Source organism: Rhopalosiphum padi, chromosome 1, assembly GCF_020882245.1.
Source record: "Rhopalosiphum padi isolate XX-2018 chromosome 1, ASM2088224v1, whole genome shotgun sequence".
NCBI classification, from domain to species: Eukaryota; Metazoa; Arthropoda; class Insecta; order Hemiptera; family Aphididae; genus Rhopalosiphum; species Rhopalosiphum padi.
The window spans coordinates 77,682,112-77,970,469 of NC_083597.1; the positions used below are offsets into that span (position 1 = coordinate 77,682,112).

Consider the following 288,358-nt stretch of genomic DNA (forward strand, 5'->3'; position numbering starts at 1 on the left):
TATTGATTTCAGTTCAAATCATAATTATTTTTTGTTATCAATATAAAAAAGACTTAAAAAATTATATTAACTAATAAGACATTGACTTTCAATAATAAATAACAATAGTAGGTTGAAATTTAAAAAAAATAATACTAAAATTAACATAAAAACATAGTACAATTTTAAATTAAAAAAAAACATCAATTTAAATAATATTATATTATAATATAGATTAAAAATGAAATTTAACTATCCAACAATTATAAATATGAATATCTGAGTTTATAATTAAAATGGTTCATTAGAAGCAAATTAACTACAAGTAACTGCTAAATTAATTAATTAAATTTTACAATTAACTAATATCAACTTTAGAAATTTATTCTTCAAATATAGGAACTAATTTAAAGTTATATACAGGGCTCGGAACTCCGTAATATATTAGTCAAGAACTCAAGAAGCGACATATTCAAAATTTGGTTCAACACCTATCTATTTCAGAAGGCCAAATTCGGTACGCCCATCTCAAATCCTATACTTCAATAATTAATTTACAATTATTGAAAGTTTTCAAATGACAATTAAAATATTTATATTTTCATATAGGTAGACTATTGGTCTTACTATTTCTGATTTTGTGTATATTATTTTGATATAATTTTATCTACTCTTTACGGGTGAGTGTTAAAGCTAAGGTCCAAAAATAATTTAAAAAAATGTATTATTATACATATTTAAAGTTTCAAATAATCATGCATATTCAAAATTCTTTGTTCATAAATACAATTTCACTAATTTTTTTTCTTCTATTTTTAGTGCAAATTTATTAATATTTCATTTGATTTTAGCACATAAAGTTCCAAGTCCTGGACATGTATATTAAAAACATACATAAATTCATTATTTTGTTATTAATAAAAACAATCTAAGTTACTGAGATCTCCGTAAACTGTTTTTTAAACAACTAATCTAACCTAACTATAAAAATATAATTTATCAAATTTAATTGTGTTTAACATTTACTTATAAAAGTTTAAACTGTTTAATTGATAACTTAAATAAAAATAAATTATATGATGGCACAAAATATATAGTCTAAAATTAAAACCTTACTTAGATTTTAAAATACTATAATACTATAATATATAGTATGATAAAATAGTTTAAAAATGATTTCCAAATACAAATTTAAATTTAAAAAAGCAATTTGCTTATAAAAATCAATCAAAAAGTAATTTAAACTACTAAATTCAAAATAATGTTTTTAAACTAATAGTTATGTTAAAAATGTAATGTAAATTAAAGTAAATGTTTTAAGATATTTCCATTAGAATCTTCAGCAATAATAGTTATACCATTATTTGCTAATTGTACTGGAAGAATGAATGTACGTTTGTTATTATTTTTAACAAATTCCCACGAATGCATGACAAGTCCATCCTCTCTCCTTAGTTGAACTACTCTTAAACCATTTCTTGAAGTCAATATATTTCTATAAATATAACATATTATTAAAATTTTATTTTTAAATATCCATATATTTTAATGGTATAACCTTTTTGCTACATAATCAATTGTGTTTTCATTGTTGTTTTCTTCTTTGAAATCATTAAACCATCTAAAATAATAATCAAGATCCAATTAAAATTATAGTAGTACATGTGTTCATAACAAAAAATTATACTTATGAAAGTAAAGTATTGATGCACATCCCATAGACCAACATATTATGTGTTTTGAATCATACTCATCTATTGTTTCATTTCCATTTGCATTATTATTATTAGACATATCATCCTTCATATTAATTGTATTTGAATAATTTTCAATACATATTATATAGCCTTTGTTCGCTGGCTTTATTTCTTGAGCAATATTTTTATTGTCCAATGTAAAAATTAAATGAACGTTATCAAATCCTCTTCCCATTATACCATATTTTGAATGACCTAGATCGAATGTATGTCCCAATTCATGCCATACAGAACCTAAGGTGGTGCTAAAGCATCCACCAAAATTTCCTCTATAAAATAATCAATTTAGAATTCTCCTTTAAAAAAAAAAAAAATTAAATAACATAAACACTACAATCCAAAATACCTGAAACAGCTGTCATCCAATAATGTGCCAGTATCGACTTTTGCCATGTTCATGAAACATGGTAAAACTTCCTCTAACTTACTAGGCCAAGTGTAAAGACAACCCGTTCCAAACAATGCCAGTCCACCACCACCCAATGCAACATGTCCATGTAAATTCTGTCCATCCCAATAAGTACATGATAGGAAAGCTAAATATTTTCTAGTTTTAGAATTTTGGCCATTAGTCAACTCCCTAGCTATAAACTCCCATAATTTTTCAGGATGCATGTTAAATACTGTACGCCTCGTTAAAGAGCTTTTAATGATACGACATTCTTTTTCAACTTGAAATGTTTTCTTTCCAAAACCTTTTTCATACATTTTTTCAGCTGTCAACATTTGAATCAATTTGGAGCATAATGTTATTTTAGTGCAAGCATTTTGAACAGAATTATCATGATCTACAGGGGCCTAAAATTAAATAAATACATCTATAGATAGCTAAGACATGTGTAATTAATTTTAAATAGATGAGTAATTTAGATAAATATTTATTAATATTGTTATTTTTTATCATATTTGTTAAAGACTGGAATTTACCTGGAATCTACCATCGTGATCAGCACAAATTACATAAACTGGGCATACAGTGTAGTTTGTCACTCTTTGTTTGTATACCAATTTTGTCTGTAAGACTTCATTGGCGATTTTAAAAACCAACATATTATCACCAATTTTTAATTCTATTATTATTTTAAATTTATTTTTATTAACTGTCCAGCGAGATTCTGCCAACTGTTTACCATTGTTTGAGTAATGTTTAAGTATTATATTTGATTCATTTTGTACGTCGACAAATCCTTTAATTAAAATAGTTGAATAAGTAAATATTTCATTATTTGTAATGTTGGTTAAGTTAATTTTGTTCATTTTAAATACGTAGACAAAATAAAACATATAAAGTTAAAAGCAAATCTGTAAAATAAACGTTTCAAAAAAAAATATTAGAACAGTTATTAAAATAATATATGAGTAGGTACTGCAGTATTCAAGAAACGAGAATATAAATTTAATTTTTAAATCCGCGCTCGCGCAGTATCAGTACTAAATCACAAATTCTAAATACGATCAATATCGTTATCACTATTAAAATTTATCAGTTATCACCACAATGTCAAGGTGCATTTATCAGAATAATATAAACTTCACACGGACAAACCTCAGAAAGTCAGAATAAGACATAAGTAAATAAGTTAAATCTATTCTCTGGACAAACTATGTTCAATTTTTTTTTATATACAATGTGTAAAACTTTATTTACAATAATAAGAATATGTACAAAAATAAACATGACACAAAAATGGTTATTTTAAATTTTTTTGAAAATAATTAAATAAAAAATTTATTTTTTAACTTTTTTACCAAAACATTAAAATAAATTAAAACATGAAATATTTATTTATTTCTATTTTTTACATATAAATGGGCTTGTGGTTCAGGTTAAAAGAGTACATAAATATTCAATATAATAAAAGTATGACTGATTAATAATACTAATAACGCCTTCAACTTGACGACACAAATCACCACAATGGGGTTTCCAAACCACTGAACGATAATATAGAATCGGTCTAACGAGAGCGCAATATAGAGATTTAACTAATAATATTATAATAAGTAAATCTGTAAGTTTAAATTAACTAGAAATTTGTCTAATGAATCCTAGCAACTTATAGGATATATTATGTAAAGTTATTAATGTGTGTGCGTGGAGAAGGGAGGGAGGGCGTGAATATAAAGCCATGTATCCAGTCAACTGATAAAACTTAATTTCTATTAATGAAGTACCTAAGTAGTAATTATATTTGTAGTTCTTGTCCCTGTGAATTTTATTAAAAAGCTGGAATTATGATATTATCTCCATTATTACAGGAGATATCATAATCGGTAAATCTTCATGGGAAACTCTGTATATTATTTATTTATTTTTTTAATTTTAAATTTATAAATCATAACATTATAAATTATGATTAAATTAATTTTCTAATTCATTATATTATTATACAAGACTCGATTTAATTTTTTTAATCTTACTTATGTGAAAATACTAACAGTTTTAGCCTAACATAAGTACACAACTGGTAGACATTACTGACATTACTGAAATAAATAAATCTGATTAAATAATTTATGTAACTAAAATTACTATAAGCTAAATTACCAACTCTGGCACAAATAACAATGAACCATCACAATCATCAGTTAAATAATGATTATATTTGCAGTTAGTTCAATCATGTCAATGAGCAGGTTAATATCTAGATTCTATACCCTGGTATAGCCTATACCATTTATACCAATAATTGAAAAGTGAAAACCCTTACTCAAAAATAAAACAACTTTTTTAAAAAATAATGGTTTTAATTTTACTAATAATAAACAGACTTAACATAAAAATTATATTATTTAGATAGTTTATAACGACCTCCTGTAAAAATCAAAAGATGTTGTTTGACTTTTTCATCAAGGAAAAGACGAAGTTGTGTAAGACTACAATCCACACCAGTTCCTTGAGTAGCAAACATTTTCAACATTTGATGAATTCTATCTAATGGCAATGAATCCAGATTTGTTAACATACCCACAATATATGACCAGAACACCTATATTCATAAAATAATTATTATTTATTAAGTAGGCTTATAATAATTTGTATTGATATAAGTATATAACTATCGAAACCTCTATAGATTTAATAGTTTGTTTTCATTAAACAATATTTTTTTGTTTTTTAGCAAAATAATTACCTGTAATTCTTCTTCTCTTTGATCTTGAGCAGATGCCACAGCACTTTCCATTTCATCATCATCGTCACCATAAACAAATTCAGAATTACGACCAACAAAACTTGTTCGATTACCTTTTCCTGAAATGCTTGTAGTTGGAATACCATCTTCCACAAAAATAAAGGTGTCAAAAGACTTTTCTCTTAACAAACCCTATACAAATTATTTTGGTTATTAATTCATTAATGATTAATATGGTGTAAATATTACTTGGTTTTGCCAGAATCCTATACGGCGTCTTAAGGTTGTTGCTGGTACACGCATTTTTATACTTAAGTCATTAATAGTCCATTCCTCTAATAAAAATTATTTAGGTTAATTTTTAATTTATTTATTTATTGAAACACATAAACACATTATAATTTTTACTTTTATTATTTTATAATAACAATTAAAAATAAAAATAGATAACTTATTGTTAGTCGTCTCAATTTTTATACCTCACAGCTGAATAACCCATCTCCACTCGTATGTTAAATAATCGATTCATATATAAATTGATTTTTTATTATAATTTAACTATTTAAAGACTAGCCGTGTAATACATAAAAAATTTTATAACAACTTAATTTATGATATTTCTAAATGAAATGACAAATAAAATGTAATTAGAAATAATAAGAGTGATTTACTCGTAGGAGTATTTAGAACAACTTTTTGAAAAAAAGTTAAATAGTATCAACATAAAATTGGAACATAAAAAAGTTCTGTTCCTCTTATATATATATATATATATGTTTTGTTTGTATGATGAAAATTTATCTTGATTATTTAATAAATATTAATAATATTTGTATATTTTTTATTACCATAACACATTTATTATGCAATTTGAATTTGTCATACTCACATATAAAATACAAGTACAGTGGATCCGCCTAATGTGGGCACCGGGTAATATGGGCATCCGCTTAATATGGTCAAAATGGGAAAAATGGTGTGGTCCCAATACAAATATTTAATACAATTAATTTCGGTTTTTATGAGCAACCGCTTAATGTGGGCAAACAGGGTTGGTCCCGACGTGCCTACATTAAGCGGAATCCACTGTATTTAAATATTTTTTTTATTATGATTTTCAAACATAGAAAATTGTTGTCAATATGTAACTACAGATCACGTTATGAATACTGACAAAATAAAGTTGATTAACATACTCGTGATATACAATTATACATTTATACCACATAATTTTATACATTTCTATTCTCTACCTATAATATTATTATGGTATACCATGTTATTTTTGTTTGGATGGTCAATTTATTTATTATTAAATTAATTTAAACAAATATTACTTAACATACCTTGCTCTTGGAAATGCCATATAATTGTAGCATGAATTGGCGAAACAGTAAAATTCAATGTTTTATCTTTTAACACTAAATCTATATTGATTATTCCAAGATTAGGCTTCCAATTTAAAGTTCTATTACCCTATGTAAAATATTTTTAAATAAGTAGTATTATATTTTAGTAATAATACATCATGACTACTAGTAGCTAATTATGTAATACATTACCAATCATACTAACTTTAAATGATTCAAACGCTTTTGTATAGTTATCCAAGTGCTTTTGAATAACTGAAGGTAACTCTACATTAAAATTATCTTTGAAATTAGGCCAAAATTGATTAGATACAATAATAGCTCTTACTGGAAACTCAAGTTTATTATTTAAATTATTAGATGATAAATTTGAAGTTGGATCAGAATATAAATGGTGATTAATACGTTTGGAATCATATACATCTTTTAACATTACAGAACATGAATGTAACAATGAATCTCCAAATCTATAAAGTATAAATGTATATATTTATTAATTTATAAAAGATATATATACATATTTTTGAACTATTTTTTGGTATAATTAATACTTGCCTCAATTTTAGTAATTCTAAGTATCTTATCTCATCACCTATATTGTCCATAAACTGTGTAAGTAGACGATCAGCTAATAAAGCTCTATATTCATTAACAAATAATTCTCGAGTACCATAAATATCAACAAGCATCGATACAGTATCCGAATTACGGAAACGTTTAGAAGATTTAGCTAAAAATAATTAAATTAGTATAGTACATTTCGTAAAACAAAAAAAAACTTACATGGATTAGCATCTACTGGATCTGGCACCCATTTAGCCCATTCTGCCATACTTTCTTCTTCACAAACATCATCTTCATCTAAAACATTTTCATTTCTCACAAGTTCATCAGTGAGATAATGACCTTCTTCTGTAAGAGTGGTCATTACACATCGAACTGTATCCTTTCGACTTCGCAAATATGCTCTATAATATAATTCTTGTAAAAATTATAATGAATAAAAATATATATTAATGATTAGTTTTTTACCTTATTGGCTGAGTAACTTCTTGCAAAAGTGCCCCACAAGGATCAATTTTTCTTAATACTTTAATTGCAGCAGTATAAGCGGTTATTATATCAATGGTATTCACAGCCGGATGCAGTAATCTACTATGTAAAGCATTTTGTAATTTTTTACATAATTCAGGTTTAAAATCAGTCTTTTGTAATGTTGATGATAGGTCAATAACGGCTGGTTCTGAATCTGGGTATTCTACAAACATAAAAATATGTTTAAAATTATTCATTTTATTACTAAATACAAAATAGTATACCGATTATAATGTTAAATAATTGATCAATTCTTGTTCTAGTGTACGATTCATAAAGTAGGTGTTTAAGTTTCCTCATAAATATTGCTAAATTAGTATCTTCTATAGTTGTTGTTGTGCTACATTTCGGTTTGTATATATATTTCATCCAGTTATAAACATTTGTATCTATCCACTAGAATAAACAAATACATTCAGATAGCACAATACTATATATAAAAAAAAAATAATCATCTACTTTTTCTAAAGCTGATATATGGTGTTCTCCAAAATTTTCTTTAGTTATTTCTTGAACTTCTGTTTCAATTTTTTGATGTATTAAATCCATTATTACATCACCAGCTAATGGTTCTAAAATGCCAATAGTGATCAATTGCCTGTCAAAAAATAAAATCCAATATAAAATAATTAATCCAAAAAAATATTCAAATTAAATATGAACCATATTGACATTAATACTATGATTTATTTAAAATATTTGTTGTTATTCAAAAAGTATAAGTCGTAGAAACTTGAAACTTTCATAAATAGTTGAGAAAAATAAATTACAATTTAAATATCACTTGCCCACTCTTATTAGAAATATTAAATTCCACATTTACAAATTATCTATTTTAGATGAAATTTTAAAAATTCAACTTGCACTCGAAAATCAAAATATCTTTAATATTATTCAATAACTCTTTGTAGATAGATAAGATATAAACACTTATTTAACTTCATAATTTACTCTCATTTTTGTTGTTCATATTTTTTTTGAAATAAGATAAATAGCTTAATATTGAAGGTAATGAAAATAATAAAAAAACTTCACACCACAAATTTGAAATTAAGATAATATATTTGTAATTATTAGTTTTAACAACGTGATAAATTTTTACATTTTTTAGTTCCAAATATGATTTTAAAAAATTCTATTGAAGTGGCAGTGTATATTTGGCCTGTTTTGAAAGTAAAAATAAAATTGTCTTATTGGTCTACAGTTATTTAACAATAACAGAAATATTATATTGATTTTTGAATAAGTTGATCATATTTAATATTTTGTCAAAAGTAGATTGTTTGCAAATATTCAAATTAAACGTTAAATCTAATTAAATGTAATTAGAAAAAACTTTTAATACAAAAATTGTTAGTTAATACTCTACTCAAATTTGTAGAAAAAAATGGTTATGCTAATTAAAAAATATAAGTAGTAATGCATATGCGCGTAATAAAAGGACTAAACATTTGAAATTTGTCTGAAAATATGTATTTTGGTACTCCCTTTCATTCCCGAAAACTCCATTACAAATTTACAATACAGTAATATATAGTATATATTATCCAACTGAAATATTTAGTGGTACCTCTTAAAATTAACACTATATAATATATTTACCAGTTAGTTAAATGGAATGATTCCAATATGTAATCGCATTTACAAGAAATTAATTCAGAACAGCAACCATTGCAATGAAATGCTCCTTCTTTAGATGTATTTTTTTTATCTAAAAATATTTTGAAGATTAAATATTTCATACCTCAAATAATAAATTAAAAAATATATCAATTTAAATTATTAATTGAATTATAGTAATTTATAAACATAATTGCAAAATACTAGATATATTTTTAAATATATTAGAAAACAATTTACAAATTAACAGTAACATACCTCCAATAATATCATCTTTGGTAAAGACTTTTAATGCTACTCTGTAAAACTGATAGATTATTGTATTATAATCGCTAGGGAGTTGAGAATGTATAAGAGCACAAATTTGAGCATTCAGATTTTTTAACAAATTTATTCTGTTATTTTCAAATAACATCTGTAGGCGGTTTATTGTTTCAACGTATGATTGGGCTAAATTAAATAATTCATCAATTGCATATTTAAATTTTTCGAAACCACTAAAATCTCCAGGTGCATCATAATGTGTTGAAAGATTAGTTATTTCAATAACATCATAAGGCATAAAATAAAGCCAAAAATCATTAATTTTACACATCAAATCTTGTTTTATTGTATGCATTACCATTCCATGAACAAAACTTATGAGTTTATTTTCTACAATATTTTTTTTTATTGCAAGAAATTGTTCATCATCACATTTTTCAGAATTCTGTAAAATAAATAAGCTCAGAATAGATTATAATTGTTTACTAATACTTATCACAATGTGTTAATACTTATTACTTGTAAAAGGTTCTAAACAACTAAATAAGCATAATAAAATGTTGTTGAACTTCTAAATTTAAATTTAAAAAAACTTTAAATTGAATTAATTGCATTATATGGCAATTACACTAACCTCATTTTTCGATAATATTGGAAAAGCTAAGACAATATCATTCCAGTACGATTTAGTAGTGCTTGTATCCATTTTATAAAGTTATCCAAACATTTAGATTACAAATGAAAAAATCTATTGCTTTCCATCTAATATTTGGTAATAAATATTAAATTAGAATACCAAGATACAATTTAATATAGTTAACAATAGTATGTATTTTAGAATTTAAATATTACAGTTGTTTATACTCGCTATAGATAATGCACAGACTTCTAGAAGTGTATGATAATCATGGCTTAAGATATCTAAAGCCATGATAACAACTAACCTGATAAACGTTATCTAATTAAATAATTATAGCAGATTACCACCACAACGATATTATCATGGATCAAATTTTATTTCAATTTTTATTTTCACTCTTTTTTGCCTAGGTTTAGACTTTAAACATTTATTACAACTTACAAGGTTCCTCAGAAAGTCATGACTTATGAACAATGAAATCTTAACAAAATAAAAAAATATACTTATATAATTTTCCTATGGATTCCTTTAGTACAAATTTGGATGTAATTACACGTTTAAACATTTAATAATTTTATATAGTCAATTTATGTTTAATTTTTGTAACATTAATTTTTTTTGGAGAAGATTTAATTTTTAATTTTCTACCTGGAACAAGTTTTCCTTTTGGACTTAGGTTAATAGTTAATTAAGTACTGCAGACAATGCATACTGTCTACCACATAATAAAATATCATCAAAGTATCATTTAGTTATTATTAAGCTGTTGATGAAAATTATACACCTTTATACTTCAGTATAACTTTTTCGTATTTAAATTATAATCTATTGGATTTCTGGACTTGCACGTTATAAGAGCAGAAGCGGAATGTTCTATCAACCTAAATAATATTTGAATATTTATTTCCACTTATAATATTGCATTTTTGTAAGAAATTATAATTTATAATGGGAAATTTGCCTGTACATCCTTATGCCCATTTTGTATTGTGAATGTTGCATTAATAAATAAATGTAACACTGGGATAGTAATATTCAGATTTCCTATTGAAAGCTATCACAACAGTCAATTGACAAAAAAAAACCGTAATCTATACTTGGACGAAAAAATATAACGCATTGCAATAGTATACCTCAAGGAGTCTTTATACACCAAGGCTCTAATATATCCAGCAAAACCAAGAGACATGCCAATTTCATATAAATCTTAAACTAGAATACTCAGAGTAAGAACACCTACAATTTTAAGCAACAAAATAGTGTAAGAAATATTAAAATTACAAAAAAAATATTTTACAGTATAATTAAATTTTAAATTCACCTTCAATGATAGAATACTATTTTATTTTCAACAATTGGTTTCTAAATAAAAACTTCATGACTACTAAATAATATGATAACAATAAAATACATGTATACAAATGTTCACATTATTGAACAGAATGATTTATTATCAGTTTCATCAAATGCATCCTTAAAGGTTGAGGTTTGTCTTCGTTGGGCTATATAATCTGGTAATGGATCATTCCAGTTTTCTGGTGGACTAGTTCTATTTTCCCATATATTATTAGCATAAAATGTTTTCCATCGATTTTTTCTCTTCATTTTTTCACTATTAACCAAGGTTTCCTTTAAAAGTAACAAATTGTTTAAAAAAATTATTTATTTTTTAATGGTAACTTGTAAGAGATAATATTCATAAAATTAGTTACAGCTGCTTGAATATTTTTGTCCTTTTTCCATTTTAAACAATTAATATAGTCTTCATGCCAATGATTGCAATCTACTGTACTTCCATGAACAAACATCTGATGTAATCTTGATGATATTGAAGTACATTCACTGTACTCATTATTATACATTTCACATGGACGTATCTGGAACAAATAATCTTCTTAAAATATGATGTCATAAAAACATATTATTTAGTAATAACTTAATTTTAAAATATAATTTAGCATATTACCTAACCTATACCACTACTGGAAATGGTAATCGGTCAAAAAGTTCATTTTAAAAAATGTTGGATAAAAAGTTAGGATTCAGTTTTTATAGTTGGACAAAAAAACCAAGCACATTTTTAGAGTCAGACAATAAGTCAGAAAATACAAAATATTCTATATAAATAATATTTATTTTAAAAATTTAAAAATATTTGTAGACATTATATAATATTATATACATTATACAGTTATACATATATTATATTATTTTTCTTTTTTCTATTTTCTTATTTTAATTTATAATTATTTAATTATTATTAATTGTAATTAATTTTAATAGGTACGTAGATACATGTATTTAAAAATATTGACATACAATCACATGATACCTTAGGAACAACAATATCAAAATTTATTCAGATTTTTTATCCAACTATTTTAAAAACGCACTTATCGTCCTCAATTCACTGGAAATATAATAATAGGAATATACTAGTACTTTTATGGCTATTATTATTTAGTGGTACATATTTAGTTATTTAAAATTAAGTTGGATTTTGATACACTTAAGTATTATTATTTATTATTATAAAACGGGACGAGCCCAATACAAATTTCTTTATCAATCTTAAAGTAAAGTACGTAATAGTATAATTTATAACAATGATATAGTGAAAAAAAATTACATAAATAGAAATTGGTTTAGTTCCCCAATAGAAATGACATAGAATCTCATCATTCAGGATATAGAACAGTTTCTCAAATAATTCACAGAACAAAGTTAAGCTCAAATTATTAATTATTAATCGAATTAGGTAATCAAATTTTACAAATACAATTAGTAGATAATATATATATATTCAAATTTATATTTTCTATAGAAAGATTTTATAGTTACCATCCATAAATCCAAATCTTTGGATTTTGCATCTGTATTTTCTTCATTCATATCTATAATTTAAATAACTGATCTACCTATGTATTTAGTCAAGCACAATATCCATAAAGTATAAGGATATACAGTAATGATATAAATAATTTTTTATATCGTGCTTTAAATTATTAGATATATTTAATAATTTATATAAATTATAGAAAGTAAAATTTGTTATTAGTTGTTACTTGTTATTTAAATTATTTACATGAAGTATAAAATATAGAATAAATCAAATTTAGTATTTTATTTTGTGATATTAATTTTTAATTTCCATTGCCGGCATGAATATTGTTAAGAAAATATTTGAAAAAATGTCAAAGAAGTTTCTTATTTGAACTTTGAATGTTTTTGTGATAACATTCAGCAGATCTTACTATCTCAGATAGATAACAAAATTGTATGTTTTAACTTTTAACAAGTTATGAATGTACTTACCTATATGTATTATATATAAATCAATAATATTAAAATTCTAATTCCCTAGTCTTTAGAAAATATGATTTTTAATTCATTTAGAGTTTGTATTGTTTTTCTATCAATCATATTGGTAAATTTGCCCAATGCTAATGGACAATCAGAATCGAACCGAGAACTTTATGACATCGAAGGTACAGTTATGCTGCCTAATTTGACAACTTCCTGGTTGGCTGAAACTGTTATACAACTTAAAGGAGGCGAAGCAGTTGGTTTTCTTAGGTAAAAATATTTTGCATAGTGGCTAAGTTTATTTTTGAAATAATGTTGATACTTTTCATTAAAATATATTTTCAATGTGCTTAAGTTTATTATCTTTTGACATAAAAATTGTATTTTGGACTATATTTAAATGTTCCAAGTATGATATTATAAATTATGTGCAACTAATTGCATAAACACACTAAATACATTATGCCACCCATTGCTTACATAATTAGTGATTTTTTTATTTCATTCAAAATCAATTGTATAAGGTATTCCTTACTATCGTCTATCATAATAATGTTTAATAGAATATTAATTCAAAAAGATATTGCATAATATATACCCATTTTGTAGTAAATTATTTGTCGATTTTTCCTAAATTATAATTTTTTTTTTTTTATTAAAATTAAATAATTATTTATTTTGCAGGAAAAATGGTTCTTTTCTTATTTCTAAAGTACCATCAGGATCATATATTGTTGAAGTGGTCAATCCAAATTATGTCTATGAACCAATTAGAGTGGAAATTAATTCAAAGGGCAAATACCGCGCCCGTAAAGTGAATTACATTCAATCATCTCATGTACATCAGATGCCCTATCCATTGGAGTTTGTTAACTATATGCCTGCCAAATACTTTTATACTAGAGAGCAATGGAAAGTTACAGATTTTCTTTTCAATTCAATGGTAAATCTTAGTATTTCAATTAAAAAACATTTAAGCAGATGTCAGTCACCTATATTGAGTTTATTTAAATCAATACTTTATTTTAATGTTTAGGTGTTAACAATGGTATTGCCCCTTCTTGCAATATTAGTTTTGCCAAAGTTAATGAATGATCCAGAAACTAAGAAGGTTTGTTTTCTGTTTACTTACATCAGTTATTATACAAATATATTATTATACTAAAATATTTTGTAGGAAATGGAACAATTAACCAACTTAAAACATGATATGCCTGAAATGTCTGAAATGATAACCTCGTTTTTCACTGGAAATTCACCAACTGCTGAGAAACAAAAAGAAAAAAATAAGGCCATAAAGAGTTCAAAAAAATCCAACAAAAATAATTAATGTAACAAGTGTAAATTTACCAAAATAATGTTAAGGCTAGGTTTTTGTACATATATAAAAAATCATAAAACATTAATAATAGTATGTGTTTATACAAAAATGTTATATGAATAGGTTGACATAATATGTAATATATATTATATACACATAAAATAATATTCTTTAAACATAAAATTGGGAAAAAATACATTTTTTTTATAGAATTAAAAATAATACATATTCAATTTTAGTGTTATAGAATTCTGTATTTGTATATGGACATAACATTGTCACTTATATTCCAATTTATTGCAAAAGATAATATATATAAAAAAAACAGCAGAATAAACGGAGTTAATAATACTTCAGTTTTATGCAAAATAGGTAAACCTGAAAAGAAAAAAACAAATTATTTTTACATAAATCAAGCAAAATTACTGTTAAAATATAATATTTAGTTTGAGTTTGAATTGTTCTTATCAAATAATACAAAATATACTTATGGTAATTTTTTTAATTACCACTGAAACAAAACAAATATTATTAATTTTCTAAAATACATGAATACTGGAACAATTATTATGGGGAATATTGTTATATATTATACTGCATACAGAATAATTTTCTAGTGGCTATTTTTGGTGTAATAGGATATTTTCCCACAACAAATTTATTAATGCAACATTTTCTCCCTACATTTTAGAAAATATTTTTTGTTTAATGCTGAATTTTATCTTAATGTGTAAAAAAATAAAACAAAATAACTTTCCTAAATATTTGTATAAAATATAAGATAATAGAATAATTTTAAACTGCTTTAGTAGTCTATTTTAAGAATTTGTAATTTATCTATGTCTACAGTAAAAAAACAATTTTTTTTAAAAGCCATTTCTATTTATTTAAAAATAATAACTACTTAATGTTACTTAGTGGAATATTAATTTCTAAATGTTTTTATGTTTCACATTTTGCTTATATTTTAAGATAGTACAAGAATGTGGTTTTAATAGTTTAAACAATTGATTAGGATAATAAACATAATTTTTGACTCCAATGGTACCGTTACCCAATACAGAACTAATTACAATGGATTTTTGTAATATTATAGTGATAATTTACATAAAAGTAATTATTTATGTATTTTTAAATCATTTTATGATTTTAACATTTTGGATAAATAAATCAAAGATTGGTTAAATACATATATATTCAGTTATACGAATTTTAGAAAAATTTAATTACAAACAATTGATGTTATTTTGAGTTGAATAATAATTGATAATTTAATATGATTAAGGGCAAATAACTTTAAAGTAATGCATACATTTGACAGTAGAACATAGTTTAAATTGTTATTTGTAATTTTATGGCACAAGAATATACAAGTAAAAAATATTGAATAATAAAATATTTTAAAAGTAGCCATAATAGTATTATGTTATATATTATGAAGATGGAAAGATGAAAAATTAGTGTACTGGTTTCTATACACAAGTATATTTTAAACTTAAAAGATACTAAATATTTAATACTTACAGCTGTATCCTAAAAATGTTATGTACAAATAATAACCAATAGCTATCAGCCATAGTGTGTTTCCAATAAATAAAGGTAAAAACCAATCGTGTCTGAGAAATACTAAACAAAAACAAAAAGTTAATAATTAATATTTTTCATTAAACCATTTTACAAAGTATTATTAAATATAACATGATGGTAAATGTTGTTATAACTCAGTGCTCGAAATGGTCTAGTACACATTAGTTCATAATATTAGCTTTTGTATCAGTTAAAAAAGTTTAAAAGAGGTTAAGAATGGGAAAATATTTAGTAAATATTAAAAAAATAAAAATAATTGTTACTTGTTAAGATGTTTCCAATAGTACCACAATCAAGGGGATTAAAATTATTATTAATTATTTTTAAAGAAAGTAAAATTTCTAAAATGCAAGTAGCTATGTAATGATTAAACTTGTGATCGTAGCCACTATTGATAACGTATTCTAGAAATTTTATCTATCAACTATTTGTGTCTGTATATGTCTAACAATTTTGATTGCAAAACCTACAATTAAAAAAAAAAAAAAAATGTTCTATATTGTATGTACATTTACGATTCATACAATTTTCCATTTCAAGCATTGTAATAAGTTATAACTTAAAATATACAACTTCATGTTATAAAAAGGTACTCTTTCTAAGTTGTTTTATGTATTCCTGCTTAGCGCTTAGTATTTTAAACTAAAAACAAGTAAAAACTCCTCCCTAAGTTATAACTTATAATAATAATAATTATGATTATATCAATGAAAATATATATTAAACATCCCTGTATCAACGTTCAAAACTTCATTAAAAGGTACAATTTACTGTTGAGTAATACTGGAATATATTTTAATAACAAATTTTTGTATTATATATGTATGAAAATACTTGTTATATAGGATGATTAAATACAATTTATTGGACCAGTCAATTACAACCTTATTTTTACAATTACCTATCATAAAAAATCTTTATAAACTTAAACAAAAATAATATACGTACTGTGATAGAAAAACAATTGAAATATATGTGATATAACTAATGTTGGCACAAAAGCATTCAAATGTATATCAAATGCATAAGCCCATTCAACATCTTGACCTTTGTAGTTGGACTTAATTAAATATCTGTTGGCTACTAACCTATAAATAATAATAAAATATTAATAATACTGTAAGACTACACAATACACTATTTATCTGTATACAATATGTTGTCAATGAAAAAAAAAAAAAAAGGAAAGAATATAGAGCCATTTTCCCACGATTTCTATACTTGGCTAATAATTGGTAATTGATGTCCTTTTCATTAGTTTTTGCTAAATGTGACACAAATCAAAAGAATGGCCAATAAACTGATTATTATATTTAATAAATATACTAAGTCATTAGAACACTATACACAAATTATTTGCCAAGTTGTTGGAAACCAACTTATGATACGTTTTTAAAATATGGAGAAAAAAATACAACAACTTGTATTTAAGTATAACTTCAATATTAGTTGATTTGTATGGACACAGAAAAGTAACTAACTAAAATTCTGATTTATAAATGGATAGCCCTTATTCTTTGTATTATAGAATAAATTAAAGATACATACCATAACACTGTACTTATTATGACACCGGATAACAAACAGTCTACTGTTACAATATATAATAGAAATTTTAAAAATTCAATGAAACCAAGTCTTAAAACGTAAGTAAATGCTATTGATGAAACTGAAATAAATTAAATTAAATTAAACACATACATAAAAAGGTTACTTTAATATATTTACCACATAGTAATCCACTTAAAAGTACCAAGAATGCAGGGTCATCACGAGCAAATTGCAATTTTGTTTCTATAAAAATAGTTGAAATCAAATTATACAACATAAACCGAATAAAGAATTCTTACCTTTTCTATGTTGAAAGTTTCTATATACTTTCTGTGGATTGATAAACAAAAATGTCATTTGCCACAGTGCAAACTCAAAATCCATTTGTTTAAAATTTGTTAATTTCCGCAAGTAGCGGTATCGTTTTACAGCAGCAGACATACATGTTCTGCAATATTTTTAAATGTAAATATCTTATGTATCCTATTTAAGAAAAATAATGAATGATTACATACCGCTGTGTTACTGGTGAAGGCAAATATGTCAAAGATGATGTTGAACGGAAAGAATTTACGCTGCTTGGCATTATATTAAACGGAACACATTCAAAAATAATAAAATAACTATTTAAGGATTTGTTAGTATTTTGAAATATTATAAACCTAAATATTTAATACAAAATAAATTAATGAAGTATTAATGTTTGATTTTTATTTAAATATGTAAAATCAGAGACATTTATGTTCTAAGGTATAAAGTATAATGTTTATTTGTTATTTTTCGTAATATAATTATTATTTATTACTGAGATAAGATAAATATTTTATATGATATGTTATCAGTTGATTTTGATAAAATTAAAAATGTTATCTTTATCATTTATTAATTTATTATTTTTTTAAATTTATAGAAGATATATTGTGACTTCATGAGTAAAACATTATAATTTTTTAAGTTTTGAGTTTACTGTACACATTTTATTTTAAGTTATAATTACAGCAGGACCGGCGAAAGGCACGTGCGGCCTGTGCGACTGCACAAGGCGGCAAATTTTTTAAAAATTTTGGGGGCGGCAGTGTTTAATAAAAATATGTATTTTTCACAATTATTACTCAAAATAAATCTAAAATAATTATATTATTTTGATTAGCTACTGTGCCATATTATGTAGTATTAAGTAATTACTATTAGCAGATAATATAATATGGGCTAGCCGCTAGCATTATTGCTCGTCGTGTTTCACGATCGTGAATTCGATTTAATAAGATCGATTATCTTTATGGTTTCCATTTAACAAACATGAACCGAATCAAATCACGATAAAGTTCCCCAAAAAAGTATGTACAATAATCAATAATTATCAGCGATAAAAACTAGTTTACTTATGACGAGTGACAACTATATCGGACTAAACGTAGTCTATTAATTTAATTCTAGTCAACTGTATATGGCAGCTGCTATACACAAACATGGACTTCGGCGCCACTGGCTCTACGCATAAATGTAGTGAAATTGCCTGTACATTGCGCCGGACAAGTCGAGTAATGTGATATATCATATACATAATGTATATTGTTATTATATTTATATTATTTGATCATTTTTGCTTTAAATACAGGCATTTTTAGCTATAGATAGTTACTATCATTGATTATAAATACTATTTGTAATAAATGGTATAATATATAAATGCAAATAACATACAGTATAAATTTAATAATACCCAAATAAAACTGTTAAAACTAATTTTACGTCATAAAATCTATAATAAAAATAATGTTTTATTCAGCCCACATACTTGTATTTCATCAAAATACAAAAATACAGTATTATAGTATTATATTATTATAATATAAATGATACGCGAAAATTGAAGAATGATTTTTAGATTAGTAGTACATATAATAGCCGAGTAAGTTATCTGTACATATAGTTATAGCGAAAGTTATTTGATACTTTATTGAATATAAATTGTAAACTTCTAATATATCCTCATAAATGATGTGTTCTTGTAACATCCAGATCTCATAACACGATAATACATTAAATCGTTTATTTTGTCATTCTTTACTATGTTAATCTTCGAGTGAGTCACTTTATTTATTAAATAAAAAAATAACTAATAATGAATATCGAAGACCAGTGGCCACAGCTGCCGCAAGTCTTTAATTAATAATAATTTTGATATATTCATTGTGTCTTTCAAAATAATTTGCTTGCAATTGTGTGTAGTTGATTATGATCAATTAAATATACATATATATATTGTAGGCAAATAGTCAAAGAATTTAACTTTTATGTAATTTCACTATCCTCCTATAGTCCTAAGTCCTATATATTTAGTTAAATGCCTGATTTGACTAATGTATATATACGAAATTTCACTTTTATAACTCTATTTATAATATTTAAAATTGAATTCTATACCTAAGAAGTTCTTATAATAATGTTTTCCCGTTGTACTTTTGTTCGGACCGTCCAGCCATCCTCGCGGATCACAGTTAACTCGTTGTCATGTTAATCAATATTTAATCAATAATAATCAATGTTTACTGATATACATCATGTACATTGTACACAAAGTCAAAGTGGTAATGCATTTTTAAACATAGTCAATGTAAATAATAAAAATATTTACATGATTTAGAATTTAAGACAATGGTTTTTTTTCTAGATTTTAGTTCACTAAACTTTTGAATTAGATCTGAAAAATCAAGTGTGTTAGTTACTTCGTTTGCACTCTTGATAGTTTCAAAAAAATTCGTTAATTTAGGTAACATGCTTACTGCGTCTTCAGCCTCCTTCTTTAATTATTGTTTTGCATAACCACTGAGATAAATGCTTTTTTTCTCAGACATTTTCAAATTTCAATAGTTTTTGGCACACACTAGTAACGAACAAAACTCACAAACTCGACTAAAAACTAATTTAATAATTTAACATCACTACGACAGTCGACGGAATACTAACAACTAATGTACCGATTGTACTAATTATGCGAAACTGACCAACAAAATGTATGTAAAGATAAACTGTAGATTGAAAACTACGTAAACAATAATATCATAAAATTTCACAGTTTAATAATTAAATATCAAAAGGGGCCTGAGGCCTGGGGTCCCAAATAATATCGGGCCCGAGGCTGCAGCCCCCCTAGCCCCCCTCTAAGTTGTGCTCTGTGATTAACAACGGGTTTGGCATTTTTGATGAAGACGATGTATCGATTAAACTGGTACGCGTTATCAATATTGTACAAAGAATGATGCTACTTCGCATGCAAAACAACAGCTGCAATAGATCATCATCCGATGCACACACGTCGCCCGAAGACGTTATAATTGATGAAGTCGTACAAATTGCCATCATGACACAGCCAGAAGTCGTCGTTGTTAAAACGCCGGAGACCGGGACAGTGGAGTTGGTCGACAATGATATTGTTCAACTGCCACTCAGTTCAGGACGCGAGTGATGACGTGGACTGTCCGGTGGTGACAGAGGAGTTGGGTGAGAAGGTGCTTGACCTGGCAAGTTTTCGTAGGAGGCGATTGGCGTCTACGTGATGGAAACGGATCAAGCGCTCCGCTTTACGCTTGTGTTGTTGCGTGCGTTGAGACGGAGTTCGCAGACACCACCCCTCCCTCCACCACCGAAGACGTCGGCAGGACGACGGGTACGAAATCAGGTATGGGGAGGGATACGAGACAGAGCACGGACGGTGCGCGGCGGTATGTCGCAGTACACGTTTTCCGGCCACTCGCTGACAGGCGGGTGTCTGGGGCTTCGTGAGTTCGGTCGCCGATGCGGTCGATCACTACGGCGGTTTGGCGGGCGCCCGGCAGCTTTCGGTTCGTGTGCCGAACGATGGTGGACGTTGACGACGACGAACGGCTAGTGGTACAGACGTGGGCAACGATCCCGCCCCGGCGGTACAGCTTGTATATGCCTCAGACGGCGGCGCTGCAGGAGACGACTCGTCACGACGGAGGCGGCGGAGACTGTTTGGAACGGGGTGAGTGACGATTATATTGTTTTGAGATAGGAACACGGACGTCAACGAAATTGTGCGTTTCCACAGGGACCGGTGGCGCGCGACTCCGGCTGGTACCGCGGATGACAGACGCGGCCGACTACGTACACGCCAGTGGCCAGGGCATCACTATCTTTTTCGACGCGAGGCGAACCGCAGCCGGCCGGGTCGCGTCCATCCGGTGGCCGCAGTTTTTGCAGGCTCTGCAAATCTTCTTCGCTCGCCCCGTGCTGTTTTGGTCTCCGTCACTCGTCCAGGAGTCGCCGTCTGACGCGCGCATGACATCGCGCACTAGCCGCTCGCCGTCAACCATCGCTCCCGCGGCCGAAGCTGTCGGGCCTCGGCTTGCCGTCAAGTGATCGTCGTATCGTGCGGCCGAGCGAAACGATCTCGTGACATTCTTCTGTTCGTGGGCCGGTCGGAAAACGTTGCGGAGGCGACCAGTGGCTTGTACACATTGCATTTTGGCACCGAATCGCCATCTCGTGTCCCCCCCACCTTTTTTCGTGTCGTCCTGTCGATGTTTTTTTCCTTTTTTTGTCATTATTGTTTTATTGTTATATCTTTATTATCATTGTTTTCTTGTTCAAATTATATTTTTTTTCATTTATATACATCATTGTTTCATTTTTTTATTATTGAAAATGTTAAGCCCATATTATGGCAAGTTTTTTTCCGATTCATTTTTTATGTGCGCCGATCCGCTCCTACTTTTAAAAATCGCGGTTAGCGGCAACGACTCGCGTAATGCTAAGGATAGGACTACAGGGTCACCTAATGTATAAGATATTAATATACAAAATAATTATGATAGGCTAACGGGACGCTGGGCGTCAGACGTATTATATTAACCGTACAAAAAACAGCGTATATATATATAATAATAATAATAATAATAACAATAATACCAAATATGCGGGCTCGTATTACTCCTAACAATAATAATAATTAATAATAAATAAAAAGATTTTTGTTTACATACAAATCATACAATATAAATATAATAACACAATAATGAAATAAACGATCACCTGTGCTGCTAATCGGCAAGACCACAAATCCGGGCTGGTAAGGCGACAGCCTTTTGACGTATGACACGTAGCCACGTAGGTATATGTATAATAATATAATTATAATGTCGCACGGAATTATAATATAAGCGACGAAGTGTGACGCACACGTCAAGCCCCGACTGTCTCGGAGCTTACGACAAAATTGCGCACACAAGGTAAAAGGTAAGTAAATTTTAACGGACTCCAACTCAAGTCGGTTGACCACGTGGTCAAAAGAACAAAAAAAAACTAAGCGGAACGAACGGGCCGGCACTTGGACACGCCAGGTTCGGCCGTTGGCAAAAGACAGACCGGCTCGGATGAAAGTTGTAGTGACATCGGCCGGCCACAAGTGCATAGAGGGGGAATGGCTGTCGCGGACATTCCACACCGATCGCGCGAGACTTGTGAAGCCTTTGGCGATGACGCCAGGTAGACAATTCGGCGGGAAGTCAGCCGCGTTCAAACAGTATATAAATCAATTATTAAAAATTAACGACTTTGGAAATCGTTAAAAAATTTTCAAAGCTTATTGCAAGAAATTTAAAAGAAAATGCAGGAAAATAGGTTCAACAATTAGTAGTTAATTAGAATAATTTATTCTATATATGTGTGACATTAAATGAATATAATACTAAATAATTTAGTTTATTAAGTTATAGTAGTGGAACTATCTACCCCCGTCAATATATTTTTCGTCTTACCTAATATAAATTCGATTCTTCGATATTTGCCATTAAACTTTGCCGTGACCAAATTTGTTTTTTTTTTTCATAAGGTTAACCCAATCACACTTATATTATAAGTCTATGCTTATATCACATTAAATATTTTGTTTCAAATTAAATAAAAATAAGTCTACAATTACACAAAACTAATATTATTTTATTTGTTATTTTGCGCTCCAGGGCAACTGCCTCATCTGTTGCCTCTGCGGTAACTACGCCACTGTGGCACTGTTAAGTTATAATACAAATACAAATTGTACATATTATTAACAGAATAACATAAATAGCATGATGATCGATGGGATGATAAATATACTAGACCATTGATTATAATGACTAGACGTAAGACGTTTCAAAACATTGAATGTTTATTACTTGAGCATGCGTTTAAATGTTTTTACTGAATAAACCAAAAAGTTTCTTAATCATTTACGTATTTGAATATTTAATTATACCTTTATAAATTAAAATACAAAATTGTATTCTGTACCTATATATTTTAGTGGCATTCATATTTATTTGCTTACTTTTAAATTTTTTTGATAGCATCTTAAAAGGTGAATATTATGTAATTGTCAAAAAAATTAGTTGTAAACCAATCAAAGAGTTAGACTCAGAGTATTACACGATGTAACTGATTTACAGATTATTTTGATTGCACGGCATTAATAAGTATTTTAAATTGTTATGTTTAAAACAAGGTGGAAATTAATATATTATGAATATTATATCCACCTTACCTTGGTTTAAAAATAATATATTTGTTAAATGATTAGTTTTAGTGTTCAATGTTCAGTAGAAACTTTTAACCGTCACTGTTGGCCGTTGGGACCGGGACAATGACGATTGACATAGTTTTTCAATAAATAAACGTAAATATTTCACGTCATTTGCAAACAAAAATAGTATATGCATACTAAAAAATACTAAACAAATTAATCCGTCAATCGTCATCTTCTTCTGTTTCTTTTGAGGGACGAGCTTTTTCAACGGCCATGTTTTGTATTTTACATTTTTAAAAAGAAGTAAGACTTGCGTTGAATTTGTCACCTCTTGTACCTTAAACCAATTGATGCATTTTTATAACATTGCTTCTGATTTTACGTGGCTAGTTGGTGGTTTTAGATCAAGCGCTGAATCTTCGAAGTCATCAACTTCTTTGTCAACGGCAGTGGCATTAAAAATGATTTGATCATCATTCGAAATTTCAATAATTGCATCACTAACTTTTTTTTGACCGATGACGGATAACAGAAACAGAGTGAGGATTAAACGAGTATATTCTTAATTAACAGTTAAAGAAATTGAAAAATAATTTTAGTACCTATTTAAGCGCTGTTACTTAATATGATAAATTAAAAAAAATAATAACTGTTAATTTTAGCACATACAGTAAATCTTCGATTAACCATCATGAAAAAAAAGTTGAATGCAACGCAAATTTTATTTTTCTGTAAAACACAGAATATTAACAGATGATGGATTGTTTAAAATAATAGTTTAGTGCATATTATGTATGTATTGTCATTATATTTTAGTCTAATTTTGTAATTTATAATAATATAATATGTTGTAAGATTTCTGTAGTCAGTTTACACCATAATAAAATAAAATTTGTATCCTGCTCATTACAACTAATGTGTCTTAATCATCAAAACAGTTTTTACTAAAACACTGATGAGTAATTAATCAAGATTGAAAAATAAATATAAAGTTAAAGGATACTATTTAGAAGAGAGACAAGACAATATTATTATTATGAAGATAAAATTACATAAAACTATTTATAAGATTTTAAAAAATTGACATTTTATAGTGTTATTGAAAACATTTTAGATTTTTCAATCTAAATCAGTTTTTATCTGGTAAAATAATACTACAAGTAATCAAAAATTGTATACACTTTAAGAAAAACTTGATCAAAATTTTATTTTATTTTCAATTAACAAATAACGTTAAGTTGACAGTATAACAATTTAAAGCTCTTATTTGACTTAGTTTTTCTTATTATAACTAAAATATTAATAAATTATTTTAATGAGGGCTTGAAATTGAATTTATAGAATATTGGAGTCAAATCATCTGCCAAAGTAATGAGCTATACCTTTAGTTTTAACTTAAAATTTATAAATTATAAATATGATAATTCAATAAATTAAATAAATATCCATAGAATCAACTGGTTACTATTGATCATAGGTATTCTTTAAATGCAATATTACAGTAAAACATGACATCGCTTTTAAAAATTGTTTTTATTTATTCAAAATAATAAAAATCCACATTATTAAGTCCTTAAGACCTAGGCCTCTCCTTCTTTTCTTTGTATAAAGCGAGTAATGAAACATTTGCTACTTTGACTACCTTGAAACGAACCCCTGAAAACCAAAATAAATATTAACAATAAAATAATAAATTAAAATTTATAAAATAATGAAAATTAAATATCTTACCGGGAATATCTCCCACAGCGTGACCTTTCCTACCGAATCCAGCTACTAATACTTCGTCATTTTCTTCAATATAATTTAAACAACCATCTCTGGGTACGAAAGCTGTGATTTTCTTTCCATTTTTGATAAGTTGTACACGGACACACTTACGAATAGCAGAGTTAGGCTGTTTAGCTTCAACTCCACTGTAAATATACAAATTTTCTAAATTAATTATCTACTTTAATTTAATAATCAGACAAGATATTAAACTTACACTTTTTCCAAAACAATTCCTTTGGCGTGAGAAGCTCCTCCGAAAGGATTGGCCTTCCATCTTGTTCCCAAATGTGCTTTTTTATAGTCCTTGTCGGCCCACTTTTGCACACGACGATGGTTCACGTGTTTACGCGCCGTACGAATACCACGAGGTTTACCTATGATATTGATATAATTATAAGCTTAATAGATATCTACAAAACCTTAAACGGTCGTTAAATTAATATAAACTACAATATTAATGTACAATCTAATGTGAATATATCTCTTAAAAAGCTTAGTATTGGTTTTCTCTCTCTGACCCACGCGCAACAGCAAATTTTACATTCACAATAATGACTTTAACCATATTTATTTCTCAAATTAGAGTGAAATGACATATTATAAAATTTAAAGTTAAGAACATTATCTAAAGCATCTCGTAAGTATTTTGATATATTTTTAATTTTAAAGCGAGTTACGAGTTTTTTAAGATGTATAAATTTACAATTTTAAAATACTTGTACCTCGCTTTAAAACTAAAATATAATAAAACACTTATGAGATGCCTTAGAATCTAGATAATGTACTTAACTTTAAATTTAATAAGAGGTCATTTTTCTCTTATTTGAGAAATTAATATAGTTAGTCATTATTGTTGCGCGTGGGTCAAAGAGAGAAAACAAATAATGCGTCGACATCCTTTTAAATCAAGCATATCGGGTAAATACTTATAAGTACGTACAATACAATTGATGATATAGTTTTATAAAATATAATTTAACAATATTAGACTAATGTCAATCTACGTTTGCCGAATTATTGTTGATTACAAAACCACATGGTCAATATTTTTTTTTTTTTTATTTTTGGAAATATTTACACAAATTCTAGTACTTACCCATGATTTATTACGATTCCCAAATTTGCGGTGAAATAACAAATGATAAAAGTTAAAAAATAAGGTTTTTTGATGAAATGTCCAACTGAACACGAAACGTGAAAAACACGAACGTATACAGATCGTACAACACCGAAATGACAGAGACAGCAGAAACTATAGGAGCCGGAAGGGAGGTACGATGGAAGCAGTTGTTGTACACCGGACGATTGTCTTTGTATACAGTTTTGCCAACGTATTCGATTAAATATGGTAAGCCATCGTTTCTTCCAGATGATTAGATCTACGTTCACGAAATAAGATCTTATAGTTCGTGATTGCTATAAAAAATAATGAGATGAAAAATGTTAGTTTTATTTAAAATCTTATATATCAATTACATATTTGTCATGTATATCTTTAATTGTGAATTGTGATATGCAACCACGAATTAAGTTTTAAAGCATAACAAAATAAATTTGCATTATCATAGCCTACGATGTACAATTCGAATAGATTGGACGACGTTATACCCAAGTGTTGAATAGTTAAGACAATCGTGTGCAATATTTTGGAAATTTACGGTAATTTGAATTAAGAATTTTATGACTAACAATTTATTATGAAAATTATAAAGTCAGATGATAAACTTGTGTTGAAGTCTTCCATACATGAATCATTGAAGCACTCATGCATAGAATATTGTGTGGAAAAACGCGAAAAATGTTCCAAAACAGAATGCTTTGTCATTGTTTTATCACTACTAATAGCAGTGTACTCATATTTAAGCAATTCCATAGCATTTTGTCCAAAAACTATTTCTATAATTGTAATTGTTTTGTTTATATTTGCATTACGGTTTAGTTTTAAAGTTTCCAACGAATCATTGCTGATAACAGCTCCAATTGGATTACAGCTGACTACAACTTATATAACTGGACATCAAAGGGTCTTTTCATTACCTTGGGAAAGTATTATTGATGTACTTATTGTTGACATTATTCACACTCAAAAAGTATTATACTACTTGGCAATTAAAACACCCCAAAATGGGATAGTAACATTATTTCAGAAAAGTGCACCAAGGTTACATTTTTTAGAAATAATATACAAGGATGTTTACAGACTATTGGAAAACAACAAATGAAGTGACTAGCGGATATTAAACTTAATATATTTTTATTTTGTTACATTATTATAAAATTGATTATACGTCCATTTTGGGAAAACGCGTTTGTACAAATTTAAACATACAGTGTCTTGAGATTTCACTTGACCGTCAAATCCACATTTCATGTGTCCATGAGTACCTGAGATTAATAATAATTATATTTAATACAAATAGAAGAAATGTTTAACACTTGTATCCAATTATGATTTTAAATTTAAATAAAGTAAGTTATAACTTTTAAAACATACCTAAAGGTTCTTTAATATGTCCTCTCCTTCCATACTTAGTGCGTAGCTCAACTGGTTTAAACCAATCAATATCTTCTCGATTGAAAAACATAAACCTAACTACAGCAGAATGTTTATGTACTTTAAACGGATGACCACTCAGAACTGTTCTCTTTACAATTACACGATCTGGATTTACTGATAAGACATTCCCATTTCCAATTATTTGCTAAAAATAAATAAAATAGATTAAACAAATAAGAATAAAATTATTGTTTAAATCCTTACAAATGAACCATCTTTGCAGTACTTCATGGCTATAACTGAGCAAGGTGGATAGACAATAGGTGCGAACATTGTAGCAACGACTATTGAATCTTGATGAAAAAATCGTTCATACTAAAATATTAAGATAAAATAATAAGAATAATCTAATATAATCTTCTATCTTATTTACTTTAAATTTATTGCCATTTGTATGCTGGCTGAATATAGGTTCTGCAGTAAATCTACGAAAACCACATTGAAATATAAGTTCTGATTTGGATTTGATTGGTTCATCAAATTGTACAGTAGATGGTCTTTTCAAAACTACATTTAACACAGACATTTTTTGCTCATGAGGCATAAGACCAAATAGTACAACAGGATTACGGGCATCTCTTGAATAAAACATTTTTGATGGTATATTTTTCACATGAACTGTAATATACCAATCAGGCTAAAAATAGTGTTTAAATTAATTATTCTGATTGAAAAAAAAAAAGAATTCATTTTAAAATAATTACCACGGCACCAGTTATATTTTCTAAATTTTTAAACATCCTTTTTCTTGTTCTATCAAAATTTTCAAATTGAAATATTCTAGCATATTCAGAAGGTAAATTTTCTTTAACGTCCCATGGTGATGTACGGAACGATTGTAAGCCTCTATACTTCTGAAAGCGTATTCTAGCTGGCATATCATTAGGTGTATCTACTTCATCGGGAAACATTTGATCAGCTTTTGCATCTAAAATAAAATAAATATATTTTAACAAGCCAAATATAAATTCAAATGGTTCAACTACTTGACATATACTAATAGTTTATACTCTATTCAAGCTAAAAAGACAACCAATTGTATTAGACGGTGAGTAGATAATATTTGTTTGTCATCCCTACCAAGTAGTTAACTATATGTATATCTGCTATGCAGTTAAGCCACAGACCAACAATTTGACTGACAAGTTGTCTTCTTAACTTAAATAGATTATTGATAACATTATGTTATTTGGAGAAATAAGAATAACAATTTTGAAACAATAGTTATAAAACTAAAATATTTTAAGGACTTGATTTTATGTTTACTTTAAAATAGAAACTCAAACCTTTAATCTTTTTTAGTATTTTATCTTCTTCGTCTAAATCAAACTGCAAATCATATTTATCAGCTTCAATCGGTGCTTCAGAAGCAATAGAAGTCATAGACATAGTTTCCATGTGATCATCTAACATACTCTTAATTTCGTTGTCAGAAGTTTCATCTTCAATTGAATAAAAATCATCAGAACCTTCATCAGATTCTGTGTTTTCGTCATCTGTTTAAATAAAATATAAATTAAAAAATATATAATACTTGCTATTGTTGAAATTTACAAATTTAAACCAATATCTATGTATAAATTATATTTATATATATTATATTGTACATACCATGATCAGATTCTTCATCAGGAATCCAAGCTGATTGGTATACCGACATACCCTGGGGTACACGTTTAATCATGCGTTTATTTTTAGATGTTGCTTCTTTCATTTCTTCATCAGTAGGCCAAGTTTGTTCAGCATCCATTGGATCAGGTATATTTTCACAAACCAAATTATCCTTTAAATTATCTTTTTTTATAATGCATTTTTAAAATAAAAATATTTTTGAACAAAAAAAAAAAAAAACCACATACTTGAAGTTTAGGATTAGCAGTTTCCAAGATTGTAGTTTGTACATCTTTCCCAGTAAAACTTTTGATAAAATCATTAGAGGTCAAATCTATTTGTTCCATTTGAAAGTCACCCCATCCAGGAATATGTACTAAAGAATTTACAGAAAGGGTCTGTCCTCTCAAAAATCCAGTAACTTTCATAGTACCTAGATTATCCTGTAATTAAATTATGAATAAAATTTATATATTTTAATAATATTCAAATTAGAATAAAATTATTCAAGAATACAAACATCAGAGCTAGGGATAAAAGCCAATTCTTCAGCTAATAAATGTGGCCGTTTATCACGGAATGTAATTGATCTTTTTTTTTGTGAACTTATGCGTCTAAGAACATTCAGAATATCTGTGGATGTATCAATTTTGCTAACTTTTTCATCGGGTAGCCAATTTTCTATATCTTTCTGAATGCACTGTTTTGCTTCATTTTGTTTCTATTAAATAACTATGGTTAAGTATAAATAGTAAAGATTAAGTAAAATATCAGTAGGTACAAACTTTAATAGGTATTTTTTCGAGGTCTGTAATAGCTACCACAGTTGAAGGTAGTCCTTGAGCTAATATACAAGTCATTAGTAAATCAACATCTTGATCAAAACCACCCTCAGCCGAAACCATAAACAAAATAGTATCTACTACTTTAAGTGTATCTAAAAGTCCAAGAACACTACTACAGTCAGGTCTAATGAAGGTAAATGCTTGTTTGAATTGTTCAACCCTTATTTTTTAAAAAAAACATACAAATGTAATAAATTAGTTTTTAACTTCAGAATTTGTTAAAATTGACGTTAAAAAATGTATGATCCTAACAATTAACATATGATACAATATATTAATTATTTTTCCAATATTAAGATAGTCTGAAGTTAGAAATTTATCAATATAACGTAAGTACTTAAAATACATCAGCTATTCAAGCTAAACAAGAATTGTTTTACATGGTCATACATTTCTTACAATCAATTTCAATTGGTAAAGTTTCAGCAAATGAGGACCACATAATTAATATGAATACGATGATAATGTATAAATTTTAAACAATACAATATAATAAAACAATAATAATAACCATAAATGAGAGTATCCTTCAGATGCAACAGATGTTGTTAATTTTACATCAGCCTTTTGCAATACATTGATCATCTCCATCAGTTTTTCATTAACAAATACATTATTGCTTAGAGGTATAACAGCAACTAAGTGAGGTACATTTAAAGACCTACGTTTTTCATTCAAAACATTATCTGTTTTTGTTTTACGTAAAATCTTAGCTTGATGCCTACGTTCCATACGACTTAACTGGTGGTTAGCTTTGGATTTGGCTGAATTCTGTGCAGTACGTCCTAAATTATAATATTTTATTTGTATTTACATTTCAGATTTTAACTTCCAAAAGTATTTTTAAATACCTTTTTTCAAAATTTCTAGAGTTCCTTTACTTCTGTGGCGACCAGTTTTATGTTTTTTATTATCTTGTTTAGCTGGCCCAGGTCTGTGGACCGCTTGATCTTGGTTTTCGGTTTTCATTCTTAAAGAATTAATAAATGAAGTTGCTATTAACACATCCGACGTCAATCCATGAACTATACGCTGTAAAGGATTATACCGTAAACAGTTACAGATTTAAAAAAGGATTTTTTCAATGTATAAAATCATAGAAAACTAATAAAATAAATCCCAAACGCACATGCGACATGCACACATAAATTAATTCAATATCATTTATCAACGGGTTCCGTTCCAATATTCCATAGATAATAAAGAATGGAGGGAGAATAGACCTTATACTTGGTATACTTAGTATAAGATCTATAGGAGGGAGGCCGAATTATCTGTGCTTATAGTCCAGTGTAGCCAGAACGTGCGCGGAAGTTAACAATAACACTCAACCATTGATAAGAAAATTCGTATAATTCCACAGACATAATATTGGGTATAATTCATTATGGCTGGTGGTACGATAAGTTGCCTATAATAAACCCCTTATCCAAATTATAAGGCTAAATAATACGTAAGTATTTACTATTTTACCATGATATAGGTAATCCATTTATGGGCTATCACGATGTAGAGACTACATTGTGTGGGCAATCGATGCTTATTGTTCATGAGTCATGGATAGCATAGTGCAGCAGAAGATTCAAATTTGTTGCTGTTACATAATTTCTTGGCGACTGAATAACTATTGATCTGTGGTCAATTAAAATATTTTCTATAGTAATAAATAATAATTTATAAAAAATATTTTAATTATATAAACTTATAAAATAAGATAGTTAACAGTATAATATCTTATCTGAATATTATTAATTTATAACCTGTGTATGATATTGTGTTTTCTATTTCTAATTAGTATTTGAAGAGTCAATATTGGTATTCCATTTTGATTTATTTCATTAATTTTGCTTATTTTAAGAATATCATTAATGTTTGGTTCTTTTGATGGCATTTAAATTACACTGTAAGCACGGATAATTAACATTTAAAAATACAAATTCTTGTCTTCTCCACAAAACACAAATAGCTTCTAAAGACAAACCATTTATATATGCAATTAAATCTTTTAGTCTTAATATTAATTTCAATATTTTTATTATTGTATTATAATAAAAAATAAAATTATAGTAAATAATACTATTATCATGAAACTATTAAAGAATTTTTTATTTTTAATACTTATAACCAAGGACAAATAACATGGTAATGATTATTTAGCTATGGTACATATTACGTAATCATGACACACAATTTCACAGTTTGTCTTATTCTGTGGTTTACTGGTTTCACTAGTAACAAAAAATAAGTTTTGTTTTAATAATTAGTCTTACTTCATTACTTGGAATAGTTTCTACTTTAAATTCTATGATTACTATCTCAGAAATGTAAGGAACTTAATTAAATATCAGTTACAAATTTATAATACAATATAATATGATGTGAGCAATGTATAGACAATTACTAGAAATGGGCATTTAGTTAATTCAACTCATTCAAATTAAATTTTCCAAAAACTTTTAATTTTATAAATTACTTATTTTTAAGTATAAGTATTATCTGTTGTAAAATTTGTTTCTAGTTTCTAAATATTAATACATATACATATTACATACCCTATACAATTAATTAGTAAAATTTAACAAACATGATAGAATTATAAAATATTACAATAAGAATGTATTTACAAAGCTTCTCATAGAGCAATAAAAACATTAGTTTTTAAAGATAGTAAATAAATATTATTATATTATATATATTGTTTACCAAATATTAAACAGTTAATTTAAATTTTTTTTTTACTTAACAATTATGTATCTATGATTGTAATTTAAAAATAATAATAAAAATTATATCAGCATTTTGCATAATAAATAATAATTATTACATAGGGATAGGGTTGTTAGTGTACATATAATTATATTTCAATGATTTAGTTTAGTAGAGAAATTCATAAGGACCAAGTAAAATAACACATTTTTACATATAAATACAAAAGAAAAGGTAAAGACTAGAATATTGTAAAGAATAAGTAAGCACATTATTATCATATAACAGTATTAAGTTGAATTATTGCCATTAACTGTGTTTGAGTAAACATAACCTTGGTCTTGTAATATAGACAATCTTTTTTCTACTGCATCTCGATCTGTGTAAAATAAAAATATTTGAATTAATTAATTTTATATTAATTCCACATAAATAATTACGAATTTATTACATCTTATTAATATTTCTTTGTCGCTCGGAGAGTTTACTTGTTGAGACAAACTATGCAAGAGGATCTGAGCAGTCTGATAAGATTTAAAATAATCATATGGTGTGTTGCCCAGTTCTTTTAATGCTGCTTTAGCACACTAAAATACATTTTTTTTGTGAAAAAAAAATATCAAGTACAGAAATATGAGTTCAAGAATTACTTACGATTTCTACGGCATAATCATATAATAATTTTTCAGCTGTAGTAGTGGATGATGATGTATTGTGTAACATATTTGGTACATTAATTTGTTTACAGTCATCCAAAACTTTGTGAAAAGTCTCATTAAGCTGTTGTACCACTGTAAATTAAATTAAATAAAATGCATGTACCTAATTTAATTTAATTTTTATTATATATATTGATAAATGATAAATAATTTTGTTAAAATACTGTTTTATGACATACAAAAATAAATTTATTTTTTTTATATAAAAATAAATACAGTAGACGCCACTTATAAGACTCACTTTGGGACCAGCATAAAGTGAGTCTTATAACTAAATGAATGTTATAAGTGAAGTAGAAAAAAAAAAAATTAATTACGCATTTATAAATTTTATTTTACTACATATTTTGCTTTAATTTTAATATTTAGTATTTATGTACCCATAATTACGATAACTGTGGCGCCGCCAGATAATCAGATACCTTACTATAATAACAATGATTGTTGCGATAAAAATTATTATACGTTATAAGGTACCAACAGAAACTAGAAATAATCAACACGAATATTATTTAATTTTTCTATACCAATTTATTTCTAAATTATAACCAAAAAAGTTTATTTTCTACAATTTATTTTACGAAATTTGAGTCTTATAAGTTATAACCGATTTATAAGTCCGTTTCAGACGATTTTGAGTCTAAGAAGCAACTGAACTATACATCCGTGAGTCTTATAAGCGGCGTCTACTGTATTTATTTTATTATTTTATTTATGATAATATCCTTTTTCTCTTGTTTGTTTTCAATTGATAAAATAATTTATTGGTAGTAAAATGTATGTATATTGAGTTTAAAGATATTTTTTTTTATATTTACGGTAAATATTTTAGCTAAGATTTATTCTTACCATTTTTAACATTTGTTGAAGGTTGCAAACGACCAGCTTTAAGTTCAGAAGTAGCAATACTTAAACTAGAGCTAAGTAATTGTAATGCTCTAATTAAAAGCACTAATCGTTCATAACGTGGTCTTTTAGGAGAGGCACATTCAACAATACATTCAACCAATGCTAATACAAAATTAAGTTTGGCTAATGTTTCTATGTGTTCTTTCTAAAATGTAAAATAATTAAACGATTTAAGTATTTTTAAAATAGTTTATAAAATAAGTAATTTCAATTTACTTCTAATATTGTTTCTTGCGGAAGTTCTGGAAAAGTTATGTTTCCAAGTTCTAAATAAACAAATATTTAAAAATAATGATTATATTTTTAATTTTTCTTATTTTCTTAACGCAAATTAGTACATACAGAAAAAAGATCAAAAGCAACTATAGAAAAAATTAATAAAATATAAATAAAATTCAATATTATACTGATATTATATATACAAGGTGATTTTTTAAGCTCACCCCATTATTATGCTTAAATTATGCATTTATTCAAATTTTGATTTTTACATAGTTTCAAGTTGTTAAAAAACAACGTTTTTACTAAAAATTATATTTTTAAATATTTTTTATCCTTATATTTTTCTAAGTTTTTTTCTTTTTTGAATGACAATATAGAGTTTTAATTTCATTTTCAAAAGCAGAAAAATTTTCTGAATATTTTGATATATTTAGGGCGAGTAGTTTATGAGTTATAAGTATTTAAAGTATAGATGCTTGGAGTGGAGTGGTACGGGGTTACCCCGCAAAATGTTTGTTTATTACTCCGCTTGTCTAAACTTTAAATACGTAAAAATCATAAACTACTCGCCTTAGTATATGTTTTTAAATTATTTCCTATTTTTCTATAGAGTTAAATATGAATGTTTAAGCCCACCCCGAAAACAAATCCTGGGTACGGTACTGTTGAACAAAATATTATTTTGCCTGTTTATTGTAAAAGCAAGTCACTAATCAAAATCATTTTAACCCTTACTCTAACCAATACTCATATTATGCATAAATGACCTCTAATGAGATTAATTATACCTTTCCCACAATATATAACAATTAATGATTATTTTAAAAATTGAACACACTAATTAATATACTTCCAGACTTCTTGATCACTCTTTTAACCCATAAAAACTCAAGTCTTTAAAATAATAATAATACACATTAAAAAGTACACACCCTAAAAATATATTTAAATTATTGTCACTTATAGGTAGTCTTTTACTACATATTATCTATGTTACATAAAGGAAAAAAATTAATATTGATAAATGCAAATACAAAAAAAGATAGAGAAGTGGGTATCGCTCTGCTGTACATTAGGTATCGAGTGGGTCACTAAGTAAACCAGAATTCAATGATATATCATGATACACAAAAAATGATTATGAGTGAAAACGGTCTATCAGCTTATATTATTCTATAACATCTTTCCGTAAATACTGCAAAACAGTAAAAATAGATTCATACTAACTCTAAATAAATAATATTTTAACATCAATAAACCATTAATTATTAAAAACAAGACTGTCTTATTTTACTTAGTGATATCAACATACCTATTATCTTTTGGTTCACTTTTTCAATAATAATTTATTTTGTTCTTTTTCACAGATATGTACTTAGTTTTTAGTTAGAAAAATAAATAATATTTATATGTACCAGGTAAAGTCATTGCACGGTTATTATTACTGAAAGGCAGGCCAACTGTTCCTATTTTTTGATTTGTGTTAAATGTGAACTGTTGTGTGTTTAAAAGAGGTGAACTTAGAACTAAAAACAACATAGTAAAATAAAATTAATAATCTTTTAAATACCTTAAGGTTAAAACATTATTTACCTGATTTCTTTAATGGAGAACTTGTTGGTGTAAAGTTCCATGTATTATATGGTGGCGTTTCTGAAATTCTTCTTCCTGATGGAGGTGTTCCGAGCATAAACTGAACCTTATTTTTTTTTTAAATAAAGGAAAATAAATTTAAGTATTTTATTGTAATTAAAACAGTTAACATCCATAGTATGTATATTTTTAGATTACAAAATATTGCAAACATGGTATATTACCATATTAACAAATTATTACGATAGAACTAGTTTAATCTTTTATAAATTAAAAATAATAAAAACTTAACAAAACTATACTTACTGATGGTGGAGATATAGAACAGAAATCAGGTCCACTTATATTCTTTGAAGTCCTTGGATTCATTGTAATCGGCTGAGACCTAGGTACAGACTAAAATAATTTTATTATAATATGAGATAAAAAATCTTAAACTGCAAACATTTTATGCAAGTTGTTGAAAATAAATTTCAATAAATTTAGCTAAATATTAAAGGAATTTATAATAATTGTACTGTAAACTTTATTTAAAGAAATACCTGATGGTATTATTATAATTTATCAGTTATCATTAACTTGCCTAACACGTGATTTGTTTATGTATTTATAACTTTATTTTAGAATGAATAACAAAGGTATGTATATATTATTTACCATTAATATAGTTTTTAGTCTAATCAGTTTAATTTTTAATATAGGAAAGGGTATAATTTATCTTTTATTATTAAAACTTTAGAAATTGTATTCAATTTATCATATTAATTTATTTAGATGTCAATTTAGTAGCAAGGCAATTAATTAATTAAGCTAATTATGTTTACATGCACTATGCAGTCAGTGGCATAAATAGTCTCTTGATATTCTTTTATAAGAATAGTATATACTTCTGTAAGTGAAAGTTAAGATATGAATTAATACGCATAAATATATAGTACATCAATAATGTATTGTTTGTTAAAAAGTTAGCTCCCCTCATTTGTATTACAGTATAAAGTAAAATAAAAGTATATAATATCATATTATTTTTCTCAGAATTAAAAAATTTAGTTCAATAAGAATTAGTAGTATTAATTTTCTTTTTTTAATTAAAAAATTATTTAGTTTAAACTTACTTTCAATGGAGATCGTGGATTATGATAATCCTGTTGAGTTTGTATAGAAAGTGTACTTGGTCTTGGAGGGCTAGCACTAATTTCTTTCTCGCTGTGAAAAGGAATGAGATAATATAATAAAAAAAATTATAACTTAAGCAGTTAAGTAGCAACTAATTTTTAATGAAGAGAAAAATAAATCAGTAGGTACAATTTTTTGTAATTGCCATATAGTTTTTAATTTTAACATAATTAAAATAAACTACTTACTGATATGCAGGTATGTTTGAAGGTACTATTACATATTCATCAGAAAGATCAGGACTGACAGAATATTGATAACCTAGTATGTTGAGTTAACTAATTAATTTATATTAACTATTAAATATTAATAACAATAAAACTATTGACTATTTAACTAACCTTGATCAAAAACTGATGGCGTTTTTGGGCTATTAGCAAGTGGAGATGGCATTGTAACTGGAGGAGGTTTCATTTTTAAAAAGGCATGATCAAAAAAGGTCTCAAATGATATTCTATCTTTTGGATTTCTTTTTAGAAGACCAAACAATAAGTTTGATAAATCTAACGATGTGCCTGGGGGGATTCTAAAAAAAAAAAAAACAATAGTAATGATTTTTACTTAACTCAAATTTGATATTTTATTAATCAAATATACTTTGGCATTAAATTGCTAGTTTTTTCATAAATTTGTTTTAGTCCTGCGGGCGAATTGGCAAAAAATGGAGCTTTACCAGCCAAACATTGAAATATAATTGTACCTAAACTCCATAAATCTGCCTTAGCATCATATTGTAATGACATAATTACTTCAGGTGCCTAAATTGTATTTAAAATTAAATATTAATTGAAAAATAAATTTGAAATTTTATTTATCTTAGTATAAACTGGTTGAACAGTTTTAAAACAAATCTAATAAAATTAATTTACCATGTACATTGGAGAACCACACATAGTAGCTGCCATTACTCCTTCATCCAAGCATCGAGCAAACCCAAAATCAGCTAAGGAAAGATAGATGCAGATTAATAACTATACCGAATACATATGTTTTTAAAATAAAAACATATTTAAATATTATTTTATTTTTAATCATTTCTAATTTAAATTCAATAGTACTCTGATTATAATATGAATACATTATTTATTTTTAATAAAAATAATAATAAGTAAAAATACTAATTACCAATTTTTAAGGTAATTTGGTTAGGTTCTGGATAACGAGTTTCTCCTGAAAACTTCAATAGAATGTTTTGAGGCTTTAGGTCTCTATGAAGTATTCCTTGTTTATTAAATTCATACATTGCTCCAGCTGAAACACAAAACAATAGTAATGTTTAATTATATTAATCAAAGTTATATAATGATAACTCACCAAGTTGTCTTAGAAATATTTGTATTGTGTCTTCACTTAAACATCCTTTAACTGCACAAGTATATAAAAAAAAAATTAAATATAAGTGTATACTATTATCCAAACATTCATACACCGTATCATTTTAATAAAAAATGAGTGTTCTAAAATATTTTTAATCATTCAATGATAGAATTGTAAATGTATACATCTAGAAATATTTATTGTATAAGGCATAATAATTTAATTGCTATTTAAAATAGATGTCATTTTGTTATATAGAATAATGTTTAATACAAATTAAAGTTTTGGTAAAATATTAATAAATTTATAAAAAATACCATTTAAATAATCTTGTAAATCACCGCCATTGCAATACTAAAAAAATTTAATAAATATTAATTTAATGTATTAGTATAACAGTTTTAAATAAAAGTAAATATTAATATCCATACCTCCATAACCAAATGAAATGCATCATCAGTATCCTAAACATGTCATATATAATATGTTAAGTTAAATTAATTTAATTTAACAATATGAACATATAACTTACCAGACATTCTAAAAGATGTACAACATTATCGTGTTGAAGAACTGTTAGTTTCTGAAATAAAAAGTTTATTACTATTAATTTTACTACAAAATATTAAATATATAACCACATATTAATAAATAAAATATACCATCAAATCATTGGTATATTAATTAATATGGCAAAAGATTGAAATAGGGTGTTATCCAAAACACTGATTAAGCTTACGATTAACAAATAATAAATAAATATTGTACACAAATTTACATGGGTAGCTTGTGAAATATGAGAATATAGAGAGATGTCACAATAATACAGACAATAACAATTGTAATTTAACAGATGAAAAATATAACTAAATATTAAGAATTGTGATTAACTAAGAGAATTTGTATCATAAAAATGTTATGCCACTTAATCTCAAATCCTTGACGCTTACTAGACCATGCATAAGAACAATATACATGGACAGAACAGGACATAATCCTATATCTTAACATATATATGTGTAAAATTATTTAATTAAAGTAAACAAATAATGCACCAAATATTCAATAAGTTAGATAAAACTGTAATAACTAATAAAACTGACTTTAAAAAAAAGTGATTTTATTGAAAGTTAAAAGAGAATTTTCATTTTAAAATGAATTATTATTTTTTTAAATTAAATGAAATTAGAGTATTTGTTGTCTGTCTTTTATGAAGCTCTGCCACTGCAAGTAACTATGCAGTTAAAACAATATTAAGTTTAAAAAAAGTAAGCTGTATAAATATAATACAATTGTATAATTAAATGATAAAAATATAAAAACAAGTTATTATTTTTAAGTATACTTTAATTTGAAATAAAAAATATTTTAAAGAAATTGTATTACAAACATACAATATAAGCTTAAATTCTTACCCTCAGAATATCTATCTCTTTTTTCAATAGACTTTGAGTTTTTGGTATATTCTTCTTCATTATTGTTTTAACAGCTACATCCATATCTGGTTTCTGTTTAAAATAAAGTGTATAGTAAACAAAAATTTGATATTTAAACCATTACGAATATTTTCAAGTTTAAATTAAAAATATTTTATATTTATTCTTAACAGCTCTATAATTTTTATATTAACTTACTTTTCTTGAGCGTCCCTTGAAGACAATAGCAAAAGCTCCAAGTCCCAAGCGATTGGCACTATTGTATTCATAATCACCAATAATTTCCATTTTATTTATTTAAAGACTGAATTCTAAAAAAAATTAATTAATTGGACATTTTAATATATAAATAAAAGAAACAAATTTATCATAGTCAGATTAGCTACTCAAAAACCACATAAATCCAGGGGCGTTATTCAATAGCCCCCAAATACCAAAAGTTTATTGCTAACTTAAAATAAATAATCATTAACGAAATCTTACCACAAATGTATATACCTATGAATTATTATATGCGTTTATGAGTTAGCTATTAGATCTCGGAAAATTGTTCTAGAAAAGTAAAGGAAAACTATGTACGGTGTTCATTTCCTTACATGATAATGTATATTTTAATTTTTTGTAAAGCAATTAAAGAATATTAAATATTTCGTATTTTTAAATCCCGGACACGGTATTAAGAACCATTTTCTAATGGTTATGACAAAGTTTTATCACTTTTACACAATAAATACGGAATTATAGTCCACAGCAGTAGCTGAGTTAAACATTTACAAATTACAATCGCAAATTCGCATATTATTAAATATTGATAGACATTATCATTGTCTGGTGTTTTACACGAACTTATCACGTATAGTTCACGGTCTTCGCAAAAAGAGCATAGGGTAAAATAATAACACTTAGGTACTATTATTATTATGAATAACAACATGAAGTTGAGAACGTGTTATTGAATGCCGCAATATAGTAACTAGTACGTTGTACTCGATAAGTTCTGTGTACTCCCATAGATTAAATATACTTAATATACTACTCTGTACTATATTAGTCTGCGGTGGATGGTATAAATATCGAAACATCGAAACCATGGCCTTAGAATATTATCGAAACGAATTGTTATCAAAAACATAATTTTCGTAAGATCAGTGATAAGATTTTTTTTTGGAATATTTCGCGTTGCACCGACGTTTAACGCGAACTTCGAACAGAATTTGAACGTCTGAAGTCTGAATACTACGATTTTCACATGTTCAATGGGCTTATTTTTTTCAGGTACGTTAATGTGGAGTGCACATTAATATTTATATGTCCGACGGTTATAACTGATGCTGTGCTGTTTGACATTTATTTTAATCCTTGTTGTTTGTTTTGGAGGTCATAATGTAAAATTTTATTTTACAGGCTCATTGTATAAAAATGATTGAGCTTTCTAGTCCGTTACAAAAGTATAAAATACACCATGAATCATCTTGTAAGAGCCATTCAACGCGATGGTTTTCAGATCAACAAGAACGTCTATACTTGTTTGACATGTTCTGTAATTCGAAGACAGGTAAGTAATTTGCATGATTCACTGTAATCAACTACAAAGTAATCTATTATTTTGACTTAAATTAGATTTCACAATCAATATCAAAACCAAAACCACTTATTGCAACTAATGTAACGGTTGATAAGCATTTACCAATTTTGCCGGACGTTAGACCACCCACTGTAGTAGAACCTGTTATTGAAAAAAAACGTAGTGACCAAGAATGGACAGAATCAAGAATATATTTGAAAGATTTACACCAACACTATTTAAAACTTTCAAAAAGTCGACTGACAAGTACAAATATTTATTGCTTAATATTATGACATAAATTTAATTTTGTTTAATTTTATTAGGTTTGGTAGTTGTAACGACAATGGCTGGTTATGCAATGGCACCCGCTCCATTTGATTTAACAACGTTCATACTTTGCAGTGCTGGTACTGGTATGGTATCTGGAGCAGCAAATTCTATTAATCAATATCATGAAGTTCCATTTGATGCCCAAATGTCTAGAACTAAGAATAGGTTACTTGTCCGAGGCATTTTAACGTAAGTAATAATAATAATAACAATAAATATTATAATAATTGTATTTTAGTCCATGTAAATAATATCAATTGAGTTCTATAAAATGTCTAGAATTACTGACTCATTTTTATGCTTTATTTACCATGTAATGTTTAATGGTATAATTTAGTATAGTAATTGCATTATTTTTTACTAATATTATTGATTATATATTGATCAGTACCTATAAATTAATTAAGGAAACCATTCAAATTATATTAAATAATATAGTTACTCTAAATTTTAAAATTCAAAAAGATAAATGACAATTAATGTTTACTATGGTCATTGATTCAACTTATTCAAGAGCCTTGGCAATATTTGGTGTGTATTTGTTGCCCATGTCACAAAGATACTATAAATATTTTATTACAATAGTATCAAATTAAACTAAACATTTTAATCAATGGCAGGTATATTGTAAATAGTATATTAGTATATACTATATATTAACTTTAACTTTTATTATTTTCATTTAATCATTTAATGGCTCTTAGATAAAAATACTAAATTATACCATATAATTATTATAATAGTTGTTAATTCTAATTAAAACAGTTAAGTATTATTATTAAGATTATTATAAATTACTTATTGATAATAGTTTATTTTATACTTCTGTTATAAAAAAAAATGAATGAAAATGATTAGTATTTGAGGTATTAGAGATGTATTATATAAAAAAGTGATATAAGAATTGTTAGATTGTAATTTAATATTAATTTTGTAGACCAATACATGCTCTTACATTTGCGGCAGTTAGTGGATCATTGGGATTAGTAACTTTATATTATGGTGTAAATCCTGTAACTGCTGCTTTGGGTGCTGCAAATCTGTTTTTATACACATCCATTTATACACCAATGAAACGTTTAAGTATTTTAAATACCTGGATTGGTTCAGTAGGTAATTAAATATTAAATATTATTATTTTATATTTGATAATGTTGGTTTATTTATTGTGTTAAATCTTGTCTATTAATCGTTATTTATAATTAATTGTTATATTTCTAGTTGGTGCGATTCCACCATTAATGGGATGGGCAGGTTGTACAGGTGGTGTTATAGACTCAGGTGGTTTATTACTCGCTGGTCTACTTTATGCATGGCAATTTCCACATTTCAATGCACTTTCTTGGAATCTTAGACCAGATTACTCAAGAGCCGGTTACAGAATGATGTCTGTTACTAATCCAGGTTTAAATTAATTAATATATTTTCCTAATAATCAAAAAGAAAAGTTTAAAATAAATATGTTTAATATTTATGTATTTTGTCTTTTATGACAATAAAGGTTTATGTAGAAGAACAGCATTACGTTACACTATTGGAATATTTGGTTTGTGTTGCGCAGCACCATTATGTGAATTGACTAACATTTATTTTTCAATTGCTGTGGCTCCATTAAATGCTTATTTTGTGTACTTAGGTATGTATACTTGAAATTTGTATTAAAGAAATTTTATTTTTATGTGTAATAATATATAAAATATTTTTTTTTTTTGACAGCATGGAAATTTCATCAAAAGTCTGACAGTAAGACTTCACGTAGCCTATTTAGATTTTCCCTAATACATTTACCAGCTTTGATGATATTATTATTTGTCAATAAACATGGTTTGTGGTCAGGAAACAGGTAAATAATATCTAAAATAAAACTAATATAGTAAATTAATATAAAATATAATTTTACATTTTACAGCAAACCAAAAGAAAATAGTGAAGTGATCACAGTTAACAAGGATGAAAAAATCATTAGTTCAATTTTTAAAAAAGCTGAACCATTATAATTTGTATATTGTTCAACGGTTCTATAGTTTCTTCATTGTTACTAATTTAAATTCAGTTTTGATGTTAAATAAACAGAATAAAGTAATTTTGTTGAATTTTATGTTGTTTTTAATACTAAAAGTAATTTAAAAAAGGGTGGGCAAGTGGGTATCGCTCTTAGTAGAGGTGGAAAGTAGGTCACTATAATGGATATATTACATTTGAATGCAATGACAGGTATCATTGTACACGAAAAACAATTCTGAACGGAGAATGGAGATTATTTGTCAGTTTACTCAGTCTAGGATATATCATATTATTACCTATATTTAAATTGTAATTTATTTTCTCAATTATTGGTGAAAGTTTCTACAACTTATAATTTTTAAATAACATCAAATAGGTATTTTAAATCGTTTTAGGATATAACATTATTTTACGCGATTTTGTAAAAAATTAAATTTCATGCGCTTATAAAATTTTTGCTATTATGACCCTGAAGTTTTTTTAACAGTTATTTGAAGAAAAAGTTATGGAGAACCTTGTATTGGGTTTTTTAAACTTAAGTACAAATCACAAATATTTCATGAATTTTCAACTTCAAAATTACTAGCAAATTTTTTATATCGATATTTCAAAAAAAAAAAACTTAGAAAAATTGAAAATTTCAATTGTTTATAAATAGCTTAAAATAAGTCAAAATATTTTGAAAATCTTAATTATTTACTATGATTCGATTTTGAGTAACAGCAAAATAAAAAATTCGATTTTGTCAAAAACTGATTATTGCAACTTGCGGTTCTTTTGATCTTAAGTTACAGCTCTCTAGGTTCATACACTAAAATAATTATTTTTTGAATATTATGTATTTTACATTATATTTTTGTTTCTTTTAAGAATATCTGAATATGAAATACCTGCACAAGCCATCGTAATAAACTAAAATTAAAAATGAGTACAATCATTGATTTTATAATATTATATAATCAATGGTACAATCCATACAGGAAACCCATATTTTTATATTAATATAACAATAAAGCTACTAGCGATAAATGATTGATTATAAATTATTTAATAATATTATTTCGTGTATACCTAAATTTGTTTATTTTAAATCGAAAATCAATTATGTACAACTATATAGTATATAAGCCAGCCAAACCAGGGACGGCCAAACTTTTTTTGGTCATGATCTACTAAAAAATAAAAATATACTTCACCTTCGAGGATCGACATCTATAGAAAATTATACAAATAAAACTTATCAACAATTTGTTCACTACAACCTAGATTAATTTTCGTGCGCGTGGCCCTAAAAATAAATTCTAACATGATTGACTTTGAAATTGTCCGCGATCGACCGTTAGGCCGCCTCTGATATAAGCAAATAGGCGATGCCTACTAAAATATTAAGACAAACATTTTTAGTGACTCTTTAAAAATTTGGAAATTATGTAAATAGTAACTTTTGTCACTTTTGACTCGACTGTCTTAAAAGGTTGCTGACCCCTGGTATAACCGGTATAGGTAAAGACAACGTGACCATACGTCCTGCTTTGAACGGGACAGTCCTGCTTTCAAACTTTGTGTCCCCAAGAACCCAAAAATGACCTTCTTTGAAAAAAAGTCACAACCGAAAACATTAGGTTGGTAGGTATACCGCTACGTATATTGTACACTGATATACATACACATTTTATAGTGTAAGCCCTCATAGGCCATATAGTCCATAGATAAAAATTATAAAAAAGTAAGTACCTAATTGAAGTCGTTATTTCGGGTTTGTGTATCCAAAAAATATAAAACAAACCATTTAATCTATTATTATAACATTTGTCCGTATTTGTTTTGTAATTTTCATAAAAAAATTAATGTTTTTTTTTTGTAATGAGAACGCACTGTGTTTTATACTATATATTTTTTTAAAGTGTTGTAATTTTACGCAAGACATAATACATTTACATTATGGTTTTCCTATTAAAATTTACAAATCTTGCTTTGAGTAAAAAAAATATTTGGTTACGTTAGGTATAAGTAACATACCTACAATTTTTAAAGTTTTTTAAATACACCAAAAAAGTGTTGTCAAAAAAAAAACATAATAAATAATAAAACTAAATAGGTACCTATTCCATTATTCCATTAATTTAATAATAATTTATAAAACCAATTTTAATAGCTTACATATACATTTTTCAACTAGCTCAGAAATTTAAATAATAGGTAAATTAATATAGGTATTAGTATATATTTATTATTTTATAATTATTATTAAGCATGTTCTAAGTCAAAGGTAATGCGAAATATTTCAAACACATTACCTTGATTTTGATTCAGATTTTTTTACTTTACGATAGACTTAATAAATATTAGAATTACATTTATTTTTGAAAAATTAAAATTTTTAACCTTTTTAACGAGCTTTCGCAATAGAACACACTTTTTTGCAATAACCCTCTTGATCAGATCCGGTACCAGGTACACTGGTAAGCTAATCAGTGTATCTATGGTTATTAATTGCTACAATATTAAAACTTTGGCGTTTGGTTTGAGTGGTTTGGCATATATTTAGGTTCATATAATCCTGTCGTATAATGTAAAAATGCTATACAAATTAAATTCCGATTTGTGATTTGGTGAGTTAGTGACTAAAACTGAACTGTATGTATCGAATGTTATGAGTATTGTCCATTATCTTTGTAGGGATCAGTCATTATTCAATTATTGAAACACATGTCATATCCGTATTTTTGTAATGTTTTAATGTGTATATAATTAGAGAATCAATATACTCAAATAGGTATACCAAATACATGGGTGTAGGTACTGTGTAGGTACGTAACTACCTATACTACCTCTATAATCGATACTATACAAAAATCGTGTAAAAGTCGAATTATTCTAAACCAATTTTATAGGTACCTATATTATATATTTATACATATTACTAAGCTGCACATCTCGGTCTAATGATTTCAGTTCGATGGTTATGCTTAATTTTCGATTAATGCAAAATGCCGTTGATGTATACATTTTGTACATGGCTGCCCTTACGTCTCGGTACTATCATCGTCGGATTAATATCTATAGTAAGTTTATAATTATTACATTATTTATAGTAAAAATATCCTTCTTGGTTTCATATTATGTTATGATAGATTGATATACCTATAATCTATATACGAACATATCATAATATTGTGTATATTATTTTCATATGGCTACAAATAGGCGTAGAAGTAATCTTAAATACAGAGTTGGAATTTATTCACCCATCACCATAAAAAACTTTGGAACCTAACTGTTTATATTTCCTATGAATTTTTATACTAGGTCACTAGATTTACATTATCGATTAACCTAATTATCTATTAAATTAAACTAACAATTGGCGCGTCTATATAGTTAAATAGCGCTGTAGCGAGTATAAGTAGGTACCCAAGTCTTTAGCGTTATTATTATTTACCTACTAAAAAATACGTGTACCTAATACATAAAGGCATCTATACAGTTACTATACATTATTCAATCAGGTCCGAGATACATATTCTGATTTACTGAGTATGCGCATCCCTCATATTTTCTTTCATAATAAATTTTTTCAAATTTTGATTTATAGAACTTTTAAATATTCTGTTTTTAAATACTTGGATGTTTATATCATTATATGGGAGAGTTTTGTGATATCAACTTATATTTTCAAATGAGGATCTTCCTTTATTTCTATAAATTGATAATCAAATGATCTTTGTAAAAAGTTTAAAATTCCAAAATAAAAAGTTTTAAATCCCAGGCGGCCAGGTTATTATTAGCACTATTGTAAATTTAAAATATAAAATTGACAAATTTTTATACTAATTATACTTTTTGACATTGACCTTTCTTGCAACAAGCTACAGACTTTTACTAGTTTTACTATACCTACACATATAACTTATAAGTTATAACAAATATAAAAATGTAACATAGAACTTCACTGTAAACTAATTTAATAATTTAAGTTGTGTGTGTGTTTTTTTTAGATACAATCAATTATAATTGAAGTGGTTTGCATTCTCAGTTTAAGTATGACAGATACAATTTCTCGTGAAATCAATAAAATGCTTCATTCAAACAACATGATTTATACGACAGAGATTTTCAAAGCAATCGAAAAAGGTTAAAATTAGACATTTTAAAATACCTTGTTAATATATTTTTTGTTTTGCCTATCGCAGAAAGTTTAATTTTTGATGCCAGTTTAAGCGTTGGAAAATGTTTTTTTTCCGTCTACATAGATCGGAAATGTTATTTAAATCCTATCATTTTTACCTATCTAGAATTACCTATCAATTAGCGTACATGAACGTATCGATACGTTTTGTCTAATATATGTATGCATTAAGTATTAGTTGCCAGTTGGTAGGTGAGTTACTTCCATAGTCCCGTGTGTTGTTTTATGAAACGATTTGGTGAGAACAGTAAGTGAGTATAATATGGATTAATGTAATATAGACTAAAGTAGTTTCAGAAGCACCAGAAGAATGAGTACAGATAGTATATACTTACACGTGGCTCGTGTGACAGGAAGACAATTTCAGTCTTGGCTGAAATAAAAAATAGCTTACTTCTCAGGCTTATTACACAATATACTATTTTGTTACGGATTATTAAACATAATGGAAAAACTATAAATATAATTAAGAAATTGAACAAGCGCGTGAAAATAGACAACGGATAGGTTAGGTAGATGAAATATAAATATTATTAGAATTAAAAATAAAATATTCAATATAATATCGAAAATAATTACTAACTGATGAGCATGTTTAACATTAAAAACAATCATCCTATACATAGGCTCCGCGAGTGGGGTGTATAGGATTCTTATATGACTATATTATGTATTATTAATTTTTTTTTATTATTACTATAGATCCGCGGAATTATATTACAAACATTATGATTTACTTTTTGTTACATACTGTTAGTTGTGTTGCGTTAATATACGGAGCTTTTAAGGTATGTACCTTATTAAATAGGCTGTCGTTTAACATTATTTTATTATTAATTATTCGTTTTTATTTTTTAGCGATCAATTATTTTAATACTACCATATATTATTCTGGAATTCATAAGACTATTTATCATATTTTACTCGGTGATAACATCTATGATTCTAATTAAAATGAATGTGTTGGATTTCTTATTCCTAATTTTCATTTCTGTGATTGGAGTATTTCTTTTACGTAAGTATATAAATATTTTTTTCATTATAAATAACACATGTTGTAAATAAATTAAACAATGATTTTAAATATTTATTATAATTTATACATACTATTTTATAAAACAACTGGTGTACGTTTATTCAATAATAATAATAATATTATTTAGTTAGTTAGTTAGTATGAATTAAAATACATAGTAGAAAATATATAGACAATATAGGTATTGGTATTACATTATAATATATGCATTTATTATATAACATTTATAACTTTTAAGTTATTAATATAAATAATAGTTTATTATTAGGGTTATTCTAATATAATAATATATCTCATATTAGACGAGTAAAGTAATTTAGAAATTTTTATTTTAGAAATATTGATTTATTTGTGGTGTTGTCCGTTGAGTTTGGTGCAATGCTTGATATTGGACAAGAAATTATTAGCGTCTCATTCACAAGAGGCTTTCGAGTCGAGCAACAGTGCGTTACCGAAGACTGCGGTAAACATTCAAGACGTCGTATATGATCCGCTATCTGATCATTACGGGTGGAGACCATTCAAACCTAGCTACAGTTATCCTTATGAAAACATGCCACAATACGAGTACTAACTAGTTATAGCCACGCAACTACGCAAAACAATTAGTGTAAAATATAGAGTAGGTACTTAATGCCTGTTATGTGATGATGATGAGTATTTTAAAATTTAAATAACCATCGAGTGCATTGATTCGTATCGTGAAGTAACCACTTTAAAGATGATGTTTAAGTATTGAGGTCAAAGTATATTTTTTTTTTCAAATACTAATTTATTTCACATAATTTATAAAATATTTATGTACTTGTATTAATATTCTCAATTCATATAATCTATTATAATGAATTATACAAATATACTTACATTTTACACCAATAGGTATTTACTGTTAGACATATTTATCCATACTTGCAATTTTTGACAAGAAAATATAATTTTAAATATTGAATATGAAGATATTTTATACAAAGTACAATATTATTTAAAAAATCATAAATTACATTTAATTTAATTTAACTTTTGGCAAAATTATGAAGAGCTTATTAAATATTATTATATTATTCAAGACTTTAAGAGCTAATAAAAATAGTAAATACGTAAGCTTTACTCTTTATAAAATAAAATAATTTTTGTTTATTATTATATAGATTCATATATTTCTTTAAATTGTCTTATTATAAATTATTAAATATCTAGTTAGCATATTATAAATTTAATATACTATTATATTATATTATTTCTATACTACCTATTCATATAATATATTCATATGTACCTATTACGTATAGTCGCAGAATTTTATCTGAGGAGGGGCTGATAATGTATAATGTTTATGAGAGGCTTTACTAAAATTGCTCGCGAGTTTTTTATGCAATTATGCTGATATCGTTAATATATAAAATTTTAGATTTTTACAGCAATCTTCACACAAAATACAATTTTAATACATGATTCTGTGGGTCTTACGCAATATGATTACAGAACACTGAAAAAAATTTTTAATTTGACTGAAATTTCGAGGAGGGGGTGCAGGAGGGCTATGTCATTGATAGATATTATTATTTTAATAATAATCGATTAAATAGTGATAAAACTAGAGTATGCATTGTCGCGTTTAATTTAAATTTAAATTTAATAAATACGTTGCGTAATAAATAATAATAAATATCATTTATAAACATAGCGAAGTTTGAAAATCATAGTTAAGATTATAGATTATTATTTTTGTATGAAATAAACAATATATTTTAATGATATGTTAATAAATTTAAAATTTATCAACATTCCTATTCAATTTAATTTATTTTATTATTTATTTAATTTCTACATAAGCGAACATTTAGTTCTATTATCTTATTTTTGTTAGGTTTTCTCATTTACAAAATTAAAATTAGATCGATTTGATTGTAACGAATACTCTTTGCATTTACAATATTATATAGGCATGTGAGATGTACCATGCATCTATAGTTTATAAGTTTAGTTTTTTAAGCGTTAAACAATAGGCAATCTGTCAATGTGTCATGGCTGTGATTATTTTACAGATTCAAAACTAGTCATTCGATATAAATGAGACCAGTTGCAAAAAAATAATATAAATCAATTGTACATTTGTACATATACGATATACCTTATATATTATTTTATATTGTTTCCTCGATACAACAAAAGTATTGATGAATGGATTTATGTATAATGTATACATAATATATTATGTATAATGTATATATAATATATTATATATAGTATATACACATTATGACCTACATATGGATACATTTGGGCTTTGTATAATACAGAATTATACTGTATACGATATTTTTTCAAATAAACAAAAAAGATTTTCTAGTTAATTATTGGCATCTTATATCAAAGCTTTCAATACACTTACCTCTGTAATGTCATGTACAATTACAGTAGCAAAATGCATGTTTTTTGCATGTATTATTTATAATTTAAACCTGCAGGATTTAAATGCCCTAAAATGCTCTAAAAATGCCTTTTAACGCAATAATGCTCTTAAAAAATGACCAACATTTTTTATAGGTACATAACTACACAATTGATTAGAAATTAACAGTGGTTTTACTTTATTCATAGTTTATATATTTAAATTATAATGATTACTGATTTTAGAAGTTTTTTTTTGATATGTTTATACGTCTCAACTTCTATATGTTTATTGACGTTTTTCTAACCAATACAATATTACATTTAATATTACATTACATTAAGTTTAAATATAATATATAGAGTTCTGTTTATTATAATTACCTGAGCTGAGATTAGAATATGTGTTCACATTCCTTTTTTTGGAACAGATTTGTCTCTTAGAGGAACTAAAGAAAATTTGACGTCATTTTTGGTTTGGGTGACATTATTTCGCACAGATTGTAAGGGAGCGCATAATGTATCTCTGGAATCCTTTGTTTGGAAGGATTCAATTATAAAAGGGACTATGTAGTTGTGATGTTGTAGTGTTCTTTATTGTTCATTAGGTGATCGTATTATATTCGTGATATATTAGTAGTATATGTATTTGCATTTATAATTGTAATTTAAAACATTACAAAATTAAGTTACAATTATTTAAGAACAATAATTTTTTAAAATGTGTTTGAGTACCTACATAATTTGTGTAGTTATTAAAAAGCGTATATATTATATATTATTTATAGGAATGCATTATTGGTTTAACATACCTACTATTTTCACGCTTTATAATTTGCATAGTGTGTTTATTTTTTTCACTAAAAACTCTATATGTATTATTGATTGTTTGAAGTTCAATGATTTAAAACGGAAATGTATTGAATTGAAAAACTTGATATGCGAATTAAGTTTTTTCAATGTATACAATTGTTAGATATTTATAAAATAAAATTATTAAAGGATTTAATAATAAAAAAAAAAATTATAATTCTAAATTATTTCTTAATATCTAATTAATAGCTTATACATTATAAGAATAATCAAATATCGAATAATACGTGTAATTATTCTTTAAAAGTAACTAAATCAATTATTACTATTCATCGGGTTAATGTCAATGTCGTCCATAAGACTTATAAAGCCTAAAATTGTATCGTAAAATCAACATTTTCATCGCTCCTCTTAGAATATAAAATAAACCATAATAGTGTACAATCTATAGTTAACATAATGATTAAAGTAAATAGTAATGAAGTATTATTTATTTACTTGAAATTAAATTAAACATACAGTATACAGACAAAATAGAAAATAACTAAATGTTCCTAGTGCATAGATTAAATTAAAAAATGTAATAGTAAATATTCGTAGAAGTATAATTAGATTAATAAATTTAATAATAAAATTAGTATAAATTAACTATTTCTAAAGCATTAGTTGACATATAAAAATTAAACTCTGTCGTATAATAATAACAATACTGCATTATCATTGTATCACCAAGATGTTAAATTTACCTATTATCACATTTAAAAGAAAAATATTATCTTTAGAACTATATATTATCTATGTTCAATTTTGAAACAACTTATGAGCATTTCAAACATTTTTTAATGTTCATAACTTGTTCAAACTAAAAACATAAAAAAAAGTCTACGTGGGTACTAGGATAATATATTTTTTTTAATCTTTAAAATTCATATTAGATCAAATAAAAAAACATTATAGGTATATTTATATTATTTTAACCTTGTATTAACATGTTTAGTTGTTACCCTATTCATTAAAAGATATTTTTATATCATTTTCCATTCATAATATTATTCAGTACCATCAAAAAAATAACTTCTAATTTTCAGACATATAGACCATTTATTCGAGTATATTCGTATTTTTATAACTATTATACGTTAACTTTTGTTTATAAAAAGTTACCTATAATATTATAATACATATTTACAAGACATAATAATTTTCATAATAGTTCTACTCGTGAGAAATTAACCATGAGTGACCTACAAAGTTTATGTACCTATACAATTGGTTTAAATTAAATACATGGTAAATGATTAAAATAATGTACAACTTCAAGTTAATCAAATTAGTAATGTACCATATTTTTGCACCCTAGGTATACATGCAAATTATTATACTATTAATATCTAACATAAATTCTATAAAATAATGTTACCCATATTACTAAAAATAATTTTGAGTACTTAAAAATGAATTACGTACCTAGGTATTTCCTCCTTTTTTTTTATCTATGAGTACCATTTTACAATATAAATTTACAATTATACTTTGCAGAATGCAGATTATTTTATTTTAATTCAATTGGATTTTTAAATTGTATTAAAGTGGAGAATACAATAAATTATAATATAATTTATGTATTTTATCTTGTTATGTAAGTAATAAATACCTGTTAAATAATAAACATTTGATTTTTTTTAATATTTTGTAGGTACTAAAAGTGTAAAATATTCAATTGTATAAACAGTCCTCTTCATTTTTCATGTTTATTCGTAGGATGATTTTAAAGAATGTCGTTTACCCACACTCTTAAAATTGTTTATTCAAACTTTATTATTAATTTGGAAGGAATAACTGGGCTTATAACTTTTTTAAGTCATGTCTGCATAAATTTAATGTTGATATTAAAGTATAATTTATTACTTATGTAGTTTTATCCATACAGATATTTCCAGAGTCAGAGTGTGATAAAACTATAAAAAAACAATATTCTATTTTGAAGATACTTATTACTGTTCTCAAGAGAAAACAGTATGAACGTTGTAATGAAAATTCGGTGGGGATGATAGAATGTCACACAGGCTTCTTAGGTTGTGATCAGTTTTTTTGACTGAACAGTGTGTTGTGCGCGACCGAATGGGTCGTAGTATTTACAAACTATGTCTTATATCTCTATAGTTTTACACTTTACGATAACGTCTCAAAAAACTCGTGTTAATATTATAAATTCATTTATATAGTTCATTAAAATTTTAGAAGTATTAATAAAAATCATATACCTAAACAATTTTGGTTCAACAAAATTTGAATAAAATGATTTTAAATTTCTTCAAGATTTTTTGTTTCATTATGGTAATAAAAGTAAGTCGATTGAAATAAAATACATAAATTATAAATTAAAATGTATACCTAGTAATCAAAATACATAAAAAGTTTATGTAAATTTAAGTTTGTACATAGTTAATTGATTTCAAACATTATTAAATAAATTAAATGTGAGTACCTATAGTATTATTTTAATAGAGTTATTTCTGTTATTGATATTATTTGGAAATTGGATTACAGGAAACTTGGTTATATAAATATGAATTTCATTATTATATTTGATATAGCCATGTAAGTTTCTATAGTGTTATTTTTATAAATAAATATAAAAAAATTAATAATCCTCACTAAACGAAAAATATGTCATTAAAGTCAGTCATCACATTTTGTAATTTTTGACTTTGTGGAAATATCAGGAACTTCAACTTGAATAATATATTTTAAATAAATACATAACTCATGTGTGAATTCATAGAATTTATAGTTAAAATCATACAATCATTAGTCGAATTTTAATTTTATTATTAGTCATTAATTTATGTACCTATAGTTATACTAAAGAATTTGAGTTAAAAACAAATTGTTAAATAAAAATACCCATTAAATGTGCTTATCAATAAATATGTTATGCAGATGCTGTTACGAATTTATGAAAATAGTAAAATGATTATAAAAGGACTATGTTAAAAATTAATTATTCAATGCGTGTTTTCATTGGTGAGACAATTTGTCAAGTAGAAAATGTAGTGTAAGATTAGTGATGATGGAGGATTAATTATACACATTTGTACCTATCTGGCTACTTAAGGGTACTAGAGAATAAACTATTATGATGACTCCAATAAATTATATAGGTAGTAGAGATTATAAAAAGAGAATAAGAAATGGTATTCCATAGGTAGCCTTCAAGCACGAATGGATTTGTAGTAAGTACTTAAACCTAACTATTCATACTGGACAAAGGCATATTTAGAGTCTGGTAGGTACCTTCTACCTTCATATTTATATAATTTAAACAACATGACCCAATGGATAACTTGATCTTAGACATATTTAGTGATGATGAATGATAGTTTTTTAAGAGTAGAGCACTCTAATAATAAAAAATAAACTAACCACATATTATTTGATTTAACCCATTATTTGTTAACAAAATTTATTTTAGAAGCTAATATACTGCCTTGTTAAATTGTTTTTTAACTCCATAAAATCAGTTTATACTTGCTTACTGCAGCGTGAAGAAAATATTTTAATAAACATCATAGATTCATATCACAAACTCGTAGGTCATTACTATTGTCCACATTCTAAAATTAATGATGCACTTCTAATTCAGTACGTATTATATATTTTCGAATTGTTTATTTATATTTTAAAACTTCTTGAAATACGTCAGTTTTATCTAAAATTATACTATAAAAAATAAAAATGGTATTGGGATAAAATATCAAAGAACAAAATATCCAACGGATAAAATATTTAGGGTTAAAAAAAATTTAAAACAACTATGAGATATTAACAATGATTACAATATTATTTTTGCATTTAAAAAACATTACATTTTTAAACGATTGCCAAGTAGGTATCAATAATTATAAATTATATAATAAATACTATATCGATTGATTCTTTTTTGGCTACCCAATACTTATGCGTTATTTTGTAGGTAATAAATAACCATCAAAGTATTTAAGCACTAATAAAAAATAATCCAGATGAATTTACGATTACGAAACAAAAATTAGCCAAAGATAGTTGGGTACGTTAGATCAAAATTCACGAAAAAACCAAAATAAATATTTAAAGATGCAAGAAAAACTTAAAATACTACTTTGTCTACTTCGTCTTGAGTACCTATCTATCTTAATGACAAATAGGCTAAACGTTATTTAGTGTTCTTTCATTATTTTTGTAATCTACTATAGGTAATATATTATCGACAATCATATTATTATTTTATTTTTTTAATGATAGAAAAATGTAAATTTTCAATATAATTATTTTATTATTTTTATTTACATCATGTTGCTATAGATAGCCAATAGCCATTATACTCAGGTATAATATTATTATAAATATTTTTTTTCAAACAGGCTATTTTTAATTTTTTAAGTTAAATAACTATTTTGGTCTATCCGTTAGTTATTATTTTAACCCTGGATTTTAGTACAAGATATTTTGTCCTTGGATTTATTTTGATTATATCACATATTTTTCTTATTTTATCTGTAAATTATCGTAATATGCCAATATTATATACTCACTAAAATACTGTAATACTATATAATCATATTTTACGTTTACTTTTTACACAATATACTATACCTATAAGTGTAGAATATAATTATTGAATTGCATTTAATATTTATAGTTTATACTATATTTATAAATATAATAGTTTTCTGACAAAGGTTTAGCTGGTGTCTATATTTTATCGATTTTCTAATATCAATCATTTATATATAAATGATTAATTTTTTTTTAATTATATAGGTACCTATATGGTTTTGATTCGAGTTAAATTGAATTAGTATTACAATAGTTAAACTTAATTTTGATATATTTGCTGTTCTTTAATTTCTATCTATTTCTATTGATATAGTCTATAATTGAATATATCTATACTTAAACACGCAACTGCTATATAATAGAATAATAAATATAATAATAATGATTGATGGTTGTACCATTTAATAAATATCTTTTAATCTTATATTCGGTTATTGTGAATCGTAGACGGCTGGTAGACGAAGACTAGGACAAACTGGTAAACGTTACATTTTACTTTTTTTTTTTGTCAAATTAAATTTCGACCAGACACTTGACGGTATCGTCTGTCTCTGACTAGACCATTTCTGTAACAAATAGATCAAACGCTGAAACGTGACAATGACGCGACAAAAATATATTAGACATTGAATAGGCTTGCGGAAAATCACATATTTTTACAATTAATTATTATATATGTATTTTATATATACAATTGATCAAACTGATATTTTATTAAATCATATTATATAGGTTTTGTAAAATGTATTGATTTATCAACTGTTATATTATATTATTTATTATTTATTTGGTGTTATTACTATTTATTAGATATGAGTTTATGGCGCATGCTTGTTTATTATTATGTTTAATTCTTAATTATTGGTGTTAACTGTAAAATAACTCCACGTCTTTTAGAATCCATAAAAACCAGATCATCGTAATAAGTAGTACCTTTTATATTATAATATTTTTGCCCAACATATTATAAATTCATTGTTGTATTGTTAAAATATTATTCATAAAATTGATTTAAACTAAAAAAAAAACACGATTTCGAACTGGCTAAAACTATATAACATTGTATGGGTGTAACGGCATAAGTTGGACGTCAGTGTATGAGCGAATAAGACTTTCCCGCTAAAATACGGTATTACGTGAGAAATGTGAGAATGGTAATACACAAAGTAAGATTCTTATTATTCGATTTATGTTTGTTGAGTGACGGTGCACATGTGATGTTACAATGCGTAACCACATTTTTTGTGATACATAATAATAATATGTAAAGGCGTAAATAATCTCGTTTTCGAATATGATAGTAATAGTCTATTGAACAGCTGTAATTCAGTTTGAAGTTTTTCAAAAGTTTTAACATATGGATATGTTTAGTTTTTTAAAACAAATCTTATTCATTTATCTTACGAAAATGTTCTCTAATTTACTCGTATAATTTATATATATATATTATATTATTTATTTATGCTTTACTAGAGCTTAATGTGTTTAGGGGGTCTTTAGTCTTCCATTTTAATATGTACACAATGGTTATAGATTTTTGAAGTTACACTTCATGGTAAAAATATTGAAAAACTACACCATTTATTCTATTGTTAAACATACTTTTACTTTTATAATTTTTATTAAATTGATTTGTTACTGATATTTTCACAATTTTTTCAACTACTTATACTTGTCATACAAATTATAGTATCACACATATAATAATAAAATATATACCTATATTATATACATTTTTTGAAATACCACACATATAATATATATATTATATTGTACGGTATTTATGTGTAGACATATTATATTCTCTCAGTCGTATTCACATTTCATTCTGAACGATATTTTTTCTTGTTATAGCTTATATTATTTTATTTACTTATGTTGACACTTTCGTTTAAATTTTTAACATGTACACGGAAGAATGTGATCTAAATAGACAGAACAATTGTTATGTACATTTTATGTATATATAGTTAAACGTTATACTATATTAACAAGAACAAGATGGTTCGTAAATCGTAACAATAACTAATAAAGTCATTATTCTTACTATTTGCAACTCATAGCGTATATTATGTACATTTTATGGTTAAATTTGATTAAAGACAGTCACTTATTTATTCATAAATGTGGACATGTGGTATATTAAAAATTATATTTCTTATATTTTTAAAGTAGGTGGATAAATAACTGTATTTTCACCAATTCTAAGTATAAATATCAATAATAATCATTACTATTTAAAATTATTATTCTTTAAAAACAACATCGTGACTAGGATATTTCCCGGATAAAAGTACAATATTAAGCATGTAGATTTTTATTTAAATATAGTAAAAACATTAGTATTTGTACATCATATTATGTTCAATTATTGTGACTGTTTGAAAAACTTTAAAAATAAAAAAATTAATTAAATTTTAAAATTTGTTATTTATAGAATTTTCCTGGACAAATACTCGGAGTAAAATTAGGTGAAATGTGTCTTACTAATCAAGATTGTGACACAGGATTTAGCAAATGTCACCAGGAGACTGGAATTTGTTCTTGTTTACCTTACTATGCACGAGTGAACAATACATGTTTACAGTGTAAGTTACTATAAGTCATGTTTTTACATTATTAATTGATATTTTTTTTAGTTGATTTTAAATATTACTAAATTTGAACTTATTAAAATCTAAGATATTAATTATTTAATTGGAATATCAAGAAACCACAAGTATTCCTAATACGTTGTACTTATATAGTCTAAAATACAATCAACTTAGAGTTTAGAAATAGAAATTATTATAATATGATATCCTAATAATAAGCCAAATATTTTTATGCTTTAAAAAATATTTACCATTGTGATTTTAAAGTTACATTAAACAATTTATGTATTTGTTCAATATTATATTAAAAACTATTACAATCGAATAAAATAATGAGAAACAAAATTAGTGATTGCTATAATAATATTAAGTTTTATAAGTTGGATGAATTTAAATTTACAATATAATTATACTAGTTATTTAATTTGTATATTTTAATTATATTTTAATGATATAATAGCCAATAGGGTTCTCTTTCTTAAAATAATGCGTATGTTTATTACTACTATTACTTAATAAATACATAATTTCAGTTGTATACATTTTAAAAACCTTATTGGGTATTATATCTTAAATAATTTATGTAAATATTAGATGTAAAAAAATGAAAATTGAAAATGGCTTCGTAATGTAAACCTTTGCACTATATTAAATTTCGGAAATATAAACATAAATATACCTAAATATAACATTATACTTAATGTTTATTATCATTGAGTTTTTTAGAGCGATTTACGTTCAGATGATAAAATCTGGAACAGAAACATACTTATTGTTCAGAAGTAATAAAATCTAGTATTGTCCGTTATATCATGGCGCCTTTCATAAAAGCCCCAGGCACAATATCCTCATTGGATAATTAAATTATTATTATATACTATTGAAACATATATATATACCTACTATACGTTACGAATTATTTGGAGGACCTAATTTCTATTATGTTATCCAAAAGTAGTCCAATTAAAAATAAAAGTTATCGTTATTGATTTTAATTTAATACTTTTGAATTTACAGCTACACTTTTAGGATTTGAGTGTGTTGTAGATGAGCAATGTTCATTGAAAGTAGCTAATAGTAGATGTCTTGATAACGTATGTGAGTGTGAATCGAAATTCTGGCAGTATCGAAGACATACATGTTTATCTCGTAAGTAATATTATTTAATAATTAATATTAATATATATGCAATTGTGTGATAATATTATGATAATTATACCTACGAATACAAATTAAATTATAGTCATGTGTAATAATAAGATACTATTTATATAGAATAACTTACGTAAAAGTACAAATTTAGATGTATCATTCAAATTTATTAAAAATAACTTGACAAATAAGGGTTATAATTTATACTTTAAAAATAAATTGTTAAAAACTAAAAATACTGACTTAACCATACATGTAAATATCTTATTAAAAAATGTAAATTGAAGTTTAATGTAAGGACTAAAAATTAAATAAAATTTGTTAACAAACATTACGTCTGTACGGGAAAAAAAGGACTATACATTATATTATAAGGAGACTATTATAAATTATAATACTCGATTAAGTTATATCAATTTTAATATATTAGACAGATATTTAAGAAGACATTGTTAAAATTCAATTCTCATATTACAACACGCAATTTTATTTATTTAGTATTCGTATGGAGCTAAATTAATAATTACGTGCGTCATTTTAAAACAATAAAGATTATCATATTATAAACGTTGGTACTAGTTCCCATACTGTAAATATAGAAATAATTCATTCAAGTGAAAAACGTATACTACAATTTCCCTGATCCTTTGGTTCATTGACGTCGTTCATTAACATACAGCCATACAGGAACCCGTTAGTTTTCATTTAATATGATGCTTTCATAATACATAACAGTTTGTAGATCCATGTCAAGAAAAAAATAATAACACTCAAACGTTCCAGGTGTGTAATAGGTATCTACATTATACATACACGCGTACGCATACGGATTATTGGAGGTCATTGTTATAGAATACCTATTACACCAGACTTTATATTGTTCTTGATAGCTGTGTGTGTTATTCTATTACACGTGAAGGGATTTAAATTATTATATTTTTATTGAAAGGAAAAATGGTATATAATATATATCTACATCTATAGACCAATATTTTTTCGCCACAAATTTAAATTCAAAGTGCAATAAACTCTTATTAGTATAGTCCGATGAAAAGTATATTTACAGCTTAAACGCCTTAAACCATCAGTATTATGTATAATACAATTTGGTTCGCCAGATTCTATTATACATCGATTTAAAAAAAATTTCCTCGCCGATATGGTTCAGATTAAAGGAATGCTATTGTGGGACATCCTGCTTGGACCATATTTTAGATGTATTTTCCATATTAAACACCGTACGATTTAAGTACTAGTGTTAGTAGTAAACGAAAATATATATACCATACATATATAAACGTTATTCAATACTCAATGTATACATTTATAACGTATTACATCATTATATTGGATATTTTTTTTCTTATGTATTGTTATTATATTACTATTATTATATGTTTATTTGTATTTTGTATAGGTTACTTGAAAAAAAATTAATTTAAGTATAAATATATAATTGGACATTAACCAATTTTTCAGTCATTAAATATGAGAATATTTTGTGAACATTTCAAATCTTATCCATACCTAAATATGACCAAAATAGTATAAAATCCAAAAAAGAAAAACCATAACCTTTTATTATTAATGTTATTTTTCGCTAATGAAAAATTATTGCTATTCGTCTTTTTTACCTTTTACTAATAAAACATATTCAACTAATAAATTAATAATGAATAACCCGCAGACTTGAATAATAGTTATATTAATAAAAGTTATTTTACAAAATTAAATAAATAAGTGTAAAATAATTATAGAAAAAATATATTATTATTAATTTAAAAATAAATTGAAATATTTGATTATTCAATAAAATTACAATAATATTAATGTAATTAACTGTCATAATATATTATATTATCCTAATATTATAACATGTTGTTAATATTCTTCACAGCTGCCAAACTGGGAGAAGTGTGTTATAGTGATACTCATTGCGCACTGTCGGATGAAAATAACCGATGCGAGTTTACCATACCTGGTGTTTTTGGTTTTTGCATATGCAATTCTGCTTCCAAGGACTGTATATACAGAGGACAAGATTCCACTTTAGCTAAACCTAATAATGCAGCATTTAAATACCCATTTAGTAAGCCAGATTTAAAGAAAAAAGTGCCGTACCAAAAACGACCTTGGCAAACGAATGATCAACGACTCACAACAACTACCTCAACAATTAAGCCATTACGACCAGTCAATAAACCACAAATGCCTCCTTTAAAACGGCCCATTATCAAAACAAATTTAACGAATAATAGTATACAATTTACTGCTATTCCGGTGACAAACACTCAGTCATCAGTAATTTCTCTCAACTACACAACAGTTGCATCGAAGAACATTACATTTAAGCCTCAATTTTCTGTAGTACCTACGCCGCCACCAATCAAAATTTACCTAAAAAGTCCAATAAAAGATTCACAAAATAAAAGCCAAATAATTTTTAATAATTCATCTACAAAATTACATAAGAAACCAATCAGTAATACAGGTAATTCTGGAATCCGGATTTTATTTGCATATATATTATATATAATACCTATATTCTCATCCTAAGTACGGAAATTCGAGTATTTAAAAAATAATAATAAAATGTCTTTATTTGTGTAATTTTAGGTATTATGTTAAGAAAGGGAGAACCCAAACGACGTATTAGTCTAGGATTTCCGTGTGTTAGCGATGCACAGTGTATGCGAAATGATGAAAATTCAAGATGCTTGCATGGAATTTGTGATTGTCTACCAAACAATAAGACAATTGATCAGTGTACAGCAAAAAATCGAGGCTGCTTACAGAATACATTCCAAGTAAGTAAATTTGATCGAAATATGCCAAATTTATATTGCCAATACAATAATATTTATTTATTATAAACAAAAATAGTTTAAAATATTTAAATAATTAAAATGTTGAGAATTTAATTAATGATATTTTTTAGTGCCGATCTAGTGGTAAATGCATTAGTTGGTTCTTTGTATGCGATGGCCGAACAGGTGATTGCGGAGAAGACGATAATTCAGATGAAGAATGTTCGGGTAATCAGCAATGTCCAAGTACCACGTTTGCCTGCCGGTCTGGAAAAGGCCTCAGAAATTTATGTGTTTCTAGATCAACTCGATGTGATGGTGTAAAAAATTGTCCATTTGGTGACGATGAAGAAGGCTGCAACACCATTGAACATAAAGGTAATATAATATAATAATTATAAGTAATTTTTGATTGTAGTACATAAATAAAATTGATCATTATTTTTTACACTTTTACTATGTAAACAAACAATTTAAAATGTAGTTGTACATATTAATTACAATTCTATAATATTTACACAGAAATCAACAATTGTGTAAATTTTTGAAGAGGAGAGTAAATCCAGATTGAAAATGGAAACATTTGAGTTTAAAAATGTAGTTGTATACATAAATAAAAAACAAATAGGTGATCGTTCTGGTGTATAATCGATATAAAGTGCACCTCGATATTGGCATTGAGTGGCAATGACCACTGTAATAGACGGGTTAAATTTGAATTCAATTATTATATAATACTTACATATATTATGATGAACAACGATTCTTAATGGAGGCGGTATATCAATCCACATGTCTATAAATAATTTATAATTTTGAGAAATTTAAATTTTCATAAAAATGAATGAATTTTTTTTTAAATTTTGTAATAAAAACTTATATGAAATCTTGTATTATTACAATTTCAAACCTTAAGTATAATAATAAAATAATAAATCCATCTCCAACTATTTATGAGTGCAAACAAGTTTCAATTTTTCGTGATTTTGACAAATTCCATCAATCAAAGTGGTTTCGACTCCCTCAAAGAAAAAATGTATCATACTTATGTACAGGATAAAACTGTGTCATTTAATTTATTCATTTTATAACCATACTAATTATTTTAGTATTATAATATAAGCCTAATACTGCTTACCAATGTATAATTACCTGTAGCCAGTTGTGATTTTTCCCTGGTTATGCCTAGTTTGGTTAAATATACATAAACATATAACATTATGTAGATAAGTATAAGTTATTATCATTATTATCATATGTAAGTAATAAGTACCTATATAACTTCCTATATATTATTAAAGTAGCCTTAAACTGTATACGTGCGCTGCAAAACGAACAATTCATAACGGCAATATTCGTCGATCTTTTTAACGTTTTTATAGGGTGTCCGGCGTATACGTTCCAGTGCGGCGACGGTCAGTGTCTACCGGAGTACGAGTTATGCAACGCGGTCGTGACGTGCGCCGACAAATCGGACGAGTTGGAAGGCCTGTGCGGCGGCGGCGGTGCACCGATGACGGTCGGCAACAGGACGTCCGTCGCGCGTCCCCCGCAGCCGTTGACCCGGGTCCGCGGCGCTTACCGGCACAGTCCGGCCGAATGCCCTTTCCGGTGTAGGAACGGCAGGTGCCGATCGACCGCCGTGCTGTGTTCCGGTCGCGACGGATGCGGCGACGGGTCGGACGAATCAGGCTGTTCCGTATGCAGTAAGTGCAAATAGTAATCTCGGCGTATACTATATTATCGTAGGTAATTGCCCTGTGCCGTAGGTAGGTGGGTAGTTATGGGTAGAAAGTTAAGCGATAGGTGGCTCGCGGGTCGGTAATCTACTACCGCTATGTTAGAACGCTGTAATGTCGCCAGAGTACATAATATTATATATCGTGTCGCGGAGGAGTGAAGAATATTCCAACTATATAACGGTAACCGTGTCTAAGCGATGCTCCGATCTTGCCGACAAATTGCAGCAGCGGACGAGTTGGTAGGTGTTTAACGTTTAATAAAATTAGGACACGCAGCGGCGTTATGTCTACGCTAAAATCGTATATTTAATTGTAATCGAGTCGTACAGCGTGACGCCTTCTACCTATACACGCCAAATAACATTATGAGTTTTATCATATTTAAACCAGTATTGGTTTAATCGCGTTACAAATAATACGATTCGAGTCAAATTATAAAAGAAATCTTATAGAATGAATTGATTTAACCGTAAAATCGAAAAATTATTAGAATTACGAGCGTTAAAGTCGTTTAGAAAATTATATAAAACTCTAAGAAATTATTCATCGGTACAAATAACATATGCTTATAAGTAATCCCTATTGTATATAGGTACATTTTCTTTAGATACTGCAATCAATAGGAAACTGTACATAAAATGTGTTATACGCACAGTCTGCGATAAATACAAATTAGAATTTAATAATAACAATTCGCTATTAAATTTGGTTATTTATTTGATATTGTTAATTTGGTTATTTTAAAACCATTTGTACCTAGTCATTTTATTCAACTATACCACTGATGAAATACCGCGACAGATCTAGTACACATGACATATTATGTGCTACACAATATACATATATCTATAATATATATTAATATAGAATAATATTGGACAGAACATATAATATGCTTATTTTACCGAGATTTTACTTGAAGTATAAAAATCTATTTAAAATATACATAGTACATACACATTTAAATTCAATAAACTCTAAATAACATTTGAAGAGTTTATTCTTAACATAAATACAGAACTCTGGAAACAATATTATAGGTAACTGATCACTCATGTGTCATTTTATCTTGATGCACCGTTTTCGGAACGTAGAAATCCTTTGAAATCGAATGACGTGTTTCGTCGGACTTAAAGTGATAAACTCAAAAATATATGTACATATACGACTTTTAGTAGAGATTCGTCGCACCATACACTAATGTCTAATACATTAGGACCATTAGGTACTATACCTAACACGCATTTGTGGCGTGAAAATGGTTAAATCGATAATCGGACGGATCGCCGTAACCATCATATTTCCCTTGACTGATCACTCTAATTAATAGGAAATTGTATGATTTTCTACTCGCGAGTCATGAGCATAAAGCATATGAATGGTGTTCGTAAATATCGAAACTATAGGACGCAAGTATAGAACCATAGCGTATTTTTTAGACCACGGTGTAAACTTGTAAACTTTTTGCGCTAGTTTCTTTGTTTCACGGTTGCCCACGAACGACGGACTACGATATATAGCAGGGGTGGCGAACCTACGGCACGCGTGCCACGTTGATCAAATTTCAATGGCACGTGAAAAAATTGAAATTATTAAAAATTATGCTATTTATAAAGTTTTGTTTATAACTGTTATAAGAAATTCAAAGAAACAAATTATATACATTTTAAAAATTATAATTACAAAAAATAAGATGTGCTTTATTTTTATCTTTAGAAAATTTAATTTCCTTAGGGCACGTGAAAATTTTTCAAAACCTTGATTGGAAAGATTTAACACTTGACCCCGTATATAGTATAAACACTATAAGCTAATAAACTTTATCGTAGTTTTAAAATTATTAATATCACAAATCTTTAATGTAAATAAAGTATAATATATTGTATTATATTATGTAAATCAGTGTAAAATAGTTTATGACAGATAACCTAAAGAGTAATAATTATCACTTGTCAGCAGCTGAAGTTCTTTGAATTCGGTAAGACAGCAAATCCATGATTTTAGTTACATTTTCTATGATTGGGATGGATTAAATTAAATGGGTGACTTTAAAGTAGGTAATTTTATTTTAACATTATGCATCATTACCCTTAAAGTGACATTTGGGACTTCTTGCGTGACTAAATTAGTCGAGACAACCAGACAGGTTCATGTTCTATTTTATTTATTCACGGTACATTGTTTTGTTTTGAGTGCACTCTAAATGGTTTCATTGTGTGTATGAGCTTCTTATTACATATGTGATATTATATTGTCACTTATAAATGGTTTTTTTCTTCACGTTCATTTACAACTAAAAATGTAGGTAGGTACTATAAGTACACCGTATATATCATTTATACTGACAAAATATTTTTCTTTTTACTTACATCAAAACGTAGAAACCGCAATTCGTCACAAATATCTTATAGTTTACTTAAAAACAATTTTAGGTTATTGATGGGTACATATAATTATTAATTGATATTATTTACGCATACATCTATTAGGTATGTATATTATGTAATTTATGTCAAATTTTAATAAGAAATAATATTAATATAATTATCCATATTGAAAAAAACACTTAAGAATAAGAATATTTCTTACTTATATTGTGTATGTTATTACTTATTATGTTATCCGTGTTTATTATAAAATTAGTGAACTAGAACACTAAGTACCAAATTCTAAACATTTATTATAATTTATAATAATATATAAGCATTAGAGTATTTAGAGACTATTAAATTTAAAAAAAAAATCATTTTATAACCATAACATTTATCAGTTATCATTAATCATTATAATGGCACTAATGATAATAAATTTAGAAGTGCACTATTTTAGTAAGTTATTTATAAAAACTAATCTAGGTATTGTATTTTTGATGTTTTAGAATGCCCTGCAGTTTCATAAAAATATATTGAAGTTCTTATTTTGAGAATATTATGGTATTATAAAGTACGATCACTACGATGCTCATCAGTACATATTATATTAATACTTTATAGTGTATACTATAATATTAAGCACATAATGGAATACAACAATGAACAAGTGTAATTTTGTAAATATTTTATCTTTATAGTTTGAAAAAAAAAGATATATTTGTTTTTTTTAGACACATCAACTAATTATAACTTAATGTGTTAATAATTATATTCTTATTATTATATTTTTGTATTACTTGTATTATTTATTTTTATTACAAATTTAATTATAGTGTCTATTAATTATTATAGGTAGTTATTTACTATAATAACTTTTATTCTGTCGATTAGGTATTTAATCAGACTAAATGTATAATACAATACATTTATAACTAAATAATAAATACCTAATAAATAATAATGAATTTATTTATTTTTTTTTTTACATTTTTTCGTAGATAGATACATGCACGGTGTACGTCCAATAAGGGGTGTGTATAGAAAATTTCAAGGGGAAAATGACCAATTTTATTTTATTCTTATTTCTAGTATATGAACGCCCATGGAATATACTCATACTTTAGTCTTTAGTGTACCTATATAAGAAATAACTATATTATCACATTTATATAAATGTTTTAAGCTATTATCATACGATATACAATAAAAACAGAATTTGATACTATTATTAATAACTGTAAACTGCATGTTGCTATTCGTATTATGCCATTATGCCAGGTTAAGTGATACAAGAAGCTAAACTATTAACTCTTAAATAAATATATAATAATATATACAGAAATAAATTTATTTTATTTTACTATAAAAAAATATTTTAATGTATCTACGGGTAACTATTAAACAAAAATTATAATTAAATTATTTTGTTAACTAAATTATTTATTTTGTTGAATCGAATTGATGTAAATAATATTATATTAATATTAAAATAAAATTACCAATGCATGGATATATGAATATTATATATATATATACATAAATACTAAAATTGAATACTGATATATACTGTACATGTGTATCGATAAATAAAGTTTTAGAATAGTTAAAATTTAATTTTAAGTTAATCTGTATTTATAGTTAAATTGAGATTTTTATCATAGTTTTTTCTCAAGATGAAACCTTATTTACACATAATTATTATACTGATAATTGTATTATAGCTAAATTAAAATATAAAATTACTTGTAAATTGTAATCATGATATATTATATGCTAGTAAGCTACACGTTATAATTTATAACGTATGAGACACGGAGACTTAGAAACGAACTAACTCAATTATATAAAGGTAACCTATAATTTAAGCCAATCGAAATTCAAACAGTTTAAACTGAATTAAACGATTATACTTCATGATACTTCGTGAATTCGTAATAAAACGGGATTTATATTTCAACTATTTTCATACTTCCATAATATTTTATTCTTATTAGTTATTAGAAACATAGAAATCCAACAATCTTGTACACATTATACATGGGTAAAAACTAAAAATTGAATAGCGACTGCGAACGTCAAAGATGAAATTGTTACGTTTGATTAAATAATAAAACTAGATATGTTAAAAATAGTAAAGTTTTAAAATTAATTTTAAATTTTACATACAGTTAGTCGAGTCGTGCACAGGCTTATCCTGTCACTTTTATATTGCTGCTCTCGAGCTGTTCGCCAAGTATATAAAATTGTCCCGAATTGAAGTCGTCGTGCTTATATCATAATCGCGTTAACAGCCAGTTATAAGTGCCGTAAATTGGAGTATTCCTATTTCCTGCGATACCGGTTATAATGTATTAGAGTTCCCAGTCAGAAAGGTTTGGCAAGAATTCTGCCGGCGATTTTATGTTCGTAAACTTATTACCGTATTGTTTATGGATTCTGGTCGTTCCATAGATTCTATTCTGCGCAAAGATGACTGTGAAAGACTCCTTGAAGTTTTCGGGAATGATTCGTGTACTATGCACATCGTTCACGGATACTGTTCGTCGAAAAACCGTTAAATAATTGGATAATGTCAAAGGGCCAAGTTCTCGGCCGGTACGATCAACTGAACCAAATCCTTAACCGGATACCCCCAAACTTCTTCAACATTCTTTATGATTAATTTGTAAAATCGACTTGATACTGACAGTGAATTTATTCTATAACGCATAAATCTACAAAATTGAATACAAAATTAATCGTTTCCTGTGTTGTTAATTAAAATAATAAAAATTCCGTTATATGTTGTAATACGAATGTTTTAATGTTTTATGCGTTGATTGTATATGGATAAATAGATTACTGTTGACCATATTAATATTATTATTTTAAAACAAAATTTAAGATTATTTCTGAGAAAAAAGTTTTAACACAAACAATTATATAGTTTACGGGAACAATGACTAAAAATGAAAAAAAATAAGTACTCACATAAATAATGGAACGGCGTTTTATCGACTTATATATTTATATATAGGTATATAAGATAAAATGTTTTCATTTACACATAGGGAGGTTCATATAATATGCGTGAATTCTGCAATATAATATTATTTTGGTTCATATTAACACATCACCGTTGGTTCAGTCTAAGTAGAATTTGCCTGCATTAGCTGTAGCTATTACACATTCGTTCGCAAAACCATTTTTACTGATTTTCATAATTATTATATGACTTCGGGTATACTCGCGTAGACGTTTTAAACACGTATTATTGGCACATTTTTAATTATCGTGACACCCGATCTGATCACTGTAAACAAAAAAATTCAGCCCTACACATGAAATGATATCCATTACGCGTGTCGGACTAGATCTGTATAACTTTGTGTTAAGACTAAAACAGCCGAATGAAACCTGCAATCGTAAATCATAATGTTATATTCATTATTACGACATTATATATGTATTAATATTGTAAATTATTATTTTTGTTAAATATTATTGGTTTTTAAATAATGTGAATACCTACTTAGAATTTTGAAGGCCCACGAACAATTTTCAAATTCCTAATGTGGCCCTTCAAAAATATTAATTGGTGACCCTGTTATACTGTGATGTTAATGTAGCTTCAAGTAAAGGCGCATCGATTGAATATCGTCCTGTCGATGTTTTTCCCTTTTTTTGTTACTATTGTTTTACCTATTGTTATATCTTCATTATCATTGTTTTTTTGTTGTTGTTCAAATTATATTTTTTTTCATTTATATACATTGTTTCATTTTTTTATTATTGAAAATAAGCCCATATGGCAAGATTTTTTCCGGATCATTTTTTATCTCATTCATTTCACTTTTCTATACTTATCAAAATTGTTTATACCATTTTGTACACTGTTTTATTTATCAAAATGTATTATATCTACTGTTAGCCCATATGGCAAGTTTTTTTAAAATTTATATCAATATATAGGTACCTTGATTTGTTATTAAAATATCAATAAATTGAAAATCGTATTTACACAATGAATTATTGTTTTATTTTTGAGTATATAAATCAATTATTAAAAATTTACGACTTACCTAACCTAGCCGTCTAGTGGTCGTCGTATCGTGCGGCCAAGCGGCTACACAGCAGAGTGACTTCCTGCTTTTATTATTTGTATTTAAACTCAAAATTTCAACCTAAATACCAATTTTAAGTACCTAATAATTAATATATTATATAATAATTTCGCTGCTGCCATCCTTCATTCTTTAACTGGATGTTCTCCTCCTTTCAGTCGCCACTAACTTTTACATTAATCACATTATCATATAGTTGTATTAATTTTATTATAGGCTATATACAATATACTACATTATATTTCTTTAAATTTACACCCACGACTAGTATACTAGAGATGATTCAGTTATATTTTTCAAAGGTCACACTAATATAGTGTATTACGTGTTGCATTGTGTAATGATATCTACATCATTGCGCCACACAGCTTCATGTTTTGATATCATCATAATACTATTAAATATGTTATTACTAAAAAACCACTTAGCAAATATCTGAACCCATGTACCCTGATATTATTCAAAATGTACAAAACCATTAATAAATAATAACTATACATATATATACATGTAAAAATGCCATTATATTACAAAAACATATTTTGATGTATTTATACAAAATAAACAACAACAATTTAATTTGGAACAACAAGGTATCAAAGATCAATACTATAAGTAGAGCCCCCTTTTTAATATTCAAGCCAGTCTGCTTACTTTAGCCATTTTCATACGCACCGTCTCAATTCACCACACTCATAAATAACCGCTTATTAAATTAACTCTGTTCTATTTCAAATCTTACAATATCTTGTTGTGAATTATTAAAGAGTTTTCTATTCAAAACTTAAGATTATATTTGCAATTATTTCAAGAAAAATTAACATTATTAATATTCTCTTCACAAATTCTACAACTGTTCAAAAACATCAACAAGGTAAGAAATTATATTAATATATATTTACACAAATTACAAAGGTAAAATCCTCATCAACGACAAGTCAATTGAGACATGCAGACTCAGGTGCATCACCAATCATTATATCCTTCGTTTATAAATCTGTACTCACGATCCCAATCAATCGTAATAATTATATGCTTTAATCTATAATAAGAGATAGGATAAAGAAAGTCGACGTTCAGAATCCCTTTAATTATTATTCATTAAAATAGCTAACTATACCAGCTCAGTTAATATATTATTATAAGGTGAAGTTTTATCAATAAGCAACGTACGGGCTTATTTTTAATTCATCACAATTGAAAGACCGTAAAATGTTTGGGTACTAATGAATACACTGTTTGGGTACATAGTGTACTTGGAAGTGGGCAAGGTTATGGTTTTACTACCTAAATCACAATATGCTCTTTATATTATGGGAAGGTCACTGTTGTTGTGTACGTCTACACGACAAATTAAATAAAGTACGCTTGGCGAAATAACCGACTATATATCTTTTATTTTAAACAATGTAAAACAATTTCGTTAACATGAGTTCGGGAGGTTCGGACAGATATTCTGCTGGACACACACTGACTTCCCTTGGGGACGAGCACTGTCGCCAGGCCCGCTGCGCTACCAAAACTGTCCACGCAGCGGAATGTCATATGCTGTCTCAGTGCTCGTTCCCATGGGTAGTCGAATACATATATTTAGTAATAATATAGATGGACACATATATACATTAATACAATATACAAAAAAAAGAAATGCCGAAACTACAATTCACTATTCCTACATGGTATGGGTTTACAACACTGTGATACTAATACATGTAAACAAGAATAATATAAATCTCACAACCCCCACCTAAATACATAAATATTGTGTGTTAGATCAAACGCTGGTCATATCGATTCAATCAGTATAGAGTTTTCACCGTTTCTACAGAAAAAATGAACATCTATCAGTTTTTTTGAGTTAAATTTTATTTTCAAAGGGGCTTAATTAGTTAAATTTTATTTGAAGAAGTGTATACTTAATATACCTATTTTTTCTTCATTTTAATGAATTTATTACTTCAAACGTTTTCAGAATGTTTAGCACTATGGTACACTAGGTACGTCTACACTTAAAAACAATTTTGTTTCCAACTGAAAAAAACACGACGTGCGTTTTTTTGTACTGTGCATATTTTAACTTTCGATGCCAATTGTCAAGTTTAATTTTAATAGGCATTTGAAAACGTTAATGGTATGTATAAATTAATTTTTCCATTAAATAATTTTATAGTTAAACATTATTTTTTTAAATTAATTTTATATTTTAATATTTACTTATTTGATTAAAAAACAAATTATGGACGTATTGAACGTGTATAGTGTATTACTTTAGTAGTGTACAGGGGTGTATATGTTACTGTGAATGTCCGCAATTGGTGAGTGCTGACAATCACCTAGTGTCCTAGTCCTAGTGAATGTCGACATACACCTACTAAATTGGTGAATTTGAAAAATTAAAATAATATGGACATGTACTAGTGGATGTTGGCATTTACATTAGGATTTTGGTCAATGTTGACATACACAACACGGTTTTGGTTAATGTTGACATAGGTTACGTACTCGCACATAATATTATAGTATAGTACTATATAGAGTATGGACTACCTAGTGGTTCCCAACCTGGAGGGTAATTACCCCCAAGGGGTAAAAACACGATTTTTTGAAGGGTAAAGGTTAAACTATTTATTTGAACTATATATTTATTGTGATTAAAGATAAAGTTCTGAAAATCTCCACAGCACTTCTCCTAGCCAATGTGAATCTAACAAGACCCTAAATAACAAAATCCGTTCTCCAGTTTCGGTAATCTACCTAGCTAAATAAAAAATTTAGCAAAAAATAATTATTTTTTTAACTGTGAAAAATTAAATAATTTTTTTTGAAAATTTTTAATCCCACATTTTGTTTTTACTTGATAATCCCTTTTTAATGAGCTACCGACCAACTTTTTAGCTATTAATGCTATTATATTTTTGGAGAAAAGTTAAAAAATAGAAATTTTGGGATTGTTCACGCCGACGTGTTTGTGGATTAAAATCGTTATACCGCTTGGGTGTGATTCGGATCTCTCTCAATAATATTTTATGTTAAAGCTAGTTTAATTATCCACCTAATTATTACAACTGAGTTACATTTTTATAATTTTTCTATTTAACAAAAATTCTTGAAGTATTAACAATTCAGACTTTTTTCATTTCAATTACCATACTTACTTGATTAAAAATCAAGAAAGTAAAAATGTTGTTTATCTAAAATTTAAAGCGAGTAGTATTAATGTATTATACAATAGCGGCGCAGGTCGGATGAGGCGGATCTAGTTTTTTAGTCTAATTAGATTACCTCTTTAGACGCGCCTTAAGTCTGTTTAAATTTGAAATTGTTCGTTGATTGTTTCGTCGTTCATTTTAACAACGCGATTTTTATTGTTCATGCTATATACTGCAGCTATTGCACCATTGCACGTCGGTTTTTGTCTTAAATTCTATAATCTCGTACAGTCGTACTTTGTTCTTTGGAACATAGTAAGTGATTGCTAATGTGAAGGTCTAATATCCTACCTCCATACTATCTACAACCGTAACCATGCTGCCAATGATACCACTTCTCAGTTTATCATTAACCCACGTGACTCGTGTTTTGTCTTATGCAATTCATCAACTGCTGAATGTTATTAATACAAAACAGTCAGTTATTGTTTTCATCCGATATCCGTTAGTCGTTACTCGTTATCGTAGCCTACTATATGTCTGTATCGCTGTCCCGTTCATGAGTGCGCAGAAACTCGGTGGTGAACGATAAACGGCAGACGCCGTGATTGTCTAAGCAACAGTCGGTCAGGATTATCTTGTCTATTGGATTTTGCGGCGGTGGATGTGATGGAGGTCGACAGTGACTCTGAGCCCAGTGAAATTGTGGAGTTTGAGGGATACACGTACGAGAAAAAGTGGGTGGGTGACACCAGTGACTGGGCGCTGTGGAATTGTGTGAAACGTGGCTGCACAGGACAAGTGGCTACGACTGCCGTTCGGAAAAAACGGTGGCGGGGGAAGCGGATTGCCGTGCTCCGTGATGTCCCTGGCAATCGGTTAAGGGCGTTCGTATCACGGCGACCGCACAATCACGCGCCTTTGGCGGCGAACGGTAAAGAAATATCTAGTCAGATTGAGACGACGGCTGAAATAGCCGAACCGACGACGACGACAAGTACGCCTACTACGAGCTTAACTGACCCATCGGCTATCCCAAGTGAGTGTTAGCGATTTTTTCGGATTGTGTATTTTTATTTTCATTGACTTGGATTGATTACTTGTTGACCACCAATTTCTGTTCACGGATTGGATCTTATCGATGCCATTTGTAATAAAATGTATAAATAATATTTATATGCAGACATTGCATAGTTAAAGTCTTATTGTCATCATATTATTGTATTATATAATCGATTGTTATTCGACTTAATCTTTTAAGTCATAAGGGCAGTGGCATAATTTGGGAAACATTTCAGGGGTTGCAAAAATTACTTCAAAACCCGTGGGGGCTTTTCCCCACACCCCAATATTATAAAAAAAAAAAACAATATCTGAGTATATTATATTAATATAAAATACATTATAAATCTATATAATTCTTATATATACCGAGTGTCCTGTGGGGATTTACCCATTGCGATATCTCCTGAAATAATAGATATCATAATTCTGGCTTTTAAATAAGATTCACAGGGACAAGAATTACAAATATTGCATGCTTTATATTATTTTAATGTTTTGGTAAAAAAGTAAAAAAAATTGAAGATAGCCAAGCCACTTTGTAGAGTTCATATTGTAGAAAATATTGACATTTCAACTTTTTAATTTCATTAATCTCCTGATTTTTAATATTTTTTCTAGTTTCAAGAAAAGCTGTGAATTACACTGAAAGTGTTTGTCGGTCGTACGAGCATGTGGGTCACATGTTTGATACATTGATACCACTATTCACAATTTTTTTCGAATCTAGAAAAAATATTAAAAATCAGGAGATTAATGAAATTAAAAAGTTGAAATGTCAATATTTTCTATAAAATTAACTCTACAAAGTGGCTATCTTGAATTTTTTTGAAAATAATTAAATAAAAACATATATTTTTTTAACTTTTTTACCAAAATATTAAAATAAATTAAAACATGAAATATTTGTAGTTCTTGTCCCTGTGAATTTTATTAAAAAATAAACATTATGATATCTTTATTATTTCAGGAAATATCGCAATGGGCAAATCCTCACGGGACACCTGTAGATACATGTTATTAAAAACTATATATTTTTAATTTTTATAATTAATATATACACAATTTATTTATATTTATATACTACACAAACATTAATTTTATTTCAATTTTAAATTGAATAATCTTTTATAATTATAATATAATAAATTAATAATTAATATCAATCGTTTATAATTTTAAAATTGTAAGCTGTAACAGTTTCATTTTTCTCTATTTTAATGTATTTATAGTAATAATTAATACATTTACCTTAATTGTTATTTAATTTATTATAGCGAATTGTAATCAATTAAATTATTTACATTCTTGGAGTATTGATAATATTTAATCTCAATTTTCTCATTCTTCAACATTTTTTATTTCATAATTAATTAAGACAAGGTAGTACCCCCCCCATGTGTTGTCTCTGTCTTACACACTCACAACATATCAAATTTTCGTTTACCAGTTTCAATATTGTACTGTTAGTTTTGATATTAGAGTGAACTGACCTATTATAAAATTCAAAGGTAAAATTATTATCCAGGGTCTCGCGTAGTCTTTTATTGATAATATTATTTTTAAGTAAGTTATAATTTTAAAATGTCCTGGATAATAATCTACCTTTACATTTTATAATAGGTTAGATCACTCTTTTATCAAAACTAACAGTACAATGTTAAAACTGGTAAACAAAAATTTGCCATGTCGTGAGTGTGTAAGAAGGAGACAACACAATATGCAGGTACTACGTCTTCTTAATTAAATAATTACTGACTTATTTTACTTATTTTTTACTATTTAGCGATAAACTATTAATATGAAAATTTCAGAAGTTGCAAAATAGTACTTTTAAGCCCTCCAAGGTGACTTAAACATAATTGGTGTAGAAATCTCTATTACATTAAAAAAAAAAAAACAAATAAATAAACTAAAATTAAATCCCTCAGGATTTAAATGAAATTGAAAGTGTCATCATTGGGTGGCTTCTTTCCCCAAATTATGTTTTTCATGCTTTATTATTTTTTTCTTTCTCTCTTAATGCACATATATTCATTATATCCATGATATGATATAGATTGTATATTTTTTTCTAAAAATAAAAAAAAAAAGGTTTTTTCTTTACCAGTAATGATAACCATTAACCATGTGTTGCTTAATATTACTGGAATTTCTGTAATATTTAATAGCTATTTCTGTATTTCATGTTTGTATATTTTTGTTAACTTATAACTATTGGCATTATCCCGGGCATTATCTTATCTATGTTTTAAATGTTTTCACTTTTAAATAACAATTTTTATTAATTATCATTTAACTATAGAACTAGAGGTTTGGTATTTATAACAAATTACAGAACACCATACTATTGTTAATAGCTGTATTAAGAGTTATACTTATGTCTCTTGTTAATTTTTATTTTCACATTAACATGTTAACATAGTTTTATATACATTTAAAGATTTCTAGAATTTACTTAGCATGTTAAAAATTTTTTCCATGGTTAGGTATGGAATAATATAATATAATTATATTACATGTTATTTATTTATTAATTATTTACAAATCTCAAGAGTAAAATCGCTCATCTTATTTATTAAACAATTTAAGTAAAATGTTTAAAATAATAAGCACGTTTACATGGTAGCACAGAGAGCAAACTGCTTACTAGAAATCATTTTGACAATAATTTTATGTTAAAACTGTTAAATGTTTACTGAAATTGTTGCTCCTATCACCAAACAAATATTTCAACAGTTTACTGTTTCTAGTTTTTGAATAATACATTTTTAATAAAAATCTCTTCGGATCATTTGGCAATGAACAAACTTCATATGCCATATCAATATACAATCAGTAAATAATCAGTCAAATGTTTTTACTTCTGCAAAAACTTCACTTATTTTATATTATATATTTTGTTAGTAATAATAAAATATGATGATAAATTTGTTGTAGCCACAAAATTCTAAGATATGTTTTGTTTCAGGTTTTAAAGTTTTAAATGAAATTGATACATTTCATTCATCTGAAACAAATTCACTCACAGGTGTTGAAAATACTTGTTCCATTAATCTGGATAATCTGTCAAAAAGTATGGAAACGGTCGAACAAACAGTAAATAATTTTGATGAGGGTAAGCATAATAGTACAGTATTATAATAATTTATGAAACATATATTTATTATTCATAAAAATTGGTTGTATATTTATCATTAAAATAAATAAATAACTAAAATTATAATTTTATTAAACCTTTGTATATTAATTGTACTATTAATTTGTATTGAAATTAAAAGATAATATTTAGTTTCTATTATTTCAGGTATCAAAATGCCAAATATTAATGGTACAATAGAATTAAAAGTAGTCAAACCTATTAGTCTTATTGATCACAATGCAAATTCAGAAGAAAGATATTTAAAAGATATTAGTGTTACAACTGATGGTACTAATATTATCGAAAATATAGAAAAAAATGAAGTTATGCAAATTAAACATGGTAAGTTTTGCCATTATGTATTAATTTAGTATTAATGTTTTTTTTAAATATATATATATTTATATATGCTATTAAGTCATAAATAATTTGTTGTCACTTTTAAAAAAACTTCTAAAAAAAAAAAAAAAAAATTATAAACCTCTTCCAAAATAAAGGGATTTCTTTGTAACAATATTTATTAAACAATTTGTCTGTATTTATTTATATTTTTTTTCATATTATTTAAAATATATGATTAAGCAGTTTTTTTTTATAATGCTAGTAATTATATAATTGTATATGTTACTTAGATCAGTGTTTCCCAATCTTTTTGATATGGTAATCCACTTTTAGACCCTTCTTAGACAACATATTAAAAAAAATTCTAATTCTATTGTTTTCTGTGATAGGTAAAAGGTACTAGTAACTAGTATAGTTATACATATAATTTAATATTTTAACATAATATTCTTGACCTGCTAAAATAATTTCATGATTAACATTTGGATTGTATTCATAAGTTGGGACACTGATTTAGATAACTATACGGATAAGAGCATGATTAACTAACTAGGTATGTCAGTAACTTTACCGTTTCTAGTGTTAATACAAGCAGCCAGATTATTCTAATAGAATGTGACGACAACCACCAAGGATTTTATTTTAGGCGGGATTATGGAATATACTCAATACCAATAACAAATCCTTGGCGGATGACGTAGCATGATGCGTATAATTTGATTGCTGACATACCTAGTTAGTTAATCATGGGTAAGAGTATGAGTTCTCTCTATTTACCTTTGCTCTACAATAGTGTCTCTTTTTTGTTTAAGCCTATAAATTATGATTTTGTGTAATATTTTTAATTTATTAACATAATTTTTTATGATCAATACATTTTACGTTATATAATTTAAATTCATTACTTGATACTTAGTTACTTATTTTTATTAATTAATTTTTTTTTTCTTAGATAATTCAGAAAATATGTCTTCTCAAAATAAAGATGAGGAAATTTTGTGTCATGTGTGTGACACATTTTTTGATGTATGCTATTATAATCAACATGTTCAAACCACCAAACACTTAAGTGCGTGTGAAGAATATTTTAAAGACCGTATTGATTTTGAAAATTATAGAATATTTTCGTGTTCTGTTAGTGTTACTATAGCAGAGTTTTTTAAATCTATCAAAGAGGATTTTACCATTTTAGTAAACCACCTACTTTTAGAAAACAGTGCACTTGTGATAAATGTATATTTTTTTGCGCTTTATCATGAAGATAGCTCAGTTATAGAAAACAAAAATATAGCTGAAGTAAAACACTTTGATGTATGTAATAAGGTATATTCATTTTTGTATTACTTTTTGGTTTATCAAAGATCAGGTTTTATATTACATTAATGTTTTAGGAATTGACCAAGAACACTGATGTATATGAGTTGTACAAGGACATTGTCAATTCAGTTTTATTTCAAAGTGATGCGTTAGAAACTTCAGAATCTAGTTGGACTCTGGAAGAAACACTTTATGTCGAAATAACTATAGTGAAAAAATTATATGAAATTGAAATTGCATCAAAATCACTTGTTGAGAACAGTCATAATAACGAAATTAATGATAATAACATTGACACTGGTAATTTTATATTAATGTTCCTATAAATAAATTACACAAAATCATGGTAAACTAGATTAAAAAATATAATTGGTTGTATAAACTATTTTAGTATAATGTATACTAAACCATTTAGACCTGAGAGAAACATGAAATATATTAGTTTTACATTGATGATTTTTTGTTAATACCTATTTAATTTATATTTTTTTATTGATATTTGTACAGAATTCATAAAACATTTATATTGATCTAAATGTTAGCACTAAAGCTACTTGAATGATGATTTTTGATCATGTTACTATACTAGAACCATTGTTTTGGTTCTATACTTCCTGTATATAAAAAAAAAAACCTATACAAATTTTAATATATTTTTTTATTTTAGATAATCTTAAAAAAACTGAACCCTTGCAGCTGATACGATGTAAACAATGTTGTATTTACATTATTCAAAAAAATTATGAGTATCATCTTAAGACAACTGCGCATAAAATATCACTTTGTTATTTGAACAATGAAAAAATTCAAATAAATGGAGTTCAGTGTGACAGCCGTTTTTTAAGTTGTCGTTTACTCTCGCCAGAACATGTTTCAATTGATCAATTTTTCCAATCAATTGAGTCTGATGTGTTGGAGTTAATTGCTAGAATTATAAAATTTCAAAACAATGGGCCGGTCAATGTTACTATAAAATTATTTGGTCTTTATAATAACAGTTTAATGAATACAACTGATAACTTAGGTGATGTCAAATCTTTTTTGATAAGAAATCAGGTAATTGAAAAATAAAATATGTATTTATTTTAGTCTGGTAGTAATATTTAAAACTTAATATTTTAATTATACATTTTTCAGATTCTTTCGGAAATTACAATTTTGCTACTTTGGTTTCAACAAATATCAAATATATTGAAGTCTCATCACCAAAACTATTTAAAATCCATGCCCCAATCCTATTATTTAGCTCGTGTTATGTTTTTAGACCTATGTTTTTATGAAATGACTGATATTTAAGAGACTTAACATTAAATGTTATATTTTTGTTATTATTTGTATAAGATAATTGATTTTATAATTTATCAGACTATTGAAATTAATCTATAACTGTTAGATTTTTTGTATAAGTTAAAACATAATTTATTTTAATGAATTTGACTGCCAAAATAAAAAATGTTTATATTTATTAATACATTTTTAATTGTATTATTTATTAACTATTAATATTATTTTCACCCACATAATACCTGTTTCACATTATTTTATTGCATTCCCTTAGTATTTTTTTTTATATATATGTGCTTCAATTACATAAACTTGATTATAGTTATTTATTGATTTATCAGTTTTCCTTGTGAGAGGATAAGTGTATTGCTATTGGCCAATACTATAGATATATAGGGATGTCTCCTAGCTTTTTATTTGAATCATTGTTGCAAATCCTGTAATCAGTAGCTTAAGCGGACATAGTACCTGTTGTGTTGTCTTTGTCTTACTCACGTGAAATAGAACATTTTTTAACAGTTTCAATATTGTGCTGTTAGATTTGATATTAGAGTGAACTGACCTATTATAAAATTCAAAGGTAAAATTATTATCCAGGGTCTCGCGTAGTCTTTTATTGATAATATTATTTTTAAGTAAGTTATGATCTTTTTAAAATGTACAGTTTATACACGTCCTCTTAAGTATCATACACTTTAAATTGTTGTGTCTGTCATCACCTTTTGGGGCAGTAAAATGGTTTCATTTTCATTATTGAGGATGATTTATGATAAAAAAATTGGATCTCATATGTTTTGTGGGTCGTCAAAAGGAAAATATTCCCAGTATTTTTCAAAATTGTTTGGGAAAAACGAGAAACCAGTTTTTGACAAAATTGATTTCTTTATTTTATTTTAATTCAATAATGAATAACCATAGATATTTGTAATTTTCACCAAGTGTAGATAATACCATTATTGATATATTTTATAACTTAAAACTTGACTAATCTATTTATAGTAAATTGAAATTTTTAATTTTGTTTTTGAATTGTCAATAAAATTGTTACCTATCGCTCGGTCAAACGTCTTGAAAATTTAATACAAGGATACTGCCGGGCGATCACTCCATCTCCCCCTCGTTCTGCCACTGATACTAACTGCATGTTATAAACAGTTGTTTTGTTAACCTAGTTTTTAAATACTAACATAGTAACATCTACAGTGAAACCTCTATATAGTGGACAGCCACGGGGAATTAAAAACTGTCCTCTATAGGGAGTTGTCCACTATTGAGAAAACCTTGAAAACCTCTACTTAGTGAACATTTGCAAGAATTTACTAATTGTCCACTATACGGAGACACTATAATAGGAAATTGGTTATACACTGAATATGTACATATACATTAGAATATTAATTTATTATTTATTATACTATAATATAAGTATGTATATGTATATTGTATGTATGTATTAAAAAATTAGTATAAAAATGCTTATAAAAATGTTTAATGATTATGTACAATTAAAAAAATCTGTAATTTTTAATAAATTTAAAATTTAAATATTTAAATTTACCTGTGCAGACTTGCTTATGCAAAACCGTTCTGTTATTACACGAACACTTAGATTTTCCATTTCCTTAGTTTTAATAATATTTATTTTTTCTTCTAAGTTCAATCTTTTTTTTCTATTATTGTTCATTTTAACGCAGGCACGTGTCACACAATGTGCTGCACCCTGCACACAACTAACGACCAAACGGCAAACACATAACCGAAACATTTGTCATTTTTCGAATAGGAAAACCATTAAGATAAGATAAAATATGGACGAATGTATAACAGATAAGTATAGTATTTTTATTAGGTACTTAAACGTTTTCGATATGTACATAGTACATGTATTGTGTCCATTTATGAGAGGTAATTTTTAATTTGGTATACCAGTTTATTGTGTCCACTATTAAGAGGTTATAACTCCTATTATGCGCATACATTTTTGCCGAGGAATTTATAAGGGTCCACTATTGAGAGGTGTCCATTAATAGAGGTTTCACTGTATTATTATTATACATATTTTTATTAAACTTTTTACCGTGAAACAATGTGTATAGGTACTTGTACTTGTATAGGTTCATAGGCATTGCTTCATAGACTCATAGTATAAATAGGTACTACCATTGTCCATTGATTATAAATACAATTCGAATGATTTTTTTTTTATTATTATTCGAATATAAATGTATTTGAATACATAATAGATGTACTAACTATTGATTTTTTTAATACGTACATGTTTTAATTATTACCGAAATACCAACCATATGTTAACTAAGATAAAATTACCGAAAATTATTCGAATAATATTATTTTCGAATGATTCAAATACATAATTGTGAAATAATCATACGAATAATTTTTTATTCGAATAAAATATTATCTAAATAAAATTATATTCGAATACATAAAATACATAAATTAGATACTCTGATATTTATAATCAATATCACTAATATCTAAAAATTAATTTGAAAATGCCATTATGTATTTATGTATAATATAAAAATATAATTCATAATATACATATGTAATAGTTTTAAGTCCCCCATTAATAACGTTTTTAAATTACATATAATTAAATAATTCGTTATTCTTCATTTAAAAGTCTAAATTTAAATTTTAATGAATTATAAAAAAAATATAAAAATAATTTTTTAGATTTTTTGATTTCTATTAATGCCAATTATATTATGAGTATATACGTTATTTTGATATTATAAAATTGAGCTGAAAGCTGATATTTTTATTTTTTTGATACTACTAATAACACATAGAACATTAGTTGGTGAAAAATAATGCAAATAATTAGCTCCCAATAAATTACAGGTTATGTAAGAATAGCTAATTTAATTTTTAAAAATTCGCCTCCCCCTGGGTCCGCTGTTGCAGTACTGCTCCGTATTGACGCTGTTTCGTAGGTTGTAGGTACATACTTGATACTTAATATATTACATTTGGATTTAAACTATGAGTTATGACTTTTGTCCGTTATGAAATCACCGGAGTAAAATATTAGTTTCCGTGTCCGTAATACAAAGAGTCTGTTTTAGACAGGTCGAAATACACTGGAATACATAGCTTTTTGCTGAGACTTGGTCATTTTGTCCGTTAAAGAGGTGTCCGTTAAGTCAGGTTTCACTGTATTTAGTGTATTTAAAAATGCAATGTTTTCGATAAATATTAAATCAATCTATCGCGTAGGTACCTAATCGTAACTCATTCAACACATCAAGTATAATCTACGTTTAAAACAAGGATAATGTTGGTGTATAATATTCATATAATATACGTTAATAATAAGTGTATTATTGACGTATTAGTAGTGGGTCGAACTTAAATCGATTTACGTGTAAGAATGCACGAATATATTAGGTTTAAAATGCATTGGTGCATATACGTATATTTTCCGTGGTAATATTTCGTTTAATTAACGTCGATCAACTCGATCATACGTGTATTTTTGGTTGGTCGAACTTAAATTAATGCTTAATGCATTAATACTTCTAATAGTAAAATTTAAATGGCAATACTAAAAAAAAAAAAAACCATATGATGTATTCTTACCTAGTGATAAAGGCCGTCTAACAGTTTCTGCGGCATATAGTTTTCGTATACAATAATGTATCATTGAACATAAATTTAATATACCTATTCGCAATTTCGTATTACCTTTACCTTCTTATTGATACCTAATTAACATCAGAGCGGTACTCACTCCCTCAATCTCAAACATTTTTTTTTATTTGTATTCAGTTCGTTAATGTTTACATAATAATTAATATATATATATGTGTGTGTGTGTGTGTGTGTGTGCGTGTGTTTCATTTGCAGTTAGATTGTTCAACAACATTATTAAGTTGAACATTATTAACTACAAATTTCAGTAAAAAACAAAAGTACATAATAATATATATGAGCTGGTGGATCCAGCATATAAAAAGTTTGGTGCAGGAGCCAGGAATCGATGTACGCTCAGTCGCGATCAATGATATCATATATAACTGATCTGCTTATTTAATTATACCTTACCAGTTACCCTAATTCCATAAATAATAATAATAATAAAAAAAATAGATTATTTCTTAAACTTTATTATATTTAAATTTTAAAACTGTTTTATTTAAATTGTGTATTACAAGTAAGTAGTAGTAGTAGTAGGTATTGTAGTAAGAGTAAGTATTGATTGTAATGTTGTTTTTAAACGTAGATAATATGAATTTTAGGTAAAAAGTGGAGTATACTTCTAAAGCTGTTTTGATAAGAGTGTAATATTTCTTGAACGATTGGCGTTTGAATTTTCATTTTTCTAAAAAATCAATAAAACAAACTATAAACAACATTAAAAATTAAAATGTATGCACAATCTAAAATAAAGAAAGCTTAAATTAAATAAGCAAAACAATATTAAAAACAATTTTGATTAAGAAAGGATATATTTTTGTGTTTTCAGAATACAGTTAATAAGTGTAAGTATGTGTATATTATGTAGGAAGTTACTTATAGATAATGTATATATATATTATCGGTTTGCGTTTGCTTGTAGATGAAAATAATTTATATTTACTCAAATTTTAAATTAAATTAATTTTATTATATAATAAAATTTAATATTCTTGGAACTAGTTTAATGAAATTAATAAAAAACCTATAAATATTTATATTTGGTTTGAAAATAATAAAGAATAAGTACTATAATATTACATTAAAATGTTGCATATTATAGTACTTATATTATATATTATGAATACCATTATACCAGACGTCAGAGATAAAGTAAGTATGTAAGTACCTAATACAAAATAATGTAAGTTTTTAATATGGGATATGGGAATAGGTATATTAAATAGATAAATTATAGATAAAATAAATTTATAAATCATAAATAAACGATATCAAATTATATACTAATTAATTTTTACAAAGTAAGAAAGTCATTGTTTATTACTTAAATTACCCAAATTGTGTAGAATGATAGAGTATTATTGACCATAGCACTAATAATTGGATGGTTTCTCATTTGTATCAATGACGCTAATCCGGTCATTAGTAATACGAGTATCTACGAAACAAAATTTCAATTTAATGAGATTGTAAAAAACGTATATTGCGTAAATATTTTTATTTTTTTACAATTACTATAGGAAAAATACTTGGATTTTCTAACTAGAACAAATTTTCTACTAGAAATCACCTTCAAAGAGCTTAAAATTGGAGCAAATAGTCTGCTCTAAAAGGTGATGACACATGCATAAAAAAGATTTTTAATAAAACACAACACACATCATTGGAAAATCAATATTACAATTCTCGCCATTCTTAGAATTTAAAATAACTAATTTATTAATGAGATATATAAATATCATCAAGTGAAAAATGCCTTTTGGTTTTTGAACTAACCACAAGCGGCACAATTTTCAAAAAAAACATTGATTGCTCACATTAATTACACAAATATATTTTTAATTTTCTGTCTAACACAGTCTTATAATAAATAGTATCATGGGGAAATTTTTATATTCAAATGATAACAAAAAAATATGATTCGCATAATATAATAGTAGGTAGGTACTTACTGAAACAACTAAATTTAAATTGATATTGAAAAATCCCAATGCTGATATTTCATCAAATTCCAAAATATTTATTTGATTCATAAACATTTTAACCTAATGGATAAATTAATTTTAATTTTTATAGACAAATACACATACTATTATACTCTGTTTGAAATAAAAATTCTCGGGCTGTGGGATTCTACATAGACGGCGGCGGAAATAGACGTAGCATTGTAAATAACGCGTGATGCGTTGCAGAGTTCTGTGGCTCGGGAGCGGGTCACTTTATTTTTCAACCTTAGCATTGGTAGGTTAAAAAATCCTGACACTCAAAATAATTTAAATAAAGTAAAATTTTTAAGTATTTAATTGTACAATAAAACTAATAATAGTTATCATTATATTAATCACTTATATTATTTTTATTACAAATTATAAGTAACATATTGTCCTAACCATATTTAGGTATCCTTATTTATCTAACCCAGCGGTTCCCAACCCATGGGCCACGGGCAGCTAGGAACTAAGCCGTGGAGCATATAATATTAACATTACTAACATATATATTTAAGATAATATTATTATATATTTTTTTTAAATACTTAATAATATCATATACAATTATATAAATATACGTTTATAGGTGTGCTATTAGTTATTAGTAGGCCTCTAAATTTTTTTTTACAAAATTGGTAGTCTACAAAACTAAAAAGGTTGGGAACCGCTGATTCTAATCTAACCTTATTGTTAGTAGACAGTATCGTTTTGAAATGATAATATAAATAATTTTTATGTTAATTAAAAAATATTGTACCTGTTGGCTAATTATATATTACAATTCAATGTACTAAATGATGTTAAGACAATAAAAATTATATACAGTAAAATAATATAATTAAAAAAAATAATATTTCGTAGTTTATGAAGTTGATGGGATATTGGGGACTTTGTTACTCAAAATTTTGGTTTAATTTACCCTGTAAAGGTAGGTGGTTATAATTTATTGTGGCCGTAGCCATTTTCATCCAAAAATAAGATACCGTTTTCTTCAACTATCATTTTGCACAAAAAAAAAAAAAATAATAATAAAAAAAAATCTTGAATACTTTCCTCCAATAAGAAATTATGGGATAGATTCTTGAGCTATACTATAATAATTCAATATGAATGCATTCATCTTAAAACTCAATAATCAAATAATATTATGTCATATTATTCACGATTATTTTTATAATACAACTAATACAAGTAATGATTTTGTTGTATTTAAAACTAAATTTGTAATAAATTATTTTTAAAAGAAATTCATTTTAAACTCTTTTCACTGTTTAAATGTTTTCATTATAAATGTAAATACAGTTATCCAAAAATTAATTTATATAATATATTTGTTATAAATTAATAATATATTATTGTGGTTACACTTACACATGACGGCCGTAACTCATTTACTGTGCCCTTAATATGTACTTGATATTGTATATTTCGTATAAAAGAAAAAAATTAAATTAAACTATTTAAATACTGTAAGTCTGTAAAGAGGCTAAATTTTAAATATTTGTTTCAATAAATAATATTATTTTATTTGTGTTTATAGAAATATAAATTAACTCTTGATTAGGTACGTTTATATACCATCAATATCAAGGTAAATTAATATAAACAGACAACAGTAAACACATAGACATAGGTAAATGAATACAAAATATATTTTACTTGTATTTTTGTGTCAACTGGTAAATTGGAAATCCGACTCGAACGTAAATATGATATAATTCTATTTTTCTGTAAAAACAAAATACAATAAAAATATGATGTTTTAAATGCAATATAATATTAAATAAAGATTTTACTATTGTGTGACATGTGTTCGTAATATATTTTAACTAATTTTACTAAAGTTAAGAATATCAATTTAAATTTTATACTACCTCTTCTTTTATCCACGAAACAGCAACGATGATTGATATCAAAAAAACTATTAATTGTATGTTAAACAAATGTAGTGGCAAATATTTTATAATATTTTGGGTAAAACTGACTTTTGGCGTAGCTAGCTCATGATATATCATCAAATAAAATATGTACATAAAATCTATGAAGCTGCATACAAAGAAACCTAATAGCAATAAGCCGTAGCTTAAATTGAATATTTTTAATATTTCTGATAGTTTAGCGTGCAATAATCTAATGCTTTCTACCAACATAACTATTTCAGAATGTGTCCATTCACCATGGATAGGAATTAATCCAGTAGGAAGACATTTCCAGAAATCATTTAATGTTTGGAATCTATAGCTTAAGTTATTGAGATAAAAACAAATTGTGATAATAACCACAAAGTCTGTTATATATGGCATACTAAAAAATAACACTGGTACAGTACTAATATCTACAGTCTTCAGCTGCCATAAGTATAAAGCACACACTTCGTATCCAAGAAGATATAAAAATAACGAAATCGCTGAAATGATCCATCTCTTTTTACTTAGTGAACGGTGACGAACCATGAATGCTGGTGAAAGAAGTGTTAGTTTTTGATCGAACTCTATAATTTCATTGATTAACCTTAAAAAACAAATACAAACTATAAAATAAAGCAATTAAAATTGAGATTATTGAATATTAAACAAATTACATAATTTTAATGAAATCAGCGTTTCTTTAAAATTAAACAAAATAAGTTAAATATAACACAAAGTTAAAGAAAAAAAGGGTTTTTCAAATAAGAAAACAGTTTAAAGCTAAAAACAAATTAGCTTAATAGTTAATATACTAAAAAAAAATGGTTTTTAGGTACTCTATAGAATATATTGTATAAAAATAATTACTTTTATAACATTTTTTACAAGTCCCTTAAATATACGTTAAAACAAATAATAATAATATCATCAGGCCCGTATTTAGGGAGGGGCATATTCGGCCAAAATATACCCTTCCTTTTTTGGTCATAACTTACCGTTTACTTTTCGGCCAGCACAGTTTTCTTTAAAATTTACAATTATAACAACTTATGAGTTATGATTGTATCCAAAAATGTGATTTTTTTAAAATTATTACCTAATACTTTATGAAAAAATAATAAAATAAAATAATTGGTAATACAATAAAATGTTATAATATAATACATTAGTCGAATATAAATATGATAATAATAGAATATGCATTTAGATTAAGTTTTATTTTTTATAATTATATGATATTTGTATGACAAATTTGTAACGACATATTTTATTATTTGTATAGTCTTCAATGTAAGCTTTATTTCGTTGTTGCCGTTCCACATTTTTTGTATCATAAGGTGTTTTTAAAATGTTGATACTTTTAATTTATATGTATGTATACATCTGTTTGGACTTCATTTATAAGTACAGCTAACCAGCTCATTATGGGTGGAGTATGTTAACATTGTTAATGTTGGTTTATCTTTACTTCCAAAAAACAAACTCTACGAACGAAATTAAACTTACATTGAAGAGTGAGGACTACAAAAATAGTAAAATTTGTCAAACAAAGATTAATTTTTAATTTAACAAATGTAATAATATGTTAAATAATACGTTCAGTTGTTAAAATTATAAATTTTAAAGAAAACTGTGCTGGCCTAAAAGGAACAGTGGCCGAAAAATGACAGTGATCGAAAAGGGAACTGTAAGTGTTGGCCAAAAAGTGACACTGGCCGAAAAGGAAAGGGTACATTTTGGCCGAAAACGGTGACGCCCGGTAGGGGACAGGCACATGCCCGGGGGGTGGCACGTCTCAGGGGTGGTAAAATATTTTAGCAAAATTAATTTTAAAAATGTAATGGAAAAAAAATAATCGCATTTTATTGAATTATTGGAAAAAATTATATTAAAAAAAAAGAAATTTGTATGTTTTATTTTTTATTATGTTATATAATTTGTTAATTAAAAGATTAATTTTTTTTAACCATTAAACGATTTTCATGGATCATGGATGAAATAATTAGTGTTATATTAATATTAAACTAATATTGTTAGTTGGGAGAGGGTGGTGGCATAAATTATATTCCCAGGAGCGCCACATTTTTAAATTCGACCCTGAGGCCTGAATATAATAATATAATATGTCTATCATCATAATAATTAATAATATTTAAAACCATAGATAAACTTTAAATAAATAATTTTTTATTATCTCATACAAAATGAAATATCATAAACACTTTACAATATACTGTATAAGTAAGCAAACTATTTTATTATTCAAACTATAAAACTGTGAAGAATAGTGTAAATAAAAATAATAATAATATGTTTATAAAATTATCAATAGACAATAATGTAGAAATTCATTAATATAAATAATACTTTATGCTGATATAATTTTGTCACCATTAATGTCAAAATAATTTTAAAAAAAAATTAAATATGTTATTTATCTTACTTTATCATCCATATTTCTGATAATCTTGATGTAATAATGACAATCCAGAATTTAACTAAACGGAAATATACTATGTAATAAAATCCTCTAACATAAACGATGTATGTAAACATTATCAAGGCGCACATTCGGGTTAATTCAAGCAATGCATAATGTGTTGTGTTAGTACTATTTTGGACTAATAATCCCGTAGATTCAAATGTATATGATATGTTAATCAAACCAAAAATCTTGCATAAAATTAAAATCGGTCTCAGAGTTGATTTAAAAACAGACGTCATTTCAATATATACTCCACAACTAAAGAGAAATTGATTTATTGATTCATTAACATAAACTTACAACAGTTGAAAGAATAATAGATACTACTGCCACTTTTATAATATTGAATTTGGATAATATTATTATTTATTCAAACCAATAACGTACAACGGTATAGTAGTCGTGTTAGGGACAATACAAATATTTACAAATATTTGCAAATATTCAGAAAAGTGAAAATATGTTCGCAGTTGATATATCGGTGTTTGGATAAGTCATCAGAACCTATCGTACAAAATGTTTGGGTTAATTAAATACATGAATAATATGTTGTGTTTGCTTTTTTTAGATTCTTCTGAGTGAAGCAATGAATTTATTGTTTTAACAATGATTTGTACGGTTTTTTTTTTGTCATCACCTTTTGGGGGAAGTAAAAATTCTTTAGATTGTAGGATAGTTTCCAGTAGAAAATTGGATTTAGATTGTATTTTAGGGAGGGGCAAAACTACTTTAAAAAATAATTGAGAAAATAAAATAAAAATGTGTGACTTTTTACGAAAAATTAGTTTTTGATTAAATTGATTTTGCTTTTGTATTGTAATTAAAAAATGAATACGTATAATTATAGAGACTTGAATTTTCACCAAATATTTATAAAAGCATTTTTTTTAATATAATTTTCAAAATATTTTTACTTCTTTTTGAGCTATTAATAGATATTTAAAATGTTAGATTTTTTCATGTATTTATACATTTATGATAAAATTGTTGTTATAATGATTTTACATAAGTTATTCTGGTACAAATTTAAAAATCATTGAAAATACATAGTTACAATTTTCTTATATGTGTTTCAATTTTTACAACATTTGTAAACTATGAATACATGTAAATTTTTTTTTGAAAATATAAAAAGATTTTTAAAGGTATTTAAATAATTTAAGGTATATGTATATCATTCATGTGTATATAATTGAATAATTATAATCAATATTATTAATACAACGAAATGATTAAATTTACATGCCTAATCTTTAAAAATTATTGATTCAGCAATTTCGTAGATTATCGCGAATAAATAAACTGCATTTTATTTAGTTTATTTTATATGTTCTGTAGAGAGAAATGAAGAGTAAAAAATTAAACTTTTATTAGGATACAATAAATATTATCGAACATTGAATTTTATATTTTATATTCCAGTATACATAATTCTTATATTATATATAGTCATACAATAAAATACGAATTTAATATATTTATTATGCCATAGTAAAACAATCAAGAGTTCAGAATAAAAAAAAATGATTACTTATAGTTAATTTAGTTATATTATAATTTATAATTATTTTAAATTTTTGCATAAGTAAGCTTATATTATAAGATTGTTATGCTAATATTTTAACTGTTATTTCCAATTAATTTTGTTATAATATAAATTTATCTATGTTGCTCTATATCGCCAACACAAATGTTGATTAAAAGTACTAGATAATAATTACTAAAACAAATAAATATAAATATTGTAGACATTAAAAGATAGGAAGGCTCAATAGAAAAACATACTTACCAGGCTACGATTAAATAATAATTCTTAATCTATGTTACATCTGACAAATAATAATAATACATCATTTTTAGTTTAACTATAAAATAACTAAAGAAATTTAACATTTTGTTCATAATTTCATTGTTTTTTCAATTCTTATTATTAACATTTAAAAGTGATAATACAGTAAATCTCATGTGGTAGTATGTATAAGGCTCAGTGCTGGATTTGAAACTTCTATTTTACTGAAAGCAATTTAATAAACATTAAGGAATTACAATTCATATACCATATATACTCTAGCTGGATAATGTTGCAGACTAAAAATATATTTTCATATAGTCTGTGGTACTGCAGTTAATCACAGCGTTGACCCCAATGACGGGTCGACGGATAAGGTCAGTGGCATATTTCGGTGTTTGTCGTTTACGCATCATTAGTACCTCAGTTATAACAAATTTGGTTGGTTGTTTGCGCACGAGTGATAATTCTACTTAGTACGTGTGGTGTCGTTTAATATTTTATTTAATATGGAACTTACTAGAATGTTTAGTCAAAACGGCAAACAAATAATAGTACTAAATAATTTTAAATTTAAAAAAAATAAATTAAAAAATAAGTGGTCATTCAATATGGAATAAATATTATATAGGTATAAAAAATAAATTGCCGCAGTTTGTATAATATAGATACATAAGATAAGATTATTAGTTTTGTCGCAGATGGCAGATTGTACAATGTTATTTTTTTTTGCCACAGTTTAGGTACATATTATCGACTTTTAGAAAAGATGTAATTTTGTCGCCGTTTACAATCTCCCGTTTGCGCATCGTGCGTTTTAATAATGCAGAAAGTATCTACCTACCTACTACATGACCGGATAGCACACCGATGACATTATATAAGTGATGATAGTGTTATAACTTATAACCGATAACTTATAAGCTTAGGAATCACAAATATAGATTTGTACAAAATATTCAAACATATTTAGATAACATTTATATTTTTATAATTTTGTATTTTTTGTCATTATTGTAAATAATAATTAATGACACGCAATTTCTAACGAATCTAGTCATGACTCATGAGAAAATTAAATAATAGGATAGTACACGTTCAAAAATATTTAATTTTATATATTTTTTTGTAAAAGCGAATTGATAATAATTTTTTAATTTATGTTGAATATGAATATTGACGATTGATTTGTATACATTTATAGTTTTGTATAATTATTGATATCATATACGTAATTTATAAAAATTGTGATATATAATAGACATAATAGACATAATTATGTCTATGGCTCAAACGGCTTACAAAAAAGGTCATTTGTAACAATAACGATGCGCAAACGTCCTACGCCTGCATATTTACAATGGATGGGACTGGGGGGTCTATATAGCACATAGTCTACTAACCCCATATTATGAACATATCTAATACAACCAAGTTAAAAATTGTATTTTTATGTGTTTATATATTTATATATGTTTTTGTACTATAGTATTATGTTTTATACATAGTTGCCTTAGGGCATATACCATAGTTAATAACATTTATACAAACATGATAATTGTATGCGTTATATAGATATAATGAATAAATTAAAGAAGTGCACTAACCTAACCTATAAATCTTGTTATTTGAAACGTATATAGGTGTAGCAAAAGTAATAGTAAGTGTGGGCTAGATTTGGGATTAGAATACATTATTAACTCTTTAAATATACAGAAAAATCCTTTGATAATGATGTACTGACTAATGAACAATGATGGTTACAAAATATTGGAAGAAACACAATGGTGATCACTATAATCATATTATAAAGATAGTCGGGATATGCATTGGAAAAATTCATAATGTGAATAGTGAGAAATTAGCATACCTACTTTAGTTCATTATTGTTCTTAAATTGAGCGTTTAATTAATTATTATTATTTTAATTTACAATATATTACACCATAATATTATAAGAAATTTAAAAGGATTTCTTTATTATTGAAATTGAAAAATTATTTTAGCCACTCTTTATCATGTTTTAAACATTGTACTCGTAAATAGTATTAAACTTTCGGTAAGGTTTTTCTTTAGATTTCAAAAATTATTTATGTAATAATAATAAAAAAAAATTATACTAAAAGTTACCATCTCAATAACATTTTTTTAAATTAATATATTTGAAACTTATAGAGTAGGTAATTATTAACTAATTTCCTAATAAAGCAATCGCAGAAAAATTAATTAATTAATTAAATCCGGAAAAATTAAATTAAATGGTTCAATATTTTGTAGAAATTTATTTTTTTATTAATTAATTTAATGTATTTCCAAAGAAAAAAATTTTTATAGTGGAAATTGTGTTATTTTACAATTTTTTATAAGATTAAGTTAGATTCTTACCCATTTATCGTGATGGAGCTTTGTGTTATTGACCATATCTAAAATAATTGTATGGTTTTTCATTTGTAACAATGTTGCAAATCCTGTTAAAAGTAACAACATGATCTGTTGAGCAAAAAAAATTAATTTTATCTTTAAGTAAATTAATGAAACAATTTTTACTTTTTTTTATAACTTAAGTAAAAGTAAATACTTTTTAATACATCATAGGTTATAGATTAGTGTTGTAAAATTAACACATTGTACAGTCTTGATATATTATCAAAAAATTAGGAAAAGCGCAAATTTTCATGAACAACTAGTAGGCACAAATTCATATTGTTTTTTAGTGTAATTAAAAAAAGATACTTGAAATGTTTATCAAATATTTATATTAGCTATTAGCATTTCTAACACATTATAATTTCTAAATATTTTGACTCCTTTTGTGCTATTTATAGGCATAAAGAATATTCGATTACTTTTTGTCAATACTCAATTACTATTGAAAACAATTTTCTGCTTATTCAAAGAACTTGGAAATGTAATTACAAACTTCCTCATAAGTTGTTCATAATTTATTATGCCAATTTAAAAATATTGAAAATATATAGTCATAATATTTTTTTATAAATATTATATAGGTATGTTTGAATTTTGACGAATTTCGTAAAAATTGTAAATTATTTCATAGTTATAAAAAAAATTCAATTTTGAAACGAAATTGGTTGAATGCAATATCATCAATTGAAATCAAGTGGTTTATTAGTCTATAGTACCTATAAATTATTGTTTTCAAATATTTTTAATATAGAAAATATATTACTTTTCGAACGGTAACTATTTGTATGCAATTATTTAAAAACTATTTGATGAATAAAACTAAAAGTGCATTATGTGAATACATTAATATAATGACATTACTCGTATATTTAATTTGAAATACTTACTGATATGACTAGATTCAAATTGATATTAAAAAATCCCCATGAATTTACGTCGTTAAATTCTAATACTGGTGTTTGGTTCATAAACATTTTAATCTATAGGTTTATAGTTCATAAATTATAATAATTATATAATTACAAAAATATATTATTAACAATTTTGTGGTTTATATTTTTAGTAAATAATGTGATAAAATACAAAAGATGAATTTTAATAAAGAAATAATAATATTTATGTGAATAAACATAATGAAATTTCTTGTACAAAAAAAAAAAATAATAATAATAATAAACAGTGAGTAGGTAGTTGAAAAGTGGTTTACTTGAATTTTTAAGTCGACAGGTAACTTTGAAATCCGTATCAACCTTAATATTGATATAATTTTATTTTTCTGAAATTTCAATTGAAAAATATTAAAACGTATATTACACAATATAATAAACTTAAAAATATGTATTATGTAAATAATAATGTGATGGTGGCTTATTAGAAAAAAAACAATACCTTATCAGTTATCCGAGATGCAGCAACAATAATAGACATCAAAAAAACTATAATTTGAATGTTAACCAAGTGTACTGGAATATATTTTATAATATTTTGGGTTAAACTGATTTTTGGTGAATCTATCTCATGATAAATCATTAAGTATATTATGTATGTAAAATCTAAGAAATTACATACAAAAAATCCTAAAAGTAACGGACCATAACTATAATTGAATAATTTTAATATTGTACATAGTTCCGCGTGCAATAACCTGATGGTTTCCACTAACATTGCTATTTCCGAATGTGTCCATTCATTACTTAGGGGGATTAAATCAGCAGGAAGGCATTTCCAAAAATCATTTAATGTTTGAAATCTATTTCCTATGTTAACGAGATGAAAACAAGTCAAAATTATAACCACATAATCCGTAATGTACGGGAAATTAAAAAAGTATATAATGAAAGTAATATTACTAAGGTGTGGTTTCCAAAGGTGTATTTGTATTATCAAGAAGCCAACACAGTAAATGAATATAGTAAATAAAATTATATTCCAACTTTTTTTATCTAATTGACGATGTTTAACTATGAATGCATGTGAAAGTAATGCAACTTTTTGATCGTATTGTATGAGATCATTGGACAACCTATGAAAAAAGAATACAATATATAATTAGGAACTTTATATGTTGGTCGACTGTCGAGAAGTTTACGTGTACCTATAAACATTTAATAAGTAAAACTTTTTATTTTTATAAATGTTTAGTGTGTACCAGTTTTGGTGAATTATTGGTTGTATTATTTTGGGATAGATAATTACCAATGTAAAAGTACCTTTTATACCTTAAACCAAATAAACTAAGCAGCGATTGATAGATCACAATGAAATAATAATAACATACTTTTATATGATGGTATTATACATTTTTTTTTTGTTTCATAGTTATTAAAAGTTATAAAAATATGGAGAAAAAATTCGTGTTTACTTTTTTTTTTTTGGTTAATTAGAAAATAAAGGTAGACAGTTTATCCCAGCAAAACATTTATATACCTGACCTTATTAAACTTTGTCCACTATTAGTATTAAGTATTTAAATGGTTTAGTTTGTTTTCCAAAAAAAACGTCCGCTATTCAAAAGTATCCATCAAGAAAGGTTTCACCATATAAATAATAAATTAATAACCGATGAAAAAGTATAACTTAATATTTTTAAGTCACTTTATTATCAATTTAGTTTTTGAATTATTCTCTTACTTTATTATCCATATTTGAGATAATCTTGAGGTTATAATGACAATCCAAAATTTAATTAAGCGGAATTGTTGTATATAATACATTCCTTTCGTGTTATAAAAGATGCAACTAGATGCTACTATTATAAACGTTCGCATTAATTCAAAAAATGAAAGACATGATGAATCTGTATTTAGGATTAATAATCCTGTAGTTCCAAATGTATAAGAAATATTAATTAACCCAAAAATCTTGCCTAAAATTAAAATAGGCTTCAAAGTCGCTATAAAATCAGTCGTCATTTTAATATGTTTTCTACTACTGAAAACAAATGTATGTATAATCATTTATTTAAAACTATAAAAGACGTTTTAGTAAGTTTTTCCTGGAAGGGACAATGTCAATATTTGATCATAACATATTAAAAACAAAAATTATATTTGTTTAATAACGTTGGTTATACATAAATATATTTTGTCAATTTAAACAGTAGTTTCAGAATTGTAATAAATTATAAGTAATATAGTAAATACACGTCGAATGTCACTGAAAATCATCAACTTCTTTTAAATTTTCTGTTAATTTCCAATGTACTAATTGGAAGCAATTGAAATTGTATTTAAAGATTTTAATTTCTCTACTTGAGATAGAATTTTAAACGTTTATTTTTCATTCTTTTAAATTTAAAATACGAAAATTACAAAGAATATAAATTTAAAATTCTAATTTTTTAAACAAATATAATAAAAGAGGGAAAAGTTAATCCTAATCAAACATTTTTAACATCTTGTCAAATAAAATGACAAATTTAAATTAGTTAAAAAAAAGTTGTAACGAAATTTCGTGAAACAACATTTATTTAATTTCATTATTAGCCAAAATCAGTAACGACATAAGTATTGATAACATAAAAACAAGTCTCCATGTCAGTCGTGTCACTTCAAAATATTATATATGGAGTTGTATTTTATACTAACAATAAGTACTTTTGTTTCTTAAGTTTCCAACACAAAATTCTAAATAAACTAAATATTTTATTTAAAATTAAAATATGCGCTTTAGAATTGATATGAAACAGTCATAATTTTAGTAATTTGTTTTACTCCAGTAAGGAAAATGATTAATCAATTTTAAATGAAATATATATTTTGAAAATTAAAACTATTATAAGTGTCATGATCAAATAATATCCGGAACAAATTATTATTATTATTATTAGTTAATCAAACATTATTAACTGTTCTGAAAAATTGTTCATTATAAACTTTGCTTGTATACATATTAATCTTTTATTTGGTTTTTTCCTCATAATATATATGTTTTTATTCACATTATTTCATTGTTTACATAAATGAATAAATAATTTGACTAAAATAACATAAAATATTATTAATGTGTACGTATATTAATTTGTTTGACATACAAACGTTTATAACTCGCAATTCACTAACATACTAATGAGTAATAAGGTAATTGTTTTATCGCTGTTATTTCTAGTTCCTATACTATCAAGGCCGTACCTAGTGGGAGTTTTTGGGTTCGACCCCCCTCCTCTCGTAATTTTCTCGCATTACGCAAACTTAAAAATTATTTCATCATTATTTTGTATACCACTTACTAAAATGTGTGTAACACCCCCACCCCCACCCCGTGCAAATAGGTGTCAAGTTTATCATATTATGAGTATGTTACTATTGTTACTGTGGTCTATGAGACTATGACCAATGTGTTCAATTTTATAATTTTATATTTAATAAAATAATAAATATTACTGTGAATGTCTACAGCTGATTAATGTTAAAATATTGTTGAAAAATATTACACTGTTGTCTGTTTGTTAGTAATGAATAGTTTTTACGTTGTAGTTAACAAAGTAGAATTGATGAATGTTGATAATGGTTATTTCGGAATTACAAAAAATTCACGAAAATAATATATTACTGTATTGTAATATGTAAAGTATTTAACCGCTCTGCTTACTGCTGTACAGTAAGGGTGTGAGTGTACATCAACATTGAGTAATTCACTTTAATTCATGTGTTGTATTCGAATCCAATGATAAATATAAAAATTAATTTTATTTAAATAAAAATTGTGTTTTTTAGATAGCTGAAATAATAACTTATGATGAATCATGTATTAAATTGTAAATCTAATTTATTTAAATTTATGGAAATAAAACTAAAACAATAAAACATTTCAAATGTCTTTAAGTAGCTAAAATAGGATCAAAACTAAACTAATAAACGTTTTATTAAATTTTAAAATCTTAGGTATAAATATAGAAAATTATTATTTAATATTTTTAACTACAAAATATTTTGCAAATTTTCGTATTTAACAAATTTTAAAAATTCTTGATTTTTTTTATAAAGTATACTAGGAATTTGATCCCCCTCCCAAGCAACATCCAATTTTCTACTAAAAATCTCGGTTAAAAATCAAAGTATCTTTTGCTGTTCTATAGACTGATGAAGATGAAAGATAGAAAAAATAAACACACATAATTTAAAACGTATACACCAAAATGCAAATTGCACCAAATACAAAATTCATGTACAGATACTTAATTAAATTTCGATGATGATACTCGGATCATAAACATTTTAATGAATAAATATAATAATTCAAATTATAAACAAACGCTTAGAATAAAATTTAAAAATAAATTTAACTTAATTATTGAATTTGTATAAATTTCGCACCACGATTTTTTCCAGTTAAATATTTAAACTATTATTTTCAATATTTTTTTCCAATACCAATAAATAAGAGAAGTATAAATAATTTATAAAACATTATTTTCAAATCAATACATTCTTGAAAAAAAAGAAAATATTTATCTATTATCTTTATTTATATAAAATATAGAATGAATGTAAAAAATAAAAATATACATTAACATATTATAATAAAACATTATTTTATTAAAAAATAAATGTATTTATAAGGAAATTCACCAAGTATTATTATTATTCATAAATAACGCAGTTATTAAATTTCTGATTTTTGAATTTTCAAATAAACTTGATGACTATATTTTCAAATTTTTGAGATTTTGTGAACATATTTTGTAAATATCTAGTAAACTATAGAGGATATAAACTTCTGTGTTTTAAAAACAATCACCATTCTTTAACTTGAGATTAAATCTGGCTTTAAATATATAAAAATTCTGAAAATTATAATTTGAATAAATTAATTATTAAATTAAAAAAGGAGTGAACAATGAACATGTTTGGTGAATCACTCTGTATAGTTATGACTGTTATAAAAAATGCGTACTGATCGATTCCGATGGATAATAAAGCATAAAATAATGTACGCAAAATTAAACCTACATACCTTTCCGACTATATAGAATTTCAATGTTTACCATAGGCTATGTCAACTTCATTATTATATACAAAATGAATACATTTATTGGGTTTTTGTAAAATAAGTCACTACTGAAGATACCCTAGGGCCTAGTTGTTAGGTACAAAATATTATATTCTTATATAATATGTTAGCTTATAATAACTACATGTCTATATTCTACTATAATAATGAGGAAAAAATACAACTTAAACAAGTTTTAACAAATTTAAAACATATTACACATTTCTACCTATTCTATCATAATATACAATTTTAATATTTTTACATGAACTTAATATGTAGTAATTAATTAACTAATGAACCTTTATTGGACTCGTATTATATAGTCTTATCGCTTTAGATATTAGTTATGTAGTCATAAATAAAAATAAAAATATAATTACTCACTAGTCTCACTATATAAAACTAAGGTAAGTATATTTTTGTGTTTACATAATGACAGTTTTAGATTCTGAACGGAGTGTATTGATTTTACAATGATGTGTGTTTTCTTTCTTTATTTATTTATTTATTTTTGTTTCTGTCATTGCGTTTTTGAGTAGAAATAATGCTTTGATTTTAGACTTCGGCCCCTTATTGAAAAAGAAAATTCATCTACTTGGTACTTTGAGGGGAGGGGTCAATAAAGTCAGCAAAAAAATTTCCAATAGTTTAGGAAAAACCCTAAAATAGGTAACGGAAAAACAGGAATTTTACTAATAAGCATAATCACTTTTCAACAAAATCGATTTTTTTTATTTTGCCGTAACTCAAAAACGAAGCATTGTAAATACTTGAAATTTCCACTAAATGTTTATATTAGTGTTTTCTATTTACGATTAAATTTTCAAAATATTTTGATTTTTTTAAGCTTATTTTTTACGAAATCGCGTAAAATAAGAATATATATAAATTTAAATATAGCTAATAATATAATTTATCCTACAAATTATCCTAGACTGACAAATCATCTCGGTTCAGAATCGTTTTTCGTACACAATTTTACCTGTCATAGTGTCATTGCATTCAAAATTTAACACAACCATTATAGTGACCTACTCTCCATCTCTATTATACAGCAGAGCGATACCCACTTTCCCACACTTTATTTTTATTTTTATCTATACATATAAATTACACATCAACAGCAAGGTTACTAGTGATATAAATTATTACTGACTTAATAAATAATTTATAGTATAAATAAGATACAAAATAAAAAAATGTATAAGCCTGGTACATTAATATGAATTTAAAATATAATAATAGTATAAATCCGATAAATGAGTGAATTTTACGAGTTGTGTGGTGATTTAAGGGTCGGGAGTCAGGTACTCACAAGTATAAGTTTATACTAATTTTTACTTATATAGGAATTTTACATTGGTTGCGTCTTAAATAATTATCAATATAACAGTTAGTTAATAAATAAGAACTTGTAATTTTAAATAGATGTACCGTTTCTTGAATAGTTGCTAGCATACACATTTTCCTAAAAATCAATTTACATATTATTCAATTTATACTAAAATAATTTATTAATACATTATGGATATATTAAATAATACATGAAGTATAGGTAGTCATATTCAATAAAATATATTTTAAATGTAGCAAGACCAAAATTAATTCAGCTTAAAATAATTGATATGTCTATTACTTGTTGTACACTTGTAAACATTAATGTTGGATTATAATTATGTGATATTTACCAAGGTCCAGCATCAGAGAGAAAGCTTGCACAATTGGCCTAAACTGGTTTTTTTAAATATATAATGAGAAATATTATTTTCAATTAAATAATACGTTTCTAAATCTATTTGAATAATGTTAAATTTTGTAATATAACTATACAATAAGTATATAAATTGTTAGTATTCATTTAAAATTTGTACCAATCACATAAAGAAAATTAATGCACGGATAAGCATATGACCATCAAGGAGTTGTAATGTAAATACTTTTATATAAGAAAAAAAAATTATATCATTAAAATAACATTTAACAATTTTTAAATCGAATATGTATATATTTTAGGTACCTATATACTTAATATTGAACGGACCATAAGGATTTTAAGATTTCTTACCCATTTGCGGTGATAGATTTGCGTGTTTTTAATTATTGCTAAAATAACGGATGATCTTTTAACTGTATAAGTGTTGAAAATCCAATCATCAGTAACATGATAATCTATAATAAAATAAATAAACAATCTAAATTGTTTGACTTAATTTGTGTAAATTAATGACGATTATTTTTTATTTCTATATACTTAAGAAAATACTTACTGATATAACTAAATTTAAATTGATACGAATAAACCCAAAAGCTGTAATTTTATCATATCTCAACAACGATATTTGATACAAAAACATTTTGATCTATTCACAAATTAACCATAGTTAATATAACCATAAGTAATAACTCATAAAATCATAAGGCAGATAAATTACTACTATTATAATCCATGACCCATGTATATTATAAGCTACTACATAATAAAAATAAATATTATTAAAAATTCCATAATGATAAAATATAACAATGACATAAATTTTGTACGCTCTTTTAGATTTTATGAAGCTGAAAAAATAAAACTATTTATGTGAGGTGAAAATGGAAAATAAAATTGTAAAATATTTGTGATTTAGTCTAAAAAATAAATTATTACTTGTGTTTTTACTTCAACAGGTAATTTTGAAATCGGAATCAATCTTAAAGATGATACAATTTTCAATTTCTAAAATCATAAAAATGAATAATAACATTAAGATGGGACGACGGCTAAGTTCATTATTTGATTAAGAACAGACATTGCAAAACAGTCATTAGATATTGAAATTTACGTATATTTATTATTGGTACCTTTTCATTTATCCGTGAGGCAGCAAGGATCACGGACATCAAAAAAACAACTATTTGAATATTTAACACATGTAATGATACATGTCTTATCACATTTTCAAGCTCGATCATCAAATAAATTAAATATATAATATCAATAATACAGCAAACAAAAAATACTAACAACAGTGTACCGTAACTGCAACTGAATATTTTGAACGATTGAGATAGTTCAGCGTGTAACAACCTAATGTTCTTCATTAACATGGCTAATTCCGAGGAAGTCCATTCGCTCGGAACGGATACTAATCCACAAGGAAGGCACCTCCAGAAATCGTTTAATGTTTGAAATCTATTTGCGATATTATTGAGATAAAAACACACGGTTATAATAACCACGTAGTCCAAGATGTAAGGCATTCCGAAAAAAAATAAGAGGAAAGTATTAATATCGAATGTGTTTGGTGGCCATAAGTAGGTATATGTCATATAATTCATAACCAACGAAGTATAAAAATAATAAGATCAATACAATATTCCATTTTTTTTTTTACTGATTGAATGTTGATGAATCGCAAATGCCGGTAAAAGTAATGCCAGCTTTTGATCAAACTGTATAATGCCATTAATCAATCTTAAAAAAAAATATTATACAACAATTAATAATAAAAATATCTTTTAAATGTATAAATTATAATACCTAGGTATATATTTTTATATAATATAATTATAATATATTATATTATGTTATATAATATTATATTTGGTAGTGAGGTTACTGCCATTTTTGGGGGCAAGTCCCTTCCCTTCCGAATTCTACATATGATTTAGCCGAATAATGATTTTATTGAAAATTATTTTATTTTTAGTATGCAGATTTTGGATTTTTATCTTCAGCAATGTTTTAATAACTTTAAATGATTAAAGTATAATTATTTATCATTCTTACTTAATTGTCCATGTTTCTGATAATCTTGCTACAATAATAGCAATCCAAAATTTAACCAAACGGAAATGTAAGATATAATATAACTCATCGATATAAACCAAGTATGTGAACATTAACAACATAATCATCCGTATATATTCAAGAAATGTATAATAATATGTTGAGTGTACTTTCCAAATTAATAATCCAGTGGGTTCAAATTTATAAGAGATGTTAATTAGACCAAAAATCTTGCCTAAAATTAAAATAGGCTGAAGGGTTGTTTTGAAAATAGTCGTCATTTCAATAATATTACGTTTTCTATCACTGAAAAGAAAGTTGAGTTCATTGATTCATTTTCTTTTACATAATATTGACAGTTCGACATTTCAAACATTAAAATGTCCACGCTTATGCGTAATTTATTAGATATTATGATTAAATTTATCATTTATTCAAACATTGATACGTGCTTAATAAACAATGTCATTTTTTTATACTACGAATATTGTTATCGTTATTATAATCATTGGTTTTGTATTTTATTTTTCTAAAAATTTGTTTAATACAATGGTAGGTACTTATATTGGTAAAAATTTCTGAGGTAAAATATTCTTTATTCAAATCATGATATTTGTTTTTTCGGGAGATGAAAACTGCGGCAAAATTACACCTTTACTAAAAGCCGATATATGTAAGCTGAAGCAAAAAAAATCAACATTATACAATCTATGACAAAACCGATAAGAGTATAAGACATATTTTATAAAAACTGTGTACGATATAACATACGTTTATATGTTTATCGTTTAATTAGGTATACGTGTTACGATATAGCTGTATATAGGCACGCATTTGATTGGTGACTTGCATTCATGATCGATAACGTTTATATATTGTGATATTTACATATTATAATAGACCGTAATGATCATATATAATAATAAAAAAAAAATTTTAAATTGAAATAATAAATTAATAATACAATAATTGTTTACTCTAATTTATATAACATTTTGTCGTTGCATGTTTTGAAATTCATCTATCTTCTTTCATTTATAGCTGTTCGTTAATAAATTTGTATTTTTGCGTAGTTGCTTTATTTCTTTGTTGTACTACACCTTTTTTTACATCATTTCTACACTTTTAATTTTTGTGTAAGTATCAACTTGAATATCCTGTAGAGCATTTATAAATTTATATAGTGATGGATGATGATAAAGAATATGTGTTAATTTTTAAATGAGAAGATATACATATATTATTTGTTGTAACTTCTGATTTCGATACATACAAAGAAGGAGGGAATATTTCTTGCATATAAATTTCAATGACTAATGAGTTATCTAAAAAAAAAGTTAAAAAAAATTAATGATAAAAAATATTTAAAAATATAAATTGTATTAGAAAATGTTGTTAATTCCGATTGGAAATTATGTAAAAAAATATATTTTTTTAAAACAATATAGATTTCGAAATAATGAACTCGATAAAAAAATTACATAATATTATATAGCCATATTATAATAGCCAATAAGTACTGCTACATTATATTGATTTTAATTAAATATATAAGATAGTAGAAAATTTAATCATTTTGATTTGGGTGTACAAACTACAAATCAAAAGTACTTCATCACAATCCGTAACCAAAACAATTATACACTATTAAACAGTTCAAGTGCATTAAAATTTTAAATCAATATCAATTGTAGATTTCTTTCTTAATTATTATATAACTCAATACATATATAGTTTAATGCGTCTGTTTGAACAATGATTATTATAGGTACTTTAACAAATGGAATCATGTGATAATTTCTTATATTAAACATTTGACAGTTTAAAAACTACATCTTCACAGTAATCATCAGTAGAAAAACAATGATATCGAAATATAGTATTGCGAACTATCTGCGATCGTCAAATAACATACACAATTATACGCATTAAAATTGTATACATAACGTCATATATTATTGATATTATTATAACGTTATAGATTTAAAATCAAGATGTATAATATAATGTGCAAACTTATAATTTTAATAGTGATTTGGGTCCTAGCCGGTTTATGCATACAACCATCGTCAAGTGCAAGGATATTGGCCGTGGAGACAGTTGGAGGTAAAAGTCACTGGAATTTTATGAATGGTATACTACAGGCGTTGGTAAACAACAGACACAACGTCACTGTCTTCACACCGTTTACCAACGGCAACCGTGAAAACTATACCGAAGTAGATACAACTTTAGGAGGGGCTATGCAATTTATGGACATGGATTTAAAACAAATGATGATTAATATGGTTACAAAGATAGGTGATTTCGTGGCGATGAGTAGAATGCAATGTGATCAAGTGTATAAAAATAGTAAAATGAAAGAAATATTGAGTAGCGAGCGCACAGATTTTGACCTGCTCATTATTGAATTCTTTGCGTCAGATTGCGTGTCATACATTGCATCTAAGCTCAACTTGCCTTTAATTTACGTCACGCCATTGCCGGCCAACGCACTTATGGATCGCACAATCACTGGTCACGTCTCAAACCCATCAACAGTTACAGAAATGTTTTCTTTTCATTCTGTTTCTAAAACTTTTATCCAGAGATTAACACATATTTTTTTACTAATTCGTTTCAAAATTATAAAAGAGTACAAAGAACTAATTCTGAAATACACCGACCCTAAACAATATGACTTAATCGAACCTATCTCACCTTCTTTGATATTCGTAAATAGACATTTCATAACTGACGCGTCAAGTCCTATACCGACAAACGTTATTAACGTGGGTGGAATTCATTTGAAGACACCTCAGAATTTACCGGAAGTATGTACTTAATGCAATTTTAATTAATCCAAATATTCCTTGTCCAAATATTGATTACTATAATTTATGATTTATAATTTTAGGATATTTTAGAATTTATTGAACAGTCACCACGTGGAGTTATTTATTTTACTTTAGGTTCAACCATAAGAATGTCTTCGATACCGAAACATATAAAAAAAGTGTTAATGGAAGCATTCGCAGAAATTCCTCAAAGAGTGTTGTGGAAATATGAAAGTAAACTAGAAAAAAATCCGGAAAACACGATGATTAAAAAATGGCTACCACAGCGCGATATACTTTGTAATATATAATATATTGTCAAATAAACTGTTGATTTATTAATTTAAGTTATGCACTTACATCTTTATTTTGAAGTGCATCCAAATGTGAAACTTTTCATCAGTCACGGAGGTATATCTGGGGTATACGAAACCGTGGACGCTGGAGTCCCAGTTCTTGGACTTCCCTTGTTCGGTGATCAACATAGAAATGTAGATAATTTAGTCAATGTAGGAATGGCTATTTCTATGGACCTCATGTCTATAACAAGGGATAATTTCTTAGCAAATATTTTAGAACTCCTCAATAATGAAAAGTAAATACCTAGATTTTAAATTATAAATATCTGAAAATAGGCACCTATTTACTGACTTAATATTTTTTAATAGATACACAAATAATGCTGAAACCGCCTCAAAAATATTCAAAGATCGACCGATGTCGCAAGCAGAATCTGTTGTTTACTGGACTGAATATGTTCTCCGACACAAAGGTGCACAACATATGAAATCGCATGCATTTAATCTAAGATGGTATCAATATTATTTATTAGATGTCTTAACTTTAGTATTCGTTTTTATTTCCGTTGTAATTTTTGTCAGCACAAAAATAATTAAATTGATTCATATAATTTATAGTTTAATTTTTTCTTAACATTTTAAATCAAATCATAAATAATGATACAAATAAAAATATATATTTTTGCGAGTTTATTAAATTCATCTTTAAACTTTGCACTTGGTTCCTACTATAAATAATGTCAATGTGTCATGTAAATAATAATTATAAAATGTTTTGACAGGAAATTCTATAGGGTATAGAGTATCATATCAATTATAGTATTAATTATAATATATTTAATAAATATAAATTTGACAACACAGTTATAATCTTTGTTATTTCTTTGCTATCTTTGATATTTTTTAACTATGAACACATAACCCACTAAAAATTACTAAATATAATAAATTAAAATAACTATGTAATTTATATTGATACAACAATAACAATTATATTGTTTTCATTAAACTGTGTAATTATATCAGAATATAATAAAAGATTTTTTTGTACTTAATAGTCTAATACATAAGTTATTTAATATGCGTTTGTAGTAAGGACAATAAAAAGTTCAAATATATTTTTAAAAGTGAACAAATTAGTAAACAATAAACGCATTATTGTACTATTGCACTTGTACGGTTAAAGAAAGAAATCGAGTGTAGTGTACCTCATCACTAAGGTCATTTAAGTCACTGAAATGTATGTATTAAATTAGAATTAAATGTTTAATCGTTGCATACGAAAATCGATTACAAACGGAGACTTTGCCTGCCTATAATACTAAATTTATTTTATCTTTCTATTAAAATAATATTAGTGTACCAGTTATTACTAATAATATAAGATATAACTATTTAGACAATATAAATATTTAGAAAATGTAATAGCGTGTAAAAAAATAAGAATTTAAGTAAAAACTTAAGCCTCCAAGAATATATACATATTTAAATTCCAACAAAATAACTACCTAGGTAGTCGTTAATTTTTGTTTTAATTTTAACTTTAAGTCTATAAAAAAAATGGTGATGGTATATTACAAGTATTTAGTTTTTTTGGATTTCTAGTAATAATTACTTATGATAGATCTTGTATTTAAGGTCTAGAATAAATCGAAAACTTACCGCCTAGACCCTAAACGGAAAACTGGGGTATGGTCTTTATAAACGTGGAATACTGGTACGGTCCACAATAGTCAAGGTTTCCCAAACTTTTATCAAAAAAAAAAATATAATAAAATATCAACAATTATTTTTAATTTTATTTTACCGACGATCGATGGGAAGCCACGACTCACGAGTGACTGCGAGTGAAAATAATACCTTTAAGAACCCGTTTTGAATCAAATATACACAATACCTTACCGCCTAAAAGTTTAAAAAAAAAAAAAAATACTTTGTAAGACAAACTACACAACGAATGTAAGAGCTTCTTAAATAAAGAAATTCAAGTAGTATTATTTATAAATAATATAGCAAAGTATACGACATAATTATTATTAATCATAAATTATATTATATTATATTTATTGTACCTATATTTTATATTTATTTTACCTGCCTACTACTTTGTATGTACTTATTTGTGTTTTTTGTTAATTTTGATTGGTAACATTATTTTTTTGTTTTAAGTATTATTTAAATTTAACTTGTTGACGATGGTGATTTATCGAAATTATATTATAAACATTGTAAATATTTTAGGACCCCTGAAAATTAAATTTTGATATTTAAATATAAATTTTATAATTTTGTCTAAAATTGAATTAAAATAGTTTAACAACTTTAAATTTTAACAATTTAAACATAAAAAAATCGTGTATTTTTGATATATTTAAAATATAGTACAAATATTTTTATCAACAATCATAGAAAAATATCTATAAATAGCATAAAATGAGTCAAAAATATAAGTTAAATGTGTTACCGTGTATATAATATATAAACAATTTCGATTATCTACGATAGGTATTCATTTTAAATTAAACATAATTTTTTTTTTTTTAACATGTAATAGAAATATATACGGCATTGAATGTTTGAGGCGAGTAGCTACCTAGCAGTAGCACTCGACTAAACATAAAATAAAAAAAACGATTTCGTTAAAAACTGGTTTTGCGTGAAATTTTTTTTTTTTAAAGTCTAATGAAGATTTTACTTTCTACACTCAAAGTACTGACTAGATTAACTTTCTTACCAGATAAGATATTGAAGTTAAAAATTTAAGTTATTTTACTGCTCCTAAAGGTGGCAACAAACAATTAAAAAATACCCATCATTGTAAAATCAATATATCACTACTCGAAATCTAAAATACAATAAAATTGTTTTGCATGTGTATAGGACATATTATATTTAAATAACATTTTCTAGTTGTATATTTCATATATTTAATAAATTGCAATTGTTTACTAATAAAATAATTAATTATATGTTGAAAATAAAAATAATTATTCTAAAATGTAAGCTAAGCTACTCAACAATAAACATGGAATACACCACACTTAACATGCGTATAAATATTATAAATAACAATTTTAACTATTTTATACATTATAAACGGAAAAAATAAATTAATAAATCTTAATACATTTTTTTAATTTAGAAAATAAGAAAATAATCACTAGGAAATATATTATATTTGTGTGTTTAACCAACAGTAAAAATAAACAAAAATTAATTTTTGCAATAATTTATTCTGATGGCACTTAACTAAACTAAAAGGTTTTCATTTTTTTTAGGTATAAAATAATTATGATAATAACCATTAAATAATTCTATGATTCTTATTTACACATATTACAAAATGTTAAAAATCTAATGAAATGTATAGTATAATATGAGAAATATATACAAATCTAAGAGAATATTTTTTCATTGGATGAGACTCTTTATATAGAAACATTAATAATAATAGCTTTAATTTAAAACAAAAATAACATTTTAAATTAAGCATAATATGTCTATTTAACAAAATAAGTAAAATAAAAAAATAGTTTTTCAAGACTAATATCTATAAGCACCACATCACAAAAGTGATAGTAATTGATCAAGACAAACTTAAAAACTAATGGAATGTCAAAAAGCAATATCCAATTGACAATAAATTATGTGTATAAAAATAAGTAGCAACAAATAGAATATTGCTTATAATGTGTCTCGTTAATTTAAGGTTATTTTCGTTAGAATCTTTTTTTACTAAGCTCGTTATTTAACAGATAAGAATATTCAAAAATTCGTTTTGTTAACAAATATAAAGGTAAAAATTGTATGCTAATAACTAATAAAATATTTTATCTATAAAATCAAATTTTTAATTTCATCTATATTTTACTAAAGATATTTGAACATGTATTTCCAAATGGAATATTGGTCCATAATACAAAAATATATAAATTGCTTCTAAAAAAATATTACTCAGTAAATTATGATTTAAATAATAAAAATAAAATACAAAATCTGAAAATTATATTTAAAACATACGCATATTAGAATTTTCAAATAGTTTAGTAAAACATAGAAATAAAATACAAATTTTATAAAAAAAATAATTTTAAAGGACTGTTACTAGTTTTACTTATAAATGTATTAGTCTTTCTTTTCCATTATAAGAGATTTTAAATTAGCAATTACAGAAAGAGAAGATTCTATTGAATAAAAATAAATAATTTACAATTAACTTTAATGGTACAAACAAACAAAATTCACATTAAATTAAGTATTAGGGACAAAAATATTTATATATACAGAGTGGGCCAAAGTATTTTTTTGTTTTTCCTTAAGGTTAACACATATTATATCCTCAGTGACCCATTCTGTATGTATGACAGAATTAGTTAACATTATATTATCTAATATTTTAGTCTAAAAAAACTTAATAATATCACTTATAAAAAGAAAATATAATTTAGTTGGTTCCAATAAATAAACATATAAAATAACAAACAAATAAAATAATAATAAAAATATATTAACAATACAGTTTTTTTTATTATCATTACTTAATTATATTTAACGTATAGTCATGAGTATTTGGATATGTGGAATGTAGTTGATATAAATTCAACAATCTAGAAAAGAAATGACATTTTTTAAATTGTGTTTTTACATGTTATCTTTTAATATTGTTTAAAATAAATAATTTTATTATTAAGCTATATTTTAAAACCATATATTAAGCATACTTTTTCTATTTTTTACTTAAATATGAATCAATTTAAATGAATTAAATGTAAGCTTAATATTTATAATTTATATCAAACATTTTAAAATTTATAATAACCAAATTAAATGAGTAAAAGTAAACATAGAGAACAAAAATATTTTAATTAACAATTATATTATTAATGTTAATTTTAAAATGAAATAAGAAATAGACAAATAGACAAATCCAAGCCCTGATTATAACAATAACATAAATTAGTTATTTCATGCACTCTAATACAATACTCTATATGGGAGAAAAAACATCTTTAAATTAATTAATTAATTATGTGTTTTCCTATACAAAGATTTCAGAGATTGACTTTACTTACAAAGGAATAAGGCTTAATCCATCATAGAACTTTAATCATCATATTATTAATACTGCCATTAACAAAGAATTTAAAGTTCTAGGTTTTATTAAATACAACACTAACGTGTTTATCTCTATTAATTAGTTGCCTCTGTATTCTTTACTTTGTCTTGGTTTTATCTACATTAAAATATGGTTCATTTATTTGAAATAAATATCTGGCCAAAGATCAATTAAAATTAGTACAAAATAGATTTTTCCCTTATGCCACTTATTTACTAAAAATTGACTACCTGATCCACGATTACGCACTTATTCGGTTACATGTCTCTACTTTCTTCTCATCATTCTGACACTGGCACAAAGTTCATCTCTTCCAATCTCAACGGCAACTTGGATGCATTTAATATTTTATTAAACATTAAATATTGTAAACCTACTTACAATGCCAGAAATCATTATCTTTTCTATATTCCTCTTCACCTCACTTTTTACAACCATAATCAAACTCTGCGCTGTATACTTCATTCCCTTAATTATAAGCCTTCATTTATTTCTTAACCTTAAGATTAAAATTGTTTAGTTATATTATTTATCTTTATCAGTTTTTTTTTACTATATATAAGTATTAAGTATATTTTCTATGTATATCATGGAATATTATTATGTTTCTTGCATATAAAATTGACAGAAATAATACATTAAATAGAAAAATAATTAGCTATTAATATTATACTTTACCATATTAATAGGACTTATTAAAATTCAAGTTCCTCCAAAGTCCTGGACAATCGATTGCTGTCTATGCGACGTCTTTGGCTCCTTCGAACAGCATCTGCTCTTCTATAAGGTTCATTTTTTAAACCCAAGAGAATATCCTCCAATGCACCATTGTATACTTCATCTTGGTGTAACAATTTTTTTTCTTTTACCATCTTTGTCTTATTTTTCAGTTCATTAATAACAGCTTCCTAAAAAAATATATATTATGAGTTATGACTTATGAGTTATGAATATTGTCAATTAAATTCAACAAATCTTTAAAACTAGAAAAAAATAACATTCATAACAAGTTAATGAAGAAGGAAAAATGAAATACCAAAAAAATAAAATAATAAAAAAAATGATTAAGAATTATATTGTAACAGAAACAAATTTAAGTGCAAATAATTTAAATTATTAGATTTTAGATATAAATTTATAATATTAAAAAATGGTAAATTAAAATAAATAGAAAAAAAAACAAATGATATTCATATTTTTTTTCTAACTAAATTATACAAACAAATCTAAATTTTACCCATACAAACACTTAAATATGTATTTAAACAATTAAACAAGTATATATGTAAATTTATTAACAAATATATTATATTTTCAATCAGAATAATTGATATAGTGTATCTATTGTAGTAACATTGATTTAAGAACAATATAATATTATAATGAATGAATGATATATTTTATGCATAGCTTAAATTTTCAAGGTGTGTTTACGAATCCAATTTTGGGTAAGACAGAACATACATTCAGTAAATATTAGAACACTTCATTTTTCCTTCTACACACAATTATTTTAAATATAATACCTAAATTAATATGGTTTTGATCCAACACCAGTAGTCATGTTATGTAGTGCAGATCCATAAAAAGCTTCAAGCAAATTATTGAGCTTATACTAATGATTTAAGCCTTCTAGATTAATAATTAGTGTGTTGTCATTAGATGTAAAAAAGAACAAAATACAAATATCACACATAAATTCTAAATTTAAACAAATATTATTTCTAAATTATAAATAACAAGACATCAAATACTTTTTTAATGCATAACAACTATTGTAATACTAGTACACCACAACCATACATCAAACAAAAATATTCAGAGATAAAAAGCAAACAAAAGATATAAACATATTAAAACAATACTTATTAGTTATTTTTCAATAAACAATTGTAAAAACATTAAAATAAAACATGCAAGATAAATATTATGTTACACAAACTTAATGTATTTAATCAACAAATCATGTAAAGGATTTAAATTGTATATTCACTATAAAATGGACGTACTTGTTGTAATTTTTGATTTGTTTTATTTTTGGCAGCTAGGTTCTCAGTACTACCTTTTAATTTAATTTGGCACGCAGCTTCTTCTAATCGTTTTTTTTGTTCATTTTCAATATCGGCAGCCTACAAAAAATCATAGTATACTCAATACTTTTAGTAACTTTTTAATATAAACATCTAATTTTTAGTAAAATAAATACAATAGATTATTATTACTACATATAAAGTGTATCTAAAAAAATTGATTTGCTGATTAGAATTGTTTTTTAATTTTAAAATTTTCCAAATACACTGTATAGCAATAAAAAATACTAAAAATGAATGATAATTAACATAAAATATGTTTATTATAGAACATATTATATATTTATAAGCCCTTTAAAATATAAATATACTTTGTTTACCTTGAATGCTTTAACAAATCTAACGAGCATAGAAAAGAATGTATTGGCATCTGTGCCTCGATGTGATTCACCAAAATATTCTACACAATCCCTAAATGATTCTTGAGCAGTTTTAGTCTCATTTTTCAATCTTTTAAGTTTGTCTTCAGAATTATTAAGGAAATCTCGAAGAACTATTACGTGTTGAGCATTTCCGTAACCTCTTGTTTCACATTCTTTCTTTACAATTTCCATATTTTTTTCTAATTCATTAACATCAGTTATAACATTTTCCAATGATACTAAACAGAATATCAATTTAAATTTAGTAATAATAATATTTTGTACATAAAATTTATCATACCAGCTGCTGCTTTATCAATGTACATGAATTCTGAATCAAAATTCATGATTTCTGGCATTTTAGATTTGATAGTATCAACAATAAAATGTAAAAGGCAAATACGCCTGTCACTTGACTTAGTATCAACTAAGGTATCTAATGATTGTAGTTTGAATCCATATGCAGGACCGCGTTTCGCACTGTTCATATAATTTCCAAATGCTAGTATTATCTCCAGTAATTGACGTAGTTTCTTGGAATTCTTTACAGAACTTGAAGCTGATATAATAGCATGCACTTGCTAGAATTGAAACAATATAGATAAGTTTGGACTCATCAGAAGTCATAGTTAAACTCACTGGTGATATTAAATGCAAGTTGTCCATAAAGTTACCCATATAGCTCATTATAGATAATTTAGTGGCAAGTCTTTCAACTTTAGTTAATTGCATTAAAAACTTATCTTCTTCTGTTAACATATTTATGTCTTTTTTCTCTAACTGATATTCCTTATAAGATTTTACCTATAATTAAAACATTAATAAAGTGGTATAATAATAATTTTTATACATACATAAAATTTAAAAATATATGTTAATATTTTATACTTGAATTTTAAATTTAATAAAAATTGTTAAAAGATACCAATACAAGAAACTAATTACTATCAATATTAAATATGATAGAATGAATTTGAAGCAAATATTAATATGGTAAATTGTTTTAATACAATTTTAATATTACAAATAGTGGTTTTAATAATTATATAATATCAGTTAGTTTTAGTTGTTAATTAAAATAAAACAAACATTCCTTAGTCACAAAACAACTGAATTTCAACTAAAAATTTAAAGGATGGTTTTTATTGAAAACATAACTCGTATTGAAAGAGGTATAGATAATATATTACAATTAAAACAAAGAAATGGGATTCGAGTTATTGAGGGAAATAAAACAGCTGCAATAACTATTCAACGACATTTTAGAGGCTATTATACAAGACTGTATTTTTCAAAGTTAAATGTTGCAGCTAAAGTCATTCAAAAACATTGGAAGGGATACATTACTAGAAGGTATAACAATACATGTATGTGTTTACTTAATTATTAATAGTTATTATATTTTAGGTATTTCAATAATCTATTAATAAAAATATTTGTATGTAAGTCCATTGATTACTATAATAAAGCAGCTACAATTATTCAAAAATATTATAAAGGCTATTATATCAGAAAATATTATTTAGATGTAAAAAAAAATACTAAGTGGATTAAGGAAATTCAAAAACAAAACGATGCATGGTCTAATGTAATGAATGATTATAATCAAAATATTTGCAATCATTTGGAAATTATACACAAAGAAAAGATAAAATGTTTAATAATTAAAATGGTATATAAACATCATCCAATGTTAAGGACCATATTAAGAAAAGGAGTCTTCAGTGGAAAAACAAACAGTGATTCAGAATTTGAAAAACTTGTTCGTAATATTTATGCACAAATAAATAAAAAAAGTCTTAAGATGTAATATTAAAATCTACCTCTTGATCAGTAGGAATCATTCGTTGAAGAATTTCAACATTTTCTAAAGGTACTTGTTTTAAGTCTAATGAATTGACAGCCATTATGACACGTTCAACTGACATATCAAGTTTTCTTCTTGAAATAGCTAAATATTTAAATTATATATTAGAAGATATTTTGTAAATCTAAAAGTTTCCTATACTAACCAATATTCCTTAAGCGAGTATGCTCTAGAAGAGATATATTATCTTGTTTCTTCATTCGTTTACTAGGATATGTCATTAACCCATCATGTTGATCAGAATTTCCATTAATCAATGCTCGACCAGCAGCTGTCAGTTTAAATTTCTCTTCAAATTGACCAAAGTCTATTACAGAGTGTAACTTATCATCATCTAGCTCATTAAAAATAGTACCACGAACCTACATTTTTAGAAAATAAATAAATTAAAGAACTTAAAAAAGTAAATGGTAAAAATGATGAAAAATAGTACTTGATTTGGTTTCATTGCAACCCAATTCAAAGTTGGTAATTTATATTTGGTCAAAACTTTCCGCTTAATTGTCATAGCACCATCAGGTGCTTGCATTGTACCCGCTAATGGTGGTGCAGGTGGTGGTGGAATAAATATACCAGTTGGTTTTGGTGATATTGGTGGTGGTGGGGGCGGTGGAGGTGGCATAGCTATTGAAGAAGCAGTTGATGGAGCAGGTGGTGGTGGTGGTGGTGGTGGTGGTGGTGGTGGGGGTGACGCAGAAATACTATTACTTCCAGTCGAGGAACAACTTGAAATGCCACTGCTAGAGCCTAAATACAAAATTATTAAAAATTGAAACAAAAATGATTATTAAAATTAAATAATTACTTAAGTCTGGTTGAGCTCCTCGTGAAATCAATTCTTGAATTTTTTCTTCAAGCATGAATTGCCTTGATTGTGATTCACGTTTTTGATCATTTACAACCCTTCGTAGTGTTGCTACTTCTTCTTCAACTGTACGTTTGCTCTCTGCTGCTGCATCCCTTTCAGCTCGAGCCATTCCAAGGGAGCTTTCTAATGCTGCCAATTGAGCTAATGATTCACGTTCTAATTCAGCTAACCTATCATGCGCCTAAATAATAAAATAATTTAATTATTGTAAATTTGTTTGTTAAAACTACTTTTGATTTTTTTTTTCACATACATGTGCAAGTTCATCCTCTAAAGATTCTACTTTTTCTAAGGCAGCTGTTTTAGTTTCACTATCTTCCATTAATGCTGCTACATCAAAAACATTATCAAGGTATGCGGAAATTTGAACCTGAAGTTCTTCACTTTCTGTATGCTTAATTTTGACTAAATATTCATCAAGCCCAAGAGTACTAAATTCGTATTGCAGATGAACCCGAAAATTCATATCTTCCACAGAGTGTACAATTATGTTTATAAATTGCATGCAAGCAACCTTTAAATATACAATTTTTATAAAATTAAAACATTGTAGATTAATAAGTGTTTGGGAAACTCTTAACTGGACATACCATAAATTCTATATGAAAAACTTCGTAATTAATAAAATAATCCATTAGGGTTTGGAAACGTTTTTTTTCCTGGCAGACTTCTTTGAAATTATCAAAAGCGGATAAAATGATCTCGTGGCCACCTTTCACTAGACATATTGCAGCCAGAAGCTCTAGTACTAAAGCTTTTGTCCTGAAATGTATATACGGGTAAATGAGTATATTTATTTTAAACATACAAATTATAATAATATACCTTAAACTTTTGTGCATTAAACTCAATGCTATACTATTAATTGCATCAGTGTGTTGAATCACCATATTTAATCCATACTGAAACAGTAAATTAAACCATAATGATTTAAATTCATTGAAGAGCATCCAGAACAGTAATTACGTATTACAGTTTTAGGTTCTGAGCGAAGCGATGAATGTATTTTGATTTAACAATGATGCGTGTTTTATGTTTGTTTTTTAATTTTGAACACGTGTGGAAAAAATGCTTCAATCTTCGATTTTTAGTTGAATTTTGGTATCGAATTAGATCTAACTAGTACTTTTTTTCAAAATTGTATAGGCTTTTTGGTTTTATTTTCTTTAAATTTCGATAAAAAATTTTTGTTTAGTGAAAAAGCTTAAAAATTTAAAAAATTTTCCAGAAAAGTAGTTTATATTAAAATCTAAGTTAAATTTTAAACGATATAAGATAAAAAAAAAAAAAAACAAAGAATAAATAACGATTTTAGATGTGTTATTGCAATTTAAAGATATGATTTATGGGTACTTGAAACTTTAAACGTATATTAATATATAATTATATTTTATAAACATAATAAGTATATTTTCAAATACAATGTTTTTTTTATTTCTAATTGCTACTTGCTAAACGTATTAATTATTAAACAAACCTTTAAAATTAAAAACAATAAAATTATTTAATATGTAGCTTCAACATTTCGTAATTGGCCGGTCACATTTGGATTAAATTGACTTTGGCTTACATCAGTTACATCAGTAAAATGCATTGTAAATTAACATATTGAACTATGGCACAATTTACTATATTTATTAATTTTGTGTTTGTTACTCTCCATTGCCTGCACTAAAAACCACTGTATTTCATCAAAAATATCTGGCAACGGTACAATGCATTTTTCGGTATTTTTTTTTGTTCCCTCGAGCTTTGATTTATCGAGATTCTATACTGAATATTATTTTAAATACGTAATTTATATGATGACACAAAAACCACACATGTGTTGAAAATGTATATTAACCTTTAAAGGTCACATTTTATATACAAACTATATAAGACCTTAATGAAAATACCATAAAGCTGGCAAAAAATGTGCTATAGGTTTGATTAAAGTTCAAATGCATAATCAATATAGTAAAAATGAGAAGCAAACATTTAGGTCAAACGCCATTTTTAATTTAACAAATAGCTGCTTATCATTATTAATAAGTACACAAGTACACAGCCAAGCTTCAAACCATACTTTAATTAATATCGACTCCGCTATAACATTCAGTTATTATATATTTTTTTAATTTAATTTTCAAGTTCTCACTTTATTGTTCATGATAGCCCTTAAACACATTATGCAAACGTGTATATCATCTTTAGTATCACCCATATTTAACTTTGCAGCGTGTCGCGATCTCCGTTTGATCCCAGGGCTATCTAGTATGTCCAAAGTAGGTCTTGCGTGATTCGTTACATTACCGTTACTAATCCCATTCGTGTGAATATGATTACCTACGTAAACGTCAACAAAACATATTCTAAAATCAATCATTTCCCAAGCTGTTGAATTACAAATATAAACTAAAATATTCAAATACCTTGAGCGATTTTTTCGGTTGAGACATTAGTCACGTCTACACAAGACCTATATTCATGGCGCATCATAACTAATCTAAAGCTAAGATAGTCAATCAACGAATCCAAACCATGATTTTGATCATCTAGAAATTCACGAACCCACCTATATTTGATAAAATTAGTAATTAGTTATATAAATTCAATTAAACACATTCAATACAAATTATATTACTCTATATGATTGGTCCTAAGAGATATTTCTAGATCCCGTAAAACCTGTGTAGAAGTAGCATCTCCAACCATTTTTCGCTTCTATAAAACATAAATTAACATTTAATAATTAAATTAAACATTATAATAAAGATTTACATTTTTTTTTAATAAAAACTCACTTACTCTTGAACTTCGGGAAGCTTTTGGATCTAAATATGTACGTAGTCTAGATAAATAGTGAGCTGGTGGATCTTTAGCTTGAACCATTTCCTAAAGAAAAACAAACAATATTTTTTTATTCTAATAAACTTATAAATTACTTTCAATTATAAACTTTACGAAATTATAACTAATTTCATGGGCACGCGCGAAAAAATTATCAGAAGAAGTGAATAGTAATATAAATAAAAAAGTATTTAAAAAAGTTATTAAATAATAATGTGTGTTTGCGGTTACAAACCCTGATAATTATTTTCGGGGGCGGAAGGTTGACATGTGATACGTTGTGTCCACTTTGGAGACGTGCAAGATTATTTTCTGATCAAAGAATTCTTTGATAACTATTAAGTAAACTATTCTTTCTTTATACTTAAATGTCTTAATAATTTGAAATACTATATATTTAATAGTATTAAAATTGTTTTCCTACACAGGTACTAGGTTACTATTATTGTACAGTTACACTGAAAGCAATTCAGTTAAACAATTTAAATAAAACACAAATGAAACTTATCGTAATCATATACCTATGTGTACAACTTCATACAAATAATAATATAATACTATTTTATATCATTAAATACGTATATAGTTGATGGATATATATTTATAAAATATATATAGTAACTACATTTGTTTTTTAGCTGTGTAAAGAATTGAATAATAATTGTGTGATATGTCTTTTGTACATCATATATATTTTGCAAAATTTTGAATTTTAAAAAATAAACATTAATCTTTAAACAAAGGAAATATCATCTACATGTAAATAATTTCAAATATGTTGCGCGTGAAGTAAAATCTACAGCTTATTATAATATTACTAAGTGTCTATAGGCCAATAATATTTTAAAGAATGTAACAATATGTGATGAGATTCTATGAATAACTAATAAGTATTAAACAATATAGACACAAAAACTAAAAGTAAATAATAATGTATTAAATGAATCATTATGTAAATACCTGAGTAGGTATTGTACTAACATATACTTAAACATCATTAAGATTTTTAAAAAGTGTGATTAATATGTTATTAGGATCAAATAAAAATTGAAACATAAATAAATACATTAAAAGAAATTATCATTTAAAAAATGTCTGTTGTATATTCAAAATTCAAATTAAAACAATTATCAATTAAAAAAAATGCATGCTTATTGTATATCTAACCTTGTAATGTATTAATGTATCATATGAAACATTAACACTAAAATCGTTAAAACCTGCAAGTAAGCACCTAACAAACACAAATAAGTATAGAAATATTACGATGTGTTAAAACGTATTATACTCGATACATGGCACTGCATTTTTTATTGTGGCGCTGTATTTTTTTCTGCACAATATATACAACATAAATGCATATGCTCATATCGAAATTAAATAGGTAGGTACATAAGTAATAAGTATACATACTACATTACTATAATTTACAAGAGGTCCATTATTATTTGTCTGACATCATATCGTGTTTTTAACAGACGAGTAGGTACAAAATAATATAAATATATACAACTTATAATATATACACATATAATATAATATAATATACATATATTTGTGTGTAAGTAAATATATACGAGAGAAGTGTTGGTGTAGGTATGTTTATGTTTTAATAATTTCCCTCGGCAAAGATGCAGATTCAATATGGACGGTTGACCTCGACTGAGCTAACTGAGGTTAACGGGGAATTATGACTCATATCACTGCCCACATAAAAGCTACAATGAATACGTTTGATTATAATAACATATTGGTTATTTGGTATTGCATTTTCCTGTGACAAATGACAATATTAACTTTCTAAGGTGAGTGGTGCAAATGAAGATAACCAATAATATTATACTGATAACTATAAAAATACAATAAATGCAAGTAAATACTAAACCTAACCTAAATACAAATATGACCAATACTCTACACAGTCGCTTAGCGGCTTAGCCTTTAGTAAACCTAGTAAATAGAGTAATTAATATATTATTGTAATAATGTTGACACGTGCTTTTTATAATCTTTTGTTCTGTCGAACAAATTTAAATTACAAATGTGTATTTAGAACAAATTTATAATTAAATGTATAAATGTGTTGGTATAATATAATACTGTATACCAACTATTATATGATAACTTAAAACTATTTTAATTAAATAAGTATAATTATTAAACATATCCTGACACAATTGATAGAATTATTACATATCTATTCTATATCTCCTGTGGTATGTAATATGTACGTTAGGTATGTTTCACAATATATTTATTAAAATTATTTCTTTTTTCATTATATAAATTTACCATAGATCATTAATAAACATTGCAAAAGAGGTTTCCATATACTTTAAAACATGACGTAGTTTAATTTTAATGCATTTTATCACTTTAATCGAACAAATTAGGTCCCGACCAAAAAAACAAAATTAGAAAACCCTTTTAATTTGTTATATTTTACCACAATGAATTCTAAATATTATATTATTAAAACATTATATAAATTGAATAGGTAATTATAACAGACAAATATCTGCATATATATTCAGTCAACAGTATAGACTGTCATCACTTTTAACTATTATTATACACACTAAAAAATATAAATTTTCTAAAATATAATTTTATATTTAACTTATTAATATAAAAAGAGCATTTAATTAATGTGGTTAGGTTAGACATTAGTATATTATAAATTATAATATATATCGTATTGTATATATATAGATGCAAATTAATTTAACCTTTTTATATCTATGAGATTTGTTTATGGTACAAATACGAAGAAAATAGATTAGCAGACATATGCTATTAATAAACAATTAAATCAAAGTTTTTTTTAAAAATAATATGAATTAGAAAAAATACTGAATAAAATGTGTACCTATATACATAATTAAATAATAATATAATAAACACAGCATTTAAATGTAAAAAGTAATAACTAAAATGATATTATACGCGTCTGTCATAATTTTATTCATGAGAAAAATGAAAGTTTTTAATAATTTTACAGAAAAATTTGCCATACATTAAATATTGAACAAGGATTTTTGCTACAATTCAAAAGTTTAAGCCATCATCCACCAATGATATTTAAACTTTAAACACGTTTATTTTTTAACGTTTATAAATTTACGGCTCAATTGAGAAGAACATCGTAATACATCTTAATTATCGTACATAAAAAAAAAAAAATATTCAACAAATTTCGAATTGAATGTGTCTAAATTAAAATAATATATTAATATATAGTCAATGTGTGTGTACTGTTTAATGTGTAGTAATGTAGTATACAATCATAAAGAACGAAAAAGTTTTCTGAACATAATAATTAATAACGAAAGTGAATCATTTAGCCTACCTACATAATAATGTAATACGAGACCTAAAATTACTATAGTATCTTTGGCTTTTTAATACTCAGTTGGAAGTTCACAATTTATCATAATAAAAAGAGGGTACTGAAATCAACTGTATAGATCTACAATCAGATATTTAAAATTGTAATTTATAAAAAGCGGAAAATTATCTGTTGAAAATAATACAGTATATAATTAACAAAATTATTAGCTATATATTATAATATTTTACAATTTAACTCTATGGTATACCGCTGTTGACTAAAACAGACGGGAGAATTAATAATAGTTTAGCATAATATCACAAAATGGTTTTGGAAAAAAAATATGATAAATAGATCTGTTAAGGAAAATAAACTAGTTTCACATGATATAGTATGGATACAAATTTCTAACTTTAATACTTGGTCAGAGCAAAAGATCGTAGCGCATTCATTATTCATTTTCATAAATATAATGAATACCCACCAAATTTCCTAAATATTCATGGAAACCTGTGATCCATAAAAACACAAAATTAAATGGGGAGGGTCACAGTCGGCCGCTTTCATGTGCCACGTCGCCACTAAAAAAGGATTTTAAACGATTTAAATATATATACAGACATAAATAAATAATGAACTAATTAATTTGCATTTAACGGCAAACTCCAAACCAATATAAATTGGGTTCTATTGGTTGGTTATCTGTACCGTAACGTAAATTTAAAAAACCAAACAAAACTAGGTACACTATCTGCGTTTGTGCACCTTCTACAGACACCTAATTATAAAAAAAAAATAAACACCAGCATATAATTAAAATATTGAGTAGTAAATGTATATAAATATACAATTGTAATTAGTTTAAATAAATAGATAATAATTATTCGCCGTCATCTCCGCAATATTTTTTTAACACAAATTTCTTATTCATTTTCCATAGTAGACTTAATTTTTATCTCCAATATATATCTATTTAGTTTCAAATCATTTTCATTTTTTTTTTCTTTTATAACTATGCTTATTGTAATTAATATAATATGTAACCATGTAGGTACTTTAAACCACAAATAATATAAATAATTAATACAATATTAATCAAATAAAAAACATGCAAAATTAAGTACACCAGTACACGTTTATATTTCGCATTGCTCAACTATGAACGAAGTATAGTTACTACTTTACTTATCATAGTTTTTATTCCCGTTATTTATACTACTCATTAATCATTATAATCATATCATGCATCATATTATAAATAGATAGGTAAATTCTAAAAAAAATCTTAACGTTTATGAATGTCAATTGGAAATAGTTTTCGATGTTTTTTATCTTATCATAATACATTGATATTAGTTATTTATAATTAGTAATATCACCAATTAGTTAGGTAATATACGAGCACATAATGTTAAATATATAATGTAGATTTTATATTTTTATGAAAATAAAAAGTAAATAATAAATCAAATACATTATTATGATAAAAAATATTAGATATTTAGACATTAAATATAATATTATATAATAATACCATTGGAGGATTATATAGGTTATAATATAGCCACTATTTAGCTAATACTATGATAACTACTAGGATATAAAATTAAAATTTGGTAACTAACCTGAAAAAGTGATTTATACAGTTAAGTAAGTACCAACTAATAAAAAATGTAAATAAAAAACGTGTTAATTAATGTCTGGGTTGCCAGATCCTATCTTATTTAAATATATCAAAATCTTCAATTCGTTTCGGTATAGTCTCATCAAAATATTTAATTATTTTTCTTTTCCAAACCACGGAGACAAGGAACACAGGGACAATACTTTAAAAATAATATAAAAAGTTAGTTAAAATGCCAACTATACAGTGAAAAATAATAATACTAACAAATCTCAAGTATAATACAAAAAAATATTTTTATAACATTACAAGACGTGACAAGTCTACAAGTGAACAAACAATTTATTTGTTTTTATTTATTGCATTATACTTATTTAAAACAACAAACCTAGAAATATAAAAATAAATATTCAAAATTCAAATACTATAATATCAGGTGGATTCAACCTTGTTGGTCTATGCAGGGAGCCATGGCCTGTGGTCCCACTTTTGTTTAATTGAAAGTTGCAGCCTTATTACTAAAGTACTTCAAGGCCACAAACGAAAACATACGTATTTATTCAAACATTTCCACCAAAACTTAGTATTTATCATAAACAAAAAAGTTTCAAGAATTTATAAAAATTAGATCAAAAATCATTTACATATTATGGTACGTAACATTAATAATATTACTATGTACACATATTTAGTTAATCGCTTAAATTATTCTGAATTTTTAATGACTAATATGGTTAAATTATATTTAATAAATTTAGAATAAAATATAAAGGCATAAAAACTGTTAAAAAATAAAAATATTTAAATAAACTATGAAAATAATACTATGTGCAATTAGTTTAGTAAATAATTTGGACAATCGTCGACCTTTACAACTAGCAATAAAATAATTGAATGGTCTAATCACGTCTTGATTCGTAGGGTACTATACACTAAACAGGAAGTGTTTATTATCATTACATACACATTTCCTCTAAAATAACTTTGCATGTTAATTTTTTATTTAAAAAAAGATTATCCTCAGTAGGTAATATCAATTTATTTCTACGAATAAAATATTCATCTTACAAGACTAAATTAGAATAATATAAAATCTGATAAAAATAAACCAAAAATTATAAATCAAATTTTATTACTTTTTAAAGACATATATACAATAAGAAATTTAAAAACCATTTGTATATATAATTTAGAATAATTAAATAAATAAAACTAATTAGCGTATAATTCATGAAAAAACTTGAAAATAATTTTAAGCATTATTCAATCATTACAAATTAAAGGTTATGTATACCTATTATGGATTATGTACACCTAAATATGAACTGACTAGGTTTTAAAATGTTTATGATAAAAATGGGAAAGTAAGTAATCGCTCTGCTATACAGTAGGTTACATGTCAAGCATACTTCGTAATTGGGTAAGTTATTGTAATTTATGCGTTAAATTTAAATTTAATAATAAATCATTGTATTAAAAAAAAAAAAACAGTAAAGAAAATTTGTCAGCCTATATACTACTACAGTATAACTAAGATATTACTAAATAGTAAATATATTCATATAATTTTTAATAATACTATAAAAGTAATTTATTTTACTATTTACTAAAACGGTAGATTGATTTAATGTTTTCGAAAACATTGAATTAACTACATTATTATAATAAAATATATTTTTTTAAATTATACTATAAGTAGAAAATGTTAATACAAACATTTAATAACAATTTAGATTTGCTATAGCTAACAGTATACTGTTATTCGTTTTTTTTTTTATTACAACGACCAGATTTTTCCAAAAAATAGTTTTACATAAAAGTTACTGTTTTTCTTAATATTTTTTTTTGTATTTTCTCATTATTGAGAAAAGTACTGTGAATATTTTACTTGTGACCCCTCTCCCCAAGATACAAACTAATTTCACTTTAATACTTACACAAAAGATATTTAAGTCAAATGCCAAAAATGAATCACATTTTCTAAATAAAAATAAAAGACACAAAAAATACACACAAAATCAAATAAATTTAACGCTCCAATCGCTCCATTCATTCAGAATCTAAACAGTATACATAAATATATTACATAGTATGATTCTATTAATATAATTTATAAGTAGGTATTGATGCTCACACAAATAATCAATAGGTAATAAATAAAAATCTTACGTATTGTCAATACAATATTTACCGTATTGGTAATACATTAATTATTTATTTTACCGTTGTCTTAAAAGTATAAAATTTGTCACGAATAAATTTACAGAAAATAATTAATATAATTGAATTGGCATTGAAATGTATACTACAGTGAAAAAAGTATTATCAATAATCATTGATTATCGTATAATTATTATTTTTTAATTAAGTAAAAAAAAGTACGACCTTTATTCATAAAGACATCAGATCTAAAATTGTAAATAAATTAAAAAGACGGGAAATTATGATAATTATACAAACATCATCGTCTATTTAAAAAAAAGCTGTGCAATGACGTAATCCTATAATGAAACACGGCGACATGTGTCTGATATACTCGTGAATCCACAATATCCGGTCTACCGGTACGCACACGATGGGAACGATAAAATGTTTAAACGATGTAACGACGCTCTTGCAATGTCGCTTGATTAAATTTATACAAGACTACAAGTAAAAATTATTCGAAATTTATGAAAATATACAACATAATTCATGAGAGATATTTTATTTAATAAATAATATATCTATAATACTCAATTCTAATGTAATTTTTAACGAAATCAATATATCAAAAGTAATAGTTACTACAATTTTTATTTTTCAAAAAAATGTACATTATGTATATTCATTTTTAAATAATAAAATAATGCAAAAAAAATCTTAGCAGAGCGTGGTTTCGATCCACGGACCTCTGGGTTATGGGCCCAGCACGCTTCCACTGCGCCACTCTGCTTAGTTGGACATTAATGTAAAAACAAACTTATTTAAAGACAGACTATATAGATTTTATCAAAAATATTAGTATGAGATAATATTTAAATATTATACAATAATTTATTACCAATGCCTGTGTATCGTAAACTAATAAAAAGTAAACACCACAATACATATTTCAAACTTCTTAATTATTAGACACCCAAGACCCAAATAATTACGACTATAGCTTTGGTACAAATAATATTTATGTATATTGCGTAATATTAATATACCTACTATAATAAAATATTTATTTACACAGCATGTATAACTATGCCGTATTATGATATAAATATATAATACGTGTGTTCACGTGTTTATAAAAGATACCATTATTTACATATAAATAAAAGTAAAAGCAGAAATAAAACACAATAATTCTTATTAATACCTAGGTACCTAAATTAAATTTTTTTTATAATTGAATTTTAAATTAACAATCTAATATCTATACATACGATGCACAATAAGCTTATATACTAAGGGTGGAAGTTGACATGAAGGGGTTTCATTAAGCTTTAAGCAATCACTTATTAGTTATTAGCGATATTTATCTTTAGATTAATTTTTTTCCTATATTAATTTAAAAAACATTAATTGTTATTATTATTCAAAATGATTATGATCTATTCTAAAATACATTATATTATGTAGAATTAAAAATTACATAACTGTGTAACTACGTAACTCAAAAGATTATCTAACAACCATTTATTTACTATCTCGATAGTATTACAAGTAAAAACCTATGTCATGCTGGGGGGAAATGTTAAATTTATATTCATGTATATTATAGTATTATGTACATTGTAGAAGTTCAGATCTAAATGATACTAATGATAATATTATTTAGATAATATCTTACCAGTTATGTATATTTCGAGAAAAATAAATTAGAAAAATAGTAAATCACACAGCTGTGCAAATTTAATAATTAATCATTTTAACTTTTCACTAAGTTTTATATATTTTTATAACATAATAAAATAATGATAATAAAAAATATATACCTGATCACAAATTAAGTCCCATTTTTTTTCGTCATCATATTGCTTTAGAAGTTTTGCTTTGTCCGCAGGCAAATTCATGGATGCCTGTAACACGTGATCAAATAAATTGAGGTTAATAATTGGTTTATTTCATTCAATGTTTCTACACAATTGCTATTGTTGGGACAAATAAATCAATGCAGGTGAATGTAATTATTTATAATATCAATCTTTATGCAATTCTAATAATTCTATGTATTTATTCATACATCTTGAAATATTAATAACGCGCGAGTAGGTACAAAATACAAATACGAATTATCAAATGAATTACAAATATATGATAATGTATTAATGCTTAACTATAGAATTATATTTTTGCAAAGTTAATATAATAGATTGATGATTATATTATATACTATTAGTAACAATCAGTTAAAACTTCGAACAGTGTTAATATTGATTATTTACAAAATTCTAGTAAGCATTTTATTCTTATTGCTAATACCTAATTACTATTATTGCGTTAAATTGAATATAAAAATCAAGTAACATTTTTACAATTGTATAATATATAATAATAGGTAATTGATTTAATTATTACTGTTAATCATAAATTATATATAATACAATATGTTAAAATACATAATTCACGCGATAAGTTAGTTTCCAAAAAATACTTGTATTAAAAATAATAACTAATACTAAAAATCAAAATAAATCTGGTACATTTTTATAGTGGATATATATATTGTACATCTATTTACATTTTATTTCCAAACTCTTAGACTGTTGACTGGTATAATTTAGGTATTAATTTATTATGAATGTATTAACTATTATTAATTATTATAGATCTTATATGGCAACTATTATTTATTAAATTTAAATAAATTGTACTTAAAAAAATGTAATATTATATACAGTTTTAATTTTTAAAAAATTCCAAATTTATACAAACATTACAAACCTAGTTTTTTAAATAATATATATTTTTATCAATTAAAAGTAATTAAAAATTACTATAGCTAATAAAAGTGTAAACAACCTATTTACTTTGTATTGTTATTTTTGTATTACATTATTAAACCATATTATACTACTATATTCAATACTTCACCACTTAATAATTTCGATTACCTAGAGTCTAGATTACTATACTTAATATTAAAAACGAATAATAAAAAATATATAAAATAATTGTATCAAATTTCAAAACGAATACCATATCCCATTGTATATAATAAATAATAATTGTATCCTGTAGATATTTTGATTAATTTATTATCAGTTCTGTGGGGGGGGCAACATAAAGCTGTTTAGTTAAAAATAAATATACTAAATTTGATTTAAGCACAATAGAATGAAATACAATAATTAATAACTGACACAGATCATTAATAAATCATCCAAAATATGTCGTATTTACTGTTTCACTTTAAATATTATGATGATACTATTGATACTATAATATAAGACTAGTTTAAAATGTTTAAAATTAAGAAGAGAGTAATAGTTAAAAAAAAACTTTATCATTAAGGTAAATAATTAAAATTAAAAATAAAAACTGAAATACTAGTTATTACTAATATAAACGTATTAAGTTATTAATACAAATAAAACAATTCATAAATAAGTTATAAAGCAATTTTCTTCAAATTTGATTTTATTACATAAAAAAGACAAATAAAACGTAAATTACCTATACTATATTAAGAGTATATTTATTTTAAATAAAAAACATTTTCAACTACGTGTAAATTGCAATTATCCTATAGGAATGCATTTCACTATGGACTATTTTATTTATACGTAAAAATAGTAAATAACACGAATTTTATTTTTAATAAATACTAGAAAAATTTCATAATTTTCATTACATAACCTCTACTATTACTGTTTGAAGAAAGCATTGTTACTCAACTATGTTTTTCCTTTCTCCAAAACCTTATTATATCGTTATTGCCATCGTTAAAATATTTTTGATTACCGACGTGGAACCAGAATTAAAATCTAAAACTAAGTTAATCTTACATCACAACTGACTCAGAAAGAAACTGTAAGATATAAAAAATAATTTTTGTCTTATCCTCATTTTAAAACAACATTATATCCATTTTATGAACACTCGGGTTTCATTAACAATGCAATACTTATTTTATTATTCTGATGATATTTAAAGCCTAAAGGTAACAATACTGCCCTCGGGAAGCTTAGTGAGTGAATCATGACATAGCACCACAAATTTTCTATTATAAAACAATAAATTATCGAACACCGAGTATAATAAAAGCAAGAATATAGTACCACACCCATTTGATATGATAGCTGCAGGGGTTGAGGGTCTATTGTGATTTTTAAAATCAAAGGGTGTGGTGTCGAAGAAGTTTTGAGGGCTCCCGGTATTAACACTTGTATTTTATTTTGTGATGGGTAGTATTTAATTTTTAAATAGTATTAAAAAATTTCCTAGCACAATTACACGAACAATAGTACACTAAGTTTCTAAATAAATTTTATTAATGCTGTTTTAAATTTTTCATATGATTTACGTAAATAACATATTAAAATTAATAACCTTAACTAATAAACAACGCAGTGTATTAAGATTATCTATAAATAAAATACCGCAGTCCATAATATTTATTTTAGTTGAAATATCAAAAGATTTAAAAAATCTATTTTTTCCTTAAATTATTAACATTATAGTTGTTTAATATATTATATTACCTAAGACCGATTTGATATAAATAATATGGTAGATATAGTATCTAATTTCATAAGCGAGCGACTTGATAAATTCCATTTTGTTATTCAACTAGAATAAAAATACAAGAACAATGCTCATTGTAGTTGTTTTAATACATATATGGGTTGTATCTAAACTAAATTTGCATAAATATATTGCAAGTATATTCAATACGTTTTATTTCATTTCTAAAGTGCCTTTAAAATTATTATATTATATAATTTTTGAGCAAAAATATCAAAAATTTCTTATGGAAAATTAAATGTAATTCAATTAATCATGTCAAATATAATTTAAACGTCTTTTAAAATTAAACTAAATATTTTATTAAAATACTGAATATAACAAACGTGTTATACAAGAAATACTTAAAATTACTTAAAATAAATGTAGATTTACGTTAAAAGGTAAATTACACAATTCATAAATCATAAGTCAATAATATAACATTCTTTTATTTGTAAGTAAATTATATATACATATAGGCACATAGCTAATTAAACTAGTCTATAAATTAGAATGTTAAGATAATATTATTTAAGTACTTATCTTTATATAACTATAAATCATTTCAACTATTTTGGAAAACATTAATTAGTGAAGTTGGTTAATTACGTTATTTTTATAAATTACAATTACAAAATACAATTTCTACATTACACTTTATAAAAATTCAAATCATCACAGCTTGAAATTTGTATTTTAATTTTTAATTAACATCATTTAATTTATTGATAAATTATTATTTTGGTTTAATTAATAACGATATGTATTTGTAACCTAAATTATTTTACCAGTGAAATTACACTACCTATATATATTTTTTTAAGGTATTAAACACGATTAAATATTAAAAAAAAGCTTTTAAAGACATCAGGACAGTTCAAAATAATAAAATAAATAAATAATAAAAAGTAGGTATATTAAAAATTGGGTCACTATAAGCACGCAACACGAATAAACCTCATAAAATAACGATAAAACGTTTTCAATTTATAACTATTAAAGGATTGTTAGTTTTATAGAGGATTTTTAAACTTTAAGTCCATTTATGTACATTAAAGTAGTTTTTAAATTGTTTTTATTTGTTTATACTGTAAAATCCGTTTATTATAATTATGTTAATATTTCTCTTGAAACAACATAATACATTTATACTTATACTTTTTTACGGTTTTTGGTTTATGTGCATCAACAAAAAATAATAATAATGAATCCATCATCATAAAAATAGTATTGAAAAAAAAATAATATAATAATATTACAATGAACTTACAAAACTTTATAAACAATGCCACGTGAAACTCCATTCAAACATTTCAAACGTTAATCCTCTAAATCAAATAATGCACTATAGTACTATACATTTATTCCTGACAATCCTTCCTGCAGATTCAAATGGAACTGGAATCGTGACTTATTATTAAATATTTAAAAGAAATAAGCCATTGCTATAAATATATAAATATATTCTGAGAGTCGAGATTCATTATTAACCCATATTTTATATCAAATTGTAAATTAATTTACACAAAATAAAGTCGTAACTTATATTTAATTTTGAACAATAAATTTTTAAAAAAATTTATAGATAATAATATAAAATACATAAATAACAACTACTTAATTCACAATATTATTTTTTATAATTTCACTCAAAACTTAAGTGCTATTCAAATATCAAATCTTTAATAAAAAAAATAACAATAAGTACCTAATATCTTAATATTATTTATCAATAAATATTGTATCATCTTTTTACTTCATTGTTAATTTTTTTTTAAATTAAGACATTGGTAATAGATCCTAATGTCAGAATGTCTTATACCATTCACATCCAAAAAGAAAATACGATAAACTATGTTCACCCAGAAAAGTACTATTTAAAATAATACATAACTTAAAATATTCCTAAAATAGTAACATACTAACATGTATAGTTACCGATAAGTGATAAGGAATAGAAGCAATTAGTCATCATAAAAATCAATCACAACACATTTCATATTTTCATCATTACGAAATACTTCAATATCTGTTTTTGTAGAACGATATATAGAAAGATAAAGAAACTAGTATAACACCACGTATCTATAGTTTATTGCAAATTATTAAAACACTCAACAAAATATACATATTTAGCATTGTTGATAGTCATTACAGGAATACTAAATACAAGGTAATCTATCTTAAAATTAAAAAAATTTCATTGCATTTATTGCTATAAAAAGCGAAGTACGACGATCATAAATCCTACATTCCACGAGAACATTTACCACTGTTTTCTTAACAATCCTCAGAACGATTCAAACAATAATAAAATACTTATGGTTTAAAATAAGAAATATTAATGCGAACACATGTTTCATGTTTGCGACCCTAGTACCCCACTTCATTGTTTGCTTGAATGCGGGTGCAAATAGTGATAGAAAAATATGACGACTTGTTTCTTTTTGGATTTTAGGTACAATCAAAATGATTACATAAAGAAAAATTCGATGACGTTAATCCAAAAAGTGTATGAAAAATCAGGCGTTATTAAATCTGGTATTCAACAATTGAATCCATCGTGAATAATATAAATCAAATTAAATAACTCAGAAATGTAAAATAATATTATCTCTAATTAGTAATTTTACGTAATGTTAATACTCAAATAGTAATTTATAATAAAATATATTATACAATAATATTAAAGAAAACAAGAATAACTTCATCTTACTTTAAACAATAAAAACTAATTCCTATATTAATATATCCACTCTTTATTATTAAACATAAATTGATGCTTTAGCCTATAAAATATAATTAAACAATTTTTTATCTTTACTATAATCATATTGATAATTTTGTTCAATAAAAAAATTTCACCGCTCAAATGATCTTTAATGACTATATAGGTACCGAAATTATTTATACCGTAGGTATTAATAACACTTTTGTTAGATTTTTTTACTTCAAATGAAACTAATAACAAAATATAAAATATTTTTTTTTTAAAAATAGTTAAAACAATTTTTGGACAAATTATAAAATATTCAATTTTCAATTTTGTTAATTTGCATTTAGTGAATAGTGATTAAGTATCTTTTAAAAAAAATGTATATTAAAAAACCAAAAATAATATTATATTGAGTTAAGCCACTATTTTTTTTAAATAGCGATAGTGAAGGTTCGTATTGTTAAGAGGCTGTCATATAAACATTTGTTTTTTCTATCTATTTCACGCATAATATAATATTAACAAAGGTAATCCGAATTTCAATGATTACAACTCTCTGGTTCAATTTGAGGCAAAGGCACCAATTATAATATATTTTATTAATTTATAAAGAAAAATAATTCATGTACATTGACTGGATGATTTTTAATTTTAATTTTTTATAAATATAAGCATGTTTTAATTTAAATTATTTTTAACCATTAATAACTTATTCAAAAATCAAAATATTAAAAATCTGGTCAATGCAAAAGAAATATTCTTCCTTATAAAATAATAAAATATATTATAATAGGTGCCTTCACTCTAAATTGAACCAGAGAATCGTAATCGTGGAATAACGGTATAGCTTTGTTCCTACATTGAGTGCGAGATAGACAGAGAAAAACAAATGTTGGTGTGGCGGCACCTATTAAGTGTAGCCAAATAACTGAAATAACCTCGCAAATAACTAGTGTAAATCAAAACTAAAACAAATATAGACCTAAGAAAACTTTCAAGGTTTTACTGAAATTGTACGTACTTACATGAAATAATTATAAATAAATATTAAGAGATCTTTTAATCTTTAACTGTTATCTTTAAAAGTTTTAAATGATCTACGGTTAGGTTTTCTCAGGCAGTAATCACAAAATACAGCTCAATATGTACCCGTATTATCTTAATAGTCCAATAATAATATAAGTACCTCAGATTTTTGGATAAACCATTAAGTTTCTAATAACCTGCATATGATACATTTATATTATTTAATATTCAATATTTTATAAATTGGCAACCATTATACTAGAAAGTTATTTTGTCGTTTATAAACCATACTTAAGACAAATGTTGACGGGTGAATAGTGTAAATTATTGTATGATAAAAAAACCACCAGAGATTTTAACTGTTTAACTTAAGACTTAAGAGTTTAAGAGGACGTCGCACTCGCGTGACGTCTTAATTGTCTCCGTCTTATACACATACAACTTAGTAAATTTTCGTTCACCAGTTTCAACAGCGTGCTTTTAGTATTGATATTAGAGTGAATTAACCTATTATCAAACTTTTAGGTAAGAACATAATCTGTGTTCTCTCGTTGGTTTTTTACGATATTTTAATTTTTAAGTGAGTTATTCTCTGGGGCAATGCTAAAAAAACCAACATAAATCAAATACAAACCCTTCAAAACAAAATTCTTCGCAAAATCACAAATTCTGAACCGTACATCTCTAACTTAACTTTACACACTGACCTAAAAATCAAAACAGTTCATGAAGAAGCAGTTACCTATTACAAACGTTTCCATTCTAAGCTCCCCTCCCATACCAACCCACTTATCTCAAACCTCTCCTCCCTCACAATTCCTGGAAACCCCCCCAGAAGGCTTAAAAGAGATTGGTGCCGTGATCTTCTTAATAACTAAATAAAAATAAACGATTCAAAAAAAAAAAAAAAAACTTAAAACAGTAACCTCACGCAAGGGCAGTGTTACCACTGGGTAGCTCCTCCCATCAATCAATCATGTTAAATATTCTACTATCACATATTCTTATTGTTCCACAGGAATAGATTGTATATTATAAAAATGTAAAATAAAAAAAAAAAAAAAAAAGTGAGTTATGAGTATGAGAAATTAAATATTTGAAAATGCTCATAATTCACTTAAAAATTAAAATATCGTAAAAAATCAATGAGAGAACATAGATAATATTCTTACCTAAAAGTTTAATAATATACGTCAATTCACTCTAATATTAAAACTAAAAGCACACTATTAAAACTGGTGAACGAAAATTTATTGTGTCGAACGTGTGTAAAACAGACAACACAATATGCGGGTGTAACGTACTCGTTAACGTATTAGTCATTTACTCATTTGTTTCTCTGGCCCATTGGTAACATGGCAAATTTTCCAACTTTGTATTGTTAGCTTTAGTATTCTAGTGAATTAATCTATTATACAACTTAAGGTTAGATTACATTACATTATTAGAACATTATCTATATTTGTACGTTGACCTTCTTATGATATTTAAATTTATATGCAAGTTATTAGTTTAGAAAATATACAATTAAAAAATGATCATATCTTGATTAAAATTTTAAATATCGTAAAAAGCCAATATAAAAACAGATCTAGCTTTATTATAGACCAATTCACTCTATTACTAATGTTAACAACACAAGGTTGATTCTGCCGAACGCAATTTACTTTGTTGCCTGTGGGTCGTCAAAATTAAAAAAAAAACAAATATTGTGCCGACATCCTCTTAAAGGGATATCTTAAGGCTTCATTTTTAAGGAAGACTACCTACATGATACATATGCCTACTAATGTAGTTGTGAATGTAGTAAATTATAATTAGTGTGCATGAATACCCATAACATTTAAATTCCACATGTCACAACTGCGCGTCGTGCGTGAGAACGCTTTTTTTTCGCTCAATGCATAACAATACTATTTGTCCATCATACCAAATTACCAGTTGATCAATATTTATCGAATTAAACTTCCACCAAAAAATAGATTTTTATTTAACTTATTTCTTTTTTAAATTGTTTAACATAATACATCACTATAGTAGTATAGTCTATAATAAATATTAATTATTTTGTAATTTTAAATTATTCTTAAAAAAGTAAGGAACAATTTAAACAAAAAAAAATATCGGTATAAAGTAAAGTTGTTGACAAATTCCAATCTGTTTTTTAAACTAATATGGATAAAAAAAGGTTTTAATGTAAAATAACACTAATCCAAGTAAGAACCATTTTTGGAAATTTTTTATAGTTTTCTAGAATATTAGTATTTTACAAAATTTCAATTTTAAATAGAGATTTGAGTCATCTTTAATTATAATTTATATGTACTTGTGACATGCATATAAAATAAAATATCTTAAAAAAGTTAATATACAAACATATAGATAATGTCAAGGACACAAATTTTCTATGACGCGTGCTAAGAGAAAACAAATAAGAGCGTTAACGCCGTAAACCATGGTAATTTTAATGGTAAAAACTCGAAAATATTTTATTAATCCTAAACTTTACATTTTGATAATTTATTTATTTGAATATTTAATAGGTGTAGTATAATGGTTAACAGTGACCACTTTTTATCTCAATATTGATTGAATAATTTTAAATTCAAAGAATATGAGCATAAAAATGTAATACAAGGTTAATTAAAGTTAATCATAATATGCAGGGCTCCGAAAGCAGAACCATATGTTTTCTAGATATATTTAGAACAATCCTAAACATCATTATTCAGTTAATGCTGTTTGCGAGTGATTAAATAGTTGTTTCTATGGAAAATTGGAAATATATATATATATGTATTTGATTACATAAGCTTTAGAATGTAGTGATTTACCATTTCTATCATAACTTTAAAAATAATATGAATAATAATAGGTACAATACTAACTTCCACTGCGACCTAACTGTATCCTATTCTCGCCTGTTTTTGAAATTTAAGAATACTGCTTGAATACCTAGTTAAATTAGTTTAAAATAGTTTTTATATCTAATATAGAGGAATAATGTCACTTTAAAATATAATATTATTATACAAATGAAATATCTGATCTTATAGCTAATCCACAAAAAAAAGTTTAATGCATAGTAAATATTCTCTTTAATGTGTCAGTAAACAATAGTTTAATAATTATTTACTACAATATTCAAATAATAAAGATTAAATTTAAAAAAATATCATAATTTTGTACTTAACAATTGGTTTATAAACATAATATGTGATAACTCCTCTTTTTTCAATTTACCAGAAAAACATGTACATTTTATTATAATTTAGAATTTGTTTGTAATAATATGTTAAATTATAATGATGAAACCAAAATAAAAATTCCTGTCTAACACCACTGATGTATAATGTTATATAATTAAATATTTATAAAAGAACAATTTAATGAGATACATACTATAATCTTCTAATGCTAAGCAATTTATAATGGTTAAACAATTATAAATAGGTAAACACAAGTCACCAAACTTTAACAAATTACACTAGAAAAAGTATTGAGTCATTTTATTTTAATTTTAAATTCTTGCATAATAATCAAATAATATACCTAATAATTTAAATTAAAATAACTTATGATTTTAAACATAGGCGTGCGCAGGTATTTGACAGGTAATGCACTAATTCACTTTTTAAGGATATTTTTCATATCATTACCAGGGCCATCCCAAGGAGCACAGCACTAATATTTTGGTCCTAACCTAACCTATGGTTTTAAAAATATAAAGTTATATTTTATATTTGTATTAAATAACTAGTAGTATCACTAATCAATACTGAGCAATATTAACAAATATTTAGTCACTAAATATAAAACAAATATTATCATTATTTTAAACTCCTACACCTCCAACAATATTATTTATAAATAATGCACTTTATAATATTATTATAATTTTTAAAATTTCTATCAGCAATTACTTAGATTTATCTAAATTTATTCCATTCTATATAATATTTAGGTACCAAAAAGTAATATTAAAAAATAATAACAATAGACTGCTTAGGTACCTATGAGGTTATAAATTATTACATTATTGTCATTATTATTAATCTAAATTGTGAGAATATTCTAGTACACTAATAATTAATGTACATAATAGCAGTTTTTTATACAATAAAATGTAAAACGATTAGGAACCCTATATATTTTTAAAAACAAAAATTAGTAAGCAAGCACTTTGGTAAGTATACTTAATGAATAATATCTATAATAGAATAGATATATGCAGAGATACAATTATTATAAGGGTGCGAAATATATTTTAGGAGTTAATTGCGTAGATGAAAATATATTATTACATCAATAACTTATATTTTTATAAACCAAAACAAACTAACCAATATGAAAGTATTTATAATACTCAACCTGAACCAATAAACAAAAATATAATATTTATTAAAATTTTTATTTAGGTAATTTAAAAGTACTTTTAATGAATTATAGTTTTATAATTTATGTATAGATAATAGTTTAAAAATGTATGTTAATTTTTTTTTTTTTATAATGGGCGGATAATTAAATTTACAATGTGAATCACAAATATTATATAGATACAATAGAGATAGAAACTAAATAGCTAACATATTTTTCTATATACTATTTATATATGATAAATAATTAAATTTATAAAATACAAATAATAACATTATAATAATAATGTATACAGTAGATAATACATTATAATTATATGTTTTGTTTTTATTTTAGTAACTGGGCATATTTATGTTTATTAAAATATTTATCAAGAATTAATTAATCAACTGCCATAAAACTAGTAATAATTAGGTACCATAATATTTATATTTTATATTAAAAAAAAAAAATAACATACCAAGACTTTAGTGAACCGTCTTTCCAACTCACTCTTGTCTGGCATTGGTATTTTAGTCCGAATACTCGCTCGCAAATTATGAGTCCTTGGCAATTCTACAGGTAAATGAAGTTGATGCTGTGGAGTCGAAATCGGCGAGCTATATTCAGGCTTACGGGTTTGTATGTTGCCCATTTTCACGTCATCTAATTTTGATTGCGGCACAAAAAACTTTAAACAACATAAAACTCTCACCTCATCACCATTCCGCATTTAAAATCGATTTGATGATTTTTATTGAATAATTAGAACTAAAAACATCAACTTAAATGCAACAGGTGCCAGTCCGAACATATGGACAGCCACATACATGAGAAAATCGAAGATCACATAATAATATTTACACAGAACATAGCATTATTGACACGATATTAATAAGGGTGTTGTAATTTTACTTAAATAACAAAAAAAAAACAAAAAAATAAAGAAAAAAAAAACAGAAATTCGAATTTTTTATCACACGGACGGAGAACAACAGTATCGCTCATCCACTCGCGAGTGCTGACTACTGAGAGACTAAAAAGTAAAAACACTAAAAACGATTGACAACAATAATATTATGTAGCGTAGCGGCCAACGGCGGCAAACTCAACACTCCATAGTCGACAGTAGTAAATCCAAAGGACGAAACGAGATGGCAGTTTCTGATCAATGCAGTGTTGCCTGATTGTCATATTACAAAACTCTCGGTAACAACATCGATGTATAAAATATATTCGAATGGATGCTTTTTAGTTTTTAAAATAATAAAATATTTAAATAAATAAGTGTAAAATTGTAAATACTAAATATATGTAACATAATGAATATTGTATTGCTAACGTTATACGTATAAGTGTAGGTACTATATACATTTGTAACTTGCAAGTATTGAAGTTGTTTGCAACGAATACGAACTAAGTATTATAATATTATATTTACGAACAGACGTATAGTTATTTATGGCTATACGGTTATATACCTAGATATTGTTAACTATTATAAGTAATACAATATTGTAAAGATGTAAGATGAATAATTATCAATTATTAATAATTTTTATAATATTATTTATACCTATTGAATATAGGATATATTATATTTTCCTTTAGTAACTAGTATAACCGTATAGCCATATAGGTATATTATCATATTATTTATACAACATAATCACTTATAATACTTATAAAGCCTATTTGCCTATGTGAAGGTCTAGATAATATTCTTACTTTTAAGTTCGATAATAGGTACATTTATTCTAGTATTTAAGGTAACAACATAAAATGGATTCGGCTAAATTAAAATTTGCTATATTGTATGTAGGTACCTATGTAACACGAAGACAACAAATGCTGGTGTGGCCTCCTCTTAAACTTAAAAGGCTGTACACAAAAACAAGAATAAGAGATTATACCTAAAATTTTTTTATTTACCTATTGCTATTTTCAATTTTAATAACTATCGTCTATCGTCTTTAATATGTATAGAGTCTAAACTATAGACGAACATTAAACATAACATGTTTTAATAAATGATAAGCATAATATATTTGCAAGGTTCAAAACTTCTAATGGTGGTTTTGAATAAAACCTGTTTAACTTTTTTCTTAGTTCCAGTAGAACGACTTTTAAGCAACTTTGTACTAAATGTTTATCAACATACAGGCGCGAACGCAGAGGGGATTTAGGTTTTAGACCCCTCCGAAATATCAGGAACAAAAATTAAATTACCTGACCTACAATTAAATAGTATGGTATTTATGAACATTTTTCAAACCTCCCCCCCTCCCTCCGAAATTTTTTCCTGCGTTCGCGTTTGTCAACATATATCTATAAATATTTGTATAAATATTACAAACTATAGTCAATTATTGTCTACAAAAAATCTCCTTTAATATTAAAGATATCACAGCATTTTTTTCTGTTACTATAGAATAAACTCACTGCAGTGAAATGCATTCAAATATTTCAGTTTATAGTTTATACGAAAAAATGTTTAATTTTTATACTGCAGGATGATTATCTTTCCTCCGAGAAATACATAATATGATTAATATGTAACTTACTTACTTAGATCATTTTGAAGTCATTAAATCAATTTTTTTATTATTAGTAAGTACCTATAACCTTCTATATATACATTATAACTTTCTTAGTATCATCATATATTTTTAATTTCATATTCTAAAGCAGAATATTCTTTTTAGAATTTTGATATGTGCAAATAAAATTTTGAACAGGTACCTATCTACATTGATTATAAATACATAATATATAATCAATGCTATCTATAACAATTATAATTATGAGTACTAGTGGTGTTATACAATATACGATTTTTATACTATTATATATTTATATTTAAACAAAATATCAAATACTATAAGTAACTAATATTATTATTTTATTGTTATTATTATTCATTTTTACCGAGGTTTTTCATTGCCTTGTCTCCTATTATCCTTGTTGTTTTTTCCTGTCGATTTTTTTTCCTTAACTTTTATTCCGGTTACACATACCGACATACCTAAATACAATTTATTTATTTTTTGTTATTTTTAATTTTATCGAATAAAATTGCAATTTGAATTTCGAAGACCTTAATAGCATTTAGTATAAACTCATTTGTATTTTTTTTACATAGGTTACTCTAATTTTTAATAAAACAGTATATTAAATAATACATTTACTATAAAATTATGCAGCATATCTATTGAATATTTGAATGACCATGCGGCATATCACATATATTATTATTTATTTAATTGTGATACATTATTAAACTTATAATCAATTTGTTAAAGTGTAGCCAGTGTATAGGTAGATAATATAATATATAAATTCCATATATATTAAAATATTATTTTGAGAAATAACCACTTTATTTTACATCCATTATTTTATTTTATTTTTAATCAACCACGTGTATAGAATAATTTTATCGGTGATACTCATGTACGCACAGTGCACAATTTTTTACCTGTAAACTGACAACTCGTTTGCGTACGATGAAAAATGTGAAAACCAGCTAATACACATTTTAACCTGTAAAATGACGACTCGTTTGGGTACTCAATTTAGACTTATATTGGAACTTAGTACCTAGTGCAAGATAGTAGATACGATTTATCATTTATGGATAAGATATACACGCACTAATTGAATTGAGTGTAATCAAGTAACAAGCCGGTGATAATTCGGCTATTTTTTGTTATTATATAATTATATACCATATTATAGGCTATTACTATTATGCCTATGGTATAGTTGAACCTTGAACGAGGTGACCGTGTGATGTTAATGATACTATATACACCATACAGATTACAGACGGTCCTAAGCCTGTAAAAGTGATAAGGAAAATATCTTTTGAGTTTTGGTAGACTTTTGCAGTTTTGGTATAGTTTATGTTCGCAAACGAGTTCTACGTATGGGGTCATTTAATGTAGGTATTAAAAATTCGTGTGCATGATTGAGTTGTGCATTTGTACGCAAACGAGTCGCAAAAAATGTTAAATGTACGTAAACGAGTATCGTCCAATTTTATTTTAGTGAAATATTATGAGATTTTAACCGTTTACCGTTACATACGTACTTTGAACGAACAACATTTATTAGTGACAAAAAATAGTTGTGAGTATTATAAGTTTGAAGTTTACAACCATCGTTATTCAATTTTAAAACCAGTTGTATGAATTTCTATTATTAGAGCGTGTTAAATTAATAGAAGATAAAAAATTAATACAGGATAAATAAAAAAAGGGTGCAAAAGACAGTAAAATATACTACGTCACTGAGACCCAACATAGACAAACAGAATAAGAATATAAAGTATAAGTACCTACCCACTTAAATTAATGAATAATTTTTGCATCTAGTTGGTTTACCAACATTCCGTGTAAACCAAACTATTATAATTTATAGCAAGGGTGTCCAACCCAAATGAGCTTGCGGAACAATTTGGAAATACAATGTATTTAATATGTATTTAATACATAAATACAAATAATTTTTTTTTTTATAAATGTTTGATAAATTCCGCAAAACTTTCCAATACGGGCCGCGGGTTGCCCATCCCTGATTTATAGTATGATATTATATAGGTATTCGAATAAAAGCCCCTAACAACAAGCATAGGAAAAAAAAGTCCTGTACTGACTAAATACATTATTCGTTATTTTATTATGATTTCCATGATTAAATATAATCATAACATTTATCTATGTATAATTGTCATTTGTATAATATAATATAAAACTATTTTAAGGTAAAAATTTAAAATAATTAAAAAATTAACTAAAAAAACTGAAATAACTTTCAAGCCCAATGTGTCTATACCCACCCATTTAAAATATCTATGACATTTCTCACAGTTAAACCAAATAATTATACCTATAGCTATGTGTTTACAGTATGCATACAGATTTATAAATATCAATAATATTTTAGACTTATATTACCAAAGGTACATCGTGTAAAATTTTTAAGAACTAGGAATTATTCAAATTTAAGAGATTTTTTGGTCAACCCTTTAAAAAATCACTCAAAATACGCCACCATATGACTATGTAGAAAATTTAAAAGTTAAACATTGGTGACTATTGAAATCTTACCATTTAAAACTTTAAAAGAATTGAAAATTCCCATTTTTTGGTCATTTTTTACGAAAATATCAGAACTTAAAATTCGGTAAGTAGCGTAGAGTAAAATAAATGTATTAGGTATGATTTTAACCATGTCATATTATACTCATATAGTCATAACTCATAATATATAGGTAATTGAAATAATGAATATACTCAGCTTCCGAGTAACTCAATGTGTTATCAATGTTATTGAATGTATAGAACATGACATGATGAGTTCAGTGAATTTCAGTAAATTCTTACTCTTAGCAAGAAAGATGTAGTTAAAAAATAAACACATCAATGAATATCAAAATGTATATTAAACTTTCCCGCCATAAACACGATTACAGAGATTTCATGCAAAACAAAACGATGGTATTATCCAACCTCTTTGTAATCGAGCAGAAAAAATCGAACATTTTTCATGATATCAAAGTGATAAATTCCACGTTATTCCTTTTTAGTCGGATTCTTTTGTACTTCGGGTCTTTTGCCCTCTTTCCACTGCCCTGGCCGCGTGTCAGTAACTGTCTGTCGTTTTTAATTTTTTACCGTTCATCCCCGGTCACCTATTTTTAATAATGAAGATCTTCAAAGATATTTTCTCCGGCGACGAGATGTTCTCGGACACCTACAAGTTCAAACTCGTTGACGGCGTCTTGTACGAAGTATACGGAAAGTTGATCACACGGAGATTGGGCGACGTGACGCTTGACGGTGCCAACCCATCCGCTGAAGAGGCTAGCGAAGACAATGATGAGGCTGTAGAAAGCGGTGTAGACGTAGTGCTCAACCATCGTCTTATGGAGACATACGCATTCCCGGATAAGAAGTCGTTCACTCTGTACCTCAAAGAGTACATGAAACGATTAGTGGACAAAATGGTCGAAAACGGTAGCACCGAGGTGGACGTCTTCAAAACCAATATCAACAAAGTAAGTTTAACGGGTCTTTTTATTGTATCTGTGGATATGTCTATGTTATATTGCATTTTTATGCAATATGCTGGGTAGTTATTTTACCTAGAGTTAATATCGTCCTGTTATGTTTACACAGGTTATGAAAGATCTGCTCACAAGATTTAAAGACCTCCAGTTCTTCACAGGCGAAAATATGGATATTGAAAATGGCATGGTTGCTATGCTTGAATACAGAGACATTGGTGACGACAATGTACCAGTGTTAATGTTGTTCAAACACGGGCTCGATGAAGAAAAATTTTAAACAAATATTATTTGATTCAATGATGTCATTTTCAATGTATTTGCTTAAACATTATTCGCTATACCAACTATATTAAGCGATATAAAAATAATTTTTTGAAACAAAATACTGTATTTTTATTTATCCATGCATAACCAAAAACAATTAAATAAATCTGAAATTTATTATTTTATAATTTAATATAACTGGTTTTGATTTGACGCTTTGGGTTAATCACTGATATTACTTTTTAATTAAAATATTAAAAATTAAACAACAACTTAATTAATGTGGACAACACTAAATATACTGTATCAAGTTGAAAAGTATTGAGTAGTGACTAATGTTGTCTTTATGTTTTAATTAAGTTATGACATTGATAGTTCTTTTAGAATTAATATCATGCGACTCATTTGTTATAAATAATAATCAAATTTATAATTTTTTAATTTGAAATATCTGTTACATATGTGATTAATTTTCAAACTTGGCAGTTTATTTTTGATAAAAAATGGAAAATAGTAGGTATTGACTGGATAATATATTAACAACTATGAATATTTTTAATACCTCTTTGACAGTAAGCAATTATAATGTACAGAAAATTGACACTGACTATAGAGGGCTGATAATAAAATAACTATAATACTATTGAAAATTATTTCAAAAAGATGAGGTTATTTTAGAAAGTAATGAGTATTAATAAGAAATAAGTTTTTGGTTTATTTGCTTGACACTTTTGACAGTGGTCTAAATTATGACATAATGAACTTAAAATATGTAATAAATAATAATTAATATCTCAATAGTTTTTAAATTCACTATCAAAATATTTTTAAATTTTTATCATTCAATTTAACATAATATAGATACATTTATTGAAATATATTTCTAATTTAGTGGTTAAGAATATTTAATTCTATATGCCTCATGGTAAAATTAAAGAAAAATACTCTTTAAATTTAAACATTTAAATAATCTACATTGAATAGGTATTGAATAATATAAATAAAATATTGGATGACCCGTTCATTTATAATATTATATATATTATATCATGTACTACATTGCAAATTGTGATTGTACCATTATTCCAATTTAAATGTTGGCTGTCAGTCTGTAGGATTACCAATAACTTTGAAATATGAATAATGATACTATTTGATACAACATAATATGACTCATCAATATTTTTATTAATTAATAAAATTTAGTTAAATGTTTTTAATCTCAAGGTACTTTTTAAGAAATTACTAGTTGCCTATAAATAATATGGTTATGAATATAACTAAAATTTAAAAATGAAAATGATGATTTAATTCAGAAATCTAAATTTATTCATTATTTATTTTACATACATGATACATCATATTATTTTATGATAACAATCGCTAATAAGCAACAATCAATAAAAAATCCACTACAATCCACAAAAAGAAAATCTATTTAATGTTCGTCATGTGGAATGAATGGCTTTCCCCAGCGTTTTTCCCATAATGCTATGTATTCTTTTTTGCGCTCTTCTCTTTTAGCAAAGTACTTTGGATACTGTGCTTTTTCTAATGGATGCCAAGAATCCAAAACCCAGTCGGGAGGGAAACAATCTCGGTCAAATGCTGTTCCGCCTGGTGAAGATGGAACTAAAAAATAAATGTATATACATACATAATATTAGTATAACATAGTAAAAAGAATAAAAAAGAAAAAGGTAAATAATTTACATTTGATTTTTTTTTTTAATATTAATGATTATTTTTTAAGCTCAGTTATGAATAATAGGCTATGGCATTTAATACTCATTCAATTTTCATGGAATCAGAATAAGCCACTACTTAATGGTAAATACTTTGTTAAGCCTCAGTGGTGTATTTACAACCTATTTGGGGGAGGGGGTGAAATTTTATTACATTATACATCATATATATTATGTATAAATATAGTCAAATTATAAAATGAATTCCACTGTCTAGCCAACAGACTGATTAAATAAGAACTAATAAGAACTTTTACTAATATATAGTAGGTACTACTGTACTAGTCATAGGCAAGCACACAAGGGGTGTAGGGTATCTGCACCATCAATGAGTTAAGCTTGGTGTAGTATTTGGGTAGTACAGAGTTAAATAATATTTCATGAATTAATAAAATGTTAAATCTGTACCTAAACACCTTTTAAATATTTATATTAGTTAGCTATACCAGGGGGAGGGCGGATGGGGCTGCAGCCCCCCCCCCCCGAAATATCAAGAAATTATTTTAATTTTTAATGATCTAAGAAAATCGCCACTACAAAAATCTTGAATTGTACTTTATAAAAATTGATCAGCCCTCCCCGAAAAAATTCTTGGGTACGCCACTGATCTACACTAAAATCTTATGACCTTATGTTATCCTAAAATACCTTTCATTTTATTTTAACAATATAAATCATTTTCATATCAGCAGTAAAGACAAAAATTATTATATCTCCTATCTAAGATAATAGAATGTAATTTTTACAATTTTTTAATCAACTTTTATGTAGCTATGTACTTTTACTTACACTGATGAGGAGAATAATGTTGATTAGCCCATAGCTCATGTTGACCTTTTTTCAGCAATTCTTGTGCAGTTGGTACATCTATTACATTTTTGTTGTCATCAAAACGTTTTCTTAAGCGGACAATATTAATTCGCATCAATGGTCTAGAAAAATAAAGTAAATAATTAAATAAATGGTATTATATTATGGTTACTTATTAACACATTTTTGGGAATAATAAATGACAATCATTGTAACCACACTTCGTATTTATTTAATAATTTGAATGTCAACTTCAGCTGTGACCTTTATAATTAAATAAAACAATTTATACAATTTAGATCTATATAGTGTAATATTTTATACTAAAAAAAATTTAGAATACACACAAATGGTTAAAATAATCCAAGGTTACATACTAAATAAGTTAAATGTAAATTAAAACTAAATACAAACATTTTTTTTTTTTTTTTCATTAATTTTGTTTGTATTACAATGTAATATTTTTCTTAAGAGTAATAATGATATTTATAATACTAATTTTAAAATTAATAATATTATTATTGGTATTACATTATTTGATCGAAATAATTAAGTGTTTTACCTGTAATGATACCAATCCTCGATGGTTCTGCATGCTTTTTTATAAAGTGAACATACTTGTCTTTTATGAGTAATTATCTCATACGGTATATAAGACATGGTAAGGTAAAATGTAATCCCCTTACTATATTATATACGAATATTACAAACAAATTGCGAAAACTCCAATAGATAACTCTCAGTACCTATTGAATATTCTGAAATTCTTATTCCGAAATCTGAAAAATTTTCATTCTTATCACCGTTATCATAGAGCAATAGGAGGTACTTCTCATCTCGTATTAGAAAAAAAAAATAGTATATATATTTATAATATAATATGATATATATTTAAAATATAATATATTATTATGTTTACAACGATAACAAAACATATGATTTTCTTTGTGGTGACGGGGTATTACCTAGTACCTACCATAGATTCGGACAGATATTAAAACACATTAACCATTAGTTAAAAGTTCTGAATATAATATTTTTTGATTCTTCAATAAGTTTTGAGATTTTAAAAATGCAGTCATTTTAGTGACACTAAGTAATGTGTGAATGCCCCCAAAAGTTGTAATAGGTGAGACACGTTCAAATATTGCGATTGAAGATTTTCAATTTTATAATATCGCTTTTTGAAATACAATTTTAAATAATACTGTATATTTTGAAAATACATGGTGATGGAATTATAGTATTATACTATTATGGTAACAAATGTTTGTGGTAAATACCAATATACAATTAAGACATAATTATATTAATTATAGACTATAGACATATTTTTAACCCAGGAATTTAAAAACAAATTGGCGCCACCGTCATTATATGAACAAATGAACAATCATGAATTTATTATAATTATTAAAACAATAAAAGATTATTCTAGTATTCTCTATTCTCTAATGTTAATGATTTTAGCTGTCTTAGGTCTATTTAAAACCAAGTTAAAGTAACAAATCAATGATTTAAGTCGAGGACTTAAACAAAATAAATTATGGGTTTTTTCCCTAATTCATTTTTCGGCGGTGTATTAAAGATTTATGAAAACATTTTAAAGATAATTATCCACACAATAATAGGTGCAATATATGTTTTGCCATTATATTGTATTGCTTTATTTCTTGGTTGGTCTCGAGTGTGTCGATTGAATCACAGAATAAAATTTGTGATTGAGTAATTGAGTGTCGCTTCTATATTGTTCTGTGATTAAAGCATTGGATATTTGGAATTTGGATGTTGAGATAGCTGCTTGAAAAGTAGTTTATTCAAATTTCAATGATGAAAGAAAAGACTTAATCTATTCTGTGGTTTAATTTTAATAGTATAATACTAAAATAGCGCTAAATGCCTAAATTATATTATTCATGGGCTCATGGCTAAATCTTACGAAGCATAGAAACGAAGTATAGATAGTATAGTGTTACGAAGTATAGAAACAGAATTGAGAATATAATATATTTAGCCATGATATTATCAGTATTTGAAAATAATTAATGTGGTAAACCTGATAGATAAACAGTTTTAGTTAACAAAATTGATAATGTTTTGTTTGGTCTTTCCCTAGCCGCCTGGCCGAAGTTTCGTTATTTTCGAAGGAACGGTTAGGTAATATCCTAACGTGATATATTTGTTTTTAGTATTTTAATAAATATACACTAACATTTTTATCCGGTATTTCTCTTAAGATATTATTGAAGTACCTACGTATTTTTTTGGATAATTTTTTTGTTTAAACTAGTAACAAGTATAAGTTACTGTAATTAATATATACATTTTATTTCTTCACTTATTTAAACGTTTTCTACGGTTAGTTTGAGATTATTTATACACAATTATTATTTAATATGTATTGTAAAATAAATATTTATATTTTTTCCATAGATGGAAATTTCAACTAGTAATATTAATAATTTGGTGAAATGCCTCCAAGCCACATTAAGTCCTGATCCAAGTGAACGCAAACAAGGTAAGAATAATTACCAGTATTTAATTGTAAGCATGTGTTACATATATTATACATAAATACCTATTATGATTATTTTGTAGCTGAAAATTTCTTACTTTCAATTGAATGTAATAAGAATTATCCATTATTATTACTTCACATTATCAGTGCGCCAAATGATGTAAATGTCGATTTGGTTAAGAAAATTGGATCGGTTACATTTAAGAACTACATAAAACGAAATTGGCATATTGTAAGTATATAAGTTAATAAATATTATACAATAATAAAATGTTCAAAATAACAACAATTTTTTTCCAATTTTTATAGTAAATTTCGTCTAGTTAATTGGTAAACTATATTTCTTATCTGCTATTAAAAATACCTCTACAACTTAATTGAATATTCTCGAATCAAATATATTTAAACTCGTTGATTATAGTTCTTCTTAGAATTCTTACACACATTATGATCTTAAAACTCAGGAATTCATATTTTGTCAACTATAAATCACTATGAATTCTTTCTAATTCTGATATGAACATCTAATAAGCTGTTACAATGTTTACTAGACAACCTCTATTATCTATCATTAGTTGTTAATAGTTTCAAAGCATAATTTATGTTTTGACCATTTTCAAAATAAATAAAATATTGTTTTATTGTTTATCAAATTGATTCATTAATAATACCATTCCTTGATCAATAATTAAAATAATAAAGTGGTGTGTTGAGTGTTATTATAAGCTATTACTAGTAAAACAAAAAAAAAAGTTATTATTCAATATTTTTTCTTTAAAAAAAAGTCAAATTTATATAGATAAATCACGAATGAATGACATGCAGTACTTTTTTACTCTAATTTATCAAAAATATAATATTTTTTAGGATGAAGACACGCTTCAAAACAAAATACATCAAGAAGATCGCATATTAATAAAAGAACAAATTGTGACTGTTATGTTGAGTGCTCCAGATGCTGTTCAAAAGCAATTAAGTGACGCTATTTCACTTATAGGCAAACATGATTTCCCAGACCAATGGCCAAATTTATTGACAACAATTATTGAAAACTTCGCTGCATTTGCTAGTATGAGATTCACAATTTTGATGTATTATTGTTATTATATTATAAAATGTAATATTGTTCCATGTAATAGATGCACCAACTAGTGATCTAACACCTATCAATGGAGCGTTAGAGACTGCTCATTCATTGTTTAGAAAATATAGATATGAGCTTAAGTCTCAAAAGCTTTGGACTGAAATAAAATTTGTATTAGACACTTTGGCTAAACCTCTAACTGAATTATTTGTTGTAAGTTTGTAAAATTCACTAAATTAAAGTTATTTCTTTAGTATACTAAAACAAAATGTACATTTTTAAGTTACTAATAACAATTTATTTTCAGCTTACTATGAATTTATGTGAAGTTTCAAAAGATCCTAAAGTTTATAATGTTATACTTGTACTGACTAAAATATTTTATTCATTAAACTATCAAGTAAATAAACATTGTAATTTTTATATACTAATAATTAAAAAGTTGTAATTTATTGTAATATTAAATAGGATCTTCCTGAATTTTTTGAAGATAATATGCAAATTTGGATTAGCAATTTCCAGAAATTGTTAGAATTAGAAATTAAAGAATTGGAAACTGAGGTAATTTTTAACATTAAAAATATGTATAACTATTGTATATCTATATATCTGTTTGTTTTCAAAGAGTGATGATGAAACTGGTGTATTGCATCAAATTCAATCACAAATTTGTGAAAATATATCATTATATGCGCAAAAATATGAAGAAGAATTTTCATCTTATATGCGATCATTAGTTACAATTATTTGGAAATTATTGATCAAGGCTGGATCACAACCTAAATACGACACAGTAATTATTAATCATTTAGCTTTTAATTAATAATTTTTATTACATTTTAACTATAAGTATTTATTTAAAAAAATCTTATAATTTATTTAGCTTGTTATAAATGCCTTGCAATTTTTGTCAACGACTGTTATTAAACCACAGTATCGTGACCTTTTTGATGATCCATCAGTTTTTTCTGCTATTTGTGAAAAAGTTGCTATTCCTAACATGCAATTTAAAGGTATGCAAAACTTTATATTCATTTTATTATTATTGAAGGAATAAAAGTATCAGAAACAATAACTGTTAACGTTATTAAATGTATACAGTTTTATCTACCTATATTTTATTAATTAGTCCATGCTTAACTTTAGCATCAGACGAAGAATTATTTGAAGACAACCCAGAAGAATATATTCGTAGAGACATTGAAGGTTCTGATGTGGATACAAGAAGAAGAGCAGCATGTGATCTAGTTAAGGCACTTTCAAAGGAGTTTGAACAAGTTACTATGTCTTCATTTGGTTTATATGTGAAAGTATGATTATTTAGTACTATTTAATTTATAAAACAACACACACACATACAAATATATATATACAGTCTAGTCACGATAACTTAAACCTCAATAACTTTAAAAACTTTGCAACTCAATTTTTTTTTAAATCCCCTAGAAATATAAATTAATATAAATTTGAGTTATATATCTCGAATAATACATATCTTGAAACAAATTTTTATCTCCCTTTAGGTTCGAGTTATCGTGATTACTGATTAGACTGTATATATATATTTATTTATATAAACTAACGTTTTTTAATTTTAATTTTAGTCAATGTTAGAGCAATATTCAGCTAATGAACAAAATTGGCGTAGTAAAGATGCTGCATTGTTTTTGGTAACAACGCTAGCATCTAAGGGAAGTACTCAACGTCATGGTACTACTAAAATTAGTGAACTTGTTAATTTAGAAGAATTTACCACTATGCATGTATTACCTGAACTAGCAAAACCAAATAGTGAGTACACAGTGCCTTAATACATATAAACATTTATACAAATTACTCAATTATTTACAAGTATGTTAATAAATGTATCAATGTTTAATGTATTTAGTTAATGGAATGCCTGTTATGAAAGCTGATGCAATTAAATACATAGTGACTTTCCGTAGTGTATTACCTCCTCAAGTTATTGTTAGCACATTACCAGCACTTACAAAGCTTTTAGAAGCTGAGAGTGTAGTTGTTAGGATTTATGCTGCAGCTGCTATTGATAAAATTTTACTTTTGAAACGACCAGACTCTAAAACACCAGTGTTAGTATATTTTCCATTAATAATTTAAGTTAATTATTATAAAAAATAAATTAATGGTTTAGAATATAAAAATCTATTGTTATGTTTATTTGATCTTTAGGGTTGATGCAGCTACATTATCTCCATTTGCAGAACAACTAATTAAATCCCTCTTTGGAATTTTAACAAAACCTGGTTCAGAAGAAAATAGCCATACAATGAAAGGTAAAATTAATAACATTTTTTATTAATTATTTATTCCTATTTTATAATTATATTGTGCAATGTATATTTGTTTATATATTAATAGCTATAATGAGAACATTTTTCACACTGAAACAACAAATAATTCCTCTTTTGGCTGAACTCTTACCTGTCCTGACTGACAAACTTACTATTGTTGCTCGTAATCCTAGTCAGCCAGAATTCAATCATTTTCTTTTTGAAACTATTTCATTTTGTGTAAAGTAAGTTTAATTCCAAATTAGATTACAGCATTCGTAAATTTATAATTTTATTTAAATGTGTATAGAACAAATTGTATACTATTTTGTATTTTTTATATTAGACTAGTCTGCACTGTAACACCCGAAGGAGTTGGTTCATTTGAAGGAGTATTGTTTCCTATATTTCAAATTATTTTGCAGCAAGATATCTTGGGTATGATGAGCCAGTTTTGTTATTTTATCGTATACCCTAACATTGGTTTTATAAAAATTTATAGAATTTATGCCATATACGTTCCAATTATTGGCTCAGCTACTTGAATTCCACAGTCCTGGCAATGTGGGTGACACCTATACAATATTATATCCATTTTTATTGACACCAATGCTTTGGGAAAAAACCAGTAATATTCATCCTTTAGTTAGACTCTTAAGATCATATGTGCGTAAAACTTCTCCAGAAAATTTTGAGAAATCTTTGAATATTGTAAGTTTTTTAAATTTTACCTGTAGAAAATTATTAATTTATAAAAAAATTTAGAATGGACTTTTAGGCGTGTTTCAAAAACTTATTGCATCAAAATCACAGGATCAAGAAGGATTCAGATTACTGAAAACGATAATAGAGCATTGTCCTATGTTAGTTAACACATCAATATTTATAAATTTGATTTAATTATGAACTCATTTCAGGGAAGTACTACAATCTCAGATGAAAAATATATTTGTACTCTTGTTTCAACGACTAACTTCATCTAAAACTACTAAATTTATACGTGAACTCATTGTGTTTATATTCTTCTGTGTTATAAAATATGGTGCGTCATTTATGGTGGATCTCATAGATTCAATTCAAAATGGGTTGGTATTTTTTGTAAATGTTATTGTTAATAATAATTTTGAGAAATTATTTGTTGAATAAACCTAATTATATTTTAGTATGTTTGGTATGTTGCTGGAGAAAATTATGTTACCAGATGTTCAAAAAGTAACTGGAAATATTAATAAAAAAATTACTGCAGTTGGCATCATAAAGGTACTTACAGACACTCAAAAGCTAATTGACGGACCTTATGCACAATTTTGGTATGTTTTTTTTTTTACGAAATACGGTAAAATAAGTATAGTGCACTTATTAATATCTTAACTACTAAATTAAAATATTTTGTTTTATGTCATCTATTAAAATAATTTACTAGTTTAATTAAGTATGTAAGGAAATAATTTTTAAAAATTATGTTATTTAAGTAATAATTAAAATAACTAAAAACAATGTTACAGGGCTCTTCTTCTTCAATCTGTTGTTTGCTTGTTTGAACTTCCAGAAGATGAAACTGTTTATTTAGAAGATAAATTATTACAAGATGATAATGATAATTCTTATGAAGCCGGTTATTCGCAACTTGCTTTTGCAAGTGAAACTGAATATGATCCTTTAGAAGGTATGTAACAAATATTATATTATGATAATTAACTTTATTAATGTATTGTGTATTTTAGGAGTTGAAGCAAAAATGTTCCTAGGTCAATCATTAACCAAACTCATGAACCAATTACCTGGACGAGTTTCTATACTAATGAGTCAAGGAATTACTGAAGAGCGGCGTGCACAAATTCAAAACTATCTAATTAGTCTCAATGTGCAAATTATGTGAATTGTATGTGTCACTGTCTCATTCATCAGAGATTCCAACATTATTATATTAATGAGTTTTGTATCTTGTATGTATCTGAAAAATAATTTATTTTTCTTGAATTTTAAATAATTATTTTGTTTAACAGCCACAAACACAAAAAGCTTTTTTCAATCCTGTTACAATATAATAATAAATAACATTTTTTTTTTTTAGTTAATAATTAAATTAAATTTTAAAATGTGTATATTTTTTATCTTGTTTACAAAATTATTAGAATAAAATATGTTCATATTACTGTAGTTTATAAATACTTATTGTAAGAAATTAACAATTAATTAAAAATGATATGATCACAAGGGCAATGGAATCTCAAATAAAACAAAATAAGAGTATTAATAATAACCACAAATATATGAAAAACATTTTAATTGACAGGTGTGTATCCCCCTTCCGAAAAATTGTATGGCATTTCTGCATGATATTATTTACTCCTATTAAATACCCTCTTGAGAATTTACAACCCTCCTCTGGGACAGTAGGTCTGAAATAAACACTGGTGTCGGGTATAATATATATTCTAATTTTAGAAAAACTGATATAAGAGTGACAAAGTAATTTAGTGTTATCATAAAACCATGAACACTATAGAGGATACCAAACTGTTTGTATAGAAGTGGTCTGGAATTATCTGATCTGCCAGAAAGCACATTGTACTGTAAAATTACTTATAAATTAAATATTGACAAGCCGATAGCTTATGATGTTAAGGTCTCGTTTCCAAAATCCAAATGCGTTATAATTATAAATAGGTAACATACTAACATCGCAAATCCAAATACCCAATATTGTACATCTACAATATGTAAATTAGGTATATAAATAAGTACGTCCATCGTCTATGGTATTAGTGCATTACCAATACAATAATACAAACTTGTTAAACTTATTTTTATAAACGCAAAATTACACTTTTAACAATATTTTTAGCTCAAAATGGACTACATGTGCGACAATGGCGATGTTATTGTTTTAAAACATACTTTTGAATTTTATACATTTATAATTTATATACCTAGTATATACATATATAGGCAGGTTGTATCTCAATAATTTTATGTAATATATAGGTACGTAAATTGAATATAATCGATGAATTGTCGCATTGACCATAGGTTAGGTTAAGTGGAATGCTCACCACGTATTGTAATTATTGTAGCCCAAGCTAGCATGTTAAAATGAGATGACTTAATGACGAATACATTAGGAGTAAATACCTATTTCTATTTAACACGCGATGGAAATGTATTATGTATTATTATCGATAGGTATGTGCCAAAGTGCCAAGTAATATCTAATTGTATTTACTATTTATGCATTATGCGGCTTGATAGCTAATTCATAATTGAACTATTACTTATTAGTTATTTATAATATTTATATTGATTAATTAGTAATTAAATCCCATTTGAGTTCAGAAGATAAACTGCTAGCTTTATTGACAACTAGTTAGCAATATAAATAGGTATATTTGTACAGGGATTTTATTTCAAATAATATTAATTTAATTAAAATTTTTTTTTTTATTCAACTCTAAAACAGGTGTCCTAATAAATAATTATAATGAAAAGGTATAAACTGGTAATGCTCTGCTATAAGCCCATACATTTGGTGACGAGTAGGTCACTTTTATAGGTGTGTTGAATTTGAATTTGAATCTAATTTTAAAGATATAATTCGTTTTAAGCACAAAACGATTCTAAGCGGAGACGGTATATTATATACGTTCAGTGGCGTAGTTACGGGGGGAGGGGCACAAAGGGGGTGCTTGACTCTCCAACTTCCCCTGAAAAATAACAAAATTTGGTAATTTAAAAAAACTGTATATTAAAGTTGTATAAAAAGTTGCATAGTATTATTCTATATTGTATCATTATATTATATTATATTATTTTCATTTACTGAAATTAATTACTAATTACTACCTATATGGCTATATACTTGTGTATTTTACGTTATATAATCCATGATTATTATGAACAATTTTAAAATTGGTAATAATTTTTGCTATTAAAAACACCAATAAAGCACGCAAATATAATTGTCTATAAAGAGCTCAAAATGAATTACAATTATTTGAAAATTACAGGTATACCATTTAAAGAAAAAATGATAATATAAATACTTATATAAACATATAGTAAACATTTACAATTTTACGGCTATTCGTTTTTGAATTTTAAGAAAATAAAAAATCTTTTTTGTTGAAAACTGGTTAACGTAAAAGATTAAGAACATAATGATTTTAGAGGAATTGTAGCCTATGGTTAATAAAATCCAAATGTGTAGGTACAATGTCAATCACATATTCACATGCAAACATTTTTGTATTTTATTATAAGACACAAATACTTACGTAACCAATGCGTCAGGGTAAATTAGTAAAATATGAAGTTTCAAATTTACATGAAATAAAAATAAAATCATTAATAAAATACACAATAATCAGTAAATAAAAATATGTGTAAATTCAATGTTTTAATTAAAGTAATAGATACATACAATATTTCTGGCAATATCAAACTTGACCCGATTTATAAGTGTCTTTGTAAAATAAGAACTAATATAATAACTACCTACTTGGAGTCTTTTTATAACAAGTTAAAAAATATTTTTTTTTCAAAACTATTTTATTGTAATACTTTATAAAACGTTAATATTTCTCGTTTTTTGATATAAATAATTATTAAATTGGTATTTAATAAAAAAAATGTATGCAAGGTAACTATACGATAAGAATAATAGTGTTAGGTAATTTTCCACACCACCTTACAATAATATTGCCCGTATTGTTTAATAATTTATGAGGTATTACACGAGGCACGTTTGTTTATTGTGGTATCCCCAATAGGCCTAATCCACATCGTAAGCGAGAACGCATCATATGCAGGGACGTATTTAGGTAGGGGCTTTGGGTCCCGTTGCCCAGAGTAGCAAATTTTTATTTCGTACTTTACATACTGAGTACTGACGTAGTGACGTCAATCATTAATATTTTTCACGACAAATGTGTGCCATAGAGGCATACAATACTATAGTATTTATATAACATGGTGTTCTATGGTATTAACAGTTTCACCATTGCGCGGCGTAGAAGATTTTAGTTTTTTTTTCTGGAGGGGAGGCGGCAAAATATGTGTTGCTAATACAATACCATATAATTTATTTCAATAAGGAAACCTAGGAATAAAAATACGATTTTCGCTATTGTACAAGCTACAAAAATGGGTAATGTGTATAATATATATTGTATGTGTTGCCGGCCGGCGATAGTCAATGTGTTGGATGAGTGGATGAGAGACGAGCGCTGACGCGTAAGGGGACAACTAAATAAAAATTATTATAATATAATAGTATCAGTAAAAGGTACATAAATGTATTAAATAAGTGTAAAGTAATAAAATACTTACAACTATAATACATACTAAAAATAATTTAATAAGTCTATGTACTAAGTCCTTATAGTTATACATAGCCACATAGGTATATATATTAATATTATATATATACACAGTCAGCACATTTTCCATCAGCTCAATGACAAATTCTTCGTCGGTGGATAGTCCATAATCCTGCCAAATGTTCGGTTCCTATAAAACTTCAACTAATGTGCAGATTAAATTTAATTTAAACTTTAAGAAAAAACAATTTTAATGTTTAAGAAATTTGTGTTGGTGCTCTTTAATTTTTGAATTTAAATTAATTTTAAATTTTATATTCATAATTTATCAGTTAAAAATGTAAACAAGAACTAAGAAGATTATAGTATATTGCAGTTTAACTTTCTGATCGGTGGCCTCCTTTTAAATTCCTCACTCTCTTTTATAAGAAAGTTAAACAGCACAATAACTATACAAAATATAAATTTAAACATATACAAAGAAGAAATAGCTATGTGATAAGAAAAACAATTGAAAAAATTGGTAATTTATCAACGTATTATTAAAATTAAAAGACCACCTAAAACCGTAATACAGTATATTATCTAAAAAAAAACCATAAAAGTTAAATATAATTTAAGTAAATATTGAATATTCATAATATTATGAATATACTGTACTACTGTTCGTCTGTTCAAAAAATTATAGTATTAAACAAACACAGCCTTGCGACACTAGTTATTCAGATGAGCTTCTTATTGATGCTGCCAATCGTCCTCCGGGTTGAAATTATACAAGGATATAGGCGATATAGCGTAATAATTTCAGTTTTTTTGTTTTCTCGATATTATGGCAAATCTGAAATTTTTTGTTTTATTTTACTATTTACCACCCAAAGTACCAAATAGATCATATTTGCTACAAGAATTCAAACAGAAAATAAACTACATAATTGTAAAATCATTATACATTTTTCGCTACGTCCAGGATCTAAGGTGTACTTAACGACTTTATTTTATTCTTAGTAATTTCATTATTAATGCATGGTCGCCGGTCGGTAACCTTTTTGACATCACATTTATAAATTAGTAATTAGTTGTTGTTATCGATATTTTTCGCCCGTATTATTATTGAATGACACCCGACTTCCCATTATTAATGTAAAAATATAATACAAAATATTATAATATTATCAATAATCAATATTAATATATCGAAAATCATCATAATTATTTTAAAAATAGATAAAAATACTACAATTTTCTTCAAACTTTTTTATTGCTTTACTACTTTTTTTGATGGCGAGTCGCCATCTCAAAGTCCCTCGGTGCCACTGCAGTCTGCAGGTGTTAATACATTTATGGTATAAAATAAACTGCAGCTTAAAACTAATCTACATAATATTTTGAATACTTCTCTGTTAGTGTTAAATAATAATACACGAATTGGTGTCTTAAAATAATATTTTTGTAATAACTTGGAACAAAATAGATAACTATATAATCGTTATTTTTCGTTAAAATATCCAGTTTTGTCAATATTCAAATTTGGTATGTACTAACAGTAGCGCCGAACACAGGTATGAACTGGGGAATATTCCCCAGAAATATTTATGGGTGGATGGGTGATAATCAAAAATAGTTTGTTATGCAGTATCTTGTATGTATTAAGTTGGAAATAAATATAGTAAAATTCGAACAAAATTAACTAAACATTTTTTTAGTAGGTGGGTCTAACACCAGCATTTTTTCCCCATAACATGAAATATAGATCGGCGCCACTAGATTTACGACTAACCTCAGAGACTGGGAGTGAGAATATGAATAAAGTTAAAACTTTTAAGCAATAATAATATAATATTAGCTATAGTTATATAGTTATACTAAGTTATAATAGTTATATACTAGTAACTATAGTTACTTTTATATTAGCATCAAGCATACTAGTATACTTAGTAAAGACCAAAGACGAAGCATTCGTTTTTAGATCTTTGAAGATTTTTTTAACAATTCTCTCTCAGACTCAATTCTACATTTTTGAAAAAAAAAATACAAATTCATAATATAGGTATTTTATATTTTTTATTATGTGCCAACTCAACTAGATAGCGTAATTAGACAATCATTCTGTACTATTATTTATCGTTGTTATCATGAGCTTGTGGTTTGTAGCTACCAAAATATACCAGCATCACGGAACACGGACGTCCGCTGCTATCAGTCGTTTTCCGTTATCATCGAAGTATCTAACACTTATTATTCCGATTCCATTATTATTTATTAATTGATATTTATAATTATTAATTTATATTATTATATATTATACCTGTTATAGATGTAAATAATATGACTTGTAATGATGTAGATATACATATTGATATCCTATTCTGTTTTCTTTTTAATGTTCATTTATTGGTCCAATACTGTCCCGTCCCGGGCTTATGCTGATTTATACGTGTGAAATTATTATATTTAAAAATTATTTTTATTCTGTGCTATCACTGACTAACTAACTAAAACTGTGCTTTTAACTACAGTTGAAGATCTATCATCTATCTTTAATCGTATTAATGTGTTAATTTTACTTTCGAGTTTCGAGTCGTCACTCGAGGTTATATCGTACTTCTAATGATTTTAACTTAATTGGTGATGTTTAGTGCTTTACTTGCGGTTATTGTTCAGATTTGGTGTCTAACGATCATTACATTTTGATGGTTTTGCTGTTAAAAGGCATTTTTTAACAACGAATTGTTTGATAAGCACAACAGTCATGGTAAGACATAAATTCAAAATAATAATGTTTTGTCTATTTATAATGATTATAACTGTGATAGTTTATTTTTAAGATTTTAAAATTTAGTTTGAAGTACAGTCTATAATGTGACGAAACTTGTTTTAGACGACTAACTGATTATTCTCGTTACTTGGTCATACTATGGTAACCTGTTCTACCTTTGTGTATATATCTCTTGAGCTTTGAATGTTTATTATTTTTAATTTTCAACCTTTTAAGAAGATGCCACGTACCGGCTATTTAAGGGATTTTAAATAGACAATTTTATTTATATTTTGAAAAAAAATTAAGATTTTGAATCTTAAATATATTTAAATACTAGTTAAAAGTTTTTTTAAAAGTGGCCCCATTTAATACAAATAACAAACAATGATTGTTATTAAAATTGTAAGATTATTTAGGTAAACAGTTTGGTGCAGGACTATCTTACAAGTATGTCTGATCTACCAATATTTTCACAATGCATAGAAGTAGTTCCGGATCATGAACTCTGAGGTGCAAAAAAAAAATGTAGGGCCCCCTTAAAAAAAATTATTATTACATAAATATCTATGAGAACGCTGTGCAAAGCAAATACCTTACATAATAAAAAATGACTGGTTTTAATGAATGATTTAAGTTGTCTTTAGGTAAGGTATATATATATGTTACGGGTAATGTTAACATTTGGATAATGTCGACATTAGCCATCTGTTATGGCTAATGTGTAATTTTTCGTTTATAAGCAGAAATTATTAACATTATCCGGATAGTGTTAACCTTAACCAGTTAATATTGGATAATGTTAAAAGTTGTATATTAAATAGACTATAGAGTTTTTATTAGCATTCTATACCTACAATAATAAAGCATTGGACTTCCAGAGTATAATATCTTGACTTGTAACCGAGTTAGTCAGTTATCTTACCGATTAAGTGAACAATATATCGATTTTTGGGTTTAATATTCTACCACCAGGATCCTACGTAAGGCGGTTGGCCTAGGATGGCAAGCTAAGAAAACCCAGGGTATAATATATTAAACTATCGTACAAGGAGCGAGTGTCCAATATTATAATGAACAAAACCTTTTATATGCACTGTCGTGCTACAAGTATATAGCGTTTGCAATAAAACAATAAACATACGTCAACACAAAGGTTAAAACATTAGCATTTTAATTCTATAGGTACATAAAATAATATTTTAAGAAATAATTTATAATATAAAATGAAATTCAATATTGTAATATTAGTAGGTTAGATTATTAAAAATAGAAAATAAACTCATATTAATAATATTATGTATTTTATGGTAATTACTAATTTATTGTATGTTAAATATATTTAATATTTTTAATGATTTACAATGATTTTATCTCATGCATGTTATATTTTTATGGTTGTTAAGACATTATCCAAAAGTTCTTGGTTAATATCATATTATCCGGTTAATGTTAACATTAGCCAACATTTAATAATATTCATGGCGGGTAATGATACAGTTGGCTAATGTCGACTTTAGCTGGATAATGTCGACATTATCCAAATGTTAACATTACCCGTAACATATATCTTAAAATAATTACTTAAATATTTATATGAAATCCTAAGCTCCACTTATAAAAGCATTTTAACTAATTATGACTTATATTTTTATTGAATGTCACTAATTTGTTTTAGGATAAAAAAAACAATAAAATTAATTCTCTGCAAATATCAAAAACTGAATTTGATACAATTAAATCAAAGGCTGTTGTAAAATATTCTTCGGTTCTTCGACCACCTAATTTTGCTCATCTCCAATGTAATACTGATCTAAATTTACCACCATCAAATTGGTTGAGCAGTGCGGCAGAATCATATGGCTTAAAACACATGTTATCTCATTCAGATGGGTTTTCTAGGTAAGAAAATATCAGATTTTTAAAAACATTACTGTTTATTAATTTTTTGCATTAATTTTATGTTTTTTTTTTTTTTAGTTTTCAAATGGCTCACATGTTTCCAGACTGCATTGGTGAAGTTGATGTTGTGTCAGATGCTGAAAATATCAAACGACTATTAAAAATACCCTACAGTAACAAATCTGTAATTTGTTTAAATTTAATAATTATTATGTTAGCTAAAAATATAATAAACTATTGCTAGTTAATATGTTCTGATAATCAATACAATGTTATAACTAACTATATCTTAAGTAAAGCAAATAGATGTTTAGAGCGTGTAAGCATATTTTATGCATATATTATTACTCATGAATATATATATTGTTTATTCAACCCAATTTTGTCCTAAATAATAATTTTTGCTGTGTGTTTTGGACCATTTTCTTGCTAATTTTAATTGCTTTTTTATCAATGTTTAAGGTGTGTTAATGTTATTAATGTAATATTGTTATTTTCTTAATTGTTGTAACTTTTTGAAATGTGTGCATCCACAGTATTTGGCTATGTGGCTTTTTCTGCATTGAGCATGTAACACAGGATTGTTCATGATTTTTTATACAAGATTCAGAACTATGTTGTTTTCCTTACTTAACTCAATAGGGTTTGCCATAACAATAGAAATATGTAACCATAGTTCTGACAATTAATACACTGAGGAATATGTTTATGAATTTTTGGAGCTCACACTTTGATCTAGCACAGCGTTTCCCAAACTGAGGTCTGTGGATCCCTAGGAGGTCTGCACGTATACCAGAGAGGGTCCGCGAACGTAAATTAAGCTTAATTAAGAAAATAAAGCAATCAATTTAGTATTATTATTTATTATTGTTTTTAATTTTAATTTTTATTAAGGGGTTCACAATCATTTTTATTATCTCTTAAGGGGTCCGGCAGAGAAAAAGTTCGGGAAACGCTGATCTAGCATATTGATTGGAATATGAAAATATGTCTATTGTCAATTAATAATAAAAAAAAAATAATGGTAGTGCTGTTTATGTAAATCTATGCTTCAATGCATTTTATATTAGTCTACCGACTTCTGAAAACTTAAGTTTGTTTGTTGTATAATTAATAATATCTTAAATTTTGTTATGTTTTAATTCAAACTTTATCAATTAAGCATGTTTCTAGTAAATGCTTAAAAGATTGTTATACTATGAAAGGTTATATAATATTATAAGGCTATTTGAATAAATAATTATTTATTTTAATAATTAAATTATTTAAATTTATTGTAGGTGAGTATGATGGTTCATAGGATTGAAAATACATTGCTTCTTGATGAATTTGATGTTCATAAACATTTGATGGTACAAACAGTAGATGACTGGGAATGGCTTAGAAAATTTTTCTATGGTCATATTTTAGAATCATTTGATAGAAAAGTAAGATAAATTGTATTTAATTATTGTATATCTGCTTTAATATTCAATTTCAATACTTTATATGTTATATATATTTTTAAATTCATAGTGCCACGCAAAATTAGTATACATATTTGTTTAGATGCTAAATCTTCGATTCTTAATTATAATTTATTTTTTATTTATCTTATTATTTGTCTTACTGAATATAGGAGAAATGTATTACTCATAAGGTGAATACTTTTGATGTAATACAACAAAGAAGTTTGATTTCCAAGTTCTTACATTATAGCATTGCTGAATCATCAAATTCCAACAATGACTATCAATTACCAAATAAAATGTTACCTAGTCCACCTTCATTAGTATGTATTTTTTAGTCTAGTAATTGTATTGATTGATTCTTTTATCGCACAACACTCATTATTTTTAAATATATTTTATTTTATATAATTTCTAGTCAAAATAAAACATTTTCTTAAATTATTTATATTTGCAATATTTTTACTTTTTTGAATGAAAGTATACATTTTTAATTTTATATTTTGAAGCTGAATATTTCTCAGAGTATTTTGATATATAAAAATCAAATGTCATCTGCATATGCCAATATGTATTATTTCTTTATTTGCCACTTCCACTAGATGACTATGATTTAGTTCTCTCATCACCTTTTCAAGCTCTAAATTAAATAAGTTGGGGATAAAGCACTTTCCTGATGCAAACCTGAGTTTGCCTCTAAGGCTGATGACATTTCTCCCAGAAATTACATTTTATATTCTGTTTTGTAATTGCATAGTTTTATCATATTAACATACTTTTTCAGGATCTTTAAGGATATCATTGTGTTCCATAAATCTTCTCTATTTATATTATATGCCTATTTATAATCAATGAATACCAAGTATAGGTCTTTATTGAATTTGTAATGTTTTTCAATTACTTGTCTCAGAACAAAAGTTTGATATAGTTGACCTTTCTTTTCTAAAGCCATTGATGGTATGAAATAAAAAAAAATTACATTAAATCATGTAAAAAAATTATTTTCAAAAACATTAATAGATTTAGAAATAATTAGCGTTGTTCGATAAAATAATTGCCCTGTATATATTATTTAGTGTTTATTAAAATTTGATTACTAGTTAAATAATAAATATATTATATTTATATGTTTATTAAACTATAAATTATTTGCAGTCAGCTCCTCCTTTACCCGAACCTACACCAGAAGAAGAATTCCCTGATGATCCTAAAACTCATCGATTATTTAACCAAAATGTCTTATGGAATTTTGAAGATCTGCGAATGTTACTTGGCACAGATTTGCCAATTTTTGGAGGTGGCACTTATCCTTGCATAAGTCTGAGATTGAGGTTTAGTATTTAACTTGAATAATAGTCTATACTTCTATAGTTTTGTATTCAATTAAACATAATATTAATTTTCAATTTTTATAATTAGAGATATGTCAAAACCCATAAGTGTGTTAACTGGGATTGATTATTGGTTAGATAATTTGATGTGTAACGTTCCTGAAGTTGTAATGTGTTATCATTTAAATGGTATTGTTCAAAAGTACGAATTAGTAAAAACTGAAGATTTGCCATATTTAAATGACTCAACATTTTCACCTAAAGTCATTAGAGATGTTGCGCAAAATATATTATCATTTTTAAAGTCAAATGCCACTAAAGCTGGTCATACATACTGGTTATTCAAAGGTATAAAATAAAAATTAATTGAAAGCTTTAAATACTGGATTGTTGATCATATTTTATGTGTAAATGTCTTAATTACATTTATTTTACTGTAGGGAAAAATGACGATGTAGTGAAACTTTATGATTTAACATCATTATGTTCAGAATCACTAGTCGAAGGAAGATGTGAAGGTCAAAATCCATTTACTGTTCCTGTTGCTATGCTATTATATCGCGTTGCTCGAAATTTAAAACATAACCCAGATGTTGGAATACCATCTAGTCCAATTACTATCCAAATGTTGCTAAATAATTGTTTAAAATTATTAAACAAAACAAAGTACCCTCAAGTAATCAATAATAAATTTAAAATTGAATAGTTTGTAATAGTTTTAATAATGCTTAATCTCTTTTATGATCTACAGATTGTTACATCCGTGAACTATATGCTATCTGATCTCTATATCCCAGTTAATACCAATCCTACATCTCCTAAACTAGAAGATTTAACTAATATTGGAGAAGATTCTCTCACATCTCATATTGATTCTGATGATGATTCATCATTTGGCTCCGATGATGAATCACCCACATTTTCTGTTGGTGTACATGATTTATGTTTGTCACATAAAAAAAAAAATAAATCCAAAAGTAATCATGATTAATTTTATCAAATTATAATTTTCATTGAATTTGGTATTTATATTTATTATTTATTATTTTAGAACATAAGTTTCCTCGATCAGAGCCTGTAGTAAAGACATTAGAAGAACGTTGTCAAAAAGCATTATATCATGTCGGTTGTGGTTTGAATTGTTTACAGTATTTTAAGAATCTTAATCCACATTGTACAGATGAAAATAATATGGTTTGAAAAAAAATAATTGACTTCATATATTTTTATTTAATTAATATAATATAAATGCTTTAAATTTAGAAACAATTTGAGGATGAACCTAAAATGGCTACATCTTCTGATGCAATTCCTATGCCATATATTGTTTCTGAAACAGATCAACAAATAAAAGATGAAAAAATTGTCAACAAAGGTGTTAAAAATAAAAATCGCAAACGTAACAAAGCTAATATAATTATTGAGAATGATAATGAAACTAAAAATGTGTAAGTACATATTTGTAAAATAAATGTTCATTAACGTAGCGTGCCACTAGATATCGTCTTTGTTATAAAGAAAAACATTGAATCACATATATATTATGATTAAAAAATGTATTCTCGAGGTTGCTATGGTAATATAATTATATTAATTATCGGTTTACGGTTGCTATACTCCAGCCTACAAGAAAAATAAACTGTGTACCGAACAACATAAGTCTTAGTGAATGTATTTGACATACCAACAATAATGTTACATCAATTAAATATCAGACGCTGCTGTCAGTCTTAATGCGCAAAATAATTTATTTTTTTTATGGGCTAGAGCAGGAGTCACCAATTAATATTTTTTATGTGCTACATTAGGAATCTGAAAATTTTTTGGGGGTCATCAAAATTCTAAGTATATATAATGTTGTCATAATATATGTTATTTATTGTTTGTCTGTGAGCCAGATAAAATTTGACCCCTGGGTTAGGGTATAGAGGAAACAGGTAAAAATTTTAATTACAAAATAAAAAAAATTATCCAGTTTTTGTAGATTTTTTTGGTAATGTAATTATATTTTGCATTGGTTATTAGATCGACCTTGGCATTATAATAACAAGATATTTGGTTGCCACTATAATGTAAAATTGGCTAGGAAAAAATTGTATCAAGCCCAAAAATATATATGTTAAAAAAATTGATCAAAAAAATCATTGTATTCTTTTGGTTTCTTTGTTTTCAGTCCTAGCACATTACTATGTAAATCTATTGCTGAAACGATGCCCACTTGGCATAATCCACCTGATGCTAAGGACAGTGATTCATGGAAACAACATTTACGGGTGTTACTCTATGAAAAAGCATGTTTATCCTATGCTGCATTAGCCGAACATGAGTTTACATGTAACAAGTAAGTTGCAAAAAATATTTGTGATATTGTTCTTTGTTTAACATTTATTTTTATTATAGGTATGGAATAGCATTGAAACACTTTCGATCTGTGTTTGAATGCCGGCTATGTATTATTAACACAAATATCAACGATCTATTTGGATTTTTATTAGGACGTTGTGGTGATTGCTGTTTGTTGATTGCTCAAAACTGGGATAAAGCCCAACAATATACAGACGAGTTCAAAACTGATGCAAATTATGATATAGAAATAAGAGAAGCATTGCAAAGCGAATGTGATAATTGTACACAAGCAGGTAATTTCTGCTAAAAATATTTATATTTCAATAAAAAAATATTTATTTGATAATATGTTAGATTTCAATTTAATACCAAGATCGTTTGAGTCCAAGGAGAATATGTTGAATGCAGCAGCTAATTGTTATGGACGTTCTTTAGAATTAGAAACAAATGAAAAAAACAAAAATAATCTAAACAGAAGAATTGGTAATGTTTACAATGAAATCACATCAGGATACATAGACGAAATTGCAAGTAAGTATTTTTCTTAAGCCTAAGATAATTTGTGTTGATATAAATTTCATGTAATTTTTTTAGCTGCTCTAAGAGATAAAATTGAGCTAACTCCTTCAAGATTACAATGGCTGTTAAAACAATCCAAACATTATTTGTCTAAGGGAATAGATAAATTCGAAAGTACTGAAGATCTAATTAATCTCGCATTACTGTATTCAAACATGGGCCGATTGTATAGACATGTATCTTACTATTCATCACAATACATGATTTCTTTAGGAGAATTTTTAAAAGATGAGGATTTTACTAACAAGGTTAGTTATTGTTTTTAAACTTAAATTAATCATGCCAGTAGATTCAAGAAATATTGTAAGCCACTTAGTTTTTATATACTAATATTTTAGGCTGTAGAAAGTTACATGAAAGGTTTGGCAGTGTTGGGCAATCGTCGTTTCAACCCACAACTCTGGGATATGGTTTGCTGGGACTTATCAACAACCATTTACAATATGGCTATACAATCTCAAGATGATCCATCTGTATTCAGTGTAAGTATAAAGTAGTCAGTCCAATTTAAAATTTGTTTTGACTCATAGAAAAAAATCTTTTAACTTTTAGGATAGGGTTGAAGCCGAAAAAGAAGTTATCAGTTTACTTTTGAAAGCTTTAAAATATTGTGATTTAGAAAATGATTCATCTAGAAAATTATTGTATGAATTTCGAGCAGCATATATTCACGACCGACTGGCTTCATTATATCACCATCGTTTAAGGTAATAATGGAATATTGTTAAAGTATAATTATAGTAGTAATAATATAATATATTGTATGTCTTTAAAAACACTAAGTCTATACTTACTATTCATTTATTTCTAATGATAAATCGTTACTTTTTAGTAGATTTGTACTCTTAGCTTGTGACTACAAGTTCATAATTTTTTTTTATTAGGTGTTTGGAAGTGGATGTTCCAAAGTTTAAAAGCACCCTTCATCAGTGTACATCTCATTATAATCGTGCATATGAAATGTTTTTTAAAATGGATCGTCCATTAGAGTGTCTTGAAATACTCATAAAAAACATTGCTTTAGATGAGCTTCAAATTGACAGTACGTAAATGTGTTTGATTTTACAATAATTTGAAATAATTTAAATTATTATTACCACTTAGGTTCCACTAATTCTCAATCCAAAGTAAAATTTATCATGTCCATAACACAAACTTTGGGAAAATGTATTTCTATATTAAAAATGTTAGAAGAAAATAGTATTGATGAGTACAAGGAAAAATATTCAGATGATCATAATGATAGTCTTGAAAAAACAGATCGTAGTAGTGAAGATGACCAAGATAGTGAAAAGAAAAAAAAAAAGTTATTAAAACTTTTAGAAGAAAGATTACAACATATATTAAAGTCCATGATTAAGTTGGCTATGGCAAAAACATCAAAGTGAGTATTTCGACATTTTTAAGGGGAAATAAAATTTTATTCTTGTTAAAAAGCTTGAAAATGTAGTGCATGATTTTCTTATCACTCATAAGTTATTCTTATAGAAAATTAAAATTATTAAAAATACAGGTATAATTTATTTGATAAAAGTTATAAGTTAAATCATTGATAGCATTTGACAAAAACTTAAAAACGTCTAAGTTATTTTGTAAAATGCAAAAATTTTCAATTTTGACAAGGGTCACCAATTTATATTTTTGAAGGGCCACATTAGGAATCTGAAAATGTTTCGCAGGCCATCGAAATTCTAATAACATATTTACATTATTTAAAAATCAATAATATTTAACAAAAATAATAATTTACAACAATAACACATAAAATGTTGTTGTTAATAATATGTATTATTTATTCTTTGTCTGCTGGTCGCCATTTGGTGACCCATGAACTAAGACTTGAAAATTGAATATGCTTCTTCTTAGCTGTTCTTACAGTTATTAAAAATTATTGAATATACATAGGGTAGACTTTTTTTAAATTGATTTTTAAAATTTTGAAAAAATTATATATTTATTTATATTTATATTTATATTTTTACTATATATTTATATTTTCCTATAAAGTTTTTAGTAATAATTTTTAAATCGTTAATTGCCGTAACTTTTGCTTTTAAATATATTATTATTTTCTTTGCACAATGAAATTTTCAAAATGTATCATGTTATATTTAAATTATTACATTATAATAATTAATACCTAATCATTTTTGCCATGTTCTTGTCAAAAATTAGTTCAACTTAAGTTAGACTGACCTTTTTTACAATGTCATTATAAAAATATAAATATATTATAAAGACTGACCATCACCTCTGCTCTGAATTGTTTTTTGAATAAAACTGTTTAGTGTTTATATTTGAATTCAAATTTAACACAATATCAATTACAGTTAACTACTCAATGATGAGGTATGCTTGATACCTACTAATATAGCAAATTATAAATAATTCCAGGTATTTTAATAATTATTTTACCCAGTTTAATAGATGAATACACCTAAGAGCTTTGTTTCACAAAAATTTGAAGAATTCCTGGTTCTGGGATTTTTTTTAGAATTGTTTATAGTGTAAAACCTGGTGAATATGTGCTTCAAGGGACCAGAACAAAAACGTTTTTTAAACAGGATTAAATAATTTAAATATTACAATTTATTGTTATAGACATTGTTCTTATTTTGAGTAATTGTAACATATATGGAATTACCTCTAAATGGGGTCGTATTTAAGTATTTACTAAAGCTAGTCCAAAGTTATTGTTGATTTAAGATTGTAGGATAAAATTTATACAATGAGATTTGACATGGTCTCTTTGTCCCCCAATCCTTGGTTAAGTCTGTGTGTATTTGTAACAAAGACCAATTACAATAAGAAAATCTAAAAAGTTAATATGAAAATTAGTTATACTAAGTATAAAGTGTGATAAGTATTTTTTCTATTCAACTAATGTATAAATAAATGTGTAATATTAATAATTATAAATGTATTTGAACTCATTATAGGTTGGCTAACAAAACAAATGAATTAAAAATAATCTACGGTGAATTGCTGCGAAAAAGTGCCGACGCTGATGATTTTTCACATTTACTCAGAGTTGTTACACAGATATCAGAATTAAGCTTTTAAGTTTAGTAATTAGGTCTGATGGTTAAAAAAATATCATAATGTTTGTGATATTAGTGTTAATTACTATATTTGTTGTTGTATTATATTACTTACTTTATTTTTTATAGTTAACAGCACTATTAATTGTTGTATACTAGTAACTATTTTTTATACTTCTACTATTAGGTTTATTGTTTTTTTTATCAATTTGATAATACAACCAAAATAGACAAAAAACCGATACAAATAATTATACAGTGTGAACATTATGTAAAGTGATTGAAAACCAATTTTTGTAAGTGTATCAACATGTTTATTTATGTCAATGAGTTTTAAATTAAAGAATTCACCAACAATTTATTATGTCTTGTCTTCACTTTTAGATGTACGTACATTATTACAATTTTTTTTTACATCCAAAAAGAGATTAAAATTATTTAAAAAAGAAAAAAATGTACAATAGTAATAAGTCATATTGGGTTATATTGTTAATTAACCAATAATTCGTAATAATTTATATTATAAAGTATTGAAGAGTCATTAAAGTACATTTGAGGAATTTATAAACGTTAATCTTAAACTCTATTTACTTAGGGCAATGGTTCTTAACCTTTTTCGAATGACGAAACACTTGTATTCCACATAAGGTTTTTGCGGAACACAGCTGTAAAAATGTAAAATACAACAGTAATTATATACATTTTTAAATATTTTTCTTACTGATTTCAAGATTTTGGTGGAACACTTATACCAAGTCCACGAAACACCGGTTAAGAACCCCTGACTTAGGGAAATTAAATTTATTAACGACAGTAGCTGAATCCTGTATAATTGAGCTGTCAAAACATAATCTTATACCTGAGAGGTGGCTAACTTTAATAGGCCTCTGAGTTTGTCTAGGTTCTCGTGATCGACCAAAAACAAAGGGTTTTAATAAACAAAAATATATTTTGTATCCATGCGTTTTACACTTTTTTTTATTTCATTTATTTAGAACAAAGAGGACGTCGCACCTGCATGTGTTGTCTCCGTCTACGTACGACATAAACAAAACGCGTTTACGCAGTCTAAGTAGAACTCGCTCAATGTTGGTTCTAGAGTAAATATACCTACTATAAAATTAAAAGATAATAATATTTTGGAAGGCAAGACTGAGTTTTTTCCATTATTCCCAATATAACGTTCATTATAATCGTTTAGAATTAGCGAAAATTTCAAAAATTTTAAATCACCCTTAACTTTTTTAAATTTTAATTTTTTAAAAAACTCATCGTCTTGCCCTTCAAAATATTGTCATATTTTAATTTTATAATAGGTATATTTACTCAAGGACCAAAAATTGAACGAGTTCTACTCAGACTGCGTAAATACATTTTGTCCATGTCTTACGTGTGTAAGACGGAGACAACATAAGCAGGTGCGACGTCCTTTTAAGTAATAATAACGTTTATTTTCATAGTTTTACACAATACTTTTTTTAATACATTTGATTACAAATTATTACTTTTAACTTATTATTTTTTTTTCTGTAAAATATTCAAGAAAAGACGAAAGAGAGTCGTGATTGATTTGTTGGCCACCCCTGCTAATTGCTATCCATAATATATATGTGTTTAAGGACTAGGAGTAGTCTTGCTAATTGTTATCATATTTTATTCATTTTGATGTACATTTTTTGATAAACAATTTTGATACAAAATAATTAAATCAACATAAAAATATTAATAGATAGCCCCGAGAAAAAGAGATATTTAAATTTTTTTCTTTATCATATTATACAAACTGTGACATTTTATGAGAATTAGAATTATAAAAATTGCAATATGAACGTGTCAACAATCAGAAAAGTGACGTGTCTACCTACTCGTACCACAGCGTGGTACATACAATCCTATATTAAAACTGGCGTAATTTCGATATAAAAACGTTATGGGGGCGCAAGCGTCTTCGGCTAATTTTCGACGAAGACAAAACGGCGTGTAGGCAGAAATTAATGGAAAATTGGAAAATACCAATTGATAATAATTATCGTTTAGCGCGGGCTAAAGAAAAATCGAAGTAATCAACATATTATAATATTTTTATGACCTATATAATAATATTATCAAAACTATTCGTTGCCAGATCTTTTGACAGAAGCCGTTGATATGGGTAATTAAATAATAATTAATAATATAATAATATGATAGCAACAGCAAAACAGCAAAAAATAACAAAGAAAACAAACTAACCGTGAACAAAGATAAATAAAAAAAAAAAATGCGCACGTAATACAACGTAATATTATAATAATAATATTTAAATTAAAATAACATAGGTAGGTATTATCTCGGGCTCGTAAGTCGTGATAATCTCAAAAGTTTCGATCCAACGACCGATGAATGACGGTGCTTGTATAATTGTATATATAATATTACAACATTCGTATATATAAGAATAGATATACAGTCGTGTATAGGAACATGGTCGTATTTTAAGCTTATTCTCACACTATGGGTACGCGGTGTTATATAATATTATTAACATGATTAAATAACTGGGAAAAATAAATAGTAAATACGACCAACAGAAAACGATAATAAATAATAATAACTAATAAAAACAACGAAGAAAGTCGGAGATCTCCACGGGCTCACGGGACGTCTGCCTCTGCGCCTCTGCATTTCTTCCATCAGTCATCGTCTCGTGTCGGTGAAACTGGTTCGATTTTCAATGACAGTGGCGGCGTCGTCGTCGTGGTCGCGGCGGCGGACATCAACAGCGCCGGATTGGTGACGGCGATTATATTGCCGCCGCTCGACGATATTATCTGCAAAGCGGATAAGGCGATGTTCATATTTTGTTTTACTCGGCGACGGGCGCTTAGGAATATTTTTTGAAAAATAAATCGGATTGCGAATTTTTTTCGTAAGTTCCTTTATGTGTAGTATGGGTTAACTAGTTTAGGTTAGGTTATAGCGCATAATAATATTATATTGTTTTATTTTTCTGCATTCCACGTTACCATCGTACTCATACTACCTATAGTATATTAAATTATTGAATTTTGATATTACTTAGGGCTCAATACACCTTATGACTTGTTTTATATTTTATAATAAACAGTCCACGTGTGGGAGTCTGGGAAAACAATTTACCTATATATTCTAATTTGTACATAGATACATACGTTCAGTAGGGTCTCATTAATCGCAGATTGAGGAAAGGGTCGTTTGGATTACCGATTTGTTATTTTTTATAATCGGATTTGTTAGGTATGACTAAAAAAAACTATATACTTGCAATTTAAACTTGGAAATTAATTTTTATTTCTAATTGAAAAAAAGACAATAAATATAATTACAAATACAACAATTAATATTGTATTAAATTACATTGATTACAAATAATTTTAATAATATTTATTATATTTTAGTTATTATTATTGTACGAGTCTACAGCAAAATTTCTTACAAAAGTGTTCGTATAGATTGTATACGTTTAAAAAGTATAAGAAAACACCGTCAAAGACGTTTTAAAAATCACAAATTTTTAATAAATGCTATTTTTGGCTAATGCGCTTGTTGTTTAGCCCTATTCGGCCTATACACGTATTTTAAGATATGTTATTACTTATTTTTTTGTGTTGATTATATTTTACCTGGACTTTATCGTTGAAAAATCGATCAACTAGATGTCTGTTACCGTTTATGTGGGCGGAGGGGCTGTGACTGTGACTGTGACGGCGGCGACGGTGACGAAGTTCTCCGTCGTCTTCATCCGTATCATCTGTATCGCCGCGAGACAAGTTACTCTGAAAACAAAGAAGCCTGTTGAACGAATGCAAAATAAGAAGATAAACAATATTTTAGTTTGATTAAAAATGTTGTTACAACACAATATTACAATGATGTTAGTGTACGTAGATATGGGTACGCATTTAGTTAGTAATAAAGTTAGTTAGAATATTAAATTATTAGTTTATAGTTATTATATTACATAAAGCTGCTGCAGTCCAAGCCACATGTATGTTGATGAGTCCGAGAAATTTGTTATTCAAAACAATATAATACATACTATATTATTTGCATACATACCTGGGGTTCGGAAAAACACAAACAAAACAAAAGCGAAACAAGCTAAAACAAACATAAACTGAAAAGGTTTTGGTTAATAACGATGCACAAGTATGAATCATAAATTAATAGTAAATTACATTAATGTATCTACATAATATATAATACATATATACAAACATACATGCCTGTTAAATAATAACACAAACTGCATACCTAATGGGATATTTGCATAATATGCCTACAAAATAAATATTAAAAAAATAAAAAGTTAAAACAAATAAGTGACTCTAGCTACGTTTAAAATGTTTAAATACACAACAGTATGCATTTTTCATTTTTGCTATAGTGTAATATTACGCTGTTGGATTCAAAACGAATTATCACTTCAAATTTCAAACTGTTATGGTTGCAGGTTATATTATAATGGCTCATAATAATTAATTTTAATTTTAAAGTATCTAAGTACCTATCAATTTATTTGTTACAATAATTATTTTTTATTTCACATTTTAAATATTTTAAAACACCTAGGATAGGAACATTAGAAACGACTTATTAGATAAAACAAAATAAGTATCAAATGTAATTAAAATACAATTTATTAAGTCTGGATGCGTGGATGGTACTTTTATTTTATAAACTCATTGTTTTTACTGTAAATCGATCTTCGATATTAGTTTATTACTAAATTTAATATTATAACAGTTCCTAGTGTTCCTACTTTGTTTTAATACTATGTACGAAATTAAAGTCAAACTTTTTATAATGTTAAATTGAATTGTTAGATATTTCTCAGATTCATATTTTCATTTGTTAGAATTTTACTGAGAATTGTATTTTCTTTTGTCAAGTTATAATGTTACAAATTTCACAAGAAAATGAAATGTGATTCCAAGTAAACTATAATTTTAGAAACAAAAATATTTATTATTTTTTCGAAAAGAAAATTTAAAGAAAAAATAAAAACGAATGGTTAAGCGGGTGCCGCTCCTCTGTAAATTATATGTCGAGTGGATCACAATTATGGGTGTTATAAATTTGAATTCATTGATATATCATTGTAAGCTAAAAATGATTCTGAGCAGAAACGGTCGGCCAGCCTTTATCATCAAGTATTTATTATGATATGTTTTTTTTTTAATGTCACTATTAAAGTCATTTATTTTAATTTTAATATTAGGTACGGTAATTTAATAAAATTGTTTTCGAAAATATTACATTTATTATATTATTAATATTTTATTTTTATAATAATATATATTTTTACCATATTGTATCAACTTATATATTTAACTGGAATAATAGTTTTAAATTATAAAAAAATAATTAACAATATTATTTATTGTTTTAATGATTAATTTTGTCCAATTTGAATTTAAAATATCTATAAAAATAATTGTCTGTACATATTTGTTAGATTTTATGGTTTCAATAAGAACTACTTATGTAGAATCTTGTAATAATTTTTCAAACATTTTAAACCTGCGAATAATTTTTGATCGACATTTAAAAAAAAAAAACTAAAAATAATTGAGAATTTGGCAGTCTATAAATATCTCAAAACGTATTAAATGTTATCATATTATATAGAAAATGATAATATAAACATTTTATAAAAATGTCTAGTATTTATAGTTTTTAAATTATAACAAAAACCAAAAATCGTTTAGAAAGAAGTACCTATAGTTATTAATTATTATATACGGATGAATATTGAATATCATAAAAATCAATTGAATTAAATGCTCATAAAAAGTTAATTTGGTTTCCATCGGATTTATTTTTATTTATAGATTGAAAAACGTAAAAAGAACCTTATATTTAATTTTCAAATCTTAGTTATAAACAGAATATATTTCTTACTAGAAAATAACTTGTATTTTTTGAGATTTTACGATTTTTTTTCAAAATTTAAATATGTATAAAAATATAATACGACTATAAATTTTTGATATTTTTTAATTGGAAAATAAACTACTTATTAGGAACTTTGTATTCGATTTTCAAGCATTTTTATTATTTCATTAATTTTTTATGGACATTTATAAAAAAAATACTTTAACAATTTCAATTGTCTATAAATAGCTTAAAAATTCAACATATTTTGAAATATAAAAAATTATAATATAAATACTTGAAAATTTTAAGTTTCTGTGGTTACTTGAATTATAACAAAATATAGAAATCAATTTAATCAATATCTGGTTTAGTGTAAAAATTCCTGTTTTTTCTTAATTTTTGTTTGTTTTTCCCAATTCCAAAAAAAAAGTACTGAGAATTTTTAATTTTAATCTTTTAAAGTATTAACTAGTTCCAATTTTCTATCCAAAACCACCCTCAAAGTTGAAAATTAAAACATTTTATTGACAATTTATCGTGTACACACACAAAAAAACATATCATTGTAAAATCAATACATAATACATTTATCGCTCCACTCAAACTCAAAATATGTTCAACAATATTCAAATTAAAAATATGTAATTGTTATAATTAGATATAGGTATTATCTGTAAACATTTTTAAATATTTTAAAGCAATGATTGTCCTTTTTTTTGTAAATTTAATATTTGTTTTTAATATATTAATGTTTGCATTTTTGTCAGTTGTGTTAAATATATATTTTTGTTAGCGAATCGTAAAGATAAATAAACTAAAAATGTTTATAAGCCATGAAATTCCCGACTATTTATAGACCATGCGTTATTTAGCACTATTCACATTGTATTATTAAAAATATTAAAAATTATATTATTATAATATGATGATGGTTCTAAATTTGCACGTAGTGCCTATTTTTTCAAAACAAATGCACCAGAGTTGTCTTCCGACAGATTAACTTTAGACAGAATAGTAATTATGGATCTATAAGTATTGTGTTAGTTTTGGGGTCGAAAAACCTCAAAGCAGATCGGTGCCGCAACTGTTACCACACTCGCCATCACCGCCTTGAACACGTTTTACCTGATTACCGGTATTCTGTGATGATTTTCCGTCGTGGTGGTAGTCGACGCTACAGCGAATCATTGAATCCCTCGAGTCACTAATGTCCTGAAATTCGGTTAAGAAATACAGTTTAAGTACGATAATATTGCAAAATATAGTTGAATATAGAACAATAATTAAATAAAAACTTAATACATATTGTAGAGCATAATATCCCCGACTGGAAAATCGGGATAGAGTATGCGAATATAGAAAGTCACGACAGACCAGATTGTTAATCATGATATTCGTTATTATTTTCTTAGTCAAGTAAACCGCACCTGTAAAGGAGAACTAGTATTGCTGTACGACATTTGAGAGTCGGTGTCGTCAGTGTCGAAACCGGCAGATGACGACGTCCTTCCACCGTTCCTGTCCCTTCGCATCATCGACCTGCGTGTATCAGACGTCCCGTGTTAATGTTTCATTTTGCTTAATATTTAATTTTAAATAAAATGTGACGTGAATTACTTGTTTTGTCGCAGGTCGTTCTGTTCCACTAACAGCTGCGATTGACGATTTTTCAGGGTTTCTAACTGTTGTTGGACCGCCGGGTCATCTTTGGTACTTTGGTCTAACTCTTCTCGGCGATCGTTGACTGCCTTTAGTTCGTCAGCGATTTGTTCTAAACGTTCCTGCGAAAACAGCATGCCCAAAGTATTAGACTATATAACGTAGGTTGGTACCTATTATGAAGAGTGTAGACGATCGCGTTTATCGAATCAAGCCAGTGATCTTAGAATACAAATTAAAAAAACAAAATGATAAATTGGTATCGATATCACATAATATTAAATAGTACCTAATAATAGGACTTATATCATGTATTTTATATTTTTAAAATGTTTAATATGGACGGTACCCATTGTATCAATTTGATATAACATAGACAATATTATATGTGTGAAATAATAAAAAAAAATTACTCAGTTCACCACAGTTCACAATTGTACACAAATAATAATGTATATATATATAATTGTACTTATGTCGTTTTTTATATCATTTTAATCACTTAATTTAGAACTATTTTTCAAGTAGGTATTAATTTTTTGGTCCGGGAGTCGTCAACAGCACACGTTAATTACCTGTCGGCGGATTTTGAATAGCTCGTCGTGATCGTCTAGACGGGGCCTCTTCGACCCGTAACTACAGTCGCCGTTCGAAGTCAATCCTCTGAAACTCTGCATACTTGACCTGTTATGATTTTAAGATTTTTAATTTGATACCACCTACACTTAACGACATTTGCATTAAATGAAATTCGTTTTACTATGAATTTTAAAAAAAGACTCCGATGGGATATTAAGATATGAAATAATAATGGAATAATATATATTTTTTATTAGCTTATTATTTAGAGAAAATTGGTTTACTTAGAATGTCCTTTAGAGTAATGATACCCCGAATCACGGACCACTTGTCGGGCTAAAGGGAACAGTTCGTCTCGCCTAGTTAATAGAACAGGCACTAATTTGCATATCTGTGCGGCAGCCTCGTTTACGGACACCTGTGGATTTGTAAACATTGTTTTTAAATTCTCGTGGAACAAGGTGAATTTTTATGTATTTTTATTATTACGATATTTTTTTAAACATCAATGTTTTGTTTTATTGTTTGATGTCGATGTAGCGTTATTAGACACTCAATAATGCTAGATGATTAATACGTTCTTGTATCCTAAATGTATAATATTAATGCTTAGATGGTTTATTTACCTCGTGCAATGTTAAAGGTTTTTCTGGTTTCCGTTTACAATCAAATCGCCCATAAATAGCTGAATATTTCCTAATGGATTCTATGCGCCTTGGATCTTCTTCTGGCATGTTCATAACGCACTGTAAAACCATTGCTGTATATTATAAAATACAATATATGCTGTACAGATCAGTGACAACTATAATAATTTATTTTTGTTTTTATTTATGCCTTATTGATTTGTAGAGTAGTTTTATATTTAATTAAAGTTAATTAGAATTGGTGATATTAATATATAGCGATTTTATAACAGCAAAATATAACGTCAAATGGGTAAGTTCTCTTAAAATAGTTTTTTGTACAATTATTTAGGTGCGATGTTTCTAGCACCGCCCATTTAAAATATTAGGTTAAAACTCAAAGCTTTATCGTTAACTGTTTTGTCGTAAATTATTAAATTTAGATTTTAAGATCAACCCTATCCAATCAAAGCTATTCGTTTTAAAATGCGTAGTATTGCCGTCTAGGTAAAAGGTTAGTTTAAAAATTTGCAGTGCTGCATTTATGTAAAGCAAAATTTTCAAAGTTTCTATTTTCTTAAATACTAGAATACATGTCATTAATTTTAAGTCTGCTGTAAATTCTAATATATAAGTATATTGTATACTGTAACTGTTTTAGTATTGTATAACTAATAAAAATATTTTGCACAGATTCTACGTTAATGGAAAAACCTAAATGAATTTTTTCAGGTTTTAAAAAGTTAAAACTTATTTTAGAAATTTCACGGGTTGAAGTAAATATTTGTTGTTCATGTATAATGTGTACAAAGGAAATATTAATAATGTCATACGAAATATTTACTGAGTCAGTAAATGGATAAATTACTATAAATTATTACAGTTTCACCTCAATGTTTTTAGTTTGAAAAGTGTAAAGTGTTTTAATAATTGTAGAATAATTAATACAGTATGATAATATTTGATAATATACTATAAAGTTGTCAACTAAATATGTTTATTTTGTGTCATGTATAGGTACTTGTTCAAAACAATAGATTGTTTGTGTTATAATATTATATATATGAATAATATATTTTATATGCTATCGGTTACTTTTACGTAAAAAATTGTTTAATAATTTATTATATCTTTCCTGTGAGAAAATCATCTGTACGTCCATGTATGGACTCATACTTACTTCTAGTTCTTTGTTTGCCTTCCGTTTCGCTGTTTGTGCCTTGGGTTGATACTGCGGTAGCCTTTGCACTAGTTGCTTTGCTGACGTAGCCAACCGGGCGATTTGTGATTCGTCCAGTAACGGGGACAACTGTAACGGCGAACCTGGACTTTGACCAGGACTATTACTATCTCCATAGTGTTGACCAGCCGAAGTTGTCGCTTCACTCGTTTGCGGAACCTAAAAACGTGTAAGTAGTATAGATAGGCATCACTCATTATAACGACATAATTCTCTCTAGAGTTTAGATACATTATATTTACACATACACAAAAAAAAAAAAAATACATGGAATGTAAACTAAATAATCTACAATATTTTATTAATACTAATAGTAAAATAAATAACGACATCAAAAGATTTCATATGAAATATACTTATAAATATAGGCTTAATGTTCACCAGACATCTCCGCTAAGAACCGTTATCTCATATAAAAATGATGATATATTATTGAATTTAAATTTAATATTTCAGTGACCCACTTTACATCTACTATACAGCAGAGTGGTATACCCATTTACCCAACTTTTTTTATTGTTTTGTTTTTCTGATTATTTTGAAATGCTTTTTTTTATTTTTACTCTCCCCAAAGTTCGAACTTAATTAAATTTGCTACCGGAAACCACTCTTAAAGATGATAATTGAAGTATTTTTCTGTTCTAAAAGGTCAGATAACGGACACAAAAAAACAATAAAAAACACAAACTATTTTAAAACGCGTGATCGTGTAGGTAGCTCCGCTTAAAATCTAAAATAATGATTTAAAGGCGTATATTCCTGTACCTGTTTAGATTTCAATCTCGCACCTCTGTTTATAATTATATAACATTTGAGGGTGGGCTTGTAATTTGTATGTATGTAATAATTAATATTATACATCGGATATCTAATAATAATATTTACCTGTGGTAGTTGGTTGGTTGAGCTGGGCACGGGCGATGGTGACGTGGGCGGCTGGTAACCGTATCCCAGTGGTGTATAGTAACCGTGATGTATGGATGTCTGGATCAGTGGGTTTGGGCAAACGTTGAGAAACGGCCGGACTGGGTTCGGTGGTAGAACCATCGCACTAGGACCACCACCAGCGACAGGAGACGTCAGTGGTGTTTGAAACATGGCTGTGGACAAAATTCAAAATCGAGATGACGGAAGTTCTTAAATAATAACTGTGGTTTGAATAGAAATATCTTAAATGTTTAAATATAATATACACAGACGACCCTAAACAAGGACAATTCACTCACTATATTATATCTACCAGCTGTCGAATTGACAATTTCATGATATTGTGTACAATATTATTATGACTGCTGAAACTGTAGCGATTCAATAGTTGTAACATCGCAACATAAAGGTACATAGGAAAAGAACTGTTATTACACTCACATTAGTCACAATAAACGTTTATATATATTATATAACCAAAACATTAAGCCATTAAGGTATACATAGGTATTTAGATGAAATATTATGTTTAATTTTTGAATAAGTAGATTTTTGAATTTTTTTAAATTTTACGCCAATCACAACCATGTTATTTAGATTTTAGATTTATATACGGTTTGTATCATTCATAAAATATAATTATATTTTTATTTCATTAAGGATTACTTTAGTAATTATTATATGTTATTAAGTTATTTACTAATAATATTTATTTATGTTTGTATATTAGTGAGAATTCTAGTCTCCTATAGGACTCTGCCACTCTGGTACAAGCTTTTATTTAATTTAATGATTATTATAGTATTTGATTATTATTATGAATTTTAACAACAAATAATAAATTAATAATAATAATAACAAAGAGTTCACATCACTGTCAAATTAAGAGTTTAAATATTTAGTTTAATTTAAATACAATAATATATATTTGACATTATTAACTTAAAAAAAAAATTAGTTTATTTAATAGGTACTAAAATGTTTGATAAAGTTTTTTTTTATTAAAATGTTGAAGTTTATGATTATGAAGAAACTTAACCTAATTACCTAACCTTGTTCTATATCGTCTTAATTGTTAACCTGGTGTAAAATGAAAAACAAATTTTATATTATCTTTTCTAGATTTTAGATTTTGGGATGTTTTCTTAAAACGAATTATTGATGGTTCCTAAAATGAAAAACTCTCATTCCCAGAATTATGTACTTTATCCGCCGGGTTATCTGAAAACCCCTCAACACATTGCAGCTGCGACAGAAAAATTGATCGAGCAAACTTTTTTTTTTGTCTTTTTCCCTCTCTCTCATTCACTCACCCCACCACTCACTCTCACACTCTATCTCTTTCTATATTTTCCACTCCCCCATTCTCTTACGTTTTCTCTCTTCCCTCAATTCGACGACGTTGTTCCACAAAATAACAAGAGGTGGACTGGGTAGAGGTTTTATGATTCGGTTCTTTTTTTGCTCCTTTTTTTTGCTCCTTTTATTTTTATTTTTTCCCTCTCTCTCTCACTCTGAGCGATTTCTCTTGTAAAGAGAAAAAAAGGGGTAGAAAAAAAAACCTGCAGACTGCTATATATGTATACACACACTGCACACACAAACACATATACACACGCGAATATATATATATATATGTATATAGGTGATCCCGTTGAAAATTTACACCACAAAATGTTCAGGACGTCGGTTGGGGGACGGGAGAAGCTTTTGGAAAAAGTCATATATAATTTTTTTCCATTGCAAAAGGTTTTCCCTCTTGGATTTTAACTTTCAATGTTCATTCTGGGTTTTGTGGGCAGGACACAATGGACGCAAAACAAAAATTTCTAAAGAATTCTGCCCATTTTTAACATTATTATTATTTATTAAACATATTTAGAATATTTAGTTGTTTACACATTTTATGAAAATGTTTAAGATTAAATTCCAATAAAGACATACTGTCTAGGAATTATTAATAACAATTTTAAAATTAATAAATTTAAGGCAAAGAAAATATAATAATAATAAAATATAATAACAGTTATTACGATGATTACTTAAGAGCCACAAATACAAGTATAAACTACCGATATATTATTGATCAACTAGAAACTACAGTAATAAATAATAATGTTAATATTATTAATATATATGGTTATGATAATAATCTAGTCCATATGAGCATTCTATAAATTAATTCTAATAAAACATATATACTTAAATATCAAATATTAATTCGATTACCGAATACCTCTACAAAAATATTGCAGAGCTATAACAGAAAAAAAATCTGTTATATTCATATAAGCTAAATTTGAACAAATAGTTTTATTGCCATTATTAAAACCATATTAAATTTTTTTCAAACACGTTTAAAATAAAAACCATTTATTGAATAATGAACCAAAACATAATTTCATAACTAAAATGAGATTCTATAGTTGGATGAATTGGCATCTATACGCAATTATTAATCAAATAAAAACCAATAAGTACAATATATTTTGAGTTGCAATCATTTTATACCTTTTTTGTCAAAAATTCGCATTGCATCTTAAGAAAAATAATACAATGGTAAATATTACATTTTCTTTACACTTATAGTATATAATACATGCATGTTCTTATTGTACTTATACTATTTATACATATTACAGTATATAAATGTTGTATATGTATATTGTAAGCATATACCTACTGTATGCATACAAACTGAGAAACTACGTGGTGCACTAATCATAATAATAACAAAAGGAATGACTGGTGTATAGAAAGGGTTAAATAATAATAATAATAATAATAATAAACCCGGTGGCTCACCAACTGCTCCTACTGCTGTTTGGAACCTTATTCATTGTCATTCTCTTATGTGCATTCGAGAATATTATTATTATTAGTTTCATTAGAATTCGACCTACATGTATATGTATATCGAAGGATTACCACTAACTACCTACTGTTATAATGACCCAACGACATTTGGTCAACGGGCCCAAAACACCGTTTGTTGGTAATAATGCATTTATAAATTCGACCCAGAATAATGATCGATCAAATTTACTACGAAAGAATCATGATACACGTGTTTTTAAACATAATGTAATAAATAATAATAATATACCTATAGTTTACAAAGATGTATATAACATCTACAACTGACCTAGCTAACACTAAATTTGTTTTCATTATAATATTTTTTATTTATTTGTAACATATTCGTTTTGTTATGCACATTTTTAATATTAACTATATTATTAATTTAAAAAGAAATACTTACTTGGGTTGCTGACCCATTCGTGCAAAGCTTTTTGCAATCGTCTAACGTGCAGTGGCTTTGACGCCATACCAACCAGAGCCATTATCTCAAGAAATTCTTCTTCACCGGCGTCACAAAGCTGTTGCAAGTCATCGCCTCCTGTTCATTAATTTGAGAATAGAATATTATAAATTTATAATAATATAGAAATAACAGTAATTTTGACATTAATACTTTCTGTTTATTATAATATTTTATGGTAGCAGAACGCTAAGACCTATGCACTTTTCATCCCTTTTTCTTATGTTTTTATCTCGTGTTAATTAGTAAAATTATTGTGTTGTGATATTAAATTAATTAATTGTATTATTATTTATATTTATATAAGTATTAAGGCACAGGTTACAAAAAAATTATTTATGATAAGTTTCATTGTTTTAAAATATTTGTATTTTATTTCGTGTATTGATAAATCATAGAAACAAAATTAAAATAAAAGATATTATTTTATCAGACTTAAAGGTTTTATAAAAAACAAAGTTACTTCCATTAAAATAAAAAAGTTATTGAATCGATAAATTTAAAGCAAACAGTATATTCAGTATAACCGTAACTACATATATATTTATGCGTAAAGAATAAATAGGCACACACATTTATAATGATCGGATAATTAATTAACTAATTTTATCTCTGATTATTTAATTTTAAGTGTATTTTTTTTGTCGAGAAATCGAGAACTCGAGAATATTTTTAAATTAATTTTTATCTTATAATATCAGAAACTATCGTATTCTTTTTCATTAGTCACAAAGTATATTTATTCCGTTAGTTGGATAAAGAAAAATTCACTATACAACAAATCAGAGGTGAATCTTATCAATATTCAAATATTCCATTATTTAATTTAAAATATTCAATTCCAAAAGGTAAACGATAATTATTTTAATGAACGCATCTTATGCTAATAAAACATTAGATTATTATTTAAAATTTTTATTAATTTACTTTAAAGTAAGTACTTTTATAAAAAAACAAATCAAGAAAAATATCGTATCAAGTATAAACGATATTAATGGATTTTTAAAGTAAAAACATAATATATTAATTCTGATTAGTTTTAATTTTTTTTTTTTTTTATCAAACTTCATTATTATTTATATTTTTATAGAATTGTTTTGTGTTTAACATTTTAACATTTTATTCAAGTTCGTTAGTAATATTTGTTAGCACGTTATAAAAAAAATAAAAAAAAAGATAAATAATTTCAATTATGTAGTTCACGTCTATTCCAATTATTATACGTTGCATGAAATTGGTTATTTTTTTCAATGCACGATTTTTCTATGTATTTTCCCAGGTGTTAATGTGTTTGTCTTACCCATTTCGAGTAGTGTATCGTAATATGCTAAAAGACTAGCTCTCTGCATTACCCTGTACAATTGTAATTCAGCTTCGTTATTCGGACTGGATGTCATGATCACTGCAATACAATACAATTTTCACAATAAGTATAATTAATATTTTAAAATCAAATTAGAAATATTTAGGATAAGAAAAAGTTTTTTTAAAGGGTGTTGCATGTGTATATTGTATTATTAATATCATTAATTTGCACGCTGATTCGTAATTTTAACCTTTCACAATAGGCCTTAACCTTTACACATATTTTTCATTTAATGGTTGCAGTGGCGGCGAAAATACTATTATATTTGTTATGGTGGATATAGGTATAGTAGTGATAGCGTTTAGAATTCAGGTCACCGATAATAAATGTGTCTGCTGCTCCACCCCCACCTCTTTGTTGCTGAAGGGTAGTATTTTTATTTTATAATATATAACATATTATAGTGTTTTCCTTCATTCTTGCGACCAATATTTTATATTTTGCGACTTTGTAGGAGTTTTCTTCTTTCATTATATTATATGGGTGGCATACTAGTGTAGCCATTATATCTATATATTCAGTTCGACTGAATTACATATGAATATATGATATGTAGAGAGAATAATGGCTTAGTGCCCTATCCGCCTTGTTGTTGAAGAGAAGAAATAGATGTTTTTTCCCTATCGCGTTATATTATTATATTGAATTGGCGTCACGTTGTCGTTGCAGTTGCATCGAGAACTGCAGTTGACGGCGCCATATTGACTATACGCTGTGGTCTGCAGAGAAAAACTTTATGATTTTTGTGGTTGATTAAAATAAATTATTAAGCTGTTTATAGTCTATTTATATTATTATACGACGCATTAGTTATTTATAACCATAAGAATAATTTAAATTTGTTAGTTATTTTCAGTTAAAGAGTTTTAAATTTTACCAAATCTATGCAAACACTGCTCTAGTTTTTCGAATTATCATAGATTTATAACTATATATATATAATTATATTGTTAATTTAGTTCGTTATAGATAAAAAAAATGATAATTGTTAAATTACTATAATTTTGTGATATAAACTATATATACTTATAAATACCCGGAGCGAGTGTATTTATTCAGCACAGTTTAAATCATTGAATTAATGAAAATAAAGTAATAAATACTTCGGATTAAAAAATAATACCAGTACTAATTTTAATAATTTAAAGTAAATACAATTAAATAATAAATTACTTTTATTTTTCAACAAATCAAAATATCTAACTGTTATATTTTAATATTTAGTGTAATAACAACAATTTCATAATCCCTTGCAGTTATAACCATATGCATGAATAACCGACAGTGGTCGTCTAATATTATTATTTATTATTTTTTTTTTTTAAAGGGTTGGTGGTCAGAACAATATTTAAGGTGAAAATACCTTCTGTTTATTAGCCAGAGGTCCTGTAGTATAAACTGTGTTGTTCTAACGACTTCCTGAGCTATAAAGTGACCCGGGGCCGTTTAGTCTGTTGTAATTATTGCACAACGTACATCGGACAGCAGCTGAGGGTTGAACTCGTTTACAAGGCTACTAGCACCACGGGGTGTCCATTATTATAGTAAGAAGAAAAAAAAATAAGATAATAACAACATAGGTCAATAATATTGACCTTTAATAATATTTTAAGGACGGCGTATCTCGTATATAGATGATTACTTTTAGGCATTGATAAGTTAGTAGTTTTATTGGTTCTCAATACACAACGTTCAAAATTAATTATTGTTTTCATATTATTATTACAATATTTTATTTATACATTTTTTGTTTTTAGAACTTGAGTCATTATACAGAAAAATAATTATTTGATTAGTTATCAATATTTAGTATTTTATCAATTTAAATATTGTATTTTAGAATTTGGTTTGAATTTTTTTTTCTTCATGATTTGTTTTAAATTTTACATTATTATATTGAACCAAAATAATAATCAATTAAATAAGGATTAAAAACTAATAATTTAGAAATATAAATTTAGATCGTGTGATCCAAATTATGTTTTATTTTAATTGTGCCTACATTATATACGTTTTTTAATACTGTCGAATATCGAATATGATTTATTTTTTAGACGTAAATAATACATAATATGTACATAAATATGTGGTTGTGGTGCATATACTATAAAATGTTACGCGCGACGGGTTTTTTTTTCTACATAGGTAGGTAGTAGATGCGTTGACTGAGATTTAAATAAAGAACAAAACCATCGAAGAAATCGGTTTGAATGCTTAACAGCAGATGTGGCTCGTACAATGGACGTAAAAGTAAGTAGAAAAAAAATTATGTGGAAAAAAAATTGAACCAGAATCTTCTAGTAGATAAAAAAGTGGTATATATGTACACATCAATTATAATTATGTAGGGTCCGTCCATCTGTCTTTGGGTAGTCCATCTATGTAAATGAACCTTTTGTACAGCCCCAGGGTCAAATATAGGTATGATTTGTTAACTGATCAAACACATACACAATACACATATATAGTATTATACATTAGTATATATGTGCTATATGTATGTGGACGTTGTGGGAGATATGAGGTCAACGATCTGGTTAAAATAACAAAACACCTTTTCACGTCATATAGTTGATCATATTTTGATAAGAGTCATATTATGATGGTGTATTATTTTTTATTTATAGTAAGATGTTTAGATGTATGGAATTCACGAGACCTTGGATAAATTGTCAATAAACAACATTATAATAAGTGATTTAATGACTAACGTTCCGAATTTATAGGTATATAGGTTAGGGTTCATATACATAAGAGATCTTGTATCGCTTGTATACTGCATATTGGATTTAGAACTTAAAAAATTGATACAATCATTCATAAAATATTTTTTACAAATTTAAACGTTTCCCTGAATAAATGTAACAGTTTTTTTTTATTAATCTACGCTTTAATTAAAATAAAAATATTAAGAATAGTTAATTATATTCATTTTAGATCTTCATACTATCATAATATCTTCATTATAATATTATGTATTTTAAAGTTGAACTTCATTAATTATTATTAAAATAACATTTTAGTTTAATTAAAATTCTTATTTATTTTATTTAAAATCCAATATTATAAAACATTTATTTTTGCTATTTATTGCACTAGAGTAAATAGAAAATTAAAAATAATAAATAATACATTTATTTTTAATTTTTCATAAAAACAACCTATTATTGCTATTTAAATTTACATTTTTAACTATAATATATATATATAACAATTTGGATAATTATTTATTTATTTAATTCGATTTCCGATTAGATTTTACATAAAAATACTGAATTAATTAATTAAGTGATTTGGTTATAGCTTAAAATTAATTAATTGTATTAATTTAATTGAAACGATTTTAATCCATAGGATGAAAGCAGTTTTAGATTATTGTTTAGAGTATTAATTAAAAATAATATATTGTTACTGTAAATAGTTTTTTTTTTTTTAAAAAAAACATCGACTTAAGTAATATTATCTATTAATGTTCTGATTTTTATTATTCACTTATTAAAATGTGTAAAAATGTGTATTATATTGTAAAAATCTATACATATTAAAGTTTTCTCACGGATTAATCATGAGAAATTAAATATACATTATTTTTCGAGATAAAAAATGTGATTGTAGTATACACTGTTTCAACAGATATACTTAACAAAAATATAGAATTATAAGTAATTTGGGAGTGTACATATATTAAATTATATTACACGCAGACAAAATGAGGTTCAACTTCCAACTTCAATGTTTTTTTTTTCATTCTAAAACCTTCTTTGAATCTCATGCTGATGACGATCGAGAAAAAAAAATGGACAGTAAAAAAAATAAATTATAAAAAACACCAGAGAATGTGAACCCTTCAGGCAGAACCGGTGGTTCTTTTTGTTTTGTTTTGTTGTTTTTTTTAGAACCGAGGCCATTAACATTATTTTTTTTTTTGTCTTTTTAAAGTCCAAGAATGTCTTTATGCATGGGAAACAGTAAAAAAAAAACAGTACCGTAGACGGAACATAAAAAAATAATCAATACACCTAGAGTTCTAAGAACAAAAAAAAAAATTGATAAAATGAAATGGGGTCTGGGTACCTTGCACGGTATATTCTGGTGAATGATAATGAGTTTTAATAAATTGGTACCAGCTGTTTTGATGATTAGCATTTTTTTCGTCCGAGTAAAATTGATATTAAAGTTGAAACTTCCGCGGTAAAAATGTCGTAAATTATTTATCATAACTAATACAATATCAATTAAATATATTAGACTAAGTTTATGAACAATAATAACTAATAATAACTAAAATGCATTAAATTATTTTTTTATTTATCTATATACAGAAAGAAAATGCTTTTTAATACATGCATAACCATGACTTAATGCATATTATAGAACTATCTGTTACATTTTAAAATGTATTTTTCATAGATTATTTTATCTATTTTTAACAAAATAATTATTATAACTATTAATTACATAACTGAAATGGTATATACTGTATTCTATGTAAAAAATAAATAGTATTACTATTAGTATTTACTCCAAATACAAATTTGAATTGTTGGATCTCAATACTATCTGACTTATCCAGTAGTAATTATAGTAATGATTGTCATGTGATATATGTTGAATTATTAAATTATATTAAAATTTAAAAAAATAATTGAATATTTATTTTATAAAAAAATTCATTTATAATAATAAAAAAAAATTAAAATGCTTAAGTGATACATAAGATAGACGGGAACGGGGAAATGATTTATAATATAATATATAATATATAATATAATACGTACTTTTGTTAGAATGCATTTATCGCTCAAATAAAAAGTTTATAAACTATTAATTATAATATGTATTGAAAAAAAGCGATTTAATGTGAAGTTTTTGATAGTATGACAGCATAATATGATAGTCATATCTTAAATCAATAAAAAATACATAGACAAAAAAATAAATGATGTACTTTAAACAAAAAAAATGTTCTTATAAAAACATCGTAACTTCTATAAGATTAATAATATAAACGATTTAATTTAAATAAAACCTAGGTATGTAAATGTTAAATAGTGTAGGTATTAAAATTTAAGTACCTACCTAATTTTTTTTTATAAATATTAAATAATATTTTGTAACGTTAAAATATAATTTATGAGTTATACTATTATATACCTAATATCTACATGGCACAGATATGTGACAAAATGAGCGTAGTTATTGTGTACATTACACTGAAACAATTTAAAATATATTATTAATAAATCATTCAAATGTTTACACAATTAAATTCATATTACCGTTCAAGAATAGTTTAAGAATATTGTACCTACTCAACTGTTTTATTTTTAAATGAGACTTATTTAAAATGTTCATTTTACACTAATACACAAATATTTTTTGGTCAACATTATTTCAATTATTAAGAAACTAGTGTTCGAGTTACTAATTGAGCCCTGGCCAGGTGGCATCCATGCGTGTTTAGCGTTTAGCCTCTAGGTGATCTCTATAATTACATTATTCAAAATTATATAACATATAAAAAAGTAAATGATTGGCATAAAAAAAAAACACCTGTCCTGCATTTTAAAAATTTTCAATTTTGTATTATAAGTATTATACATATTTCTTAAAGACTTTCCATTTATAATACTATATTTGATAGTAGATAGTATAATATGATATATTAAAACAATATAATATAAAATATATACATATATATATATATGCGTGTGTATGTATGTGTCAGATAGGGGTAGGTACCAAATATTGTTGAGTCAATACTTACTACTTGAGGGCTACTCTATATAGTAATAGTATAGTATAAGGGAATTAAAATACATTTTTTTTCTTTTGAACATTCACTATTTATTAATGCCAATGTATAAACTAAAACCAATTCAATCCCTTTCTGTGGGAATACTATCTCTGTAAAGATCTCACTCATGAAACAATATTCGTATATAAAAAAAATGTTGTCCAAGAAAAAAACTACCTCGCATTTTGTTCACGTACATGCAAATATCGTGTGACTATGTAAAAGAAAAAAAAATCGTCTAATTTTTATACTTCTATATTTTTTTTACCTAAAACAATACTCAGCTGCCAGTGTATAAGTACGGGGGTAGGTAGGTATGCGTGAGAATGAGAGGAAGGGGTCACAGGTGTTTTACATGGATATAATCCGTCTGATGCATGCAAATGCTCGTCCACGCTATTATAATATAATGTAGTGGAAGAGAAGAAAAAAATTTACCCTGCGTGAGATTCTATAACGACGGTATTGTCTTTGTAAATTTTTTTGTCATCTATAACCCTTTTCTAAGGTCATTTCCAAGTCGGTGCAAAAAACGAACCCCTTTTGCATAAAAAATTATTTAAACTTTTTTTTGGCCACCCACCAAAAAAATTGACTCTATACACGGTTAGATGTACGGGATGGTTCATCCCCAGTAGGGTTGTTTTTTCATCATCCATATATGGATAATTAAGGGTGTGAGGGTACGTCCGCCATTTCGCTACCCTCCGGTATTGTTTAGGGGTGGATGCTATTTTTTGTTATTATTTTTTTTTAAGGTTTCGTTCTACCCTCCGGATAACTGTCCCGGCCCAATGGTGAAGCGGCAGGGGTGACTGAAATATGGTTGGATAGGATCAACGGTTTTTGTAACGTTTTCGCAACGGTTTACTAAAAACAAAAATGGACGAACTAAGACTACTGATTAGTATGAACGCGTGTATAATTACGGCAGACATTTTTTGGTTAGTATAAATTTTGATAGAAGAATTAAATGTGTTTTCGTTGTATAAACTCTTATAATTTTGGGTAATAGGTAAATAACTTAAGATAATGCTCTCGTAGCAATAAAACAATACTTGCAAATACAATTAAATCTGATGGTGGAGGATGTTTTTGAAATATTCTGCATATAATAATTAAAAGACAAATATGATTATGCTCGTACAAAATCAATCTTTTTTGGTCTTATAGGTATAATGTTTAAATAAATAATACACTTAATCAAGTCGATAAACCAATGCACTCTACTATGATATTTTTTTGAAGTTTTAACAGTTTAGGATTTACGGAATGGAATTTTAAATAATTCTTTATAAAATTATGTACGACGTATCTATAGTAAATATGGACAACAAATCTCGGCGTGGCTTCCTGTTAATTTCTTCTCGTTTAGGTACTGTTAAACATGATTTCAAGTCTCACAGAATAAATCAACAGGACTCTTTTGTGATGTATCCATATTATTATTTTAAAACTATTTGTGCCTATGTTATATTATTATATTATGCTGTAGGCATATTCTCAGTTTTTAATTTCTTTTTGTTAAAAAATTAATACTGTTGATGAATAACTGCATTAATGCATAATGAATAAAAGTGGGTCAGTGGTGAGCAATACTTAGGTGATGAATTAGCCCTGAAGCAATTTTATGTTTGATTTAATGGATATAATTGTATTTTTATATTCTTAAGAATTACGTTAGAATATAATTTATGAGTAGTATGTAGCTATAATATATATTTATGCTATTAAATTAAATTCTTAAGAGGACGCTTCATTCGCATGTGTTGTATCCGTCATACAAACGTATTTTACACAGTAAAAACCGTTTCATGCAGGCAAGAACCACCAAGACTTCAGGCCAAGTAACTAAATTTTCACACTTTTAAAAGATTAACATTGGCTGTGCGAAATCGTTTTTAATTTTTTGATATCACTAATATGAAAAAAGTTTTTGTGGTTTTAAAATCCATTATTTTTGTGTTTTTCAGATTTGAATAACTTTTTTTGTAGTTCTGATAACGAGAAATCAAAACAATGTTGCATAATCCAAAATCTCCTATTTTTAGTGTGAACATTTGGTCACTTAACTTTGACTACAGTCTGAGTGGTCTTTGACGCGTGAAACGGTCTTTACTATGTTGTACATTTGTATGACAGAAACAATGCATGCGGGCGAAGCGTCCTCTTAAGAATAATAAAATAAATTAATGCACTAATATTGTGTATAATATATTTAGTCACTGTATTATTAATAAAATGTGATGGGATTATTGAATATTATATCGTAAAATACATTTATAAAATTAATAAAATATTTTATTTTGAAAAATTTATATTTTTTACATTTAAAAAAAAAAACCAATTTTATTTATATAAAGTACAGTATTTTATAAATAGATACTACATCATTGAAATGTTTTATTTTTATTAAATTTAACATCTAAAAATATATTACCTATTTAAACAAAAAGTTTAATATTTTGATTGAATTAAAATATATTTTTAAAAGAATAAAGTGTACAACAATGAACTACATTGATTTGTTCTTTATTTAAATTATAATATTTTGTATAATATACATTGGTATTATACATGCCAAGTGATAATATTTGACTATTTATATTATAATATAGGTTAAGTTAGGTTTTATTTACTCGTATTATTGTTATATAATAATGCATTAAATATAAATCAATTATTCAAACAACAAAATAAATTAAAAGTTTTTTTTTTATATAAAACTAAATAAATGGATTAAAAAATTATTGCTTAATATGTTTATTTTATTATTTTATTGAACTTTTAAAGAAGATCAATTATATGAAAATGTTTCAGAAATATCTTTACAGCTTTACCATTTACATATAAACAAAAACCATATATATTAGTAATTTAATTTTTAATTAATAAATGATAAAACAAATTGAAATCCTTGAAAGATTTGTCCTCAAAATGTAATAGAATGGTTATGGTTTTAAAATTTAAATGAGTGCAATAAAACTATACATGAAAATAAACACAAGTATTCGTTGGATGGCATATTACTTTCTTGAAATAAATGTTAATGGGTATACTTGCAACGTTTGGAAATAATTTTTTTCGCTCTTGGAATTAACTTTAAATTACGCATTTGATTTCTTTTTGTAGCGGATGCATAAAATACGCCGAAGAAAAGTGAATAGCAAGAAGGAATGATAAAAAAAATGAACGAAGAAAGAAAAAACTGAATTCAACCTCTACGCTCCAAGGCATATCATCAGATAAAGCGGTTGACTGAAAAAAAGCAAAGAAAAAAATTTCTCAACGTCCTATTTATTGGTTGAAATACGTTTTTTGTCTTTCATATTATCATTGTGTTACATACGTGAAAATATTATATCAGTGAAAAAAAAAATACTAGGAAAAATCACTAAGGAAAAAATAGAAATAAATAAGTCGATATTTTACCAATCTACGTGATGCATAACAGAATGAATGAAAGCAGTATAGGGATAAGAACCGAAAATATGTTACAGAAGGAAAAATCGATTCGTTTCGTTGCTATAATCATAATTATATTACACATATATTATGAGATGATAAAAACAAAATTAGACGCCTACGTGTTGATCAGATAACAATATGTTAAACTGTTAAAATTAAAACCGTTTCTTTTCAAAAACCACTTAGATAATATTTATTTTTTCTTTACGCACGTACGTACCATCAAATTGATGTGTAATTTTCTTTATTTCAAAATTCAACAAATATTTATAACATACATACCCAGCTATTAAAAATACTAGGGTGCAAAAATTGTATCGATGCCGCATATGGGATTCGATAAAAAATTATTCAATCTCAATAAAAATAATGTTCAGGCTTTCAAAGTGAAAAAAAAAATTATTAAATTTGTGATTATTAATAATATGTATTATGTGGATAAGAAAAATTCGTTTAAATTGACTAATTTAATCCGTTAAACACATAATTGAATACATAAATTAAATAAATTGTAAAGTTTTATATAATTTATTTATTTATTCGAGAAATAATAAGACGTTGTTTAATTATGATTTATGACAAACTTTTTTAATACATATGATTATTATTTGAATTAGGTATTTAGATTTAGGTTGAACCTATATGTAAAGGTGCATACATTAGATAAAATACTGTATTTATTATGAATTCTTGTTTCTTCGGCTTACGTTTGTAATTATAATATAATATTTGTATTATAAATTCATTGGAATGCAGTTTAATAATATATTATAAACGTATCTTACTAGAGTTTACGTAAAATTATTGTAATTGTTGAAAATTTATATTTATGATGGATAGAATTACCAAGAAACTAGAAAAATTATTTCTCTTCTAAGTAACAAAAAGATACACGATTTTAAATAATCAGTGGCTATATGAAACTAATGCATATGAGTCAAATCTAATATTCTAATACCACGCAATTAATTATGTGCAGTAAACAGAAAACTTTTAGAACCAATACCGTTAGTATAGATACCGTTAAATGTAGACACATAAATGCAGATATAGTCAAGTCACGATAGCTCAACTTTCAAGGGAGATAAAATGAAATCAGATTTTTGTATGTTGAGTTATAGCAGTAGGTAGGTATAAAAACATTGATTCTTACAGCATTGGGTATTTTGTCTGTATATATCTTTAAAAACGCTTTAATTAATTAATAAGCGTTATAATTTGTATATCTATAAGGTATTCTTAAATATGTATACGTTTATTTTTTATGTTATACACCACAAATTTATTGTATTCATTTTTATTTTTTCATAAGACTGACTAAAATTGTATATAATATCTACTGTTATCTGCAGTAATTACAGGTGATCTAGTCGCAATATGTTTGTAAACGCGCGCGCGCGTAGTGTGAGAAAAATGTAGAAAGACCAGAGAACGAAAATAAAAAATAAAATAATATTAATCAAAAGTTCGCTCACTTGTGCCGTTTGAATTCTTGCTCAGGATCTTCGTACCGGAAGAATGTTCCGCCGGTGCCCCGACCGCAGGGGATGTGCCGCAACAGTTGCCTCCGCCGTTACCACCGTTGGTCGGTGGCGTGCCGGTAGACCGAACTTCGGCGCTTTCGTTGACTTCCATAAAAATTACAACGGCCAGTAAATAAATAGCGTTCCGTGCAGACGCGTGAACGTGATTCACAACGACATTATTCCGAGTAGAAGAAAAACACAAAAATAATAATATGAGAAGAAAGAAATCACAAAAAAAAAAATAAAATAAAATAAAAATAATTCACTAAAAAAAAATAAAAAATTAATCACAAACTCATACGATAATAATTCGACACGAATGTAGAGCTTTTTAATGAGCTATATAATATTATAATATGATTAATGGTGTATAATCTTTTATCGTCGTTTCATGCAATATGATTACGATATAGTGTCGAATGTCGATTGATGGTCTGTCGATCGGGCGGCGTAAGCGTCCGACGGTTAGCGGACCCGTGACGATTGCCGCATGGCGACTCCGGGACACTCGAGGAAAAACTCGGAGCGTTGCGTCGCCGTCGACGCCACTGCCAGCCGTCCGCGACGCCATCTGTTGATTTGGCTGACCGCGGAAAACGCCATCTCTTTACCCGCTCGACCGGCAGCTGCATTACTGCAGTTGTACTGGCAACCGCCGAGGGTTCTCCCTCGTTCATAATAATAAAAATAATATATATACTATTATTTTGTTTATGTTTTATGTACAACTTCTATCATGTACCTACCTATATAATAGCCATTACTCCACTTACGGTTTATCATAACAATATTATGTACAGAGTAATTCTTTAATCGAACACTAATTTTATTATTTCGAAATCTTTTAACGTTAATAAAAATATTTTTTACGAAATTTTCAGTCGAATTAAGACAGCATTTTTAAATATTTTTATCATTATATATTTTTTTAAATATTTTACTTTTTGAATGACAACATACATTCTTAAATTCATATTCTGAAGTAGAATATTTTTCGGAGTATATTGATGAATATATAAATCTAAATTCAGGTGAGTAGACGTAGTTTATGACTGTATGAGTTATAATTTATGAGTTATAATTATTCAAAGTTTAGGTGAACGTCAGAACGTATAGTGGACCATAATTTTGCGAGATATTCCCGTTCCACTCCGCTTAATTAACCTAACTAATCTAAATTTTAAATAGTTATAACACATAAAATACTCATCCGAATTTCAATTTTTATGTAAAAAGATTTAAAAAAATATTTTCGAAAACGTTATAGATGATTTTGAAATAATGAGTATTGTTCTGTTGTTTGATAAAAGAATCACTCAGTATGTTTATTAAATAGGTAATAGGTATATTAAAATAATGAATACTACTAGTGGTTTTCAATCATTATTATGTATACGAGTACGATATATACGTAGTTCTTCGTAAGTGGGAGTGGGGGGCTTTAAGTCACCGAAATAATCGATAGCACCCACTTTGTATAGTTTTAAATTTAATAAATTATATACGTAGAGAATAGATTAAATTAGATTATAAAATTTTTAACAGAAAAAAAAAATGATTGCTTTTATGCATATAAAGTGTCTAATAGGTAATAGTTAGGCACCTCTATGCCAACGATGCTTATTACATAACACTTAGGTATATAATACGAACGATATTGTTTCAGGTTTAGATTTATATCTTCTGTACTAAAGGTACCTCGTCTGAAAAACAGTAAAAGAATAAGCTAATTTATTATAGTAGGTAGTCATGATTTAAGTCAAGTACGTGATTCAAAAATGTCTATATTTAACGGTGTATCTGCACGCGTACCTATATATCAATAACAGTAACATTAACTATAATTTATAAATATAATTATAATATTATATGATATTTTACACTGCACAAATCATTTTTTTTTAAATATGTCAAATCTCACGCTCCCCCCATACATTTTGAACGTCCCTTCCCCAAAGTTTGAGAAACACTGTTATAGACAATGGTAGGTGGGTTTAAAAAAAAAATATTTTTCCCTCCTCTTACTATCACAAGCGCACCGGGACGGGTGAATCGAAGTGCGTCGGCATCGTACAAGAACGCCGCCGTGCGAATGGCAGGGGGACGGCTATTATATAATATATTATGTATATATATTCGATCGTTGACGGGCGGGCGGACGGTATGATGGGCGGCGAGTGGTTGTGGTGAGGTTGTCGTCGAGAAACCGGACTTGAACGGGCAGGAAAAAAATTAAATGAAAAAAAAAAGACCGTTTTGGGAAAAGAGACTGCAGCGGGGAATATTATCGTCTACGCAAAAACAAAAAAAAGGCCGAAGCGGTTTTTCGGCGCGGCGTGCGTAATAAAAATATAATATTAATTGAACGACAAGGGAATAGAAGACGGGGGGGGGGGATAATGATTAAAAAAAATTGTGGGCATAGAATGTCGTGATCCCGCGGGAGAAAACGTCTAAGAACAAAGGGTTGTGAAAAAAAATGGTCCGTTCGTGACTGCACACGCTGGCTGAGAATTATGACGTGTTCGTTATTATGTATTATTATACGGTGCAAACGCGAAACGAAAAATTCTTCGCAATAACGTCTTTTGTACGTATGTAAATTGACGTGCAATAGAACGGTTTATTAAAAAAAATAAATATTTTTATGCATATTTATTATTTGCAGTTGTATTATTTGGCAAACAAATAAAAGTACAATATTTATTCTATAGATAATCTACAATGCAGGCCGTCGGCGTCGCAACGTTCTTATTTTTTACTTATTAAATACATTTAAATAATAAATATTATAATAATTACATATCATCGTGCGTGTCATACAGAACCAGAAGTTTTTAAGTATTTTTTTTTTCTGGCCTGTCGGTACTCACTAACCGTTTGCAATGTGTTATAGTAACGGTATACGTTGAAAACGGATGCGCGTCTTACCCGTATCGTGGTTAGCCGGCTAGACCATCGGTTTATATTCCGTTTTTATCTACATAATATACGTCCGTATAATATCAGCGAGGGATGTGTATTAAAAGCGTCGGACAATGCGTCCACCGCCAAACAATACGTTTCGATGTAGAAGCGTTTTCGACGCCGGTGCGCCGCGTGTTGCGTTGCGATCCGGTTGACGTTACGTTCCGGACAGTGTGGTCACCTATATTAATTATGTCGATGCGTGTTTCGTTCTTGTTTTCAGTTTATGGTATTATTATACGACGACGTTGATATGGTTCAAGCGCGCAGAGACGAGCAGTGTTAATTATTATTTCGTTCTCTTCTCACGACCTCATGTTAATTTCTGACAATAAAAATTAATTATACTATATACAGAGCATAATGAGTATAATACTATAATATTATTGTAATATGTATTTAAAACATAAACGGACTAAATAAAAAAAAAACAAGCATACCAACGACAGAATACATATTATGTTTATAGTGAAGTTGACTATATTATTTCACTTAGTAAGTTAGAGAATATTATTTGTGTTTGTATCTACACTGATTTTTTATGACAAGTGTTTAAATTTTCTGCTATATGCATGCATTGTAATATTGGCCATCATTTTTTGCAGACTAACTGACGAGATATACTGTATATAGTTACCCGCTCGTAAGTAACGCTGGGAGGATAACACCGATCGGTTTTTTCTGCATCGTTCAATTTACGATCAAACCGTTTTAGCGTCACTGTTTGCCCGAACTGAGTATACAGTTCGCAGACCACAGTATACAACTATATTACCTATAGAAAAACACGATCGCTGCCGTCCATTTTATAACTGCGTGCCGTTCGATTCTTGAACAAACCGTTCGTAGCTCGTAGGTCGTCGTCCGTGAGTTCTTATTATTGATAGTAGTGTGCAGTGAGACGAAATTCCAGGGAAAGAAATTTTATATTATCACAATATTGATATGGTATTATAGTGACGAACTTAGGAGTAGTAAATATAATTTCCAGGTTCGACGAAACGCGTCACCCGTTTACCGGGCATTACAGTTCAGACAACATTTCAATTTAATGTGATATATTTAAAATATATCTTTAGGTATGCAAATTTGTATGTATTTTAAAATTTTCTAAAGAATTATGTTCATAAAAACATTAAAAACACTATTTAAAAAATTAAAATTAAATTAATTAATATATTGATGAAAATCTAAATAAACTATTGGTTTAATATACTAAATGTTTTTACGAAGTTATGAATTTATTATAAATACAAATATATATATATTTAACTTGAATATAAGTTGAATAAATTAAAGTAGTTTAATTTTTTAATTTTTGTCATAAGAGTAAATATTATAATATTAAAATAATATTTTTTTTGACTATACTAAAATATGTACATATTTTTGGAATTATAATAGCTATAACGTATATAACGATCTATAGTGATAGCTAATTCTAAAAATATACGTTTAAAAGTGTTTTAATATTGTCATACTTGTAGAAATTAGAAATCACAGTAACTTCTATCGTAAAATTAATTTTAAACATGCTATTTATGATTAAATAGAAAAATAAAAATTCTACAAATGAAAATAGCCTGTTATTTATTCAATTTTAATAATCAATAGGAATTAATACGTGTCTTAGAAAGTATAAAATAAATTAAATTTAAATACGTTCAATGTTTGATAAGTAAAAACAAATAACTAATGATTAGAAAATAAGTTGTAATCATAATAATGGTTGATGAATAATTAAATAAATTATAATCATTATAAACGCATCCATATATAAATAAGTGCAATCTAGGGTGATTATGTCTACCCGTTCCCTCCTCTTAATACGCCTGTATGTGGATTGTGGGTGCACGACAGGAATAGGGGTAATTAAGTATCCGCGAGCTAACATAAAAAATACTTTCATGACATCAACAATATTTCAATTTAATCCATACGCCACTAAAAGCGTGCATAGAGCTCTAAAAAACCTATACGTATAATACCGAATACCGATATATTATACGTGTAGTGTGTACGTATATCTAATGTAGTGTAAGTGTGGTCCGATCTGCTGCAGATGATGTGGAAATCCTATCTTGGTAAGAGTGTGCATTGGGAATAATTACACTATCCATCGTCATTCGTATAGATGTCCGGAGAATTAATAATAACAACAACACCCTAACGCGTTTACCGAGCCGGTGCCTTATTATTTCTCCTCAGACCACTGCACACTGCACAGATTTGTAGATAATTATAATATATAATACGACACGCTGCAGCTCCAAATAAATGTATATGAATAAACGATATATATATATATCTAGTTAATAAAAAATACATTGCTCAAAAAACATTTGGGTAATCCTTCAGTACGTTCGCCGCTACACGTTTGCGAAATGTGCGAATGTCATATTATACATTTATATTCCACTAATATTATCTCACCCATCCCACCCATTCAATCTGCGTAATTATCCCCAAGTATATATGTATATATATTTAGCTTTGGATACTATGCACGCTAAAATACTACGTAAAAACTGCTGGGCCTTAAATGCCGATTGTTGACTGATTGATTCAAGGCCCGGTGCAGACGTCCGTTTTTTTTTTGTCAAAAACGTACATGGAATTTCCGAAAAATGTGCAAAAGGAGTACAAAATTGACTTTCGAATCAGTAAACGAGTGCATTTAGTAACACCTATCATCATGTTTAAATACAAATTTGTTATACCTATTTCGGTTACACTAAGTACGCAGAAACCGCCTTGTTTACTGCGACTGAATTCACGAAATGACAATATACTGCGACTGCCGCCCGTCAGACGTGCAGCCATCACAACAAAAACGCATGTGCATACATTCAACAACCACCGTGGTAAAAAATAAAAAACGGATGTGTGCACAAGGTAAACGTTTTATAATTGAACGGTACAATATTTTTAGCGATATTAATAAAATCCAATTATTGTATTTAAATTATCTTCGTTGTAATCGTTTTCGTTTTCAAACATTAGACATGTTATGCAATGTGTGTAGTTACATTATATTTATATAGGTAATGAGTATAAGTACCATTGGATAATATGATAACAGTAGTTAAAACTTAAATTATATAATGTCATAATGATAATTTCTATAATGTTTTTAAAAATATGCGTTATCATGTATTCTCAATACCTAATTAATATCATTGCATTTTTACCAATTGTCAAGATTGAATATAAAAATACAAAATATCGTTTTATAAAACGGATTAAGAATAATAATTTAGTAGTAGACGTAAAAAATATTGTTTATTAGGATTATAATCGAAGTGTAAAATGTTGTCAGCGTGGGTATTTATCTATCTTTAATTTTAAGCCTCCTGTATATTTTAATGCAATAAGTAGTAATAATATTCATTAACATTTATAAAAAATGGGGTTATATCAACCCGCGGCCGTGACTATGTGCCGCGACTAAGAATTATAAAAGGTTCCTATTCATAAAAGGCCTGGGAAAGAAGAAAAAAACACGGTAATACATTGTTTCTTTTAAACAATGTGCGATGGTAAAAAATAGTCATGAAATATAGTTTTTTTCAGTAAACACTAAATAAAATTATATTAATATGCATATGAATAACATATTCATAAACTACACTTTTTATTAAGATACAAATTTTATAATATTTATATTGACGACTGAGATGGATTAAAAATATTAGTAACAAATTCTACACTACATACGTTGCCACAAGAACAAGAACTCATATTTATAATCCAAAATACTAAGTGAGATTTAATTATTACTCTGCGGTATTGTGAACTAATTCAAATATTGGATAATATGCTGTAGTTTGAAACCTCGATGATTAATAATTAAGTATATTATATTTAATATTTTCTATGTAAATATGTTTCTTTATAATTTTTTACCAGTTATATAAAATTCAAAATCAACATTAAAAATTAATTTGTTCTGATTTTTAAAAGTAGTGAGGATCAATATTTAGGTTAGAAAGTCAAAATTAATTTAGTGTATTTAGTCTTTTCTATATGGGCATATTTTGGAAGGAGGGATGGATTATGATAAACATATTTTCAAAAATGATTCCTATATAGATAAAAATGTTTTTACTGTTTTTAGCAAAATATAAAATATCTAATTTGGTATAAATTAAAACATTTTCACGAATGGTTATGTTAGAAATCATCACTATTTAATAGCCTAGAAATTTAATTTTTTGGTAACTTGAAATATTTTTAAAATTATATTGAACAATTGTATTTATTATAAAACTAATTAGTAATTACTTATTCATTTCATTTCACTTTGAGTATTAAATTACAAAAACATGGTTTTATTATTAGAAATGTAAAAATAAGTTGATAGTTTGAAACTCGATACTTAGATCACATAGCTACTGAACCGGAATAAAAATATACAAATAAAGACGATACTTAACCAATAATTGCATAATTTATGTACACAAGGTAAAATAAAACAGTCATGTACATAGGATTTATTTCAAAAAAATATTTGGTCTACTTTTCATAATTTATTATTGTAGTGATCAGACTTTTTTCATTGTTATTATTACCTTGAGCTGATTAGAATATTGTTTTCGTCGTATTTATTAGATTTATTACCTATAATTACTATATTATTAGATCATATTATATTATGGATTTTGATTATTAATTTATGTATTTAGATAGTTGGTGTTGGTAAACACGACATAAAAACTTTTAGATGAATTTTCTGTTTATCATGACACGTACCTATATTTTTAGGGACTTCCCCCATATATTTTTGCATAAAAAGGGTTGTAACTTAATCATTAAATTAGACATAGTTTGGCTAAAATTACGCATAGACCGGTGGTGTTGTACTACATTTAACAACCTACTGGGCTGGCTTTTACATGTCTCAGTAAATAAATATTATTTCTTAAAACTTTAAACAAAACGTGTTGTTTATTTACTTTAAATTTATAACGCTAATTGAAGCAGACCTACGACAAAGTGGACTTCGTCGTTAAATCGTACTGAGCTATCTTCACCGAGACTGGCTCACTACATTATTTTCATTTGGATTGGCGCGCATTTTATAACTGATATTGATTAGTTACTAGTATTAAGTTAAGTTACTGTCACCAACGTTACATTTTAAAATTTATAATTTTTATAATTTGTAAAAGTAAAGTTCTTTTTAAATAGTTCAAATATTGTATGGAATTTTTTATATTTTTCTAATGTATGTTATGTTGCATCAACTGTTTTTTAGGAGTAGGATTGTAGCCCATCGTCAATGCTTGATAGTTGCCAGTTGAACACACACATGATAATAGATTACCATTAAGGAATTTAGAATATGTATACGAGTATAGGTAGGTAATATTTTGGCACAAATTTATTAATTATTTTATAATAATAAAATATTATTGATACTTTATTTATCATTTATCATTAAGTATTTCTTTCAATTTTTTTTTTTGTAATTTTAGTACAGCCATATTTTTTATTTATTTTTTACTGCAACCTGTGTGATTACATAATAGTATCAATTAATCTAGCAGCAAGTATAAGACTTACTGTAAATAAGAAAATTTGGTGGTAAATTTATTGTCTGTAAGAAGTGGTATAGGTTGAATTATCGGAGCGTGATGATTTATAACTAAATACATTTATTAAGAATGGTTTTATAGTTTTTAAAACCGTAATACAGATTCAGAAAGCATTTATTAAAAAAATATTATATAGATCCTATTTGGACATATAAGCTCTGGCTTATCTATGGTTCTGTATAATATGATCAACGGAAATATTATTCATTATAGTTATCATTGTTGTTGCCTTGAGAGTATTGTTTCCATCCATAATTTGGATGCCACCTCCAAATGGACTCTGGATGATACCAGAAACCCTCGTCACGGTGGTATATCCATCCATAATCTTCGCCAAATAGTATATCGCCGGGCGATGGTTCCGATGGTCTTGGATGAGAGTGATGAGACCAGTGTCTATTACGGCTATCTTCAAAGTCTTCACGATCACACCACACTGGGTGCAATACTAATAGTACAGCAATTATCTGAAAATGGTAAATATATAATTAGTATATGGTGTATATTATACAAAAATTATGAAAACCTCAGGATCCAGTATACTGAACCACAGACATTTATAAGCCGGATCAAAACTACACAGAAACAGAATACTCAACTAAACCCCAATATCGATTCTGAGTAGACCAAATTTTAAGGATAAAAATAGAAATATCCTAGTACTTTTTAAAACATTAGGAGTAAAAAAAAATATTAAAAAGGAATACTTATGCAAAATTAGTTTTCGAAAAATTCGATTTTATAGTAATTCAAAAACCAATATTTGTGTAAAGTTGAATTTTTCATAAAATAATTATTTTTTAAATAAGATACATTTTCTAAGATATATCAGCTCTTTTTAATTATTAAAAATTAAATACTCAATTTCATATACATTTCAGGAATTTCCCCTTGGAAATTAGTAGAAGTATTATAGAAGTATAATAATTATTTAATTTATAAAATTTTTCTTACAAAAATTACTGAAATTAAAAAAAAAATAAAGTATAATATTATATAGCTAATATAATATGTATTATTTATATGCTGTAATTACCTACCTATAATTTTTTTTTTAACTTGTTCGTCACTGTTTTATTGTGCTGTGGCCTGTGGTGAGTGAAACCAGATGAGTTCCAAACAATTTACTCAGTCTTTATAATAATATACGTATATCATCATATCATATTATAGTTGTGTTCGTAATTTATTTAAATTAGTATAGTATGAGTTTCAAACTATTGCTTAGAATTTCTATAAATTGGAAATCGGAAAAACTACTTACTGTTTTATACTTCTATTGTAAAATAGATGCTGTTATTAGATTTATTTTATTTAAATTTTGTTTTTCTGATCATTCCTAAACAGCGTATTTTTATTTTTATTATCAAATCCGTATATTATGACCAATAATATATTATATTTATGCAAATCTTATATTCTTATTTATATTGTATAGCTTTTTATTTCCAACACAAGAAACGTTTACATAGAAGATAAATTTAAAGTTTGAAATTTGTTTAGTTTTTATTCTATGATTATCGATAAAAAATATTCGCTGGGTCAAAATTATTAAAATTTTAATACACGATCCCATACATATTATTTTTATATTTGCATAAAAATATTAAAAATTCATCAGTTTAAGTTTTTTTTATATGCATTTGAAGTTAGAATGTCGACTATAGTAATTTGTCAAAATCACAAAAAATTGCAAATTATTTTGTAGTTACAAATTTATTAAGACTTCGTTTTATATATAAGTTTTGACAATTTAATACAAAACTCCTGATAAATAGTTTATACTAAAATCATAAAATTTAAAAAATACATGAATACAATTATTTTAAGTTTAAATTTGGACGAAATTACTTATTTGGACAATAAATAACGATGTTGTATTTTGTTATAATTTAAAAATATTATTTGTATTATTACTTATATTATATTATTATGAATTTTAATTATACATAATGGTATTTTTTCTATTTTTTTTAAGATATCTATTTATAATGTTTTACGGTATTCACAGAAAGATGTTATTAAATTTTAAGTCTCATATGTTTATTTAATATTGTATAAATATATATTATTATAATATGATAATAATTAAATGCTAATAACATAATAAGTGCAAATTAGGAAAAAATTTGATCAACCTAATGTAATACTAAAAGTAAAATAAGTTATTTTAATAATTACATAATCAAGTAAAAATATTGTGAACATTTATTTGGAAATAAAGGCTGATAGATCGTTTCCGCCCAGAATCGTTTTTCGTGTAAGTACAATAATATATCATTGAATTCAAATTGAACACATTCATTATGGGTCAGTTCATTAGTGACCCTTTCAGCATCTAATGTACAGCATATCGGTACTCACACGCTTATATTTTAAATAATAATTTTGTTGATATTTGTTTTTTTAAATTTAAGATTACAATTAGCCATTGCTCATTAGATATGAATATATAATTTTATTTAAATTTAAAAATACACAAAGAATATAATACATAGTAAATTATAAACACAGGTATTTTTTTTTTGTAATATTATCAGATTTGGTTTAATATTTTTAATAATCGTCATTAATTTATTTGTGATTTGTGAAGTGAACAAAAGTATTTTTTTTTAGTCGTGTATACTCGGCACTGTATACTATTGCCAATATTGGTTTTGGTTAACTAACCTACTTGTAATATTTTTCAAAAATTATACTTACAGAAAATATTATGATTTTTTGCATTTTGTACTTCAGTATATAACTACCCGGTGATAAAATTTGTTTTACCGTGTGAAAACTGTGAACTGTGAACGATGAACTGAAAGTTTCACCAAAAAATTTTTGTTTTTATATGTAGAACCTTGAAAATCGAAACGATTCAATTAAAAAATACTTACCATCTACACACCAGCATATGTTTTTTATGTGTTATTATACATAATTATTTTTAAATTAGTCTATATTTAGAATATTTTTGGGAAACCCAAGACTTTATAGAACTGTACCTATCTAAATAAATCTTACATAGTTTTTAAAAATAGTCAATTATTTTAAATTGTATATTATTATCATACTATTATTTGTGTTGTTAGTGAACGTAAATTAGGTAGTTTGTATGGAACTATGGACGTACAGCTATATTCATAATAATTAATATTAAAAAAAATTGCAGAAAGACGTTATTATTGTAATAAAAACAAAAAAAAAGTAAAAACAATAATAATGGTATGTTTACGTTTACCATATCATATCTGTGATAATTATTTTAAAAATAATTATATATGTATGGGTTGTATATTGTTTTTTAAATTTATTTAAAATATGTGTAATAAACAATGATTACAATAAACAAATTTGATAGTGGTAAGGAATCAGGAGGCATGAGTGGGAAAGTCACCAATGGTGGAACCTCAGATCATAATACTAGGTTAAAAAATCTGATAAGTGGGTAAACAGTATACACTATACAGAGCATTAAAAAATTATGAGATATAAAAAAATAGAAAAATAATATCATATTATTAATATGAAGGACGAAGAATTAGACAAGCTATGTGCACAGTGCATATTCTATTATAAACAATATACAAAATATTAAACAATATGTACGTAATATACATATAATCGTCTAATTTTAAATCATTATAAAATTATTAAATATTTCTAATATTTTACAAGCAAAAAAAAACAAATTTAAAATATAAGTGATTTGAGCTATGCAGTAGTTTAATAATATAATTTAATAATAAAATTTATTCACAGACCAGACTAATTAATATAATGATATAATAGAATATGTAGAGTTTGATGACCAAACTCATTACTAAGGATATCCTCTAATCGGTGTTTGGGCCCAATTTAAATAAATTACCTGTACATTTTTAACACGTTTGGGCGCATTTATGAGAACACCTCCGGGCACAATATTGAATATTGTAACTAGTAATCGAAAGTCTAGTGCAATCTTATCTAATGTTAAGTACTCAATCGTTTTATGTTTGATCTATATCTTAATTATTGGAAAATAGCGCATCAAATATAGCAATAGATATTTATCTGCTAATACAGATAATACGTCATGTGTTCGCTTTTTATTTTTCGATAGTTTACAGTCGTCGTGTAAAAAATTAATTATTTATAGAAAAGAACATAATATACTTACTATAACACTAATAAATAATAAACTAGTAATATACAAAATTAAATTATTATTATTATAATTTTTTTTTATTTTTTATTTATTTAACTAAATTAGGACATTAAAAAAAAGTCTTTAAATATTTTTGGAAGACTATTGAGCCAACTTCCTCGTGGTGTCTTCTATGTAAAGCTAATAATAAGCTCAGATTTAGTATAATATATTAATATATGCAAAAAATATATGTGCCCAAATGAGCTATTATGAAGAGAAATATTATGCCCAAGCGTTGTATAGACTTACGCCTTAAAGTATTCTGTTTTGGGTAAATGTGCCTAAATGTATTCCCCCCCCCTTACGGAGTTGGAGTACTAATAAAAATAGTTAAATAAACATTTTTTTTTTGAGTTTAAATTGACGATGTCGTGGGGACCGCTTACACATTACTTCCACGAGGTAAATAAACATTTATTACATTTATATACATTTTAGCCACAATATAAAAGGTATGATAGTAATACAAATGATGGCATAAGAATAGAAATAGAAATAATTACAATTTCATATTATTATTCGGTCCACATAACATAAAATGTATAACGTTAGAAGGTATAATAGGTTGTTGAGGTTATTGATTAACCATATTTTAATAGATGGTTTGTATTTAATATAAGATCTACAGTGTAATGATATGCTCACACATCATAAATTATTGTATATTTTATTATTTTATTGAATAAATAACGGTAAGGTTGTCGTACGCAGATAGCCGTCAATAAAAACCTATAATCGCCCTTTAATCACTGATGAAAGAAACGATTTACATTGTTTAGTCACGTAGGAACTCACACGTTATTGAGACAATATGGCACAAAGCGTGTGATCTATTTCGTGTGCCGCCTGCGACGCTGGCAGGTTTGACCACGTCGTCTTCTCTCATCAGTGCACCCTTTGGGGTGACGTCTCTCTCATGAGTGCAGGAGCACCAGCAATTTTAATAGAGTGCACGAGCAACATACACACCCACCACACCGGAGACTGACTGCGAGCGACAACTGGACCATTTTCACTCCAACGAAATACTTCAGTGTTGTTTTTTATTTGGATCCGTGTGATTAACACTTTCTGGTTTTATTAAGACAACTACAGGTTAACGAATTCAACAGCGAATAAGGTAAGGTGCATGAACATCATTTTATTTGCGTTAATTTGTGTAAATCTGCTTTTCTACTTTTAATTACTACAGTGTATTTGATCACATTCTCGAATCACGATCTCGAGAGCCCTCCGACCATCAGGAGGAAGGTAATAGCGTAATTTAAAATAATATTAATATTTACATCTGATTGGTCACCATAATTCCCCAGCACTTACAAGTGTAGGAAAATGGTTCCACAGATCTGACATTTATTCAAGGGTTGTGTCCCTTGTATTTGTCACTTTAAAATTAATATAATCTCACTATAGGCTTTTTACCTTATTTTTTAATTTCTCTTATTCTTGCGCGTATTACAACAGTTAATTTGTAATGGAACTTTATTTATTATGTTATTTCCTACATGTGAAAAATATCGACTTGATTTAATGTTCGGACAGTAGAAATATCTAAATTATTTTTTTGACGTGTATTACAATAATATATGGGTTTGAAATGTATTAATAAATTTAATTTATGTATAAAATACACATACAAAGCATTTCTGTAAAATAATTGTTGAACAGTGAAATCTGAATTATTTCAATAGTTTAACTGAGGAATATAATTTGGGTTTATTTAAAATTATGTTTATAATGCTTTTTTGAGCTCTCAGTATTTTATTATTTGCTATAATTCCTAAACCAACCATCCTAATAAGTAGCTAGACTATATTCTAGAATAGACTGTTCGAAAATAGATCATACCTAAAACATGAATATTTAGAAATTTTTTTAGTTAATAAAGAGATTTTCATAATTTAATTTAAATTTAATTTATGTAAGTGTTCCATTTTAAGTATCAAAACATTAAGCATCAAATTTCTATGCAATTAAATATTTTTTCCTTTAAAGATTTTTAAATTTTTGTCAGAAACGTTTACAAATTATAATAGTTTGGTCACTGGAAAAATTATTTTTTTGCATATTTCTGCATATTTTTACAAAATTCAAAATGTACTGCATTGAATTAAAGCCAAATTTAAAAAATAAGGTATAAAAAAATATTTTGTCATGTAATGATATTAAAAAAATTCTAGATTTATGTGAAGATAGCTCTGTTGTCAATGAATTAACATTTCATATTCATTCATTTGCAATTTTTAGTGATAGCAATAAAGAAATTAGAAACTCAAAATATGATATTACATGAAAGTATTTTAATAATTGATGAAATAAAAGAAAAAATTCAAACTATTACTATTTTACTACATATAACATATATAATATATATGAATAAATAATTGTCAACCACTTCGGTTAACATTTAACGGTCTTACTCCGTATTTAAAAATATGTTGATAGAAAAGTTACAGCTTTACAGAAGAAAAGTTAGAAATACATATGGTTAATCATTTTCATAATAAATAAAATATAAAAAAATATATTTTATAATTCCTTTTTTTACAATGTTTATTAAATACACAAATTCTTTATTTAAATAATTGAAATTGTATTGCATATTTTTACAATTTAGACTACATATTATATGGAACATTTTCATACTTTTTAGTGCATAAAAGTCCACGATCTATTCATGATTATTATATGTTTTGTATACTGAACTGGTGTCTTTTCTTTTGAAGAAAAGTGTATGTCCCAACGCACAAAGACAAAAGTTAAGAATATTTCATAAAACATTTAAATGTTTGTGCATTTTAAAAACCTTAATCAGAAATCATATATTTGTAGTTTATACTGTTTCACATGATCAATATGAGCAAATATAATTAGGAAAAAGTATACAATATTTATTTCAAATATTCTACTATTTTTGCATCTTGATTTGTTTTTCAAAATTTTAAATAGTAATTTATAATAATCACTGGCATTTAGTGTTACGTAAAGAAAATAGGAATTAATATGAAATAAAATTTTAAAACATTTTTTTGTCAAGTATAATATATTAAAGATTTATTACAAAATTGATTTCTTATATTTACATTGAATCCAAACACGATACATTTTTAACTCTTTACCACTATTTACTTGCATACGACGATCAACAAGATTAACAATATTTTGAACTTGTTCAAAGCCTGCTTCTAGGAACAACTGCTTGACATCGTCTAAAAAATTAAGAAAATTGTTTATTTTAATAACATATCGGAAAAGAATAAATTATATAAAACTGTTAAAACATAAAAATATTGCAACGCTTAAAAACCCCATTTTAAACTCTAATAATTAATATTGAATGCAATAATAACAGTTAAGTAGCAGTAATTAAAACCAATATTTATTTTAACAGTTCAGGTTTTGAAGTTATCACTTTTTTAAGACCGTCTTTTAATATTTTTGTTTCAACTACAATTACAATGTTAAAAATATATAATTCAGGTCAAGCCAAAAGATTAAAAATAGATTTATATTTCATACAAAAATAATTCTAAATATTTTAATAATTATAACTATACCTTGAGTAAAAAAGTATATCAATGTTCCATCACCTCTACTATAATAATTTTCCGATATGCACCTCCCTTCTTTAAATGTTAGCTGTGCCATGTCGTATCTACCATAATCGCGAAACAATACCATACCCCCTGGTTTCAAGTACTTGTAAAAGTTACCTACTACTTGTTTTAATCTGCAACACAATAATTTAAAATTATAAAATGTATACTAGAATATTTCTTTAACTCAATATATATAATATCACACTTTTCAGGTTGCATAGCGGAAAGAACAAAAACCAATACTATAACATCCAAACTCTCCAAAGCAAATGGAGCATTCCATTCATCATTAGTTATATTACATACAAATGCTGTACAATGTTCTTTGTTGTATTCTGAATTTTCTTTTAGGATTTTTATGGCATTTGAAGAAAAATCACTACAGTAAACATGTACATTGCTCTCTGCACAGTGTGATATAGGAAAGACCGAATTTCCAACTCCACGTCCCACTTCTAATATAGCTCTTGGCTTTTCATTTTTAAGTGGAGTTATTTCTAAAAATTCAGTAAATAACCACCATCTGTTATTAAAAAACCTAAAAATAAAATAATTGTTATAAAATAGATTGAAAAATTGTTCGATTTACATTAAATATAAATGCAAACAAAATGTGTATTGAATAAATAAATATAAACTAAAAATATAATAATTTATCAATTTTAGAAGCAACAATCAATAACCATTCCATGATCACGACAAAGAAATACTTATTATTGACACCCTAATATATTTTAGCATATAACAGGAAGTCAATAATATATATTCTCAGAACAATTAAAACTTAACCACAAAGAAGTATACCTACTAGATAACTGATAATATACATGTTATTACAGAAGATAAAAATAAAAATAATTTCATAGAAAATTTGATGGTGGAATTGAAATATATACATAGAAAAAGTAAAGTAATTTAAATTGTAATACTTAGGTCTTTGTACATATACCGATACAAAAGGTTAATTAATACCTATTTTATAAAATCATTATTGAATTTCATAAGTATACAAATTAATTTTCAAATAAATCTATGACCACCTTAGAGTGATCAAAAGAATAATAATCATAGGAGTAATTGGGGGGGGGCTCGAGAGGGCTTTGGCCCTCCAGAACTTTTAGGTAAATATATGTGCACATAAACATATTTGTATTAACTTTATTTCTGCCTAAAATATAAAAAATATAATGTTTCATATAAACGCATAATCATTCAAATCAGTTGTAAACATCAATAGAAACAATAAATAATAATCAATTTAAAAAAAAATTTTGATATAGATCATTTTTAGGAATTGAGCCCCAATTAACTTATAGGACTAGTTACGCTTATGATATTAATTAATATCTATATGTACCGTATATTAATAATACATACTTTTCTTGGTGGACAGAATAAAACTCATTCCAATATTCACCAACATTATCTTTTAAATCAGCAGCTTTTTCTAAAGGCATTTTTGTTTTTACATGCGCAGATACTTGCATTTCTTGTTCTTCATTTAATTCCACATAATCCCTAAACATAAAAATTATTATTAATTATTTAGAATTTAGTGGTGAAATTAATCGAGCTAATTGGGTAATTTTTTACATAATTTAAAAGTAATATTTAATTTCAATATAATTGTGAATAAATTAAACTAATTCGACATTACAGTCAGCGGTTTTGATAAAATTATAAATTTTTCTCTTACTAAGCATTATGTTTAAAAATCTGTTACCAAATTGTTTTCTTTTAGATTTGTCATTTGATTCAGTAATTTTATACAATGTTAATTTCTTTATTTCTATCAGTGTCGTGTTATTTTTAACAGTAAGTACACATTTGAAATTTTGTAACATTTTAAACTTTTAAAGTTAAGTTAATCGAACAAATAATACGATTAAATATTATTATTATTTATTATTAACCGCTTTTTTTTAGAATTACGCAATAAAATTAAATAATAAATGAATAAATCATAAAAACTACAGTTGAAATACAAACACACTGTTTTTAATACAAATAGACGGTGTTGCGTACTTCTAATGTATATAACTTATTCCTGTGATATTATTAATAACGTTGTTTACCTATTTATTAAACCAGCAGCCTGCAGATCACCTGAAGTAGATATAACATTATTCTTGTCCAAACCGTTAACTTCAGTTTCCACTCCGTATATTATATCCTTTAAGCAATATTATTATTGAATTATTTTTAGGTATTGTAGGTATATTCAAAAAGAGCCGGGATTAGCAGAAGTAATCTCTTTTTTAGTAGGTTTAGTAGGAGATCCCCTCTATTGCTCTATCTTATTTCTGTTACGTGGGATGTTACCGCAAATATACGTATATATTATATTGTTTTTACACAAAATTATGATACTAAATAATAAATAATATTATCTTGCATTATCAAAATATATAAATATGAAATGAAAATCTTAAGTTAAAAAACCTCTGAGTTATCTACTAATTAAAATATACGTGTAAATTGTATAAATTGTATACCTATAAATATACATTTGCATTTTCATGTTCTTGATGCATTCCGAAACTACTCAACCGATTTTGATGAAATTATGATCAATGTGTGTAATTTTATCCGTGTCATAAGATAGGATAGTTTTTATCCCGATTAATGACCTCAATATATTACCTCTTTATTTTGTTTAGGGCTGTGCGATTATTTAATCGATTATTCGAATAATAGATTATTTTTAACGAATGGTACATAATCGGTTAATCGATTGAAAAAATGCAACTCTAGGCGGTACAGTGATGTAAAATTGATATGTCGGAGATATCGTCTATACACCAAATCAGAAAACCAAAATTAGTTTTTATCCTTATGCTAAATGTTTGCATTGTTAGCATTATAGGCAACCAAACATAAAACGGGTGCATTTTGTACTGGTGACGAAGTGCACGGGGACAGCTTGTACCTATTTTATAAATGTTGAGTATTATATCGTAAAAAAATTTATCATAAATTTACAGATCAACTACAAACATATATTTTATGTAAGGAAACCCTAAGACATGGACAATGGAAAATGGAAAGGGATACTAGGTGTCCACATTTAATTATAACACTTATAATTATATGGATCATTGGTTTATCTGCATTATGTTAACAACTAAGCTGGTGTTTTGTACTTGGTTCGTCAGATTTTGATCTTTTTCTATAATTACCAAACCGTCTTCTTTGTCTTCTATGGTGTCATGCTGGATGGAACTTTGGACGACTGGGATTTTATTTGTTTTTTCCATTTGAACGAATTTAATATGGCATTTCTTATGACATAATGTGTCACATGAACAGTGGTAAAGTTGCTTAAACGATTTTATTTTTCTACAATGGACACATTTTTTCAGCCAAAAAAAATTAATTTTTTTGCTGAAAATGTGCCTTGCATCCATTTTGAACAATTATATTATTAACGTAAACGTAAACGTAAACGAATTCTAAGTAAACTGAGTCAAAGGATAATACTGAAATAATAGTTTAAGAAAAAAATATTAATTGAATGCTTGAATAACACGCGCGGGTTGCCAATAGTTTCACGCAAATAACATAGTAACTATAATTATTCTTAATTCAGCCAGAAAATATTTTTTTTTTAATTTTATAAAATGAACTCTATTTTCCGATTTGTATTTGATAATTATTCTGAGCTGTATTGTATGATCAACTGAAAACATAATTTTGTAATTAATTAATATTAAATATTATAAATTAATAATATTCTCGTATAAATTCCTCAGCTACAATACAAAATAAATAGCCTGCCATCAATTAAAAATCAAAATAATAGTTAAACCCAAGTGTTCTCAGTATTTGTAATTTTGAAATTATAAGCTTAAAAGTTAGAACTATGGGCTATGATCTATAGATAAATAGATTTAGAAACTGTAACTTATATTAACTTTAGAAAAATTGTTACGAAGAAATAAGTTTTTATTGTTTGGAATTTGTTGTATAAACTGTGCACTTAATCTGAAAAATATGTGTCTGTAGTTGATAACGCAATCTCTTATTGTGTATACAATATCCAACCTCACTACCTCAGTGGCATATCCAAAATTTCTTTTAAAACGTTGGCTGTCACATAGCGCCACATGCCGCCGGCGACCCAAGTCATTTCAGAGCGTAGAAGGCCACATTATATTTACATAATTTATATTTTAATCGTTTTTTTTTTCAAAAATATCTACTGTTTGTTGTCTACGCCACGATAAAAACTATATTTTTCTATTTTATTAAAATAAATTTCATTCAAGATAATGTAAATGGTAGCCATCGACCTAAGCGGCCCCTGAAAAATAATTAGGTTTAGGTCGCCGGCCACCCAATTGGCTTCACAATAAATAAAATCATTTAGGTCTCCGGCGGCTGTGTGGCACTATCTATTGTTTAAGTTGCATATCGCAGACACTTTGTACGGTAATAATAAATTGGTAAAATTCGATCACGGACGTTTTGTATCCACGGTATGTAAACGGTTGTGTTTTTATTTTGTATGTTTTTGCATATTTTGGATAAAATGCACATTATTGCATTTATTGAATAAAATGAATATTATTGCGAAAAATGCATGTTTTATAGTATATTTCGTAATTAATATTTATAATTTAATATTAATAATACGTATTTAATTCTAGCCCTGCTGATTAAAATATAAAACTTGGTGTTTTTGTCAAACATAAACTTTCAAATTTTTCTAACATACAATTAAAAATATTTTCACTATTGAATGTGAATTATAAATTTTATTTCTAAATTATAATTATAATAATAATCTTAATAATATTAAGACAAACAGCCAATAATTGATGCATTTCAATAAATATTGTTTTTGAAACTATATTTTTGTATTTATCTTATAACAATTTGAATGCATATTTTTGCATATTTTGGTAAATAAAATGCGTATTTTACAATTTTTTATTGCATACAAATCCTAGCCCTGATTATTACTATAATTATTATTTATGTATGTTAACATTGTTAACTACCTGTGTTTTGTAATAACAAATTATGTCTAACATTTCATGTCTCAACATTTTTTTTTTTACCTGTAATAGTACAAACTGTCCGCCATTTACATTTCATTGCTTTCTGAAATAGTACAAACTGTCCGCGGTTTTCATTTTTTCCGGGTGACCGTACAAAGTGTCTTATACAACCATATAATACGCAACAGGTAAACGCTACAAATAATAAACTGGTTGATTATTCGTAAAAATAATATTAGTACAAATAGTACTTATGTTACCATCCCGTAATTGCGCCACTGTATTTTATATGTATAGATAAAACAAAAGTGTATGTTTTGAATACATAGGTAGTCAAAATAATTATAAACCATAATAAATTGTCGATTTTTTTACACATATTTTATTTTTCAAGAGAATTTTTTCAACATCTATAATATTAAAAATTGTAATTCAATAAAATCTTATACAACCTTATACACTAACACATATAAATATAATATATATATTATATTAAAACTTGTTATCACTCGTACGTCTAGTAATAACATATAATTAGTATTGATTTCGATTTATACATGTTCATATTTTGGACAACAATAATGTGATAGTCGTTTATAGTTGTTATTTGTAATACAATACATTTAATATTATTATATATTTTATTACATTAAAATTTACTTTCCTATTTTTTTTTTCATAAATACTTAACAATGTTAAAAAACATTTTACGCTTTGACTTGATTATAGAAAGCACCATTACTAAACCGTAAAAAATGCTTTTTTATAATAAAATGATTTTGATTTTAACACTCTAGCCAGATTTCAGAAATCTTAACCACAATAACGTACCTAACTCAATACTAACATTATAACAAATAATAAATCCAATCAATAAAAAAAAAAACAATAAAAACATAAGAATTTTAAACAAACTTACGAAGTACACTAATCGTTTATAATGCTGTCAATTAATTAATAATCGATTATCCTTCACGATTACTTTAATGTGTGGTTATAAAACCATAAAGTATCTCGGCAGTAGGATTAAATGACAGTTTTTTTTTTACTTTTAAAAATCATTGACACCTTACTTAAAAACTTAACTTTACATTAATTTACATTGTGCAAAAATATTTTCCGTGTATGGTGCTCACACTTAACGTGGAATTTTCCATCACGAAGATTTAATATTTATTTATTTTTAAGATTTAATATTTATTTATTTTTAAATTGTAATTATGACTAATGGCGCCTATATCTAGGTACATAATGAATGGAGCGCGCGAACCTACATTATAGGTTTCAATAATGAGGTTTTAAAATTTAAATCAATAGAAAAAATTTTCCGTTCGTTTACCTATTACATCTATATCTGCTGTTACTGGAAATTGGCAACGATAATATCGAAAAGATAATTCTATAAAATATTATAGATACATGAACATAATAGGTGGAAAATGGAAACGTTAATTAGATGGGTACAAGAACAGTAAATTGATTTAAATTAAAAACTATTCTAAAGACATTTTCTGTTAGGTCGGATACTTTTTATGTTATTCACTATCCGTAATGACTAACTTTATATATTATTGTATTATTGAAACCATATTGACAATAATCATAAAACTGGTTGGTTTTTAGGTTTTTTGAAAATTTTATAAGCTGTTATATTTTTAGTATATTATATTTAAAAAGTTGCTCTTTTGTGAATTACTCAGATTACATAATAGCAAATACATTTTAAATGTTTTTCTAAATATTTGTAACAGATCTTAATTTGTGTGCATACTACATACTTTTTATTATAGGTCATAGAAATGAAATAATTTCATACATGATCGAAACAAACAAAAATAGTCAAAGTAAGATGTCAGACTTTTAGTTATTTTCTTTTTTACAGTAATGTAAATGATTATATGATATAATACTTATTATTAAATATATATCATTTAGTGATTACTGATTTAAATTATTAAATGAGATTTTTGAAATCAATCGTAATAATGCGTAATACCTACGCAGTTCATCTCAATGGTCAGGTATACTTGTTTCACCTAACGAGTACAAGACTATTGCATAGTTTAGTGAACCAGGTATTGATATTAAAAAAATCACATTTTAAGCATTCTTTACTGGCAACTTATATTCACATTATACATTATGATATAGCGTAATATGTGTTAAACAACACAAATTAATAATATTATCTTATCGAGTAAATTATATAAATTGTGTATAATATATATATATATATATATACATATAAACCTTAATTTTAGATTTAACATTCCTATTGAGTATACACCTTCGGTCGGGGGTGGATGTGTTCATATTATATTAGACTAAACGGTACAGCATATTATGCCAGGGGACGTGAAAAGTTTTAATCCGACGTAAATGGGCTACGCGAAGACAACGTGAGATGAATTAGATATAGCTGTTGTATCGTATGACGTTTGTTCTATACACGCGCGTGTCTTATATATAATATAAGTAAGCGATGTGTAGGTTTCTATTTTCCAAAAATAGTTTAACCACGACCATTAGACCACGAAAATGCGATTGTGTAAATGGACATAAGTTAATGGCGGACGGAAAAAGACGATGATCAGTTGTTGTTTGTTTATCTTTGATTTCGTCAACTGAATTTGGTTTATATATATATATACATATATATATATATGAAAGAAAACAAGAATTAAATAATTGTTAATTGTTTCAAATAAATTGAACATTTTAGTGGAATTACGAAAAAAATGAGAGAAGTTTTTCTTGGAATATAATGATAAAATGATTTAATTTGGTTTAAACGAAAACAGTAAAATATGTCATAAACTCATAACGTCGACAAAAGTTTGAAAAGTCATGAAAAATAGAACATTTTTAAAACACATTTTATTTAGTAATAGAAATATACGATTAAAGGAAAATTATACTTGATATATTTTGGTTTGTGTTTCTTATATTTTTTCCAGTCCCGTATGATTTTAAGTTAACGATCAAATTCATTAATAATCTGTAGCTTAATGACTTTAAGACAAAAACATTAATCGGGTTTTAAAGTCATCGAACCGGCAGCGATTTCGGTCAGAACTATCCATCACACACTGTTTACCATACATATAATGCCGTCACAGTGGCCTTTGCGCATATGGATATGATACAGTCTCGATGACAAATAATATAGTATGCACATAAAATATGAGTAATTAACATCCGAGAACGATGTTTAATATCTGATATCATATATGGACTCATTAGATCGTATCTACAACCGTATAAGTCATGTATTAATTTCTATAAAATTACTAAATATGGTTGTAATAATATAACAGAATATAATATTTGCAATTTTGCTTAAACAAAGATTGAACTTTAATGCAATGAAAAACAAATATTGAATGGCGCAGTATATACAATTTTTGCACCTCATATGAATCATCGGTATAATCTGGAAAGGGCTCATATACATATTATATTGTTCGGGATACGTACGCAAACGGATTATATTAATTGCTGTGATACTTCATCGTCTTGATGGTAGTAAATATGGCTAAAAACACGAAAAACAGAAGAAAAAAACGACATTGAGCGTTTGTAATTAATTAATGAATTAATTAACTCGAATGGGAATGACGAAACGGACAGCGCATGTTGCAATTCGACGGGTTATGGAAAATGCCGACGGAGTTTCGTGTTGACTTCTACGATGAGGTATAAACATGGTATATTATATGTAAGAAAACTCTTGCTCTTCCAATAAATTAAATTTGGATGGAATCGATTCGTGCGCGTCGGACACGCGAACAGATTTCCCCGACAGATTTCGTATAAGGACCCTGTCTCTTTGTATCTGTCAGGTGTGTAACAAATGAATCAAATGGTTTCGTTTAAAGGTAAAATTGAGCATGGAGAGTAGAAAAAAATTACAAAATATCGATTGAGATGGTAATCAATATATATAATAATGTGGAGTGGACACGATTTATATTATTTTATTAATCATATATTATAGTTTTCGGGAGATCTGGTTGATTTTACTATTAATTATAATAATTGTATATCGATGCGAGTAAATGCACTTCAAGTTGAGAGAAGATTTTGGCTACACAATAACTACGAGATTCGTGTGTAAAAAAAAATAAATAAAAACATACTCGATGAACCATTAGAACAGAATAACAATAATGACAAATAATAAAATAAACGAACAAAATAGATCGTATAATGGAAATCGTTTGATGCAAAACGGAAATCCAAATATACACAAAACGCGCGTCATTTATAATTGACGGGTGACAATAATAATAATAATAATATCAAAATAATATAATAATAATAATAACGACGGCGGTGGTGGCGGCGACTCGGCGTTGTATAATAAATTACTTGTCCTCGTCAACGCCCTCGCGGAACAGATACGTTGACCAGTAGGACATGTTGAACATGGCGAACACCATCGGGAACAGTATGCGGGATATGACGTCGATGCGCTTGGACCTGGTCGGGAACTTGGACATCCACGACTTCCAGCACGAGTTCTTCTCCATCGGCGGCGCCTGGTGGATGATCTGGCTCATCTTGTCCCGGGACATCATCAGCTCGGGGCGCATCAGCGGCTTCTGCGGAAACACACGGCGCGCGCGCACCGCGACGCGCGTTAAACGTCGTTTATGATGCGACGGCGGGCGTATTGCGCACGCCGATCGGGCCACGGGGGACGGTTTGGAATTTTTTTTTTTCAATACCTTTCCCTCTCGGAGAACGAGAGAGTTAAAAAAAAATTCCAAAATCCGAGTAACGTATGCAGACGGTTTCCAAATTATCGGCCACGCACGTACTTGTACTATTATGTACACTACAATAATATAACCAATGTCAATGTTTTTTTTTCGTGGCAATCGAATTTTGTAATTTTTGAAAAATGTTTTTTTTTTTTTTGAAAGCTACCAAATAGATTAGGTACCGAAATAAATTATTGTGTCAGATATATTAATGGATCACTCAGCATATGTTACTCGTTGTAACCATTTTCTGCTAAAATCGTACATTTCCATTTTCCGGTGGTAAATGATGCTTTTAAACATTTATGTCATATAACGAGTATAATATGATTCATGCGTATGCTATAATATTATAAATGAATAGAAATATATAATACATATATAATAAAAATCATGAAATTACCCATCTATATTAGTCGGGTTTGAATTGACTATAACTAAAAGTAAAAATTAATTAATTAACCTTATAACTTCAATTGTAGTTTACTAATATAGTTATATATTTATCACGCGCAAAACCGAATTTATAACTAAAAAAAAATAATTTTTTTTATAAAAATGATATTATGGTTTTATTTATATCGATAAATACCTAAATATTTTTACAATATTTAAATTTTTTTTTCAAATTGTGCAATGGGTACGAAAAGGCCGTAACCTCGTTAAACGGAAACGAGTTATAGCGGAAAAGGAAAAGGTATGATTTTAGCGGAAACATGGTTTATGTCTGTGTGTACTTACAAGTCGCGCACCCAGGAATTTTTTCCCATGAAAGTGATTTCATATTTTATTTGGTAAACTCTACATCATGTTAACGTTAAATAACAAATATATTGAAATGTAATACAATTTAATAAAATACAGCAATATTACTGAAGCGTATAAAATAAATACACAACTTCCTCATTGTTGAATTTTAAGATAATTTATTGATTTTTTTTAAAAAAAATTGTTGGAAGTCATCTTGAGATTAAATTGTATGCTAATTTCGTGGATATTTTGAGTATTATAACCAGCGCTTCCTTTCGGGTGCGCAACTGTAAATAATTGTATTATATTTATATACCTACATATTATAATTTCGAAATACCGTAGGTAAAATAATGTATAATACGAATACACATACAAGTACGTATTTGTCATTGATACGGTTGATATATAAAAAAAAAAATTAAAAAAAAAACCATTCGGGCTAGTGCCAAGCTTTCGCATTAACCGTGTACGGACATTTCTCGTGCGACATTTGCGCTGTTCGTCCAGATTCTCGTTGTAATGGAAAATTAGGTAAAATATGATTGAAAAAATAATAATATATAGTCGGTTCGCACATTATTTTTTGATTTTCTGTTACAGAATTATGTGCTTAGTAAACGCGTATTGAGAAGTTGTTTTTTTTTTAAATTAAAACTGTTTCTTCGTGATTTTTGTCATTACGAGAAGTGACAGCGCCATGTCGCCCGAAAAACTATTCACCTAAAGGATGCAGACCATGCGGATAATGCAAACATTGATTCCCAGCTTTTCATTTAAAAATAAATAATGAAAAATGCGTTTGTAAATAATTTAATAATATAGTTGAAAAACTAAAATCAAATTATACTTGAATAAAATTAAACAATTACAGGTATGACGAAATACTGTAGCATCAGTAAATGCATAAATAAACAGTTTGAAAATGTTAAGAGTTTAAAACGTCGTGAGGTAGATTCATAATTGGGAGTAAATAAATAATAAAAATAACCCAATAAGTGCACTACAATATGTATATTCTAAATTCGAACTATAATAACCGATAGCTTATTCTATTATCGTGTTGGGTATTATTGTATTATTGTATTTTAAGGTTTTTTTTTAATCTCACTGATTGTTTCTATGTTTATCAATAGGTTGGCCCAATCAGTATAAGAAGAAAAAAAACCATTTTCAAACATTTAACAAAATGTTATAAATGATTAAATTGTCATTTAATACGTGTCCCGTTGTATAGTGTTTAATCTGTTTGACGTTTTTTTCACAATAATAATAATTTCCGAAAAATCAGTGTCATGATTTCAATCAACTGACGCGAATTTTATCCAATATACGGACTGTAAATATAATGTATTGGCAAATATATAATATTACCACATTACCACATAAGAATCACCGTGGAATAGAATGAAATAAAATATTTTTATTATGCTTTGTTTCTATATCTTCCGAACATCGAGTGTTGATTTACTCTGTTTGTTAAAATTATTTTTCATTTAGAAGCAATGCTTGATGTTTAAGTATAAAGTATAATATACAGAATGATTTTTTTAACAATAAATAATAATTATTTATTTTAAAAAGTAATAACTTTTATGTCATTGCTTTTATTCAAGCTTTAGAGATTTGTTAATAAAAAAAGTAAAAACTGTTCGTTTAACATTCAATACACATACACGACATTATGTAAATAGTATAAGTACATCATAATACGTTTTTAAATTCAGCTACATATAACAACAATTTAAAATAGATTTATACCTTTTAGATCTAAATTTTATATCGATTTTATCAATAATAGTTAATAAAATAATAATAATTGCACGACATTAGTGTTTTTAAATTGTTCAAAACGAAATTTCCGGAAAAGTTAATATTTTTAGAAATATAAGATAATATAATATATTATAATAAATATATTTTTTTATTATATATATACGCGTTTTCCGTTAAAACAATCACTTTGTATATTATGTATTATAATATTATATAGGGAACGAGATGAATAATTATATATTTACTTGCAGGACTGATAGAAAAGACGCAATGTGTGTGTGTATGTGTGTCGAACGAATACTGAACTTCAGTAGTATCCAAACACTCAGAGGGTTGTAGTGACTTGTGGCGGTGGTGGTGGTGAGATGGAGGAAGAGAGTGAAAGCAAATACGGGTAGATTATTTAAGACTGAATTGTAAAATCCTAAAGAATTTGTGTGTGCGTATGAATTTGTGTGTGTGTGTGTCTGAATCTAAAACCAACGAAAGTAACTGGTCCGTGGTACGATAAAACAATAATGACGAGTCGAAACAAAATTAATAATAACAATAATAATAATAATAATAATTCGTTAATCAAGTATAATAATAATGTAATTATGTCGCTATTACGTTATAAAATGTATAAAAAAAAAAATAATTAAAAATTAAACGAAACGGAACTTAAAAAAAAGTAAGTAGGTACAAAAAATAAAAACGAATAACGATATAAGAATGAAAAAGCTGGAAAGTAAATGAAGCGCTTCGAACGAACCGGGTTCTCCGCGCTCGGTCAATGCTCACCGTACTATTCGACCTCACCATATTGAACGAATTCGGGCCGTCCTCGTAGTCGCCGACGTCCATGGACACGGTGCGCTCCAGGTCGCACTTTTTGCTCATGTCGTCCCGGTGCGTGTCCGACCGGGACGCGTAGTTGACCAGCGCGAACTCGAGCAGGGCGCCGAACACGAACGTCAGGCACACGCCCGTCCACACGTCGATGGCCTTGGTGTAGGACACGGGCGGCAGGGACGCGTTGATGCCGGACGTCTGCGTGGCCATCGTCAGCAGCGTGGTGACTCCCAACGATACGCGCGCCGGCACTGCGCTCTGGTCCAGCCAGAACGACACCCAAGACACGATGACCAACATGCAGCACGGTATGTAGATCTGGATCAGGTAGTAACTGAACTCGCGCTTGAACAGCAGGTCCACCTTCAGGCAGCTGTACTCCCCTGCGACGTATCATTACAACAATATTGTAACGCATGATCGTACGTGTACGTGTAATATAATATATTACGCGCGCGATTTTAATTTATCCGCGAAACGGCGTTTTCGATTAGCGGACGTGCAAATAAATAACCTGGTGCAGTGTTGGTAGCTGGACAGCCTGGGTATTAACCGAGTGTCAGAACTTTTACTAGCCCGAAACCCGAGAAAACGGGTTAGAACAAACAAGTTTATTGTATATTTTAATCTACAAAAATATATACCTAGTCCATAATATATAGTAAATATAAACTCGGCAACTCGCCGATTCTATCCGGACCTGAAGCGGATGCGTACCCGACTTATCTGCGGATAAAATATCGAATTCAGTCCAAGCTACTTTTAGGTGTTTGAATAATTTAATCCGATAACCGATATATGTCTAGTGAAAAACAAAGAACACTATTTTCACAATAATTAATGGGCTTTCGCATCGATTTCAAATAAAACGCTGAAAGACGCGGTTAAACCGTGGACTTGTTATAAACACATGTATGTATGCAAATTTTATTAAAATTTCTTCTATAATAATGTAATATTAGAATACATTTCAACAATGAAAGTATGACGAAAAAGTACTCAATAGGCAAAAGTTAGTAACTGTGTTAAAAGAAAATCCGTAATATTTTTCAGTGTATACACATTTTTTGGGAGAGTATTCAAACCAACTTTCTTATAGGCATGGAACTCAATTTGAACAAACAAAAAATATTTTTTGAGCTCAATTCAATATTACCGATCTGTAAGTGACCTTTATAATATGACTGTGATAGCGGGTACCTATTATATGTTTACGTTTATTTTTTTTGAAAAATTCCGGGTGTGAGTTCAATTAAAAGACTAGCAATGCTAAAGCCCATTTTTGGTATAGTTCTATAATTCTGAATTTTACACAACGAGCAACTTTGTCCGCTTGCACATATCCATAACATTACTTGAAGTTGTTCAATGTTTCATTGTATCTGATTCAAATCGTAGGTTATATCAAGCATAATAAATCTCCAATTTTAATTTAATAATCAATTAATTTAAATTTTAACTTTTGGAATTTTTAAAGATACTTTAAGACCGTTTTTACAAATTCTTAAGATTTTTGTTAGTACTACTTGTCATTATAATTTCCATATATATCCCAAATATATTATCATGTGCCTATTATTCTTAGTTTATAAAGTTAAATAACTCTCTAACTATTCATTCGAATTTTTTTTAATACAAGCGCGTTTTTAGATAAATAAGTGTTAAATAAATAACTTTATAAAAATAGGGAGAAGGTTCTCATATTTTAAAAATAAAATTTTGTATCTTAATAGGTAGTAGTACAAACAATACCAATAATTTAAAAATATGGTCTTTAAATTTTAAGTATATTCAAAAATTTGAAAAGTTAGATTTTTGAATAACTGCGTTATTGAAGAAAATTGGTGATTCGTTCTTATAGGCGAGCGCTAAACTCAGAACCCTAATAAACTTTTTTTGATTACGATGCGTACCAAAATGTACGAACTGTAGTCATGCCTATTCTTACAAATAGATTGTTTTTTTCGCTATTATGCGGATGTATCTGCAATTGACACGACTAAAATTATTATAATTAGCATCATCGTTGTATTATTATTTTTTACATCGAATCTCGAGTTTCTATAGGCATGGGAGGGTTATCGAAACTTATCTAAAGTTAGGTTTAAAGGGTAATGCTGCAGGGAATTAATTCGTGTTTCTGCGTTCGAGTTTGGAGGAAATCCGCAAATATACATTTCATTAAATTACCATAATTAATTATATTGTGCTGTTCAAGTTTTAATCAAACCCGAATATCTGAATTATGAATAAAACGAGTCCGTAAATAAATTATCGTACGAGTCATAATTTACCATTAATTCATGTTGCCGCATGTAAGTACTATTTTATTTAATCAAATCGTAATAATATTATTTAAATCATTAGATTACTTACTAAGTATTAGATTATAAGATTTAAGGGATGCTTATAAAAATAATACGGTATTTTTTTATTATTCGTTTCTTAAGTGATTCAGTTATCAATGTTACTATAAACATAATATTTATTTTGTAATATTTAAATTGCATAATACCGCCACTACATGGTATATAGCTCTCCGATTTTGAAAACACTTAAAATAATATTTTTTGGTCACGAAAAGCAATCAGCTTTTAAAATGCATGTTACGTGATGTACATGAAATAAAATATAAAAATATGTAAATTTAGACTTCTCAAAATATAACATGGATGTATTTGTTCATAGAAAAATATATACGAAAACTCTGTTTTTTATGGTAAAGATAGATTTTCTTACATTTAGCTATTGCGTAATGTGCTGTATAAAATTAAAATAATATGTACCTATATTTTGTTATTGGTTTTTGAGTATTAAAAATATAAATAGGTATTTGAGCCTTGAGGTCTTATAAAATTACGCTAATATTAAAATGAATATATTTAATTGTCCATGTATTGTGTTTTCAATGTAAAATAAAAAGTTAGACTAACCTGTGTTAGTCTTGCTGTTGCAATAATCCGTGAGGAATTTTTCTAAAGTGAATCTGGGCAAGTGTAAATTTTTTACCACCTGCACTGGATCGCCTTCTTTCCATAAAAATACTAAATCATCAGTTGTCCAACCATCTAGAAAAATTTCAATGCGTGTGAATTCGTTATTCAAATAATTTAAAAACTATTACATTAAATTATCATATTCACTTACAGCTGACCATTCGGAGTGAACACGTTTGCCGATCCAGTGGATATAATTTGAGATTCATTGGACATGATAGAGTAAGTGATATTCTAGATCATAATAATAATAATAAATATTTAAAGTTGTAATAATTTTCTATTTATTTAATCGATTAATATTTATGCTAACCTTATACTGTACAACACTAATCCATTAGGGAATATTCTGATATACACGTTCGGCATAATTATATTATGGAAATGACCTTCCTTCTCGTTAGAAAAGAACAAGTCGGGCATCCACACTCTGCTGGCTTCAGTTAAAGTTAAGTATTTCATTTTACCTATCCAAACAAGGAAACATTAATTTATTTTTGCGCTTTAAATAAATTATTAGTGCAGATGAATTTTAACATTTTAGCATTGACTTTAACTCGATTGTAAGAATTTCACAAATTTTTAATAAAATATATAGAGGTACTAATTGTTAAAATTTTCTGATTTTCATGAATATATTTTTGAGAATTTTTGTTTTATGGAAAACTTTTGATTCGATTATTGCGTGGGCCACTGAGCTATATTCTACCTAGTTATATTGCACGAATCATGAATTCTGTCCGCCAAGTTACAGAAATGAAAATTTCAAAAAAAATAAAGAAATTGAGCCGTTGGATTCGAAATAGAAATGCGTGAAAAATATACATTAATATTATATATACGAATATCATATGGAGTCCGGTTGTACTTGGTGAGGGGTGGTGGTAGGTACTTCACTGTTAAACTTGAATACGGACGCGTGCGCCTAAGTTATGCCGGGTGGGTTGCTCGAGTACGCTTTTAGTGAGCAAAGTGATTTCCATGTATTTACCGTTGTAATCGTTAAATTTTAGCCTCTCGTCCATCCATTGTTCGCGGAACGTCAGTTGCACACTGTACTCCTAACACACAAAACACACGTTTAGAAATATATCATATAACAGTACACGAATATAACACACACACATACACACATTTATATATTTATATAATATATATATATCGTATATGTATATACCATAACAATACATATACATATATAATATATATATATACATTATATACACGTTATAATATTTAATAACAACGATGAAATACATTCGAGGCCGGGGGAACGAGGCATTTCAGCTGCTGGGAGATGCGTGCGCTAGTCCGAAAACAATACATAATACGCCTTTGTGCTCTGTATGTCGTACACCGACATTTTGAAACAAGAATTGGACACACACTTGCCACACAGGGACGGTCTCAAGTGCTCGAATAGTGACTATGTAGGTACAAGTCACGTGATATAATACTCATCATATACGCTTCTGAAAACAGTGAAATTTCACGAGTACGCCAATAAATATTATTAGAAATTTAATCACGCGATATATTATAATAAAAAATGATTATTTTGTCTTCGGATACCTGAGTGTTATTCTTGTACAATAAGTATTTTGGAAATTTAGTATCGGATCGGATAGCACGTCAAGTCGATAAGGTATTTTTTTCTTCAAAATTTACATTTAATTCTCGTAAGCCACTGTCATAATATATCAGTTGTTGCTATTCATAAAATACATAAATTTACAAATACTACGACGGATACAGTGTTGAAAGGTTGCTTACAAAAAAAAAAAAAAATTATATATGATTAGTTTTTAGAAAAATTAGTATTATAAAGTCGAGTATTGTTAACTCGGATCTTAAGGGGGATAAAAATGATCTCGATCTATGTGTTATTAGAATTATACATCTCAATATAACTTATTAACATTTCAAGGTACAAGCTTTCAAGTTATCCCGTCTTGATTCTATAGTTATTCTTTTTAAATATTATATTAAAAGTTAAAAGTTAAAACGTATCATACAAAAATCACTTTAGTTCTTCAAAACCGCGATTTCATTCCCGTTTTCTTCAACACTGCGTTATTGATATGATTGGCCAACCACTATGTACGTGCACAACATTTGCGTACAGTATCTCACGGTGTTTGTCCTCGTACATATCCGCCGGACTACAGTTATTTTATGCTAGAAAGTCCTGCTGAAACTCGAAGACCTATAAATCTATATTTAAACACTCGACGAAAATTATTTAAAGTGCAACTCTTAAGATATTTCAATAGATAACATGCTCAATGAATTGGCTTTTACTAAATTCTCAAGTAACACGAATACCTATTTTTTCCTGTATCGTGAAATGGGGAAAACGGTAGTGTTTATGGGTACAATACGCGTATGGCGAGACACTCTGTGTATTATAATATGTAACATAATCGGAATGATGAATATATTTTACGGATCTAACTATATGCGCAATCATCTCCTACCACTCCCCCAGCCACAAATGGAAACGCGTGGGCGAGTGATCGGTCTCCTATAGAGCGTATAGGATTCCTTGGTCACTCGTCTTCACGATTACAGGGCGATTCCGTTAAGAGCGTCCTATTCCGCTCGCTGTAACGATTCGCCCGGAATCTGCACGTTTCAATAAATAAAAAAAAATACATTATACTTAAACAAAATAAATAACGCACAAATACAACAACAAAGTGACATGCTTTTGTGTGTGTATGTGTTTGTGTGTATGTATATGTGTAAACGGAGACCAAAAATGCAATAAATTTGACTCCGGCCGTGTGTACGACCGTCGTATCGTTGCAACGACAAAATGCAGGTGGAAACGAGCGGTTATTTTGTTATGTGTGACGCGTGAAAGATGGGGTACTACGATATACGGAAGCGTAATAACAACGATATTATTCATACGTACGTGCAAGCATGTAGCGGATTGTATATAATATTTTATTTTCAAAAATAAAGCATGCAAAATAAAACGAGTTATCGAATAAAATCGTCATAAATACACATCTGAGGCACAGAAAGTTACAGATTAAAAACAGTGAGGCAGGTGACAGTCATAATGTATAATAATAATAATCAAAATAAACGCATTTCAAAAAAAAAAGAAAAAGAAAACCAACAAAAGCATTTTTAATCTTTTTTCTCATGAATTATTAACATCCGACATACGTCAAAGGTTATGGGAATTTTTATTTTTATTTTTTGTTTTTTATTATTCACCAAAAAACCCAGAAATTTCCTAAATGCAACGAATATTGTGCCATATACATGTTAAATTTCCCATATTTTGGTTATTTTCTCATTGCAGTAGTACGTTCGACAATTTAGTATACCTTTTTTGTTTTTTCTTTCCAAGAACAAGGAACGGGTGGGAACTGTTTGCCACAATACTAACAGTTTGGTATACCTACCTAGATTTGTATACATTTTCAAATTACCTATATATGTTAATACAATGTCTGACTGATGTCTTTTAGTAGAGCGAATAAAATATTACGATAATTAGGTAATTGTATGAGGAAATTGAATTGTTGCTTAAATATTATTAATTCTAATCAATTTTTAGAAAGAGTTAGATATGGAAATTTAAAGAATACAATTATAAATAAATAACAATTCAGTGTTTATTTTATTATTTTTCTTCTTCGCAGTGTTATATCCCATAATAACTGTATATTATCTTGTTTTTCCCAGAAAAAGTTCTATAACCTAATGTTTATTTAATATATTTTTAAAATACAAAACTTTTTAAAACAAATACCGCTTTAAAAGTGCCCCAATAAATTAAATTAAAAAAGTGCACACAAACTGTTTAATTTTTTATTTCTACAACAATAGTTTTTAATTTTATAGATTTTCATAAAAGTATAAAAATAAAATAATTTAGCATGATATTATATTATGTATAATATAATATATATAAGTATATAATATATACAATATATTATATATTATACATATATATATATGTGTGTTAATACAATATATATAATGGAATTAATTCAATATATATATTTATATATTATGTTGATGTATGATTGTATGTATTTATATACAAGACACAAAATGCCTAAATACACACACCATTTCAATGCATTATTTAACAAAAATAACAAAAACAAGTTATGAGTTTAGAATAATCAATATTTAAAATGAAAAAAAAAATACTTATAGAATTTGATTCAAAAAACACATCTTGTCCAACAGAAAATAATAAATGTGTAAAGAAAACTATCATATTGAATTATATGTTAGATACTGTATATTGTATATATATATATTATATACACATAAATAGTGGAATGATAAATCGGATTTCAATTGATTATTGTGCGTCAGACGAGCAGACCTCAGGACTTTGTTGGATTATGATTACGTGATCCTGTTGGTCAAGACATATGCCTACGGCCACGAAAACAAAAACATAAAATCCGCAAATAAATTGGGCGCAATCTCACAACAGAAAACCAAATAATAATATTTCATAAAAACAAAATAAATCCAATAAAAATTATTTAAGGCCATCACCCGACTCACCATTTTGTAATCATCAATTCTGCTGATGGACCGTACCAACATGTTGACAAACACAATGCAGGGAGAGTCGCCTGCGGGATACAATAAAGACCGACAAAATATAGTCAGCGGTTAGAAAAAACAAATCAGCATACTACATATTACATTATTTTAAGAGAAAATAATATTCAAATAAAAAAAAAAAAAAAAACCAAGAATAACCTAAAAACATCGCGGGAAGTACTATGTATAATTTTTTTAAGAAAAAAATTCTAGCGCTATTCGTTAGGCCATTCACTATAATATTATAAATATTATCCTTTATGGATTTGAATTATACAGGGATGTGCGATGGACGTCATATGCATACATTACTCATGGGAAATTGTTTGCGTATAAATTAAAGTAAGTGACCTTGAAGTTAAAATTTGTATTTAAAGTTAGCTATTATTATACTGCATTATGAATAATTCTTACGTGTGTATAATTATAATGAGTAATTACTTAAAAAAATGAAATATATAATATTAATGTGCGTGGTATGTAATCATTTTCTCATTATTGGGTAGTACAAGTTATTATGTATCTACTTCTAAAATATAGAACTGTTAATAATATTTTCGGTTTTGTTTATGCAGAGAAGTAAAAACTAATAAACTATCATTAATTTGTAGTGTTATGAGTTTTTCCAGGATATTGCTGTAATTTAGTATTAAAATTATTAAGGGTGGTTTTAAGTGAAACAGAGAAAACTTAGAAAGTTACTTTAAGTTTACGAGATCAGTATAACAAATTGTTTTTGAGTGTTAACTAAACGAGTTTTAAAAATAAATAGGAAATAATAATTTTTGAAAATAGTTCAATTTAGTGAATTTATTACATTTAAAAGGTCACACAATGTAATTTAAAGTAGTAAATAAAAAATTGTGATTTTATATTATAATATTAATGCATAACGGAAATTGTAGCAAAATAAATTCATTTATACTAAGTATTTGTGAAATCAGTGAAACACGAAAGTTTTATATATTGTTTTTCAATTATTAGATTTTAATTTCTGTTACACAGTGTTTTGATGATATTTAAAGTGCATAATTAAATATATATATTTTTTAATTTATTTATGATTTTTAGCTTTAAATAAATTGTGTTTAATATCTATAGTATAAAGCAAAATAAAAAAACAAAATGCACGTGACTTATTTTATTTAACCTTTAAGACCCAATAACTTAAAATGCTCAGATAATAAAGTTAACTGAATATTTTATCCGTGTAACAAAAAAAAAAAAATATGTTTATAATAAATAGGATTTTTTTTCATTAATATAAAATTATAGTTTAAATCGATACTCATGAATCAAAAGTTCATATTTATAAAACTTATTTAGACATCGTAACAAATGAAGTGGAAGATGTCTCCTAAAATTAATAACTGAACAAAAGTGTCACTGGATTGAAAGAGGGCATCATTGAACACCGACACTGGTTGAGTTAAAAAAAAATGTAATAAAGTATTTTCGACATAATTCATCATTATAAAGAGGATGTTTTATCAAATTACTGGACAACTGAAGGCGCTTCTATAATAGCTTGAATGGAAATAAGCGAGTTGAAAGTTTAATGAACCATTTTAAATTTTAAGGATGTTTTTTTAAAGAAGAATTAGTGCTGATTTTTTTCTATAAAAGATTAAAATCACGAATAAATCAATCATATTTATTTTGATAGGATGTTAATAATTAAGTTAATAAAGGACGAATGTATAAATACATATTTTAAGTTTTAGCATATTTATTTTTAATACAATTTTTTGGTATTTTATTCATACGTTTCTAATTGATTACACAATCACGAAAAATGATTTTAAACGGATATGTTAGTGTTAAATAATTAAAAAAAACCACAAGAATATTAAAATCAATTTTAATAAAAACTCATGAGACACCACTCTTTGGGATATATTTAGTATAAGTTATTATTTATTGTTAGATTAGTGCATGGTATACATACAATTGTCTACGTGTGATCAAAGCAATAATGTATTAAATTTCTTGAATTAACTGAAGGTTGTTTACTATAAAATAAAATATAATATACTTAGGATATTTCGACGACAAGTCGCACTGGAACACGATAACAGTTATTTTAAATGAAGATAAAATTTTTTTTTTTAAATCTGTCTTCGGTTCTTACAACGACCACAATGTTGAATCTAATACAATATCATATACCTACATATAAAATGCAATGACCACGTAGTATATTATTATATTGTTATCGCATTATAATTTTCGATTTAATACACGTTACAGCACTATAATATAACTATTTATATATATATATATATATATATATATGCGTCGTATTAGAGTAAAATAATATGATAATGTTATATTATGACGCATACTGTCAAACCTAAATCAACGTAATATAGTAATATAGTGTACTTTAATAATATTATAATTTATATTGCTTACATTAGCGTTACTAATACGAATATTCTATAGCGCCTATCTAAAAAAAATTGACCCGTTAGGTACCTTGCAAGATTACCATAATATATATATATATATATAATATACAATACGGCGGTAATTATATAATAATTATAATAATATTAAGTGATTTCTGTCAATTAAGTCAACAAGCGTACAATTTAGTCCAGCAATAATTCTATGTTGTTAACATCATTAATTTTTTCTAGGTGTATAGGTAGTTATAGTAGTCATAATATGTTACGCACTCCGGAAAAAGCTTTTTGCTATCGGTTGAAAACCACGTGTTTTTATGCGCTTTACAAGGGTAGGTTTTCATTTTTTCGTTTTTAAAATATTTTGTAACAGGTTTTGTTATTTATTTTATACACAATCATTCCATGTAATGTACAAAAATAAAAAAAACTGCTATGAATGCAAAATAAAACGTTCATTAAGAGCGGGTGAAAGATTTAGGAAACATAATATTGTTATAGTATATAATATATAGCGGACGGGACCATCTACAAATATATTATTATCGATAACGTTTACGTTAACAATATAATGTAGAATATATTTTTCTCTAAGTATAAATATATAAAACAACAAAAAATTGCGTTTGTTTTCGCTCAAAATACCAGCATCCAACCTAGACAAGATGACTTACCATCTTGTTGTCACTTATTGTCATGATACTTCTCACAAATAGGTTTATGTGCACGATTGTTGGGCCATCTAGGAGTTATAAAATATTTTAAATATGTATATATATATTATATATATTATTTGTTAATTGTTATCGTTCAAAATACAATAAATTTGCTAATTTCTGCAAATATGTCGGTTTATAAGATACCTAATATTATAATTGTCGCATTGCACACTAAGACGTACTATTGTTACGTAATTGTATTATTATTTATCTTGTGAAACATTGCACGCATTAAGCACATCTCAATAGTTATTAAATTATTAAAGAAGAATACACTGTTATTAATATTCATCGAGCGTAGCGAAGAGAGCGTTGAAAAGTTTTGAGCAAAAATCTTCGTTTAAACATATTTATGTACAATTTGTGCTAGGAAAAATATAAATATAATATATATTAAAAAAGTATTATCTTCTTTGAAAAAGTTTAATCCCTTTTATGTTAAAATAATTTATATAAAAACGCGTTTGTTATTAAATAATTATAATTAAAAAATGTCTGGAAAAATAATTCTATACATTTTTATAAAGTAACAAAATAGTATTTGCAGCATTTATTTATTTATTATGGCGTTGGTTGAACTGACTGCAATACTATAATATATTAAAGATTCCCAGTATGAAAATAATGTAAATGGAAAAAACTGTTATTTTTGTAATTTTATAATAGAGATATAAATATAAAATAAACAAAATTGATTAAACGGATTTTTGCTCAAGAATATATTTAAAATAAAAAAATGTGTAATGACTGTAAAATCGCAATTCTCAATCATAGCTTGAAAAAACGAACTCATTAAAAGATTGCTGTTTAAACGATAAAAGAAATAAAATATCAAGTGCACGCAGTTATGTAAGAACACGTAATCCTGCAATAGGCAATAAAATATATAAAAGAGTCGTACGAAGTGCGGATAATAGTGCATAAAATATTAATAAACCGTAATAAATGGTTAAAAGATAATTGTGACATATTTCGTTTGTTAGAAACAATTGAAAATTGAGTGAACCAATGTGCTTAACCGATTTGACTTACCATATCTTGGTCACTAATTTTCTCGATGATTCGTAGCATTAAATCTATTTTAACAACTACCGGGCCATCTAGGAATTATTATTAAGAGTTCTGATTTTATATATTTGTTATTACCAATATTATTATTTTGATACAATTAAATAAATGAAATATTATTAATATTAACATTTGTTGGTTGTTACAACTAGCTGAAGCCCCCCACATAGACAAAGCATTAATGAGTGGCCACTCGAAAGTTAAAAGTTAAATCCTGCTCCTATATATACGGGCATCATAATATAACACAAAAGGGGATTTGGCACTATGCACAAGTACTCGTAGAATTTTTCAGTTTGGCGAAAAGCCTAAAGTACTTCAAGTATTTAAACAAAAAATAAAACTTTGTAGGGAAAATTAAAAAAAAAAGTAATAATGAAGAAAAAATAAGGTATCACTTTTATGATGAACTCACAAGATTAAATCAATCCCTCCCCCTTTTAATGTTTTACAAATATTGTTGAAGCCGTGAGATTGTTTAATATAAATTGTCTGTACGTAGTTTTAATAATGTTAATTTAATAGAACATATATTTATAATAAAAATAAAAAAATAAATGAACATAATGAATTGTTTTGGTTGTGAGCATGTAATAGTTTTTCATTTTTATACAAAACAACATAATTTTCAATCGTATTTTACCTGTGCCATTAACTCCTGAAGGACGAATCCTAGCATCGTAGCTTCCTGGACCTAAAATTTGATCAAGAACCTCTTTTTCTTTGTGCCTATAGTTGACTTTTGGAATACATCTGTGTTGAGAATTTCCATTATAATTGCACCCATCATCCTCAAGTCGATTGCTGTAATAAACAAGTATTTTTTTTTATATATAAAATAATAAATATATGTTATTACTGGATAAATTTAATACGAGCTTATTTTATCCATAAAAATGTTATTAAAAATCTTTTTTACAATGATTATAATTTAAATGTATTGTTTATTTGATTTGATTAAGTGAGGTTTAAGTATAGGACTATCATAGGGCTATTATATTGATAAATATATTCTTTAATTTATTATTAATATTATTGAAAAAACTATTTTGTTTTTAGATTCTGAGTGGAGCAATAAATGCATTGATTTTATAATGATGTGTGTGTTTTATGTGCCTGTCATCACTTTTTGGGGCAGTAAAAATATTTTGTTTTTCTACTTTGAGGGGTGGTTTCTGGTAGTAAATTAGATCTAGTTGGTACTTTGTGGAATAAATTTTTGACAAAATTAGAAATTTAATACAATGTTCCTCATAAGCAGTTTATATTAGAACCGAAAAATGAAAAGTACAACTACTTTTTTATAGACATTATAAGTTTAAATTTGGACGAAATTACATATTATAACGACGAATAAAGACGATAAATATTTGGTTATAATTAAAAAACATTATTCATGGAGACTTAAAACTTTTACATATATTATGAATTTTACAATGCGTAATGAAATTTTCAAAACATTTAGATTAATTTAAAGGTATTACTACCTATATATACCATGCAATTATTCACACTGATTTATGGTTAGGTGATATTGGTTCAATAATTTTTAACTATTATTCAATTTTAACTATTTTATAACTTTTTAGTTATTAGGAGTATTAAGGATATAATGTCATAAACTATAAAAAATAATGTATATGTGTAAATTGTGGCCAAAGGGGTTTATTCCGAAGATTTCATAAAAATAAAAATAAAATATGATAAACTATAAGTATATACTTATATATATATATTAAAATAATAAAATACTAATAATATAATAAATGCAATGTTTTCGGAAAAATTAAATCAACCTACTGTAATAACAATAGTATAATAAATTACTACCAACATAAAATATAATGTAGCAATATCAATAAACATATTATCTTAAAATATACTTGATGTAATGTAGGCTGACAGACCGGATCCGCTCAAAATCGTTTTTCGTATTTAATGATATAATATCATTGAATTAAAATTGAACATAAATACCTACTACAGTGACTCCCTATTCGACATCTACTTTATAGCAAAGCGGCCCCATTTCTCCACATTTTATTATTATTTTGGTTTTTATGACAAATATTGATAATATTCAATTAATATCGAATTTTTACTTGATACAGTATTAATTTTAAACCGAATCGAAGTAGAACTCGTTAAATCATTGATTACTATTAAAGTATTATGATTACATTTGCTTACAGGAAGGAGTTTCTTACCAGCAATATTGAGCAAAGTGCGCAAACAAAAATACCATCAAGAACGACGGCCACTCCTTGAAACTAGCCATTCTCTGCAGTAACCCTAAAACAAAAACAAGCAACAAAATCACTATCAATTGCCCAGTGTATAAGTTTTGCATATAGGTACAAACAATAATAGGTACTTGCTCACATTTCTCGTACGGTGTATGAGAAATGTGTCGATTTTCTGAATACACGTTTTGATTACACACTATTGGCAAGTGCTACCCTACCTAAATACAATTATATGATAATAATATATGGATCGCACGCCTGTATATTATTCCAATGCACTATATATATATATTATTTTATTCGAACAGTTCGTAAATCACAGTGATTTATATACCGAACACGGTTCCGTCCGGTTATGTGTTTTTTAATATACTGTTATGTTAAAACGGCACATTGACTATTATAATATAATAATTGTTGTATTAGTTGGAACAACTACATGTAATCTCGATGAGTTTGATACTATGGCATATAATATAAGTACAGTGTTGTGCACTCGTACGTAGGATTAGTATTATGTTATAGCGTTGATTATATTATCCGAAGACATGTAACGATATCGAATACAATTATATTATTATTATTATTGTGTATACGCATCTGGCGTAGTGGTATACAGCATCATACATGACCGTATAAATTGTCTGTTTTTACACCGAATTACACGCTGGTTTTATATTATTATACTTCTCAAAAAGCGAATTTAACTTATTTCTATATGTTTTCGAACGGACGGCTATTCCAGAATGATTTACGCCTACGTACGCCCACAATATATATAATATTATGTTAAACTGCGCGGTGCTGAAATAATACTTTTATTTATTATTTTTTTTTTTTATTATATCATGTATGCGAATGTACCTTTAAGTGTAACATCAATAATAATATAACGTGTTTGCGATGCAAGTTGTGCTATAAAATGTTAAAAAAAAATAAATAAATCCAAAAATAAAACAGCTTGAATTACGGTTTGCACGGCCGTGCGAAAAAGCGAACAACGACAACAATGTATACGAGTAAAGTAAAGTTACGAACGCGTTGGCATTTCGTAGGAGAGCCGACCCCGCAGACGCGGTCTATCCTAGTTGACCCAGTTTGCCGACGACGTGTGCGCTCGTCCGAGCACCGCAAGCAACTCGGAAGTTGATACGAAAAAAAAAAATTAGGTATAAAAATGTTCTTTACGATATAATTTAAGTCGTTTAACAAGTTCAAATATTCGATGACAACAATGAAACGATTTTACGATACTATTATAATATCATATTATTAATCCGTATTATTGCGATGTTATACTTACCTAATCAAAGACGATTAGTCTATGCGAAAAAATGTTTTTACGTACGATTTGTCTTACGTGCATCAATATTAAGATGGCCAATAGGATATTATAATTGGTATAACGGAGTATAGAGATATTAGATTATAGATCGTTGGCTTCCCACGACGTTTTGAAGTCTTTAATTAAAAAAAGAAGTAAAATGAAATTTATTTGGAACAATCTTTTATAGAATTAAAAATTCAAATAGGAATATGTAGGTAAGTGTTCACCAGAGTCCAGAGATCACTGACTGATTGTGACTATGTTAAAAAAAAAATAACTAAGTATACTGTTTTAAATTTAGAATTCCGGTTTTAAATTTAAACCAAAAAATAAATAAAAGAACAATAATTAAGTTCCTTACTTGACCAAAAAATAATTAAAAACTAACATTCAATTGATTTATGTATGATTAAAATACTAAGTGATCAAAATATATCTATTCTTTCTATTTCTTAATATTTTCCGCGGATAAATCGCCCTAACTTCACCTATTATACACGAATTGTGACGTGAGACGACTGTTAACTGTAAAGTTTCTCTATTTGCAATACGTGTGATCGGAATTCGGTGACGTCGAGTATTAAATATACTCAATTCGACAGAATCGAAAATTTGCCGATGGCGGCCGTGCCATACGAATGGTTTATTTAGCGAGTGTTTACTGGATACACGGGGATGATAATATTAAAATGAATAATATTTGTAAGTATACCTTCGAAACTCCCGATGTTTTATACGAAATCGCTCCGTCAACATATTCTATGTACACGATGGGGAGTCGGTGTCGAAAATCTAATTTCCGACCTATTCGAAATGCACTACGCACCATCAGGTTAACAATTTTCGGAAAAGCGAACGACGGCGACCGCGCAAAGTCTCCAGTTTTACCGTACGAGCAATAATCGATTTTATCGAGTGAGATGGGGAGCTTGGTTGAATGGTTTGCACGTCATAATATTATATTATTATATATTTACTGAATAATCGGATTTTAAGGGATTTTCCGGTGACTCGCCCACCTGTACGTATAATCATATTCTGTATTATTATGCGACGATGATAATATGTATAATATTAATTAATAATACGAATTTACCCGTATATTATACATTATACGTGATAACCGTACTTCAAATATGTATATATATATAATAATACATACTCGGTTGGAGGGTCCGAGGGTATAATTATTTTCTCTCTCTCTCTCTCTCTCTCCCTGTCGCTTTAAAATCAGAAAAAAAACTACCCGTGTTTTCTAGGGTTTTTTTTTTATATTAATTATTATCGTTTGACAAACGCACGTTGTGCGCTGCCGCCCTTGCACCCCGACGGGCCGAGAGCCAAACTAATGGCTTCGTTGTTATTATATATATATATATATATATATGTGTGTGTGTGTGTGTGTGTGTGTGTGTTATGTTTATGATTATATTATTATTTTACACACGACGCATATAATTATTCAATTTTTATACGCGTCTCTCGTTTTAATCTTTTCGGCCGTTCGCAGTAATTCCGCAACGGATAATCTAGATTTCATTCATTCGGTAAATAACAATATATAAATAATATAATATAAAGGAAACAGCACGTTTACATTGGTGCGTGCGGTCGCCTCTACTCAATGCAAACGTATTTGACACATGAAATATTACAATAATATTTCATATCGTGAACACAGAAAAAAAAACCGAAAAACAAGTCCGCCCGATGCAAATGTACGATAAGTATTAATATTTTCAGACGACGGCGCAGGATGCCACACAATTCAAGGGATGAGTTGGAGGAATCAGGAGGTGCAACGCGGGGATGGACAATTTCAAAATGTGCATAACATATTGTATATTATTTGAGCATCTGTATATAGACCTTTTGGTTAGATTAGATTTCCAATATTACTATTCGATAATATTATTATAATATCTTATACCGCACTTGGAATATTAGAATGCGGCAGGCACACGAAACAGCAGAACACGTTTCTGAATTTTATATTATCATTGTACATTAAAATTTATATTAAGTAGGTATATAAAAGCATATAGCTGCGGGGCGTTAATAATAATAAATAAACCGATCCGAAACGGATTTCCGTCAAGGGAATTCGAAATTAAACTTTTCCAAAATAAATATAAAAAAAGGTTAATTTATGTTGTAAGCTTTTATTTTTTATTTTTGGTGGCCACTTGCCGTAGTGATAAAAGTCGTGCACTGGGGAAAAATAAGACGTTATTGCTACCGCTATGAGGTTTCACTAGCGTATTATTATTATTATTATTATCATCAGTGGCGACGGCTCGACTGTTGTTTATTTTTAGCGAGCTGTCTGCGCGAATAACGGCGGCTGCAGTGGCGGGGGCGCTGCAGGTAAAACGTCGGCGGTGGCGGTGGCACAGGGGAAATTGATCTCGTGTCCTCCGCCGTTGCCCCGGGCTACCAGGTCGCCGCGACGAAACCCGTGACGTAATGCACGAGTACGTCATCGTTACGGGAACACCGAGCTCGTGTATAAAATGTATAATGATATAGGTATATATTATTATTATATACACACACGACAGAAATGAGTATTATCGTCTCGTTATAACATCGCGTCCTAGCTGTTATTGTTTTTCGGTCGTATTTTTTTACATTTATTTTTCGTCGGATTCGTCGGGTTGTTACTTTTTATTGACTTGTACATGGTTGTCTGCCAGCTCGCGAAAAAAAAACGAAATCGAAATGCTTATCTCATTTGTAGTGTGCTTATAACGATATGTGCCGATGGTCGTCTGCAGTTCTCCGGGGAACATTGACAGTTTTCTAATCCCTCGCGGTTGCGATTGCCTATATACACACATGTAGCGTACGCTAACGACAAAACCGTAATGTCATTTCAGGTACATTAATTACGTTTTTTTTTTGAACCTTAAACATATTGCTTACAAATAATACTCCTTACAGACAAAAATCGAAACAATAAATTATTTCATCAATAATATAATTCAAAATTTTAAACTATAGTGTTAAATGTTCTTTAACATGTATAACTGATAACTTTTTAAATAAGTTTCATCGACAACTAATTAAATATAAATATATATTTACATATTATGCATCACTAGCAGGCAAACTTTTGAACATCTTACTTCTATAGTTTTTAATTTTAAGTTGTAAAACGTACACGCAACCACACTGGTGTTTAAACGTTAAGCTTCCCAGACGACAAAACTGAAAACATTATGCGACCTAATATGTTAATTATTAAATTAGAATAAAAGAAATAATTGTTTTTAGGTCTCAATCGGAGTGTAACATTACTTTTTTTTTATAAATATATTAAGTTCGAGTATAATAAATATTTTATAACTAAATGGTAATTTCCTATTTATTCAAGAATTACATTTAGCTGGAGAAAGACAAAGTTTAGAAATGTATACTAAATCTAATTTTTAAAATACAATACGATAACATATTTGTAATTTATAGGATGGTTTTAGTTTTTTATAAAATCTTTTAAATTATTTTATTTTAATAAAATAAACCTTAAAACAGTAAAATTGTCAATCCATCGTTAAAGTGATTAATATTAAAAAAAATCTTTACAAAATAAGTTTAATAAAAGAATTGTATAGATTTAGAATTAGGCATGTTTCAAAAAAAGATTTCATGGTAGATTCGATTAAACCGTAACTCTTGGCCATGATATAATACTATTTTTTATTTATTTTAAAATAACATAAAAAGCTTACAACGGAAACAGAAATAATTAACTAGCTATAGAATATTTATTGAAAGTGTCAAAATTAATATGAATGTAATAAACTAACAACCAATAATTGACGACTATTTAGTGATATTATTCGATTTATTTTTTATTAAGTACAGATTATTAATGGATATTAATTATATTTAATATAATGAACTTCTATTGTGAACCTATTTTTTTTAATAATGTAAAAATAAATTGAGTACAATATTGTTTTAATTAATTAGTCTATCATGATTTTATGTATTTATATAATTTATATTATAAAAGTTTCAAATATGTTCTATTTTGAAAATGTACGTTTTATTCAATAACCAGAAACTCTATATTTTCAACCAAAATCATGATAAAATTTAATAAATTAATCATGATTAAGGATAAAAATCATTGGTCTTACATTTATTATTGTTATTTCTGTTATAATAATACACTAACCAACCCAAATCAGTGGCGTGTATGATCAATACATAGGTAGTGTCTATGCCTAACCTATTAGGTACTGCTGACTGCTGCTCACTTAAATATATATGTATGTATATATGAATATTGAATACATATATATGAGTATCATTGTTGTCGGTTTCCGGTATTTTAAACATCTAATAGGTGTATTGTAAGCGCGAAGCTAATAGCTAATATAGTTATAGTTATATATTATAGATTATTAGATTAATCTTAGAAATGACTAGAGTAAATAAAAATGATCTTATAACGATTTAAAATAAATTAAATCTTTTATAAGCTTTCCTTAATTTTCTAGTTGGATTTTTTTTTGTAAAAAAAGCAATTTATTTTACTCCCTATTTAATATTTTTTTCAATATAATTATTTTATAATGAACTTGATTAACTACTCCACTAAACAACATCATCAATCATCAAGTTCATACTTATGTGTGAATTACGTTAGATATACATATATTTTTAATACTTAATGAAATACTTATCATATAGGCCTAAATTATTTTATTTTATTATTATTATTATTATTATTATATACGTATATATATATATTTTATTTTTGAGGAGTAAGAGGGCATTTGTAAGTATGTATAAATGATTTATATTTTATTTGAAATATTTAAAAGAGTAAAACCAAAGATAATTATACCAATCATATTTAATTTTAAATCAGTTTTGAACTTTGAATTCTGATCAAGTGTCCAATATTCTATATTAATCTGTTGAAGTTTCATGTCTACATTATTATATTATTATGAATTTAATGTTTAACATATTTAATGATTTTTTTTAAATAAATTGTATAATTATTTAAGACTTAAATTTAAATACTTGACTTAGAAAATAAAGTATATTGTATATACCGTATGATTTTAATTCATTGTGTTCGATTTATTGTGGTCCACACATATACGAATTTTAAGATATTATAAATGTAACACTGCAAACGTGTAAAACGGTTGAGTAAAGATATCTATTGGGAAACTGCCAGCTACCACGGTGTACAGTAGACATAAAAAACGAAAGGGTGCCGGGTTCTTCATTTTTCCACTCAAGCCGTAAGCCACGCCGGAAGCTTTTAATTTAGGCCACCTGCAGTAAACTTAACGTGTTTGCACACTAGTTCGAAAATCCCGGAAGTTCAGGAAGCAATAAGTCTGATAGTTTTCTCACGTCGAGTAAGACTATACGTATTTTATATAGGTACTTGTATAGTATATATCTACATCATACACGAAACGGTAAAACCACATACTATACACAGATATTACACACGCAAACATTAAAAACGTGTTTTTAATAAAAATTTATAAAAATAAAAATTTGTTTTTTAAAAAAGTATTCTCAAAAGTGTTTTTATTTTATCATAACGTTAATAAGGTGAGTTTTTATCATTATATTTTTGTATAAAAATGAAATTTTAAACATAATTTGCATTTTAAGTAAAATATAATGACAATAGTATTGTTATATCTGATATTTCTGTATGAAATTAAATTGCTTTTCTAACGTTGATATAATTGAATAGAGTTTTGTTTGTTAATTAAAATATAAATGTAAAGTCAGGATATTAATGTTTGTGCAAGCGAAGTAATCGAATCAAGTAAATTACCTACTGCGCATCTGCGTATATCGCTATACTGCATAGTCTCCGAAATTTCTCTCTTCATAAAACTATTATTTTAATCCTCGGGTCAGACACGGATATAGGTCAATTTTTTTGCCGACTAAATAATATTTCGATTTAATTTTAATGTAAATCAAAAAATAAAATATCATCGATACCAATATAAGACGGCGTAGCGATGAATGGTTAAATAACTGTTGGTTTTGTTAAAAAATAAATGAAAAATACAGAGATATTATTATATAAGACCGCTGACAAATCGAGGGATATTTTCACATTCTAAAAAGCACGGTTGACCTAAAACGTTATAATTTCGTTGCTGGTTACCAATTTAGCATATATTATGTTATTAATTATTATGTATTCATATGTTACACGATTCATTCTTGATAAACGCCACTAAACGGCGAAGAATAATATTTTGATTTCGGTTGCCGTGAGAAGACGAGAAAAATGTTTATGGACATAATAGCGATTTTTACGGACCACCGGTTGATACAGTATAGATTTTACTCTTTTTATTTTTTTAGACGTTCAGCCATATTAATATAATGAGACCATTGATCGTTTAATAAAAGTGTTGGAAAACGCGGACAAGCACGTTTATTTGCAAGAATAAATTTCGGGATATGCAATAGTTGATCCGAAAGAATCTCAGGACATTGATACTGTATGTAGTCGTTTAAATAATACTATAAATTATAATAATATACATTATACATACATAATAATGTTTTATGTTATATTGTTATTTGTTATTATTATTATTTTTGACAACGAATAGGATGCAATAAATATAAAATCACTGCCACATCCCATTATCGACGTTTTTCTTTTCACAGTTTCGTGCACTTATAATTTTAGTTTGTATTAAATAAAACAGACACAAATAAGGAACTATATTTTCATGGTTTGCACGCGCGCGATGTGTACCTATAATACTATATAGAAGTTATAAAACGCAAACGGCGCGCTGGTGCAATTATTATTTTAATAATATATAATATGATAATATACTTTATTTACCGTGGTACCAGCTACGGTTGTCGGGTACAGGCAGCACCGATATGAACTAGAACAAGAAAATATTATATGAAAATTGCCGCGTGTTATTCCTCTAGTGTTTGTATCATCACGTTTCAAAGCTTTTAACGGGGCGTGGTTCACTACGAATAACACCTATAAATATATATATAAATACTTTGTGTGAGTGTGTGTTAAGTACATGAATAAAAAAAATAAAAAAAAACAAAACGAGAGAAAAATATAAAACACCAAAACAAAAACAACCTGACAAATTTGTACTGCATACACTGTATGTACGCGATAGTGGTGTGTATGTACACGCCTCTCGAATTCACCGGAGCCCGCAGTCTTACACTCACACACATATACATGTATATAAATATCATAAATCAAACAATAAAATTAAATAATGAAAAAAACGACGAAAAGCAAACAATTTATAGCTCGAAATGTAACGCAGCTGAAAAAAAAAACATCAGAGTTTGCGAAACGCGTAATGCGACAAACGTGAGCGTCGGCAACGACCGATAATTAAATTTTATGGGAAACGCCGAAATCGTGTTTTTATTATTGTTTTTTTTTTCGCAGCTTTATCTTATCGCAAGTATAAAATCAAATCATTTTTGCTGGTACGAACTCAGCTGTTCTTCAGCCAAACTGATATTCGACGGTCGTGCAGAGATTTCGCCAAAACAATATAATATATATTATTATCACGCCCCTTAGAAGCTGTGCTATGTTAGTCCAATGCACATATATTTTTATACATTAAAGCTAGCCAGACAGGTATCTATACTGTAGTTGGTATTGTTCAAAATTTAAAATCTTATTGGTCTATGACATTTCTATATTATAACAGTATGTTTGCGTCATATACGTATGGACTACCAGAGATAATAATGTAGTCATATTCGAGATGATGTACCAAAATTATTATTAATGATTCGCTGCACCAGCCGTTGTACCCAGACTATACTGTTGTCTCACACGTGTTAGCTAATTCTGCAACCACCACGAGGTTTCATTGAAAATAGTGATTTGAATTGTACACCATCATATTATGCGTATTTATAAAACAAAAAGGTATAATAACTATACAAAAGCTATAATATATACACCGAGTGGGATATACGACTTTATGAACTTTGAATTTTTATGAAAAAAAATTCTTCTCCAATCAGACGTGCATTGTGATAATATCGTGCGTTCAAATAAGTTGTTTTCTTTAATACAACACTATCCGGCCGGTTTAATACGGTATTATTTCGAGAATATTATTGCCAAAGCTTAAGTTGTTGAAGAGTTAAGAGAAATAATAAACTCGTGTTCCTATATATAATATATATATATAATATATATATTAAGTACAATATCTTTATCATTTTTATGGACTTAAATGAGTAGTCAAAATTAGAACTATATAATCATGATACAATACATAGGCAATGTTACAACGAAAGTTTTCAATTGTTCCGTTAACTTCATTAACACTATTTAAATTGCATCATCAAATAAAAATGACAAATCATAAAGTATGTGTTTTAATTTTAGCCTAATGTACTAAATAAAATTGAAAAGAAAAAATTGAATTAAAAAAAAAAAAAGTTAGATTACAATAGAATTGATAAGTGTTTATTTTTATTAACTTTAATAAAATTTTAAGTATTACAATAAAAATAACCGATAAAAATATATGTTTTATGGAGACCATCGGTCAATATAATTAAAATTACATGCACCAATGTTTTCATATTAACGGAACTCATTGAACATTCTGTATCACATATTATATAATAGCTATATGTATAAAATCATCAGAATAGCCGAAGCAGTACAATTCATTAAACAATACCCAATAATTATAATGATATAGGTATCGGTGTACGGAAATGTTCTAATAGGCTGAACGTAGTGTAGTTTTTGTTATAACTTATAATGCATATCATTAAAAATATGTCAAATATATCATACTGGAGTAAAGTATTTTCGTGTATTGTTGCATCTCTGTGATGGCTTTAGAATTGTGTAACAAACACTATTTTACATGCGATATTAAATAAACAATTTTGATCATTAAAAATAATGTCCAAACACAATAACTACACAGTCCAGTCAAAATTATTTTATGTATACTTATTGTTCTTTGGTTCATGAGTTTAAATTAAATTTATTCACATGGTCAATTGTTCGGTCAGACTCATGAAAAAATTTGTCCGTGTATTTTAAAAATAAATGTCATAAAATTTCTGTGTTATGGCGTTTTCAGGATTGACGCACTTGAATAATTTTTCATTCAGGATATTTGATAAAAATAGGTCGAGTGGTGTAAAAAGCTTGTACATAAAAACTATTCTAGCGTAATATATGTCGTTATGATTACATAGGTACCTACCTTTTTTGTTCACATGAAAAAACTTTATACACCCAGAAAAATTGCCCTGCTTAATTGCATACACAATAATAATTAAAATTATAAAATTATATTATATTACAATGTAAATTGTGTGATATTTATTTTTCGTTATAATAATGCTATACTTAATTATATATATATATACAGTGCTGGTTCTAGGAGGGGGGAGTAGTGGCTACCTTTGCTCCAGGGGCTATTGGTATAAAGGCGCTCTTAAATGTATGATAAATAAAAAAAAAGCCGTGCACATAAAATATATAATAAAATATGTATAAATTATAACAAATTTCCAAACTTCTATCAAGAAAAAAAAATAATATTACACATCAGTCATTTAAAAATATATAATATTTATCTTTAAACTATTTTTGTCTGGTGTTGACGTCTTTTATAATATGATGGTTGCTAAATTTTTATTAGTTTATTAGTTTTCGAGGAATATTCAATTCGATGACCAACGATAATTGTCTATTATTTTAATGTTAAATTGAATTACGATATATGAATATACGATAATATATTTTGTATCATTAATTTTTTCATATCAAGTAGTCAATTTTATTTAAACATTTTAACATTATGATTTTGTTATATAACATTAATTTTACAGAAAAAAAGATATAAACATATTATATATTATGTAAAAAGTTAAATATTAAATAATACAATTGAAATAATAAAATGTTTAGGTATATAGAATATCTAAGCAGTTAATTTTTTTTATTTATACATATTCTTGAAAAATCAATTTATATTTTAAGGTATCTTCTGTTTGTTATAAATCACATGCCATTACCACTTATTACTTAACGGGTTTACTTGTTTAAGAATTAAGTAGCCAGGTGACAAGAACTTGCCTCCCTAGAAATTCTATGAATTGAATTGGCTAAATGCCAGAATTTTCAATACCAGTAAATTATCCTCAAAAACACGAGTTTTTATGTCTATTCTATAAATCTTGCATAAATATTATAACATAAATGGAATTTACATGTTTTGAAAAAAAAAATGGTGTAACAATTGAATAATAATTAAAAAACTGATGTGCAGTAAACGCAGCCATAGCCGATTGGAATTTAAACGCGTTTCGATTTTATACATTATATATTCTATGTAGACAATATCGAAATGAGATTTTTTTAATTAAATATGGCACATTTTTTTGTTCATTAGTAACTCACTGTCGACATTCGTACTAATTATATAGGTATGTATGACAAGAGAACATTTATTGGAGATTATAGTGACAGAGACCGCCAAAATGAACGTATACCTACAACTGTGAGCAAAAAACATAAAATAAAGCCTTCACATACCCGTATTATATTGTTTTGTAAAATATTTCGTTGTTTTATAAATTTAATGATGAAAGTGCAAATATTGCACACATTGTAGGAACGATAGCTTTAGTGTCGAGCGCATTACGCACACATATTATTACAAGAGGATACCTGGATACACATACACACGCACACACACACTCACACAAAATGTACAGCACTTAGAATTCTGTATAGTTAACGAGTTATAATCTAGTAATGCAGCCAAAAGAAACATTTTTAATACGTCTGTCGACAACATTTTAATTGGGATCCGGAAGAAACTATGTATAATAAAACGCCAAATCACGGTGTATGTATTTATATACATTCTCCAATTATAAGTTGTTTCATACTATGGTCATTGCAGCAATGCATCACCGGAAAATCAAAGTTAACAATACGCAAGTTCAAAACGAGTTTTTAGTTTGCTGGGAACGTATAATAATTGACTTGTTACTGTGAAGTTTATCATATCTTTTAAAGTTTTTGCAATCTGTCGAGGACAATAAAGTGTAAAATGTTTATCATGAGTTTTTTTTTAATATTATTATCTAAAAAATAAATTGGCAACTGTGGCCATTATTGTACACAGTATTTTATAATGGAATTTTTTATTGATTTGTATTATATTATTTTTGTATACAAGGCGATTCGCTATACATTCTCAACTCCATTTTTTCATTTAATAATGAATTAATTCAAATTCTGATTTTTGGAATGTTTAAATATATTTAAGGATTATATTTTAAAGCTATTAAAATCGTTTGTACTTTCTAAGGAATGTTTTTTGGAGAAAAAAACTTCTATTTTTCAAACAAGAATCCTCTTTTCTACTGTGAACTATTTAGTGAATAATTTTGACGTATCAAAATCAATATTCAAACGATACATTTTTGAATTATTTAAATTTGTGTACTAAGAATAATAGGTCTATGATAATGGACTTGGATGATATAATGGTAAATTGAATTTTTTTTAGTAATTATTAACCATTAATTATATATATTTAATCGAGAATAAGTCAAATCATGGATATATCCGATGAACAATCAATTTGGACTAAAGGAATATTATGCAAATGCATAGAAATCCTAACCCTAGTAACTAATACATATTAATAATTTATAAAATTTGTAATTTATAATGATGGCACAAAAACAATTAATACTATATTAAATTCAAAATATTACTAAAAAATTATTTGTTCGAATTTTGAATAAAGTACATCAAAATTAAAAAAAAATTATTCACTAAATAATTTACAATAAAAAAGTGAGATTTCATTTCAAAAACGCAAGTTTGTATCTCCATCACATGATACTCTTTAAGTAGTATAAAAAAATTTAATAATTCAAAGATATGATTTTTAAGTATAATTAAACATTCCGATAACTAAAATTAAAAAAAAAAAATTATTATTAAATCAATACATTTTATTAAATTATTAATATTATTAAATCAAATGAGAGTGAGCAGAGAATGTTTGGTGAATTTCTCTTTATATAACTACATTAGATTAAATTATAAACATTAAGAATCTGTTTTTAAATCATACGTATATATATATACACGATGTAGTCGTAATACGTTATCTGGGTAGAAAAATAATTATAGTAATGGAAGTATCTAAGTATATAGTACCTATAAGTGTATAATATTATATTATCATATCTAAGTATATACTTTATACACATACACACATATATATATAAAATTATATTTAATATACACAACTATATACAAAGATATCAGGTGTACGATGTACATTAATATAAGTAATAAGTAATAACATATATCATCTAAATCGTCTTTATTATCTATTTTTTACTTTTTATTGTTGTAAACAATAAAATACTAAACATTTTTATTTTCAAATAATATTTTTTTTAATAAACATAATCGTATTATTGTTGGTTCTATAATCAAAAATAGTCATTTAATCCAAGAAAAACAGGTTTTTTTGTATTTTTTTATTGCTTGAAATAATATTGTATTATTTTCTAGCAACGCATTAAAATCATTCATTACAAAATTATAGATACAGTAAACATTATATATTATTGCATGGTTAATTTTCAATTAACTTGTTTTAGTAAATATTGTATTATCTGTATATTTATTGTTCTATACTTCTATACATTTAATATAATAATATGTAGATATATAAAAATTATTAACTACTATAATATTGTTTTGCAGATTGAAAAATTATTAGAAGATTTGAAAACTTAAATTTTTTTAAATAAGAAAAAAACTATAATTTATTATACATGTTCATGTACATATTTGTGTGAATATAATACATCGGTTTTTATTATACAAATAAAGCATCTATATTTTATCAATGAAGATTATAGGAATAGTAATGGTAACAAATATTAATAAATTAACTATGAGTATAATAAAAGTAACTCTTACTCTTTTAATAAGTGTCATAAATGAACTACCTATATTACATTTTTAACTGAACATACAATGTTTGAGAATAAAAAAACAAGAACATTTGAGAATGTAGCAGTATTTTAAATTGCCTTACTATTTATTTAAAACTATCTGCTTTTTTAGAATTGTTTGAAAATTCATAGAAATGTAACATTACTTTAATATTACTTTAGATTAGAAAATATTTGTATGCATTCATTATCTTTATTATTTATGTATAATAAATGTTAAGTATAGTAATAATATAAGTTAAGAATTTCACTGGTAAAAAAAATACTCATCACACATTTGTTAAATGAAATATTTATTTAAATCTGATAATCAATATGCGTTGAAAATAAAAAGTGTGAATTACGTATGATTGAATTCATTTATATATGAACTTAATTTTCAGTTAGCTTTTTAATGCTTCTTTCATTCAAGGTTTAATAAATAATAATCATTAAAATGTTATTGAATTCAATTTTTTTTCTCTTCTTAAAATATATGAAACAATAATATTAATTGAATTAAATTGCGCATTTGTAAAAAAATACACAGTGAATTCGTGGCACAATATAGGATAATTACCAGATTTTCGTTAAGTTTTCGTCTCCAAAGTGATGAGAATATGTCAAAAGTTCTTAAGGATTATAAATGATAATAATATAAGAGGTAAAAAATTAATAACAAAAATTGACAATTGAGTCAACTAGAATATTGTGCTTGTGTTCTTAATTTTCTGTATAAATTATGTGCTTAATATTATTGTTATCATGCAAAAAATATTAATAAATAATAAATTATGTTTAATTATATCTTACAAATATGATATAGCAAACACAAATGATTTGCATCCGCTATATATATTGCACATTGTCCGCTAAATGTCAAGTAATTTAGAAATTTAGTCATCATTCTAAACAAGAGTATTTATAATACAGGTACAAAGTGAATTCGTTTTTGAGACAAATCGAAATTAATATTGAATTTAGTACAGTGGTTTTAATATTTTGGCTACTTATAAAGTTATAATAAATTATGATGTATACGAATAACCCAAGCACTATAAATAATGTAAATTAAGTGTGTTGTACGTGATTGTACTTACGAAATAAGTTAATTATATACTTGAAGTATAAATTCAACGGGATAACAGGAGAACATTATTAATTAGTATAATAAACCATATATTTTTGGGGATAATCGTGTTTTTAATTATTTAAAACATTTAATAATACGAATTTCTAAATGAAATATAATATGGAGTAGGTAGATATCATATTGTAAGTACTTACGCTCTATATACGTTTTTCGTGTAGATTATACATTGAACCCTTACCCAGTATTTTAATTAATTATTCTATTTTACCTACCTAAAATTCGTCTCGTTGTGGTCACCTTTAAAAGTTTTAATTGTATGCAATTTGTATTTTAAATAAAATATAATCATTAATATTCAAATATAATGATTCAGATGTTGTACATTTTGTAAATTAAATGATAAAAGCGTGAGATCATTAAAATTTCTAATGTAGTTAAAATATAATAGCACTATAAATATTTAATGTTGCAGTTTTAATATCTTAAATTAAAATATAAATATAAATATTAAAAAAAAAATATATATATATTAAAATGAATTAAACCTAAAATGTTCATTTTATTTGTTATAATCAAGAATTATTGAAATGTTTAGTAAAAATGAAGTACCTACATTTATTATTGCTAAATAAAAACATTTTGTAATCAATTTTGATCACATTCAATAAAATCGGAATATTTTAAGTTTTAACTATACACTTAACTCCCAATAATATCATAATATCGTACTGTTAATGGAATTTTCTCGCATATTTGTCTTGTTTTTAGGAATATTATTTGATTTTATTGCAATATTGATTTTGCAATGCGTTATGGGGGTCGACCGGATATTTGGCAGACAGCGTACAAAACGAAGGGTACCTTATAATACTGCTGTACGTTATAATATACAGTTTATACTAATTATGCATAGATTAGTGCATATCGAATTGGTTTTTGAAAAATATTTTTACTTGAAAGGAATAAAAATAGTTATTAATAGAATTTTAAAATAGTTATTTAAACTTGTATAGAATTTAATTTAGATTATAGTGTATATAATACTAAATGAAATACATAAGAATGAATATCTCCGTAATAATTTAAAATACAATAGTTAAAAGTTACTCCTTACGTTTTATCTTCATTAATGAAAAGTTAAGCGAAACACCTAATTTCTTAAACATTATCTATCCATATCGTAGTTTAAACTACTATGTAAAGTTATGTATAGAATAATTAATTTATATTAATAGAACGGATTCATATTTCATAGACATGTTTTTGAATAATGCAATTTTGTTAAAGTTTTTTTTAAATACAAATAAATTATATTTTATGTACGGTTATACTTGACATTTTTTTCTATCTAACAGAGTGAAGTAAATCGAGAGAGTTATTTTTTAATAAGTATCCAAGCCATATAATTAACAGTATTTAGGGATTTTATATTTGTTATTACTTTATTTGCGGTTTACAAAAGGTTAAACGTAAAAAGTTGTATAAATATAACGTAATAAACAAATGTTAGATAATAATTAAAATATTTAAAAAACAATCAAAAGTTATTTAATTATGTATGAAAATTTATTTATTTTTTAGGAGTGATTATATTGTATTATATCATCTTGTGACAGTAATAATGTATAATATATTTTACTATAACAATATTAATGGTTTAACAAAATTGTATTTTTTTTAAGTACACAATATATATATTATAGTGTTTAAGTTATTCTCGTTGTAGATGTGTATTAGATACAGTAGTATTTTAATAAAAATATTTAAAAAAATATATTATTTTACTAAATTTTGATCTCGTAAAGAACGGTGTGGATTTTTTATAAGCCCGATTTCATGATGAATAATTTTTAATACCTGCAGTTAAGAATACCTACATATTATATTTTGTTGACTCTATGCAAAATAAAGTATATAAATATTTGCCTCTCCACTATAATATTAGGTAAAATTTAAAATATTATAATTATGACGTATACGTGTTATATACTATAGTATATTATAATATCATCAAAACTTATTTATAGCACATATACCTGAAATATAAAAAAAATATTAACGCATATAAAACAAATATTTCTGACTTTCTTCCTCGAGTACATAATATATAATTTTGTGCACACAACAATAAGTATAATATAATATAAAAACGTAAAACTACAACTAACTACAGATAAGTAGATCCTATAGGTGGCACATATGAGCTTATATTAGTTATTACATCAATTGTATTTTTTTTACCACAATATATAGTAGGTATGCCTTAATATTATAACATATGCGTAAAAACGCCGGACAAATAAACACCAATTATACAGATAAACGTGTATTATACTATTACGTGTACCTACCACATACCATCACCTATGCAATAGTATGTACACAGTACATACCATAGTCTACCGTCTTATGGTCCGCCTGTACTATATATAGAAGCACATCGAGTCAAAGAAATAAATGAAATAAATGTATATATCACTGCGATATTATGCATAATCATTGCAATTTTTGAACTAGCCGGGAACAAAAAACCAAAAAAAAAATAGAAGTTTGATAAAAAAAAATAATAATCAATCGCAGCTGAAAATCTGTAAAGATCGAGTACACGACCGTTTGTGGATGCGTCGTGATCGCGGTATTTCGGCGGGATGATTATAATAATGTCGTGTATATAATCTACCTTAATAATAATACTATAAAATAATTATTAGTAATGCACGTCACGACGACGGTCATTAATAGCAACGACATAATAAAATAAAAAATAGTCGCGTGTTCGTATCATTACTACTCACCGCTGGTCGGCGGCGTCTACTCGGCGGCGGCGGCGGCGGTCTCGCTACAAGAGAACACGGCCCATTTCGCGCCGGCTGGGCCCGCGTCCGTCGCTGTCCGTCGGCCGTGGAGATGTGTCGTCTGTCGGCGCGCGCGAACCGAACACGAAGCACCACCACCACCACACCGAGCAACAGAGAGAACACCTCCTGCTGGTGCTGCTGCCGCTGGTGCTCTGCATGTATACGCGGCGCACAGTCACCGCGCGTCGGTGTGCGGGTGTCGGTGTGTGCGCGCGTAACCCGCCACCGTCGCCGCCACCGACCGCGGGAGTGCGCGTATCGACCGGGCGCGGGCAGCCCCCCGGAGACTGGGCCCGGTGGACCACCAACGCAAGCGCCGTCCCGACTTTTGTGGGTGGTGGACGACGGGTTGTTCTGTGGCTGGTGGCGGCGGCGGTGTTGGTGCTGGTGGTGGTGGTGGTGGTGGTAGTGGGTGTCGGGCGGCGGCGTTCTCCGATGAGGCGCGCGCGACGACGACCCCGCCGAGGGCCTAATGAAGCGCGAGCGATTGACGTTCCGCAGGAGTTTTTTTTCAAATAAAAAAACGTTCATTTTTTTTTTCGATATCAGTCTCCGTCATTCTCGACGAAAACCGTCCGGTAGACCGTTTTTCTCTGGTACACACATCGGCAATGCGGCAATGTGTGTGTAATAATCGGTAATATTATTAAAATATTATATCATGTGGGTACATACCTCGGACAAACGGTCACATGGGTGCAATTAGGGTAAAATCCGAGAGAGGGAACGGGGCAGTAGCCGTCACCAAAAATTTTACCTTGTTATTTTTAAATAACCCTCGAGGGTCTATTTCCACTTCCACCCTCCCCATAACTACAGTCAGAAATTTTAAATTATGAGTGAAGCTAATTCATGCGACAATATCGTGAACCAAGTGAGCCTACTTAAGAAAATGGTGTATACAAAATTCCATATAGCCACATTATATTATAACCAATTTTTTTTAAAATTTATTACTAATATGAATTTATTTACCCATATAACATGAGAATAATTAAAAGCAACAATTTCATAATTAAAATTTTTTTTTTGAACGAGGAGGGCTGAATCTTAGTAACACCACTAAAAATAAATTATACACGTAAATATTAAAATAAATAGAAACGAACGATAATTATACTATGCATGTAATTATCATGGTATTATTCGTATATAGTAAGTTATAATAATAATAGTTATATATTAATATGTCTTGTGTGGCGTATACACGTGAACAATTATCGCGGAAAGTAAAAAATTATTTTTGACCCTTTCGCTTTAGGGGATTAACCTGACCGTGAATCCCTCCCCAGACGATGGCACCACTTGACCGAGAATAGTTTATTACACATATTAATATGACACATACATATGCACATCAGACATATTATATATAAATATATTTACACATAAACATTATAAACATGTACCTAAAATTCCAACATATTATAGAAATACTGGAAAGTGTCGAATATTTTCGATTATGCGTCGTTGTCGAAATAACTAAAACATTATCTTGTCTCTAGATTGCCGAAGAGCAAATTATATAGCTAATTAATCCTCGATTGAGAATTTTTAAAGTTAACACAAGAGTAGGTATAAAATTATTGTTTTAATATTAAAAAGTATTGATTACACTCGGGAAAAATAAAATATTTTATACTTGAAATATTTTTTGTATACATATATACATTTAGGACAAAATGGAAATTAAAAAAAAAAGAGATACACAAAGAAGTTTACAACAATTTAATTGTATTTAATTTAATACATGAAAATGTAAACAATATAAAAAACTCACAAGAATTTCTATATACCATAATTTATTAACATATAAACATAATACAATAATGTTATAATTTATTAACTGTTTAAAAAAATTATGCGTGGAATAATGGAATACTAACTATTAGATGTAATTGCAAGATTGATTTCAGTGACATTTTAAATTACACAATATATACAACTATTCGTAAATGTAGTTGTGAACGGGAACTGGAACGAGATGTTAATGCGTTAGTTATGAATTTATAATATACCTATGTGTATCGATGCACAAGTGTTGAACTTGTTAAAGTAATAGCTGGCCGTGTAAATCATTGTTATTATTATTTTATTTGTTGTTTAATAAAAATCTAATCTTATAAATCTATTATCGTAGACATATTGACGACACCAACTAGTTCACACGCCCCAGAAATTTAATTTTATACTATTAACTACTCCTAATGTACACAATGTAACTGAATAATCACTAGGAATCTTTACAGTGTCTAGTTAATAATCATAAATGATATGATTTATTGTCTTTATTTGGTTAGCGTATAAATTACCTTGATATTTTATGTAATAATATAATTTCGTACTATAATACTAACATAAATAAAGGTATTTTGTCCCTAGCGGCCAAACTCTAACTTTTTCCTGCAGAATCGTGGTATTTCTTTATACTTATATAATAATAAAATGGCTAAGCATATAAATTATATTGTAGAATCGAATTACTATGGGAACCAAAATGCTTCGTTTATTCGCATGCACTCAATTGAATGACGGGTTGCATGAGTGTGCCTAGCCCTATTTTTAAAGACTTCTTGTGCGCTCTGGAGTGTATACATGTGATTTCTTTCATTATTATTTTTTATTTTTATTTATCATTATAGATATGACATTAAATTATTACAATTATAAAATTTTATAGTACCTAAGTATAGACAGGTATACTTATATAGTATAGTTTTATACAAAATGATAAATAACCAGGCATCCTCATTCCATTTTTTTATTTACTAACTTAATTATTCAAAAATTTATTTTCGGAACTTTTAAAATTTTAAAAATGCTTAAAAACTATAATATAAAATTCTTGACATTTGTGGCAATACAAATTTCGATTCTTCAAATGAGAACCCCCTTTTTTATTGGAAATTATTTAGTGGAAATTTTTTTAAAAATTTGATGTACTTAATTTAAAATTTGAGTAGTTTTTCGGTTATTAAAATAAAATGGTTTTACTAAAATATAAAATAGATGTACTAGGATTAATATTTAATATAGATTTTGCTATTTTGATGATAAAAACTAAAGTAACTATAAAAACGAGAGTAAACAGATAACAATTTTTAAATATGGTTTTTTCATTGCTTAATTAAGTGATATAAAAATAATTTTTATATAAGTATAAATTCAAATAAATCTATTCGTCTCAGAATAATTCAAGTAAAAAAAATAATTTAAACATTATAATTGACATTTAAAATAATATACAGTTTATACATTATATTAAATATAAAAACAATTTAAAATATTAATAAATACGAAAAAGTTATACATACAAAGTTATACATATTAAGTCATTTTTATACTTAGTTCTTGTAAATGTAATGTATATAGCGGAGTCCGTGAGTGTTGAGTATTAGACCATTGATCTGAAGAGACATTTTATAAGAAGAAAAAGGCAATTCATTGCAAGCTCTACGTATTACTATTATAAAAATCCATTTATAAACTATAAGTGATTAAAACTGTCAACATGAACCATTATGTGATATTAGAATATTTTACATCAACTTTAAAACAAATTAACCATATTTTTAGTATATAATTTTATTATGAACAAAGAATTAAAACAATTGTTATACGTGTACATAAGTCATAATTAGGTATTTTAAGATTAATGATAATAATTATTAATATTTCTGTGTTTATTTATAATTTAAAAAATCATATCCACTTTGATATTTTCTAATTTTCAAAATGATTTTTTATAGTAAAGTACTCTGTATTGACTTGTATCTTGTATAATGTATATGTACATTGTACATGTAAATTACTAGTTATACGCCTATACTTAACATGTTACTTACACGTATAATACGCTGATTATATAAAGACGGTATACGTCTAATGTAAACTTGACACGAATGACAAGTAGATAATCACAATTTATAGGGTATGCATAATTAGAATATGCGTGCGTCTTATTTAATTAATGATACAATAAATTAAAGAAAAATAATGTGAAACAAAATTTGAGAATATAATATTAATTAATCTGTTTTCTTGTTGATATTTCAATAATAATATTAGTTACCTATCTAAACATTATATTAGAAATGTATCATTATGTAAAGTATATATTATTTATTAGTTTATTACTATATATAATTAATTAGTTATCATGTATTACATATTAACAGTATAGGTGCTGTATAATAATACACTATCAATAGAATAAATGTTAAAAAAAAAAAAAAAAATAAGTTGTGAATAGTTTTTCCTATTTTTATAGTCTATGTACCTAACCTAACCATAAGTATACTATCAAACTTACTATTTACTACTTTAAACCTGTATATAGTATATTATAGTTTTAATAAAATGTTATAAAATACTAATTAATACTTAGCACAGTTCTATGAAAAACTATAAAATAATTGCATAAGATAAATTTTATCATTTTTTTAACTGTATTTATATTTTATAAAATGCAAAATACTGTAACTTATAAACACAATTTTTTTCGAAATAGTTAATTAAACAGTGATCAATGATCAAATAGCGAACAATTTTTCATATATCAGACCTTTAGCCTTTATATCCTATCTTGTATACTATATAGGTTTTCCTGAATGTTACAAAATAAATAAGAAGGGTAGGAATAAGGATATCCGTTATTGTAATTCATCAATGATTTACTCAAATATTTTTTATGTCGGGTATGCATGTTCGATTGTATTAATATCCAGTAGGTACATCTATTCAGATTCTTAAAAATGGATTGATGTCTTTCAGAGTGAGTATATTATTATTCTACAGGCGGAGTAAATTTGTATTGGAATTATGTATGATATATTTTAAATAAGTTATAATATGTATTTTGTACACGAGTTTCATATGTACACACTCCCACTAGGGTAAAATTCCGTTAAACAATTTATAAAAAGGATATAAAATTTAAAATTAACAGATTTTTTTTCTTTTGCTGACAAACGTCATCTTTTTGTCCACACCCCACAACAGCTATTTCTGTACAAAACGTGGATGATTGAATGAGTTCTGTCAACACTTAATATCCTCTTTTTGTAATGTTTCTGCGTACTAATCTGTTGGGCCATTTAAAAAGAAAATGTCTTAACTTACAAGTCGTCACACTTTAAACGTTACAATTCATTTTGATGGTTTTTTTGTTGTTGTTGTTGTTGATAATTATGACGAAAAAATAAACAACTTTTTATCGCTTCTTTTTGCAATTTAAAAAGCGTATTAAGGATGCTTTTTTATTGTTGTTTTCACAGCCATTTTGAGCAACAGACGATCGTCACTGACAAATTGTAGAAAAAGCACGTACAGGTTAGTCTCAGATAACGTTATTATAATGTATATAATACAGGTACACTAGAAATAATTGTGTTTCAAATCTTAAGTGTTTATAGGCTTGGAAAACGCTATTATAAATTAAGCAGTCCACTAAGCGGTTAAATGCTCAGCGATCGGAGCGATATGGCTGATAAAGCGTGTGTCTTTTCATGTTAGTTATTAAAGTTCGTGCTTTTTTGTCAATCATCGATATATTAAATATAAAATCATTTTCATAAAAACCCTTGAAAATTATTGTATAGCATGGCTGTTATAAATTTTTTTCAAAGGCGTGAAAAATTGTTTTATACTAAAACATGAACATTATTATACACCTATGTGCACTTTAGTGCAGACATAAAAGAGACATGAGTACGTATTTATTAACCAAAAAAAAAAAATGTGCTAAAAGTCATTGATGACGTCACGAAGTGTAAAATTACAGGGTTATAATTTTATAAATAACTATGGAATTTCGTGGCTATGGTGTCTCTGACGTTTAGCTATTTAATTTTTAATAAGTATACCTATTTAGTAAGTACCTGTGTACACGCAATTCTAATATTATGGAATTAAAAACACTTGGGACTGACAGATTATAATTTTTTAATTGAAATTCTGAGCCAGAAAAACACCTTCTTTTGGTAAAACCATATTTAAAATATGTATTTAATTTAAACGCAATTCTCAAATAGTCCGTTAATAAATAATGTGCTTAAAGTGCATCATCTTGAAAGACATTTACGAACACCGTACAGTAAGATATTTTTCACTGTACTAAAAAAAATGAAAAATAAATTCGTAATTTAGAAATATTATCGAAATACAAAAAGTATTAGCTTATGTATGTTTAGTTGAACTCTGCTGAATTGGAGACGGGCGTTTACCCATTATATAGTTAAAAAACTAATAAATATCTTAATGCACGTAATGCAAAAAACTATACAAATTATAAGGTGTATTATTTGTTATTTAGTAATTTAATAAGTATTTACTGTTAATTTATATTTTAATGAAAAATATATTTTTTCAAATGTAATAATATATAATAATAAATATATATTTTAGATCGCTATGTAATGAGTAAAAATCAAACACACAGCAAGTATAAAAAAAATGTCATTCGTGCGTCAATGAATCGAAATCAAAGAAAAACCATCCAGCTGTGGTAATTTTATGTTGAAACGAAATAAAATTGATGTCAAAAAATGCGTGGTTCAAAGAAAAAAAGAATTGGTCACACAGTTTTATTTTTATGTTTATACATTTTGATAACTGTGGTGTTCGATATATATGGGCCTCGTGAAATAATTTGAAAAAAATCCCCATAGCCAGCACTTTTCCCAGACGATTGAGATACAAAAATACAAAATACATAACACATATTATTATTTATTTTATGATATGATCATGAATATCTCATTTAACGAAATATCCATGTGCAAATCACTGAAATCAGTAGTATTATTCAGTAATGTACTAATGTCCATTATCACTTGGAACAATTTAAAATGTTATGCTAATTATATTAGTTTTAAACATAAAAATTAATCAAGTTGTCATTTTTGTTTAATAATTTTATATATAGCGTATTTAAAATATCTAAAATTTCAGTGGAATAACAATTTTATTAATAATTGTACTAAATGTACTAGTACTTTACTCAGTACTTACACGTTACACACATAAATGTTAATGTATAAATATAATATATACTATACAGCCAGACATATTATAATATACTTTATATACAAATACAAATTACAATATACATGTTATTATATTATTAAACACGTATCATACACCTACCATGATAATATAAATAATATATATAATATGTCAAGTACCTATGATATACAAATTGCTTAGGTAATAGCAATTTTACATTATTTTCATATGAAAAGTACAGAATTATTATTTATTGTTATAATATTATTAGTTATTACTATTCATATTATTAAAAACTATAGTTGTGTTTTTAAAATGTTATACCTAGGTATTATGTATATAGTATATTGTATATATATATATATATATAAGTATAATAATATATGATTTCTTTAAACAACTTTACTTTTATTTAGTTGAACCATACTATTATTTTATAATTAATGTAAATCTGATAAATGTTTCAAGTAATGTATGTTTCATATTATGATACTAGTTTTGAAAAAAAATAATAATATTCAAAATTAATTTATTGTATTATTTCAAAAATGTATCTAACCCATATCGTGATATATTTTAGTGATTTTTAATACATTGTACAGAATACGAGTAGTTGTAATAAAACATATTAAATATTTACCTAGAAATTAAATCAAAGAAATAATCATTAATTAACTTTTCAGTTATAAAATATATAATAATATGGATCAAAAGTATTAAAATTGATAAATGGTATTACGGTTTAAAGATTAATAACAAGATATTGTAAATGGATTTTTAGTTTTTCAAATTTTATATTTTATTTTCTAATTAATTGTAAATTCTTGGATATAAAATGTTATACTTCACAGCATTAAATTAAAAATTGTGAAGAGTTTGATTTCATTGGAAAAAATATCTAGTAGTATAAATATTAACTAAGTTATAGTGAAATTATTCTTCAACAATAATATGACGCTACTATGTAGTACACAAATAAAAAGTGGGCAAGTCAGTCCACTATACAATACAGTAGGTGTCGAATGTACTTCGTTGTTGAGTTAGTCCACTATAGCGGATATGTTTAATTTGAATTCTATAAAAAATTGTTTTATTCGAAAAAATAATTCTGTTTGTCAGCCTATTTTTCTAAGTAGGTATAATTTATTATATACTAATATTACTACTATAGTAATTTATTTTTATATTAGTAAACATTTTGACAAGAACATCACATTTATTATATTAGAATATATCTACGTATATTATATTTCGTGGTTATTAATTATTGAGTCAATACTAACTTACAGTAAAACGGTGTAAATAGGTTTGTGGTATAAATAAGTTATATACCTTACAATTAATTTAAATTTATTTTAAATTTCATCATTGTGTATACAAAATTTAACAATGTATGTAAAAGTTTCAAATCCCCACAGATAATATTTTTTAAATATAATAATCAAAATCGTGATTTTTTGTTTAAATATCTAATTTTGTTTGTATTATAAAATTTCAAATGTCTATAAAAAAATATGTTTATATATTTTTAGGTAATTAGGTTTGAGTAAGAATAAATTATGCGGAAACTTAGCTATAAAAATTGATCATTTTTTATCAATAGTTTCAAAAAAGTTTATATAATTCAAAATTTTTAAACGCTTATAAATAGTTTAAAAGTAGTTACATCATTATAAAATCAATACATTCATCAATCTGTTAAGAATACACTGCATTACTATATTAGGTGTATATCGGTGATAAATGATAAATTAATTACATACAAACTATATATATATTTACTTCTTGTATTACAAAGATAAATATGAAATATTTTTCAATATTTGAATGTTTAAAAATATAAATTATAAAGTACATCTAAAGTTAAACATTAATTAAATATTTTCTTGTTTTTATGTAACCTTTTTGAACTTAAAACACAAAAAGTGAAAAAATATAATCGAAAATAATCATTAAATTATTATCCCCTATAAAAACAAGGTGATACACTTATACACGTATTTATAATTTAAATATTAAATTTTTAAAGTTTTCATTTGTTTTAAAATTCAATACATTTATATAAGTTTTATATAGTTTAACATACTTAAATTATTTACCGTTTTAAATCAGTAATTTTCTAAATAAATACATTAAAAAAATATATTAAAATATTTTGTTATATAAATTGTAATATTAAACATATTGAAAAAGTAAATAAAAAATTATGATGTTTACTTTGATAGGTTCATTATGTAATATTAATAATAATATATACATATTATTATGGTGATTTTTGTGCTTTTATTTCTTTGTAATTAATGATTTCTTGTATGGAATTTATTGATTTTTCATTTGTTAAGTGAATCTTACTAATATGTTTTACTATTTTTACAGTTTTACTTACTTAATAAATAATGATTTATCTCGATATCACTATAATATAATGTTGCTGATTGTGATTGCTTTGAATAATTATTCAATAAATCGTAAATAAATCAATATAATTTAAAATTCTTTATTTACTGTGAATATTTGTATAATTAATATAAGGAAAAAAATTCATAAATTATATGAGGGTCTATATTTCTATATTTCATTAGGTATATTTAAAATCTTAGCTACAGATCTATAGTAATTAAAAAAAAATCTTATTACCTATAAGTTTTCTGCAGAAGAGTCAACAAATTTGAAGTATATAATCTAGAGTAATATTATTAATTACTTTATAAAATAAATATACGAAGACAAATTTGATTAAACATTTTGTTTATAAACAGGCGTAGACATGGATTGTATAACAGCTTAAAAAATTAATTATTATGATGCACTGCGGAATATTAGTGAAACAACCACAGTAAAATATTAAATGATTAATTGAAATCGCAACATAGAAAAAACACAACGTAACGCAATTATTTGTTTATACATAATTCATACAGAGAAAATTATTAGAAAAGTATATTTCATCATTTATGCATGTAAATACTATCATTAACATCATAAAATAATTTATTGAATACATAAAATAGTAGTGTAGGTATAACGGCTTAGTATTAAATTGATTATTTAAGTTGTAAAAGTAATTTATTTAAATGTGTATAATCTAAAATACGAAATTAGTATCAGCTTAATAAATATCTAAAAAAAATTGTTACACATTTCTTAGTTCTGTGATTTAAATGGAAATTTTGACCGATTGTTATTTCTTGTATATCATGATCATTGTTGCACTGGCAAGATTTGGATAAAACAATAATTAAATTATCATTTTATATTGTACGCCAACTCAAATTAATATTTATTATAAAATAAAAATATTGTATTGTTTTGATAATAGTTTGTTCTCATGTAAAAATATACATTGATCAGTTAATAACCAGCCATAGATCATAGTAGCTATAGTAACGTATAATTCCGTAAAATATGGATATACTTAAGATATTTTAATTTATAAGTAAACTATAGTAAATTAAATTTATATTTTTCTATTTAAAATATAATTTAGACATCTTTACATTGCGAGTGAAGTCTTAAACTTGGTTATTTTGAATGGTATTAATAAGAATTTAATACTCACATTGTGTATAAGCAAATACGATTTAATAGTACGATTTTAATCAAATTATATCTTTTGAATTTGGCTCCGGGCAATATATCTAAACTTGTTAACAATCGATTGATGCTATTGGAAATTAATCTAATGAACTTTCCGGTTCCAGCTTTCATCGTATAATACTATGAACAAGTTAAATGGATATAATTATATATTGTTATTATTATTATTACGTCAAAATGTCTTTGTATAGTATCGGATGGTCATTATCATACATTAAAATGTAGTAAAATGTGCTTAAATATCAGTTCCCTAATAATAGGCTTAAAATTATGAAATTATATAATACGTACCTATAGCATAAAGACACTTTTAATCAGAATAAATATGATGCGTTAAAGAAGAATCGGAGTGTTATTCAAATATAATTTTTACGTTACATATTATACAGGGAATCACCAAAAATTTCACTCCTATAGTCCTATTGCATTTTTCATTAATAATGAATATATTCAAATTCTGATTTTATATAAATATACTCAAAAGCTAAATTTTCATATTGTTGAGTAGTTTAGTACTAATTGAGAAGTATCCTTATTCCTTGAAAATACAAAATTAAAAGTTTTAATAGTAAATTGCATTCACGGGTAATAATGGAATAACCATATTTTGTTAAGAATTTAAGACCTTATATTATAATTTTATCAAAACTATAGACGCATACATAACTATTAACTAGTTAGGTTTTATAAATAATATAATTTAGAATTTAGGAGTTTAAATAATGGTAATTATACCTAATCATAATGCTTGTTAAAGGTTTACTGTAGAGATAAAACTCCTACGAAAATTTAGAAATTGATATTCAAATATGTTAAATAAAACAAATCCGATCGTCGCAAGACAGATAAATACAATTCATACATTTTGTGGAAAAAAATTAAATGTCTATGAAATTATGATGCGGTGCTGTGGTGTGTATCGGATATCCGATATATATATTTAGGATACGCACCACCGTAAAGATAATATTGTTGATTTGGGTACAAGATTGATGTGAATGAAATGTACGTGACACGTTACTACTTTAGTACGTTACGAAACATTTGAATAGAATTAATGAAAAGTAAGCGAAATCTGATGCGATTTTGAAGAAATGTTATCGTGCAAGTGGAATAAATGTTTATTACCGATAAACCAGAATTAGGTATTGTGTTTAAAATTACATTTTAGATGCATATAACTATATAAGTAGATGGATACCCGTTTATAACATAAATTTCTTTTCTCTTTCAACCATGACAATTAATAGAACAGATATCATTAATAATTTTCGGCGCAAACAGACGTGCGTCACATTCAGTTTGTACTAAACTGATTGAAATTAAATGTTAAATGGAATGTCAAGATTCAAGAACGAAGATTATAGATATTGAAATGGTTTTAACAAAAAGTGTTTGAAACAAAACATGGGCATTTAATAGTTAAAATACAATGCTAAAAAAAATAAAGCCTCTCGCAAAAACGTTTTATGATTCTTAGTTAAATAAATTATAGGATTATAAATTATAAATGTTTACGATAATTTGAGAATTGAATTAGTAGGTAACCACAACCCATTCTGCACTTATACTAAAATTAAAATAAGAACTATTTTTATTTAACTAACTATAAGATACTATCATATTTAAAATTTTTTTTTTTTTGATTTGTGTGTCTGTAAACATTTTTTGAGGCAATAAAAATGCTTCGATTTTCAAAAACGTGAGTATTTCTGCTAGAAAATTGGATCTAGTTGATATTTTTGAGTGGGGAGGGGGTGCGTACATTTTTACACAAATCCCATTTTTTGACAAAATCGGTTTTGTTTTTTCAATTTTTTTTTAGTTTTTTAGTTAATTTAATACGGTGAGCTTCTCATAATAGTTGTAAATTTTTCACTTAAAAAATAACGAAAATATAAAGCTATACTATTTTTTTGAAAGTTAAAGCTTTGAGAAAATTCATAAAAATTAGAATATTAGTAAATCATTCGTAGTTGGAACATATTCATAAAAATTTAATTTTTAACATTTTTATAGCATTTTTAAAAATAAAAAGTGAATATAAAAGTAAATTTTATAATAATAGTGTATTGTGATGCCGTTATGGTACGAGTTATTATGACAACGATTTTGCGAATTTTGTCCTCTAAACATCATTTAGTAGTAGGTATATATGTAAGTATATAATGGACAGATTTTTTTATTTTTTACTTATTTAAGCTAACAATGTTGTTTTCACTATAATATATTCAAAGTAAACATAACATTTTAATTAAAAATATATATAAAAGTTTTAATCAAAATTCACAGTTGAATTATATATAATTATATCAATAGGTACAGATTTTAAAATAAAATAAACATAAAATACCATAGGTTCTTAACACATAAAAACAAAAATGTTTTTCAATATGCTTTATTTAAAACTAACAACCATATTAAAAGCACAATTAAGGGGGTATAGCTGAACAAATAAAAATGTTTTTAATAATTTTTTAAATATCATTTAAAATGTATAAGGATTTTTTTTTTTATGAACAACATCAAAACTTAACTAGCTGCAATCATAGCTGATATAAATAAATTAAATGTATTTGGGTTATCTGTAAAATATTTATATTTTTAATAAAAAATGTATAAGATTTATTAAGAGGATGTCGCACTATTTATTTTTCTTCACTGATCTTGAATCAATCTTGTGTTGTCAACTTTAAAACTAAAGCGAATTGACTAATTATTTAACTTCATTGAGAACATTATTTATGGTTGCATGTTAACCTTTCTGATATTTCAAATAATACTTCAATAAGATAAACAAAATATTATAGTTTTAAAAATCTTATTATATAATAGAAATTATATTAGCTAACAACAACAATTTGGTATAGCTGAATGCAAATATTCTGTGTTTACGTGTGTCAGTGTAAAATATCAAAATATAATATGTGATGTCAGTATCTTTTTGGTATAGTATTATCTTGATTCGTAGTATAATCCTTTAACAGCTATTTTCATATATGTATTTTTACCACGATTTAAGATATATTTAAATATATATAAATATATATCTTAAATCGTGATATTTACTAGCACTATCTGCTTACATTTTCTTTTTTGATATTGAAATTAATTTTGTTATAGATAGGGTGTATCGTGTGCGAGTGAACTATCCCTATTCCCTCCCCAAAAAGGCCAGATAAATAATGATAATTTATCAATAAAATGTAGCAACTAATCTTGTAAGGTGTAAACAATAATCGTTAATACCGTTAAAAACTTAAAATTAACCTAAAAGGTTTTATATGGTATGCATTTGTTTAGCTCTCCTTTATAAAATTATAGTAATATGGTAATTAATCAAGTATTATTGGTAACTAGCTTCATTATAATATAAGCATAAAATCTTATAAATATTAAAATATCAAAACAAATACACGAGAAAAAACGATAGTAATTTATTAATTTAAACATTTTCAATTAGCAATAATGTTTTATTATACTACTACCAGAGAAATCCAATAGGAATGCGTTATTTGTTATTATTTATCTGATCAATTTTATTCAGTTTGATATAATGTTATTATAATACTGTATGATCTCGGATACCCCTATTAAAATGTTTATTAATGGAAGGAGTCTTAGTTTTTTTTTTTTTTTAAATATGGTTTGAAAAACAAATTAATTATTAATTTTCAATAAATGTGTATGTTGTATTCTTTCTCGTACTTTGAACAATATAATAAAATAATATTATACCACATATACACTAAGTGCATAATACAAGAATACAACATAACGTTTCTTTTTGAAATTAAATTGATTTGCAGAACCTATTTGACTTTGATTTAGAACATTCAATAAAAAGCAATTTAAAATAAACGATTTAAAAAAATTGAATTTTTCAATTTAATATAATTGACGTTATTTTATACTTCAGTATATTCTTCATAATAATCAATGAAAAATAATTAAAATATAAATATATATCTGAGTGAAAATGTAAAGTTATATAAGTTTATTAACGAGAAATTTATAGAAAATAATGTTAGAACTAATTTATTTCATTTTAAACTACTGTTTGTAGTTTTCAATTATAAACCAATGTGATGTTTTATGTTTATAGTAAATAAAAACAAAAAAAAGATACATTTATGTCCTACATTTCAATTAAACTTCTTTGAATTTTCTTTATGTACCATTTTGATGATTAAATCACTAATCGATTTTGAATTTTAAAATAGAATAATATACATTAAAATCTTTGTAGTCTTAAATGTTTAACATTATAAAGTTACAAAACTAATTTCCTCGTGAAAAAAAGAATGGAATTTTCCATTTAAAAAAGTTATTGAAATTGTTTTTTATGTCACATGACAATGGGAACATGAAATAGAATGTTAAATGTTGCGAATTATATTTTTATACAAATTATTGAGCTTTTAGGAGGTCGCGACAGTAGCTAAAATGAACTGTCATTACATTATATATGTTTCAGTATTTCATCGGTTCTCGCTGAATGGTCATGGAACAATAGTTTTGTTTTTTGTTGGAAAGAGTTTAACTTTATCTATGTTTTATTCAAAGCTTTTTTATATAACTTATTGAAAATGTGATTATTTTTTTTTTTTTACATAAATTATATTGAATATAAAACACACAAATAAATAAATCCTTAACAACATAAAAATAAAGTTATTTCTTTATAACAAATAAATAAACATTGTTGATATACGACCAATCTACGAATCGTGGCCGATGAAATAACAAATACAATATGTTGTTGCATTTCGAAACATTATTGATACACTGAGCTCACCATTATTAACTCTTGAAGTTCAATGATCTCAAATCTATTAATTTTTAAGCGGAAAATACAATAACGTGTTGGGTATTTTGGACATATATACAGTACTCTATTTATAGTTAGCAGTTAGCATACATTAGTATAAATGTATAACACTTAGTTGTATTTAATTAAATAATTTAGACAATATATTCAATACATATTTTCAATTTAATTGAGTTTTAGAAAATCTTCAAAAATTCGCATTTCCAATTTATATTATTTTGTCTTATCAATTATTATTAAAAATTTCATTTTTATTTTGGTGCTTCGATTGCATATTTTAAATTATTTCATAAAATATACGCAAGTGCATATTTCCATATATTTTTTAGGACCATTATTAGTGTTTTCATATGGCATATACATTCGAACGCAATTATTTATAAAATATAAAATCTATTCAAGTACTAAACCTTTTTCATTGTACGTAGGGGGACACGGTGACCATTTACACATAATTGTGGACCTAAGCGATTAAATCTTATAAAAAAATAAAATTATGTTACATTTATACTCATAAACTATTAGTTATTATTTAATATAGAATTAGTGCAGATACCAGATTTACATTGAGTTTTACTATCTTTATCATGCATATAAATAAATTAATAATAAATTATAGTAATTCTAAAGACAATGTCGCATTAGCTCGGTTTATTAAATATTATGTTTTCAAGACATTTTAAAGATTTAAAAATTATTTATTTTTATATCTTAGATATGGAAACCTTTTTTGAAAAAATTATGCTTTCGGAAATTTTGTTTTCAGTATAAAATTAAAATGATATAATTAATTAATTTATTTGTAATTTATTTTAATAATATATGATAATAATATTATATATTACATAGAAATATATTTAATAAAATCGTATTGTTATTGTAAAAGTTGTGAAAAAATACCGATAACTTGATTTTTTTTAAATAGGTAAAGCATGTACTATTCGTCATGGGAATTATTTGACAAGTTAACCATCGCTATTAGGTTATCACTTGTCACATTAATTAATTTTCAAATTGTTTATTCTTAATCCGTATATTCCTTTAGTTATGACTTATTGCTCTAATGAGGCAGTATTTGACAAAAGATAGTGATAAAATATATGCAATGCAACAAATGTTAAAGCGACTGTTGTTCAATTAAATTTTGAATTTTGATATATAATATTATAATGAAAAAAAAAACTATATTATGGTGTAATAGTATTATATTTTTCAACCTGAGTAATCGTATATTTATAATTTATCCCTTCAATGATTACAATAACATATTTTGAAGTAAAAAATGTGAAAATTAGATTTTTCTCCTGTCGTTGGTAATATGCAAATTAATGAAAAAATAATACCGTAATTTCAATTAATCATCTGGAAAAAAATAAATAAAACAGAAGAACGACGAAGAAATATATAGGTATGTTTTTTGCTCGGATGTAACAGCGAAGTGGTGAAATATTAAGAATAATAAGAATAATAATGTCTAAAAAAATAGTGGGCATTACAATAATATCATTGTTATGATCGAGTCCGTCAACCACCGCCCAAAAACCGTTTGTATTATATCAAATTATTATTATTTTTATTAATATTATTATGATCATCATTAGTATCGTCATCATCGTCATTATCATCATGATTATATAGAACGACTCGAGGATTGCGAAACAGTAAAAGGTTTATGTTCGCTGCGGCTGACGGCCCGTGTACGGAAAATCGATTTACTGAAATATTTACGTTTCTACCCTCCATATCCCGATTCATTTCTCTCTTCGTTCTGTCTGTTAGTCAGCCCACTCCTGATCCATAGAATACAATATACATATATACACGTCGCCGCTATCTTTGTCTCTCAGTCTCTTATTCTCACTCTCTTTGTATATAGCTCCGTCTCTTTCAGCTATTTTTCTCTTCGGCGCATTCCATTCCATCCGCTAAAACTGTGTACACGACAACATAACGTCCCGTGCTGAATTTTATGTAACAGCGAGTATAAATAGTACGATATAATACAGACAAAAGTCGTATACCTGAATTTTGTCTCCAGATACCATCTCTCGAGAACCGGTGTATATGTACATGGTATTATTATTTATTAAATTGCTAAAATATTATTATTATGCGACAAGTTTTCGACAATTATTGATTTACGTAGGTGTGTTATTTCTCCTCCGCCACCGATGCAGAGGACCGACCGCCCTCAATCGCCACTCCTCATATTCTCACTCGCCCCTCACCCTTCTATACTGCACGTCAACTCACCAACTCATATACCTTTCACTGTCTTTGTCAAAGGCTCAGGCACCTTGCTTTTTTCATGAACACTGCATGTCGTGTCACACTTTTTTCATCATAGATTTAAGCAGAACGACCAAGACTATAATATTCGACAAACGTTGGGACATTGGGATTAAAGTATTAATAAACTCATGGCGTTAAAATATCGAGTCTTTCGGTGCAAAGACGCGGAGAGACGTTATAATATTGTATATTATTTGTATTGAACGGCCGATGTTTATAAAGTCTGTTCTCTACGTACCTACATCCCTGCGGGTGTATTATTCCAAGAAAAAGGCGTACATATATTTTTGACAACCCGATCGCTTATGTTCCTCAAATAACATAGGAAATATTAATTATTATCAAGTAAAATACTTTATAGGTAACACATTATACGTTGATTATAAATTGATTGAAACAAATCCCCCAGTTTAGATATTATAATATTATAATATGAAAAAATAATAAATAATAACACCCATATATTTAAATTATAAGACGTACTTAAAACTGGTTTCGTTTATCGGTTAATTCTGACACGTTTACGATCAAAGGGGGGGGGGTCAAAGCAATTTTATCCCAATGAATTTTTTTTCATTTAGCCACATACGATTAATTTGTCCCAGTAAAAAAAATTGATATGAATGAAATCGAAATTTTCAACAGAACCAATGACGTAGGTACATTTCTTACGTAGAAAATCGTGGATATTCTGTTGAATCAGCCTTTTTAGTTTTCGAAATATATTATAATTATATTCTCGTTAAAAGAGCAAGCCTGTCAAAATAAATACAAATAAAATGTCCTAGCAATCAATAACCATTTTGCAGTAGTTTATATTGATATGATTTGTTATGTTCGTTAGCAATTTCGTAGCGATATACATTAATTTTATAACATGATTATAATGATTAATTTAAACAGGATGATTGTAATCGATGCTAGACATTTTACAGGGTATACCTATATTATATTTAAAACCGTTTTATTTTAATTAACATAATTTATTTCATTTAGAATTTTAATTATTTACAAGTTACGAGTAATAAAAAGATAGGCAAGTGTGTATCACTCTATACATTTGGTGTTGAGTGGGTCGTTAGTATGACTATGTTAAATTTGAATTCAATGATATCATTATACACAAAAAATGATTATCAGCGGAAACAGTCTATTAGCCTATATATCAAAATATTTTTCTTTTATAGTTTTATATAGCTATTAAAATCATTTATTATACTCTTAGTATTATGGTTTAGGTTGATATAATTTTTTCTTGGTTAATTCAGTGTTTAATTATTATTATAATAAATTATTTTATAAAAATTTATATTACTCGAAATTTATTTTTATCTTTCTGTAAGCCCTATAAAATATCAAAAAAAAAGTAATTATAAAAATAAACATTACCTATCTTAAAATAAATCAAAATGTCATTGATTGTAGTAAAATGTATAACTAATATAATATATTTAAGTTTTAAGTTTCTATGAGTAATGTTTTTAAATTGTAATAAAATAATTAACATCGTTCAAATAAATAATTTCGTCAATATTCTACACTCGCAAATGCGTAAAAAAAATTTTACCTATATACATTTTTAATATTTTTTGATTGTAAAAACCTTGTACTAAAACATTTTTACCTATTCATAAGTGTTTTAATGATATTGACAAAAAAAAATCGAAAATTTCAATTGTATATAAATAGCTTAAAAAAGTCAAAATATTTTAAAAATTATACCATATTATATAAATACTTAATGAAAATTTCTAGTTTCTATAGTTTTTCGAATTATAATAAAATAAAGAAATCAATTTAGTTAAAATCTGATTTAGTGTAAAAAATCACTTTTTCTTAATTTTTTATTGCGGTTATTCACTAAAAATCTAAAATTAAGTATATAATTACAGTGATGTATTATTATTTTTCTATTCCAGCAATCATTGTAAATAGATACAAATGATATTTAAACTATACGCCAATATAATATTGATTGGTATCTTATTGGTCGTCCACATTAGAGCCGTTGTTCATGGGTCATTAAGCTTGTAATTTTATAGTGATATGTGTGTAGAAAACATAATAGAAAATTGCTCAAAGGAGTGGCGACAAAGTTGAAGACTTGTTAGTTTTTATCAAATAATTTTTTAATAACTTTTAATTTTTGGTAACTTGCAGGTATTGTTAGATGATATGTTATATTTCCATTCAAATCAAAGGATGTCTGAGATAATCTGTGGTTTATTGGATGAAAAAGTTCGATTTGTGAATCTGAGCAGTGATGTTGACATTTTAGTTGCCTCGTAGGGAGAAAAAATATATTTATAATATACGATGAATTTATCAAATGAAATATAACTTTTGGCTTAGATATGTATTACTAATCATTACAAATATTATTTGGAGGACTCCGATAATCATGTTATGTTGGAATTTGTGTGTTTAAGATTTGTCAAAAATTTTATATTTTATAATGTCTAGTAGCAAAGCTAAATCGCAAAGACCTTATCGGTCGATATATTATTTAAGGTAGCTTCCATTTTAAAGTGCTTGTGGATCGATGGAGTGTTAATATGTACACTGCAGTATTTTTGAAGTGGTTTAAAACATTATTTTCGATTATTCTGCCGACGTGTCCTTAGATATTTTGGGTATTATAGTTTTCGCTTCACTTGAACTCGAGTATTCCAGCTGTCGTTCATACAGCACTACACAAGAAGTACTTTTATTTGATTCCCATATTGTTATTTATTATTGGTAAATCTGGCATGTACGTGTATGACATATGTGTATAAGTAGAAATCAGTGTCCAGTGGTACAATTTAGGGACTTCAAAATACCTACATATTTTAATTTGTTTTATTTTCGTAATACTTGATATCATGCAATCATTCATATAAATAACCACAATAAGAAAAATGGAAATATTTAATTAGATTAAACCATTAGGTACAGCTTGCTGTTGAAGTGCTTTACCTTGTATACAATTGACTATGATATCAGCTTACTATAATATAATAGGTACTAATAAACAGCACGTTTTCACAGTAAAATTAATTTTATTAATTTAATAAAGTTCATCCTGTATGGTGCTATTTTATTCAAGGTTATAATTTATCCGTCGAGACATCAATTTTGTGAAGAAACAGTTTCGTGGTTAAAATAGGCGCAAATTGAGTTTTAAATTTGGGGGGGAGGGCTATTATGATTTGCATGTATGCAGTATGTACTGTGTGTATGTTCTCTGAGATATATAAAGGTGGAAGGGGATGTAAACAAACCATTTTTGAGGCTTAGCCCCCCAAGCCCCCCTCCAATTGCGCTTATGCTAATTAATGTAAAATCATACTGATAATGCAGTTTGGCATACGTTGCATTTATTGCTTTATTATATTAATCTGTACTAGGTTTCTTACAGGGGTTTTTTTTTTTTTTAACTATTTCTCAATAATAATGGGGAAAAAAATCAAATATTGCCTGTAATTTATTTTACGAGAATTATTTAAGTGGTGTACATCTAAACTGGTATAACTATTGTAATAATGTTTCATTGAAATAAAATCTGATTTTATGTTGACATTTTGAATATTAATAAATTATTTATAAAAGTTTATTTGATAACATGAAATATTAATATATTATGTTCTTATTAAGCATCGAATAGTTAGATCGAAGTACCTATTTAAATTTAAGATATTAAAATGTTGAATGAACGGAGTGGAGAACACGACTTGAACGATATTTAAGTTTATATAGCATGGAGCACAACAATTCTAATTGGATCTTTCATCCCTGCAAGTTCAAAAGTAGTGAAGTAAACACTGGTGTTTGGAGGGCCTTTGTTTGAGTTTGAACTTTGGACATTTTATTTCAAGAGAATACGTTGACGTATAATTAACACGAATACTCTAAAAGCTATTGTTTAACAATTGTACAAGTGTATTTGCTTTATTTTAAATTAAAAAGTCATAAACTATTATAGTCCAAACGCAGATATAACTTTAATTAATTATTAACCATATCAAACATCGTACTATATTATACGTATGTTGTCGAATATTATAAATTGATTGCATGAATAACGCGTGTGAGTGTACTTAAAAGTTATTAGTAAGCGGCTATCTGGTATTTATTATTGTTGCCTAGAACAAAACTAATTCAATAGATTGGCTAGTTATTTACATAGCTATCTATTCATAACAAAATAAACATCGAAACTCCCAAAGTACTATTAATATTATATACAAAAAAAAAGGATCATGGATATATCTATTTAAACTGTAGAAGAATTGGAGTAATTAGCCATAACATATTGTTTATACTTATAAGTTAGAATAGTTAACGAGTACGTTTTAAATACTTTTTTTAATTAACTTTTTTACCTAAATGTAGGCATCCATAATTATAGGTATACAGAAATATAATTATAATAAATTGTTAATACCGAGGGAAATAATATATGCACATATTTATTCATAATAATGTTTTTGTCGGCGTGTTTGCAAACAATCACATATAGGTGATTTATCAAATCACGCAAACACAATATAGTCCTCTTCTGGTATTGTAGTATGTAATCATATTTGATCAACCGTATTGACTTATCAAACAAACCATTTCCATATATAACGTATGTATAATTTGTCATCCACTATGGCACTATGCCATTATTACTAGATTGCAGTATACATTGTTCTAATATTTTATGCACGTCAAGAAGAATATAAATATATAGAGCACGTTATTTTATAACATGAACAAATGGGAACAAATATTTTACATGTACGATTAATTAAATATAAGTATTAAGTATACCTAATTGTTTAATGCTTTATTACTCTATGCTGAAATGTGGATTATAACTACTTTTTAATGGATTTAATTTTATTTAATTGCTACCTATCATATTATGTCAGCATATTAAGACTAGATCATTATTTTTTTTCTAATAATAATAATAATAAGAGTTATCCGTTTCCGTGAAAAACATTTCCTTTTTCAGTCAAAACCCACATTTTTCCCTTTTCCACCGATTCACTTTTCACTGTATGAAAAAACTTATAAAATAGCATTCGATTTTTTATCAAAAAAAAATATATATAGATGATTAATAAAATATAGTAAGTTATATAAATGCACCACTTATAAATTAATAATATAAATAATTTGATATTAATGTGATATAACAATAAAAGTATAATTTTTTTTTACATAAAAAGCCATAATATTAGTTTTTAGTTATTCCCTGCATTATTTTATCATTTTATGGTTCATAGGAAAATAATTAACATATTAATGTAATTGAAGTTTGAACTTCTAGGTACTCTTGTAACAACAAAGTAACTATGTGTTTTTTCTATTGTGGTAACAACATTATGTTGCAACTACTATGATAAACCTTGTATTCTATTTTACTCAAAAACAAAAATGTCTTCATAAATAAATTGATGAAAAATTGCGGAAACTGGATATGCTCTAATAATATTATTTTGTATTAGTTTCGAGAATTAAAAATTATTGAAAATAAAGTTTAAAGTTTAAATAACTAGATTTTTATGATAGTATATTTAAAATAATTATCATTTGCGTTTTATAATATAAGAATATAATATGAATATTTTGTTCTGTGTGTTACAATATATGTATAATATGTATCATAGTTTTTCTTTAGTCATGTGCTTATTTCCCCAATTTCTACAGTTTAAATAGAATACACATAATTTTTTCCTTTCTAATTGTACGAGTATAATAATTAATAATACTTTGAAAGTCTTGATATTTATTTTTCTATGAATAATAGTTATCCATTTAATCAGTTTTCTTATAGTTGTATTTTGTAGGTAGATAAATATCTACCATGTCTTATGTGGTAAATAGTAACGACATAGAG

The 288,358-nt window shown here is 26.4% G+C and overlaps 26 protein-coding genes, 1 long non-coding RNA gene and 1 other non-coding gene across 43 annotated transcripts; 11 read left to right on the forward strand and 17 right to left on the reverse strand.

Moving 5' to 3' along the window:
• Nucleotides 1-249: 249 nt before the first annotated feature.
• LOC132917736 (uncharacterized) lies at nucleotides 250-3,158 on the reverse strand. Of its 2 annotated transcripts, none has more exons than XM_060978616.1 (5): nucleotides 2,664-3,158; nucleotides 2,083-2,534; nucleotides 1,667-1,981; nucleotides 1,538-1,600; nucleotides 250-1,474 (listed from the first exon to the last, which is right to left on the reverse strand). In XM_060978616.1, the coding sequence occupies exons 1-5, from the start codon at nucleotides 3,018-3,020 to the stop codon at nucleotides 1,282-1,284; spliced, it is 1,380 nt and encodes a 459-aa protein (XP_060834599.1). In that variant the 5' UTR covers nucleotides 3,021-3,158; the 3' UTR covers nucleotides 250-1,281. The 2 variants fall into 2 exon arrangements, with proteins under 2 accessions (XP_060834599.1, XP_060834598.1); XM_060978615.1 differs by having other exon boundaries at nucleotides 1,667-2,005; nucleotides 2,664-3,155.
• A 1,305-nt stretch (nucleotides 3,159-4,463) lies between these two features.
• On the reverse strand, nucleotides 4,464-10,102 carry LOC132917559 (anaphase-promoting complex subunit 2). The gene is made up of 13 exons (XM_060978345.1): nucleotides 9,854-10,102; nucleotides 9,214-9,664; nucleotides 8,938-9,046; nucleotides 7,795-7,933; nucleotides 7,560-7,731; nucleotides 7,273-7,498; nucleotides 7,024-7,208; nucleotides 6,796-6,970; nucleotides 6,446-6,707; nucleotides 6,217-6,346; nucleotides 5,120-5,205; nucleotides 4,871-5,062; nucleotides 4,464-4,726 (listed from the first exon to the last, which is right to left on the reverse strand). The coding sequence occupies exons 1-13, from the start codon at nucleotides 9,923-9,925 to the stop codon at nucleotides 4,526-4,528; spliced, it is 2,400 nt and encodes a 799-aa protein (XP_060834328.1). The 5' UTR covers nucleotides 9,926-10,102; the 3' UTR covers nucleotides 4,464-4,525.
• Nucleotides 10,103-11,181: 1,079 nt separating this feature from the next.
• LOC132916947 (UPF0545 protein C22orf39 homolog) lies at nucleotides 11,182-12,986 on the reverse strand. Its single transcript, XM_060977418.1, has 3 exons — nucleotides 12,701-12,986; nucleotides 11,572-11,736; nucleotides 11,182-11,488 (listed from the first exon to the last, which is right to left on the reverse strand). The coding sequence occupies exons 1-3, from the start codon at nucleotides 12,749-12,751 to the stop codon at nucleotides 11,285-11,287; spliced, it is 420 nt and encodes a 139-aa protein (XP_060833401.1). The 5' UTR covers nucleotides 12,752-12,986; the 3' UTR covers nucleotides 11,182-11,284.
• A 149-nt stretch (nucleotides 12,987-13,135) lies between these two features.
• Nucleotides 13,136-14,719, forward strand: LOC132916946 (ER membrane protein complex subunit 7 homolog). The gene is made up of 4 exons (XM_060977417.1): nucleotides 13,136-13,435; nucleotides 13,850-14,108; nucleotides 14,202-14,276; nucleotides 14,343-14,719. The coding sequence occupies exons 1-4, from the start codon at nucleotides 13,236-13,238 to the stop codon at nucleotides 14,493-14,495; spliced, it is 687 nt and encodes a 228-aa protein (XP_060833400.1). The 5' UTR covers nucleotides 13,136-13,235; the 3' UTR covers nucleotides 14,496-14,719.
• Nucleotides 14,568-18,409, reverse strand: LOC132916944 (protein unc-50 homolog A). The gene is made up of 7 exons (XM_060977416.1): nucleotides 18,140-18,409; nucleotides 17,924-18,072; nucleotides 17,802-17,867; nucleotides 17,622-17,742; nucleotides 17,022-17,161; nucleotides 16,011-16,112; nucleotides 14,568-14,864 (listed from the first exon to the last, which is right to left on the reverse strand). The coding sequence occupies exons 1-7, from the start codon at nucleotides 18,208-18,210 to the stop codon at nucleotides 14,728-14,730; spliced, it is 786 nt and encodes a 261-aa protein (XP_060833399.1). The 5' UTR covers nucleotides 18,211-18,409; the 3' UTR covers nucleotides 14,568-14,727.
• A 7,258-nt stretch (nucleotides 18,410-25,667) lies between these two features.
• LOC132921345 (small ribosomal subunit protein uS12) lies at nucleotides 25,668-27,183 on the reverse strand. The gene is made up of 4 exons (XM_060984328.1): nucleotides 27,023-27,183; nucleotides 26,141-26,300; nucleotides 25,885-26,069; nucleotides 25,668-25,809 (listed from the first exon to the last, which is right to left on the reverse strand). The coding sequence occupies exons 1-4, from the start codon at nucleotides 27,024-27,026 to the stop codon at nucleotides 25,727-25,729; spliced, it is 432 nt and encodes a 143-aa protein (XP_060840311.1). The 5' UTR covers nucleotides 27,027-27,183; the 3' UTR covers nucleotides 25,668-25,726.
• Nucleotides 27,184-27,322: 139 nt separating this feature from the next.
• LOC132921339 (phosphatidylinositol N-acetylglucosaminyltransferase subunit H-like) lies at nucleotides 27,323-28,419 on the forward strand. The gene has a single exon (XM_060984315.1). The coding sequence runs from the start codon at nucleotides 27,624-27,626 to the stop codon at nucleotides 28,146-28,148; it is 525 nt and encodes a 174-aa protein (XP_060840298.1). The 5' UTR covers nucleotides 27,323-27,623; the 3' UTR covers nucleotides 28,149-28,419.
• Nucleotides 28,162-32,103, reverse strand: LOC132921330 (pre-rRNA-processing protein TSR1 homolog). The gene is made up of 12 exons (XM_060984303.1): nucleotides 31,791-32,103; nucleotides 31,451-31,724; nucleotides 30,880-31,099; nucleotides 30,615-30,815; nucleotides 30,343-30,537; nucleotides 30,095-30,266; nucleotides 29,770-29,979; nucleotides 29,188-29,411; nucleotides 28,857-29,120; nucleotides 28,688-28,798; nucleotides 28,421-28,628; nucleotides 28,162-28,311 (listed from the first exon to the last, which is right to left on the reverse strand). Exons 1-12 carry the CDS (start codon nucleotides 31,906-31,908, stop codon nucleotides 28,181-28,183), a joined length of 2,328 nt encoding a protein of 775 aa, XP_060840286.1. The 5' UTR covers nucleotides 31,909-32,103; the 3' UTR covers nucleotides 28,162-28,180.
• Nucleotides 32,104-33,024: 921 nt separating this feature from the next.
• Nucleotides 33,025-41,873, reverse strand: LOC132929972 (serine/threonine-protein kinase unc-51). 2 transcript variants are annotated; one of them, XM_060995640.1, is made up of 21 exons: nucleotides 41,516-41,873; nucleotides 41,216-41,328; nucleotides 40,997-41,089; nucleotides 40,114-40,164; nucleotides 40,013-40,045; nucleotides 39,899-39,935; nucleotides 39,579-39,629; nucleotides 39,390-39,515; nucleotides 39,134-39,207; nucleotides 38,862-39,022; nucleotides 38,606-38,790; nucleotides 38,453-38,525; nucleotides 38,204-38,294; nucleotides 37,395-37,484; nucleotides 37,089-37,194; nucleotides 36,911-37,021; nucleotides 35,490-35,539; nucleotides 35,214-35,418; nucleotides 34,300-34,436; nucleotides 34,097-34,232; nucleotides 33,025-34,024 (listed from the first exon to the last, which is right to left on the reverse strand). In XM_060995640.1, the coding sequence occupies exons 2-21, from the start codon at nucleotides 41,303-41,305 to the stop codon at nucleotides 33,936-33,938; spliced, it is 1,989 nt and encodes a 662-aa protein (XP_060851623.1). In that variant the 5' UTR covers nucleotides 41,306-41,328; nucleotides 41,516-41,873; the 3' UTR covers nucleotides 33,025-33,935. The 2 variants fall into 2 exon arrangements, with proteins under 2 accessions (XP_060851623.1, XP_060851616.1); XM_060995633.1 differs by having other exon boundaries at nucleotides 41,501-41,873.
• Nucleotides 41,874-42,131: 258 nt separating this feature from the next.
• LOC132929989 (protoheme IX farnesyltransferase, mitochondrial) lies at nucleotides 42,132-45,008 on the forward strand. The gene is made up of 9 exons (XM_060995651.1): nucleotides 42,132-42,292; nucleotides 42,422-42,572; nucleotides 42,638-42,848; nucleotides 42,908-43,103; nucleotides 43,852-44,027; nucleotides 44,136-44,318; nucleotides 44,416-44,550; nucleotides 44,631-44,757; nucleotides 44,824-45,008. Exons 2-9 carry the CDS (start codon nucleotides 42,480-42,482, stop codon nucleotides 44,909-44,911), a joined length of 1,209 nt encoding a protein of 402 aa, XP_060851634.1. The 5' UTR covers nucleotides 42,132-42,292; nucleotides 42,422-42,479; the 3' UTR covers nucleotides 44,912-45,008.
• A 2,759-nt stretch (nucleotides 45,009-47,767) lies between these two features.
• LOC132917866 (uncharacterized) lies at nucleotides 47,768-51,006 on the forward strand. The gene is made up of 5 exons (XM_060978829.1): nucleotides 47,768-47,983; nucleotides 48,917-49,052; nucleotides 49,810-49,895; nucleotides 49,966-50,122; nucleotides 50,479-51,006. The coding sequence occupies exons 1-5, from the start codon at nucleotides 47,909-47,911 to the stop codon at nucleotides 50,715-50,717; spliced, it is 693 nt and encodes a 230-aa protein (XP_060834812.1). The 5' UTR covers nucleotides 47,768-47,908; the 3' UTR covers nucleotides 50,718-51,006.
• Nucleotides 51,007-55,462: 4,456 nt separating this feature from the next.
• Nucleotides 55,463-70,123, forward strand: LOC132917489 (uncharacterized). Its single transcript, XM_060978252.1, has 8 exons — nucleotides 55,463-55,693; nucleotides 60,384-60,534; nucleotides 61,558-61,689; nucleotides 63,590-64,183; nucleotides 64,309-64,499; nucleotides 64,631-64,877; nucleotides 65,882-66,205; nucleotides 69,120-70,123. Exons 1-8 carry the CDS (start codon nucleotides 55,646-55,648, stop codon nucleotides 69,137-69,139), a joined length of 1,707 nt encoding a protein of 568 aa, XP_060834235.1. The 5' UTR covers nucleotides 55,463-55,645; the 3' UTR covers nucleotides 69,140-70,123.
• A 4,789-nt stretch (nucleotides 70,124-74,912) lies between these two features.
• On the forward strand, nucleotides 74,913-83,103 carry LOC132917188 (uncharacterized). Of its 2 annotated transcripts, none has more exons than XM_060977805.1 (7): nucleotides 74,913-76,904; nucleotides 79,899-80,045; nucleotides 80,235-80,411; nucleotides 81,364-81,722; nucleotides 81,803-82,028; nucleotides 82,396-82,784; nucleotides 82,866-83,103. In XM_060977805.1, exons 1-7 carry the CDS (start codon nucleotides 76,535-76,537, stop codon nucleotides 83,022-83,024), a joined length of 1,827 nt encoding a protein of 608 aa, XP_060833788.1. In that variant the 5' UTR covers nucleotides 74,913-76,534; the 3' UTR covers nucleotides 83,025-83,103. The 2 variants fall into 2 exon arrangements, with proteins under 2 accessions (XP_060833788.1, XP_060833787.1); XM_060977804.1 differs by having other exon boundaries at nucleotides 74,915-76,904; nucleotides 81,364-81,734.
• Nucleotides 83,104-87,186: 4,083 nt separating this feature from the next.
• Nucleotides 87,187-93,340, reverse strand: LOC132917829 (uncharacterized). Its single transcript, XM_060978767.1, has 6 exons — nucleotides 93,017-93,340; nucleotides 90,541-91,177; nucleotides 90,326-90,394; nucleotides 88,628-88,720; nucleotides 88,009-88,113; nucleotides 87,187-87,360 (listed from the first exon to the last, which is right to left on the reverse strand). Exons 1-6 carry the CDS (start codon nucleotides 93,295-93,297, stop codon nucleotides 87,298-87,300), a joined length of 1,248 nt encoding a protein of 415 aa, XP_060834750.1. The 5' UTR covers nucleotides 93,298-93,340; the 3' UTR covers nucleotides 87,187-87,297.
• A 1,498-nt stretch (nucleotides 93,341-94,838) lies between these two features.
• LOC132917463 (uncharacterized) lies at nucleotides 94,839-99,449 on the reverse strand. The gene is made up of 4 exons (XR_009660285.1): nucleotides 98,482-99,449; nucleotides 98,162-98,254; nucleotides 97,233-97,337; nucleotides 94,839-95,071 (listed from the first exon to the last, which is right to left on the reverse strand). It is a non-coding gene; the product is annotated as an uncharacterized LOC132917463 (long non-coding RNA).
• Nucleotides 99,450-105,339: 5,890 nt separating this feature from the next.
• On the reverse strand, nucleotides 105,340-110,325 carry LOC132921443 (uncharacterized). Of its 2 annotated transcripts, XM_060984485.1 has the most exons (4): nucleotides 106,113-106,660; nucleotides 105,919-105,987; nucleotides 105,536-105,628; nucleotides 105,340-105,437 (listed from the first exon to the last, which is right to left on the reverse strand). In XM_060984485.1, exons 1-4 carry the CDS (start codon nucleotides 106,587-106,589, stop codon nucleotides 105,372-105,374), a joined length of 705 nt encoding a protein of 234 aa, XP_060840468.1. In that variant the 5' UTR covers nucleotides 106,590-106,660; the 3' UTR covers nucleotides 105,340-105,371. The 2 variants fall into 2 exon arrangements, 1 of the variants encoding a protein (XP_060840468.1); XR_009660879.1 differs by lacking the exons at nucleotides 105,536-105,628; nucleotides 105,919-105,987; nucleotides 106,113-106,660 and adding an exon at nucleotides 110,217-110,325 and having other exon boundaries at nucleotides 105,355-105,437.
• On the forward strand, nucleotides 108,855-110,853 carry LOC132921436 (UDP-glucosyltransferase 2-like). Its single transcript, XM_060984473.1, has 4 exons — nucleotides 108,855-109,853; nucleotides 109,937-110,156; nucleotides 110,232-110,451; nucleotides 110,525-110,853. The coding sequence occupies exons 1-4, from the start codon at nucleotides 109,035-109,037 to the stop codon at nucleotides 110,787-110,789; spliced, it is 1,524 nt and encodes a 507-aa protein (XP_060840456.1). The 5' UTR covers nucleotides 108,855-109,034; the 3' UTR covers nucleotides 110,790-110,853.
• Nucleotides 110,854-113,057: 2,204 nt separating this feature from the next.
• LOC132921424 (formin-like protein) lies at nucleotides 113,058-144,148 on the reverse strand. Of its 2 annotated transcripts, XM_060984451.1 has the most exons (19): nucleotides 143,527-144,148; nucleotides 132,214-132,297; nucleotides 123,249-123,335; nucleotides 123,085-123,164; nucleotides 122,873-123,015; nucleotides 122,599-122,786; nucleotides 121,284-121,360; nucleotides 121,049-121,220; nucleotides 120,712-120,972; nucleotides 120,396-120,639; nucleotides 120,024-120,337; nucleotides 119,736-119,952; nucleotides 119,547-119,674; nucleotides 118,363-118,527; nucleotides 118,025-118,304; nucleotides 117,682-117,962; nucleotides 117,281-117,400; nucleotides 115,950-116,179; nucleotides 113,058-114,762 (listed from the first exon to the last, which is right to left on the reverse strand). In XM_060984451.1, the coding sequence occupies exons 1-18, from the start codon at nucleotides 143,776-143,778 to the stop codon at nucleotides 115,967-115,969; spliced, it is 3,306 nt and encodes a 1,101-aa protein (XP_060840434.1). In that variant the 5' UTR covers nucleotides 143,779-144,148; the 3' UTR covers nucleotides 113,058-114,762; nucleotides 115,950-115,966. The 2 variants fall into 2 exon arrangements, with proteins under 2 accessions (XP_060840434.1, XP_060840442.1); XM_060984459.1 differs by lacking the exons at nucleotides 132,214-132,297; nucleotides 143,527-144,148 and having other exon boundaries at nucleotides 123,245-123,335.
• LOC132921454 (spermatogenesis-associated protein 17) lies at nucleotides 118,859-119,537 on the forward strand. Its single transcript, XM_060984496.1, has 2 exons — nucleotides 118,859-119,076; nucleotides 119,131-119,537. The coding sequence occupies exons 1-2, from the start codon at nucleotides 118,859-118,861 to the stop codon at nucleotides 119,531-119,533; spliced, it is 621 nt and encodes a 206-aa protein (XP_060840479.1). The 3' UTR covers nucleotides 119,534-119,537.
• On the reverse strand, nucleotides 131,109-131,180 carry Trnam-cau (transfer RNA methionine (anticodon CAU)). Its single transcript has one exon. It is a non-coding gene; the product is annotated as a tRNA-Met (tRNA).
• Nucleotides 144,149-148,627: 4,479 nt separating the features above from the next.
• Nucleotides 148,628-149,501, forward strand: LOC132917114 (translationally-controlled tumor protein homolog). Its single transcript, XM_060977684.1, has 2 exons — nucleotides 148,628-149,106; nucleotides 149,228-149,501. The coding sequence occupies exons 1-2, from the start codon at nucleotides 148,753-148,755 to the stop codon at nucleotides 149,393-149,395; spliced, it is 522 nt and encodes a 173-aa protein (XP_060833667.1). The 5' UTR covers nucleotides 148,628-148,752; the 3' UTR covers nucleotides 149,396-149,501.
• A 1,187-nt stretch (nucleotides 149,502-150,688) lies between these two features.
• Nucleotides 150,689-152,751, reverse strand: LOC132917874 (NADH dehydrogenase [ubiquinone] 1 beta subcomplex subunit 9). The gene is made up of 3 exons (XM_060978848.1): nucleotides 152,500-152,751; nucleotides 151,917-152,059; nucleotides 150,689-151,014 (listed from the first exon to the last, which is right to left on the reverse strand). Exons 1-3 carry the CDS (start codon nucleotides 152,595-152,597, stop codon nucleotides 150,821-150,823), a joined length of 435 nt encoding a protein of 144 aa, XP_060834831.1. The 5' UTR covers nucleotides 152,598-152,751; the 3' UTR covers nucleotides 150,689-150,820.
• A 1,286-nt stretch (nucleotides 152,752-154,037) lies between these two features.
• On the forward strand, nucleotides 154,038-159,990 carry LOC132932446 (exportin-2). Its single transcript, XM_060998826.1, has 21 exons — nucleotides 154,038-154,295; nucleotides 154,371-154,455; nucleotides 154,536-154,687; nucleotides 155,323-155,524; nucleotides 155,595-155,752; nucleotides 155,847-155,939; nucleotides 156,008-156,100; nucleotides 156,165-156,332; nucleotides 156,423-156,552; nucleotides 156,686-156,849; nucleotides 157,144-157,330; nucleotides 157,428-157,629; nucleotides 157,730-157,833; nucleotides 157,919-158,075; nucleotides 158,177-158,268; nucleotides 158,333-158,541; nucleotides 158,596-158,693; nucleotides 158,748-158,915; nucleotides 158,994-159,140; nucleotides 159,336-159,496; nucleotides 159,555-159,990. Exons 2-21 carry the CDS (start codon nucleotides 154,371-154,373, stop codon nucleotides 159,707-159,709), a joined length of 2,925 nt encoding a protein of 974 aa, XP_060854809.1. The 5' UTR covers nucleotides 154,038-154,295; the 3' UTR covers nucleotides 159,710-159,990.
• Nucleotides 159,991-165,360: 5,370 nt separating this feature from the next.
• Nucleotides 165,361-176,911, forward strand: LOC132919632 (erythroid differentiation-related factor 1). Of its 2 annotated transcripts, XM_060981490.1 has the most exons (21): nucleotides 165,361-165,738; nucleotides 165,810-165,900; nucleotides 167,582-167,805; nucleotides 167,884-167,989; nucleotides 169,086-169,232; nucleotides 169,424-169,576; nucleotides 170,409-170,584; nucleotides 170,673-170,932; nucleotides 171,025-171,260; nucleotides 171,336-171,561; nucleotides 171,636-171,778; nucleotides 171,848-172,032; nucleotides 172,758-172,925; nucleotides 172,985-173,223; nucleotides 173,285-173,461; nucleotides 173,525-173,757; nucleotides 173,848-173,991; nucleotides 174,062-174,216; nucleotides 174,394-174,551; nucleotides 174,614-174,893; nucleotides 176,449-176,911. In XM_060981490.1, exons 2-21 carry the CDS (start codon nucleotides 165,898-165,900, stop codon nucleotides 176,570-176,572), a joined length of 3,537 nt encoding a protein of 1,178 aa, XP_060837473.1. In that variant the 5' UTR covers nucleotides 165,361-165,738; nucleotides 165,810-165,897; the 3' UTR covers nucleotides 176,573-176,911. The 2 variants fall into 2 exon arrangements, with proteins under 2 accessions (XP_060837473.1, XP_060837394.1); XM_060981411.1 differs by having other exon boundaries at nucleotides 165,361-165,900.
• A 599-nt stretch (nucleotides 176,912-177,510) lies between these two features.
• On the reverse strand, nucleotides 177,511-203,474 carry LOC132919754 (NGFI-A-binding protein homolog). Of its 2 annotated transcripts, XM_060981618.1 has the most exons (13): nucleotides 202,908-203,473; nucleotides 192,102-192,203; nucleotides 190,742-190,879; nucleotides 187,438-187,652; nucleotides 186,493-186,711; nucleotides 185,313-185,432; nucleotides 184,971-185,104; nucleotides 184,683-184,791; nucleotides 184,066-184,229; nucleotides 183,876-183,987; nucleotides 183,574-183,660; nucleotides 180,192-180,344; nucleotides 177,511-179,360 (listed from the first exon to the last, which is right to left on the reverse strand). In XM_060981618.1, the coding sequence occupies exons 1-13, from the start codon at nucleotides 203,065-203,067 to the stop codon at nucleotides 179,223-179,225; spliced, it is 1,851 nt and encodes a 616-aa protein (XP_060837601.1). In that variant the 5' UTR covers nucleotides 203,068-203,473; the 3' UTR covers nucleotides 177,511-179,222. The 2 variants fall into 2 exon arrangements, with proteins under 2 accessions (XP_060837601.1, XP_060837684.1); XM_060981701.1 differs by lacking the exon at nucleotides 177,511-179,360 and having other exon boundaries at nucleotides 180,214-180,344; nucleotides 183,582-183,660; nucleotides 202,908-203,474.
• Nucleotides 203,475-211,565: 8,091 nt separating this feature from the next.
• Nucleotides 211,566-214,352, reverse strand: LOC132918567 (uncharacterized). Its single transcript, XM_060979867.1, has 2 exons — nucleotides 214,226-214,352; nucleotides 211,566-211,989 (listed from the first exon to the last, which is right to left on the reverse strand). The coding sequence occupies exons 1-2, from the start codon at nucleotides 214,247-214,249 to the stop codon at nucleotides 211,723-211,725; spliced, it is 291 nt and encodes a 96-aa protein (XP_060835850.1). The 5' UTR covers nucleotides 214,250-214,352; the 3' UTR covers nucleotides 211,566-211,722.
• Nucleotides 214,353-218,756: 4,404 nt separating this feature from the next.
• On the reverse strand, nucleotides 218,757-223,823 carry LOC132932101 (tRNA N(3)-methylcytidine methyltransferase METTL2B-like). Of its 2 annotated transcripts, XM_060998320.1 has the most exons (5): nucleotides 221,374-223,823; nucleotides 220,676-220,816; nucleotides 219,504-219,836; nucleotides 219,257-219,429; nucleotides 218,757-218,908 (listed from the first exon to the last, which is right to left on the reverse strand). In XM_060998320.1, the coding sequence occupies exons 2-5, from the start codon at nucleotides 220,783-220,785 to the stop codon at nucleotides 218,757-218,759; spliced, it is 768 nt and encodes a 255-aa protein (XP_060854303.1). In that variant the 5' UTR covers nucleotides 220,786-220,816; nucleotides 221,374-223,823. The 2 variants fall into 2 exon arrangements, with proteins under 2 accessions (XP_060854303.1, XP_060854302.1); XM_060998319.1 differs by lacking the exon at nucleotides 221,374-223,823 and having other exon boundaries at nucleotides 220,676-220,944.
• Nucleotides 223,824-224,660: 837 nt separating this feature from the next.
• Nucleotides 224,661-264,976, reverse strand: LOC132918566 (glutamate-gated chloride channel). 8 transcript variants are annotated; one of them, XM_060979861.1, is made up of 10 exons: nucleotides 264,699-264,976; nucleotides 246,416-246,500; nucleotides 244,852-245,012; nucleotides 244,173-244,240; nucleotides 236,415-236,484; nucleotides 235,737-235,890; nucleotides 235,575-235,657; nucleotides 235,361-235,495; nucleotides 232,377-232,810; nucleotides 224,661-228,905 (listed from the first exon to the last, which is right to left on the reverse strand). In XM_060979861.1, the coding sequence occupies exons 2-10, from the start codon at nucleotides 246,484-246,486 to the stop codon at nucleotides 228,669-228,671; spliced, it is 1,413 nt and encodes a 470-aa protein (XP_060835844.1). In that variant the 5' UTR covers nucleotides 246,487-246,500; nucleotides 264,699-264,976; the 3' UTR covers nucleotides 224,661-228,668. The 8 variants fall into 8 exon arrangements, with proteins under 8 accessions (XP_060835844.1, XP_060835840.1, XP_060835842.1 ...); XM_060979857.1 differs by lacking the exon at nucleotides 244,173-244,240 and adding an exon at nucleotides 239,972-240,042 and having other exon boundaries at nucleotides 264,699-264,974; XM_060979859.1 differs by lacking the exon at nucleotides 244,173-244,240 and adding an exon at nucleotides 243,096-243,163 and having other exon boundaries at nucleotides 264,699-264,974.
• Nucleotides 264,977-288,358: the final 23,382 nt, after the last annotated feature.

Excerpts from the sequence above, each read along its gene's own strand:
- LOC132917736 (XM_060978615.1), bottom strand. The coding sequence starts at position 3,020 with ATGTTTTATTTTGTCTACGTATTTAAAATGAACAAAATTAACTTAACC. Across the intron at positions 2,006-2,082 it reads TTGGATGACAGCTGTTTCAG|AGGAAATTTTGGTGGATGCT; the intron begins GTATTTTGGATT and ends ATTATTTTATAG. Across the intron at positions 1,601-1,666 it reads TCAATACTTTACTTTCATAA|ATGGTTTAATGATTTCAAAG; the intron begins GTATAATTTTTT and ends TTATTATTTTAG.
- LOC132917559 (XM_060978345.1), bottom strand. The coding sequence starts at position 9,925 with ATGGATACAAGCACTACTAAATCGTACTGGAATGATATTGTCTTAGCT. Across the intron at positions 6,971-7,023 it reads TCCAGTAGATGCTAATCCAT|CTAAATCTTCTAAACGTTTC; the intron begins GTAAGTTTTTTT and ends AATTATTTTTAG. Across the intron at positions 4,727-4,870 it reads AAAGAGAAGAAGAATTACAG|GTGTTCTGGTCATATATTGT; the intron begins GTAATTATTTTG and ends TTATGAATATAG.
- LOC132916947 (XM_060977418.1), bottom strand. The coding sequence starts at position 12,751 with ATGAATGAAGAAAATACAGATGCAAAATCCAAAGATTTGGATTTATGG. Across the intron at positions 11,737-12,700 it reads AAGATTTGGATTTATGGATG|ATACGTCCATGTGAAATGTA; the intron begins GTAACTATAAAA and ends TATTTGTTCCAG. Across the intron at positions 11,489-11,571 it reads ACAAAAATATTCAAGCAGCT|GAAACCTTGGTTAATAGTGA; the intron begins GTAACTAATTTT and ends TTACTTTTAAAG.
- LOC132916946 (XM_060977417.1), top strand. The coding sequence starts at position 13,236 with ATGATTTTTAATTCATTTAGAGTTTGTATTGTTTTTCTATCAATCATA. Across the intron at positions 13,436-13,849 it reads GAAGCAGTTGGTTTTCTTAG|GAAAAATGGTTCTTTTCTTA; the intron begins GTAAAAATATTT and ends TTTATTTTGCAG. Across the intron at positions 14,109-14,201 it reads ATTTTCTTTTCAATTCAATG|GTGTTAACAATGGTATTGCC; the intron begins GTAAATCTTAGT and ends TTTAATGTTTAG.
- LOC132916944 (XM_060977416.1), bottom strand. The coding sequence starts at position 18,210 with ATGCCAAGCAGCGTAAATTCTTTCCGTTCAACATCATCTTTGACATAT. Across the intron at positions 17,868-17,923 it reads AAACTTTCAACATAGAAAAG|AAACAAAATTGCAATTTGCT; the intron begins GTAAGAATTCTT and ends CTATTTTTATAG. Across the intron at positions 17,162-17,621 it reads ATAATAAGTACAGTGTTATG|GTTAGTAGCCAACAGATATT; the intron begins GTATGTATCTTT and ends TATTATTTATAG.
- LOC132921345 (XM_060984328.1), bottom strand. Across the intron at positions 26,070-26,140 it reads GGAATTGTTTTGGAAAAAGT|TGGAGTTGAAGCTAAACAGC; the intron begins GTAAGTTTAATA and ends GTATATTTACAG. Across the intron at positions 25,810-25,884 it reads CGCTGTGGGAGATATTCCCG|GGGTTCGTTTCAAGGTAGTC; the intron begins GTAAGATATTTA and ends TTTGGTTTTCAG.
- LOC132921339 (XM_060984315.1), top strand. The coding sequence starts at position 27,624 with ATGAAAATTATAAAGTCAGATGATAAACTTGTGTTGAAGTCTTCCATA.
- LOC132921330 (XM_060984303.1), bottom strand. The coding sequence starts at position 31,908 with ATGAAAACCGAAAACCAAGATCAAGCGGTCCACAGACCTGGGCCAGCT. Across the intron at positions 29,412-29,769 it reads AATACTAAAAAAGATTAAAG|ATGCAAAAGCTGATCAAATG; the intron begins GTTTGAGTTTCT and ends ATTTTATTTTAG. Across the intron at positions 28,629-28,687 it reads ACTGCAAAGATGGTTCATTT|CAAATAATTGGAAATGGGAA; the intron begins GTAAGGATTTAA and ends ATTTATTTTTAG.
- LOC132929972 (XM_060995640.1), bottom strand. The coding sequence starts at position 41,305 with ATGGAAATTATTGGTGATTATGAATACAATAGTGCCAATCGCTTGGGA. Across the intron at positions 40,165-40,996 it reads AAGAGATAGATATTCTGAGG|AAACTAACAGTTCTTCAACA; the intron begins GTAAGAATTTAA and ends TTTTTATTTCAG. Across the intron at positions 38,526-38,605 it reads GCCATCAGTTTTTGATCAAG|GTTATCAATATTCTGTCAGT; the intron begins GTTAGTTAAATA and ends TCAACATACTAG.
- LOC132929989 (XM_060995651.1), top strand. The coding sequence starts at position 42,480 with ATGAATCATCTTGTAAGAGCCATTCAACGCGATGGTTTTCAGATCAAC. Across the intron at positions 42,849-42,907 it reads TTCAAAAAGTCGACTGACAA|GTTTGGTAGTTGTAACGACA; the intron begins GTACAAATATTT and ends TAATTTTATTAG. Across the intron at positions 44,028-44,135 it reads TACCTGGATTGGTTCAGTAG|TTGGTGCGATTCCACCATTA; the intron begins GTAATTAAATAT and ends TTATATTTCTAG.
- LOC132917866 (XM_060978829.1), top strand. The coding sequence starts at position 47,909 with ATGCCGTTGATGTATACATTTTGTACATGGCTGCCCTTACGTCTCGGT. Across the intron at positions 49,053-49,809 it reads TTTCAAAGCAATCGAAAAAG|ATCCGCGGAATTATATTACA; the intron begins GTTAAAATTAGA and ends TTATTACTATAG. Across the intron at positions 50,123-50,478 it reads GATTGGAGTATTTCTTTTAC|AAATATTGATTTATTTGTGG; the intron begins GTAAGTATATAA and ends TTTTTATTTTAG.
- LOC132917489 (XM_060978252.1), top strand. The coding sequence starts at position 55,646 with ATGATTTTAAATTTCTTCAAGATTTTTTGTTTCATTATGGTAATAAAA. Across the intron at positions 64,500-64,630 it reads GCTTACAGAATACATTCCAA|TGCCGATCTAGTGGTAAATG; the intron begins GTAAGTAAATTT and ends GATATTTTTTAG. Across the intron at positions 66,206-69,119 it reads ATCAGGCTGTTCCGTATGCA|AATGCCCTGCAGTTTCATAA; the intron begins GTAAGTGCAAAT and ends TTGATGTTTTAG.
- LOC132917188 (XM_060977804.1), top strand. The coding sequence starts at position 76,535 with ATGGAGGTCGACAGTGACTCTGAGCCCAGTGAAATTGTGGAGTTTGAG. Across the intron at positions 80,046-80,234 it reads AGTAAATAATTTTGATGAGG|GTATCAAAATGCCAAATATT; the intron begins GTAAGCATAATA and ends CTATTATTTCAG. Across the intron at positions 82,029-82,395 it reads TGATAATAACATTGACACTG|ATAATCTTAAAAAAACTGAA; the intron begins GTAATTTTATAT and ends TTTTTATTTTAG.
- LOC132917829 (XM_060978767.1), bottom strand. The coding sequence starts at position 93,297 with ATGACGTCTGTTTTTAAATCAACTCTGAGACCGATTTTAATTTTATGC. Across the intron at positions 88,721-90,325 it reads CAGTTGACACAAAAATACAA|GTTAAAATGTTTATGAATCA; the intron begins GTAAAATATATT and ends TTTATCCATTAG. Across the intron at positions 87,361-88,008 it reads TATCATTCTACACAATTTGG|AAAAATGAAAATTCAAACGC; the intron begins GTAATTTAAGTA and ends TTGATTTTTTAG.
- LOC132921443 (XM_060984485.1), bottom strand. The coding sequence starts at position 106,589 with ATGAATTATATGACATATACCTACTTATGGCCACCAAACACATTCGAT. Across the intron at positions 105,988-106,112 it reads CCTCACGGATAAATGAAAAG|AAATTGAAAATTGTATCATC; the intron begins GTACCAATAATA and ends TTATGATTTTAG. Across the intron at positions 105,629-105,918 it reads CTGTTGAAGTAAAAACACAA|ATCAAAATGTTTTTGTATCA; the intron begins GTAATAATTTAT and ends ATTTGTGAATAG.
- LOC132921436 (XM_060984473.1), top strand. The coding sequence starts at position 109,035 with ATGTATAATATAATGTGCAAACTTATAATTTTAATAGTGATTTGGGTC. Across the intron at positions 110,157-110,231 it reads ACCACAGCGCGATATACTTT|TGCATCCAAATGTGAAACTT; the intron begins GTAATATATAAT and ends TTTATTTTGAAG. Across the intron at positions 110,452-110,524 it reads GAACTCCTCAATAATGAAAA|ATACACAAATAATGCTGAAA; the intron begins GTAAATACCTAG and ends ATTTTTTAATAG.
- LOC132921454 (XM_060984496.1), top strand. The coding sequence starts at position 118,859 with ATGGTTTTTATTGAAAACATAACTCGTATTGAAAGAGGTATAGATAAT. Across the intron at positions 119,077-119,130 it reads AAGGGATACATTACTAGAAG|GTATTTCAATAATCTATTAA; the intron begins GTATAACAATAC and ends ATTATATTTTAG.
- LOC132921424 (XM_060984451.1), bottom strand. The coding sequence starts at position 143,778 with ATGCGGAATGGTGATGAGGTGAGAGTTTTATGTTGTTTAAAGTTTTTT. Across the intron at positions 123,016-123,084 it reads CTTAGGACCAATCATATAGA|GTGGGTTCGTGAATTTCTAG; the intron begins GTAATATAATTT and ends TATCAAATATAG. Across the intron at positions 116,180-117,280 it reads CAAATCAAAAATTACAACAA|GAAGCTGTTATTAATGAACT; the intron begins GTACGTCCATTT and ends ATATTTTTTTAG.
- LOC132917114 (XM_060977684.1), top strand. The coding sequence starts at position 148,753 with ATGAAGATCTTCAAAGATATTTTCTCCGGCGACGAGATGTTCTCGGAC. Across the intron at positions 149,107-149,227 it reads TCAAAACCAATATCAACAAA|GTTATGAAAGATCTGCTCAC; the intron begins GTAAGTTTAACG and ends ATGTTTACACAG.
- LOC132917874 (XM_060978848.1), bottom strand. The coding sequence starts at position 152,597 with ATGTCTTATATACCGTATGAGATAATTACTCATAAAAGACAAGTATGT. Across the intron at positions 152,060-152,499 it reads GAGGATTGGTATCATTACAG|ACCATTGATGCGAATTAATA; the intron begins GTAAAACACTTA and ends TTATTTTTCTAG. Across the intron at positions 151,015-151,916 it reads ACATTATTCTCCTCATCAGT|TTCCATCTTCACCAGGCGGA; the intron begins GTAAGTAAAAGT and ends TTTATTTTTTAG.
- LOC132932446 (XM_060998826.1), top strand. The coding sequence starts at position 154,371 with ATGGAAATTTCAACTAGTAATATTAATAATTTGGTGAAATGCCTCCAA. Across the intron at positions 154,456-154,535 it reads TCCAAGTGAACGCAAACAAG|CTGAAAATTTCTTACTTTCA; the intron begins GTAAGAATAATT and ends ATTATTTTGTAG. Across the intron at positions 158,694-158,747 it reads ATAATAGAGCATTGTCCTAT|GGAAGTACTACAATCTCAGA; the intron begins GTTAGTTAACAC and ends AACTCATTTCAG.
- LOC132919632 (XM_060981411.1), top strand. Across the intron at positions 170,585-170,672 it reads TGCATAAGTCTGAGATTGAG|AGATATGTCAAAACCCATAA; the intron begins GTTTAGTATTTA and ends TTTTATAATTAG. Across the intron at positions 171,261-171,335 it reads ACAAAACAAAGTACCCTCAA|ATTGTTACATCCGTGAACTA; the intron begins GTAATCAATAAT and ends TATGATCTACAG.
- LOC132919754 (XM_060981618.1), bottom strand. The coding sequence starts at position 203,067 with ATGGAAGTCAACGAAAGCGCCGAAGTTCGGTCTACCGGCACGCCACCG. Across the intron at positions 186,712-187,437 it reads CAACCAACCAACTACCACAG|GTTCCGCAAACGAGTGAAGC; the intron begins GTAAATATTATT and ends ACACGTTTTTAG. Across the intron at positions 184,792-184,970 it reads TACTCTAAAGGACATTCTAA|GTCAAGTATGCAGAGTTTCA; the intron begins GTAAACCAATTT and ends AAATCATAACAG.
- LOC132918567 (XM_060979867.1), bottom strand. The coding sequence starts at position 214,249 with ATGCAAAAAATCATAATATTTTCT. Across the intron at positions 211,990-214,225 it reads AAAAAATCATAATATTTTCT|ATAATTGCTGTACTATTAGT; the intron begins GTAAGTATAATT and ends TACCATTTTCAG.
- LOC132932101 (XM_060998319.1), bottom strand. The coding sequence starts at position 220,824 with ATGTTTAGGGATTATGTGGAATTAAATGAAGAACAAGAAATGCAAGTA. Across the intron at positions 219,837-220,675 it reads TATTCTGTCCACCAAGAAAA|GTTTTTTAATAACAGATGGT; the intron begins GTATGTATTATT and ends TTTTATTTTTAG. Across the intron at positions 219,430-219,503 it reads TCCGCTATGCAACCTGAAAA|ATTAAAACAAGTAGTAGGTA; the intron begins GTGTGATATTAT and ends ATTGTGTTGCAG.
- LOC132918566 (XM_060979857.1), bottom strand. The coding sequence starts at position 246,486 with ATGGCTAGTTTCAAGGAGTGGCCGTCGTTCTTGATGGTATTTTTGTTT. Across the intron at positions 235,496-235,574 it reads TTCACTCCGAATGGTCAGCT|ATGGTTGGACAACTGATGAT; the intron begins GTAAGTGAATAT and ends AAATTTTTCTAG. Across the intron at positions 232,811-235,360 it reads CAACAGCAAGACTAACACAG|GGGAGTACAGCTGCCTGAAG; the intron begins GTTAGTCTAACT and ends GATACGTCGCAG.